At 40.4% G+C, this 288,358-nt stretch overlaps 5 protein-coding genes and 1 long non-coding RNA gene across 8 annotated transcripts; 2 read left to right on the top strand and 4 right to left on the bottom strand.

The window, feature by feature from the left end:
• Positions 1-27,563: 27,563 nt before the first annotated feature.
• IRAK1BP1 (interleukin 1 receptor associated kinase 1 binding protein 1) lies at positions 27,564-38,759 on the top strand. Its single transcript, XM_032185836.1, has 4 exons — positions 27,564-27,812; positions 33,535-33,600; positions 37,328-37,458; positions 38,489-38,759. Exons 1-4 carry the CDS (start codon positions 27,564-27,566, stop codon positions 38,757-38,759), a joined length of 717 nt encoding a protein of 238 aa, XP_032041727.1.
• Positions 38,760-38,815: 56 nt separating this feature from the next.
• LOC116487963 (F-box only protein 21-like) lies at positions 38,816-48,181 on the bottom strand. Its single transcript, XM_032185220.1, has 7 exons — positions 48,096-48,181; positions 46,783-46,953; positions 45,549-45,638; positions 44,022-44,092; positions 43,092-43,255; positions 41,107-41,217; positions 38,816-39,473 (listed from the first exon to the last, which is right to left on the bottom strand). Exons 2-7 carry the CDS (start codon positions 46,908-46,910, stop codon positions 39,378-39,380), a joined length of 660 nt encoding a protein of 219 aa, XP_032041111.1. The 5' UTR covers positions 46,911-46,953; positions 48,096-48,181; the 3' UTR covers positions 38,816-39,377.
• A 13,818-nt stretch (positions 48,182-61,999) lies between these two features.
• PHIP (pleckstrin homology domain interacting protein) lies at positions 62,000-169,275 on the bottom strand. 2 transcript variants are annotated; one of them, XM_032183997.1, is made up of 40 exons: positions 169,221-169,275; positions 169,051-169,109; positions 168,821-168,850; positions 168,608-168,667; positions 159,254-159,404; positions 159,053-159,151; positions 147,296-147,456; positions 135,546-135,767; positions 134,789-134,889; positions 129,416-129,486; positions 128,520-128,620; positions 128,382-128,422; positions 127,165-127,263; positions 124,948-125,101; positions 123,918-124,052; positions 108,624-108,752; positions 103,892-104,117; positions 100,791-100,928; positions 99,569-99,752; positions 98,484-98,607; positions 91,896-92,036; positions 91,338-91,414; positions 90,394-90,625; positions 88,257-88,376; positions 84,599-84,706; positions 84,011-84,135; positions 83,756-83,838; positions 79,283-79,394; positions 79,008-79,069; positions 77,515-77,670; positions 75,840-75,960; positions 73,250-73,375; positions 71,822-71,894; positions 71,400-71,450; positions 70,937-71,086; positions 69,195-69,347; positions 66,859-67,022; positions 66,095-66,375; positions 65,602-65,769; positions 62,000-63,732 (listed from the first exon to the last, which is right to left on the bottom strand). In XM_032183997.1, the coding sequence occupies exons 1-40, from the start codon at positions 169,264-169,266 to the stop codon at positions 63,089-63,091; spliced, it is 5,478 nt and encodes a 1,825-aa protein (XP_032039888.1). In that variant the 5' UTR covers positions 169,267-169,275; the 3' UTR covers positions 62,000-63,088. The 2 variants fall into 2 exon arrangements, with proteins under 2 accessions (XP_032039888.1, XP_032039889.1); XM_032183998.1 differs by having other exon boundaries at positions 99,569-99,707.
• Positions 169,276-170,226: 951 nt separating this feature from the next.
• On the top strand, positions 170,227-172,451 carry LOC116487782. The gene is made up of 3 exons (XR_004253107.1): positions 170,227-170,401; positions 170,507-170,561; positions 171,857-172,451. It is a non-coding gene; the product is annotated as an uncharacterized LOC116487782 (long non-coding RNA).
• A 14,657-nt stretch (positions 172,452-187,108) lies between these two features.
• On the bottom strand, positions 187,109-210,465 carry HMGN3 (high mobility group nucleosomal binding domain 3). The gene is made up of 6 exons (XM_032185109.1): positions 210,353-210,465; positions 196,556-196,606; positions 190,696-190,725; positions 190,027-190,074; positions 187,618-187,731; positions 187,109-187,500 (listed from the first exon to the last, which is right to left on the bottom strand). Exons 1-6 carry the CDS (start codon positions 210,365-210,367, stop codon positions 187,369-187,371), a joined length of 390 nt encoding a protein of 129 aa, XP_032041000.1. The 5' UTR covers positions 210,368-210,465; the 3' UTR covers positions 187,109-187,368.
• A 56,143-nt stretch (positions 210,466-266,608) lies between these two features.
• On the bottom strand, positions 266,609-284,801 carry LCA5 (lebercilin LCA5). Of its 2 annotated transcripts, none has more exons than XM_032185144.1 (9): positions 284,740-284,801; positions 283,560-283,623; positions 278,798-279,199; positions 276,221-276,750; positions 274,596-274,733; positions 273,692-273,788; positions 272,438-272,583; positions 270,513-270,651; positions 266,609-268,710 (listed from the first exon to the last, which is right to left on the bottom strand). In XM_032185144.1, the coding sequence occupies exons 3-9, from the start codon at positions 278,994-278,996 to the stop codon at positions 267,923-267,925; spliced, it is 2,037 nt and encodes a 678-aa protein (XP_032041035.1). In that variant the 5' UTR covers positions 278,997-279,199; positions 283,560-283,623; positions 284,740-284,801; the 3' UTR covers positions 266,609-267,922. The 2 variants fall into 2 exon arrangements, with proteins under 2 accessions (XP_032041035.1, XP_032041034.1); XM_032185143.1 differs by having other exon boundaries at positions 283,565-283,623.
• Positions 284,802-288,358: the final 3,557 nt, after the last annotated feature.

The following is a 288,358-nucleotide window of genomic DNA, read 5'->3' as shown; positions in this document are numbered from 1 at the left end:
TTCAATGTCATGTTTATACTACCACATGCTGTAAGAGACTCCAGGGAATTTGCACTCTGCTCATCTGAAGTGGTAAAAGTATTTGAGCTATCATTTGTACAGCAAGCCAGTAGTAGGGAATGAAAGCATGAAACCATCCTTTTAAAACCATGTGCAATACCTTGGCTGAAATCAACACCAGCACTTCAGTGCTCACATACAAAAAGGAAACACCAAGTTCTCTCTCTCTAATGTTGCTTTTTCTTTCAGAAGCTATCAAAATTGGATATTGCTTTCATGATGAAGCTGACAAACGATTTCTACTCACAATTCAGCATCCCCAAATATTTGTCAGCAGCTTTTCTTCTCATTACTTCTAAATAAGTATTTTCTAACAGCACTGTGTTGAGACCTATGAATCATAATGGCATTCTTATCCAGGGCAAAAAAATATGATGATGAGCTTTTTCAGATACATTTATGAGTATCAATCGAAAAACAGTTCTGCGGGTACAAGCTCTGGAGAGCACCTTTTTTAGTGATTTACCTCTGTATAGAATTCCCTAGCAGCTAAAATCTATGATCCTTTCTGTCTACTAACCTCAGCAGGACTACTTGTACAATTAAGGATTAATTGTTTCAGAGGGATTGCTTACAATGCAAGCAAACATAATGAACATGTAAGATGTTCTTATATTCACATGGTTTGGGCCAAATCATCAACTGATGTACTTAGCACAGCTCCAAAGAATTCAGTTAATTGATGCTGAAGGTCTGGTTCCTACTGTTTGTATGATTTAGAGGGAATGTGATAGAGAGAAATATATTTTTGTCCAAAAAATAAAGAAAAAAAAATGCCTACTAACATATGAGAATTTTATTCAGCAGACTAATAAGAGAAATAGGCTGGCAATGTATGATTTATTTCATTTTTCATTAAGATCTTTTTGAGGCTATTAAAGACACTGATAAATCACAGGTTAAATGTCAATCCTCTGCCCTTGCTGGGATTTAAAACTTTTTAAAAAATAAGAAGGTAGAGAATTTAAAAGTAGCTGTAGACTGGCAGCTTTATGTATGATGTATGTCATTAGTAAATAATCAGAAGATGATTTGCTGGAAGTCTCTTTGGGTGACAAAAATGTTGAGGTGCATCGAGTCTGAAGGGGCTTGAGGGATTAAAAAATGTACTTACATTATATGTGTAAGTGCATAAGGTAGTTACCATTTCTAATACAAAGGGACCCTGGAACACTCTGCTCTTAATAAGAGAGAACACTGTCCTCATCTGCCCAGAGTTTAATATACTGCATTTATCCTGGGCAGTGTTGTAACAGTATTTTCAATTCCCCTCATTTTGCTTTGTCTTTTCCCTTTTTCCAGAAAACAAAACAAAAAAAAAAAAAAAAAAAAAGAAAAAAAGAAAAAAAAAAAAAAAAACACATCCTTCTCTTTTAGTGATCCATCTCTTTTAGTCTATTAGTGATAAGACACTCCTGGAAAAAAAGTTCCAGGCTGAATTTGGTTTCTTGTGCTTTAAATGGTTTTATAAGAGAGACAGGAAGTTCTGTCCTCACCTACTGCCTGGTGTTAAAAAGAGTTTTCCTAACACTGCTCCAGCTCCTAAGAAATAAATAGATAAATAAATAAAACTATTGCTCCAGTACAAATATGTCATCAGAGCTAACTCAAATCCAACAGGAGGACACCTGCAAGTCTTTGAGACTGTAGTTAAGTCTTGCCAGTGTCATTCAGCAGAGGACTCGGCACTACTGGCCATGACTCTACTGAAGAGTCATGTGGCCTGGGACAGGGGCAATAAGCAAAGCTATGAGCTAAGTGCTTGCTTCAAATCAGCCCTTGTGTAGGTGCTGCCAGAAGGGAAAATGGATCATAGCACATGATAGTACTGAAATGCAGTGAAGAGAATGGTATTTCTTGTACCCAGCACACAAGGACACTTGAGCTTTCCCTTCCTTTCTTCCTTCCTCCCACCTTTCCACCTCTCTTCCCCTTCTTTCTCTGCTTCCTTCTGCTATAAAATCTCCACGGGATGGACCACAACCATTGTGCCTCTGTTCAGAGATACCCCGTGCAGCTGCCAAGGGTTGACCTGGGAGGAGCAGCTGTCTGTAAAGGAAACAATATCTCTTTTAGCAATTTTTCTCACCATTATCTCACATTTCTATGGGCACAGCAACTTCAGAGGTGAAGAAGTCTTGCATACCAGCATATATAATGAAAAAAAAAATATATATATATTCTCCACTGACCTTGTTCTTCTACATCTGTGGGAGGTGTATGGAACATAACAGCAGCGTGTGGTAAAGTTCAATTCAGTCAGTCACGGCTTTCACACGGTAAATGCATTTTATTAACTATAAGCTTTCATTTTCTCTCGTGGGTTCACAGGAGCCTCATGTGACACTTATCTAAGGAGAAAACAGAACAGAACAATCTTTCAAGAAAAGAACACCATAAAGCTCACAATTAATTCAGCTCTAAAATATGCAGAACACAGGCCCAAAAGCCAATTTAAAATCTTCAACATAAGATCAAAAACTACTACAAAAGGATATAAGTATTTTTAAACAGGAATGTTCTCTTTAGGAGTCAAACTATTTCACAAGTTGACAACTTTCTGTGTTCAAACCCAGTAGCTTTCCTTTGAAGCAACATTTCACATTGAGATCTGATGGAATCATTCAACATTACAAAACAGGAAAGTATTATTAATTATTCTTATTATTTTGAAAGTTCCAAAACTACAGTCACAGTTAAAGGTCTCAAGATGTACACAGCCTAAAAATAAGAATTAAAATTAAAACTAAAAAGAAAAAATTGACTAGACCCTTCCGTATAGAGAGTATAGCTGACACATTAGAGAGCAAGTAGACAAAATACGTAGGAAAACAATGTAATGATCAAGAAAAAAAGATCCATGAATTTGCATCCTGTTTCACAGGGTCATATATAAAGAAATAGTAGGTCAACCAAGTATTTGTATAAGTTCCCTCTTCAACCAAAGTATGGTTGTGTTCCTGCAGCGACATTTGGAACAGAAGAAATGTACTGTCAGACCCTGCCAAACACAGCCTCATCATCTGAAAACAGCATGAGACAGAGAAGGAAGTAAAAATCAGTCATCTACAAAACTCAAAGCACTGGCAAGTCTATCAGCCAGATGATTGAACCATATGTGTATAAACACGCAGTCAATGAGGGGCATTAGCAGAATAATATTCTTGTCATTTTAGTGTTACTAGCACACGGTAGGGGTATTAACTTAGCAAAACTTAAAACTGCAAACACATAGCAAACCTAAAGCCCAAGTTCTCCTTAAGATCAGACACGAAGTGGTGTTTAGACTTCCCATTAGACTGCTACACAGAAGTGGACTTCATACAATTTTTTTATTGGATCTTTTTAATTTTGCACTCCATTTCTCGAGCACATGTGTACCTGCTGCAGAGCACTGTGAGTGCCACAGCCTCACAGGTGCACAGGTGGATGCTCTGCAGCCAGCTCACAATATCTGCTGTGCACAATGTGTGATCACATCACAGTGTTGTTGTTATCTCTACAGCATCAGTTAACAGCTTGCTGGAGCAAAATACACGCTTTGGTTTGTTCATGACATCATTTATCGTTTTATACCACTAAGAACTCATCTGGAGATGTCAAAGGTGTGAAGTCATCTAGAGGCCCATAGTATTTATATATTAAACAAGGAAAGGTTCATACCCGTCAGCTAAAAGTATAAAGGAAAAGTCACTTTTTTAAGAGATTAAAAAAAAAAATAAAATGAAAGCAATGGCTGTAAACTTTACTTTTGTCTCCAGCACCTCCTCCATTTGTTCACTATTAGAATAGCAAAATGATTTTTTTTCTAAGGTTGTTGCTGTTTAAGAAAAATGAAATGATCTGTGGCTATTTCCATGGCTCCTGAAGGGGAATTTACCTATGGGATCAGCTCACCAGGCATGAGACTGGAAATAAGGGTGCTGCAAAGGATGATATACCATGCTGTCAGGATGGTGTGATGCATTCACTGCTTAAAAGTAAGAATTTATTTGGCAACACTATTGCTTTGTGATTACGTGACACCGCATGGTACCAGGGAAGAGCAGAAATCAAAGGGAACAACATGAATAGAAGAACAGTGCAGCTAAAAGCTTCAGCAGAAACACTCTGAAAAAAAAAAAAATAGGGGCAGAAAGGATATGGGAGAGACCTAAACAGCATGCATCTCCGCGAGTAACGGTTGCCAGAAAAATGGAAGGCTTGTCAAAGGATGGGCTTAATTCTGGAAATCTCTGGCTGTGAAGCAGTGGATGTGCTTTACAAGTTTGAAGTAATTTGGGCAGAGGAAGCTAAATCTGCAGCAGCAGCACATATTTTGAAGGAACTCTTTCTTCTATGCAAACGAAGAAAGGGCACCCAGAGGGTGTGCAAGCAGTTTTGCTCATTCCCCTGTCCAACAGAAGTACCTTAATGATGATCACAGACCCATTCACTTTTAGGAAACCTTAGAACAGAGGTAAATAGCAGATGTTTTCCTTCTACCCTCTCCCTTCTCCTCCCTTTCATGTGCATGTCATGGTGTTGTATCTCCCAGAGAAACCCTGGGGCTGGCACTGACACCCTAGGAGCAGAGCGTACAGAAAGCTACACAGCTGCTGCCAGTGCCACGTGTGGGTTAAAGGGATTTCTGTCACCACTGGGGCCAGATGGTTTAACATTCTTTGTGAACACTGTGCTTGCTTTCTTAAAAAGTATTAGGACTCTGTCATTAAATGCTCCCTGATTTGCACAGAATTAAACTCTATTGTGCTGTAATTTTTGCTTTGTTTTCTTGCATATTTTTTCAACTGTTGGCACGGTCCTTTGAGATTTGTCATCTGTGCCCTGAGCATTAAAGAACTCACTGGGCCACCACTTATCTTAATCTTTTTTTTGACAATTTTCATATACAAAGTCCCCTGCATAATAGCAGGTTCAATACTGTTAAAAAAAAAAAATGTAACTAGCAATTTTTCACAGAGTCAGGCACATATGCAATATGCTCGCTAGATTACTTGCTCTGTCCTTGCCTATACAGGACATATCCAAAAGAAGATTTTCCCCGTTGGGCACAGCTTGCATACATATGTAATTAGTTAATTTTCACACATGCATGATTACAGGAGGAAGACTGGACAGACATTTATGTTCACAGGACATCCTGCACAGCCGTAGGAACATCTCCTCCTTTGAGACCCCATTTGCACTTCAAAATCAATCATATTAAGGAACTCTGGGCATGATTCACAGGGAACCCAAACTCTGATTTATAGCAGACCTGGAGTGCAATTTGTCTCCTGCCACCTCAGCTGTCCACAAGCTCAGCACCTAGGGTAAGCAAGTCTTCTCCATCCCCTCCATACTCCAGGGAGTATCTTTGGATACAGGTAACTTTCTGATCAGTGATTCATCAGCATCTCCTTTTTTTTTTAGGACAAGCTGAGTCATTTCCTGGATGTTTCTGCCCACTGATTAAGAGCCTAGATCACTTTCTCAGACTAAATAGCTAACTTCAAAGCAATTAATGTTAGGACAGATTAATCCTGCCCTCAGTTAAACCGCTGTTCTTCAGTTCAGGTGCTGTTTTCATGTTGGGAAGGAAACTACAACTTAAATCTCGGGGAATCCTGGCAAAGTAACACTCCTCTGAGAGTCAAGAGTCCCGGTGGCTCAGGTGTTATTCTCTATTCCAACACTATTTATGCTCTACAGACCAATTAGAAAGATAATTTAAAAAAAAAAAATAAAAAATAAAATAAATAAATAAAAAAGCAAGAATAGTGATAAGAGGGACACCTGCCTCCCAAACCATGTCTTTTATCACTACACAAGTGTCAGGTCCCTTTCCTCACTCTGTCCTAAGTTCCCACTCCCAGGTCCCCACTGGTCCAGCCTCAATGGGACAACTGCAGTCACTTAGAGCAGTTACTGGCCCAGCACCAAAGGCACTTTAATTTGCAAGAAGCCTTGAATCATTCTCCCACAGCCTGTCTGAGAGCTAAATTATTACATACAGAAAAAGCATCTCTGTTGCTCCCACAACAAGAACATGAAGGCTCATCACCTGAGTCCATGAAACAGATTTAGGCTGCAGATTCCACTCTCATCTAAGTATCAAGAGGACATGGAGGTAGTGAGACAGTTCTGCTTTCACAGGCAGGTTTCAATATATCTCTGTAGACTGTCTAATGTTAACACCAATCCTAGGTGCCAAAGATCCCTATTAGATTCAGAAAAACAGAAAATTCATACTTAATGCAAGCTTACAAATTATATATCAAAAATCGGTGCTTAACATTGGGTCCAGTGCAGTGAAAGAGAATTTGGGTGCCTGGCCTGCTCCTGACTTGCTGAATACACTTTTCTTGGAGTCTGGAGGCACCTGGTGTGGAGATCACAGATAGGTATCAATGATGCCTTTTGCAGACCATAAACAAAATATCCATGAAAGAAGCTCTAGCAACCACATTTTCTATCGATTAACTTTGGTATTTGGACAGAATATTCCGTTAAATGCATTATTGTGTAGGCAACCTCCTGACCTTTGGATCTTTAAATAGGAATATTTTTTGCCCATGCTGAAGAAAAAGCATAAACATCCAAACTGAGAATTATTTGCTCACTGCACAGCAATAGCTTCATACCATGTAAGTGAATTTGTTTGCTTTTTGTCTTACACAAAATCACTATTAGGAGAGGTGTTCAGAGGGTCTGTTGGCTGGAGGTCTATTGGCAGAGAAAATAATTTTGATATTTTGCCAACAGGCAAAGATTTAAAGGAGAGACTTACGGAACAGTGATAATAAACCCTCCCAACTCCCAGGTGTTAGACACCTCATTGCAGTGCAATCTGAGGGAGACTAGGGCTGGAGGAGATGAAGGTATAAAATAACCTTTAGCATGAATAACACTTCTAAGAATCCTGCTTTACAAGTTGCAAGGTTTTCTTCCATCCTGTCTGGTAGGTAAGTCTACAACATAATTCAGCACAGTGGTACCCAAATTATTCACCTATTCTTTTTGCTGGAAACAGTGCAATCATATTATTGTGATCATATCCTAGCTATTCTGGTCCTCAACAAGAATGGGTCCCACACTGTCCCAGCTCTCCTGCTCTGGAAAATGAAGCTCTTCAACACTGTTTTGTGCCCTGAGCAACAACCCTTAGTGACACTGGAAGTACCTGCAGGCATAAGGGAAGAAGAAGCAACACATTCAAACAGAAGCTGCTAGCCCACCACAGACTCTCTTAAACTAAATAAAAATAAATAAATAAAAGGGCAGAGAACAAGAGGAACTATAAAAGTTGTACAGAGAGGGGGAAAACTTCCTTAGGTAGTGGGAAGGACAGAACAAGCCAGGAGTGTTTGCTGTAAACGACACATTCTCTTACCAACTTCTTGCTTGAACTTTCTCTTGCTCCTGGAAACTTGATCTAGCATCGCTCTTATTAACCCAGCACACAATTCAGGAATGATCAGTAAAACAGACCAAACAAATAAATCTTTATTTAAAGATCTAAATTTTAAGATTTACAAATGAATAGTGTAAAGAAGCTGACATCAGGCACCTACATTGGTAACTAGAAATCCCCACAGGATGGCATTCCTGAACTAGAATCTACAAAAGGTAAAATATATTCACCAAATAAAAAGGGATGCTTTTCATATTTTGTACTCAGAGAATTAGAATTACATTTCAAAGGACTGAATGTGCTTCTAGCACAGGGGAACAGAATTTTTTTCACCTTCACTAAGTAAAACATGCATTTATGCTGAAATCTTTCATCTGTGAAGCCACTGCTGGAGTCGCATAAAGCATTTGACTAAGTACACAAAAGCTCATGAGCCCTCCATTCAGTATTTGGGTGATTATGTTTGTTCACACAAACTGTATCTTACTTTTGTAAACAGCTAGAAAAATTATGTCGTTTTGGGGGAAGTTTATACATCAATATTCAGGTATCTTGTTTTGCAACTCTTACTTCCAGTTATTAATTAAGTCCCAGTGATCCTAAACTGAGCCAGCAGAGTTGGTTTTACATCTACCTACCCAGAACATCACACCTGCATAAATAGTGGCTCAGCATAAGAGAGGGTCTAAAAACCTGCATGGAATAAATTTATATATATAATAGATTTTTATTTTTTCACTGATGTATTAGTTTTTAATAATTTAGCTCATCTATAGAGACTAATGAACAGCATACTTAATTTTAGAATGGTAGCTGAGTTACTGTAGCTTACAACACCATTTGAAATCAGTTGTTTCATGCATTCACATTAATAATAAACTTTTCGACTCTGTTTTTCTCTGTACCAGAGTTATGTGTCAGGTCTATGTCTGAATCCCATGTTTACAGTTGTGGTCCAAGTCCATGAAGACACAGACAAAAGACAGACAAGCACAGTTGTTCTCCTGCAAAGTCCTTAAATCTTGTCACTGAGAAGGACATGAACTACTGGATCTAGCTATATTAAAGGTAAGGTATGGAAAATGAACCCAGGAATGGGTACAACTTCTATACAAATAAATTTCCGTCTTCCTCTTTAAACCTAAAGAGAAAAAGGTGCACATAGTTTGCAGAGTTAAAACTCTGAAATATGTTCTTCTTTCATAATATGTTTGTTCAGTATTTCTCAATCTCAGAAACCACAAGAATTTTGGGGAACAGCCCGGTCACTGAAGATCGTTAACACTTCCTCTAGCACTAGCCTCAAAACCAACATACGAGAGATAAAGAGGAAAAAGGTTTTTCTCTGACATTCTTGGTTTTGGCTAATATTTTTTCGGCACACAGATATGTTTATAAGCAACTAATAACTATGTTAATTTTATTCAGAAGTTTACTAATCCATTTAATTCTAAGGCCTTTGTGGCTTTGGTGGAATTAGTGCAGGGATTCAGAAAGGATAACAAAAGATTATTTTGATGAGTACCAGTCAACATATTTCTAAAGACAAGAAATCTAGTTATTCTTTAAGGAAAACCAAACAGATAAAGTGAAATTTACCTTCACAAATTTTAATAATAATGCATTCCCACAGGTGCTTAAAATTCCAGTTAACTAGAGAATTTCATTAAAAATAAAATAACATATTTATATTTGACACATTTTTTTTACTTACAAGCATTTAATTTTATTAATAAGAATCTGGTAAAACACAGAATGGACTATTTTATTATTTTATATATTTCACTTTCACGTTTTGCTGACAGTTCACATTGACTTCAGTGAGAAGTATGTCTCTATAATCAGACTAGATGGCTTATTGTATTTTTCTGAAATACCTATACGTGCAGAATCAAATATTAAAAATCTAATTACAATCAAATTAATATATCTATTAGTCACAGAGCTGACTTTTTTAATATGTAATATAGGTAGAATTCAACACTACTTGCTACCCAAAAAGTGACTTTAATTTATGTATTTGACTTAGAGATGAATCTGGCTCCATATATATTTAAACAACTGTCAACTTCAACCTACATAATGTCCTATAATTAATGTTCACAGTATTTCATGAGCAGATTGACTTTATTTGCAGTTACTTCTCTTTTCTAGCCTTAGTGTAACAAACTGTTCTCCCTCAGTGAAAACAAAACAAAACAAAACAGAAAAGAGGTTGAAAATCCGAAGTTTGTATCTCAAGTGATGATCACCTCCAAAACAGGTCATGTGCGTATTAACACAGATACTTCCATTTCTACTCATTTTTTAAGAATTTCTGATGATAATGAAAATGTAGAATTCTAATGAAGAGATGCAGTCCACCAGGAATAATATTTCTATTCAAATCAAATAATTTTATTTCAAAACCAAGTACAAAACCCTAAGCAAACTCAATATAGTCTAAATTTCCAATATGGACCTTATTAGTCCATATATATTTTGATATATATCATAGATGCTTAAATCTCATTGACCATCAGTGAGATTGAGGGCTCCGTAGGAAGATTTTGGTCCTTCAAAATGCATTTGAATGGAAAATGGAAAATCCCACTATGCAACCACATATATTTTTAGTAGGTGAATACCTTTAAGAATCCAGTCAGTTAAAAAAAAAAAAAAAAAAAAAAAAACACACCTTCTTTGAAAATATGAGAAGAATTACTGAGACCAACTCAGTAATCCAGCTGTCTGAACAAATTAGGTGCCAGAGTTTTCACAAAATATGCATATTCTTCTCAGCAAATGTTGGGCCAGATTTCTAAAGATATGCATTAAGTCCAAGTCAACATTGCCAGTCATTGATTTCAACAAGAATGTTACCTCGACACTTTCTTTAATCCTGCTTTAAGTGCAGCTGCTGGCATATAGGAAAAACATATCTGAATTTATGCTAATTTAATGTTAGAGGAGGTGGAAAGAATAATAGGAGATATCTAAACTATTTGGGAGTATATCAGGTGCAGTTCTCTTCTCACTCTAAATAATCTGACTAAGCAGGTTGTTCAGCTTGGATTATTATTGACTCAGAAAATCCAGATTTTTCAGAGAAATTATAATTTATTTCAGGTAAAATTATTAGATACCTGTTTCCCAGCTTATATTTTTATAAGCATAGTGTAGACCTATCAGAGTATCAGAAGGGTGCCCTTTCAATCCAGCAGACCTCTTTGTCTTAATGGCTTGGAGAAGGAAATGGGAGAGATCAAGAGAGAGCAGCAGCAACAGAAACCTCTACAGATTCTCTTGATAGGGATTTTCTAACTTTGTCAATTAAAAGTCAACTGCCTAAATGTCAGCTAATCCCCTGGGCTCCTTTCTATCCAAAGAGAAGGAGGCACCTCCAGAAAGCTATTCATCTCATCCTAAAGTAGATATCTACAACAGGTTCGGTGAATCACTCTCTTTTCATTTTTATCCTATGGCTATGAAGGGAATGTGACGAGTAAGTTTTAGATGCCTGAATCTTGTAAATTGAATCCTGCCCTAGTGGGTTTTTTTTCACTCCACTTTGAAAATTTGCTTTTGGATTTTCTTCACCTTTGTTGTATTACTGACTTTGGGTCTTGGGTCTGTTTATTGCCACTGCTGCTGAGCTGTATCATACCTGACCCAACCTCACTCACTGACCCAAACCAAAGCCCACTGGAAGATTCTCCTTGATATGAATGATATTTGGACCAGAGTTTAAGGGAAAAGCAGTAGAAAGGCAAAAGCATTTACCAAGATTATTCCAGAACAGCAAGCAAGTCACTTTACTCCAATCTCTGAAGGAAAAGTTCTCCCTTGACACTGCCAATGCATCGGTTAGCCCACTTTGGTCCAGAAGGTCAGCAGTTTTTTGATCTTGTATCTTATGCTGTCACAGATAATTTGACAAATGCATCAAAACTGATCCATATGGCTGCTGTTCACTTCTGGCCAGTAGAAAGGTCAATGAGAGGTGTATCAAAAATTTGTATTACAAGAGTCTTTCTGAATTCCAAAATTCCCTCTGTTATAGAGCTAGTTAAAAGTTTAGAATCATAGAATCATAAAACCACAGAATGGTTTGGATTGGAAGGGACATTAAAGACCACCCAGTTCTAACCCCCTTGCCATGGGCAGGGACACCTCCCACCAGACCAGGTTGCCCAAAGCCCCATCCAGCCTGGCCTTGAACACCTCCAGGGATGGGGCTTCCACAGCTTCTCTGGGCAACCTGTGCCAGGGCCTCACCACCTTCTGAGTGAGGAATTTATTCCAAATATCTAATCTAAACCTACCCTCTTTTAGTTTAAATCCATTCCCATTTCTCCTATCCCTACACTCCCTGACAAAGAGTCCCTCCCCAACCTTTCTGTAGGCCCTCCTTAGGTACTGGATGGCCGCTGTAACAGCTCTCCGGAGCCTTCTTTTCTCCAGGGTGAACAACTCCAGGTCTTTCAGTCTGTCTTTGTAGGAGAAGTGCTCCAGAACTTTGATCATTGTTGTGGCCCTCCTCTGGACTCAATATAAAAGATCCACAATCATTTTATTAGATTTTAGCAATACTTAAAATATTGCTTTTTAAATGTGTCCTGCTTGTCACTGAGGCAAAATCACATGATTAACTGACTTTTTTCCACTTCTGAAAACAGGATCAGTTTATTTAGCACATGAACAGTCAACTATTTCTAGTATCATACACCAGTACCATTAGAAAGCAATTATAGCGGAGGTTGCATTCAGTGACACTGTATGAAAATCTCTCAATTTTTCTACCCTAAGATTAGTGGAAAAGATTTCTTACTGAAATCAAAAATAGTTTGTTCAGTGCATCAAAATAGCTTGTATTCTTCAGAATTGTGGGTAAGGGAAGCCAGAAAATAAAACAATCTGTTAAATGTGTTATCAACAAAGAGAAGCTGTCAGTCATGGTACTGCACTGTACATTACAAAAATGAAAAAAAAAAAAAAAAATGAACCCAGACTCAAAAGCATCCATTTATTCTGCATATATGAGAAAAACAAAGCTGTTATACAGATATTTTACTGATTTCCTTATAATAACAGAATTTTTCTTGAGAGAGCTGTTGATAGAACAAGAATCTAGAATCTGGAAACTTGTTTGTAAGTTATAATCAGAAGTGGTCCATACCTGATGAAGTGGAAGGGTAAAGATGAAGAAAAGCAACAGTTAAATTCTCAAAAACTCTGGAAGCATATCTGAGAGCTTCCAACTCTGAAGATTAAGGAGGAAAAAAAATAGGAATAGAAAGCACCATTGCATTTAAATTTGCAAACAATTACCGTATAAATAATAAGTCTGTTTAGAAAACTCAACCACAGTTGAAAATCATTTCTAAGCAGACTGGAGGAAAACAATTTGCATTTTTAGTTCAGGTGTGTTTGCCTACATATTTACTCATATCTATCTTCCTATATGAATCTATGTGAATTAAACACAGAAGTAAGAACTTCATTAAATGAAACTTAGATGGTTTTTACATAATTTAATCAAAACCTAAGGTTCTTTATCATTTTCTCATCAGAATGAATAGGATATAGGCGCAGTAAAATGTCCCATTATTGGAATTTCATTATTATGCAGTGCCATGCATTTACTATTATAATGTAAAATAACATAAATATTCAAATCTCTCTGTCCAATGTGGAAATTAACAGAAATATATATTTATATATATTAGCAAAAAGAAGGGAAAATAATAAGTTCCAGAGCTACTTTATCTATCTTTCTCACAAATGCAAAGTAAATGGATAATTTAAAGTCTCAAATCAGATTCCATTTTTCCTACTAGTACTATCTTAATGAACATTTGGAGTTTAAATCTAGTTAAATAATGACATCTTATGACATGTGACCTTTGATCTCCTACATACATAACTGTTATACTACTCATTTTTATTTTCAGTATGAAAGTTAATCATGACAGTGCAATATCCTCCACTCCATGCCATGTAGTTGAGTTACAAAAGTTTTTTCATGGCTTTTGTTAATAGAGCAGTCCATGTCCTTAATAACAGCTTTGGTCATCCTAGGACAGTTCATCTAGCTTAAATTCCTGTTTCCACATGTGGCCAATAGAAATTGTTTAGAGAAAACACAAACATACAGGACTTGAATCAAGTGATTTCTCTGAGCTATATTTCCGAAGTAACTAGCTGAATTCCTGAGACTACATCTTCAGAAAGCCTTACTTAGACCTTGTCTGGAGAAAGAGGGAGAAGGAAAACAAGAATGAGAATAAACAACACAATGAATTTTCAGCAAGGGGAGCCCACAACAAAGTAGAAAGACTGAGGGTGAGCCTATGTTAGGGTGTCAATGCAGCCAAGGAGAGTGGTTTTGAAGAAAATCATTTGTCACCATTTTGTGTGGTTTGGTTCATACTGCAGAATGGTCTCTGACCATATTAACTGGATCCTTTTTGGATGAAAATAAATCTGATGGTGACCTCCAGGACTATAACCTCAGCCCCGAAAGAGTATGCAGTCTGTAGGACAACACTAGGCTTAGTCTCAAGCATGTAGGCATAGTGTAGACACTGAGTCCTCAGTAGCAACCATTCTGCTCTACAAATATAGCTAGTGTCTCTTACTACTTCTCTATGAATATGGAGCCAGAAAAGCTCCCAAATGGAACACAGTCTGGTAGAGCCAACCCTCAAAGGTGACAGGGTGACCAGAAAGGACTGCAAAAATTGTGCTACAACCCACAATACCTCTAAGTTGACTGAAACTATGCTTGGGAGCAAGGACCTGAGTTCAACATTGAATTGGGCAGGGGAAGATGTTTTTCAAAAAAGACATCCAAGAAAATGCCCATTTGACCTTCCCAGAAGCATCATTGTTAAAAAAAAATGCAGAAATATATAATATCGATTGACTTTTTCTTTTTATTTCCAGAAATGTTAAAACCTTGACTGGGAGGAATTGGGCACATATGAAATACAGTGAAACAAATCTTACACTTCAAAGATGAAAATACTCATAGCTCATCGCAATCCATCTCCTGGCTTGGAGACCAAGGCCTTCAGGGAGCATGACAAATTTCCATCACCTTTTAAATGCCAATTTTGTGTTTTGACCTATGGCTTTGATAACTGATAAAAATCACGTATAACCATGTAATTCCCCAGTGATTACATTAGTGCAGATGCTGAAAAGAATAAGTTACTTGAGTAAAAACCTCCATGAACTTAAGCAAACATAAAAATTTCTTCCAAATCTACCTTTCCCTGATAAAATAGAGGTTAGAAAATATATCACTAGGTACTTTAGAGAAAAGATTACTGCTCGCTGTTGTTTTATGCAAATTTTACTTCATTTAATCACATAAATCCCTTTTTGGTAAGTGATAAGTACATTTATAAAGCTCTTTCAGTTGCAAGGATGAAAAGCACTAGCTAAAAATGCTATCACCATTTTCACTGCAGAGGATTCAGAAGACGTGACTCTAGTAGTCTGAGAGGAGCATGAAATAGATAGTCTGAGGCTACAGAACATAGTTTTCAATACAAACATAAAGTCATGACTAAATTTCAACACAGATCTAACAGAATCATTGGCACTGAGAAATTACACACCTACATGTTGCAAGTTACCTGTATTTTCTCTCTCTTAGCAAGGTATAAACTGGAAAAATCCTACCAGACTCTGTTATTCAGAAATACAGCCCTCTTCTCCTAACTTTGGCTAACTTTTTGCCAAGAAGGGGTCTACACCCACGGTGAGCTGCTCCCTGAACTGGGGGTTGTCATGGACCACCTTAATAGCCCCTCAGTATTAACAGGGATAGTGGTTTTACCAGTCCACGTTGCCCATGCCCCACTAGGCAGGCTATAAAGTTCCGTGTGCATTACTGGCATGATTGTTTTGACCTACTTCATTCCTACCAGCATATGATGGCATATTTAATGTACCTCTAAATTTGGAGTAATTTTCATGCAGCACAGATTAAAAAAATATATGAGCAGTAAACTTCAGGCACTTTCACACAGATGGCAATGCAGTGTGAAATGTTATTCCATTTTCCCACACTAAGACAAGAAAGTATAAATGTCAAGTAAACTGGAGGTTTTCCTTTGGGGAAAAAAAAATGCAAAAAGTTAGAAACCAGTGCCTAGATGGTGCTCAGCATCCCCCATTTTGTCACTTGTTATACAATCATGTTTTCTGCAAGGCAGTAGTTGATTCACTGGAATGTGTCACTCTAAAGCACTATATTTTGCAATCTCTTACTGCCATCTTATGCCATTTTTTGTCACTGCACAACCCATGGCTTACTAAAAATTGTTAAATAAATGTTTTCTCACATATACCATTCTTTTCGTAAGCATGTGTCATCCTATCAGCTCATTATCATCTGGCTCTCCTTTCTGCACCCCCAATTCTGCAAGAAAATATTGAACACTGAATTCTCTTTGAAGTTGATGAGAACTGAGAGACCCCAGCACCTTTAAGGATTGTGTTCGAAAGGGTAATAATAAGCTCTCCCCTTCAAAACTGTTTCTTCAGTTGCTCATTGCTTTTCAAACATTTGGCTTGATTCTCATTTGCACTCCATGTTTCTCATTCCAGTACTGCACCGGGACTACAAAGTAAATGGAGACAGGCCTGTAGTCTTCCCTCTGTAAAGAGATGGCTATAAGTGGTGAAAACAGACACACAGTATGCATTGTTCATGTAAAAAAATATTTGGAAAGGTTGTCAATTTAAACAGCTTTAGATGCTAGAACAAAATGAGTGAAACACAAGCAAAATTAGTGGTCTATAATGTGATCTTTTAAAACAGTGGGTTTGTTTTCTTTGTCTAAAAACTCATTTAATGACTTGGGACCTCTGTGCATGTTCTTTTTCTTGAATTCCACATTAAAATTCCAGTTTATATGTAAAGGAACACTCCTGGTGTTTCTCCAGTAAAGCATGAAAAATTGTCTTTAAGTATTAAAGTCTGTTTTCTTGTTTTCTTGTCCCATCCACTCTAACAGATTTTCCACCAACCAAGCACTATCCCCAGCACTATCCATAAAAAACAATAGATTTTAGTTCTGTTTGAGACGTTGATGATTAGAGTTTAGTAAAAAATATATCTTGTGGCTGATGTATTAGAGCAAATAGATTCATTTCTCTCCCATTCTTTTCTCTCATTCGGTTGTGGTTTTGTTCTGGTTGCTGCACTGATGAAAATTAAAATAGAGCTCAGCTTCTCAATACAGCTAATGCAAACTAACCTTCTAATTCACAGCAAACCCTGCAATCACATTTTATGCCACATAAAGTCAATTTTCTTCAAATGCATCGACTTTAACCATTCCCAGCTATCGTATTCCCAAAGCACAATGTTGCAAGACGACTAACATTTGTATTGATTTTTCAATATGCACTAGAATAACTTCTTTTAAGCACACTTCAGTGATCACTCTAAATGACAATGCAATCAAATGAGAGCTGCAAAGTATTTCTTTGTTTGCTTCTCCCTAACACTGGAGCAACTTCTGTATCTCACTTAATAACACATTCACAGGAGAATCAACTAATGCATTAGGGACCTTGCCATCTAAAAGCAAAATTATATTCTTCTGTACTAAGATTCCTGAGAGATATTAATGTAAACTAGTTTTACTAAAAAAGGACAAATTGATGTCATGTTCTCCACTCTTAGACATCATTTGGCGCTTGTCACTACTCTTGCTCTGTGGCATACTCCATTGTGGGGAAATCTAAATAGCTCAAAGTCCCAGTTTTCGGCTGACTTACAAGGAGGAGCGCAGAATCTAACCCTGAAAACTCTCCATACATGCCAGATTGATGTAAACAGAATCATACGATTAATCTTGCAACTACCTGTTTTCATAAGTATTTGTATAACTCCCTATGTTGTGTATTTTTAAACATGAGACCTAATTTGCCATTTCAGGTACAAAAGAGGGACCCATTGAAAATGGATATTAGAGTCATTAGGTCATTAAAAATAACAGTTTCTTTCTTTCTTTCTTTCTTTCTTTCTTTCTTTCTTTCTTTCTTTTTCTTTTTCTTTTCTTTTCTTTCTTTCTTTCTCTCTCTCTTTCTCTCTTTCTCTCTCTCCTTCTCTCTTTCTTTAATCTAAGCCTCGTTAAAGAAGTTGTGATCTTACTTCTACAAAAAGACAAAGAACAAAAATTAAGAAAGGTGGTGTGTTAACAAGGCCAACCTCTTTCTCATTGAACACTGGTCTATTGAAAACTGGGGGAAGACAGCAGATATGAGGCTCTGCTAATATTAAAAAGGGGAAAAAAAAGTCATTTCTTTAACAAAATGTAATATGATACAATGTTTTGTGCTGAGGGAATAGAGATTATTTAGAGAATAATTCAACTCCCAGTAAGGTCCATAGATGTTACAGCACCAAGACCTAAAATAAAGTAATTTGCCATTTTGACTTCAATAGCAGGCAAAAACATACTCTAAACCAAAGATGATGCATTTATAAATGCTGAAGGGTATTCTACACATCCCTAGGTTTATGTAGAGCAAAATGGCCATGGACACTCTATATTAAAAAAAAAAAAAAAAATGTTTCTTAGTACAGAAAATAATCCTTCCATTGCACTTTTTAGAGTATAATTTCTTGTTTGGAAAAAAGGAAAAAGAAGAAAAAAAATCAGAAAAAAAGAGAGAGAAAGAGAGAGAGAAAATATAAAAACAAGTGATGCGCAACGCAATTGCATACCACCTGCTAACCAATGCCCAGCCCAGCCCTGAGCAGCAGCGGCTCCTCCAGCCAATCCCCCCAGGTTTATTGCTGAGCAGGACACCTCCTGGTGTGGGCCATCCCTTTGGCCAGCCTGGGCCTCCCAGCTCCCGGTGTACCCCCAGCCTCCTCACTGGCAGGGCAGCACAAGGAGCAGGAAGGGCCTTGGCTCTGTGTAAGCACTGCTCTGCAAGAACTAAAACATCAGTGTGTTAGCAGCATTATTCTAATCTTAAATTCAAAATACAGCATCATACCCACTACTGGGAAGAAAATTAACTGTATCCCAGCTGAAAACAGAAAACTAAGTAATCTACTTTTTGTGTTGAGTTATTGATTCCCAAATCACATTATACTACTACTACTATTTCAAACCCTAGAAGAATCTTCTCTGCTAACCAAAAACAAGATGAGGAGAGACAGTTCCCTCTACTCCATCTGTTGGCAGTTGCATGGTTTGAGGACAGGTCAGGAGGCTGCCTGATCGAGGTGCCCCAGCAGCACAAGAGTCTGCTCTGGGATTCAGGAAGCCTTAAGGCACCTTCTGACAACACGAACACCACCTGTGTCATGTAGGGTGATACTTGGGGCAGCTGCTCAGGATGGGCGCTGTGGTCCCTTGCAAGGGCTTATAGCTTCAGGGAGAAGAGCTCTTGCCAGCAGGCACCTGACCTCCCCCTGTATTACAAAGCACACTGAGCTTCTGCCAGAGACATTGCTTCTAACAGCACAGATAATCAGTCAAGAAGAGGAATGTTTGTGCACAAAGTATTATCACTTTGCATGGTTTCACTGCAAACCCCATCATTGGGTACAGTCTGATGCTAGTCTAGGTCTTTGACATCAGGCTTAACTTTTCAGAAGGAACAGGGTTAGAGTTTGCAGGAAAACCTTTTCTGAGAAAGGACTTGAAGAGTGTTAAGACTGTAAACTTCATCCTCCAAGAAATTCCAGGAATGTGGAAGAAATCTATAAAAGGTAGAGGAGAATTCAGTGGATAGGAATTAGGCTGAAGGCCACACCCAGAGACCCAGGTCAATGGCTCTGTGTTCAGGTGGAGGCCGGTGATGAGTGGTGTCCATCCAGAGTCTGTCCTGGGACAGGTGCTGTTTACCAGTGAAATGGACAGTGGGATCAGATGCACCCTCAGCAAGTTTGCAGGTGACACCAAGTTGAGTGGTGCATTTGGCACAACAGAAGGAAGAGATGCCATCCAGAAGGATCTGGACAAGATTGAGAAGTGGGCCCATGTGAACCTAACGAGGTTCAACAAGGCCAAGTGCAAGGTGCTGCACCTGGGTCGGGGCAATCCCAGACATGAGGACAGGGTGGATGAAGAGAGCAGCTCTGCAGAGAGGGACTTGAGGCTTCTGGTGGACAAAAAGCTTGACATGAGCCAGCTGTGTGTGCTTACAGCCCAGGAGGTCAACTGCATCCTGGGCTGCATTAACAGAGGACTGGCCAGCAGAGCAAGGGTGGGGATTGTCCCCCTCTGCTCTACCCTTGTGAGGCCCCACCTGGAGTGCTGCATCCAGGTCTGGGGACACCAGCACAAGAAGGATGTGGGGCTGTTAGAGCGGGTCCAGAGGGCTACAAGGGTGATCAGGGGGCTGGAGCACCTCTCCTATGAATAAAGGCTGAGAGAGCTCGGGCTGTTTAGCCTGGAGAAGGCTCAGAGAAGACTTCATTACAACTTTTCAATACTTAACATGGGCTTGTAAAAAAGATGAAAAGCAATTTCTTTTTTTCTTTTTTTTTTTTTTTTTTCAGGAAGACAATGACAGGACAAGGGGAAATGGTTTTAAACTGAAAGAGGGGAGATTCAGATTAGATATATGGAAGAAGCTCTTTACTCAGAGGTTGGTGAGGCCCTGGCACAGGTTGTCCAGAGAAGCTGTGGATGCCCCATCCCTGGAGGTGTTCAAGGCCAGGCTGGATGGGGCTTTGGGCAGCCTGGTCTGGTGGAAGGTGTCCCTGCCCATGGCAGGGGGGTGGAATCGGATGGTCTTTAAGGTCCCTTCCAACCTATGCTGCTCTATGGTTCTACAGTTCTATTAAGGTGAAAACCAAATCAACTGGATTGAGTAGATGGAGTCAAAAGGCATAGGATATAGCCAAACCCCAAGGTCATCAATGGCAAGAATTTGAACCTTAATCACAGAAAATCTGAGGGACAAAAAATGAAAGTTTGACAAAAAAAATGGAGAGAAAATACTGTGCCATTATCTGTTTCTAAAGACAATGATCTTTCTAGTTTTCATTCCCCTAGGTACAAGAAAGCACCGACAGTCTCTTGCTGTCAGCTACCCTGGTCTGAATCTCCCACTCCTGCTGCTTCTCATCCAAACTCATGCATGCAAAATCTCAGCTAATTTCTGAATTGTCACAACCTCTTGTAGCTATTCTTACATCTCTCATTCCCACCTTCTGCAACTTACCCTTTTAACATGTGTAATTTAAAGAAAGTATCTGTTACAAGCTGAACATGCACCTTTACCATTCATTAGTATATTCATCATTTCAGATCAACACGCATCATTGAAAATAATCTTAAATAAGTAATTTACAAGACCCCTAACAACACCAAACACCAGTTACACATTGCTGCAAACATTTTTAAAAAATGAGGTGCCATGTATTAAAAAAATAATAAAAGGTCAATGACTAGCAGATTCAGAGAGTAGCAGAGTTTTTGCCTTGTCCTCCTCCTACTATGCAATAGTGAGATCTCATTTGAGTTGACAGCTTGGAAATGAAAAACTAAGGAAAGGAAATTTTCAGTCAGTATATAGTCAAATTATGGATTTCCTTGCTGCAGGAGATTCCTGCTACAAATTATAGGGTCAAGTCTAATGGCTGCCTGGGTAATTTTCTGAAAGCTAACATTTGTTGCATTGCATACCTAATTAATCTTACGCTTCAACACATTAAATTGTAACATGCCCCACTGAAAAAGAAGCTGTTTTTTGTCATGGTGCTGTGAGACTAAGATAGGTTCAGTATAGTTAAATAAATAAACGACATGTAACGGAAGGATCGTTTTTTATTTTAATTATATATTTTTTTCTAATCCAAGGCTTAGATGGACAATTTTTAAGTATTGATTTCTACAACATCTATTTTCCATTGTGTAGTTTCCATTACATTAACAGAACCGTGAGTGAGCAGACAAATTCCAGGAACAGGACTGATAAAAGCTGTTTGGGGGAAAAAATACAGCCTTGGGCTGACACAGTTAAAGATTGTTGGTAAATCAGACCATAGACGTGAGCAAAGAAGTGTGTCTCAGAACTGAGCCTCAGAAAGAAGTCCACCTGGAATAAAAAACAAATAAACAAATATATATATATATACACATATATATGTGTATATGTATATATATACACATATATGTGTATATATATACACATATATATATGTGTATATATATACACATATATGTGTATATATATACACATATATATGTGTATATATATACATATACATATATAAATATATATACATACATATATTTTTTTTTTTTTTTGCATTTTGAAGCTGAGACACAGGTCAGCAATCAGTCATGAGGAAGGGAAGTCAAAGAGATGGTGCATCTGAAATTTAGAGACTGCTTGTAGAAAGAGGGAGACTGAATCTCTCAAAATCCATGTCTCTTCCTTGCTGCTGATTATAATAAAGTGTTGAGTCAGTGCATTACTAGCATCGCCTGACAAAAAGGATGTAAGCATGAAATAGACAGTTAGGACAGCTAAGGCACTGGGAAGTGAAAAAAATCTCTACTATCAGAGGGGATTTTGAGAACCAGGTAACCAAAAAAAAAAAAAAAATCAATGACTGCTTGGAAAAGAAGAGACTTTGAGCCTCCTCTAACTTGTATTTTCTATTCATCTAGGTGGCATACTATTTCATCTAATTTTGAAAACAATCAGAATAATTAATCAATAAATATCTGACAAAGAAGAGTAAGAGGCCCTCCATACCATGAAATCTTTCCATCAAGATTACAAAGTTTTCTAAAAGTTCAGCCAGCACACTTTAAAACTTCTGAAAGTTGTGTGACTTTTTATGGAGGTCAGGACATGGGGATATCTTTTGACCTTAAACTACTGCATTTTGTAATTCTCCCCTGTTGTATGGCTGCCTCCACAAAGCTCCTTTAAAGTGTTTCTGCTGAACATGTAATTGCTGGAAGTGCCAGGTTCCCAGTGGTCAAATTACAGAGTCATATTGCCTTGCTAAAAAGGAGCATTTGTGGGCAGTTAGCATTAAGTTGGCTAGCAGTGCTTATATTTAAGAAGTATACATGTGCATTCATTCACGGCTGTTCTGGATGCCTAAGAAAATATAAAATTATAGACTGGGGAAAATATGGATCATTTCCTCCATAAGTCATGAAAGTTCTAATGACATTTTAAGTAACAACAAACTGAGAGGAATATTAAACTTATTAAGCACGTATGTTTTAATTAACAGTTGCTTATAATATTTTAAACTACACTTTAATCTTCAGATCCTAGAAAATTAATATTTTTAAGTTACCAATTTATATAAATATTGCTTCTTTTGACGCATAATTTTTGGTGCAGATTTATTGCCCACAACAAATAATTCCAGCCCATTTCCTCACAAATGCAATGCTGAAGACCATTGCAAGGAGTCATTTCATTTAGCCTTTCTGTAACGTTCATATCCTTGAACAGAGCCTGACTTTCTTCTCTTTTAGGCGCTGCTGAATACAGAACACGAGACATTTCAGTGAGATCTGCCACAGAAACTAGATTTAAACCTCATTTCTACTACTCTTAATTTAACTTTCTCTCTGACAGCTCTCTGCATGAGTAATACTGATACATCCCATGATTTAGGGCTTCATTCAGTCGTGACCAAAGACAACCACTGCCTTTTAATTGATTTCAGGAGCAACAGTATTAAGCTCTTTACAGTTTTACAGAAACCGTCAATAATGATGTTATGAGGGCTTTTTGTGTGGAGGGCTTTTGACTAGCAGGCTAAATCTATCAGCTCATTTCATCAATAGCTAGCTACTGCCAGAGAACAGAAAACAATTTTGTTGTTCCCATTATACACTAAATTTGACTTCAGAAAATAAAGAAATCTCCACCTTTATTAACAGGACTGATTTAAAGCTAGAAGTCAGATCACATCTGAGCCCAGCCTGAATCCATGGTTTTGCAGGGGCTACCTCTAAAATCAGTTCACCTTGTCAAACCAGTATTTAGGTGGAAGACAAGGAGGAAAAGAAATGACTGGTGTCTTTTCTGAACCTGTGAGGTGTTGAGCTGTTTAAAGGAAGGTAAGAAATGTGATGAATTCATTCTTACTTTCCAGCAGTGCTATCTCTTCTCATGCTTACGCAACAAATTCTGTTCATAAGAATGGTGTCTTCCAGTTGGCGACATCTAGAGCAGAAACAAATGGACTTAACCCTTTTTGACCAACCTCCCTTGCTGCAGAAATTATTAATATCCCTTGGGAATTCTGTAGGCAAGCTCAGGAAGCTGCGAAGACTGCAGGCATTTCTCTTTCTCAGTGGGTTGTTAAAGGCAAAACCTTGGTTTTGCTTTAAAGTTCTGACTGGTCTCATCAACTGTGAGCCCTATCAGGTTCCCTTCAAGGCTCAGTATGCCTGTCAGTGATTCCCATTGGGAAGGAAAAAAAAAAATCTTTTTCATGGCAATTTAAAAATTCTCCTGAGGACTCACATTTCCTTAGGTAGGAGGTTTCAAAGAAATCATCTAAGTTCTATATTGGTGCCAGCTTATCCAGTAAATTTTGATCTTGGAAATAAAATGCCAGCAGGGGCAGCGCTACCAATTTTGCTCTCACTTCCATGCATGGTATATGGTTTTGAAAAGGCTGACAGTGGATATATATTTGCCCTACAGAGTGATTTTCAAGGTCACGTAGACAGTGGGTGACTGACTTTGCAAATAAATATTGTAAGGAATAACTAAGTAATACACACATAGAGCTTCCGTTCATTAAAATGTTTTACAGCACAGTTAGTTTAACAAACTTAAACAAAACAAACAGTCTTTTTTTCTAACAAAAAATCAAATCCCATGCACAATTAAGCACCACCTCCATCTCTTCATAATCTGTAGTCAAATTTTCAATTTTTTAGTTGAACGGCAAGTTCGCAGAATGCTCTTCTCAATTATGTTAGCTTTTCCAACACTGCTTTTCCAGCTGTTTAATCCATCATTTTCAAAAGTGCTTCCTACTCAAATTATAAGTCAAAAAAAAAAAAAAGCTTGTTATCTGTAGATTTGGCTTTATCTTCCAGTTCTGAGTGACAGCTTTTCGGTATACTTAGACCAGTGCTTTGTGAAACACCCCTAAAATGACTGCAAAGTAAATGTGCTATAGCCATCCCATTATCCTTAGTGTACATTGTTCTTATAGTGCATACTGACTACTCAGTATAGATTAATTTGCATCTAAGGTAATTTTGTAACTGGCCTTGGAAAAGGTCTTCTAGGATACATCCAATTAAGCTGTTCACTTATAATACCTTTTTGTGGCAGTTACACAAGAAACACGATGTTCCCAGAAAGTTAAACATCGTACAGCATTGAATTAGGAAGTGCATAACGCTTCCTAATAACACATAATTTCGTTGCACATCTGCATATATGTGTGTAACTACCATAACAGATTTTTTTTTTGGCTGTTACAGGCTGTCTTTCATAAAAAGGTAAATCAATTTTAATCAACAGTTAAATCAGAATAGTTTTAAACACACAAAAACAACCTGGAGAGTACATCGTTTGGCTTCATTACATTATCTTTAAAAGCTTTATTGATTATTTCTTAATGAGTGGCATTCAATATTTAGAATGTGTCTATTTATACTGGTACATTTACAAGCAAATTTTCTGCAAACATCTCAGTGAAACACAAAGCACTGCTTCAACAGAATAATTTCAAAAGCATTTTAAACTCCCTCTGTAATGAAATAATTTATTTCAGAGGAATATACATTTACCTCATCTGCACAGATGATGAATACCTAACAGGTATTTCGTCTGAAGCTTTGAGTGTTCAGCATGTCTAGAGGGAAAAACAGACTCAAGGGCAGAAGACTCCTAAAGTCATGAGGCATGCAAGAGTCATTGATACATCTTAAGGTAGAGGTGATATTAATGATGGGAAAGGCAGCTGGTACAGATTCTCTCTAATGACAGGACATGAAGCACACGCTGCATGAAGATCAATGAGGGAAAAAAGACAGGACTTCAATTCCCTTAATAGTTCTCTTTCCTGCCACCTCCAGTGAATTTGCATCTGATTTGTAAAATCAGGTCTTGATGTCTTTACATGTCATGTTTTTATCTAGAAGGAGGGTATAGCAATATTTATCTGTACCTTTTCAGGCAGATATTCGTACAGAGATTCTGAAGGCTGTGAGACCTTATATGCAGCACTGTTTGATTTCAGCCTCTGTGCAAGATTCCAGATTTCAATTAACCAAAAAAAAAAAAAATGTACCACAAATGTACACAATAACAACACACTAGAGACCTCTCAAGAAATTGTCATACAAATGAGGTCAGATATACAAGCCAATGCTAGCTGGATACACATAAGAAATTTAGGGTTTAGATTATTAAAATAATTTGTTGAATTTGAGAATTTCAACAAATATCTTAATTTATAGAGAATGGAGACTGGACAGTCTGCTCATCCCCTCCCACAGCGTGCTGGATTTTCCTAATGCAGCCCAGGACGCTGCTGGTCATCTTTGCTGCGAGGGCACACTGCTGGATCATGTTCAACTTGGTGTCCACCAGTTCTTCCAGATCCTTTTCTGCAAAGCTGCCTTCCAGCCAGCCAGCCCACTGACTGCATTGGTTATTCCTCCTTAATGGCAGGACTTGCCATCTGCCCTTGTGGAACTTGATGAGGTTCCTGTCAGTCCATTTCTCCAGCCTGTTCAGGTCCCTCTAGATGGCAGCACAGCCCTCTGGTGTACCAGCCTGTCCTCCCAGGTTTTTTTCCCCAGAAAACTTTTGGAGGGTGCACAAGTGGAGGGTCCACCCCATGACCCATCTCATAAAGAAAACCGTATTGGTTTCAGGCTCTGGGGTACCCCACTAATGACTGGTCTCCAGCTGGATTTTGTGCTGCTGATCACAAGTCTCTGAGTGTGGCAGCTCAGCTAGTTTTCAGTTCATCTACAGTCCACATACCTAGTTTGAACTTCATTTTTTTTTGTGAGGGTGCTATGGGAGAGAGTTTTGAAAATCCTGTTAAAGACACAATGAACACATCCACTGCTCTCACTTCATCCAGAGAGTGAGTCATTTCATAGTCACTTGGACAGGCTGGAGAACTGGGCTGAGAGGAATCTCACGAAGTTGAGCAAGGGGAAAAGCCAAATTCTGCATCTGGACGAGAATAACCTCATGCACCAGTGCATGCTGACAGCTGGCTAGCAAAGAAAGCCCAACAGCCTTGTGGGCTGCATTAGGAAGAACAGTGCCAGCAGGTCAAGGGAGGTGATCCTCCTCTGCTCAGTATTAGTGAGGCCACACCAGGGTTCAGCTCTGGGCTCCCCAGTACAAGAAAAGTGCGGAGTTAACTGAATTTAGACCAGCACAGGGTCACAAACACGATGAAGGGATGGCGCATCTTCCACATGAGGAGAGGCTGAGGGAGCTGGGACTGCTCAGCCTGGAGAAGGGGAGTCTCAGGGGAGATCTCATCAATGTCTGTAAATGCCTGAAGGGCAGGTGCAAAGTGGAAAGAGCCAGGCTCTTCTCAGTGCTACCCAGTGACAAGACAGGAGACAAACAGCACAAACTTAACCACAGGAGGTTCCCTCTGAACACCTGGCAACACCATGAGTATAGTTAAATGCTAGCACAGCCCAGATAGGCTACAGGGTCTCTCTCCTTCAAAATATTGAAGGAGACCCAACCCAACCCAACTGGACACGGTCTTGGGCAACCAGCTCCAGCTGAGCCAGCTTGAGCAGTGAGTTGCACTAAATCTCAAGAGGTCCCTTCCAGCCTCAGGAGTCCTGTGGTTGCACTCTTGGATCAGGGATTGCATCCCTGCACAGGACCTGCATCGCTGTGCCCTTCCAGAGGAAGGGGCAGCACTTGGCCAGCAGACATGAGCAGAGCCAACACATGTGCTACAAGACCTCACTGCGGAGAAAGGGCTGGTGTGTGAGGTGTGAGGAAGGGCAGCACCAAGCTGGGGCTGGTTTGTGACCCTCCTGCCTGGCAAGGCGAGGGGGGTCGCGAGAGTCGCGACATGGCGGAGCCTCCTTCCCAGCGTGCAGCGCTGCAGCGGTTACCATGGAGCCGGGCGGGCTCCGCCGCCATGGCGCTGCCCGCGCCGCTCCCCGCCCGCAGCATGGAGCTCGCCCCGGCCTCGGTGCCGTCCCCGGTGGCGGCGGCGGCCGGCCGGGAGCTGCATGTGAGCGGCAGCGCGGAGCTGAGCGCCGGCCCCGACCGGGCCCGGGTGTCGGTGCGGCTGGGCAGCAGGAAGGGGGCGGCCGGGGCGGCGCGGAGCAGTGTGTCCCGCCGGCTGGAGTACATCGCGCACAGCGCCCGGCACCGCGGCGTGCCGGTGAGGGGCTGAGGGGGGGGCGGGCACGGCGCTGGGAAGGTGCCGTGGGGGTGGGTGTCCCCCCGGCAGTGCTGTCTTTGGGATTTTGTGAAGGGGTTTTGGAGGGTTCCGCACTCAGGGCTCTTAAAAATAAAACGTGGCAAAGCAGGGCTGCCGTGGGGAGGTGGCTGGGTTTGGGCGCCTCAAAACAAAACGGAACAAACCAGACCTGTGGTGGGGTGAGTTGGGTGGGTTTGGACTCCTAAAAAACGCAGCAAACCCTATCTTTGGTGGGATAAGTGGCTGGGTTTGAAAGTTTCTTACTCCCGAAGGCCCCCAGGAAGTCTGTGCCGTTTCCGTGCGTTCACAGATGAGCTGAGGAAAAGGGAGATGACAGTTTACTCCCAAATTATTCAATATGGTAATAAAAGTATTGCAGATTTGTCACCAAAAAAAACTATTTTGTGATAGTGCATGACGTTACAGTGAAATTCAGTATCTGTAAATACGAAGTAAGAGTGGGTCAGGAAGAAGGAAGGCGATGGGAAAGACCCCCTAGCCCCGCTGTTTCAGGAAGGGTCACGTTGTAGCCATGGGTCTAGATGGCGAGGAGGCACTGAGGCTGCTGTGGACCAGAGCTGTCACCTGTGTTTTTCCCTACACGTGGCTGTGGGGTGTCTGTCACATCACAGGATCCCTCCTCACACTGATGACAACTGGGAGGAGGATTCATTCACCATCAGAGTAACTTGCTTGGTCAGAAATGGTGCGTTTTTTTGGGGGGATACAGGCTGAGAGCCTTCAGTTTGCATCGTGAGTTGGTGGGAGCTTAGTCGTGGATTTTCAGAGGAAGACAAGGCGACTTATCATTCATTCACATTTATTAGTAGACAGAAACGATAAGCTTTGTACCCACCACTGTGATAAACTATTAGGTCACGGGGTATTTTCATCCTGGATGCAATTAAATAGCACTTCAAACTGCAGAAAGGTGAGAAAAGATAGCTGCAGCTGCCCACCCTACAAGAAACCTGAAGAACTGACTTTGGGTTTTGACATGAGCCTGGCTGAAATGGAATTGCGGGGAGCATTGGACTTCATGGCAGGTGACACACAAAAGGAGTAAACGGGCTGTTAAGTCAGTGAGTGTGCTTTTGAGGTGTTGTGCACACGCAGGCTGGAAAAAATAAGTGCAAAATGAAGTGTGATCAGGACAAGTGTGGTGATATTTGGGTATAGTCAGAGAGAAATGTAATGGGGACATGTAAACGGTGGTGTAACATAGATAGAAAGTGGACTGCTTTTGTGCTGTGAGAGCAGAGCATTCAGTGGGCTGTTTGTAGTTTCTTTTATAATGAAATGAAACTCATAGTTTCTTTTATAATGAAATGAAGCTTTTAATAGTTTCACAGCCCTCTCTCGCTGTTCCAGACACAGCACATATTGGAGACTGGACGTGTTCTGTCTGCAGGCCGGAGAGGCTGTGAAATGCTGCTTAAGTTCTTGGCTTCTCAGTGTTAGCGATGTGTTAGCTCTGGGGAACAACAAGGTGGTGTGTTTTTTTTCCAGAGTAGTTCCCTATGCTGTAATTTTTAGTGCTTTTTTTCCATCCAATTGTAAACCACTAGTGCTGGAGCTTTCGTTTGCCCTCTGGCTTTTCTCCTGACTAACAGATCTCACTGCTGGCAGTTTGCTCCTAACTGCATTCCCTAACACCGCTTGTAGCTAATGCCTTTCTAGACCACTGTAAAATTCATCTCTCTTTGCAATCTCCATATGGTTCTAGTTCTTGCAAGGCTGTCTACGGCCCCTTTAGAAATCAGCAGGTTGGACCATATATTTATTTTTTAATTAACCTGTAGGACCATTTCCTTAGCCGTTCATGCTGCTGCTGTAGGAAGCCTGTGGGATCAGGAGTGCGTAACCTCTGCAGCAGCAGGAGTTTGCATTAGCAGCTTGTCAGGATGCCGGGGGCTGCTCCTAATTTCCATATATATTTACACAGGTTTTTAATCAGAAGTAGTTGCACATAGTAGCATTTATTTATAGAGTGCTCTAAGTATCTACTGCTCTTAGAGCACAGAATCTGTACTTTCCCTGCAGCCCTCAAAGCAATCAATGGGGAAACCAATCTCTTACTGAGCCCAGCTGTTCAAAAGCAGCATTTTTTTTCTTCCTTCTCTAGAAGCAAACTGATTTATATTTACAGCTTGTTATTTATCCGGGGGGTGGTGTGGAGATGACATTTGTTTTCTTTAATCACTGTATCCAAAAATTGTCATTGGCCATCTTGTTTAAAAATAGCAGTGATTGTACAGGTTAGCTGAGGAATTAGAGAGGGGGTGTTACTTAAGGAGAAAAAACAGTTCACAAACTGTATCCAGCAGGCTCTGTCAGCACTGGGCTGTGTCCTTGGATATACATGCACTGTTCTCTGTATTTGGAACCTGTTACTCAGGAGTCACAGCTGTGGATGCGCATCCATGCAGTCAGTGGAAAAAAGGATTTGAAGCTTTGCTCACCCAGTTAAGTTTTTTTTTCCAATTTCAATGCATCCTTGATTAAGAAATGCAGAAAGACCTGCATAAGACATCACCTTCCACATAGTTTAAGACATATCTCTGAAGTATCCTGACATTTGCTGAGTACAAACTTGCCTTTTACCTTTCTTAAAATAACTGTCACCTATGCGCCTGTTATTTTTTGAGCAGACGTAAAGCACCAGAAACTGCCTCACCGTAGGTGTCATTCTGTCTGTGTAATGCCAAGGGGAAGGCACAGCGTGAAGGGCTGAGAGGCTGGGGAACAGACCCGCCACCCGGAGTGTGTGATGCGTGCTGACTGTCAGGGTTTCCTGTCCTGAAATGCTGGGGTAGCCTTGCAGAGACACTCTGATGGATGGGCTGTTACAGGCAGTCTCTCATACATCACATCTCTCATTAAATGGTTCTTTAATACTAAGAGAAAAAAAAATGTATATTCAGGTGGAAGAAGCCAGCTCTTTTGGTTATTTCAATCTCTTTTGGGTATTATTTTTGAGTCTAGAGTTACATTAGATGCATCTTTGCAAACATACAAGTAAATTTTAAGAGACATTTCCAGGTGTCTCCAGAGTTTTAAGCAACAGCTACACATACCAGTATAGCTCATTACAACTGTGTGCTAGTGTGCATTTCCAATCCATGGACATTTTTGCTTATTGAGGCTGGTCTTGTAAGAAGGACTCGTAATTTTGTTAACTCAGTAGTTAGGAACAGAGCACGTAATTTTACCTTCAGATAGGTTTTTTCGCATACTGTACTGTTACATAGCTGTCTCCTTGAAGCGTGCTTTCGCTGAATATCTATTTAGGTTTTTTCCTGTTCTCTTCTGGGGAAAGCAGTAGTCGTTCCTACAACAGTGATGGTGTGGTGAGGGTGGACACAACAGTTCTGTGACGAAGCAAGTGTCCCGAAGTAGCAGATAGGCAGGAGGAAGGTCTATATAAGGACTTTGGTGTGTTGACACGAGGCAAAACAAGGTGAGGAACAGTTCTAGACTTGATACTCTAAGCTCAATGGGATGTTGCCTGTCTTCTCATTTTTTCACCTGCAACAGTGATAGTTTATATCACTGCTGGATCAGAAAATACACTATATAGGCAGCATACAGATGTGATTCTGTTAAGAATCATTCAATGGCTTCTAGGGGTAATTATCATATAAAAATAATGTTATATTCATTTATTTTGTATCCTGTGTCTCTTGGCCCACAGATTTAGAAAATTGAGAAAACTATTCCAGAAGTCCAGGACACCTGACACACTGGAAGTGTAGTTTTTCTTAAGGCACAATGAAAACTACTTTTTTTCCTGTGGTTATTGCTGTCAAATGAACAGTTCCTGAGCCAAAATATAAACAGCAGGCATAAGCAGTAGGGGGAAATAAAGCCTTTTGCTTTTGATGTAGTCAAAGCCCTGATTTCAATTTAAAATTCTGCCGTCACCTCCTTGTCTTCTCCGTGTCCTTGTCTGAAGATGGAACAGGCTCCTGAAAAGGAACAAAGCACCTGGCGGAAGATGCATCAGAAGAGGCCACATCATTATGACTTCAGCAATTAGGTCTTCCCTTTATCTTCAGGAACACATACAGCTACTGTCAAATCTTGGGGGGATACAAATTAGCAACGAGGGAAATTGCCTGGTGGATGGCACAAGGTGGTTTTTCACTCCCAACTGCATCGGTTTTGCAGTAGTGCCTAGAACCACACGATGGCACTGCCCTTAAATATACAGCAAGCAGGCGAAGCGCAAAAACAAACAGAAAAAGATGCAAACAAAAGGGTTAGAAGAAGACTGACTTGTTCGGAGGAAAAATAATATTTTTAAAGGGATTAAGGAATGGGGACATGGGAAAAAAATGCACCTTTTCTGTGGTTACTCTCAAGTTTTATTACAGTATTGTTATTTCTGTGAATAGGGGTTTTATGTGGGATTATTCTTATAAGACATGTATATGTATCTCTAGGGGGAAAAAAAGAGAAAAAAATCCTGATAATTATTATAAAAAGTGTGGTTTGCTCCATGTTTCTCTAACAAACCACAGCCAACCATGCTTCCCAAGTACCTTGAACCTATGACTGTAAAAAGGGGAAATATGGCTTTTAGGGACTAACTCCACGTGGTCCTTGCCTTTGCTAGGAGAGATTTTCCAAAAATAAGGATGTTTTCTTGTATTTGAGCATTATTTGTCAATCATAAAATCGAAAACTCGTTTTTTATTTTTCAAAAAACCCAAAAGCTTCTTGTAGGCACTGTGCGATGATAATTATAGGTCTGATTTCCATGTGATATTTTAGAAGGAAAATGCTTCTTGTGATTAATGTCATTTCTAAAAAAATATGCATTCTACACAATAAACTTGAAGATTGGAGTCCTCTGTAGAAAATATTCTGACACAAAGCATCCTTTGAAATGTGTCAACACTGAAAGCAAATATTATGTTCCTATGCAAATACATTTAGTAAGTAAAACTTTTTTAGTAATTTGGAAGGCTTGGTATCCGCTTCTCTACAGCTCATGACTAAAAAATGCAAACTCATACTTACAATTAAACTGTAAACTGTGCTTTCTGTTATGGTGTAGTAATTTTACAATAACCTATTTATCCAAACTCTTTACCAAAGAGGGCAGGGGTGAAAGAAATGTTCGGCTGCTAGCAAGCTGGCCAAATGTTCAGAGGTAGCCAGAGTTGTTCCGTATCTTACTTGTAAATCTTAAAGTTTCTGCTAGTGCTCTGTACAGACCTTACACTGAAAATATAGCTGGTATTAACGCAGAAGGGTCAAAGTGGAATAACCTCTTTTAAGGGTTTCCTTCCTGCTGAATAACCATTGATTAATCATTGTTTAGATCATGAAAACGACTGAAATGTCTTGGGTTTAGTACCAGGTGAATTGACAGCTACACATGGATACACAGAGCCTCTAGCTCGCAGTTGCTTTTAAGAACTAATTCTTCTCTTCAAGTGAATAGCAGCAAAATTGCCGTATAGAGCTACTGTATAATTTACTTTAAGTGATGTCAAGAAATCTTTAATATCCAGCCTTAACTGACGAGATTTGCATGGAAAATTCCAAACTTGTGTTGCTAAGTTATAAGCAATAAGCCAAAACAGTTCAACTTTTACAGAACACAGTGTACGTACATTTCCAACAGACCCTTCATTTCTGTCTTTTAAGATTATATTCTTGTATTTTGTTTTAGGAAGAAAATATGACTGTAACAGAGGATTTTAGTAGACTAGAGAACACCTACCAAATGGAAGCAGAGGTATGTATTCAACCCAAGAAAACAAAAAATGTAGCAAGAACCAAGGAAAATTTGCAGACTCTTTCCTTGTAGCTAGACATTCTCTGCAGTAAAGGCAGCATAGTCCAAAGAAGCTACTGAAGGACTGCAATTTAAAGCAGAATTCAATTGCAGTCTTCAGTTGTGTGCAGAGCTTGTTTTCTGCTCCTATAGCATGGAAAGGATTATTTTCTTGTCAGATGAATGTGTGCTGTGACTCTACAATGCCGCAGGAGGGACTCTTTTGTTCTGGGACTCCAAGGTTGTCATCCTGTGGTGGTGTAAGCAAACCTATGGTTCTGCTCTCTCCTCAACCCCTAGATGTCCCTGCCCTCTGCTTTTTTGAAAGAATTTGTATGTAGGTGATGAGGTAATAGGCAGCTTTGGAAAGCTGCTCCAATTAAAACTAATCTGGAAAAAAAATGATAATTTTTTCCATTATTTTAGCTCCGCGAACTGGAGACAGTGAAAGGCAGAGGACAAGAGTGGACGGGGAACAACCGTGGCATGGCAGCCCTAAGCTATATCTGCTTAAGCCACAGTTGAACAGCACCTGGACTTTGGTCTATCCTACATTACTCTGCCATCAGCTTGCTGCAAGTAAAGCAAAGCTAATTGTTTCCTAGGTAATTCACTTTGAATTCTGTAGGTTAAAAGTGCTGAGTGAAAGTTAAATGTTATTAGAATAATTCCATTACTTCAGAATCAGCTCAGGGGAGTTTATTTTTGCACATCTGTATTATAGCAAGAAGTAAATGCACTGAAAATATTCATTAAGGGAAATAGCATGTTTTCAATCAATGAATCTTTCCAGATTTAATCACTTCAGTCACTACCCAGCAACTTCAGTGATTCTTATGAAGATTCCTATAAAAGTCTGCAGTAAAACTCTAGCAGTATTATAGAGTTACTGTTTACAGTCCCCTAAATCAGAGTTCAGCCTCTTTAATTTGCGTGTTTGTTTTAAGGTATATTGTCATCTAAATAACAGTGATAAATATACAAATAAATGAGAATTTGGAGAACAAAATTAGATTTTAAAATGAGTCCTCAGATACTTAAATGATATCATCAGTGTCGTCTGCTGAGTGGCTTTAACTTCATAATTTAGACACCTACTATCATGAGAGCTTCAATTATCAAGTCTTTTAGATAAGCTGTACTTAATTAATACAACTATATGCAGTTGTTATTTAGGCTACAAACAAGCTTAGGCCTACAGCTTCAGCCTTATGCAGTAACTAATCCAATCGTCAGCCTGCTTCTGCCATCAGTTTTTATACAACAAAGATTGTAAGTAAGTGGAAAGCAAATGACATGGGCCAACTTTACACCAGTGGGCAGTTTGGACCGGCTGTAATTGTCGTTCAGAAGTTCTGTTAGGTCAGAGGTTGGACTCGATGATCTTGAGGTCTCTTCCAACCTAGAAATTCTGTGATTCTGTGATTCTGAACTTGAAATTCTGGCCGCAGTACTGTGGCTGTGGTCTGCTTAAGTAGCAGTCTGGTAGCGCTTCATGCAGAGGTTAGTTTCACCTAGACTCCCCCCTTATGTGAGCACTAGTTTTGTTAGTGCAGCTTCATAAACCAGTGAAGTTCAATGTATGGGACGACTTTAGCAATACAAATGAATTTTAAATTAACTTACACTGGCTTCTGTACTAAGGAGTTTGCCATTGCATTTGTGTTACGTATCAAATCACAGAGGTCCTGCATTATTTCATTCTGTACACTCTTTTTCCCATTTGTCTAACAGTTTTTAGAAGACTTAAGAAATTCCCAGACAAATAGCTATTTTAAGGTGTAATTAAGAATTCAAGGCGTACTTTCAACTGTAAGAAGATAAATTCTAATTCATGCTTTAACAAAGGAAAATATGCAGAAGAATGAAGTTTTGTAGGGGATCACAAAGCTCTGTAGTATCTTAACCGTAACAGTTCATTTGTTGCATGATGATCTCATGGGATGATTAGTTTGTTCTTGTGCATATCTTAACACACTTGCCTTTTTGTAAAACACAACTTCTTGTCCTTTACAGCCTTATCCAAACCTTACAATGTGGCCATAACGGTTTTGCATTCCTCGTATTATTTTTTTCACAGTTTTTAACCTTAATCATAATTTTATTGAAGACACTGAAATACTGCTTTGCATATTAATGCTCAGGTATCCTCTGTAAAAAAAAAAAAAAAAAAAAAAAAAAAAAGTGGAATTTATTTTATTGGATCTAGCTCTAAGTAATCTATGTGAAAACATAGATTTCACATAGGTTTCCCCCCACAGGGTGGGGGAAACAAAATTCACAAGTGTTACTCAGTTGTTTTCTGCACCGAGGACACCTGATCCCATGCTGGTATTTTACCCATAAAGTTCCTGAATGCCCAGAGCTGCCCCAGTCTGAGCAGTTTCCCTCTTGCTTAAGACCCACCATTATTTTGTTTGACCAGTCCTCTGTTTCATCCCCTTGAGGGAACTGATCTTATAAACACTGGCAGCCATCTGGCAGATGCTGTGATGATCCTCACAGTGACAGCGTGCAGTCAGCTTTCCACAAAACACAATCAGGAGTTTTCTTGCAAAGCAGCATGAGAGGCTGTATGGGTTTTATATACGGCAAGAGCTCTCACTGAAGAAAGAAATCCAGGTTTAGTCTCATCTTTGGTCTTAGTTCAGATTGGCACCGCACCTTCCAGAAAGTGATCCAGCTGCCAAGTTACAGGTGAGGGGTGTGTAATTCAGAGGAAGCAGTAACCCCTTGCAGCTTTATTTCTGTGCAAAAAGAAGTGAAAGAGTCCAGGACAGGAGATGGTGACCCCGGCTTGGTGATGTATGGCAAGGTGAAGATGAAGACTCTTAAAAAAGAGTTTGGGAACTGGGATTTCTGCTTCCTGAACACTCTAGCAGCTGGGCATGACTACTTGACTGCTTAAAAGGGTGCTGTGCCACAGAGAAGGGCTTGCTCCTGCCTGGAAAGCTGCCACCTGGCTGGTGCTTCCCTGCCAGGAAGGCTGTAGGGCTCTGGATCCTGGGCTGATAGTGATGCCTGCTTTGTTGGGAAAACACCCAAATTCCTGCTGTATCATCTGTGTGTAATGCTTCTTCATGCCAAAGGTACAGAAGGCTGCACGTTTAAATTGTTTTTCATCCTAGACTGAAGTGACCAGTTCTCTGCAGGCACTGGGGTGAATCTGTTCACCCAGCACAGGGCTTTGAACAAGTGGGATGGGACTGGGCTAGGCTTCTTTTGGTCTCGTAGGTCAGGTTTCTTGAACCTAATGCGTGGAATTAAAATGTAATTTTCCTTCCTGCCCGATGTTTTCCACATCATTTTGCTTGGGCTTCTGCATAATTAACATCTGGTAATCTAAGTTTAAATTTAAAAGGGAAGAGCTAAGATGCATCTGAGGATGTGTCACACACAGTACGCGTTCGTTCTTCAAATTGTCTACATACCAGGAATGCCAGACTTCCTCACAAAGAGAATTTTCTTAATCCTCAATTTTAAACCATTTCATGAGCTTCTTTCTGTTGGAAAACAACTGATAGTTTGTAGGGCTATATAAAAGTGTCTGACTCAATAAATGTATTATATACAGGACTAGTGTGTTTGGTTAGTTTGTACAAATCTGTCTTTACATTGATTTAATTACAGGTGTAGGAGAAGAGTTTAAAAAAGAAATGTACTTGTCTGATGTCTGTGTTCATTCCAGGTCTCTATTATATTCAGTGATTTTGGAAAAATGCAGAATGTTTGCAATTTACTTACTGAAAAACTAGGGACTTCTGTTACCATCAGTCCACCTCATTTCTACCACACTCCAGAAGCCATAGACGCCCTTCGGTAAGTTTTCTCTTATGCCACAGATTTTACAGCCTCAGATACCATTTAATATGAATACATAATTTATACTGTTTGTAATGGGAGCAAATAGTTTCCTTCATACCTATTAAAATTTATGTTCAGATCTCAGCATTTGTTCTAAATATAACTTAGAAATTAATGCTGTTCAGCCTAGGAAGAGGCATCTTGTTCTTTCTGCAGTGCCCCTGTGCAGAAGCAGACTGTAATAAATATTTTCTCACTGATTTCCATTGGAAGTATAATCTGCTGTGAATATTAGGTCAACATAATTTGACTTTGGTTACATCAGCACATGTAGATTTAATTTGAATTTATTCATGGAGGTACAAATGCGTTACCAGATGTTGATAATTCTAAGTACCCTTGCCAATTCCCATTACTTTTAGCTACTGACATGCTCTGAAGTGAGCCATGGATGGCGCTTGCTCAGCACCAAAATATGCTACCTTGATGCTCGTGGTCTTAAAATTTTAGGTGTTTACCAACTATTTGATTTTTTGCATATCCTGCTGATGTTGGAGAGGGTGGGAGAACCAGCGGGAAGTTTAATCTTGGTTTGGGGTTTGCCCCTTTAAAGAAACATGCCTGGGCTAAGGAGGGAGCTCAGCTCACTGCAGGTAACGTTTCTGGAGATGTCAGAAGTGGATCCCAAAGTGTCAACACAGGAGTCTGGAAATGAGGCCAGTGAGTTCAAGGGGGTGCAGGTTTGGCTTACAGCTGGGCACCCAGATGTTTGGAGCAGGGCTTGGACGCTTGCTCTGCACCACACGCCACCGGTGCCTGCAGCAGACAGGTGTTTGAAATGCCCGATTACAGCTGATGAGGACGCTCACGATTTCTCCTGTTTCCCCTCAAACTTTCAATCTACCACCCAGAAGGTGGGTAAAGGTGATGCTCCTTACCCCATGCAGTTATAAGAACTGAAACACAGGGGAAAAAAAAATGTTTGGCTTGAATATTTATGCAAGTTGACCCTGCTTGTTGTTGTGCTGCATTCTCTGCCTCTCAGCCGTCAAGTGTGCGTCGCTGCTGTTGGAAACACGCGGCAGAAAGCCCAAGAAGTATGTCGGCTGCTTGGCCAGTCACTGGGAAAACCTTTATTAATAAGAGAAGAAGAAACAAAAGAATGGGGAGGCCACACAGACAGTCAGCAACCTAACGCCCCAGATTCACTGACTCTGCAGGAAAGAATCCTGAATGCTACTGCTTATGCTTCTTGTAGAGTGTTTGCTGTGTTTGAGATAAAGGGAAAGGAAAACAGAAGAAAGAAGTTGCTCTAAAACCTTACAACTTTTCTTAATAAATTTTTATACTTTCTTCATTTTTTTGTTTTCCTTTATTGATTTTTATTCTTACGATAGCAAGTATAGTTAAGACAGGATATTAAGAACATTGTTTAAGTACTGAGCAAAAATAGAAAGTTTCTTAATTTGCCTATCCAGGTGCAAGAAATGACATTTAATAGTTTTATGTCACTCAAAACTCTTCCATTGCACGGGTCATTTGAAAACAGCACAATGCATGCTTTTTATAAAGAGAATAGTCAAACTACTGCAGGAATACTTTACTGTAGCTCTCACTAGAAATATTTAAATTCCAGCTGGCCTTTACTTAGCTCTCGCCTCTAAAATTAAGATAATTAGTTCTGCAGATACAGTATTTAACTGTTTCATTTATTCTGCTCCCCACCCCCCAGCTCACTTAATGATGGTAAACTGAACATGCCATTTGTCCACTTCTAACGAAATGAATCCTTCAACATAAAACTTGCTTAGGAACATTTTATTTCATCATAGGAAAAAAATATACATTAGCTTTATCCTGGTGTCTGTTTGCTCAAGTTTAAAAAGGAACCATGTTGTCCAGATGCACATCATATGTACAAATAGCTGAACATTTCAGTCATGAGGATAGATTTTTTTCAACCACGGCTGCATAATGTATTTTGAGCCATCATATCCGCTGAAATAGGCCTTCATATCAGGGTGGTGCACCTGAGAAAAATCACATTTCGAGTCGAATTAGCAATGAATACAAACTGATACTTTAACGATTTAAGTTACTAGAGTTAACTTCTTGAAGACTCATGATTACTTTAAATGCATTTTGTACATAGATACACTTTCAGTGGGGTTTTCCACACTTTACTGTAGCTTATGGCATAAGAACAGTGGCTTTCTCAGACTGTCAGTGCCCTGTATGCATTGAACACGTCTCCTGAGATGTTACTGGCTAGATCTATACCAGGGTTGATGTTTTAACCTCAGCGCTGTTTCTTATTGAAGTAGTTTCCACTCCTTTGTTGCTGGTACAGCTTCTTGTTATTTTTTTCAGCTGGATCAGGTATCTAATCCAACTAAGTAGGCAGCAGGAACACTAAAGTAGTCAAGGAAATTGTGAAGACACACCGAGTTGATGGGCTTCTGTATGATGGTGTCTAAATTGAAGATCCATCTCCACAAAGGGCAACCTGAGTTGTGAGCTTTGTTATGATCCAGAAAGCCTAAAGTGAGTAGGTTAGAACTGGGAACTGGTTAGAGCAAGGTGAAACATTTTGTCATCCTCAACTCTTTAGGAAATCAGTGTCTATTAGGCTGGAGGAAAGGCTGTGGGAAGGCAATCCGCAGACCTTTTTGAAAGTGAGGTGTAGGCATGACTCATCATCTGTAATTAATCTCACCTAGACAGTTTTCAACTCTCTAAATTTGTGAGCTTGTTACCATCAGTCGCCCTAACCGTCTGTGGGAAGAGTAAGCTTCCCCTGTGGGTCAATAAAGCCATCTGATAACTTAAAGGCTGGCTTTCACAAGGTAAATGTTTGTGGTGAGGTATTTGTGTCTCCCCGTGGACTGTAAAGGTCACCAAAGGTAGGCAACTGACTGACATAATAAAAGGTGCATTTTTTAGACATGAGTCCGAGGGCTCAGAACCCAATTTTAAATCCTTATGTCATGTATCTGGGCTAGCATATTTCCTACTCCTTTGTTCTGGCCCGTTAGCACATTTTATGTTACAGTCACTGGCTAGAGCAGAAACATTTTAAGGAAGGCTGTCTTCTGGATCAGAGCCTCTGACTAGTTGAAGAATCAGGTGCACCTTGTGTAAGCTAGAAATCAAAGGCAACTGAGACCATGATACACAAACCAGAATTTTAGGCAGTTTTTGCAGTTAAAGAAGGGAGACATTATTCAGTCCGGGCAGCAACTGAGCAAAAGCTTTTTGAAACGCAGATTTTTCAGGGTGGTATTGTGAAAGCAGTGTGTTTTGCTAGATCCAGTCGAAAGGGATGAAAGGAGTTGCCCAACTTTGATTGGTCAGTGAAATCCTAAAACAAAAGTCCATGTCTGCAACAGCCTGTATGTAACAGAAGCCAAAAATGCTAAAGGACTTAAAGACAAAGAAAAAATTAGGCAGTTGGATACTTTTAAGTAGACAGCACATGGTTTGAGTCATTTATCACCTTCTAAAAACATATATTTGAAAGTACAGCTATAGTTTGTGCGTCTGCTTCCTCTATTAGTTTCACTACCTTTGTAAAATAAATAGTATCCATTAAGCCAAAGGTCAGCCAACTTTTAAACACAGAGGATAACAAGCAAGTTGCAACGGAATAAAAATAAATACTACCTCTAATCCCATAATAATCGTTATCTCTTCCTCAGGAATGTAAGTGGTAGATTTGCCAAATCCATTTGCTTTGTTAATTAGAATTCGATAGTGAGGAGTATCTCTTATATCCTGTAAAAATAGAAGGAAAATAAATAGCCTCGAGAGGAGCTGATGACTAAAGATTACATTATATAATCAGTTAACTCTCACTAGACTTACAGGGCCTAAAACCTCTCAATGTATACATACAGCAGGTTTATTTTTATGATCTTGCCAACGCCAGTTTGGAAAAATAAGTATAAAACCATCAACAATGCAATATGTGACGTTCTTCTTCTCAAACCTTTTTTGATTTTAAGAGCCAAGATATTTATTAAGTGACCTTTTTGTTTGTATATCTTGCAAGAAATATGACTTAGACTATCCCTGCTTTTTGTATATAGGTCCCACAACAGTTTGTTAGTCCCCCTTCTACCTTCACAAGTGGTGATGCCAGAGAGAAAGGAGCAAATTCAGAGCATAACACCACCTCTTACAGCCTCGATCCCAGTCCTGAATAAAGCTAAGGCAACTTCCACATATATCTAAAAGTCCTCCCGCCAAGAAAGCAGTGTAGCTTATGATTATTTTTGTATTGCCTATAAACCCCAGTCACAGGCCAGGGTCCCACTGTGCTGACTGCTGCCCATAAATATTCCCATCAAAAGTAACCCACAATCTAAACACGAAAAAGTGATGGATGAATACGGGCAGATAAATGGAGTTTGTGCAGCCGTTAGTATTGATCAACGTGACAGGCAGTGGCCTCTGCTCAGCAATGTGCTGATGAACTGCAAGGCAGAGAAAGGCTGGGCTGAAAGCCTGGCTAATAACGCCGGGGGGGTTGTAATGACCAAGCTTAGCAGTTGCCTCTCAAAGGTCAGAGGACATTTTGCATAGCTGATGCACAAAACGTAGAAAAACAAAGGCAAGTTTAATTAAAAAAAATACACTTCAACCACAGTATCAATAGTGAACTTAAAACCATAAAGATGAACACAAGATCTTTTAATGTTTTCCCAATTATATAAGATACATAAAAGGATTGAGAACGCCTGATGGGGAATGCATAGGTGTGCAGTTGGTGACAATGCCACTGAGAGGAGAAAAAAAGAGGGGAAAAAGCAAGGCCGCAGGTGTTTTTGAAGCCAAAGATGAGTAGCAGATGGATGAAATTGCAGTCGGGAAGGGGCAAAATGCACCCAACAGTACTGAACGTCTGCTCCCAGCTGAACACGGATTCTCATCTACAGGCAGAGCTTCTCATTTTTTCTAATTTTCAGTCCTCTTTGGCTTACTGATTAGTGCCTTCCGGCCACTTAAGCAGCATGTCAGCGGCCAACCCACAGGGTATGTAGCACTGTATTAGCAGCCCAGCACTGTCAACAAAGATTTAGCATCTGATTTCCAAATGCAACAAGGACTTTGGCTAGAGAATTTCAAAAGCTCTAAGAATCCAAGCAAAAACACATTGTTAAGTAGATTTATATTCCAACTGTCCAGATGCCCCAAAACATAGCTTTCTCTCTCGGAAATTGATTAAACACAGAGGCTTACTTGCATTTCTTAGGTGCAGTGAAGATGTTACCAATTGTGCCTACGCTGGAAGATCAGATCAGATATTTAAAAGCTTTTCAATTTTAGTAATACACCATGAGAAATTTGTTCTGTTAAAGGTTGACACTGCTGCTTTAAATGCAACACTGTGTATTAAAAGTAATTTTAATTCGAGAGACATCCAGAACAACCCTGACCAGTAAAGTTTAACCAATCCAAGCTGCAAAACCAAAGCTCTCCTGTGACAACAGTGCAGAAGAAGCAGAGCTTTCTCTCAGCTGCACAGGTGATCGGGGTATTAAGTATTCCCTATTAGGCTAGCAGGAAGTCCATAGCAGCGTTAGAGATTTTTTAACAGCGTTATTGTGTGCATGTATTGATAAAATAAGAGTTTAATACAGTCAAACCTGTTTTGCTGGAGGATATTTGTGTTGTAGCCATTCTTCTGGAGCTTTAGCTTTTACATCCCATCCAACAATGACTCCCGAGTAACCAAGTCTTTTGTGAACTATCACCTGGCCCACACTGAACTGGATGGACTCAGGCTTTGGGCTGCGAACCTGAGTTGATTCTAATTTAACAGAGAAAGAGACTTGTAAAGAAATGTTTTATCAAGCATTTTAAACATTTAAACAGACACTCACATTCTTCTGGTTTCTACCAGAAGAGAAATGACAGTTAGATTAATAGGCAAAGTAAACAAGGAAACATGTACTTTGTTTCTTTTCCCCCCAGAATATCACTACAATTTTTGACAAACCAGCATCCACTAAGGAAGGTATTTTTCTACTTGTGTGCCTTTGATATCACGTATGGGTCTTAACAGAAAGCATAAACACGTGTATGTATTGGCAATTGCTGTTTAACTGCACCTCTATATTCAATATTTCACAGTGCTACACACAATAACTAATTTTGCCATATTTTTTTCTAGTTTGGGTCATGGAATTTTTCTATTCAGTCTGACTGCAGGGATTTTTTTTGTAGGAGCAGACTAATCAATGGTTTCTTTTTCCTTTTATGAAGTTGTTCTAAATCATTCATTTGAATCAAGTGAAAGCTATACCATTGTTGCTCCATACACCAGTACAAAACAGGCACACTCAGATCTGCTCCACGAAACAGACAGATACACATAGTGCATCACACTGATACCCTTACACAACACAGGGCGGGAAGACTTCAGATTTGATGTGTCCTGTTTTGCCTACTGAATACGATCAGACAGGAGGAAAATGACTAACATCTGCAAGACAAGTGTAGAAATACCCTACAGAAAGACCTTAGAACGCAATGCCACCAGCAAAACACAAAAAGGATTGCAAAGACTTTGATACCTGCAAAATAGGAATGGTTTTCTGCTTCAGTGTTGGCACTTTTAATTTTCTTTTCTCCGAAGTACCAGTTCCTAAAATGTAAAATTAATAACCCAGCATTCCAACACATTCTTTTGCAAGTGAGTTTTAGGATAATCAGCCTTCAGGTTATTACTTTAAGCTTTTGTCTGAATAGAGGAATAGTGCAAAGCCTTTGATGCAAAATTCTTCACAACTAGAAGCCCAAACAGAATGAGAGTTTTACATTAACACCACTTCTAGGGAACATACAAGACAAAGAAGCTTGTTCCAACAGGAGAAAAGAGTATATATATAGCTTCTTTGGATATGTAGCTCCACAGCTGCATTATGATTTTATGTCAAGGAAAAGCCATTTACTTTATATAGGTGAGCTTGATACTATTCTGACTTCTGAGAGAGATTCTTCAGTCTCTTCTGTAAATTCTACTTTGAAATCTTTAAAGATTGGTTAACTGTAGTACGGACAAGGTGCTTGGCCATGAGTCCCAGCTTAAGGCTACAGTAAAAGTGTCTTCCTCTGCAGTAGGCTGAATTTCACCTGAATTTCACAGGTGGGGAACTCAGTGTTGTGTGTTTTTTTGGTGGTTTTGTTGTTGTTTTAGGATAACCAATTCTTTATAGTAATATAAGATATTCAGAAGATGTAAGCTGCTCCAACAATGTACAAATAATCAAAGGATCTTTTGGTGTTTAGAGGCTTTATCTCTACACATGCCTGAAGCTTCCTGCAAAGTTGCAAAGCAATTTGTGGTGAACCTGAGAAAAGCACAGTTTCTGTTGCCTTTTGTACATCTCCTAGGCTTTCCTGGGGGCAAAAGTAATTCTGAAATTTCTGCAGTTCAGAGGTACTCCTTGACACCCCTGGTCATTGAACATGAATCAATAATAAAGGACCTTTGAAGGTTCAGACAAGGTAAAACCTTTGGAGTATTTCTACTGCACAAGAATTAAATCTCACAAACAACCTCTTTTAACCTCCCTGAACAAGTCATCTTAAAACTAACCGGGTACATATGCAAATGGATACAACCTTACTTCTTCCAGACCAACCCACTGTCATTTATCCAATAATCACATTTTCCCTCCATCCTAAACCCACAGATTTCCCATCTACGTTTTCTACAACCACCGTATACAGCATAAGATATCCATCCCATGTTGTAGGATCTGATCCTGTAAACGTATCACAGCTTATAACCAGTAACGTGGTTAATCCTACAGACAATCAGATTGCACAAGCAGATGAATTTAAAGTAGAGGATAACACATACAGAATTACTGCCAGGATTTATGTTTAGTTTCACATGGAGCTCCAATTGCATGTTTGTGTAGAATACAAACAAAAGCTTTTCTTAAACTGGTAGAAAGTCCCAAATCAGTCTCAATAGGAAAATGAGAAGCATTTCCCCTTCGTTACTTATTTCACCCGTGCAGCATGCCTTCCTGTTTAAAAATAGACCATGTTTGAAAGATAGGCTTAAAAGCAGACAGAATGCAACATCCTACCTTGTCTTCAACAGCCACAGCTTTAACCGATCTGCCCACGCATCCACACTCAGGTAGGACTTGGTAAAGCTGCTCCCACAGGCAATTAGCCTTCAGCAGTAAAAACAATCACCATGTCGTTTGAAAACTTTCTATCGTGTTTTTTTAATATATACTTATTTTCCTTTTTTAATATTTGAACTTTAAGGTTTCACTTCTGTAGCAAACAGGAAAAAGAAGTCAGTGGCCAGGAACAAGTTCTCCCTAAAGATTACTACTTACACTGCAAATGAATGTCCTTTCAATCATCACTTGTACCAGTAAACCATACGTGAATTTTGGAAAATGCCATTTGTCATGACAAAGTTGCTTTTTTTTCCTGTAGTCAGACCACAGGAGTTGCCAAATTGCATCAGATTCTGCTGTTTCAACTGTTACTTGAGGATACTGAGCACAAAACATTTCAAAAGTTGTGCACATAATCAAAGGACTATTCAAAAACAGCAAAGCAAATTCTGCATAAATCTAAATGGTTAGTAGTTGACTCATGCCATGAAACCCTGAAAGTGTTTTAAATCTGGGTCCTCGCCCACAAAGACAAACTTTGTTCCTTTTTAATCCAGCTTAATCTTTTGCTCTCATTACTTCATGGATTTGAGTTCTACAGATGAACCACACAACGAAGGCACTACACAGACCATATTAAAACTCTAAGTCATACACAACTCTCTTTCCATGGTACATCTTCAAGATGCTAACATTTGCCAGTCGTTACCACTATTAAATCCTTGGACCTGATGCACTGTTCTTCACTTTACATTTAGAACAGACACATGGGACCCTGTCAGTACATAAATTCCTAATTCATATACAATATAAGTGTCAGAAGGTAATGGAAAGTTTGAAATAGTCTTACTAATAAAACATTTAATTTCTCCCATTTTAAAGGGTTTTAATCAATAGTCACATATATTGGAATGTCCAAAAGCAGAAGAGGTTAAGACACAGCCATGCAGTCTCGCAGATTATACACAGATTTTTACGGGAAGAAAACAATGGTTGTTATTCAAATGCTGAAGGACCTCTTTAAACTACTAAATACAGTCACGTTAAGCCACAAAAATGTCTGAGGTATGATTTGAATGTTGTTTTCATGCAGGAATGGGCAATGCATTCCCACTCACCAGGACAAAGTGTATTGGGGATGAGAATGAGAACTCTTATAGATGAATACAGTAGGGAAGGACAGACTTACAACCTTTCAGTTATCTGGATGCGCTGAGCGGAGTCTGTTCCGTACCACTGGGATAGGAAATACTGTGCAGGAAGCGCGGACAGCAGCATGCAGAACTGCAGAGCCGCAGCTGCATTGATGTGAGGCATTCCGACAGGAAGCTTCTTCAAAGACTCTTCCCTTCTCTCTAATCTGAAAAAGAGGGAAAAAAAAAAAAAAAAAAGGCAAAATGCAGCAGCCAGCTTTGCTGGCTGTGTGTACTTAAAAGTTTCCTTCAGATTGCTTTTGTTGCTTCACAAGATAATATACAGGCTGTCCACACACATTGCAGTTACATCCAGAGCATTCCTAAATTAGGTCTCACTACATTTATAGAAACTAAAAAAAGACTAACATTGACTAATTCAGTGTATTAAACACGTCTGACACATCAGATTGATGGCCTCAGAAAAGTCTGCTTCGTTACAGTGAGTAATGCATATTACAGAATTACATATTACATATTACAGAACCGAGGGATTTTTCTTTCAGATCAGAAGCGTGCACGGCGTTGTACCTGGACAACAACTGTGTGCCACAGTCACATCGCTAGAGCAGGAACACACCCGACATCACCCTTCACTCCAGTGGCACCTGCCGCACCTTGCCAATGCAGGAAGATACTCGTGACTCTTCTCCCCTTGCCCACCAAACTAAGACAATTACCTTCAGACGAGGAGAGCATTTTCTGTCCTTTTGTATCTATGAAAGTTCTTCACATCAGAGTCCGGACTGCTCAGATCTGTGCCTCTTACACACGCATTCACAGACCGTACAGGCTTACTGCGACCTTCCAAACACCACCTACATCATGAGCCCTCTGCATCCTCTTTTATTCGCTTCCAGCAGAAGCGAATTGTATCTCCTGCTCCCTAGCAGAGCATTCAGCTTGCAAGCAAAAACACAAATTGTTCAAGTTGCTTCTAGCTTTTGCTATCAAACTTACTTCAGTTACAAAATAATGCAGGTTACTGTAACATACGCCGTGCAGGTGCCTGGGGGAAGTTAGATTTATGAAAACTGCCTAGAAAACAGTCAAGATCACAAAATTACGCTGAAGGACACCTAAGGAATACCATAAGGAATACAAAAACACACACACCACGACAGACAGCTAGCAGAAATCGCGTTTTTCTCCTCGACATTCCCTCCTTTAGAACCTATGGGGAAAATAACGAAGCCTGGCCCCGGGGCGGATCCTCGGGCAGCCGGCGGGGCGCTGCAGCAGGTGCCCCGCTCCCCCCCTTCCCTCCCGGCCACCCTCTCCCGTGCCAGGCGGCTCCGTCCCCGCTCACCCGGCGGTGTCGGCGGAGCTCCCCGCTGCCCTCGGCGGTGCCGGTGCCGGTGTCAGTGCCGGTGCCGACCTCAGCCCGGTGAGGGGCCGATCCCGCAGCGGGGCGGGCCGCGGGGCTCCCCCTCAGCGGCGGCGGCGCCGCCCTCGCGGCAGGTGGCGGCCGTTGGGGCCGGCGGACATCTTGTGCGGCTGAGGGGAGGCAGCCCGCCGTCGCGCCTTAGGAAGCGATGTACATCAATAAAAATGGTCTTAAACGTTCTTAATTCGACAGATAGGCGTCTTGCTCTGAGCCCTACCGGATGTAAACGAAGCGCTGAAATCCCGCGCTTCATGTTGGGTGGATTATGGTACTTTAAAGCGTGGAAAAGCTGTCCAGAGTCTCCCACAAAGCATCGTTTCCACAAAACACTGCTTCCACAAAACATTGGGGGGAATTTTGTGGGTTCTGACAGGGGAAGAAACCCAAAGGTACAGCCACCCTGTTCTGATGCTGGGCTGCAGGCTGAGGGGGTCTCCTCAGCTCCCAGCACCTCACGGAGTTGCTCGGGCCACGATTCCTTCTTTAATAAAAACACAACAAGACCAACACCTCAGCAGACTGTACGCTCTTACCCTTTTTAAGAGGAATATAAAGAAAGGACAAAAAAGTTCCGTTCTATTTTTGCAGCTTAGTTTTAAATAAATATGCACTACTCCCCTGAGCATTCATTTAAACAGCTTTTTTTCCAGGAAAGAGAAAACAGCCGGTGTACCCTGCTATGAATAGAAGCCAGAAGAAAGTCCCCTAGTATGAGTTTTATGCAAAAAGCATCACGGTTTTAACATAAACTTTTAACACAGCACCACAGCGCGTCTCAGACCACCCTCCTGGTGGTTCAGAGAGCACTTCGTGGTGGTCCACGGGCTGGGCTTTGTGGCAGATGGATGAATGTGTAACGAAACAAAAGTCTGCGGCGCGGTTTCGACAGTGCGCGTGTCAGACTTCAAACACAGCCTCCCCCTGGGCCCAGGACGGCTGCACCAGGGGTCGAAGCCTCTGAGCGAGTCTCTTCTTTGTCAGGGATTTCTTTGGTGCAAATTCAACAGCGGTCAAATTTGTTGATGACACCGAAATCAGAACGGGAGCCAACAGAGGAGGACAGACTCAAACTGCAAATGACCCCAGGGAGATTAGAGCAACAGGGAAGTTACAGACAATGGGAGAATTCGGCAGCAGCAAATGTGAAGTCTTACTGGGGAGAGGAAATAAATGTTCATCTATTCTTGTTTGCTGAAGATGTCTCTATAACATGCAGTACCATGAAAAAAATAAAAAAGGTTATCATGCCACACCTAGTTCAATAATGTACCTTACTTCTCATTGTCTCTTCAGTGAGTAACATGAACTACCTCTTGCTTTCCCTTGTGTATAAAATCAGCAATGTGTATACTATAACTACCAGCCCAATACAAAATATGTTAGACAGCTAACTAGAGTCGTTATGCCTCTTCTGTAGATACAGGAAAGTCATATAGGGTCTCCCATGCTGTGCTGGACAGAGCAGAGGAGTGGCATTATCTTATAAATAGAGTGCATTGCTGGCTGGAACAGTTTGACTTGTTGCTTGGGCTGAAGTGAGTTTTCTTGGACTATGGATTTGAGCCTGGAGCCCATGAAAGATAATTTAGAAAAACAAACATAATATCCAGAGGCTTACATTCAGCATCCTGGGGCATGCAGTCAAACAAGGATAATCCATCTTTCTAGTGCAGAAAGTGCTTTGAATTCCTGTGCCTTGGCTATGCAGGAAGCTGAGGAAAAACATGTCAGGATTTGGCCCTGCTTTTTTCTCTTCTCCCTTGCTTGATGTTCTTCCCTTCTTCCACAGCCTCAGAGTCTCCTCAGAGACCTTCCTTGCTGTGGGGTCTGCTTGCATTTGTCAACTCTAAATTCATACAAAGATGATGAGGGGTTGGCAAAAATTACAATAGCAATTTCAAGACAGCATTGTTGGAAAATAGATTATTTGGGAACTAAGCGTCAGCTGCAGGTTTTTGTTTGCTGATAGATTTAAGCCTGTGCAACGTGGCAGGTCTGCCCAGGTAAAAACTCATCTGAGTAATGACCCAGATTAGAAATACTAATTTAACATAAGAAAAATGTTTTTAAAACATAATTAATTGAGTTGTTTCTTTACAGATAAAATATAGTGTAAATAGCTTCAGTTGGATAATTTAGCTATCATTCTTCCACCCAATTAAAATTTCATTATAGGGGGAACACAACATTAACTTTTCTGAAGGTATTTAGGAGTAACTTATCATGACTGTATTCCAGAGCATGGCCAACTCAACAAAAGAGAAAAAGTACATTTATTCCCCAACTTGCCACTGCAGTAACAAGAGTGAGTTTAGGACCTATGCAAATAGGAAAAATTAAAAAAGTATATTTCTTCTAGGAGTCCCACTTTCCTTCCAGCCCTTCCAGAATCTTTTTTTTTTTTTTTTTTTTTTTTTTTTTTTCTTGGAAAGCCTCTTTCTCCAAGTGTATGTTTGGTGCTCAGACTGCCATGAATAACTATTTTAGCATTTAAATGGGCAAGCTGGATGGGAAGGTAGCAACTCTTTGAGGAAGAAGTGATAGAGAGGTTGAGGTGATACTTTTCCTGTTACTTGAAGAGAGACAATTTCCTGCAGGACAGCACATTCCTCCCTGGTGGTAGAAAGGTTATCAGTGCAGTGGCAAAGTTTCTCTGTATAGCAATGACATGAAAAAGGTTTAAGTTATCAGCGAACTACCAAGGAAGTTATTCAAAAAGGAGTATTTTACAATCCTTCAGCATTTCTCAGCTCACACCACTGTTCTCCACAGTGACCTGGGCAATGAGGGTCTGCCCAGCAGGTAAAGAGCAAGGCTTCTAATATAAATATATTGTTATATATATACTTACATGCTTTTCCTTTTAAGGAATAGGCGCATCACCTCATGTAATGGGCTGAATTGTGTTTTATTGTCTTCTGGTAAAAAAAAAAAAAAAAAAAAGCCTGTGACTTGTAAGCATCAGTGGGGTGTCAGGTGGTTGGAAAGCAATCTACATCCACACTTTTTTGTGTGAATGGTACATAATGTGGTGAAGCAGCACTGAACTCTTTTTTTTTTTTCTTTCTCTTTCTCTCAGCATCAAGTCTTTATGTATTCTGAGCATATTTGCTGAGGATTTGCAGCTAAGGTCACTAAAGTCAACCCTTTTCTAGTCCTGGATTGGATATGTACCTTTTCAAAAATGAGAAGATACTTTCTCCCTCTCATTTTTTTATTTTTTTTTTCCAGCCTGGGAACAAAATGCATCCTGTACTGCCATGAAGAGCAGGTGCTGTTTTGTAGGTTTCTTTTATGTAGACAATAGAAAGACTGGGGAAAACAAAATGAGAACAATTTGCCATGATAGCAAGCAGGTCAAAAAAAAAATAGAATAAAAATCAACCAAATTTGTAACTGAGTGACAGCAATACCAGCCTTAGCATTTTAAGGGCACTGGAAGCCAAACCACTATTGCATTTACAGTCCCTGTGGTCTCACTTCTCTGCTGACTGCAGTTTACCATTCTAATTGCTGGCCAAGATTTATAGATTTAACCATGATACTGACTGAGCAGCCTAACAACGTTCATTAAAGCAGAGCTAATGCTTTTTCTGATGGAAAGTCAAGTTCAGTGAAACTCAAACCTTCGAAAACCAGGAAAGAAATATCTAATGTACGTATTCTGCACAGGCTTAGCCCCAGTAGAAGAGTTTACTGAAAATGCTCTCCAGCTGCGGCAGGTAGCCAAAGAGCCAGGTTGGAGCAGGTGGACAGAGCTGCGGTTGCAACAGGAGATGAGCCTTGCTTGGAAAAAACACTCATGTATTGGAGTAGGGGCGTTCACTCGGTGCCTCCACATGGAGGTCCATGGGTTTCATGTCAGCGGTTCTGCTTGCTCTCCTTCCCAGCTAGCTAATGCCGTCTGGCTGTTGCAGTCCTCTTACAAAGGGTTTTGTTGATGCTTTTTTGAGCATCGATCTCTTTTATGAACAAAAAGAGCTTTCCAAAGAGAGTCAGGAATCATTTTTTTGAACTTGTTTGCACTTGAGGTAGTGCTAAGCAAAGATGAAGCACGTTACCTAAATGTTCCTTACCCTCCTCTGCACTTTGCATTAGTAGAATGGAAATTGCTAACATGTGCCAGAACGTATGGCTAATGTAATTGCTAGGGGGCCTGGCACAACAAAGAAACACAAACCAGCATATAACCACCACAACAAAACCACAGATCCATGATCTTGGCAGTTTACTCAATTGTCATCACCACAGCAGGAGGCACAAGCCCGAGTTGTTCACCTTTTTTCATCCAGCTCTGTCCCTCCACCTGTCATTCTTTCCTTGTTGAGATAGCAAATACGTTTTTTTTTAGCTGTCTGAAGCGCTGTTCTACTCAAGTGACTCTTGGTCACCCATCAACCTTAAGACAAAAATACTCCTGCATCCTTTCTCTCTGTTAGCTCAAACTTGAAACTCTCGGGGAGACTGGAAGTCTCTAGGTGGGATTCAAGCAACTTCTCAAACACGATGACATGTTCCAGAAATGCAAGGTAAATCAAATTGCAGGATGCTGCTGATAGGAAGCAGGTTGTTCCCCAAGCACTTGAGCAGAGGTTTGTGGTGGGGGAACCAGAGACCTGCCACCCTTGCGCTCCGCTGTGACCCGGAGGCGTGCAGAGAGGAGGACCATCTACCTCGTCCTCCCTCGCTGGAGCAGGGTGAGGTTTCGGTACCAGTCTGACTCAAAGGACATCCGTGGTCTGAGCGACTGGGTTCCTGCACAGCATCGCAGTGGTTTCCCCTCTTACCAGGCAGCAGTTTCTGTCCAACTTTCCTACCACAGCTGGGCCACCACGCAGCCAAGCATGCAAGAGCCACCATGCAAGAGCCAGCGCCCAGACAAGCGCAGGCAGAGGCAGCCCAAGTGCCACCATCTGGTCAGTGAAGCCGTCTGGGAAGGGAGACACTGCTCCCCAAACCACTTCTGTTTCATCCCGGAGAATCCAACACAAAATGCTTGGAGAGAGCTTTGAGCACCAGCTCTACCTTTCACTCAGCAGCAGCTGAGAGAAACATGTGAGGGCTGCCGTGGTTAAATGTTTTCTTTCCCTGGAGCCGTGGAGTGGCCTGTGCAGCACGGTGTGTGTCAGAAGATCTTCCCAGCAACAAATGGCAGACATCCTTTTCCAAGCCCAGGGCTTTCACTGTCACCATCTCCATGAAGAACATTAAAATTTGGTGCAGCTGGGTTTCAACAGGTCCAACCTGACACATGTGCACAGGACAGCAGATGCCGCCATTTTGTGGCTCATTGAACAGGCTCCTCTCCTCTCCCCAAAATGGGGGCACGCTCCGGCAGGAGAGGGCAGAGTCAGCGGTCAGAGCTCCTGCAGCATGAGGAGGCTCGAACCGTGTCCTCGTTCCTCAGTGGAAGGTGACAAAAGTGGGGATGGAAGGTCCCTACAAGCAAGGGCAGTCGCAGCCCCTGCCAAAGCAGGCTCTTCAAGTGGGCTTAAGAAACAATCGCAAGAAAGATTGTGCCCAACAGCACATTTGGGTTTCATTTAATTGGGTTCCTGGAAACAGTCATTGACTTGGGTCCAAGAAAGCAGAGTTATTTTTTTGATGTTTCAAACAGCTGTGGAGGGCAGGGAGAAAGACACAAGAGCTACCATCCACTTGGGGTGATCCCAGTTTGCTCTGGGGGAAGATCCCAGGTGTAGAAAGCTATTTCTTTGCAGAAATTTTCTTGCACACATAAGATCTCTGGGTTTCCACCATTCTTTTTCTCCATGAAGAAGCAGGAACTTGCAGATCTACAACCATACCAAACGTCTCTCACTTGTCGAGATAGGAGGAGTTTCACAAAGCTGTGTGGAACAACAGCTTTTCATCTCCAAGATGTAGAGAGCTAGGGAGGTTGCTTTGTGTCCTGAGAAGTTCAAAACAGCCTCTTTGTTGAAGACTGGGTTCTCCATAAACCTGGTGCAATCTAATTACAGGCACAGAAACTGGAATTCTCCACCAACCTGTGAAGCCTGGGTGAGGGAGTTCCTCAGCAAACTGTACTTCTGCCATCCAGGTGCCCTTGAGTCTTCCCTGGCAATAACAATCCTCTGAGAGAGGAAGAGGATGCTTAGCAAGGAGTCGGGGCACCAAAACAAGTGCAAAAATAAGGACCAAAGCTCACAAGAATTTATATACAAACTTAAGTTTTGTAAAAAAGCCAGACACTGCTGCACAGACTGAAGCATTTTCTTGGAACACTTCCAAAGAAGAAAACCATGGTTTGATAAATCAGCATGTAAGAAGAAAACCTTGTCCATAGGACAGTTTCTTAAGAGAAAGCTTATATGAATTTTCTAATTATTTTCTTAAATAATTGAACCTCTCATTTCCCTTACAGCTTTAGTTATCAGGAGACTTTAATATTAATGCACATTTTCCAACCTCAAACCCTTTACAACCATTAAACAGAATAAAAATTCCAAGTACTAGAGTTTTAATCCTTCCCTATGTACTTGTGCATGAGGAGTTATCTGATGCCCGTGAAGGACAGCAGTCGTACGTCAAGTGCTCCCTGGTCTACACGTTAAGACTTTGGTTGGGTAAAATTATGCAGTGCAGTGAAAGTTGCTGGCACAATCGCAAGATAAAAAAAAACACCTCTGAGTAATTTCGTTCTGTAAGTGTCATTAACATAAAACCTTGGCGAATGGGAAGTTTCTGACAGCTGTATTCCCATTTTTAGCCATTCGTGGCAGCTTGCCCCAATCCCCTTCATAATAATGAGAATTCAGATTTTGAATTAGGGTTTATAATGCGGGGGAAAAAATAACCACACCAGATTCCCCTACTGTGAGATGTAAATCAAGTAATCCTTTCTAGAGTTTTAGCCATTTTCTGAACTAGCTTTACATTTAAAGTTACAGTCTTTCTTATTTCAAACATCCTTGTTCAAACACAAAATCAGAGACCTGAAACAAATTGCATGTTAACAGATAAGGCTGCATGGCACCATGAATGCTAATATTTACTTTGAACCTGGTATCTTCAGGTTTCAAACATGCCTCTGCAGAAATGCGACGCTGATTGAATTGATTACCTGCCTCGGCTTTTGTTTCCTCTTTCTCTCCCTCTCTTTTTCATTGATGTACCTAAAAGATAAGTACATCAGATAGGACCAAGTTTGGGTAAAACCTCCCCATTTCTGAAAGGAGAAAAAGAAGCATGAAGGAAATTTGTACGCTTGTTATCAGATTAGAAACAGCACTCCAGAATTCTCCATCCCGTCTTCCCTTCAAATAACACAAAGATTTCAAAGCATGAGAGAGGATTCATAAACCCTTACTACACTTCTGTCAAAATAAATTAAGCCTGTTGTGCGGAGATCTGGCATGCAAGGTTCCTCTGAGCTAGAAAAACAGCCTGAGTGTTGGGCTTTGAGCTTCCTGTCCACATTAGCAAAACCCATAAAAATTACATTCTGCGTGCTAATTTTATGAACAATGAGTCAACTATCAGCTATTTAAATTCCAGTCACCTTCTACATTGCTTGCGGTATTTAGTTTTCTGGCACTGGCTTTATTTCCACATATGCTTCAAATAGAAACATTGATCAATTTTTATAGCCGTTACACTTTGCTTATTTGTCTTTGGGAAAAAATGACAAACACACGCTTTTCTAAAGTGCATATTGATTGCCAGGGCAGGAAAAAGCAAGGGTTTTCGTACAAGAACTTTTCGCTTTGGAAACAAAATGGCCACCTTCAAGGCTAGCGCTTGATTTCCTTCATGTAATGAGCATTACGATCCAACAGGAGTACATGGTTTTAATGAGGTAATGAAGCCTTAGTACTTGGGAAGTCAGCATACTCTAGCTGCCAGACTCCACCGTTTCGCAACGTGTGATAATCCTAAACAAAATCTTGATTCCTACTTGGAGTAACTACGGTAGCCTTTAAAAATTCATGTCAGACACATGAGGACAGAGAACTGGGACATCACGGTATTTTAAAGCTTCTGTACAAAGTTATGCAGAAAAAAGACCAAAAACTTCCTATAAAATTACCCCGTGTTCATCCCCTAGAAGAACCAACCAACCAAAGTCATTAACTACTCAGAGACATGAACGGTAACAACACTAAAACCAGGCCTAACGCTAAAATCCTGGACCCAGGGTGGCTTAGCTATGGAAAGCACACCACTACTTGAACGTAGTAATACTGGAGATGTGTATAAAATAGAAACACCACCTCGCGTACTCCATGTACGCATGAAAGGGAAACAACATTGCATTTTCATAATTTGTTCTCTCAAAGCAGAGCATGCCAGTGACTACAACTCACACAGGTACTTGAGGGAACAGATTTTTTTCTAAACAATGCTAAAACAACTCTTTTTTTTTGCCATAGACTCCGTCACAGCCAAGTCTGATATGCACAGGTCTTACAGGGTTCCCAGCACTACGCCACGACCATCTGGTCCCACTGCTCAGCAGCACACGTACCTGCAGCTGCTAGGCTAGAAAAGGTTTCTTCTACCACTGTCTTGGGATTTCAGGTAATGTATAAGGAGGGAAAAATTATCTGCTAAAGCAAGTAAAAGGTGACATTAAACATGACCTACACAGTGCAGCATTTGAGATACCAAACATTTCTTTTGTATACCTATTTATTATTTTGTATACCTATTTAGCAGAAACAATGCAGATATAAATGAACAAAACCCTGCTACTTTCAGACAACATCCTTTATGGAGCTTTCTGTGCACCACCCATTCAGGGCAGCCAGGCTGCAGCCCCGAACTCTGCGTGCAGGGAGGCAGGGGCCTTCTCTCTGCCTGGTTGGTTTAGCTTCTTCTAGAGCTGTCGAGAAGCAGATTTCCACCCATACTGGAGGTAGCTCTGGTACAAACAGCTGTCACCTGAGCAGGGATGGCTTCCTGCAGGATGAGGGCTACCCTGCTGCGCACGCGAAAATGAGCTAAGAGGGCTGGGCAACATCGTGTCTTCAGTGCCAGGTGCTACTGCCTTTATATTGCCTCCAGAGCTGTGTTTTTTCAGTAAAATAAACCCTGACAGAATAGCAAATTTTGATCTCTATCACAGATTTCTTTGGCTGCAATTCTGTCTTTTGCCACGTAATGCACTAGGCAATAGCAGATTCCACAAGGAATCAAAACAAGCTGATTTCAGGCTGTTTTGAAGAACACGTACAATTGTCCCCAAACACAGTAAGTCACTAGATAGAAACAAACACTGTTGGACAACTTAGAAAAACATGTTTTCTATTTATTTAAAAATAAGTTTGTAGTTACTACATTGCAGTGACAGTAATTCTTACACATACATTCTAGTTTGTATAAAAGGATTCAAAGTATTATGCATCAAAACTAACATAGAAAGTGTCCACATAACAGTAAAGAAATTTCCAATCCTTATGTACAAAAAGAAAGGGCACTGTTATCCTGGTGAGATACTTCAGGTTATAACATGATAATCCAGATTTCTGGAAGGAGGAGAAAAAAAAAAAAACTCAATAAAGCTAAAGAATTATAGTTTTCAAAACTGTTACTCATTACATACAACAGATTTGTGTTTTACATAATTCTGTACAAAATAAGTGTAATTTTTTAATCTGAAAATGTGTCAGTTCCAAAATTAACCTTTCTAGGTCATTTCCTTAAGGTTGAGCTCCGTTCTATACATATTTAAGGATTATGACAGAATTTAATACACTCATGATCATTATCCAGTTGTCCGCCACAGTTCTGCAGTTTTAGTATGGTCCAAAAATGTAACTTCTGTATGGTCTCAGTCTATCAGCAAACCAACACACGCAGTTGTAAGCACAAAAATAGTACATGTACGTCATACAGGCATGGGCACACACTAGGTGCTTCTATTTCTTTCTCCTCCTAATTTTTATGACCTTGTTCTTTGTTCTTCCAGGGTGGAAATTGATAGCATAACACTACCTTCCCTCCCTAAAATGCATTACTTGCAGTATTTGAAGTGAATTTCCTGATGTATTTATCTGCATTAAAAAAAGGATCCAAATGCCTACTTGCCTCGCTATCTAACCCCTAAAAGCTAAATTTATTCACCTTTATTTTATTGCAGCATATAAGGTTTCTCTCTAGAATGCCCTGCGGCCATTACAGTTGGGGGGGGGGGAGCGCTAATCTCATTTTTCTGCAATTTAAGATGCCTTTCAACCTAGCTTTCCTGGAGTGTTTCCTTCTCTAACACATTGCAAAATGACACGGCCAATTCCCACATTAAAATTAGCACAAACGCGAGAGCACCTAGGGGTTAGCTCCGGTTTAAAGGCTACCTGTTATTTCCCCCAGACGTCGTAGCAAGTGTACAAGCTGTGTTCCTGATTCAAAACCAGTTAAGTACAGACGCTGTCATTACCAGATTCGTTATTGGAAACACACTGTCAGCTTTGGCCAATTTTACAAAATGTAGTACAGTTTATTCTGCATATGAACAAGCACTTATTTACAATAATTTACAGCAGAAAACTAACAGCCCTTTTATCAGTTGAGTATCCAAGTCCCCTTGGAAACCAATCTGTTACAGGAACTTCAGGGAAAAAAAGAAGCTATGTAGTAATTAGTAAACAGAAAAAGAGCTTTTGCTGTTTCTAGGTGAGGTCTGAAAGCCCTACCTTCTGCTTCACAGCATTGTTGCAGAGATGCATTAAAAGTCTTCATAATAAATACTCAACTGTGTTATAAAAAATGAAAAATAATGCGGACAAAATACACTACTTTAGTCAGATAAGGACTCAGGACACAATGCAATTATTGTGATATGGCTGTATCTTGATCGATCAGCAGTATGTTAAAATTACCTCAGCAAGATTCGTATGCTTCAAATTAAATGCAAAGGTCAATGAAAAGTGAGCTTGAAATCATCTAACCTCCAACCTACTATTAAAGTACGGGGTGAAAGGGTCTCCAGGTAAGCCTATTGCTTTTGTAGAACCAGCCAGCCATTTAACATGTGCCTCAATTCAAATTAACACGCTAAAGCATTTACTTGTGGTCCTTGGTCCAACAAAGGTGGGCAAAAGATTTATACCAAGGTGGTGCAAAGATTGTAACAAGCCTGATGTTACCGAATGGACAGACTGTTGCTTGTGTTGTATGCAATTTTTTTTCGTAAGGCAAAAGAATCGGAATTGGTACTTGAAAAATATTTGTACAGCAATACAGTGAATAACTTGTCTCTACACTACAATTTATTTTTTATCGATATTAATATGTCCTACGTGCTGCATCAGGGTCCTTTATCAATTAATAGTTTTACAAATATTAAGCCATAGTAATATTTAACTCAACCAACTCAATCTTACAAGTCTAACAACAAACTGATCACATGTACAACCTGGACACTGTACAAATAAACATATGTAAATATATATCACAGCAGTCTAATCACTGGAGGAAGACATTTCTCTGTAAGGTTTCGCTGTCATTGCGAGTGACAATGAACTCTAGTTCAATATTGACAATAATGATCAATATAGTGGTAAAATTTTAAGTTCATTTCCTGGATAACACATTAACAACAGAAACAAAACGGCTGAAGAGCTGTTAAATAGGCACAAGTACAATGATTTCTGTTAAACATTTAAAGCACACTGGTATCACAGAAACAGAAGTTACCTCCTCGTCTGTAGGTAGAGAACACGCTGCTATTAAGATACCACTCAGTGGTAAATACCAATTTTAACGTTTCCCAGTATACAGCAGATTATCAGAACAGTATCCTCACATTTATGGCAAATATATATGAATTTAATGAATAAAACTGTGTTAGTCGCTGCCAGATCTGTAAGATCATTTGACGTTTGTATACGACTATGAACCTGTGCAATATTTACAATGGGTACGAGAAACAAGCACGTGAGATTCTGATACTCCATTTTGTGAATTAGCTGTTAGGTACCGGAGATGGCATTTCATAACATGCAGATAGCTACAGTTCTTAAATTATTTCAGAACACTGACCAATAGTTTATTGCTCACATTTAAAAACTTAAAACTTTGTAATCAAAAGCTCCTGTGTCCATACAGCATGTCACAACCTCAAATGATACATTTTTTCCCAACCGAAATGCACAGTCTGACGGTGACTAAAGTCTCATAAATAAAGCTTGCAATCTAGTGAAACAAAATTACAAAAATAAAACTTTTAAATAAATCTGGTATTAACTTCCAATTTTATTTTATTTCATTTTTAGTGTCGCTTTTATTAAAAACTATCTAAATGATGCACGATTTATTTTAAAAGGAAAGCCATTGATGTATCTAATATGAATTAAAAAAATACTGGCTAAAGTCACCGGTATTACTGGGTGGGAAGCAGTAGCCACGTTCTGCAGGTAAGGCCTTCTAGTCTTGTAAAATTAAGGTGTATAATTTTCTACCTAGTGTTTAAGGGAACGCGTATTACTTCAGTTTCCAAAACGTACGTACAAGGTATTTCCGATATATAAATATATACATAAACATGCCGTATAAAACATTATTACAAAGGGAGTAAATACAGAAGTTGGATTTTAGATATAATCTATTTCATATATTACAATGCAGATAACATCAGGAAATTACACATTTTCAAATGATTGCCTTCATCAGTGAGAACTGACAAAATCAACAGGTAGAATCAATTAGCTTTGAATTATGAAGCTGTATTGCAACTGTATAACCATAGCTTTTTACCTTACCACATCATCAGTGATTCTAGTTTAATTGAATAAAGACACACTTGTTTAAAAAAAATAAATAAATACACCAACAAATGAAATGCAAACTGATCCCTGTTCCCCAAATTCACAACCAAAACAATTCAAAGAGGATCTGGAAAATATTTTAGACATTTTTTGTAACAAAATCCATAGTGAACTACATAAAACTAAGTACGGTGGATACCAGTTTGCCATCCACAATAGCATATTTCTGTTCCTCTTGGTGCCAGATATCAGTGTTCTTTGCTCAAACATTTTTTTTTTGTAACAGAAAACAAAGGGTGAAGAATTCAGCCCCAAATAAGTATACAGAATCTGTGCAAATTTAAGGTCTTAATTCTGTATGCCCTCCCAGATATTGCAGATGTTGTTTGTTAAGGAAAAAAAAAAGGAAAAAAGAAAAAACAATCGTTGTAAAGTAAGGGTGTACAGAATTGAGGTTTCATTTCAGGTTTATTTCTTCAGCTAAGTTAGGGTCACACAAAAATCTGTAACACTACCCAAAGTTCCAAAATAATGTATAAGCAGAAAATTTTGGTTACATTTTTGTACCATACCAGATTTCAGAAAATATGATTACTTCCGTATTTTTTTCTTAAAACTGGACAATATTTTTTTTTTTTTGAAGTGATAGAAAATGGTATTAAAGTTTGTTTGTAAAGGTATAAAATAACTAAATGTACCATAAACAAATAAATAACTGCTTTTCTTTTCCATAGCAGTACATATAACAATACATTCCCCTAAGTCATATAGTTATCATTTACAATAGACAACTTAATTTTACTAAGGATGCAAGAAATAATAGAATACAAGGCACAATCATTAAATGGAATTTTTTCTTTAGGGTGAATATTGACTTATGTCAGCGTGATATACCATAAAAAGTGCAGAAAAACGCAATGTGCAATGAGACCACTGTATAAAACATGATTGCATAAAAAGTGATTTGGCCTTTTTAACCTTAATAATTGAAAATAACCAATCTTCCCCTTAAAATTAAACTATAAAGTATGACATTTTAAAATTTATTTTCAATTCTAGTGCTATCTAAAAAATCCTGAAAAAAATTTATTTACCTGGGAAATATTTTATAGGTGTTTATGTATATATTAATATATACACATACACTCTTCTTTGTAGGTCATTTTAGCCTTTTAAGCATGTCTAAAGTTGTAGAAACAACAATCAATCTGGATCAGAAAGTAAACATCATAATTCCATACCTGTCCTGTAAGTTCCTTGAATCCTTTAACCAATTATACATTTTGTCTAAAACATCTCTGTCAAAGGACCCCACCAGTGCATTATTTTCTACCAAAAGTACCAAAAAGGATACATTTCAGAACAATGTTAACAACGTACTATTTAAAACAATACACAGCTTTGATCACTGCAAATCGTATGCTGTACTGACACTCAAAAAGAAAAAAAAGGCTTTCCACTGCACTGATTCTCAGTCTTTGGCACAATAAACAGAGATTTAGTGATTGATACAAGAATCAAGGTCTGAAAAATTAGACATTAGTCAAACTTTTTCCAATGTGGATATATATATATTTGTGATTACATTTTTGCTATGTTTGGCAGAACTTGGATAAACCAACAGCCTGCTAGGCTTCTTTTGCAGTTGAATGTTCCGTCACTACTGAAATTAAGCATTTTCAGATTAGCAAAGTTTGGTATTCTTGTATTTGTATTTAATAGAAATGTAAGTAAATTTACTGCCACTTTTTGCCAAAATCTGCCTTCCTAAGCGACTTGACTTTACAATCAAAGTGTACCTTGCTTGGTCAAAAATAGACTTCTGTTTTCAGTTTGTGGCATTAAAAGTTCTGTCACCTTTTTTAATTACGTAGAGATACTACGCACTACTTGAGTAGAGTAGCTCTCGATTCTGTAAGTCAGTCAGAAATTGCTTCAATTATTCTCAACTATGAACAAAATGACTGTTGAAATGCATAACCTATTTGGAGGGCAATAAATAGCAAAAGTTTAAAATATATATTTCTTTCAAAGAATGTTCGTTCAGTTTATTTTTTGCTAAATTTTTCTCCCAACTCAGAACATATTCTTCTAACCCATAATAGCAGCAGGGAAGCAGAAGTCTGTTCTGCTGTTCCTTAACTGTACCTGCTTCATAGCATTCTGAAGTAAAACCCTTGGTAAAAGTTACCAACCGATTAAATTAGCTTTTGCTTTTTCAGTCAACTTTCGGACTCTGCCTCTGCTAGACGTTCCAAAAGTTAAGGAGGTGTCTTCAAACAATAGCTGCCTTTGCTCTTCCTCAGAGTCATCTTCATTGTAAAAGGCTGTCCTCCTACCCTGGTTTCTAGTTCTCATGTGAGGTTCAGAATCTTTAAGCTCCTCAGACCCTTCTTCCATAGGCTCATCTATCTTTTTCCTCCTGCTTCTTGTTTGCATTTTAACGTTTGCAGGAACTAAAAGGTCCGAGCCCGGCTGATGCGTCTTTATCTTTCTTTTTGGCTTTCTACCCCCACGGCCTTTTTTTTGTAACAAGTCTTCCTTCATATTATTTTCAGAAAGAGAATTGCAAGCAGTGGAAGCGGACGCTTCTTCTGGTATATCCCTTGTGGTCTGGACTGTATTCTGCTCTGCAGCCTTCTGCTGTTCAATAAGTTGTAGCTTTTTTGGTTTTCTGCCTCTTTTCTTGTGCACCACTTCACAGCTACTGTTATTAGTCTCCACCTTCGGTTTCCGTCCAGGACCTCTCTTAACTGGAGGCTTTGAAGGCTGCCCTCCGTGTCCGTTTACCTGAACGCTTCCCGATGCCAAAGCGTTGTTCTTGCATTCCGCTGTAAGAAAAATCAGAGCATGGATCATGCAAAAGATTTGCACTTACATTCATTTTCACGCTGTCCTAACAAAACTCTTCGTAAAATATCTGAATGGATTCAAAGCGATTATATAATCAACCTGTCCAAACCCAAGAGACAGACACAAAGTAGAACTCAAGAGTTTCACGCTAGTACACAATGAGGATTAACTGTAGCTGGGCTAATAAGCTCAAGGTAGCTTGAGACAAAGGGGAAAAAACAAAAAGCCAGAACAGGGAACAGGTAAGGTTTTTTTTCTTGGCTGATGCAACACGTGCCCAAAAACTCATACTTGATATCTGCAACAGCAAAGTTTCTCAAGAAGCACTGCCATAAGGAGTAGCAACGCTTCACAGCAAGTTATCTCTGGATAAACGAGAAACCTTCTTTCAGCCCAAGGCAGCATCCTTTACAATGAATTCATTAGACCAGGGCTATTTAAAAAATAAGTGAGGGCAAGGGTAAAAATTACGAAGACTTCAAAAAAGAATGGATGCAATCTGCACAAATTTTTTTACATGATCAGACAAATGTCAGAAGGTGTTTGCTTGGAGACTCATATGAGCTATGAGGTTTTCTTAGCCAAGTGTTACCGAACTTTCTCAGTGGGGCATGTCACAGGACCTCGTATGGAGGTGTTCTGGTAACACCGCCCTTGCCTAAATACAATATGACTCATAGCCAGCATGGTGCTGCAACCACTTCTGTGACTGAGTGTCTATGCACACTGTGGTCCTGCTGTGATTAAGTGTGCCCCATAAGTCTACTAACAGCACAAGGCTCCACTTTCACGAGTGGTTGTGCAGGAGAGAGGATCAGGTAAACCAAATCCATCTCTGTGACATTACCGATCCTCAGGTTCAGGATGGGTACATATTCTGCCATGCCGTACAGTAACAATCGAGACCTTTGTGAGAAAGCTGGCAAGGAATGGACAGAGAATTTAACTGATCAGACCATGAGTTGCTTGTTCAGAAGCATGGAAGAGTAAGAAAGAAGAAATCCTCAGGGAGAAGAGGGCTACAGGCAGTAACAAGATTAATTAGGTGGGGCCCAATTTGCAGACTACCATTTCTCCATCTCCAGAAAATAAAAATACTCAGAGGATCTAGCTCTTCATAACAACTTTGTAACAGTTCAAAGCTCCTTCATAAGCAGGAGAGCTTTTATGTCTGGGAGATCTAATTTCAGTCTCCACAGAAACCTTGAGTTTGAACATATTCAGACATCAAAAGACCAAGCAAGTTCAGTCAGAAGATTACATGAAACTGAGTCCAATGAACCCATACAAATGTGTTCAACAGAAAGAGCAAACACTACACAGTTCTATCTTGCTGTGACACAAAATGAAAGAAAAAATGCAGCTGCAATGCTCCCATATTTATGCTCATGGTTGTGGGGAGTGACATCACACAATGTTAATGAGCCAAATGTAACCTAAACAAACAAAGGCAGGTAAAACCCACAGGGTTTCAAGTGTGACCCTGCAAAAGTCTGCTTTGAGGTTTTAGAACTCATAAGCTAGTTGTAATACATTGAAAGTATTACCCTTGTAATAATTTAAAAGAAGGTAAAGATAATTTAACATATCAAAATTGGCTACACAACACTTATCACACCGTGCAAATCGTGTCGAGAATAGCCAAAACCATCAACTACTTGGCTAATTGTCAAAAAGGAAACTAACCATGACTGGTTAATAATTATTCCATTAGACTTTTTCTGCAAGATCATCACAGTACATATTAAATGCTCCACCCCCAAAATATCAAGTCTAAGGTGCCACTAGAACTACTACGTCAATACCAAGGTGTGTGTGGGGGTAAATATTACCAAAAAACTCCATACCTTGACCTTGTTGATTAACAGTGGAGGATTTTACTTTGCGTTTGATTTGCTTCTCTTTCTCAGGATTTTCTTTTGTGGAATTATTCCTAGTGTTATGACTGTTATCAGATTGGCTAGGGATTGGTAAAATATTCTGGTTCTTGGAATGTTTGGTTGAATTCTCCAGTACTAGAAGAAAAAAAGAAAATATGTATTTTTAGAAGTACTTTATACCGTGCCCAATCTTATCTGGCTAAAAGAAAGTCACTCATGTTCTTCTACAAGCAAGCAACTTGAATCAGTGATCTGGAAGTGAAAGATTCCTGCATTAAATAACATAGCTTAACCTTTCTTCTGACAAACCTCAAGGCCGAGCAGCTTGAAAACAGCACCCAGTCTTATCTGAGACAAATACATTTGATTTTTAAAAAATGTGAAGTTTATATTTAAAAACATTGTTTGTGAAGGAGAAAGAAAAAAGAAAAGAAACGAACAACCCCCAAAATGAACTTACCTGACTTTCCTGTCCCTGCAGTAGTATTAGGTTTTGTAATTAAAGGCTTTATTGTTAAAGGCTTTGCCCCTGAAGAAGTAGATGGTTGCTCCGTAGCAGCTGCATCTGTTGTACCCCTATTGCTTCTAGTCCGCACAAGTGAAGAGGTTTCAGCTGCTTTTCCATTCATCTGAGGTGGGGCATGTCTCAGTGCTGTTGATCGTGCAGGTGCAGAAGATGACGAGGAGGCAGAAGTTTCTGCCTTCACTTGAGGTTTTATTAATCTCCTCTTCCTTTCAGGGCTGCAAAAGGAGCAACAATTTGAAACCTGGATGACCACTTTCATATGTTACAGGAATAAATAAAATTTAGTGCTAGTGTCTGAGACTGTGGAAGAAAAATGACCATCTCTGTATGAAGTAAGTTAAAAATATGACATTTTCTGTTGAAATTCATGCGGTTGTGAGCTTCTGAAAAGTGAATTTTCAGTGAAGGGCCATAAAAAATGCTATATTTATATGACAGAGCATGATGCCATCACTATCCTAATGGGGCTGAAGGCTGAGATTTCCTGTACACGGTTAGCAGTTATTTGAATGTTAAGCACTTACACTAGGACAGCTCTAGTTAAAGTTTAAAAATCTTCCACACCATAGGGACTTGCATTTCAAAGCTATACAGGGAATAGTAAAAGGAAGTATTAAAAAACCACCACGCTAAGTTCTGCTATTTAGGAATGTCAAACTTGCGCAGCATTTCATGAATACTGTAAAAAATGAATGTACCTGGATGCAACACTACTGGAAACCGAGCTGCTTCTACTTCTTTTTTTCCTTCGTTTCTTTATCGTATTTCTTTTATGAAAACGCAGGGCAGATTTATAATCCGATAAAATAGAACTTATGTGTTCTTCAAAGAAAGCAGAAAGGCGCAAACTCATGCTGTAGATCTAAAAAAAGAAATACCAGGAAATGAGAAAGTTTTCCAGTCTTCTAAAGCATCATCTATCATCTTATTTATTTACAGTTGAGCAATAGCTAGAAATGGATACTGGTTAATATGGAAAAGTTTTAAGGAAATTTACAGTTTCTCACAACAAATTTACACTAATCCATGCAAAGGTTTGCATTAAGTGTTTTCACGGTTGGAAAAAGTGTACTATGACTGAAGATCGTACACACAAGCAGAATGAAAAACCAGAAGTGACATGTTTCCAGCTGTCACTTTCCAACTGCCCTTCCAGAACGTGTTCCTTTCTAGTTCTGCGGAAACAGAGAGACCCTTACAGGAATTTACTTTGTCATACTGAGGGTTAAGAAATCCAATCTTCTGCATTATGCTGCACTCATATATCCTGTATTTGAACATCACTTTATTTCTCTTATGGATGAATTGATACTAGTGGTGGATACTAGTTGGTTGCAAAAACTACAATTGATGAATTAGAATTATGTAGAAACTTCTTTTCTTTTTTTTTTTTTTTTTTTTTTTCCCCCCCCTCCAGCCTTGGATAGTTTACAGAGAGAACCAGTCAAATTCAGTTTAGATCACAACTAACTAATGGCACACAGTTGCTGTTAATTCTGGAAACAAAAACTCATAAATGAACTGAGTAGATAAATTAAGAAGGGAAACCACAGTCTTGGAACATGAAACACAAAGACAATATTGTAGCAGTAGCCTACCTAAAGACACAGGGAATTATCTGAGTGCCAGCCTAAACAGTCAAAGTGACAGAAACTGAATGCATTTCTGGAGAGGACAGCCAAGGAAGTTTTATAGGAAAATCTGTAAGAACTAGACAAAAACATTATGCCTGATGTGTCAAGAATAAAAAGCAGATAGGTTTAGGATTACTCTTCCAGAAAAGCATCAGTGATGTAAGGTAAGGTGCTAAAAATATCACTAAATGACAAGAATCAGAGTAAAAACATAACCATTCAGCAACAATGTATTGCAAGCCTATGCATGGAAGTACATAGGTTCTGAAATATTAAAATTCCTGACACCAGAACATTCCACTTATGCTTCTAAGTAAAAGAGAGAAAAGCTATAATCTAAACTAAAGAGCTAAAATTCTAAACCAGTCAGCCAAGAGAAAAAAAGAAAAAAAAAAAAAGTCATTTAAACCAAACTGGAGCTGAGACTATGGCCAACATTCTCCTATCTTGCTTTCAGGAGAGAAAGAAAAAACGCACAAAAAAAAATCTAGATCTACCCCAAAATCCCCGCACTTTGATGTGATGAAAGACAAGGGACTTGAGTGGAACAATTACTGTCTGAAAAGAGATCAATCACTGATCAGTGCCACCTACTTGCTAAGGCCACCTACGAAGACATTTTGTCCATGCCTTTTAAGACAATGAAGTCCTGATGATTAATTTGCTGTTTAAAACAGCCAGGCACAGAAGCTAGTGAGGATTTTAGTCTAACACCTAAACCGTATTAGGAGAAGAAAAGCTACCAAGTAGCTTTGGGCATGCCTAAGTAGCCTTGAACAAAAACTACATTTTGTACCTTTCACCTCTAACAGATACTGCACCTACGTGTCAATGTGAGAGAAAATATTAAGAACTTTACCACTGGCAGGGCATTTCAGTATCAGCTCAGCAACAATGGCTTTGTAGGCTCATGTTTTACATAAGATTTCTGAGAAATAGAACTGGGTAAGTGCCTCTTTACAGTATCACCACATAGTAGTGAACAGAGTAGAATATCATTATCACAACTCTGTGTGATATTTCGGTTTTAGGCAACTTTGAAAGTGGAAGAATTTGGGGGAATCTGCATGCACATTGGTAATCTGGTTTCTTCCCCAAAATATCAGTTACCTTCCCCTACTGATCATAATCACATTTCTACAGATCTTCTCTTTAGTGTGGCCCTCCCACTAGATCCACCTTGAAACACGCTTGCAGAATATCAGATTTCAGACATTTAAACAGCATGCACTCCTTTAAAATACAAAGTTGTAATACTTTCTCAGAAATATTCATGTCTGAAGATGAGAAAAACTTTTTTTTTTTTTTAAGTAATCAATTACATTATCTGTTTTTCTGTCCCTTTTTTTTTTTTTCTTCCCAGCTATAAATATTCTTTCAGACAAAAAATGAAGTCTTACCCTTGATCTTTTACTTGGTGTATAGGCCTTGGAATTGCTGAAAATAAGCCTCACATCTTTACATAACTCCATTGGTGACTCATAGTTACCAGCTTCCAGTGTTTCTCTAACAGTAGCAAAATCCATAGGAGTGTCAATGATATCTCTATAATCCTGTTAAAAAACAGCAAAACAACCTATTACAATTTTTTTTTTAAAGACTTATTTTCATTTGGAAGCATTTGATAAATCTATTAAAACCAAACAGTCCTCCTTGAAAATACATCTGGAAGACCAATGAAGACACGTGCTCCTTCCTACTCATACATAACTCAACTCCTCACAAACATACTCAAAAGGACCAAGTTTAGAAGTTAAATGACACAAGATTTAATTCATTTTGCAAAATGATTTCCGGATATATCGAGCTCAAAAATTTCTGGCTCCTAAGGGTTAAGTACTGACATACTCTCATGGAGATAACGGATATAAAAACATGACTACAAGCTCTCTGGATGGTTTAACAACTCAGTACTAAACCTAATACTGTTCTCACATACTAGCTTTAAAACGTGAAGTTAGAATGTTTGAACCTGATGACAGTCTTGGTGCATCTCTGCTGAAACCTGAGCAGTCTCCCAGATGGAGAGCTGACAATTTAAGAAAGTAACACTGAAATAATGAAAACTCCACAGGCTGAAATATGACCTTGTTCAAATCAACCACTGAAGTTTTTCTAGGCTAGAGAAGAAACAGTACACATAACAAGAAGCTCAAATACCCATATGACAAGAAGGTGGGGTAATCCACCAGAACACATGTAACCTATGCAAGTACCTCTTAATGTTAAAGAGGCACTAGGGAGCAGAGTGTTTCATGCCAAACCCTAGTAAGGTGTTCTCTATCAGATCATCTGAGGATCTGAATTGCAAAAGGTGGCTCCTTGTAGCTAGCCACAGCATGAAGTTTAGCTTACTTCAAAAAATTTGGTGCCCAATGGTTTGCCAGAGCATCAACACAGACCTACCACCAACTTCCAAAACATGAGCTTTTCTTTTTTCTAACTCAGACAAATAGTTGCCCCCAAGCTAATCACCTCAGAGTAGTATTTAAAAGAAAAAATTATGAAAACCTTTGCTTTGTTATTTAAGGTAAAACTAGTCTAGAAAAGAGATCCAAGGCAGCAAGATTTTTGTTAAAATATTCTGTAGTTACATCTGAACTCTAGTGAAATCACCCAGGCAGAAAGTGAAATTGGAGAAACTCAGTTGTTATTACAGCTAATATAATAACAAAATATCACTACAGTGCTTCAGTCGGCACTTCTTCCCCAACAGCCCCGATGACTGTGATATGAAAATTACTCATATTTTCTACACGTCCAAAATGAAAACCAAAAATTGGCCATGACAACATTTGTCACAACAAGAAATCAAACATATTCCATTGATATATGACTATTTTTCACTCAGAAAAAGAAACAAGTGTCTCAATTGCAAATGCTGTTTACTCAACAACATAGTCATCCCTTAACATAAAACATTTTGCTACTACACTATTTAAGTGAGTAGAGAAGTACAATTTATTTTGAAACTACTTTAAAGAGACAATGAATATTATCATCAAGTGACAACCAAAAACTGACAGAATAGTTCTGTGAATAATGCTGCCTGAAGTTTCGATTAAGTGAGTTGAAAGAATGGTCACAATTAAAGAACTGACTGACTGTATTACAACCAGCTTTCCTGTCTGAGAACACTCACCGGATATTCAAGGAGATCCACCGGTTGTCGAAATGGTTCAGAGTCTTCACACTGAAAAATGAGATTCAGCAGCTCCTGACACTGCTTCTTCCATGACTGAATGTCATACGACTGGGCTCTATTACGTAGCCGCCGCTTCGGCTGATGATCCTGAAATGACAGTATGGTCTGTTATTTATTAAATAAACTATCTCTTTTTACAAAATCAAAGGGAAAAGGTACCCTGCAGGATATAAATTCTAATTCATTAATTAGTAATGTGCAACAGTATGTACGGAAATGCTTTCACATTGCACAGCTCAGAAGAGTAACACTTCAATCACTCTAAGTTCAAAACTTTCCAAAAGGTGATTACACAATAATAAAACATTTTCAGTTTTATATCCATTTGTTTACAAACGCACTGTGAATTATTTACAGCACTATAAATCATTAAAAAAAAAAAAAAGGAGTACAATTTTACCTTTCTTTTTCTAGTGGAAGTTCCTGGCATATTTGTATCTTTCTCTTCTTCCTTTGAGCAAGATAATGAGTCGCATAAAAAGGTTAAAAAAATATAAGCATATATGAGTAGGTGAGTTCTTTTATAATTCACTTTATAATTTGAGTCTTCACAATCCTATCCTTATCTCTTTAATGCAACCGTCAGTTTGAGAACCACTCAGATGTCTAAACAATCTCCAATAAACAGTTAATGCTCTCTGCAGTACAGGAGAAGAGGAGGCTGGATTTTTACCAGTAACCAAGTTAACATAAAGAAACATCCAGTTGTTTCAGTACTTTGTTACAGTGACTGAATACCGTCCTTTTACATCAAGTGGGAAAGAGGCATCAGTCCCATTTCTCCAGTCTAGCAATGCGAGTGTCTAAGACACAACCACTTACCTCATCAGAGTCAGACAACACTTTCTTCTTCATTGAATTGTATAATGGAATGATGTCATAGCAACTCTGGTCTCTGTGCAAGAAGAAATACACACTAACATTTATTTTCCATCTTCACCTATGGAATCAACTGTATTTTGCATAGAGTAAGGAAAATATTTATGAACTCATTCCCCAAAAAAGCGATAGAGTGTTTAGTGCCAAAAGAATATTAAGAGGATGACAGTAGTAGGAAAAAATAAACAACAACAACAAAACCAAAAACCAATTTTGCTTCTAAGATATATAGTTAACTTTAGAGACTAACCCCTAGATAGTGAGAGATATCTAGATCTAATTTCACTCATTAAAACCATGGGGTTGTCCTTTGTTGGTCTAGGTAGTTAGAAACCTAACAAAATCTTTGCAAGCCTGGACTTTTTATGTATTACTAGTTCACTGAAATGAGTATACTAATTGGCATAAGGTATAGGCTGTTATTAAATAAGAATATCTACATGATGCATTAATTTTGGTAAGTCAATTAAAACCACACACTCAAAATTCCCAATCTGCTTAATTAATCAAAAAGAGAAACTACGTTGGATAAAGATGTTAAAGAACAAAATTATTAACAGTGAAACCTTTCAGGTGCATATGTGTTCCTAAAAGTATATTTCACTAAAATTTTAATGTCTGAAACAATTAAGTATTTTTTGCTGTTCAGCCAGTATCAGAAATCAATGGCATTAAAGATCTCAAAGATTTATGTACAGTTACATGTCTTAGATTTCCAAATATATAAGTCTAATGTTTTTAATGAGCACATTCAATGTTTTGCTCAACTAGTAACGTATCTTGCCATTTTTACAGAGTAGGAACAGCAGTGTTCGCTACATACAAGCAAATCAAGACAACAGATGCAGTAGGCTCTTACAAACTTTACATCTGCTAATGTGTCATCTGAGAACTCTGAAATATTTCTCACAGATTCCATTTTTTATGGGCAGTAACAAAAAAAGAAAGTTTGAGATGAATATTTCTTTTGACTACAAAGCTTCCAATTTTAATTTTATCAACCACCATTTTCAGACTCATCCAGTTGTAAATATTTTAGAATTAAATTCCCAGTTATATTAACACAGGCAGCATTAAAACTCAATACTAAAGCTCTTAACTTACCTGTAAATATTGTTCCATGAAGATACTAAGACACATTTTTTATTATTTAGCAAAAAGTCTATAAAATACACTTTTGAAATAAAATGCCAATCTATACCAGTCAATGTATTATAAAATTTCATCTGTTTTGCAATCTTGTCTACTCTTGTTTTGTAAACACAAACTTTCTTCTTTTCTGTCCCAACAGCAGACTTTAAAATTACTATTTCAAAAAGCCAAGTACCTTGGTAAGAGACAGAATAATAGTAGACCTACTAAGCAACTCACTTTATGAAGTGCAGCAGCAGATCTGTGACAAATTTGGCAGACTTGACAATAGGACTTCCAGGCTCATTAAATGTGCGAGTGTTATGTTCAATGTATCGGACTTCCCACATTAATGAAGAAAGTCGCCTGTGTATGAAAGAAGTGGAGAAGGAATGAGGAAAAGAAAGTATCAAAAAGATTACATTTCTGAAAATGTATCACAAAACAGGGGAAAAAGTATTCAATCATTCCTCTTTAAATCTTATTATCCCATTCATCACGTTTTGACATTAAATCAGAAAATACACAGGCACAGACTTACTGCCCTACATGACCAGCAGAAGGTAGCTTCCTCAGGCTCTTTTTATTAAAAAAAATAAATTTATTAAATAAAAAGAAATTATTAAAAGTACAGTTTTTTTTCTGATAGGTAGACAAGACCAGCATTCCTCACATAGCTCTGATTTAATGACCTAACTACAGAATTGCCATAGCATTGTGAGAAACAATGCACATTCAAAGAAAAAATGAAAAAAATAAATCTATCTAAAAAAGATTTTCTATGTTCATACTGGCAAAACAAAATGAAAAGAAATGCCATACTTCAAATGCCGGGCTTTATAGACTGAAGTGGGAGATCATTTAACATATTTTAAGTAGCATAAACATTTAGATACCATTCTATCATTTTTATGGTCCAATGTTTAGTTCTATATGATGCCAGAAATGACAGGGAATCTTTTTTTTTGTTTTTTTTTTTTTTTTCTCCTGGTGTGCATTGTGTTTCTGTTTAAAAACAAAAACCATACAGGCAGCTACTTAAGACAACTCAAGCAATCTGAACAGTCCCCCCTACACAAGTTAAAGAAAAAAACCAAAACACTAGAAAGCACAATACAAGGCAACTAGTTATCTAACCATGCCTTGGCAATCCTAAAAACTAGTAGAAGGTGATTTACTGAAGAAGGTATGATAGTGACCAAAAATAATTGCTAATACTTTGTGATAAGTATTTTTGTGATAATTTGTGATAATACTTTTGTGTGATAAGAGGAGGGGGGAAAAAAAAGGAAAAAAAAGAGCTTGCCAGCTCTGACTGCAACACATTAGAGAAGTCCAAGATGAATTATATCTTACCACACAATTAGCATGGAACAAGATGTATGTGAATGATAACATGTAATATCCAGGTTTAGTTTTGAAAATGAAAAGTGATTTTAATTTAGACTGCTATTTTCAGTTAGTACACTTGAAGTGCTACAAATTAACATTGAAATTTGGCTGAAAACATTATCCACTTGTATCCTACAAATGAAGTATTAGAGGGAAACTAATTTCCAAACCAGAAAGATTCCAAGATCCAAAGGAAACAGAAGTATTTTAAAGGAGCATGCTCCTACACAGATAACATTTATTGCAAATAAAATACAGCAATTGCAATTGTGTTTTAGGAAAAGATCAAAACTGTATCAAAAAGTTAAAACTTATTTTAAAACCATTTAAAATTTCAAGGCCAATCATTTAAGCAGCTATTTTCCATCTAATGCTTTATGCAAGTTTAAAAACAAACAAAAAAAGTCTATTAAGTCAAAAACACTTTACATACATGTGGTGGTTTTACCGTGCTGGGCAGCTAAACACCACAACCGCTCTCTCACTCCCCCTCCTTAGATGAGGAGCGGGAGAAGTAAAGCAAAGAACAACTCACTGGTTGAGATAAGAATAGTTTAATTAAAGGTAAATGATAATTAAAGAAAGATTATTATGAACTAAACAATTTAACTAAAGGGAAATAAAAAGGGAAAGGGGAAAAGGGAGTGGCAAAAGGGAAAGGGAAAAAAAAAGGGAGGGAAACAAACAAATAAAACAAATGAAGGCTATGTGGAAGTGCAGAGGAAAGAAATTACTCTCTACTTCCCACAAAAGAGCAATGCTTGACCACGTCCTTGAAGCAAGGCCTCAACGCACATAGCTGGTGTTAGGGAGGAGGACCGACATTTTCTCAACGAGAGCCCACCCCTCCCCTCTTCTTCCTGTTTCCACCTTTTATTGCTGAGTGTGACATTATATGTTATGGAATATCCTTTTGGTTGGTTTAGGTCAGCTGCCCTGGTGATGTTTCTCTTCTCACTTTTTGCCCACCCCCTAGGAGGGTTAGAGAGAGGCCCGATGCTGTGCCAGCACTGCTCAGCAGTAGACACAACACTGGTGTGATACCACTGCTGTTCCAGCTACAAGTACAGAGTACGGCACTGTATGGGCTGCTACAGGGAAAGTTAACATCCCAGCCAGACCCAGTACAATATGCCTACGGTTTCTCTTATTTAAAAAAAAAAAAAAGCCTTAAAAAGTGCACTGTTTTGCAATTTGCATCTGACATGGAACGATTTGCATTATCAGGAATTTACACCACATAATTCTAAAATACATTTAGGAGAAGAGACATTCAATCCTTTTTAACAAACCTTATACAATAGAAACTTAGGTGAAGGATTAGACAAACAGAAAGAGCACACCTGTACCCATTTCCAAGTCAGGTATTATGAGACGAACAGCTACCAAAACCACAGTTGGCAGTATTTCACAGCAGTACCTGAGACTTGAATCTAACCTGTAAAATCTGCTTTCCAGTCTTTGTTTAATGGTACTGAGGTCCGTGGGATATGCCACAACAGTGCAATACATTGGGTAAGCTTGAAGATCCACAGGTGCCACAAACGCAGATGCAATATCTAGACAGAAGTTAAAAGGAGTCAAAGTTATTACGTACCACAGAACAGTCCTTTGGAGTCTCAAGAATTCCATCCCCCACAGCACATGATTTTTTTCATGCTTGAAATGCAGGGCACTTTCCCAAAACCAACAACAATAACCGCTCTAGATATTCTGAATGTTATTTTGTGATATAAAAGTGCTTGCTGACGTGTATGCTGCAAGTACAGTCGCTGTAGTGAGTACCCATCCTGTTGTGCATGAAGCGCCACGCTCTTCAGAGACATGGCGAGTGCATGCAAAATATACGTGTTTGAAAAGTCAAATTAAATGTATAAATTATACATTACGAAGATATGCAATTCAGCATTATTATTTACAAGACAGGCTCATTTCATTTGGTTTTATACTGCCACTCTTCCAATTTCAAACAAGGCAATTCATTAAATTCTCACCATAAATGTCATCGTAGTATTTCAATCTCATTAAGATACGAGGAAAAATCACTCTCAAAATACAATCTCCTGTCCCCTCCAAATAGCAAAGAAGCCATCTCATACCAATCCACCACAATGCCAGAAGATTGCTGAGCAAGCTAAGTCTATGCACCTAAACATTTTTTTTCCTCCTGTGCTTAGAAGCATCATGCACGCTTAAACATGTCATTTTAACATTTTACACCTCAAGGGAAAATGCAGTAATAGAAAAGCATCAAAAGCCTTTAAAAGTCTTCCTTGAATGTCTTTAAAAACAGAAAAATTGTTGATGCTAAACAGACTGCTCTTCTAAAAGCTGTTTACTTCCTCCTATGAATGTTCTAGCAACTGCTGCATTGGACCAGTATGTACCACATATGCTATAGTCAAATCCTAAACTAAGCAGTATGCCATACAATGTAACACAAAATGTAAAACTGTTACTCTTAGATGAGACAGTGAAAACAACCAAAGCTTCATTTTCTCATTTTTTTAATGTCATTCTGTAAATTTGGATGGGTTCACTATGTAGGTATTTTGTTTCTTTTGGAAGCAATAGAAAGCTTCTTACTAAGTGTGTCATGAAAGAAGTCGTTATGTGGGATATTTAGGTACTAGATGTATTTCAATAATTTTCTGGGATTTGTGAAACTTGTCACTTTGAGTAATTCAAAATCATAAAAGTAATAATCTGTGACAACCTATATATATGTAATTTATGATTGCTGTTACCCAAGAACCAAGACTGGCAGCTTATCACAGAACATACAAGAGATTTGTGATTCAGCCTGTACTTCACAATGTCAAAATCAAGTAGTTGTTTTTATCAAGACCCAAACCCCTAGTGTATGTCAAATTATCTACCAAAAAAATATAGTTATCTTTGAAATCAAAGAGAAAGTGTAGGCTTTTATGTGTACTTACTATATGAAACATTTAAAATGTGCTATGAGAAAGTTTTATTCCAGTTAATCAGGAAGTTAAAGGTGTATTTTTTCATGACATAACAGTTACTGATATTGGTAATTTCAGAAGTATACGTGAGCATAGTCTGTAAAACATAACACAAAAATGTTTTCTATAACATTCAGAATTTACCTAGAGTCATGAGCTGGTTTATCCCTGCAATAATTCTGTCACACTCCTCGTCTCGTGTCCTGGAGCCCCATTCTCCATCCAGAGGTTTGTACAGCAGTGTTCTACGCTCATCATCTGTTAAAGGAACACTAGTTCCTAGTTCTTCTGGAAATACAGCTAGAACGTAACACGAAAACTAAATAAAATACAAATCTTTGTATCTGGTGAAATACATAGTCCACGTAACTGAGAAAAATCAATTCAAATATACATAACATCTTTCTACTAACCAAGACAAATGCATAGTTCCTGATTTGCTCAAAAACATTTTTGACACATTGAGAATCCCTTCTACTGTTGTATGTAAGATTTAAATCTTTATGATGCAATTTGGTGTACAAGTCCTCCATTAAACAAGATTTACTTTCTTCCAAATAGCTAACTGTAGAATTTATTTTAGAACCAACTAAGGTAATCCTTTATCATAACTGAAGTTCACGTTGCTTGTTTTTCTTAAAACCCTAAATTCTTCATAATGTAACTAGGATTTGCGGTTGATGATTTTCAGATGGAATTTAAGATAATGGCTTTGATGTTAGACTGGTTTATTAACCAGTCTCCATTTAGTGGTTCTACACTGCCAGTTTTGTGAGGTCAAATGCTAAAAGCAGAGCTACTGAGCAAGCAAACTGAAACACCATCACCCTGGCATTCTTCAGGGCCTGCTGACATTGAATAAATTCATAATGTAACAGAATGATGCACAGTGCTCCTCTAACTTTCTCTCTCTCTCTCTTTTTTTTTTTTTTTTTTTTTTTTTTAAAGGAAGTGTAACAAAAATCAGTATTTATGGACACAGCAACAAATTCAGGTTCAGGTTCAGTTGTCTGCCTGTTCCAGTTACTTACTTTAGTCATGTTATCACACTAGCTTCTGTATTTGACTTGTAAGAGGTACTCATTAAAAGAAAGGTTGAAATGGAACAAAAACTTGAAATGTGCACAGCTTAAAAGAATAAAAAATATTTATGGTTTCTTGTACTCTGTACAATGCCTAACAGCAACAATTTCTGAACCAGACAGGCAGCAAATCCTACTATTATCAAACTCTCTCACTGGTGCATCTTGAGTCTTTAATGCATTGATTACCTGCCGGCAGGCTAACAGCTTGCAGAACAGTCAGCTTCCTTACAGCTGACACGGGCACAAGTCTATCTTCAAACCTGTCTAACTGTACGAGAAGTTAATTGCAACTGTATGCCATCTATTTTGAGATTTTGTACCATTAGCGGCTAAATCTAACATATGTTTTGTTTGTCTGAGTATGGTTGTATGTCTTTCCTAAAGGAAAGATCAGTTTATTTATGTTGATACATATTTATTTTAATAATTCACAATGTTATTTAGATGCAACTGGTTGGTGGTACTACACTCCTTAACTGGTGAAATCACACAACATTTTTTTACTTCTTCATAAAAACTCTTAAAGCAAATTAAATTATGAATGTACCATACCATTACTTGGTATCAGCTCCATGTCCCAAGGACTCATCTTCTCGGTATCCCCATTGTCCCAGCTTAAAAATAACCACATTTAAATTATCTACTAATACAGCTTAAACAAAGTAATTATTTAATATCTGTAGCATAACTTATTTATTTATTACAGAATATTAAAATAAACTGGTACAGTGAGATGCTTGATTGAATTTAATAAAAGGAAGTTGCTCAGTCAGTACTTCAAATGAAATATCTAATTAAAATAAAAGATTTTAGATAAGTTTGCTAACCAGACATTGTAGCACTGAAACAAGCTGTCAGGATAATCGGGCTGAAGAGGTTCCTGGCTTTCAATTGTTCCAAACCACCAAGCATCATCTATTACTGATCTGAAACGATCACCTAGGTAAGAACACAAAATAATTTCATCAATACAAGCTCCTTCCTTCCTCCTCCTCTGTAAAGCAGTTTTCAGATACATTCAGCTAGATCTTGAATACAGAAACCTCTTTAAACATTTGCAGCACCAACAGACAAATATGAATCATATTCTTTAAAAAAAAAAAAAAAAAATCTGAATGCTGCCTTTAAACCTAAATGAAACAGTTAATAATTAGCATAGACAGAAGCAATTGATGATTTGCAAATATATCCACCTAACTTTTATATATGAATTTATTTCTTAATTTCATATAAAGGTGAAACATGCAAATGCTGTATCTTTAAAACTACAATCTACTTGCATTAAATACTACACACTATTTTAAAATAACTGCGCACTGACACCCCTGTACAGGGAATACATTTACATGCTGCTGAGCTCATCCTCCTTGGTTTCTGGTGTTCTTCAGCTGTGTGTATAAACAACTTCCAAACACAACTTAGACAATTATTCCCTTTACTAATGCAGGCAATATGACTGATACAAGAATCACATTTATTAATGCTTCTTCAAAAGGTTAGCAAAGTCACTTAGGATGATTTGAAATGGTTTTACTACTGCAAAGCATTCGTATAGCTGAGCAAAAAGGTCAGAAGTGTTATTAAAAAAAAAAGAGACATCCGAATATGTTACACACATCACCATAATTTCTAATATTTTCTGTAAAACGGGCTACAAAATTTAGAAACAATTTTTTTTAGTGAAACACTCAGTTAACTCAATCCAAGAACAAATGGAATTTAAATCTGAGATTCCAAGAACAGCATTTTTTTTTTTTTGGTTTCATGGGATTTGAAGACTATACATGTAGATACTTTATCACCTTCTGTAGGGTTTTTTTTTCCCCAGTATTTCCACAAAAAAGGAAAAAACCCACAACATTCTGCTCAAGTGCTTGCTGAAGTTGTCTGAATTATTAACAACTATGTATATTCCCAAAATGTTCTCAAAATGTGTACTGATTATTTTTTTTTAGTTTAATGGATTAGTTCCATTTATGTAATTCTAGGACAAATACAAAACTTCCACTAAGTCCTAGTTGTGCCAAATGCAATAGAACCAAGTCATTCATACCACAGATATCTTAAAAGCAAGATCAGAAATTTAAACAAGGGCTGATGATCTATTTTAAAGGAATAAATTAGTCCACAGAGCTCTTAAAGATCAGTCTCCCAAGCAGTTTTACAAAGAAATGTGAGTAGGCACAATTGTGAGTGCCTTTCCAGTGCTAAGCAGTTCAAAACCACTTAAAGGACTGTATACACCGGCAGTCAACTTTGGATTTCTCAAAAGCCAGAGCATTCCAGTGCTAAATAAGAATGCTAAAATAAGTGCATGTGAATGAAAACACTCACAGAACAGTCTCCTCAATCACCATCTCTCCAGTGACCTCTGTCATTTTATCCGTGGGATACTAGAAAGCCATCTATGTAGATATTAGATGGAAACTTCTAAGTAATGGAGGGATTTAGCATAATTTTCCAAAACTGAGTATCACCAGATGATATTAGCTTGGTGGAGATATAAAACATATGTTGAACTTAAAGTAGCTGATACATAAGAGACATGTATCACCTATCTTATATGTACACCTACCTTATATGTATAGCAAAAGCTCAAGGAATCCTATCAGAATAGGTTTTAGCCCAGATATTTGTATTCTAGTTGAACTATAAGACAATGATATGCAATAAATAGAATCTAAGTAGAAATAAGAACCCAAAACTCCTCAACCTTTAGAAGAATGCTCTTTTTAAAAGGATTAATACATTTAAAACACAGGGTCCCTTAGTATTAGAAACTATAAATGCTGCAGGTAAGTAAATATTCTTCCTCTTACCACCACCACCAAAAGTCTACCACAAAAAAAAACCAAAACAAAACAAAAAACACAAAAAGCCCACCACCACCAAGGATCGTTAAGAGATCAATGTTTTAATGACTTAAAGTGGAGCCAGAAAATTTAATATTCAGCAACTCTCTAAAGAATAGCTCTAAAAATATTGATTTGCAGGCTAAGTGGCAGAAATCATAAAGGAATAAGAAATGATAATGACAGTGGTCCTGAGAAAACAAACCAGAACTGCATGGAACATTTATATATCGTATTCCACAGTGCAACAAAACAGGGCAGGGTTTGTTCCAAGTAAATAAGCATACACTAGTAAAGTATCAACAGTGTCAAGTAGAGACAAGGGTAGTGTTTCAGAAGATTCCTGGAAGAGCTGTAACAATTTTATCAGTGTTTTTGCTATCTCTGCTTTACCATTTCATACTGTCTCACAAAAGGAGACTATTTTACTGCTACTCTTACCACCCAGAAGAGGAACTGAACAATGAACACAGTTGTCAGAGTTACAAACTCTGTATTAGTGTTGACCTGAAACTCAAGTTATTTGCACTGAAAGCTTGATAAATGCTTCTGGTGCTTACAAAAATACTTTCTACACTTCAAGTTTCTGGAAATATACTTGACAGCCTAGGAAGGAGATGCTACCTGTGCTCATAACCTTGAGCCCTTGTTAGAAGGGCTAACAATTTAAGTTTCCTCCACTACTCCTGAATTTCTGTTAGGACAACTGACTTCTGGCTAGGCTGTTCACATATGAGGTATGGCACTCATTATTTTACTGCTGCCATAAACTTGTGGGAAAACATTTACATTGTGGCAGAGAAGAAGACCACAGATCCATACCTGTCAAGAAACAGCAAAGCATGGTGACATCTTTGTAGGTGTTAACCAAGCCTGACAATTAAGGGATCTTTCAGCTGTAATGATCTTTAAAGAGGAAATTGAGGGACATTTTCCTACTGATTCGGAAGCCTAAAATTTTTACTATATTCCCTATAGATCTGAAGGCTAGCTGTTCTTTTTGACAAGTTCATGTAAAGTACTAATAGGGCATTATGTAATTTATATATTGTCAATGCATACACACACTAAGCAAGGATGTCATGATGTGCAAAGGACAGGATATCAATTCATCTTTTCTGGCAGAAAAATCAGGTAAGAATCAATAAGAAAGAGCATCTAACATCCATCTGTGCCACTTCTTCAGGCTACTTAGTCACAATGAACTTAGGAGAGGACATCAAAAAGGAAATAATGCGTATAGATGAAGGGATGCAGTGTATTTGCAGAAATATGTATTATACCAGTTCGTTCTGAACAGGCAATCAGATGTACCATCATGTTGTTACAATAAAATCCTCCACTCTTTTATATGATGCTTTGCCTGAAGCAGTAAAAAGTGCCACCAAGTCAGCTGCGTATATGCTAGTCACAGCTCATGAGTAGGAGAGCCGAAGGAATTGAATGTGTACATCAATCATTGCTAGTTTACAGAAGATGTGTTTAACACTGAGAATTTGAGAATTGGTTTAAAAAAAAAAAAAAAAAAGTAGGCTATCAATATTTCACTTTCGGGAGCTTGTCACTACAAAATATACTGAGATACTAGAGAGGACTTAAAAGGTGTCTGTAATTCTACAAACATGGTATCAAAAACAGATTACTCTCTTAGGGGAACAGAACTCATGTTGAACTCTGAAGAATCAGTAATACTTGCTCAATCTTTTAAGTTTCAGCGACAATCTAAGGATGTTCTTAGGAATAAGAACATGAATTTCACGACCTCCTGAAAAAAACACACTTTAGAGAATCATTTTGCTGTACCGCACGTTTTTCTCCTCCTAGTTAGATTTCATTGTTAAAAGGTGATCTTTGCTACTGCACAGAAAAGATGACTAGGAAGCTGATCTGACTGGAGGACTTGCCTGTTATTAACATTCTCCAGTATACAATGCTTTACTCAAACAAGTCAAAAATAGATGGGAAAGGCATTTTCTTTGTGCAATCTAGAGAATATAAATATTAAATGCCTGATAAAGTGTTTCTGTATTTCCAGAAATAAGCAGGCCTGAAAAAACCTGGGGAAAAAACCTCTAGTAACAATGTAGTTTTAAGAGAGCTTTCAATCACAGATAGGATAAAGTAAATTATTAGTTTCCGATAAACACCTGAACATTATAATAAACACTGTATTTCTAAAAATTTATTCTTCATTCCTCCCTGCAAACACACAAGTGAGATTTATTTTTCTTTTACAAAACACATTTTATGTTTTGTTTACTTGCCTGTAGCTTCAGTCAAGGACAAAGCGGGACTCCACATCCAAATATGGCCAGAACTTTTCCTCCATTTCCATCATAGTATTAAGGATTTATTTACCATAACCTACTTTGTAATAACTTATCATGAAACCAGGGAGACATGTAAACACAAACCATTAAAAAGCCCAAACAAACTCACACAACTCACCTATATTCCATCGTCTATGTTTTGCATCATCAAACTGCTGCCTCAGAACTAGGAAATCTATGACATCTGGCATGTCATGGTACCTAATGACAACAGAACACAAAGCTAATAAGCAATACAATAGCAAGAGCAGGAAGTAAAGCATAATTCAACATTCTGAATTCAAAACTTCAAAAGCAAAAGTTCCAGTCATGACGTTGACTTTCAAAATAACCCAAAATTACAGAAAAGTAATTTGAATATACTAGTGCTTACTTCATGGTGAACGATCCTCCAGTTAGTTTACCCGTATCCGGGTCAAGAAAAGCTAGTTTAAGACAGCAGAGAGTAGGCAATCCCACTTCATACTTAATCCCAACTATCTTCATCAACTCTTGCTCCTGGAATCAACAAAATATTACATACCATCACGGAAGTTACGATGACTAGCAACTTTCTGAAACGTGAAAATATAGGTATACTGAAAATACCAGATTTTTGCCAAAACATGTCAAAATCAAATACTAGAAATTTAGTCTTTCAAACCAAGGTATTACTTTGTATTGTAACTTGTTTCAAAAATATGCTGCTATGAGATGTAACCAAATTAAAAATAAAATCGGCATAAACTGACCAAGCATGATTTTAGCATAACTTGCTAAAATGTTTCAAAGAAAAAGTACAGTTTAAGATCTTATTTCATTTGACAGTTACGTTAACTTTTTCCCCTTCCATCTATCTAAAATATTAAGAGCACAGTATCAGAAATAATCTGCATTAAGAATCTTCTTTAAGTTTGTTTTGTTAGTTTCCAAACTTTTTTTTACATTAAGATGCTGAACAAAAATGAAAAAGAAATCATACCCGTAATTCCATTTTATGCCATGGTTGTTTTTTGGGATTAATACTATATATTTTGTTCTTCTTAGCCATTACAACATATGCTTCATGACCTTGTCGGAAATAGTAGACCTAGGAGTGAAATGGGACTGTTATCTTAGAAGTTATGAAGACTTTTATAAGTAAAAATGCTAGTGTATTGCTGCCATGTAATGCATGTATTCTCTCTTTTACCATTTTTGTCTTTGCTGTCTGTTTTTCCTGCATAAGTCACAGGTTCTCAAATAAAATTAAGTAGACAGTCAAAGCAGGTATCATAGAAACTTTCCCCTTTTACAGAAAAAAGTGGGGAAGGATACCATTTTCAATACGAGCAAAATATCCTAAAATGCAAAAACAGTGAAACGAACCAGTGAAACATGTGAAACCGGAACATCAGTAGCAAAACCAAAACCAGCTATTAGTCATCACACTACAGCACAATTCAATGGCAGTAACATAAATCCCACTAATCCACCTGCTCACCACTGTAAGACAGCCCTAAGATGACAATCAACCATCCCTAAAATTGAGTTAATTGCATCTTTTTTGAACAAGATATATATTCTAAAAGGAAAATTCAACTACTGGCTATTCTACTGGTAAGATCTCGGTGTTCATTTCCATACCACCAAACAGCCTAACAAAGATGAGAACAAACCAAAAATAGACATTTCAAGTGCTTATGACAATTTTTTTCAAATCTATCCATTACAAACTTCCACAATTCAGGCACCTAGACTCTTCTTTGTTTTACAATGATCCTGATACCGCTTGGATGAGTGCTTTTGTTAAAAACCGCTATTGCAATAAAGAAGTAAGCCAAAAATCTTAAACTTACATTCAAGGAATGTTTGTGAAATGCAAAACTGAGCTTCTTCAAACTAATTAGAACAAAGATCTTATAAAGAGGTATCTGCTAAGCATAGTGCACACCAAATAAAAATCCTTTAAAAAGGTCCGAAACCATAAACATGAGATTTCTACCAAGTAGGATGAAAGAAGAATAGCTTAAATGCAAAGGCATAAAATAACAACAAAAAAAAGAAGAGTAAACAGCCCTCTATAAGTTTTAAAATACATTTATAAAGACAAACACTAATATCTGTATTTCTACATGCTTCACAAAAATGTTCTATCATAAAATACTATAAATAGTATCTGCCAAGTTTCTACATTAACTGTTACTGACTTTTCTTACTTTCATATAGCTTTTTTTTTTCTTCTTCTTTTAAATAGAGGACTCTTAAGCTTTACTTCACACCACAAACTCCTTATAACCTTTCTTTTCAGGGTATTTGAAATGCGTAATACCCAGAAAGCAAAAAAAGAGCACAGCAGCTACAGAAGGCATAGAAGTCAATGCACTGTCAGAACCTAAATGGCAGGAAGAGGAACAGAGGCTTCTAGGAGACTCCTCTAAAATAATACCAAGTTAAATTACACTTCCAACATTATGATAATTGTTTCCTACACCTTAATGTGTTGATAAATAACAACAACAAAATCAGCTGAATGGCTCAGGCTACAAATAGTTCCTTCTACATTTATTGTTTCTCCTAAACCTACAATAATGCATCGTTTACAAAAGCAGAATATTTTCCTTTGAAAACTGCTCCACGCACTGTGCCTTCCATCAAAACAACAACTCCGAAAGATGTCTGTGGAAAAAAATACTTCGTGCTCTTTTCCAGGAAATTGTATTTTTAATCTTGATCAAGATTTTGCTTCTGGATATTATTGGCAGTACCCAGACACAAATGTTCTTTATCGCGCTAAAAACAGAATATTACAAAGACCATGTACTGTACTTGGGTAATCAGCCAGGCAAAACTAGAGTCCCGTGTCTTTTGTATGTTTCCCCTATTCCTCAAGACACATGACAAAGGCCTTTAAATATTCAAAAAGGGCAAAGGGATGGTATGTGCTATTCTTACATACTCGGTATGCCTAAATATAGCACTACTTTTGTTTCTTACTTGTTTGCACAGCTGTTAAGAGAACAAATTTGAAAACTCTCTCCTTCCAAATCTTACGAAATATATCAAACATCCCACCAAAACATTCCAAGCCCACAGGAGACTACTTCTCTCACCATATTTCTCTAATTAAACCTCTCTTTTATTTCTGTGGATCTCAAAAGTAACTTTCTAGTGAAAAGAGGCTATTCATCATCTTAAAGCAAATCCGTGAAAAGCAAACGACAGAGAGCATTTTAGACTAAGCAGCTTGATTACTAATGTATCCTCTATTGATGCAACTAGTCCTGCTTTCTAGATGCAGCATAGGAAATTTCCTGTTCACCAATATGAAGAATTTTTCAGCAAAAGAATGTAGCCTACTTAAATATTCCTAGTACAGAGTGCAAAAGCTATTCAGCAGCTGCCAAACCAAACACCGGAGTTTATCTTACTAAACTGGGGTATGATGCCAAAGTCTCCTGGGTAATGTGGTACAGATAAATCCCTGGCTGCTTCACCGTATCCAGATGCTATCAGGCACCAAATATATTTGTTTAGATTTGATCTTTTGAGCAGCACAGTCTCCAAAACATGTTTATTTTCCTTGCTCACTAGTGATAACTTGCTTAGTTATGCTGCAAACTGGATCAGTGAGGTTGTCCACTAAAAACAAAAGCAAAACTTCTTGTACATGCAGCCACTGCTCTCCATTCAGTTTGTAAGGTGATACCAACAAATGCCTGCAGCTCAGGAGCAAATTAACCAACTTTGTCACCAAGTCAAGTACTTCTCCAACTATGTTCTAAAGATCTGAGCTATACAAGAACTCTGTTTAGTACCTCTGAAACATGTTGCTCCTTGAAGAGCCAACAGACTACACATTACAGCATAAGCCAGCTATTTCCTCTTATTTTAACCTGGGGGAATTTAGGAAACATGCACAGACTCTGATGTTCAGTATTACTTTCTATTTGATACTTATTCATGAAATTCACTGTACTGTTCACATTTCATATATTCCAAAGTAGAAATTGGCGAGCGTCTTTTTGCTATTGTATTCCGAGACATCTGAACCATGTTTACAACATGTTTTTAGTTTAGTTCATGTAAAATGGATATATACAAAATTATTCTTGTGGTTTTCTGACTTAAGAGACGAGTAGAAGTTTTCTGGCATCAGCAACGTACATGAAAAAGAACAGCATCAGAGCTTGTCTTCATTTTCTTCCTCTCTTTTCTTTATAAAAAGGTTTAATTCCCAGTTTTTACTTCAAATCCCAAAATGAAGTTCTCCAAACAATACTTGAATTCCTATTTGATTTCGTACATATTCTTCGGGGTGCAAGATGCTCTACCACAAAGGCCTAGTCGTACTAGATAAAGCATCTCAGACAGCTTGTATAAGCGTGCCGTAAATCACACACTGAATATAGTTCAAGAAGGAATGTTACTGTAACAGCACGGAAGAAAAAGGTCAAAGCAACATTGTGTGCAGAACATTTTTTAAGTATGGGAGAGAATATTGGAAGCAAATGCAAATTTTAGCCTGATCAAAGAAAATCCAAAATATGCCAATAATAAATGGTATTAAATCTCTGGAAAAAAATGCAAAGATGAAGATAAAAAAAAAAAGACAAAAACAAGCCAAAAGAAGGAAGAACACAGAGGAAAAACTACAATACCTCATCCCCCATCTGCGGTACAAATGGGCATCGGCGAGGAACAGTGTCTGTAATCCATGCTGAAGGCAGCCATTCTTCCAGTGTCAAACCATTTTCTGCCAGAACTCCTACGGCCAGCCTCTAAAGAAAATGCACGCAGAAGATTAATATGAGAAAAAAATAACATTTGGGGCATTCCTATGTTTAGGAAGTGCTTTTTCAAAAATTGACTGCCATTCCTTTAATATATTTAAAGTAAAAAGGAACTTACTGTCAGTGTGAAAATAAATCTTAATTACAGCTTACAGTAACAATCTAAAGAACTAAGTTTTTTTTTTTTAAATAACAACCTTGTGCATTTACAGCTCATTCCCAGAAAACTAAAACTGAAATACATCATTCTTTTTAACCAGTTAGACAAAATATTGAAACACTACAGCAAATATTGTTAAATATGATCTAAAAAACTGCACGCATGCCTTCACTTTTAACCTTTTTGTATTCAGAAGCCATAATCACAAATTTGTATTTAGTAATACAAATTTAGATTCAGTAAGCAGAGAACAGTTTCTACAGTTATCTTTCCCATTCCTTCTCCTTATTAAAGGTATGTTTCAAACCTCCATCCCTTAAAGATAACAGGCAGCAAACAATCAAGCACCTCAGGAGGACTGGAAACTATTTTTGATCAGACTTGATCTAACTAGTGAGATAATATGTCTTAGGCTGAAAAAAAAGTCTAACTAGTGAGACAATCACATGGTTGTCTTGGCCCACAAGACACTGCAACTATACAGTTCCCTCCCATTAAGGAACTCTGTAAAATGGGGAGAAATAGATTAATGAGTGTACAGAGAGGTAAAGCATGTGAAAATGACCTGGATTAGGTAAATAAAAGTTTCTGCACAACCATCCAAGCGAGGTTGCTTTAGAATTCTTAACAGAACCTTGTATGTGTACAGAAAGCTACGTGGCCACTGACAGAAGACCACGCATGCCCAGAGTGCAAATAATGATAGTCCAGATTTCATTCCTGGGCACAAATTAAAACGTGGTTTCACCAGAATGGGGCCTACTTTGAGAGCACCACTGGAATTTATCACAGGACAAAGCATAAACACAATTAAAAACAACAACAGCAAAATCAAAACAGAACTGTTCCAGTGTAATAAATCACTGATAAAGAAACGTGTTATGGATTTTCAGGTTCAAACAGGGCTGTCTTATGAAAAAATGATGTAATATGTCAGAGCTAATTCCATCTAGCTCATTGGTGAATTATGGGAAGGAGAAAATAAGCAATCTTTTAACAAATTCCTCTGTTGCTATAATTTCACACATTAATCAGCAGTTTACAACCTTCATGAAGCCAAGCCTGAACTCAGGCAACCATAGTTAATAATCACATTCAATAAGAAAGAGACTAATCCCTGTGAATTTGTCTAGTAATTTCCGAAACTCTGCTAAATCCCTTACTAATCAGCTCCATAACCTGATTCCATACTCAGGTTTAGTTTTAGGTTTGGTTTTGGGGGGTAGGAGCAGAATGAGGAAAGGATCTTTTTTGAGTTTCATGCCTGTCATTGGAGGTTTCACTGCAACAAAATAAGGACGGAAATCATTCTGTATATATTTGTTTCTCAACAAGGCTTATAAAAGCTTTTATATCTCATCTCCCCAAACTCTCTCCCTGTCAGAGTAAGCATGTTTGAGTCTGCCCTACCACTGAAAAAAAGCCCTGTACTCTATGCAAATATCACACATAATGGAATTGAAAAAAAAAAAAAAAAAAAAAAAAAAAGACATGATTGTTCAGTCTTAAAAAGAAGTTGGAATGAAGTGAGGAGACTGTCAAGTACAGCTGAAAAAAAAAAACAGGGACATGTTACACCAATACTTGGTATATCTCTATAAAAGAAATTTCTGGTCTGAGGTAGCATGGCTTTAAGGACATAAAAATGTCTTGCAAGTGAAATGCCTTATATTTAGAAAGCATATAATTAGAAGAATCTAAAATTTGACTTACAAGAGTCAGTAAAAACTAGTAAAAGACAAGTTTTCAAATTACACAATAATAAGCTACATACGTAACTGAATCATCTAACTTTGTCTAAGACAGTAAGAGTAAACATCCTTCAACATACGAAGTGCATCTAACCTTTTGTTTTCTCTCTTTGGGTTTCCTCTTCTTTGGTGATGTTGATGGTCCATCTTTCTCCTCACTGCCTTTCTTCCTTTCCTTTTTAATTTGCTTCTTTTGTTTTTCAGGTCCTTCTTCATCTTCTGAACTGCTTTCTGCTTTCTTTGTTTTAAGTTTAGGTATTTTCTTTGGTGGTTGCAGATTGATTCCTGCATCTGCTGTCCAGTCAGAATAATCACTGGAGTAGTCACTACGTATGACATGCAAAAGATATAAAGATATTAAAAAGCAGAAGATGAAAAGCTATTCAGAGAACATAAGTTTATATAATATGATCCAATCCAAGATTAGAGTTAACAGTCTAGGTAACTATAATTTGTTTAAAAACGTTTCCTAAAAACCTATATTCTAACTACAAATTAAATGGTAGTAAAACAAAAGCCTTGAAATCAATCAATCAATTTTGTAAGAAGCATCTTTTAGTATAACTAATGAACCTTAAATTCACTTGGTCAGTTCAAGATGATACATTTTAAAGCCTGGATATTGTTCTCATGACTTTTGGCTTTGAAGAACTTTGAAAAAATACTAGCAAAAAATATCTGCTCAGGAAGAAACAAAGAATGGGTTGAAACTACTTCAATCTTTGCTTTAATTTCAGACCAAGGGCCAGCAGAGGCAGTCACAAGAATGTACTATTGCAGGCCTGAAACATGCCTGCAAAGAAAACCATCCTGCAAAACTAATGGGAAATAATTCTGCTGCTGGCAAACAAGGGTGAAACATTTCCTGAATTTTAGAAAATCAATAATACAGATGAAAATGAAATCCTGAAAGTTTTAAGTTCCTTGTTGTCTTCTAAATGTACATGTTTTAGTTACTACTTAATTAATTGTTTACCAAGAAGACAAGAATATTTAACATTTATAAGCAGGACTTTGTAAGGTTATATTGCCACTTACCTAGAACTGCCATCACTATGCCATGCTCTTTCATCATCTTCTGATGTTCCACCACTGGCGACAACTGCTTCTCCTTCCTAAAAAAGTGTGGGGAGGAGAAGGAACGGGTAGGGAGAGGGAAAGACAATGCGTTTTCTTCAGAATTCAGAAATGATTCTAGGCTTTACATATCTTATAAACACAGCATTAGAAAAGTTTTACATTGTTAAAAGACGTTTTAATGTGCAGATATTCACTTTAACAGACTAAATGAAAAAAATAAAGTATCTATACCTGGAGACATGCACAATGGAGAGCCACATTTTTTAACATATAGCCAGTGGAAACATAAGTGCTTCTCAATCTCCATTTAAAAAGGCTAGCTTACCTTTGGAAAAATTATTTCCAAATGTTTTTAATGTAGTACTTCTCCATCTTTTCAATTACTATCAAATAGAAATTGGGACAAACCTCAAATACTCACTTTAAGTTTAAATACTCTCAGTTTAATTAGCTGAAGCAGAAGCTTAACAAATAGAAAAGGAATTTATAAGACTGCTTTATGACTAAGGATCTTACATCTGAGGAACTGTGTCCATTTTCTAACTCTTCAGGAGGCCGTGCAGTTTCTTCTAATGCGTATCTTGTACGGTAATTGTGCTGGTTAGCTTGCTGTTTTTTTGAGTCACTGGTGTCTAGTAAATGATCATGAGAATGGTTCTGTGAAGACATGAAAATCAAAACAGATCATTTGTGAGCATACTATTTTACTAATACATAGAATTTTATTTAGCAGTAGTACCGGAGGAAGCAACTTTTGCAGTAGCAAAAGGATGCAAGTTTCAACATCAGAAAATTCAAAACAAGTCACAAGTCCACAACTAAAGCTGGTGAATAAAACACATGCATGAATACCTGAATATAAGCAACAAGTAGTTCAGTATATTCTGGACAAATTAAATTTTCTTCCCAAATATGAATAACAAATTGGTATCTTGAATCATTAATACTCATCATTCTCAACACGGTACATAGAGAGTTAACCAATAGGCTGCTAAGAGTTTGTAACAGCTCAAAATTACACTAATGAAAATGCCCAGCAGAAAGGGGACTCCTACAGAGAGCTCTAGCATGTGTCATATTGCATCTGAAGGGTCAGATCTGTTAGAAGAGAGAGACCATACATTAATGCATCCCTTGGTTACAGTCACCCCTGTATAACAAGAAATGGCCTTTAAATGGTAAGATGATCACAGAACAGTTCAAATGAATACAAGTCAGTCGTAAAGAATCTGAGTTCTTATGAAGCTTAGAATATGTAATGTGAACACTTGCTCTTAATACATGAATGTAATGCTGTATTAGTCCCCCACCCTTATAAAAATTTAAGCATGATGATCTCAATTTCTGTTGTGTTTTTTTTTTGGTATGCGTACTTGAACTTTGGACTTGGTCAGTCCCAGCGAAATAGCTTCTGTATTCTTTTGATGCTACACCAGGTGGTATGCTTCCCCAGTGCTCTAATTCTTCCAGAAGGGAAATCTCAGATATCTATTATTAAGTGTTGATATGGTTGAAAAAACAACACCAGAGATGAAGCAAGAAGAACTGGAACAGACCACAGAAAGGCGCTGATATTATCTGAGCATTCTAGTAGGATAAGTTGCTTGTACCTACTCCTCTTACATTTTTTCTTCTGGAGCAGTGAGATCTATTCTGTCCTAAATGATGAAAGTTGCTTTTCGTAATGTTAAATTTTCCCTCCAAGAACAAAAACTACTTTCTGTTGAAAACTGTAGTAAAGCTTGGTTAATAAGCTGTATCTAAGATTTGGTTTTCCTTAGCTGAATGCAGAAGACTGATAGTTAGAGCTCTTCTCCCACCATCCATGTTGAAAGACACACGCCTTTTTGAGGAATGAGTGCCCCTGTTCACCTCGGTAGATCTGTGCAATTACATTACTGGTTTCACCAAAGTGCATAGGACCAACACACACTGCCCTGTGCTCTCATAAGTGAGCTCTGAATTTCCTTTGTTCTGTCCAGTGAAAACTGGGGAAGTCACCAGCGTCTTCTTCCTGAGAAGCTGACAGTGCAGCTACTGGAAGACACTTCTATCAGGATTGCTCAAGTAATCAGCATTTCAAGATTGCCCAGACTTTTGAAACCTGGGGCATTCCTTCTTCTGGATTCAAACTGGCAGCACATCGCAGATCTCCTCAAGCTGCTTTGACCTTACTCAGAACAGCTTTAAGGCAGCCCTAAGACCAGCTGCTGAGCCCACCACACGCTATGCTCTGCCCCCCAGCCTTCTGGGGCTGCTCACTTCTTGTCAAGCTCTCAAGATTGATTGCTGAAGCAGACAGGACAAAAAAAGCCAACATTACAACAACTTGCTTCTGCTACTTCCATAGAATAGTTGCTGGGAATCACTGCCTTTTTATAAAGCCCATCCAGCTCCTAGCATCATGAAATGCTGTGTGATGAAGCGCAGGCAACACAAACGGGATCGCATAAACCCAATGAAACCAACCAGTCCAGTACTGCTTATAATAGCAAGGATGCATTTTGCAGAAGCTGCATTACAACTACACTATTTTTTGTCTTCTTTCTAGAAATAAAGCTCCTAAAGATGTACACCCACACTTCTATTCATTCTGTTTCTCAAATGGTTATTATAAATACAGCTTTACCCTACTTACACTGGAAGTATGGATTCCCTGAAAAACTGAGGTGCTTTGCACAGCTGTTTGATTTTGGAAAGATTTCTTCTCTTTTGGCAGTTCAGAGGTTGACAAAAAGTAAGTAAATCACTCCTGCATGGAAGTGCCTATCAAAGCAAGTAACATCACTGCATACATATTGCATTGTGGCAATGCCAAAGCGTAACAGACTGCTTTGGGAAAGATACAGCATCAAAACAAGAATTTAAAAAAAATTGTTATCCATGACACAATCACTGAGAGGTTGAGGGTGGAAGGCACCTCTGGAGCTGATCTCGTGCAGCTGCCCTGCTCAAGCAGGGACCAGGAAAGGGACCAAAAGGTATATATCTTTCGCATCTTGCCAAAAAAAAGTAACTTAACATCACTCCTACTCAACACAGCTTTACCAAAACATGATTAGAAGCTGTAGGTCAGGCAAATTCTCATTTATTCAGTGGTTGTTGAGTGGCAGTAGGATAGAGTATGAAGGTCTGACTGGAAAGAGGAGGTATTATAAGCTTTTCTGGCAAAATGGGATCCATCACCAAACTCTGCAACAATGACTGAGGAAACACAACTGATAGGTTTCTTTTTTCAGTATATACCCTGAAGAAAGAGCTTGAAATTGCACTCTTAACTCTAATGGGAAGTTTGAAAATAAAGCCAAGATTACCTATGATTTGAGGCTCAATCATCACTGTCTCTTTATACTTTGATGAAGTCATACATGCTGACAAGTACCTTGTACCATATCCAAGGCTTCCATTCAATATTAGAGCACATCTATAGATACATTAGAAATTACAGCTGCTGTCAGAACAGTTTTTCTGTGAAATACAAGTAATGGTATTCCCTCTATTTGAAAGGGACAGACACAAATGTGTCATCTGGACGGAGCTGAGGGACTTAACACCATTTATGAAGGATCATTTGATACCCTGGAAACTCACTGGTATCTGAACAACTTCCACATTAGAGCACTGAATTCTTCTGTCCTTAAAACCCTTGAGTCTACCAGGAAGCACAGTTTTGCTGTGATTTTATACACGGTTACAGTAATTTTGAGAAGCTAAAGCTAGAAAAAATTCATAGCATTTCTTCACCAGCAGGATCTCCTCTCTGAGAATTGTTCCTCTTTCCTCAACCTTTACTAGCAAGTCAAATCGCAGCAATCACAAGTGTGTGTCTGGTAACAGAACCTCAACATCAATAGATGCTCGTAGCCTCTTTGAGACAAAGAAATTAAATTCTGGTGTTTTTTGGGGGGTCTGTATATGATTTTCCCAACATTATGATTGAAACATTATGATGAAAAACATCAGTTTGCCAAATAGTCTACATAATTGCTTTAAGTACTGACTAGACAGGCTATTTAAATGCTTCTACCTAATCAGAACCAGTTCTCTGGAACTTAAATTGGTCTGTAGTGAATGTCCATTCTTATTTTTCTGGAGAGAGATGTTTTCTTTACTGAAGTTGTCAATATAAAACTTTACCCAATCTTAACATTCTTCACTGAGTTCTCCCCTGGATGACAAATAAAATACCCCCAAGCTGTTAGTGCATAAAGCAGTTTTTATTTCACAGAACTCCAGAACGAGTGAGGTTGGCAGGGCCCTCCGGAGGCCATTGGCAACTGGGTTGGGGCAATCCCAAGCACAAATCTAGGCTGGGTGGAGAACGGATTGAGAACAGTCCTGAGGAGAAGGACCTGGGGGTGCTGGTTCACGAGAAGCTCAACATGAGCTGGCAATGGGTGCTTGCAGCCCAGAAAGCCAACCTTATCCTGGGCTGCATCAAAGGTAGCGTGGCCAGCAGGGTGATTCTCCCCCTCTGCTCTCACGAGACCCCACCTGAGTGCTGCATTCAGCTCTGGGGCCCCCAGCACAAGAAGGACAGCAAAGAATTAGAATGAGTCCAGAGGAGGGCCATGAGGATGATCAAGGGGCTGGAGTACCTCTCCTATGAAGACAGGCTGAGAGATCTGGGGTTGTCAGCCTAGAGAAGAGAAGGCTCCAGGAAGACCTTACAGCAGCCTTCCAGTACCTAAAGGGGGCCTACAGAAAGGCTGAGGGACTCTTTGTCAGGGAGTGTAGGGATAGGAGAAATGGGAATGGCTTTAAACTAAAAGAGAGTAGGTTTAGATTAGATATTCAGAATAAATTCTTCACTTTGAGGGTGGTGAGGCCCTGGCACAGGTTGCCCAGAGAAGCTGTGGATGCCCCATCCCTGGAGGTGTCCAAGGCCAGGCTGGATGGGGCTTTGGGCAACCCGGTCTGGTGGAGGTGTCCCTGCCCATGGCAGGGGAGTTGGAACAGGATGGTCTTTAAGGTTCCCTTCCAACCCAAACCATTCTGTGATTCTATAATATCATTTGATACCTACTCATTTCCAAATCTCTTCAGGACTTATCTCAAGGTACTTTAATTATCATTAAGCTTCTCACCAACCCAAGTCCTCTGAAAAGAGGACTTTAAGAAAGAATAAACAAATGAAGAGTATGAGTTTTCTCTTTGACGATGCTATTGCATATCCTCATGGTTTAAGAAGGATTTATTTAAACATCTTTAAATAGTTACTGAATTCACTAACACTTACTCTATGGAAAACTTATTCACACACAAGTGCAGAGACTTTGACTGTTTGCAATTTCCTCAGAACAAAGGTGGGAAGCCACTGAAGGATTTGTTGCCAAGTTATCTTAACCTTACATTCAGGGCACAGAATCCAGATCAGAGATCTTTCAGATCTGAGATAAACAAAGGGCACGCTCTTCTCTGGGTCGACATAAGAAAATGAAGAAAGCTTTTCCTATGCTAGCTTCCACTCTGTAAGATTTTAAGGGTACAAATATCCACAAACTATGGGAACCCAAAGAGTTCAGTGCTGTCTTTAAATTTAGGATACTAAAAAAAAAAATAAAAAAAATATCTGAGTAAAGTTCTTTAAAAGAACATCCACATTAAGTTTGTTTTCTTTGTTTCAAAGATGTAATAAAAGCAATTGCTGAAACTGAAATGCTGAACCAACTAGTCTACTCTGCTATTTTTATGTCCCAGTGATATTTTAGGAGAACTATAACCCAATGAGAAATTTAAGGGCAAGCTGGTAGGAATTCACAGAGCAGGAAGGATTTTTTGATCGAGCTGTAGCTAGAGAAAAGGGAAAACTCTTGAGCAATGCAATTGTTTAAATACACTGAAGAAAGACTGTAATTCAACTCTAAAATACATCCCTTCAATTCAACAAAAAACTTTCTTAAAATCTGAATTTGTGAGGGCCATCGTCTATTATTCCTGAGAGAAAGAAAGAGTTACCACATTTATGGTATCCTGGTAACCCACCCATTGGCTCTGCCACGGCCACGTCCGAAACAATAAAGGACAAAGAGCTTCACACTTCTGTGTACAAGAACTGGCAGATAAATAAAACAAGCTATATTTATTTAAATAAAAAATATATATATTTAAAATAATTCAAATCTAGGACACTTGTTTTTAATTTTAAAAATTAAAAATATCTTAATTTTTTTCACCTTGAACCCCGTCATTTTTACTTTTCAATAGACAACATGCAGGCATTCTTGGAGGCACAAATTTTACTCAGGTTCTAATTAAGGGTTGAAAAGTCTCATCTTGAGTAAGTGTACTACAAAAGACAAAGCACGGGTTGTTCTCCTTTCAAGTTGTTTAACATTTACTTCTTAAATTACACAATCTGGCTTGTTGTTTGGCTAGAAATGCACAGATATGCATGTGATGCATAGATAAAAAAAAATGTTTTAATAAACAAGACATAAAAAGATTTTTGTAAATATGGAATATACATCCTTCATATTTTCTTACCAGTATAATGTTGTAAGATTATTTTTTCATAGGTTATATGAAAACATCAAGTCAGTTATGATGACAGCTTCATTTTTAGTACAATGCATTCCCTTCTATCTATTTCATCTATCCTGTTTTCCTCTTTTCTGAAAAACGCACTCCAGATCCAGCAAAAAACATGACATAGAAAATCCCATAAAAGTTTGCATTATGATTATTAGGGTACCACGAGAGAAAATACCTACATCTTTATTTGTAATGCAAAAAGTATTTAAACAAATTAAAGAACTACAACTTAAGTTTTAACTGAACCTTTCCACAGAACAGTATGTCGAACAGTAGACAACAGCATTAGGATATAGTGATCAACAGTGACAGCCAGCCTACAGCAAAACATATTCCCAAAGCTAGATTTACAGGGCCCCCACTTCAGGGGCTTCTAAGAGCAATCCCAATTTATTTAGAACATAGTGAAACATCAGTATAAGCATGTGTCCTCAATCTGGAGAGGTAAACAAATTCCTATATCCGTTTTTCAAATTTAAAACTGAGAAGAGTAATATAAATTCATGTGGCCTAAGAAATGCAATTTATTTTTATGCTTCTTACTGTGATACAGTACAAGTGACTATTTACCTTAGGGAAAGTAGGTATTTTGTTCTCTCTCTGAATGTGACTCATTACATGTTTTCTTTTCTCTTCTGATCGATACACCCTTACTTCTTCTTCTCCCTTTGCTGTTCTCCATTCTTCCTGCCTACTGAAAATAGAAAATTAAGATGTTAACTTTAAAGCAAAAACACTAGCACTGACAGAATCTCTTCCAAATCACAGAATAAATGTTCAATAGTTATGACGTGCTTTGAACAGTAGTTTCTTTCTTTAGAGACAGAATTTGGCTTCAAATACCCTTTCTGAACAAAGAAAGATTTCAAGTGGCAAGGATTGAATACATGGTTGTGTTCTGTTCGAAGGACGTCTGACTTAACTATTCCCAAAGCCATGACTCTAAATTCGAAAGCAATTTTCTTGAGAAATATTCACAGAGTATCTAAAACATATAATTGAAAAGTACTCTTTCCTGTTGATGTACAAGATACTAATTTCTAAATATAAAGAAAATCTGCATGTTTATACACCAGCACTGTGTCTTAGGACAGTAATTGTCCTCTCTTAAAAAGATTTCCAAAATTTTAAGCGTTCACAAAAACCCTTGGTTATCTAAGAATTCCAATCTTGTTTCAAAAAGCTAGAGCAGTCTGAGTATAACCAGTAGGGTTTTTTTGACTTATTGATATAAGTACTCATCACAAGCCAATGTTACTGAACAAAATAAGGTTATTTCAGGTTTGAAAAACCAAAATTCATCTCTGGCACTTAACGCCGTGTGTCAGTGTTCCAGTTTAAAATGTCAGGAACACATGCAGTTAAAACATACCATAATCTTATGTCACAAGTCCAAAAACATTTAGGCAATTAGATTTCACTGCATATACAAGTTAAATTATTCTGTCATTTATTAAATGGTTATTTTTTATTCACATGACTTGTGTAAATCGAAGGTTTTACAAGTGACATGCAAACAGGTTTTATAAGAATTATGAGACCAGAGAACAGGTAAATACCACACAAATAATGCTGTGACAATGTGACTTTCAAAACCATTCAATTTAACAAAATTCACCAAAATAAAATTCACTGCAAACTGGGCCTATGTTTACCTGGCCACACCAGAAGATAGTTCAGGCACTACAACCCTTCGACTCCAAGCGACAAGGTCCCGCTCAGTGGCTATTTCACTTCTTGGTGCATTACTGTGCATCTGACGCACACCTTCAATTTGTCCACTACGTCTTAATCCTATATTTGGGGGTGAATGAACTTCAGAGGTAGAACTTACAGATCCTAAAATGTCAAGAAGTGATAGCTGTACTCAAATGGAAATTTTATGGGCAACAATTAAAAAGAAAAACTCAAAAGAAAAAAGAATTAAGTATTTAACTTAACATATTAGTTCAAAAGAAGGCAAATATTAAATTAACTATTTCAGCATTTCCTGTAACTTCCAAAATGTGCACATTGAAATATGTATAGGGCTGCAGTACTCCATTAAAAAAAATATATATATTACAAATATATAGAGACAGATAAAAGGAGCAGATGCATCAACACTCAAGTGAAGCAAATATGTCATTGGTTCACTGCTGTTTAAAAATTCTTTTGAAAACATTTACAAAAAGCTGACCGGTGCTCATGCACTCTGGACCCTTTTTATAGAACTGTGGGCTATCTCACTCTATTCACATACTCCTCAAACTATCTTCTATCTTCAAAAAAAAACCAAAGCCACAACATTGAGAAGTATTAGAAACAAGCAACCAACCAACCAGCCACAACAGCAAAACATCCAAGTTCCTTCAAACATCTACAATTATAGCAAAGATTTCGGCATTTTTCCACACTTTTCACACACACATTATTCTTTTTTACTTGTATGTATTGCCAACCATGCTTTTATTTTTTGAAAGCATTGGAGACTACCCTGTAATCTACTGCAAGACACGAAAACATGGAATAGCTGTACTGAGAAACATGTCGATCTTTCCCTTTTCCTCCCTATTTTCTTATTTGAGACAATTCAGGTTTCCCTCCAACAGATGGCCAACTCCAGATTAAGCAGCAGAGCGGTTAATTCTAAGGGAACACAGTTACTACAAGTTCCTTGAGCAAGCATACAATAGGAAGATAAATTTGTAATGTTAATAATTCCGAGATTTTACAGAAGAAAAAATAATAGATGGGAAAGCTGAATGATTTTCTGTCATCCTCTACCTATTTTCTAGTAGTTGAACAAAGTCATGCACAGTAATATATGATTTACATTTTCCAATTGTCAGCTGGTTCTATTGAAAAAACAGAACACCCTCTCCTTACGTAATTTACCTCTGCTTATCCGGCTGGTACTACTAGTTCCTGCCTCCCCAGAACGTCTCTGATCCTGCTCTTGCTGAAGTCTTTGAATCATGCTATCCAACGGACTAACTTCTTGATTTGCTTGTTGACTAAGAACTTGATTCAATCCTGTAAAATAAAATGCACAATAACACGAAAATGTTGAAGAACTTTCTATCACAAACTGCTCACTTATTTTTGCTTGCCAATTTGCAAGTAGAATATATAATCACACGCTCAAGTACTGGCTAAAGCATATTTTAAACATCTTTTTTGTGTGTTTGTTCTGGTTTATAAAACAGGACAAGTTTTCTTGATATCAAGAGTGTTAAGTTTCCTGGAGCAGGGTGAAGGTGATCACACACAACTGCTGATAAAGGCTTAAAATTTGAGCACGTGCGAACAAGATCCAGAAGCTTAATACAACTGTTGTCAACTCAGTCAATGTAAATTGTCCAAACGTGTTCTTTGCCTACCTCAAGTGCACCATAAAATACTTCAGTAAAAATTTACATGAAAGAACTTCATCAAGAAGGTCGAACTGAACTGGAACAGTATTATCTAAACTAGAGAACTGCAAGCAGTCAGAACGCTTGACTGAGTTCCACGGGGACAGAATGATGACACAGGTAAGTAACAAGGATTTTCTTTGGTACATAGAACAATCCAGGAAACCTCCTTAGGGCAAGTCTCTCGAGTAAAATACTGGAAATAGTTCTAAAAGAAGGGATTACAAGTTGACAATACTGTTTCTGTGCAGCAAACTAAAAAGATAGCATGTAAGCATAAGCAATGCAAAACCTCTTCTTTTACTCACAAAAATTTGACTTATGGGAGAAAAAGGCAAGGGTTACAGTACTGATTTGAAAAGAAAGTCAGATACCTTATTACAAAATATATGGTGGGGTGGAGCAGAAGGAAACTCTTGTCGATAGAAGCAGAACTTCCAAAAACTTTGTAATGATGGATGATAATGTTCAAAGAAACGTGCTACAGAAATAATTTTCCCAGCATCATTCCAAAGAGATATAGTAAAAACTTGGTAAGATCAAGAGCAACATATTACAGCAATTGTGCTATGAAACAAACACCTTTGATTATGGCTAGAAGGAAGCAGCCATTTCTTAAAAGATGATGTTATGCACAAAGAACATAAACATTTAAGATAGTGCTCCCAGAGTTTCAAAAGTTAATTTAGTTGAAGTCAACTGCCCTAAGCAGCAGAACCTTGAAATCAATGAATGAGCTCTGGCATAACCACAGCTGGATGTTTTCTGACTTGTATAGTAAGGCAATCAGATTTATTTGGTGATCTTATGAGCAGACATATTGTCTCATGAAAATAATGGGAAATACTACAAATAACTCAAGAATGATCATAAAGAAACAATTACCTAAACAAAAGGCATGTTTTTAAGTATCTAGCTTCTGAAATGTTGCCTCCACAAATAACTGTATAAAAAAATCAAATCAAATAGTAAAAACATTGGTGTAAACTTTGATTTTTTCCAATAAATTTGGTTTAAAAGAGCTTCAGGTGACATCTAAGGAGTAAATCAAGCAAGATTATCTGAATTCCCCCTACTGTTCTAGGCCCCTACAGATAACTTCTTGACAAGACATAAATTGCCAGTGTTCATAGTGAGATCCATCAAATTCCAAAATAAAGTTTCAGAAAGCAAGAAGCTTCCTTAGTGGAGGGAAATATACAAAATACATCAGTACAGTTTAGCTCTGTGTAGGACTGCAAATACTGTTGCTAAACTGTAAAGATGTAGACAAACACCCTCTGTCTCTCCGTCTCTCTGTCAGCCCTGATGATGGCTTCCTGCTTTTAAACAAAATGCTGTGGACATCATCTGGCATTCACGTGTCACCATTAAATTTAATACTGTTGGGTCTGGGTACATGGTCTGACTTGTTTCAAGATATTATATTGGAGAACAGGTCCAGAACGTTTTCAAATTTGGAGGACTGAAGAATGAAGAATGTCATGACTCCACGCTGCAACTGTAGCAATAAGGTAAAATCATTTCTTGGAACTCTAATTTTGCTTCAGGCACTAGCTAAGAAGTTAGGAGAGAAAACATGGCATATGTTCACCAGAAAGGCTTTTTTCCTTCTTACAAATGCTTCTCAGGTAGCCTTTCTTTCTGTAACTTTGGAGGACATGTTGAAATGCTCCTTAATATTGATTATGTAAGTAAATATTCAGTGACTTGTCATCCTCAGGTCTACTAATGAGGACAAATATCTCTTCTGGGAACAACACTGACAGTTAACTTTCCTGGAACATCTGACATACCACAGATTTCAGTATACATAAGCCACTATTTACAGGTGCACAAAGCTTTCCAGTGTTTTCAAGGATATCCAAATATTAAACAATGCTTATCTTGAAAATATTTACAGCTACTGTCACCAGTCGCTGTTTGCTCATTCATACTAATATTGAACTAGTAACACGTGATAAGTAGGCATTGTTTTTTATATCTCCACTCACGTGGGCCGTATTTAAGCAGTTTCTAATAGCCACTGGCCCATAGTATGCATGTTCCTCACACATAGTACACATGGAGAATATGACTTCAGAGGAATGTCCTAGATTTTGCATTCTCATCAAGCCTTGAGAGCTCTCAAACCAAACCAAAGCTTATGTTGAATGATTGGTTTCGTCTACAGAGGAAGAAAATTTTGCATGTTTCAGGTGTCCTCTTGTTTTTCTCTTCTTGTAGGTATATTGTAGGTATAATCCAACTGATCTGTGGAAGATCAGTCTATTTCCCAGACTTTTTGAAGTAGGAAGTCTTACCCAAAGAGATCAATCGAAAGCTCACTCAACCTCATCTACTGCTTCAATAATGAAATAAGCTCCGAGCTAACTTATGTTGTAGCATCAGCTAGGACTGACTTGGTGGATGACAATGCTGTAAGTAAAATAGTCTATCACAAGCAATCAGTGTCAAGCTTGTCAATGTTATGTGAATGACTAGTCCCAATAATGAAGAAAAAGAACAGAGGGAGAGGGAGAATGCAGAGCACCTGTAGGCAACTGCATAGGCTACGGTGTACCGAACTGAAGTTTTCCATACCTGAAGATGTCACTCCCATCTGAGGAATAAGTTGCTCCTCCCTGCAGTTCTCACGACCTGGAACTAGCCTTTGATACCTTGCAGGATGAGGGTTGCCGTCCACATCAACCAAAAATGGGGGAGGCATAAGGTGTGGAGCCTGCTGTGTCTGTTCATCCAGGACGAAGTTGTTGGCGTCGCGGATAAGGGGCCGATAATCACTATGAAAGAACATCTGATCTGCTATCTGTAAACAAAGTCATTTTGTAATTTTTTTAAGAACCTATTAAAAAACACACAGAAGATAACTGCCAAAAGTATTTTTAACAATGTTATTGATGGTCACTTTTGCATAAACAAGGTTACAAACTGATCTGTTCATCTCACTTTCAAGGGGAAAAGTTAATTACTTTTTTTTCCCCCAGTATGCACTTTCTATATTCTCACAAGGAGAATAACCCCCAGGTTTGAGGGTAGGGAGCATTTAAAGAGCAGAGGAAGGGAGCCATATATAACTACTTGTAGACATTTGGCAGAACATAGCATGGATGTATTAAATAGGTTACCCATATTGATGCATATACATCTGATAATGAAAAATGCGTCACAGACTTATGAGCTACGGTGTAGGAAGAAGAGAAAAAGGGAAATATTTATCACATTGCGTGACTGCCAAATATTCTAACACCAGAAGCCAAACATGTATATTCTTATTATAAAGCTAGATATGTGAAAAAGTCCCCATAGAAAAAATAAAACTGAACTAAAGTTGATTTCTTCAAGCTCAAAATTATTTAATTTCAGTCCACCTGCTTGCAATTCATTCTAGGTGGCTTTCCATTGACAGACTGAGGAATTCTTTTGTCCAAACTGCGTGTAAAAAGACCTATGGCACTATCCCTTGCTGGCACACACATCTCAACATTGTGCAATCAGAAAGACTGAACCACAAGGAGAAAAGAGAAAGAGAACAGAAGACAAACTGCAACATGTACTACACATCCCAACGCTACTTACTGGCAAGCAAAACCCCTTGGCAGCTCATATACTCAGTTTAACTTTAAACAAGTAAAAATAAAGCCATGAAATCATCATTCGCTCAAAATTAGATTTCCAGTGCAGAATAAACACAATTGAACAAACAACCCAAGGCACAGAGATGTCCAAAAAAAAGAAAATCTTGTCTTTGATGTTAAGAGACAGGTATTTTAGCACAGTCAGAAGAATGCCTCAGTTCTAGCCGAACATCCTGCCTTGTCTGAAGCTGGTCTGCTCTATCACAACCAATTCGTAACACAATTTCCTGTAACTTGATATGTGGAAATCAGTCTGGCAGAGGTTATAACATTTAAATCATGCTCAGAGGTCTGGACTCTCAATGACATTACGTCTGCTTGTCCAGGATGTGAGAAGACCAGGGAAGAATGACGTCCACAAACATGTCAGTTACAAAATCAGAAGGTGCCTACATGCACTGACATGATGTGAATTAAAATAAATAAAGTCGTAAGAATCTTTGGATCTGGACACCACACAAATTCAAAAAAAGTTCCACCAGGAGGAGAATTGGGAAGATGCATGGAAAGATGCAGTAGCAAAAAATTTACTTCAGGGTTACCCTTACAAAGTGCATGTGCACAAAGCGACGTCTTACTGCAATGGGAAGCCCTGAGTGGAAGAAGTACTGCTGCCAGATTCTCGGTTAACAAAGAGAATAAACAATAATTTTTTTATTCCGTGAGATAAGAATGGCATTTCATGGAGAACCCAGGCTCAGACCAAATGTCAGGTAGAACTCCACAAGGTCCCTGCTGGAATCTCAGGAATGAACTCATCCTCAGGCTACTCCAGGTCCACAGAAAAATCGGAAGAATTACATGATTTAGAGAATCTTAAATACCTATATTCAGTTGCTCACACGTTAAGCAGACAATTAGAAGTACTAACAAACAACTGTGTTTCTTGATATACTATCAGAGACCAAATCCACAACAAAATGAAGATAAACCACCTACACGAATGTGTAAGCACACCTACACAAATGCAAAGAGATTTTCCCCGCTACTGCACCAATGCACCACACAGGAGCAGGGGAACTGTGGTTTGTGTAGCCTACAGGTACTAAAGCCTTAGAAGGCTCAGAGATGCAGTCGAATGTAATATTTAAAATCAACATAAAGGTCCGTATCTTTAGGTCAGTTATGCATTTTTTGGACAAGTTTCCATCTACACACAGACTTCTGAAGTGCATGTGACCTGCTGACAGTGAGCTCAACTTATGCCTGATGATCTTCACCCAGCCAGAAATCTCAGTTAAGACTGGCTCACATACAGTTCCCTTAATTGGGTCAAATACTGCAGGAGCTCAAAGCAAACAACAAGCATAGTCCTTTTCTGACTCACAAAGAATTACTCCACAAAAACATGTACCATCAAAAAAGAGGAAAAAAAACAACAACAACAACAAAAAAACACAAAACAAAACACCATCACCTCAACAACATCACAGCCAAGATCATACAAGAAGAGGGGGGAAAAAAGGGAAGGAGAAGCCTCAACAGAGGTTCCTATCAACTATAAGCCAGATACGATTTGAACCCAACATGAAAAAATGTTTATGGGGAAAAACAAGAGCCTGCTCTCTCACCAAACTAATGTCATCTCAACTAGAATCATTGGTCTGAGCACATTTCACAAATGCAAGAGTACAGGATTGGTTACTGTACTCCTTTCTCTTGTAAACATCATTCCCCAAGATGCATGGAAACCACTTTAAAGCCAAAAAAACGCACATCCTACCAGAGTGTATTCTTCCAAGTTGTCTGGAAACAAATGAACGAGGAGCTGAGGGTGGGACATCAGAAAATAGAGTAACAAATCTCCAGCACCTACCCACCTGTAGTTACCTTTTCTACCAGGCAGGTCAGACAAAAATGAAAGACGAGATGGAATCAGACAAGGAAGAGGTCTCTAGCTTCTAAGCTGAGATTTAAGACCGAGAGGTAAATCCTGTTTGTTCCTATTTCTTTCTATGGTCAAAACAGGATTGGTACAGTAGTAACTGGAGAAAATCATTGTAAATCATCCAATAACTGAAAAAAATAATCCTTTTTTTTTTTCCTTTCTTTCTTTCTTTTTTTTTTTTTTTCCTAAAGAGTGCAGATAAAATCCCAAGAGAACAAAGGGTCTGTTGTGTTCAAGAAGTGAAAAGCAACTGGTTTTCTTCAAACAAGTCTAATCCCTCCCAAGGAAAGTTTTCAGATGGCTACATAAAGAAGAATCCTGGTCCATCAGAGCAAAGATAAACTGGCTCTTAGTTTCAATTTCCAGCATTTATGAGTTGCAGAGGACTATGCACTTCCAAAATGAGAAAAAGAAACAAATGATTGGAGAGAAAAAGAAACCTCAAACAATCCATGGATATAGTGAGAAAACGTTTTCTATCACAACAGGTTTTAAAGCTTAGAAGAGTAAGAGCACTGAAAGATGGAAGGACCTTGAAAGTGATCTAATAGCACCGTTTTTCCTTGCTTGTGGTATCTTTGCTCCTGTTCATTGTCTTTGGAATGAAAGGGAAAACACTCAGGTGGATTAACTGTAGTAATAGCTGAGGGATAGCAACAGCAGCCAAGTACTTCAAGTTATAGTTGAGAAATATGACAAAAAAAAAAATCCTAGTATAAAATGCTGCTGTAATTGGCATCAAAACAAGAGCTGGAACACTACAGAAAGAAATGCAGCGGTTTACATGACGAAGATTAAAACTGCTTTTGCTCTCCCTCCTTCAGGCCCCTCTGCACTGATTTTTGCCATAGTGATTTCAAGGCCCGTCTGAGTCAAAAGATCCACAAGCAGGAGGAGGCAAGATCCAGAAGCCAGCACTTCATCAACAACCTTCAAGTACCAGATAGGAAAATGCAGATATGAAAATCCTAGAGCAGGTATGTCTGCGTAAGTCTTAGAAGGCGAGGAGAGACACATCACCTCTTTCCTGGGTGGTAAAAGAAGTCAGGACCTTGTAAGCACTGCAAACTGTGTAACTGGTACAGTTCGAAGAGCATGCTCATCAACAGGGTGGAAAAAAACAAACCAAACCCAAACACTACAAATCTTTACCATCATGACAGTCTGTGACAAGACACCCACATTCAGAATAGACCACGTTGAATACGACATAAGAATAAGATGTAATATTTTAACTACACAGCAACAGCAGAACACTGCTGTGCAAGCACCACAGCATCCATGACCGCAGAAATACATTAGCAGACATAACATTTTTAACTAGAACATACAGTGCAGGTACTGTAAATAACTGCCACTCAGGCTATGCAGCGTTTAAGTAGAGCAATCAGCAATTAGTCTTATTGCACTTCCCTCCATTTTCTGTCTTAGTTAGGAACCAGTATATTGTTTAAAGCAAAATATTTAACTATTTTGAGTTCCAGTGCTGTTTACTCATTATCCAGGTGGACCCATTAGCAGACATTTGCAACCACCTCATCTCACTTAAGAGAGGAGACAGTGACTGCATGATTTTTATTTTATTTTTTAATTTCCCGTGCAAAATAGCATGTTTCTGTAGCTTAAAACAAGAGAGAGTGAAAGCAAACTCAGTGCCAACAATAGGAATTTGAAACATCCCATATTCATGGCTGAAAAATGTGTTGAGATACAGGCTTTTAAAGCACTAAAGGAGAGATGGCACAAATGCATTCAAAACAGACAAACATTTTGATATCTTGTACTGTACCTTGTCATATTTGCTACTGGAACCAAAGCCAAAAATCAGAAGGTGACCGTGAGAATCGGTACATGCAAAATGCTGTCCATCAGGAGAGCACTTGCAGTCAAAAACTGCACCGTGTCCTTGTCCTTCAATCTGAAATACATCAATATACAAAATAATTAAGTTATCAGAAATAAATTGTTGTCATTTACGATTCTCAAAACTGTTGTGCTGATGTTGAACTTTATATAAAATCTGCAAGACAGGATAGTGCTAGATGGAAGTTACTTTAAAACATAGTTTACTTTTTTTTTAAACTATTCGCTTTTCATTGAATTTTGTAATAATGCTCATGAAAGATGCCAAATTGATAGTAGTAGAAACTGACAGACTTTATCCACAAAGCAGGCACAGTATAGGAAGTGAAAATAAAAGCTTCCCCTTGAATGTCCTGCTAATAAACCTAACCAGAGAGCTGGGTCCAGTTCAGGGCTTTAGTCGCTACACCCTTTCAATCCTCTGCCTTTCTGCTAAGCTAGCCCGTTAAGGTTGGCTGTCGTGGTGTTTCAGGACACCTGCCCCCTACAAAACGCGCTGACATAGACAACCCACATTACACAACTTAGCAGCTGCCTGTGCCTGGAGTTCCTACCCCTAATTTATTGGAGTGGGGGGAGGTTTGGATTTGTGTAAAAACTCCGCTTTTCATAGGAGAACTGCAAAGATTTTAAAAAAGGAATTTTTACCTGATACTCATTTTCTGTTTTCCAGTTCCATTAAGCCAGAACAAAGGGGTTTTTGTTTTTCCCTGCAACCTGTCAATCAAGCAGAGGTGACCAATCACCACTCTGAATTTTCACGTCTCCAGCACCTCTTCAGAAAGCCCCTTTCTATTCTCCCCAGTAAAGCACTTTTGCATTTTCTTTAAAGCAGAACCAAAAAGAAAAATAAAAAAATAATAATAAAAAAGCTTTCCCTAACCGTGGCAGGCCCGTATACTGCCGGAAAAAATGACGGTGTTCAGCCCGCACGCGGTAGCACTGTGCACTTCTGCAGCACCTTCCAGAGGCCATCATCCAAAAGTTCCTGAACTAAAGCCTCAAAAATCCCCCGAGGCAGGTACTGTCCTCGCTATCTTACAGCCTGAGACTAAGGCAAGAAGTCCAAGCCTTTTGCCCCCGGTCTTAGAGCACATCCACACCCACACCCCTGCACGCACCCCCGCTGGTAAAGGCTGCTACACCTCCTAGCACTGCTTTCCATTACGGGACAGAGGTCGTTCCCACTGCAGGTATCCTCCATAAAGGTTTCTGGATTAGGGAAAAAGGAACATAAACCATTCCGAGTTTTATGTTCTCTTTTGCCCATTACTCCAGAAGGAATGGATTCGTAATTGAAACACCCTACAGGAAAAGATGGGAAGTAAAAGCGTCACTCACTCGGAGCTCTGGTAACATCACAACAGCTAAGAATGCAGAATTTATTTAGGCTAAGCATGCTACAACAACCAAGGCAAAGCTACAACTCTGTGGTGTGTTTTGAGTGCAGAAAGCTCATCTTATTAAAGGGAGACGGTGTAGGGAGGCAGGTGCAAAGGGGAAGGAACTTCAGCCCAAGACTAAGCTTTACAGATGTACAGTAAAAACCTGGAAAAGGAGCATTTACATAGAGATTTCCAATACCCTTCCCTTCCCCCACCAAAAGAAACATAAAAGCATCGAGCTTCCTAACATTAAAGTTCTTCATAAACAGAATTTCAGGGTCCCCTCCGAGCCTGCAATGTGAAGACTTGCTTTACAAGGAAAACAAGTCATGCCACGTGAAGAACTATTTGCTAACCACGGTGAAGGGAAAAATTAAAAATAGAAGAAAAAGATGACAGATCTTTTTAATCCTTCCCCGCAAGAAATGTCTCAGATAGACCATTTTTTAAGAAACTCCTAGACGTCAGACTGAAGTGTTGGATGACATTTATTTCTGATGTAAAGGAAAACAGAGTGATCTACTATTCAGTAATTAGTACAGTGTAAATAATTTTACTCTAGATATGGCCAGAATCTGGTGTAAAACATGCTTTTGGAAAGGACAAATCTTTTAGTACAGTCCCTCAAGGCTGGCGTATAACTGCTTTGAAATAAAGACCCTTGGTACTATTATAACAAAAATCACTGTTAGAAATAAGCTTCCAAGACATAATTGCTATTAAAATTAAAGGGCAAAGACTGCCGGAGTGTGATATCCAGCAGATGTTTTTAAAAACAAAAATAATTTGGATTAACAAGTGATGTGAAATTAAGGAATTTTCACAAAGGAATTTCTTCAATAATAACACAGGAGCTGGTCATTTGGAACAGAAATTAAACGTTAACTTGCAAAAGGGGAAGTTGAAATAAATCAATGAAACTCTAACTTTGGCAAGCTAGATGAGGGTCTTGAGCAAAAACGAAGCTTTCCCCATCCTATCCCTTTTAAATCAAAAATGCAAGAACTCTCTGAAGACTACATCCTGAAGAAGATGAACTGTTTATTCTGTTTGGAACCTTTCGCTGCTGAATGAGAGGAAATCAGTGCTAAAGAGAAGAGGCTGACCATCATAACAACAACAAAAATAAAAAGTTAATTCAGAGCTGTCCCTACGAAGTAAGGACTGCCCAAAAGTGAGCGTGTTAAGACACTGCTGTTAGCAAAGCTGGTAGCATGGACTCCTCAGCCACAAGCAGGAAAGAACTCGTGATGCTATACAATAAGGACTAAAGTCACAAAGAGAGGAATGTTGATTAAGGGAAAGAAAAAGGGTAGCTCTTCTTTTCCTCTCAGTTTTGAGGGATTTGAAGTTCCTGAACCAAGGAGAACAGAGTTGTGAAACTACTATACAAAACAATATTTTAGATCCTTGAAAATAATTTGCCGTATGAAAACAGAAAAGTATTATCTACAGAGAGAGAGAGACTGGAGCAATAACAAGCCTTTTTGAGTTGTTATCAGTAGGTGGTATGAAAAACTTAAAAACTAGTTTTTAAGGAGAGTAGGAAACAGCACGTGGGGTAGCAGTGGGAGGAAGTAAAATGCAGAATGAATCAAGGAGTAGCAGCCAAACTCAGCAGAACTCCTTCAGTAAATTAACTGATTTTTTTATAGCAAGAAAATACAATTCATTCAACCTAGCTAGATTTCACAGCCATCACAAGGCACTGAAAACTTTGTGTTCAAGTGGCACAGACCGTGTCTAGTAGGAGAACTGCACAGTAGGCAGGCTTTCTGAGGAAACAATAACAGTCACTGGTTTTGAGAAGATATAAAGAGATAGAAGAATGTGATTACTGAAGTTCCTTAAGCCAGGTCTTTCTATTAGTGATAATGGAAAAAATAAGAGTTTGCTGATGAGCTCTTTGCTCTTTTTGAGCATTGGCAAATCGTCTGCTAAGACCAGATGTGGGACACAGCACAAATGGTATCAGCTGAAGCAATCAGAAGCCAACAGGACAAAATTCAGTAGACCACAAATGTAGTAAGACTATTAGCAATAACTTAATGGACTGACTGGCAGAAATAAAAATGGAACTGGGTCTATGCACCTCTATTTATGTACTATGCATCTCTATCACACCTTCCAACACAAGTCATCAGCAGTGTTTAGAAAAGTCAGTGAACTAAGTCTTTTCTAGCCTGAAGTAGACACTTTTTCTTCCTTCACATGAAGAGACTGAGGCCATTAGTTGGAACAGAGAGAGAAAGATCACTGTGTATTTCATCGCAATGCATCACACACAATGCGACAACAAAAAGAGAACTATAATCCGAAAGCGCACCAGAAGTATATCCAGACAAGGAAGAAAAAGCACACACACAGCTAGACGAGTAGGCAAGATAAGAAAGAGCTCTTCCAAAGCGACACAAAAAAATCTTTGCTTCCCACGTTCAATAGAAGTAAATCCCAACCGCAACAGCTACAGAAGAATGTTTTCACTCAGCATGAGCAGGGAAAACCTGAGAGCTCAGCCTCTTAACACGGACACTTAGCAAAAAGGACCGCTCCGAATGCATGTACAAAGAGACCTCTAGCAGGAAGAGAGCGTGTCAACTTAAATGTATGTTAACATGTGAAAATTAATTACGAACAACACTCAAACTTGAAAACTAAAATTTAGCTTCTACCAGTCAGAACGCTGGTACGCTAGAGCAACTTTCTAAAAATAGAAGAAAAAAAAGACAACTAATTATTATTAAAACAAATAATCTCTTTTATAATTGCTGAAAGTGCATAATAGCTGCTTGAACTGAATCAGTCTCCAGCTATTTTGAAGTCTCTTGCATATTTAGGTTCTCTTCTGCTTTAAGGAGCAATCTCTGATCACAGCATGCTCCCGTGATAAGCCAAAAAACATCTACAGACTTCATACGAAGTCAGAAGAGATTGCTGCAGCATTGGATGACTGGAAAACAACATTTAATTTTTATTAAGCCAGATTAAAAAAACAAAAATTGAAAGGGCTTCTATACTGCTTCCAGAACTCTAACAAAGGATCAAACAGTAGGAACAGGATAGGAAGTAATTAAACTGAGAGTGAAAAATGTTTCGATCTTCCTAGCATCCCATCCCAATCCGTTATCTATTCTATTCAGGAATACCGTTTGTCTTCAGATGAACGTATCCATGACAAGATCTGAGAGATTGGCCCAAGGGTGCCTGAAGTTATATAAAGCTCTGCAAAATACTTACAGTTTCTTGTTTCTTAAGGAAATGGTTGTTCATAAACATTCTGCAAACTCGGAACTGGCTTTTACTGGGACTAATAAGCCATGATGATGGCTTTACTCTTCAGGATCCTCCTGTGCTCTTACATACTATTCAACTGCAGAATCTTTCAAAATTTTCAAAAACATTTCTGTAGGACTACAACTGACCAATTCAAAAATACTGCAGCTAAAATCTTATTTGAAGCTATTCTATATTTCAGATGCGGTCACTACAAAACCTGATCTAAAAATACAGTCCCATATAAACCCAGCAAAACAGGACCTCTCTTCAGACTTTATGAAGGCCACAACACACAAAATATCCGGTCTTTAAAGTTCCAGTACTGCTGGAGATTACACCAGGCTGTCCCTATGAGCAAGTGGTACACCTTTGCAGACATTAATGCAAAAGAATCGCCTTATATCGGGGAAACAACCAAGCTACAGAGCACACTGCTGAGCTGCCCAGGATGGAATCTGATCTTCCACGTTGTTCTTCTGCATGTTTTTTGGTATGCCATTTAGGCTAAAGTTCAAGTAGGCTGAAAAAATCAATTAGCTGTCAACAGCTCCTAGGTAGGCAATCCAAGTTTACTAATTAGTGAAAAGGAAACAATGTTGTAACTGATATGATAACACCAGAGCTTATCGGGTTGCACTGAAAGTGAACGCAGGGTTACAAAATACTGAATCGCATTGCAGAGATCAGTGAAAGAACACGCTTTCTTTTGTAAGATGAAACTGTCCGCTACATTTTCAAAATAATGACCAGACCTCAGAAGACAGGGTAGGAAAAACACCATGTTAAAAAGACATAAGGAAGCACAGCATAGGAATTGCCTGGTAAAAAGAGGTTGGAACTAGATGATCCTTGGAAGTCCCTTCCAACCCAAACCATTCCTCGATTCTGTAAATCTCTCAGGTAACCACACAAAACTAAAAACAAAGGACAGAGTCAACAACCAGCTCTCTGAAGAAGCAGGAGCACGCAGGAAAATCTGAATCACAACTTGGTAGCCTCTGCTTGATTGACAATTTGCAGGAAGAAACCCTTTTCACCTCAAACAGTTGATGCTGTAACACTAACACAGTAAATTCTAAACAAAATAAGGATTAAATTGTACCAAAATACTTAAACCATCTTTGGGGGTGGTTGGGGAGTCTGGCCAAATTCACAAAAGCTTAACGACACCTCCATTATCAAATGCATTACTACTGTCACCTCCACAGTGGTTCCCAAGGTTTCTCACTGATTTATGTAAAAACACAAGAGGTATAAGAAAGGGTACAGAGACTGCAGAGAGGGGAAAAAAATATCACAAATATCACTGCATCAAGTAGTGCAGCAGCCTCTCCTTTCGCTTCAAGGAGCGTCAAAATTACACTCTCAACAGTTTCCACTGTAAAAAAAATAATAAATAATAAATAAATCAAAATTCTTATGGGATGCTTGAGCTTGTGCTTTACTTGGACAAGTTTTGCATATGACAATTTTAGTCACTGTTTACACTAACAGCTTCTAATAGATTTACAATACAACCAGAGATCAAGGCTAAGAAAGGGTTTCTATTGAAAATTTTGAAAAGATAACAGTGTGTGTAGCAAGACTGGGGAGAATGTAAAAGCTTGAAGAAAGAGCCATGCGATATGACTACCAAATATCCTCCAGAAGAAGATATTTCTTCCACTTGGAAGAAATGCATGGAACCAGGAAGAGTACCAGACAACTCTGCATTCATTAGATACCAGCTCGCTGCAGATGTGGAAACAAAACCTCAGACATCAGCTTCAGCAATCTTGTCCTTAATTCTTCACGTCTGCCTCGTCTGAACTTTTATGTTTTAAATATAAAGCATTTGTCTACACTGACTGGCATATACAAATTAACCAATGCCTTGCTACGACAAGGCATATTTTCACAACCATAACTTCATACAGTGAATGCACAGCAAAGTTATTCCAAGTGTATCCACCTGCTTCAAGCTGTCTCACCGGGTGCGTGCCAGTACACACTTCCAATTTCAAAGACAAGCTTAACTGTTTAAATACAGCTAGTGTTCAATACATATCACTACATTTACTGATTCTGCGCCTGCATTTCTACAAGAGTAACTTGGTTTGTTACAATGCCATCTGAAATAACAGCAGCACTTTAAAGCTACGCCGTTATTATCATCATTTAACCAAAAGAGGGGGGCTTTACAAGGCAGATTAACATCTGCTTGCTGATTCTACTTCCCCAAATGTTTTTAAAGGCAATCAAATGAAATTAAGTAATTTCCAAGAACACTTTCAAAGCAAGCATGTCAAATACAATTTTTAGTTTCCTCAGCCCAAGGCTTCTCGAGGAAGAAGCAACTTGAGAAAGAAAACTGAGGTCTAAAGAGAGAAACATTTTTTGTTTACTGTCTATAAAATAAAGGCTTGTATCTAAACTTTAAGACTGGTCAGGAAACCAAGGGACCTAGAAATAAGTTTGTAAATATTCACAAACAAATTCTAACTGGAGCTATTGCAGTAAAGCAATAAGCAAATAAAGTATCAAGGAGCAGTCCAGTGTCTTCACAAGACCTTTCCAACACAATTAACTTTTCCAGTGCTATTAGGAATTTAGTTATTCTCTAACCTTCTAAATGTGAAAAGTTGCTGGATTCTTGAATTCTTAACTGCAGGCACATCTACTGAAGCAAAACTTTTGTTCTTCACAACTCCTACTTCAGCAACACCCAGACATAATCAATACAGCTTTCCAAAAATGCATATAAAGTTTCAGTTCTGTAACATCTTAGCTTTGTGTACCTGATGTCAGTATAAAGACATTAAAAATTAAATTTAACCGATTATTAGTTTCAAAGTAACAATATATAGTCCTTTTCTCAAAAACAAATGCTGAGAAAGGCATTATGTACATTTGGCTGAAGAATATATAAAAATGCATTTGCATTTTCTCCCTTTCCAGAGTATTTCCACTTTAATTTGTAGTGAAAAATGTGTAAGTTGGTCATGCTAAGGAACCGGTTTTTGTCAGGCTAAAAAAAACTTGTCCAGCTTTCTCAGAGATACAGATCTGCATTTTTTTTTTTTTATTACATGTATTATTATTATTGATCAGTTTCAGAGAACAGATACTGTCCCATCAAAACTGGCTAGGAAAGGCAGACCAAGCTTCTGGTCAGCTTGGTAAGATACTGTAAAATACTCAATGCTTTGTGAAAGAAGTCATAACCCACATAAATCAATAGTTACAAAGTTCACAGTTTCATTAGTGGTTTTACACCACTACAAGCCCCCATTCCCCATTTTTTTGGTGGGATGTGGGGAGGGATGGGAATAATCAACTTCTGCAATAACTTCCAAACCTCCAACCAAGTATATAAGCATAAGATCAACCTATAAGTTCTTTAGCTCCAGTGACAGAAGCACTTTAATGCTTGTATGCAATGTATGTTCAGCAACGGTGTGCATCTAAGTAGTTCGTAACTTTTTTCTATACCGGGAACCTCTATGTGGGGAACAAGTTGCTGTTCCTCACTAACGTACCTGTTAAGGGGAAAGTTTATATTTAAGCTTTGATGTGGCACTATATTGCAAAGTCAGAGTAATTTATTTTCCTGAAAGGGTTCTCAACTATTTACGTAAGGTTCCAGTAGTATGTCCTTTAATCTCTGAACCCCAAGGATGAAAGCTTTGTCCCCATTTTTCTTTTAGCTGTCAATTAAAAAATAAGAACAGTAGAGGAAATAAAACTTTTATGTTTATGCAGTTAAATCCAGACTTTGGCCTAAAATCTCAAGCAAATTACTTCTGGGCTGACATTTTGGATGAGTAAGACAAAAATCACATACTACTAAATTGGCATTGTAACTGCAGCTGCAAAAACTTAAACTTGTTAGCAAATTGACACTTTTCAATTCAGCCTAACACTGTACTTGTTCTAATGCATTGCTTTTAACACAGATGGAAGAAACCACACTCACCACACTAGCCAGACCTTTGAATAAGCTTTTTAACACTTTGTAAAGTAAACACGAAAGTCTAAGTCCTTACTTTGTTTAAAAAATGTGTTTATATTTAACGTCTAAGTTTCATAATCTGTTGCTAATTAATAAGCATACTGAAAAGAACACATGCAAGTGATAAAATTCCTAGTTCTGGATACAATCATTGTTTGCATAAAATACAAGTAACGTTTTACATGAAAGTTTGGGATTATTCATCATGAACTTCCTACAGAAAAGTACCTAGAAGGAATGCAAGCAGCTAAAATTCTGGTACAGAAGCTGAAAATGACAACTTATTTTTCCCCAGAACAGATGAACACCTAAGGAGCCTCATCCTCCCTTACAGCAACTACAGCTATCAAATATCTTGTTGTCAGTCTAGGTCTCAATGAAAAAGCATGTTCTATGCTTAGGACCAGAGTTTTTCAAAAGTGGTAAAGAACTGCAAGCATACCCTATACTTTCTCCGGCACTGATGCAAGAGGCAGGTCAGCCTCCAGACGATTTTGAAGTTATTTCTGCTGGTTTCCATCAAGCAGGATGGAGGGCCTAAGACTGACTAACACCCATTCAAGCAATAGCAGACAGTGCTGTAACAAATCATCCACTCTTTAAGTACCAATCTGGTTTCCAGGGGAAGCAACATTTACTCAGTGACACAGGGAACAATCATGTTTCTTGAGAGATTAAGGTTTTTCGTTTACAAATGTGACAGCCAGCCTCTTCTGAAATAGCAACTAAAGGTGCAGGAGATGGAGAACCAGTTCAGTGAGGATTTTTTCCTCTTCCTCCTCAAAAAGAATCAGAAGGTTGCTTCAAATCACTAGTTTACAGAGCTCAGGTTGTAGTGTATTTCTGAATGCTCCTGGCATTCTGTGTGCTCTGATGAAATGCGCTTTTGCATTTAGAAAAAAAGACACATCAGCAAATTTGTGACAGCTGGACATAGTGTGACCTTTAAGTGTCAAAGGCTAAGGTGGCTTAGCCTTTCAACAAGTTGGATAAAGCCACAAAGGTAGGAGGATTTTGAAGTATTCGCATCTGTCAATTTAATACAAGACTGTAAAAACATTCTTTCTGTATCAGTATTTCAAAGCATTCTTCAGAATATGATGAAAGGACTAAGGCCACCTTTGCACTGAATTCAAAGAGGCTTCCAGAAACACTATCCACCCAGAACGTGTTGCGAAAAGCACTGTAATCCACAGCAGTGCTCAGAAAGACTGGCTTAAAGCTAAGGTAACAACAAGAATTGGCCCATATGAAGTCTTCACAAGCATTAGGAGGAAAACTTGAAGCATTCCAAGCAGAAGACTGACCTTGACAGGTATTCAGGAGGCTCTGATGCATACAAATAATGTGAGATGTAAGGAAGCCTACTAATGGCTTTAGCAAAGCCTTACTTTTCAAAGATTAACTTGCTATGGCAGCCAATCCAGCAAGACAGAAAAGCAACACCTAGTCACTGTAAGATCTTTGGGCTGGTTGGTTTTGTTTGGATTTATTTTGGAAGTCTCTCTATCAGCTGAACCATTTTTTTATTTATGGGCATCTGTATTCCTACTTGATTTATTTCTACTTTATACAATGTGCGTTTAAAAAAACAAAACAAACAACACCATAAAGGTTAGTCAGCAAGACTTTATCAACTAATATATGAGCTTACAATAATTGCAGGACCTGCTTACCATATCTGATTTAATCTGGTATCAGATTCAAGCAAAGCAATTACATTTGAAGATGCACTACAAAAAAAATCATATGCTCTACAGTAGCAAGGATTATAAAAATCCCTGTCCTTCCCCAGTCTCTCATTCCTGATACTGCACTACAGTCACCATACTTTCAGCAGCATACTTGCAAGTAACGGCAGTCACCATATGTTCCTACAACTGTTCATTAAGCTATGCTGTAAACCAAATTATAAAAAATAAACATAAAAACACAACAATTACAGGCCTTTCAATACATATCCTGAAAACTTTCAGGAAAGATTTTTTCAAAAACATACTTCTGCAGGGCAGCCTGTTCATGGGACAAGAACATTAGTGTTACTGCGGGAGAAACCTACTCTCTACGGCTCCATACAGAATGCCTGCTGCAAGTTTGAACCAGCAGATCTTGCTTGGCCTTGTCACTTTTCCTTAAAGGCAAGTCCATAAGGGAGACCACAGAAGTCAAAGAAAAATCCAGGGCAGTACTGTAACACCATAAAGCTATTTGGGGTCAGACTCAAAGAACACCATCAATTACACTCAATTGCAACACCCACAAAAAATCAATTACCAACCCCAAAACTTTTGCATCTGCTTAGTGTAATTAGGCACCTCCTTTCTGACCTGGAAGAGTCTCAAGTCTCTGTGTAGTTTTCTCCTCCCCTCAAACATTCTCAGAACTGAGAAACTTCATCTTAAGGCCTACAGGAATCACGAGCGTGAGGCCAAGCTGCAGCATACACCATCTGAGTGACAACCCTGGCATTCCTAATAAACCAATAGTATTAAGTCCAATTTAACTTAGCGAGAACACCTGCAAGACAACAGGTATTATGACAACTGAGTGCTGAACAGCTTTTACCTATGGCCTAACAGAGCACTAATCCTGCAAATTCAAGCTTGTTCAAAGCTTGAATCCAAAGGCTTCCATTTACCTAGAACAGGATTTCTAGATGCAGGAACACAAGCTTAGCAGCAGTGCCTGAACTGACACGCTGCAGATTGAAGATTCATGCCTCTCCGCTGCAGCACAACTTCAGAAGTCAGTCAGGGAAATAGTCCAGTGTAGAAATACATCGCTGAGGCACCCGCTGGGTAAGCGGCAGGTGTTGAACCGTACCTTGCCACCTGAGCAGACAACAGAATTTAAGTCTTTTATTTCCCAGCTGAACTGCTTAACTAAAAAAAGCCAAGTACAACTGCCACCATTCTTCCTGTGCCCTCATTTCAGGAGAGCAAGGCATTTCCTCTGCTCTTGGGAAGGTGCCTTACCACACCAGGGATCCAGACGCCACACTGCGGCTTTGAATACAAAGTGGCATTTCAAATACCTCTCTACACACTCTACCACCAAGTAGCTCTTGCTAGACAGCTCACCACCTGGTATATTTTTCCTCCATTGTCCGCTAAGACATCCAAATCTACCACACAGCTCAGGGAAGCAAAGATGTGGAGGAATATTGCATTCAGCTGTGGGGATTAAGAACCTCACTCCTCAGGAGCTGAGGTGCTAAAACAGTCAAGTCCTTCAGTGAATCTAGGCCCTGGGTAACGAGCTACAGCGTAAACATTTACTAGGCCTGTCTTGTCCTTCTGGAACAAAACCACTGGTGCTGTGAAACATGTAAGCTCTAAAAGTTGGCTGTAGAAACCATTATTATCCCAACTTTATTATCCTGGGTTTCTTAGTAAGTCTGCTCAATGCTTCCCTCTACATGGGAACTACAACCAGTGAAGTTGCCCTGGTAGTACAACATCAAAACCACAACCTCAGCAGTTCCTTGGAGAAATGAGTGACAAAAACACATCTTACATTAGCAGCTGTATTAAGTCAAAAACAGCAAGTATATTATACAGGCTACAAATAACAATAAACACCTGTATTTGCACATGCCATTTACAGCCCTCCCAGAACTTATTTGCTACGTGTCAAAAACTGTCTGAAAAGCTTTATAGACCTCTTGATTTTAATATCTCTATGACTACTTTCACTCTTTGGGTAGGGAACATTTTTCTTCAGTCTAGCTGACTCAAGTTGCTAAGTTAAGCCAGACCTGAATGCCCATGAACTATGACACCAAGTTATAAAAGAAAGACCTATATAAATTCTATCGCCACAGTGAAAACTACATGTGAAAATGTCGAACATTGAAATTATATACATACTTACTGAGTAAACCCACGTGTCAGTCACTTATGAGACTGAGTTTACTATTAATTATAAAGACCAAAATCTGGCAAAGAGACCAAAGGTGTTTCAAGTTCAACCATGACTGTGCTAACTTATTTAACAGCAAATCTTAAGTCAAAAACAAATAAAAACAAAAAAACAAAACCCTCAGAGAGAACGTTCTGCAGGACCACTACCACTCAGTCTCCTAGTGGCACCTACCTGTAACACATCAAGGCATAAAAACTTCGATTCCCTCATCTAAGTTCAATACAGAACAAGAAATGCTTTTGGCTACTGAGGCTTTGCAATTTCACATTCATTGACCAGATAAAAGGAATTAAGTCTCTGTAACTCAACTGATGAGTTGAGTTTTAAGTGCGACAGCATTCGCATCACTCAGATTTTGATTTTGATGCTGACAGTGAAGAATTCAAACTTGGGAGAACGTAAAAATACCCAACTCTACTTTAGGGATTTGCCACAGTGCTTTAGATGCAACAGCTCTCCACCTAGGATGGGAATACCTTACTGGACTAATTATCACTAAGTTAACAATCCTCTTTTTTCTAATTCAATCAACACTTCCAAGGTCTGCACAGAACTTTTGTTACAACAAAATTGTTCAGTACTAGTTCTGTACTACAGACACTGTTTTGTTGGGCAATGATGAGAGGTTTTTGAATGCTACATCAGGTCTCTCCTGTCATTCAACTACCTGGTTTGGTTCTTCCAGATGATGTTCCCCATCTGATCCAACAAAACCCAATCTGTGAAAACTTTCCCATCCCCTGAATACCCTATTTTTCAGGAGTATGAGATGACAAACTGAACAAGTCAATGAAAGTTGCAGCAGTTATCAAAATAATTTAATAGTGGCTAATCTAATGACATTTCCAGTTGATATGCCAGTTAGGACATTGGGAAAAGACTGGAAGCTCTGCTTATTCATGCACTCCCTTAGTAAACCAGAACTCTTAACACCTGCAGCTCTGCAGAGCTAACTGTGCAATACGGAGCCTCATGCTCCAGAAGCATCTTCCCCACAATTGTCTAAAAACCCTCCAATTTCCATCTATGTCTTTTGAAGCATCAGCCACAGAAGACTGGTGAAATATGCAGACACTGTAGAGAGATGCCTCTCCTGGATATCTGGCTCATAGATCTTATTCATTTGTTTCAGTCAAACTGATTGCCAGATTTACAACTCCCCTCACCTTGCTCAGCAGGCAGACTTCTCACATTCATTTCTAGCATGAAGCACACACTATCAGCTGCTGGGAGCTTCTGATTATCTACACATTTCTCTACAATTCCCAAGATCTTCAAATGTAATTTTTACTCTTTTTTGGTGTTTGTGCCTCTTAGCACCCTTGAAACAAGTACTTCTATTTTTCAGGGTGTTGCCTAAAGTCTCAGGCACCTGTAATTTAGATTCTGACATCTCTTGACTGGACTTGTCTTACAAGCAGCAGATGGACTCAGCCTCCTCTGACTTTAAACTCCACAAAAACTATCACACATCCACTACAAGCAGTAGTGGAAGGGCAACGTAACTGTGCATTGAGGACATACACCTCAGCTGGTGTATGTCCTCATACCAAGGAATAACAAGGAATAGCACTGAGGAAACAAAGATCTATACTCATAACTCCAAACATATTGACTGGGATCCTTCATAAGTTCAGTTACAGAAAACAATGCAGAAGGAACAATACTGAATCCAGGTCATTGCTGTAGGAGTCTAGGCCGCTCTCTTTCCCATAAAGCTTAGCAAAATTTCTTCCTTATGAACTGTCCAGTATAGTGAACTTGTCAAAAATTTCTCTGGGCTCAGAGTGACCCTCCTGGCTTGTGCTGTCTGTTTGTTTGTTTTTAATTGTATTTTGTCAGTGTATCTATGGCAGGTGTCTTCTTTAGATATCTTCTTTATTCTAGTTTCCAAGACCACTATTCCACTACAGCTGAGAGCTGCATGAAGCTCATTTGCCTACTCTTAGCATTCTCAATGATCCTCCATATTCTACAAAGACTTTTGAAATTTTCTCCAGTAGGCAAAGTCTGAATTGCAAACACATAATTACCTTTTTGAATTAAAAGATACGTACAAAGACCTACTAAATATCAAGAAACAAAAAGAAATACCTGTCTCATCCATCTTCCAGAAGAACTAGTTTAGTGCAGAACAGACCAAATTTGAAACCTGCATGTGGAGGAGGAACTCTACACAGAAAGGCTGACAGTATTCAGTCAGGGCCAAGGCAGCATACAACAACATTGTATGAGATCAGGTGACTCCTGAAGAGCTTTAGCCAGATTAAGAATTAGTAATGCAAAAAATAAACTGGTTTTCATCTTGGTTTCCCAGGCAGGAAACAGAGCACTAAAGGAGGGTCTCTGTCACCTTGTCTCTTATTCATGATCTCTGACAATGTAACCTAGCACTCCAACTTCACATGGATGAAGCATATAGAAAGATGACTATGAAATACAGCCAAAGAAGCAACTTTTTACATTTAACAGATTTGATATTTGCCCCATTAAACTGAATAGGAATTTCTCTTGACTTCACTGGATGCAGGACCTCGCCCTATATTACAAATGCATGCTTCAAGATGGCCTACATTAGAAAGTACTAAAAGCAAAAAGTTTAGAAAGGTTGCCTTGGCGTATCTGCATAAAGCACAATAATTACCATGTTGAAGTAAGACCGGATTTTGACCCCTCTTGCCAAATCCCAAACTATGACATTTCCATCATGTCCAGCAGAGAAGAGAACTCTTGGATCAAACGGATGAGGTTCAAGTACAAACACTTCATCTTCATGGCCCTGAAATTAAGGATACAGAAAGAAGAACAAGCGAATTATCTCAAATACTTAGGCAGGAATTCAAAATGATAACACTGACAACTGCAATGTTCACGTGTGAAAGTGTCCAGCACATAACAACTACTTAGACTATATATTTTTTTCAATCTGCATTATACTCTTCTCTATCCAGTTGCAATTTTAGCTTCATAATAAGTATGTCAAGTATGACAACTTTGTAACAAGTTTGTCCCACAACTTTCATCATTTCATTTGATGTTTTTGATCTTAATGCTGGGCAGATTTCTATTTGTTTAGGCATGTTAGCAGTTAAAAATTTAATTTAGAGCCATGAAATAATTAAGTACAACTAAGAGAACTGCATCTCCAGAATTAACACTAATTTTAAGCTTTACTTGAAATATTTCCATTCCTAGGTACCTACACCTAACTATTTTTACAACTAAAAAAAAAAAAGTATCAGACATTAGTAAAAACTAATGTTTGATTCATTCTCTCTAAAAGACTGCTTTTCAGTACCCATAAAATGATGAGGTTGCAGTAACAAGGCTCTGTGTTTAAACAGGGCAACTTTATCCATTAACTGTATTTCAAACATTTGTCACGCTAAAAAAGTCAAAAGTAACAACTGTTTCCTTCTCTCCTTCCAAGATAGCATTTTAGGAAAGAAAAAAAGTCCAAAATTAGTTTCAGACATCTCAAACAATAATGGTGATTTGCACTTCAAAGCTTTATTTTCTAGAAAGCAGCTGAGAAATACCTCAATTACATTTCAATTATCTAAATACATTAATTAAGGTGGCTTTCAGGTAGAAAAAATGTTTAAGGAAGAATTTTGATGACATATATATAAATTCTGCATTCCAGATTGATAAATGAAGGTGGAGCACCTTACCATGAGAATATGAATGAGTTGGCCAGTGAAAGAATTCCAGACTTTCAGTGTCATGTTATTGACTGCAGTTATAACAGAGTTGTCATGGCGGTCCCATGCCACCATGGTCACTTTCAGTTTTGTGATTTTGTCTTCAACTCCTTGTGGATTTTGTCTAAAATAAAAGAGCAAAAAGAGCTTCAAAGCAATTCTAGCTTGCTAAAAACATTCTTATGTCCATAACAACTGATACTACTTCTGTATTTTACTTTATTATTACAATAAACAGCATTATTTCTTCAAGAACCTGGAGAAATGAAAGACGTTTTCCAATTTTTTAACATATACAATCAGAAAAGCACTACAGATTCTTAAACAATGACTATAGAGTCCTCTCAATATTTCAAAGACTATGTTGATCTATTTTTTCCAAGAAAATGCTCTCTGATACATAATCTAACCCAATTAAGATTAAAATCCGTAGTATCTGTTGTGTTAAGTGAAGAACAGAAATCCAGCTTCATCAATCAGCGAACAGTAATTTGGCCTGTAGAATACCTGTATTAAGCAGTTATAAGTACAGAAATAAGTATTCTCATACTTTTACATTAATTAAAATTCTCAGGCCATATTCAGTACTGTATCATTACCCTTACACCATTTTACTATCAGTAATAATTATGCTTAATCTTGCTTGTATTTTATTTTTATCCCTATAAAAATGAAACACTAGCTACCTGTAATACAATCTATTGGAATACCCCCAAAATTACTTTTTTTGGCCATGTGTTTTAAAAATATATTGCCCTTGAATTCTCTTCTATTCTTCTGTAAAAACATCAACTAAGTCTAACAATAACATAGTATCACCAACAAAGTGGACAAAAATATAGGATCTTCCATATGTATGCACTGTAATATGTTATATATCTATATGCACTGTACAGCTCAAAAGTATAAGATGTAGTTGTAGACAGATTACTTTCTAGACCATTGCAGTGGTCTAGAGGAGGCTGAATCCTTTCTTTTTTCTCTTTCTTTTCTGCTATCAGAAAAGAAATCTTGAATTCTTTCTTTTCTCTAAGTGCAACAATTTCATTTTCTTTGATAAATAGTACTTATGAAGAAAAGATCAAATTTGGAACTTTCCTTTACACAGCAATTGAAAGGGAATAAACAGAATTCAGGTACAGGTGCTTAACTGAAACAAGCAGTTCAGTTTCTCAAATAAGTTTATCATTTGTGACAACAGTTTAAAAACAAGCCATTGCTTTTTCTCCAGGATCAGTTAAAATGATGATTTTTTACAGGCCACAGTTTCAAGAAAAAGTAGCTCAGTCTTTGTTTTCAGGGTGCCAATGCATTATAGATTGTCATCCAACAGCTTTATATTCATGTTTTGTTGCACTTGCTTAGAACAAGATACATTCTGATCCAAACTTCCAACTAAACTATATAGCTTATTTAGTCCTCTCTTCCATGCCTCTCCTTGATCTGTCAGATGTCTTTCCATAGGCTTACTCCTTATGTCTTTTTTTTTTTTTTTTGTATTAAATATCCTTCTTTAAACTAGTCAACATGATCAGTGAAGGGAAAAGGTGTACTCATTAAACCATTATAAAACTTTCTAATGACCATCTGTTGGAAACATTTCCTCCATGCCAAAATAAGAAGGTCTAAACCACAATCCCTACTAAGTTTTTCTCCATCTTCAAGCCTTTTTCATTATTTGGTCTGGTGTACATAAGTTTTCTATACCTACACAAAGCCTTGCGAATTCTCAGATTATTGAGAACCCATTACATAGCAAGTGACTTATTTGCTCTGGCATGTGGTATAAAAGAGCCCAAAACTCCTTCTCTGGGTACACAGATTTCACAATAACTTTTAAATATTACCAGAATGCAAGAAATCTCAGTAAAAGATCTAATCTGGTTTTCCTGATCCAGAAACTAACACCTACATAAAAAGCATAAATTTGACCTTTAACGTGGTTCGTATATCTTTTACTCCTTTACTCAAACCAAAGAACTAGTGGAGCTACTGTCTGGACAAACTAGTTTCCACAGCTGAATATATAGTCAAATATTTGCTTTCATTGGACTTCAAGAGCTAGACAAGCATATTGTAGATTTAATCCATAATCATTTGTGCTTTTTTCTTTAAAAAGTCAGCCAGCAAACAATATCAATGGACTTCAAGTATCTATCTGATAGCAGAATATTCTATATTACTTACCCTGCTGGGCGAGTAGCCATATCCAACAAAATGCTTTTCCACTCCCTTCGTTTAAATTGCCAGATTCGTGCTGTTCCATCACGGCTTCCACTCACAAATCTAACAAAAGGGAAAAAGAGTTACACTGAGATCAACGGCAGGTCTGTACAGAAAAGACCCTTGTAAAAAGGGATAGAAACTAGAGAATTCAGAATTCTAAAAATTAAGTTGACGTATAAGGAGTGCAAACAATGTCAGAATGCTGTACTACTGGCCTGAGGTGAAAAAACACTTTGTGTACCAGTAAAAATGTAAGGGTTTGCAAAAAGTGAAATCTGCTTCTCTAATATGAGCCCCTTCCAAACTAGCTGTATTTTGATCCATGGTGCACCTGGCTTAGTTATCACAGTGCTCTGCCATGGGGACACAGCAGCCCAACGAGCATTCTAACTAACAGCCTGCCCCTATCACTCCACGTAAAGCTACTAATGGGATTTAAGACCTAAAAATTGCTGAAGTGCAAGGAGAGCTGCAAGCTGAAGTAGAGACTTGATTTAAAACAAACGAAATCTATTCCTCATTAGCTGTGTAGCGAGGGTCTCTGAATAGTTGCAAACAAGCTTGAGCTTCTCCCTCAACTTTTTCTTCCCCCTTTTTTTTGGAGTACAGGGTCAGAAGGAGGAGAAAGAGGTGGACGGAACACAATTAAGCCTGGTTTGCAACTAACTGTATTGCAATAAAAGTGTATGCTAGAACATCATTTAAATGAAATGTCAGAAATTTCATAATAAATAGAACTGTTTTCTTTAGCATCCTTCACATCCAACATCTAGAACTTCAGTAGAGTATTAAAAAAGCCAAACAAAATGTAACTGTGTTTTGTTTAACAGGTTTCTCTTTATCCAGCAGTCACTTAACTGAGAAGAGGTTTAAACATTTAAACATATCTAAACGTATAGTTATTTTACTTATGAATACATATACACATTTAATAAAAATGTTAAAGTATTACTATACTCCTTAACTTTGGCAAATTCAGAATATTTTAATCATTCATTGCATTGAAGACAATGGTAAAACTGAAGAGGGAGTAAAAACAACTAGTGAGAATACAATGATTATAGATAACTACTGCATGAACCTCAAAACAGAAAGCAATTTTTTAGAAACTGATATTTACAAATCTCCACAAGGTCAAAAAAAAAAAAAAGGTATGAAGAAATAAATTGTTTGCTTACCTGCTACTACTATTAGAGAACTGAATGCTGTCAACTTTGTCCTATATAAAAAATAAAAATAAAAAAATCAAAAGCAATTCTAAATTATCCAAATCTTCCTTTTAATCAAATACATGTGTAATTTAATAAAGTATTTACAGTATGAAACTCCAACTCTGATATCTTCTCTGGCTGACCTGATCCAAAGAAATAAACCCTAATGATGTGATCTGTACTTCCAGTGGCCAAAAACATTCCACCTGAGAAAAGCAAACACAGATAAGTCGTCAGAAAAACGGGCAATCTAATGTTATTACAGTACTTTCAAATATCTGTAACATTAAATATTTAAAAGTTATTCCTTTAAATTTACAGCTGTATCTCATTTCATTCGTGTTTGTAACTGACCTTTAAGTAAAAACAACAAGGTTGAGAAACTCAGAGTTGAACTAGAGTTGAATTAGCTCACATTTGTTGTCAGACAAATGTGTATCCAGAGACGTACCTGAAAAATTAGCTAACTGAAGTAATTTGTTTGTGACTAAGCTCTTATTGGGGCTCAATCTTAAAGAAAACTGAATGGAAACAGAGCCCTAGTTCTTTCTGAAAATACTATTCTGTCAGTTTGGTATTGTATCTAATTGTTTGTGTTGTGTTCTTTACCAACTGTCAACTCTAAGTATGAATGAAATTCAGAGTGTGAGAACCTGTTAATTAGCACCTTCTTAATAAAACCTCTATAATCCTATCTCAGATAAAGCTAACTTTCAGAATCACTCTGAGGAAAAATGTCACGTTTTAAAGGAACTGCAGACACAAGAGACTTATTTTATGTTCAATTGTTTTCAATAATTTCCATATCACCAAGAGTTAACGCACAGATTATGAATATTAATCATTAATTGGTGTTTTTTTCCAATAACCATTTTAACTCAATTCCATCTTTTTAAGAAGAAATATGCTACAGTAACGGCATTATAATTCATTTTACTCTCTAAATGATTTCTTACATTGAGACAAAGATATATACGTGTATATATAAAATAGTCTTTTACCAGCACTAAAAGAAGAACAGATCATTTGGACTCCAGGCCGAGGGCGTTCCGTAAATTTTGTTGGCCTTGGACTAAAAATAAAGAAATAGTTAAATAATTTCCTAATACAGTTTCAAAAAACAAGTCAGTATGTTAGAAATAAAGCACAGAAGGACAAAATTAAATATGACGGAACAGATGGCTGCCCATCTACAAACAATTTACTGCGACTATGCTTCATGATCTGATCTTTAGGAAACTAAGACATACAGACAGACCAAACAATCTATGTATAAAGGAGAGCTGTATTGCGAATTTAAATCCCATGTCTCTCTCCCCTCAAATATGGCTATACAAAACACTTTCATTTAAGTCACCTGTAAAGCAGATGAGAAGACACCAGAGCCAGGTACCCAGGAGGTTGTTTTAAACCACTGTGTGTATCAGAGCTCTGGTTTTCTCCTGCAAAACATGGCTGCTTTGACTACAAGAGAGAAACTGAGGTTGGTGCTCTTTGTAGAAAAGGATACAAAAGAAATTTAAATAAATTTGAAGTATTTCACAGCATTAGAATACACCCGTTTCTTCAGAAAGCATGTATTGTTTGTTGGTTTCCAATAGCCCCCACAGAAAATTAGGACTATGGCTAGAAGTTTTAAAGAAAATTTTCTTTATGCACTCTGCTTCCATTTAGGCAGTTCAGTACCTGATGTGGAAGCAGAACTAAAGCTTCACGATTTGGCACTTTAAGAGTGTGTGTGTGTAAAAAACAAACCAAGGATCTAGTCCTTCAATCATTACTTCAGTTCTGCTCACGTACTGCAGCAACCCCAGCTCAGTAGGTGGTCTTGCATAGTATACCATCTGCAATCCTTAGTCCTCAAAGAATAAACTTACTAGAGAACAGCAGCATTACACCCACAAGTGTCATCGCTAAAGATCTGTTTTAACATAAAAGAATGCATATTCATGACATCCAATTTTTTCACTTTTAGAAGCAAAATGGCTTTTTTTTAATTTTTCAGCTGCAGGCAGATGAGTAAGAGACCTTTCTCCACCTATCAGCTATTGCTATCTCAAAGAAAGTAGTAAGCATGACACCTTACTGGTGCCTATATACAAAACAACATAAAAAACACACTGGCAATAGCAGTTAAGAAATCTTTCTCCGAATTGTCCATTCAATACAGGTTGTTTCTGTCAATCTTCCTTCAGGACTTTTCAGATAGCTCCTTGCAAAGACTTTCAGTGGGGGATGTTACAAGGTACACTAAACAACACAGTGCTATTACACAAAACAGTTCAAACCCTTCTTAACTGAGATACTAACTTAAAAAGAACTATCAGATGATTCGATATGCAGCTTACATAATACGGAGCAAGTGTAAATAGATAAATAGGCTGCTGTTTTCTTCCACTGGGGTTTGTGAACTCTGCCTTTGGAGTTAGGACAGCTGCAAAACAGAGCAAGTATGCACTTATGTTCTAGTTTGGATAATCATGTTAAATTCTCCAACTTATGTCTCTCTAATGTGTGTTATTTAAGGCATTAGGAGACAAGATTATGGCATTCTTTTACACTACAACAGACCATGATCTTTACAAGATAAACTGGACAATCAGTAACGTGGGGAAGTAAGGAAGGTGGCTGAAGGACAATTTCTTGAAACATACAGAAACCAAGTTAATCGTTTTGCTTTAACAAGCATTCTCAACCCAATCGTGTAAGTGGCTGGAACATACTAAGACACCTTCACAAACATTTCACAGAGAGGTCCAGCAAGGCCCTGGTAAACCATTTTCCTCCCAAGATGAGAGGCTACAGTCAGACCAGAGCCTGCACAGGCAAAAAAGCAATTTGCACTGTGTGCTTCAACTAAGGGAAACATTCACCCATGGAAATATCTCTCAAGTTCACCTTCAAAATGCTGTCCTAGTGCAGGAATGGCTGCATAACCCAAACCCTACAGAGTAACCTCACTCTGGACATGCAGTGGCTTAAGTAAGATTTCTCCAGGAAAAACATGTGCAAGGCAAGCCCTCCGACTTGAGTCTTGGCTTAAAAGCCAACAAACATGGACTGGCACACCTGAATCCTAATGCACGAGAAGCTCCTTCAACGTAAAGTGCCTTATGCATAAGAAAGCAGATGTGAAGTATGCTACCACCCCAAAGACATAAGGAATTAACGTCTTCTTGTCCAAAAGAGGAATGTCAAAATCATCAGCATGTTTTACTCCTTTTTTTTTTTTTCCTCTTTTTAAAATTATGGGAAGAAAATTAAGAGCAGCTAAAAAGCAGTATAAGTTGTTCCTCTACCCAAATCTGCGAGACAGCTCTGCTGCCTTGTTGGCGTGGTCTGCCAACAACAGACTAACACTGGAAGCTTGCGATTCAAATAGGTGGCAGAAGAAATAACAAGAAAACTCAGCATCTTTCTCAGTACAAATACATATGCAAATACTTTTAGTGCAACTGATTTAGCTTTTGCACAGTGACCAGTTGTAAAAATTCTCCCTCAGACCTGAGGCAAATTATCCATCAGTTCCTGATGACCCAAGGATGATTTTCTCTCTTCTCCACACTGTCAACTGAAACAGCATGCAACCCTTGTGTTTTCTGCCCTGATCCAGAATAGTAACAGCGCCTAAATGTGAGGGAAGGTCCTAATTACCTTATTTCTAAATTATTTTTCCACCTGCTTTGGACCTTTCCTTTGTCTTCTTTATCTACAGGAACAACAGCCCTACTGTTCCTCTACTTAGAAACCAAATTAACCTGACTGGACTGTTGCAGCTTTTGGGCATACACGATAACTGCCTGGTCAGAAAGCTCTTCACTGAAAGCACAGGAGCATACAGGAGGCTCTAGCATTTGAATCTTCTTCACTATCATCGTCACAGAAGCATACAGTAACAGAGTTGATCCCTCTCTTCTGAACAACACTGAGAATTTTGTGGTCAGTCTTGCCATGCCTGTGTTTCACCCTGTGGCACAAAATCTACTGTAAAGTCTCCTTCTGCAGTTTATTAAAACAGAGCCAAGCATCTCCTGTCTGGGCCATATGTGTAAAACAAATACTTAACAGGCCTCAATTAATGAGGTTATCCAAAAACTGGGAGACCAGCATGGGAAGCCTCTAATTTCAGAGATACTATTAATACTGCAACAGATCTGCTGGCAAATATGAACACAAGGTTTTCTGCAATCCAAGAGTGAAACAAATAAACATTTGCAGAGGAAAAAAAAAAAAAAAATTGAAAGACATAACTGGGATAGGACACTTAGAAAAAAAAAATAATAAAATTACAATGGGTCTTATGAATAAGACTGACAGGAATCTCTCTTTCCTTTGATGCTATATTGCTACCACTCATTTTCCCCCAGCACATCACTGAGTGGATGTGGAGGGAATCTGCCCCATTTCTACAGTTCTGGAAGCAGATCCAGATCTAGAGGTGTGAGGAAGAACAATCACCTCACTTAAAACCACACCAATCCACACCCATTACTGAGACCCTGTGCCCATACGACGCGGCCTCCTTGTGAAAAATTAGGCTGGATTCTCAGTTTCACAGTGTCACTTCATAGGATTTACTGGAGTGGGGAATCACAGTTAGAAAAGGTTACAGTTTAGCAAATTAAGTAAAACTTCCTGTAACTAACAAGCTTAAGAAGAGCTACATTAAGACTTTTATGAATGTCCAACTAATTCAATATCTTAAGTGACATCAATTACGTTTCCGTCCCAACAGACATGCCTGTTTCTTATTTAGACTTACCATATGCTTTGGCTTTGATGAGAAAGCATTGATTGCTTCAAATACGTAACAGCTCTACTAAATTAGAACAAAGATCTAAGAGCAGTATCCTGCTTCCAAGTGTAGCCAAAACTGAATGTGTAAAAGCAGAAAAAGTATACCTTTCACCATCTTCATACAAGTTTTCAGTGTGCATAATATTCTGTGGCAAGGAGTTTCACGGCTTAGCTGCATGTTTTGGTAAGAACCACCTGCTCCTGACTTGGAATTGGCAGCTCTCACTTGATACCCTCTAGCACAGGAAGAGCCAACAAGCAACTGGTCGTTGTACAACCTCCTCAAGGCACCCCGAACTATACAGGTCTCATCTTCACGCACTCTTCTTCCAGACTGAAGAGACATAGGGTCGCTCTGTCTTAAACTCGACATGCAAATTACTCCAGAACAGAAGTTGAAGATGGTACAAACTCCAGTCTCAAAGCTTACTCTGCGCTGTCGTTACACAACATGAGTCACTGGCACGGCTTGGGGCACCAGGCTCCTTCCTTTCCATTCTGCAAGGGACACCTCAACTCATCTGTTTTCTCTGTGCCACTGCACTGCGACTATTTACACATGAAAGCATTACTGACAAAAAAACCACTTTCTTCTTTTAATATTTGCCAGTGCATCTCACTTAAATTTTGCATTCTACATTTACATTTCACCATGGGTAGGAAATAGCTGAGAATCCTCTACGACGACTGATACCAGCTTGCTCACTTCCCAAGTTTTACCTCAAGACAACTTCCATCCAACTCCATGATTCATCTCCCAGCTCGTGCAGTATAACCCATTTAAGTCTCATTAATTCCACTATTCTCTCATTAGGAAAAGGGAAGAGATCTCTTCCTCAAAACTGAATTATCAGTGATTATTAAAAGGTCTATTTCCAATTTTAGATTCCAGATATTTCACAATTAAGAAGGAGCAAAAAGCACTTGAAAGCCATTGAAGAAGTTATCTTTAATAAAAAACTAACTCCATTTGAGGGTCCTGGCAACATTTTTCATATCTTATACTTTGAAAACAGAAGCTTCAGACTCAACTTCATCCACTGATACACAACTGCCCACGAGTACTCCTTCCTACCATGCAACAGTAAAAGAGCAACTAAGAAAGGATTTAGAGATGAGAAAAGAACAAACCAAAAATAATCCCATCCTGATTTCTTGCTAGAATATTACCTTCTCCCACCAAAATTTGGATTTTCGAATATCAGTTGCAATCATCTTGTAGCACAATTTGTCAACACCATTTTCATTTCATGTGGGATTGAGAGATGAGAATAGAACAAAAAAAGCCAACTTTGACATCACGTTACAAAAATTTCACCTTTTTTTTTTTTTGACCTGGTTAATAGTTAGAGAAAAGAATGGGTATATATTGATTTGTTTCCCTGAACAAAAAAACTTGGTGGTTGCTTATGTTATCAACTTAGTCCTTAAAAGACAAGTAAGTTACAGGTACCCACAGAAACAGATCATATCCAACAATTGCAGACAGCAAACCAACCAGTGACAAGTTTTTTCTCCAAGGTTAGTAGGTCATTCTTGATTACAAAGTAATAACAAGAAATAAAATAGCAACTAACTTTATTTTAAGGGTGCCAGCATCCCACAGCCAAAAGCATATTGTTCCATCTGCCCCGGTTGAAGATAAGTATCGCTTTGAGCCACTGCATAGTGGAGAGAACTGGGAGGGGAAACGGGGGAAGAAAAAAGAGAAGGTCTGTTAATCCGTCCCAGACATGCTAAGAAGTTCCTCAAGTCATTGGCTTCTCATTTAAACAAGACATAAAATAAAATAAAATGAAAAAAAAAAAGTATCAAACCATACTGAAGAAAAAAAAAAAAAAGAACACAGTAAACTGCAATAAATAGCACAATAACACAATGCTTCTCAGAGTAACTTTCTATCTTCAGAACAACCTGTCTGGGTTACTTGCCAAAGCACTTTGGGTTCTCCCTCCCCACAACCCAAACTGTGCAATAGCATGCAACTCTAAACAGAAACAAAGCAAACCATACTCAACACTGACTTGAGTTTTAGTCAACGTACCCATAAGTCAGAATCATGGTGTGCAAAGAAACCTTATTTCACAACAGAACTGTCCCCATGCATCACGCAATTTTTGTTTTGAACAAGCACTATGCCTGGCATTTTTCAAGGGTCAGATATTGTGACAATAAACCTGCCATTTTGCAGTGCGCACCATGAAAATTTCTTCTCCCTTCACAGCGTAGTTGCCAAATACGCATTTTCATTGTATTGAACATTCCCAAGTGGTTTCTTTTCCAGACAAGTGGTGCGTGTTATTGCTTAGGTGACTTTGCAAAGCAAACACCTACCTGCAATGACGTTATAGACGCGCTGTGGCCCTGCAGAACTGCTAAGGGTGCACAAGTTCGAAGGCACCAAACTCTGATCATTTTATCACAGCTCCCAGCAGCTATCATGGTGTTTTCGTAGTTCACTGCCATATCAGATATTTCAGCTGCATGCCCTCTCAGGGTAGCCAGCAACCTCCCATCATCTGTTGCCCAGATTTTTACAAGGCAATCATCTGATCCCTGGAAGTAAGTAGAAATAAATCATTTCAATCGTACCATTGGTTGTCTCAGTGTTACAGTTCACAAAGACAAAGAACTGAACAACACGATTAGCAGCACACAGGATTATTTTTTTTCATTCTTTTACTGCCTTCTAACTGCTTTTGAATAGTTTTCCACTCTGCAGTCAAAACACAACACTAGATCACATTAATTCTCAACAGCAGATACAAATCATGCATTCGTGACACAAACAACAGATCTCATAGCAAGGTGGATTTAACCTCCTCAGCAAGACACGACACTTCTTTTCAAAACTCCAGCACAAACTGAAGAAGGAAACAGTTGCAGTACACTGAATGCAAATGGATATTAAACGTGAAAATGAATCATGAATTGCTACCGTGTTTTTCATTTAGCATGATACCAATTTCACAGACACTGACTGAACAGTGACACCGTTCCAGAATGACTGATTCAAACCACCTGTGAGCTTTGAGGGCAGCCACTCCTGTATAGATTTTGGTTATTTGTTCAGGTTCAGAACAAATACGAAGATGGGCGTTGGGTTTAGCACCCAGAGCACCAATCTACTAATGGCCACACACAGATGCTGCAGCAAGGTATAACACGTCATACAATTTCACCTGGGTTTTAGTTCTTCTGCCTACCAACAGCGCATCTGTGCAAGTTTATCTCGCCTGCCTGCTGGTTTGTATTTTGTTTGTTCGTTTTTTGAAGAAGTGGGAAGGCAGGGCGATACTGTTGTCTGCATTTCTAAGAAAGGTATCCAAAGCACAGAGAACAGCCACCAAGTTTTCAAATGGGAGAAGGCAGGGAACAGCATCCTTGCAGTTACCTAAGAATGACACCTCCATTTGCGTTTGTACCAACAGCCAGCAAACCAGCCAACTTCCTCGGGGTTGCTTTTTGTTTAGTGAGCAAGAAGTTGTTTCTGACTCAGAGTTATTCACAATAGTTTCTCTCTTCCTACATTGTTTACATCAATGTAGACAAGACAACGTATCTCTTTACACACAGGGATACAACAATAGCCACCGTTTTCCAAAGAGTAAAAAGAAAGCTGACTGTATTTAAGCATACTGAGAGGGGGCATTTTTCTATAGGGATACTCTTTACAGAAGGTCTTTTTTCTCCGACTTCTCTCCAAAGCAAAAAGGTTGCTTTGGACCATTAGTGGCATGTTAATCCTGCAGAATGCTTTGCAGGGAACTCCAGACATGTGAAATCAAGATAACTTAAACATTGACTGCATTTCTGGACTGTCTTAATAGGTAATTTTGATTTACCATCTGCCATGCCTCTACTTTTCCCCAGATGGGCATGACTTTCTTATGGGAATGACATTTCTTTCTTCCCAGCTCTTCAGCAGGCGCACCCATGAACGCAGAGATGTGGGCAGGACAACTCCTCCCGTACCTCTGCCCTACTTGTTTTTGGTATACACTTAGTTTGTGCTAATTGCCTCTTGTCCTGTCACAACCCCCTCATGAGAGGAGTCTGGCTCCCATTTCTTTTTGAGCAGGATGAGAGAGATGAAGACTCTCTCACATCACATCTTCACACATGCAGATAAGATCCCTGCAAGCCTTCTCTTCACAAGGCTAAGAAATCACAGCTCTCTCAGCTTCTCCTTCTATGTCAGATGCTCCAATGCCTCCACCATCCTCTCAGCCCTTCCCTGGACTCTCTCCAGCATGTCCATGCCCTTCTTGTGCTGCAGAACCCAGAACCAGACCAAACAGTCCAGACATCATCCGGGCTGAGCGCCCTCAGGGGCACATTGCTGGCCTATATCCAACTTCTTCTCTCTCAGCATTCCCAGGACCTTTCCATCAATGCTGCTTTCCAGCTCATCAGGCCCCAGCATCTGCAGAGGGTTATTCCTCCCCAGGGGCAGCACTTGGCATTACCCTTGGTGAAACTTCACAAAGTTCCTGCTAGTCTGTTTCTCCAGCACGTGAGGTCCCTCTGAACGTGCACCGCTAGTGACTGGTCTCCTGCCACACTTCACGTCACCGATAATGACCCTTCAAACCAGGCAGTTCAGGCCATTTTTGGTCAATCTCACTGTCAACTTACCAAGCCTGTACTTCACCTGTTTGTCAGTAAGGATGTCATGACAGTGCTGAAAGCCTTGCTCTAGTCAGGACAAGCAATATCCACACTACTGGCCTTCATCCACCAACTTAAGTTGTTTCATTATAGTAGGTAGCAAGCCCACCTTTTCCCTGTTCTTTTTGCTGCTGATATACTGAAGAAGCCCTTCTTGCTGCTCTTCACATCTGTTCTGGTTTCAGCTGATATAGGGTTAATTTTCTTCCTAGTAGCTGGCATGGTAAACATGTGTTGGATTTAGGAGAAAAATAATGCTGATAACTCACTGATGTTTTAGTTGTGGCAGAGCAGTCAAGGCCTTTCCTGCTCCTGGTGCTGCCCTGCCCGTGAGGAGGCTGGGGCTGCACCAGGAGCTGGAGGGGACACGGCCAGGGCAGGGGGCCCAGGCTGGCCAAAGGGATGGCCCACACCTGGTGGTGTTGTGCTCAGCAATAAAACAGGAGGGGCTGGTGAGAGGAGAGCTGCCACTGCCTGGGGATGGGCTGGGCATCGGTCAGTGAGTGGTGAGCAATTGTGTTGCGCATCATTTGTTTTGTATATGCTTTTTTATTACTATTATTATTTTCCCTTCCTTTTCTGTCCTATTAAACTGTCTCTCCCTCGACCCACAAGTTTTGACCTTTTCCCAGTTCCCACCAGGGGGGAGCGAGCAGACAGCTGTGTGGTGCCTAGCTGCCTGCTGGGTTAAACCACGACAGCATCCCTTGCCAGATTCAACTCCTGTCTGTCTTCGGCTTTCCTACCTCCACCCCTCAGTGATCAGAGAGTGGCTCTGTATTCCTCCCAAGCCTCCTGTCCCTGCTTCTGCCTCTTGCACCCTTCCTTTTTATGTTTGAATTTTGTCAGGAGCTCCTTGCTCAATATGCAGGCCTCCTGCCACCTCTGTTGTCCTCCTGCACATCAGGACAGGAATGATCCCTAAAAATCAACCAGCTCTCCTGGACCCCTTCTCTCCAGGACCATAACCATGGGACTCCTCCAAGTATGTCCCTGAACAGGACCAAACCTGCTCTTCTGAAGCCCAGGGTTGTGAGCCTGCTTTTTGCCTTGTTCTCTTCTTTGCAGAATCACAAACTCCATCATCTGATGGTCACTTCTGTCACGACTGCCCCCCCCAACCTTCACATCCCCGAGCAGTTCTTGTTTGTATGATCAGAGCCAGCAGCAGCAGTCCCCCCACCTCACAGGGTTGCTTTGATGGCTATCTCCATTCTACCATAAATAAAATCTCGGGGCTTCAAAATAATTGCAAACAACTCTAAATGCTCCCTCTCCACCAGAAAGGAATCCTGCACTTGTGTTTTCCTGCTCAAGTTACACAGATTCAGCTTGGGACCAAGACCTCTCCTATTCATCAGGTAACAAAAAGAAACTCATCCTCTCATAAAGCATGCTACTCTCTGTTTTCAAACTATGCCAGCAACAACCCATTGCTCCTGGCTCTCTGTGCTCTCCCCACCTCTCTTTCCTGGCTTGTGATAAGTCTTTTATTTCTCCTTTGCCAGAGTGCGACAGATATGAAGGGATGAAGTTTACTGCTTGACTTTGATAACTTAACCTCTCTTCACGTGTTTCAATAGTGAAAACATGATCTCATCTGCAAGGAAGCAATTGTTCCTGTGGTAACTAGAGATCACTGAATGCTTTGGGTTGGAGGGGGCCTTAAAACCATCCAGTTCCACCCCCCTGCCATGGGCAGGGACACCTCCCGCCAGACCAGGCTGCCCAAAGCCCCATCCAGCCTGGCCTTGAACACCCCCAGGGATGGGGCATCCACAGCTGCTCTGGGCAACCTGTGCAATCACCATCCCTGAGTAAAGTATTCCTTAGGCCTAATTCTAAATCTACCCTCTTTTAGTTTAAAACCATTACTCTTTGTTAAAGTCATTACTCCTTGATCACGCAGATGACAAGATTTATAGTAATACCTAAGTTGTAAAATGACCTTATATATTGTCCTTAAGAGATTCATGCTTCCTGTACTTTCCCTAGTAACCCAAATAACAGAATGAATGAAGCTGCTGGAAACCTGACAAAACTGTATCACTCTCAATAATTTGATGTGGTGACAGTTTTGGCCCCATACTGCTCCCAAAGTAAGTGAGAAAGCACCGTAATTCATCCTCAGGATTTGGGCATTTTATCCTTTAGCAACAAGTATTTGGCTGACAGTCACTGCAGCTTCAGAGATACTGAAAACCACCACACTCCATAAAAAGCTGAATGCACAGAGTTTTCTTGTAGTTGGCTTTCCTCCCAATCTCCAAGGATACCCTATGGCATTCCAGACCACAGGAAGGAGATGTGCAAAGGGCACGTTCACGTCGCTGTTAGAACAGGTATGAGATCTCAGCTGCTAATTTCTGCCACCTTCACAAGGTAGTCTTTAGGAATTCCCAGCCAGAGTCCAAGATGTACAAATGTAATCTTACTTCTGAATCTCTGCCCTCCATAACAAAGAATTACTAAGACCCACGTGGAAATCATGCCAGTTATTGCTCAGTACTACCAACAGTGAAAAGAGGTGCAAACTCCAACGCAAAGACAGAGGAACACAACCACAAGCGAGAGCCCAGATTTCTAAAAGCACAGTCTGTATACCCACTGACTACTCACCATTCTTTCCACCTTCCTCAGAAAGAGGATGGTATACAGAAACATGTTTCTGATAACTGCTACCTTAATCTAAAAACAATTGCCCCCTGGTTCACAGGAAGAGTCTTACGCAATGAGATGCTGCTTTCCGAGATGGCTTTTCTAAAGACACAAGAGGGAAACTCTAGGAACAAGGGACGTGCAGTAGTGAATCCTATGCAAGGGAAACATCAATATCACATTAATGCCCTCCTCCCAAATGCTGGGGTTCATCTCACTGGGTCTTTTAGGAGAAAACTGTTGGCTTAGACAAGGAAGCAGACCAAAGGCTCTACAGCCGAGGCAGAGAACAAGGCCAGACACAAGATCTGGGATGGATGTCTCCATCCCCCCTCTGCCTGCATACTGTACACCATAACAACCTGTGTTCAATTCCTTCTTGAAGCTTGGTAACTTAGAAGAGTTTACCTCTCAGAAAGCCACGCATTGTGGATTAAAAGTATTCTTGAGATAGTTCGACATTACCAAAACCCTTAATAACATTGTTCTAGTAAGAAGCTACTCTGTTTATCCCTTTATTGCTACACTGAGTTCAGCTCAAATACTTGTATGGAAAAAAAGTAAATCACTTTCAGGAAGTTTTCAGTTTATAGATGGAATTTGGGATCCCCTGTAAGGTGCTCAGAACTTCTACAAGGAGAAAGAAGACTCAGGTGTCTCTTAATTTCATTTGTAGTTGTTTAACTGCATTTACAGTCGTGAGCATTTAACGCTTTTGAAAAGGCTCCAGATTTCACTCATCCTGAATACCTTGATTCAGGCTAATTTCATTTATCACCTGATTTATTCCCTTTAAGTTGCTGAGAATGCTAAAGAGAATGAAAAAATAAAGAAAAAAAAAAAAAAACAAGCTCTGTAATTCACATTTTCAAATCAATTCAAATGAACAAGTTAACAGGGGATTACAACAGAACTAGCAAACTTGCTGTTTAAAGCTTTATAAGCAGAGTTAAGAGAAAAAAGGGCACCATTTTTGCTTTAAGCTCTGCCTGTTAAGCTTTAAGCAGATTGTTTTAATCCCTTTGTTTCTTTAAAACAAACATATAAGCAGTCCATAAAGCAAATAGGTGATTTTTTTCACAATACTAAACTAATGAGGTTCTGTAACTGTTCCTGTTTTCCTTGATTCAAGGTTGCACTTCTGTAGCTAAAATTTAAAAAGTTTCACACTCTCCGTCAAGCTCAATCATTTATTTAACATTCCCATGCCTCCAGAAGTTAGAGTCATTAATGCACCAATATCTTCGTTTTAAATGTTCTTCAAACATTTACATTGTTCTTTTCAATTACTGATTAGTGAAAGTCTTGCAAATGACAAGAGCACTTAACACAGATAGTGAAACATACTTTTGCCACTTATTTTATTTCAAGTAGTTTTCTCTGCTAGCCCCCTGGGTCTGCGAATGTTTAACTAAAATTTGGCCAAAAAACGTTACCTACTTAATGCACGGATGATCTGAAATGCGTTATGAGCTCACCCTGTTCTACTGCTTTCACTGTGTAAGATCTCAAGAATGAACAAGTTTGCATATTCTTGAGGGAAGCGCAGTCACCACCAAAAAAATCAACGGAGGAGACATAAAGGGCTGGGGTGGGGGGGGGTGTGAAACTCATGGTGACAAATAATGCCCTCACCCCTTGAAACAGAGACCTGAGAGTGTAAGAAGGGAACAGGGAACGGGGAACCTAGAATTTCTACAGTGCTCTAGGAGGGTGGAGATGAAAATCGTTCACATGTGGATTGATCTCTTACACAAAGCAATAAATGTATGAGAACAGAGCCAAGCCATTAACATTAATTACTTGCATCACAGTCTAGAAGCCTCAAACCACTACCCCATTTTTCTTCGAGCTGCACAAACAGTACTCTCTGCAGCACTGTATATATTATATAAAACATGCTTCTGCAATTTTCACGTTGTAAGGATCAACATTATGAATCAGCTACTCACTTACAGCTTGCAGCCATTCTACTGGATGAACAGATTGTTCAAAGCAAATAAGTAAATAAATGAAAGACACCCAATAAACTAAACCTCGTATTACAAGACCCCTAAAAAGCTGCTTGCAGAATGTAATTGATGGAGAGCAATCTGTGCATAGATAACTTAAAGATGTAAAAGAGTCAGCAACAAAGGAAAAAAAAAAAAAAAGCAGCTAGTTCTAGGATCTGCTGACAGCTGGAGACCTCAGAAGTCGATTTAACCACATTGAACTAAGGAAAGCTTGAACTAAGCAAAGACTTGGCTTCTCCCTATATATAGTATAGCCTATATAGTTATAGGCTGGCTACAGAGGCATGTGTTGTACCTCTCCATTACAGAGGAAAATTAAACTGTCTCAGCAAGCAAGAAAGCAAGAAAAATGTCTAAAGTAGTAAATTCTGTAGCATCTTGGCCAAACAGTAATATTATATCTGAAATAACTCCGTGAAATTCTGCCTGATCTGAATGGGACAATTCACAACTCTTCAAATACTGCTGCAGTTCTACCAGCGAGGGCATTGGCTTACTCTGCAGTTCACATTTCCAAGGTTTTGTCTGCAACTACTACACATCGTGCACCTATTAAAAGCATTTGTCAAAAGTGAGTGCTAGAACAAGTTCAGCACCAGCAGAAAAGCGATGACAGCCTTACCAAGGTATGGAGCAAAACTGGTTCATCGCTTTCCTACCATTCCACAAACTTGTGGGCTGCAGTGGGCTGCCAAAATCCAAACAAATCAGCCTGTGTAAAGTTTCCAACCACGGGTTATTACACACCCTTGTTTATTATTCCCTAGAAAGAGTATCTCGGAGGCAACAGGGAGATAAAGGTGGCGGAAAAGAAGATGGCAACTTTCTGACTACAAGGAAGGACGAAGTAGTACAAGAACCAGACGAAGAAATGCCTGTCCCTACTACCATGCGTGGGTTCTGCAAGTCATGCTTTTCGAAAGATCCAAAACACAAGTCTCAGAAATAATTAGGTTTTCTTCACTGGCAGCTGGTAGTTCTTTCAGTTGTGTCTTTGCAAGGAAAGAGGTTGTCTTCATTGCGGTTAATTTAAAAATAGAAATTACCAAGACATCTCAGTTTGTATATTAGGAATATTTTTGTATATTCAGGGAAAAAAAAAAAAAAAACAGCTTAGAGGCTGATCTTCAGAAATCTCTTGTGAAATCTTTAGAAGAATGTAAATAGAACCAGTCACTGCATGACCTACTAGCTAGTAGGAAAACTGCATAATGTCCTGTTTTCACTGCCTCCAGGCAAACTAAGAGCACCTTCTTCCTAGCAAAGATAACATCTCTCAGAACAGCGTGACTTGAAAATGTGCTGAGATCACTTCTTTCTTTTAATTTGAAGCAGCACATAAACAGAACCTGAATTTAGAGGCTTTCAATCCTTCAGAGGTCAGAAGGAAAATAGTTATGATGCATCTTCTACACCCAATTATAAATCTAAACCAAGCTCTTTTATCTAGCTAATGTCACACTAAATGCTCTAGGTTAGAGTAAAACCAGAGCAAAAATGATCCCCTATTGATACATATAAATTTATATGCTGGTAGCAGACATCTAGAATGAAGTCTGCCTTCCTTCTGATTAGAAATTCCCAGTTCTACTGACTACACTGGAGACTGAAGAAACAGCATTGGTCTAGACTGAAAAGAAGACTTGTCCCCATTTTGTCATAAAGATTAAAATGAAATTAAAAGAAGACAGTTCATCACCGATTATCCATTGACTACACCACACTATCAACTTCAAATTGTATTTCACTGAATGCAGAATAAAACGCTTTGGTTTTCCATTTGTCACCAACCACTTAAACATCTACACAACACCCACAGGCCTTACCTGACAATGCTGAGGTAAGAAGTTCTGCCCCAGCCCCCCAGATGAAAATTCACCAGCTACAAGTACCTTCTACAGACAGTTTATTCGACACTGGATTGAAATAATCATGATGTGAACTTGTGACCTTTTTCAGGCAATTTTACTGGCAATTATACCAGGACATCAGTTTATCTCTCAGCAAAGGACTGTCGGCAAAGCTCTAGGGTTGCAGAAGCGATATTGCTCCCCTCTATTTTATTCCAGGTTCTTCCACTTTTATTTTGGAAATAAATTGTTGTTACGGTCCAGAGAATTGTCCCTCTATAGCCACTGTTAAGTCACACTGCAGAGCACAAGGGAATGTGCAACTCTACTCTTCCCTACAGGTGCACTCAGGGAAGTTTAGTAAATTTATAGAATCGCAGAATGTGTTGGGTTGGAAGGGACCTTAAGGACCATCCAATTCCAACCACCCTGCCATAGGCAGGGACACCTCTCACCAGACATCCCTCAAAGCCAACAGATTTTAGGAACATGGGATTCAGAAAAAATGAAGAATCACAAGACTTAACAAGGACTTTCATGCACTTCTCCTGGTGCTTCCTTGAAGAAGTTTTTATTTAGAGGTGAACAGGATGAGCGTAGGGGATTTTTATACTCGCACACAAAATCCCTAACCCATTCTACCTTGTCACGTATAAAATAAGCCCATGACATCGGAGAGACCCTTCTCCTGACAGGTTAATCACGCACAAACTAGAGGAGATGGTAAGAATTTAATGCCTATGACTGTTGAGGGACTTAGCTTGTCAATGAAAGCTAAAGAAATATGAAGAAAATCTCTACTGTGAACAAGTGAACAAATAAAGAGAAGCCTGTTCATGACTCTCGAAGCGCCCCAGTCCCTACAACCACACATCCTTCCATGCCAGGAAGTAAAACATATGTGGGCGAAAGGGCAAGTTATATTTGTGGCTGTGCTGAAAGCATTTGAACAGTTAGGACTGCAAGACGTAGCGTAGAACCGAAATGTACTTTCATCTGCATTGTCAGAGTTCACTGTCACGAGCTTCGAAGGGACACAATCAAGCTCCTGAATCCACAAAGGCATCAGAAGTATCCAGTACTTGTGGGAAGGCAATAAATGCAGCTCAAGTGGCCCACACTGACACGGGGTATGCATTTATATGGTCCTTTGCTTCATTAAAATTGACTATTGCTAAGGTATCCAAATTATACTGGCACCCATCTGTTTTCATAATTCCCATTTATTTGGGAAAAATGCACTTTCAGTACTGATTTCAGACACCCTCCTTGTTTTTTAAACAAACAGAACAAAACCCAAAACAAACAAACAAACAAAAAAAAAGGCAAAAAAAAAAAAGACACCAAAACAAGACAATGAAAATAGCTACAAAAACTGAGAATATTGGCACTAAAAACAGTTTCTGGTATCTCACGGATTACAATTCCTTGTGAACCAACATCTGTTGAAATGCACTACGCTAGGCTTCTGGTTTCCACGAGCATGCCATACAAATATTAAGTACATCACCAGACTGTTAACTGTCATGCTTTAAATTTTTTAAAAAATACAGAAAAAAAGTCAAAACATTTTTTAATTACATATTGATTGTCCTCCCTGACTTCTAAAATTTTGTGGTGGTTGTCCATTCTTTTGCTATGTATCTTCCCAGAGAATACAAGTCTACTCATGGTAATTTTACTGGAATTTACTTGTTTTCTGACTAAAATGCATGGATCAGCAGTCACCGTCACATTTAGCTGTGGTGGTTTTACCCAGCTGGGCAGCTGAGCTCCAACACAACTGCTCCCTCACTCCCCCTCCCCAGGGAAGAGGGGGAGAAAAAAACAGACTCAGCACATGGAGATTAATGTAATTTATTTGCTACCTCTAGCAGACTAGAGCAGTGAGAAACTAAAAACAAACTAAAGCCACCCTCTTCCACCTCCTTTCCCAGAGCAGTGCAGGGGAATGGGCTGCGGTCAGTCCCTTACACTCTGTCCCCAGTGCTCCTTCATGGTCTGTCCCTGCCCCTGCTCCCCGTGGGGTCCCTCCCATGGATGCCGTCCTTCCCCAGTTGAGCCTGTGGGGGCTGCCCGCAGGCAGCAGCTCCTCAAGCACTGCTCCCACACAGCTCCATACCACGGGGTCCATCCCCCAGGAGCAAACTGCTCCAGCACGGGTCCCCCACGGGCAGCAGCTCCCCCCAGCCCCCTGCTCCTGCGTGGGCTCGTCTCCACGGGCTGCAGCTCCGGCTCGGGGCCTGCTCCTGCGGGGGCTCTCCATGGGCCGCAGCCTCCTCCAGGCCACATCCACCTGCTCCACCGGGGGCTCCTCCACCCATGGGGGGGCTGCAGCGTGGAGATCTGCTCCATGTGGGACCCATGGGCTGCAGGGGGACAGCCTGCTCCACCAGGAGCCTCTCCACAGGCTGCAGGGGAACTGCTGCTGCCTGCCTGCAGCACCGCCTGCCCCACTTCTGCAACGACCCTGTGGTCTGCAGGGCTGCTTCCCTCTCATTTTCTCACTCCTGTCTCTCCCAGCTGCTGTCACACAACAGCTTTTTTCCCTTTCTTCAATCTGCTCTCCCGTAGGCCCACCTAGCATTGCTTCTTGGCTTGGCTCTAGCCAGAGGCAGGTCCCTTTGGAGCCTGCTGGGTTCTTCTCATAGAAACCACCTCTGCAGCCCCCCGCTACCAAAACCTTGCCATGTACACCCAATATATTAGTATGCTAAAACTATTTTAACATGCAAACCAGCATGGTCATTAAAAAGCATCCAAGAGTAACAGCAGTAAAGCATTCATCTGCTCTTAATATGCAACATCAGTACATGTAGGTTTCGGGAACAGTTAAATGACATGCTAACTGCACTTCGAAAAAATCATACAATAGAAAATTTGTACTTACAGTAAATATTCTCCTGCCAGTCCGATCAAAAGTTACACAGTATACAGAAGATAAGTGTCCTAAAATTCGTTTATGCATCTTCATATGTTGATAGACTGCAGTTGGAACAAGGCGTTCAAGTCTGTATTTTCCATTTAGTTTTCTCGAAAACAAGGTATCCACTACCAAATGAGAAGAAAGAAAATAAACAACATTTATATTGTGTTCATAAACTACAACACTGTCGTGAAAGAAGTGAAAGTTCATTTCAGCATTGGACCACACCTCATATGAACACTTTACTACAGTCATTCTCTCATTTTACAAAACTTAATAAGGGAAAATGTAATACAAAAGTAGCCTCTGATACATACATGCAAAAAAGTAGTAAAGTGCAAGGCAGAACACAAAGGTATTATACATCAAACTTCCATTTCTAAGTGCCTAAATGTATGCTTCTTGCTTCATACCTAGTGTGAGAAATTCAGGAGGACCAAGACAGCTTCCATGGAGGAGTAAACCACCTCGAATTTAAGATACGTACAAGCTTCCCCACAGCTATTAACTGCACACCAGAAAACATTCAAGTCCTCTCCAGGGCAACCTGTTTTTAGACACCTGCATAATCAAACATTTATCCACCCTCTGCAAGATAAAATCAGTTCTTGTTTTGAAGAATACTACTGCCTGCTATGGCCAAAAAAAAAAAAATACAACCAAACAAAACCAGATACAAATTTAGCAAACCCTGATTTTGATTAACGGAACTTTGTTTAAAGGGTTTAGGATTTTTTTATCCAAGTTTAAAAGCTTAAAAAGTCCAGGAGCAAGAATTTACTTTGTTCTAACAAAATGGAAAGAAAATAAAGGTCAGAGTTATTAATTTTAAACTGCTACTCATGCAATGATAAAGCAGCAAAGTGTAGTGCTTGCATGCATGGATACACATTAGTCAGACGGTTCCCCATATTGTTATTAGAGCTAAGAAACGGTGGCAATATATTTTATATTCCACAGAATTATGATAAAATTTGCAAATATATCCTGCTTCTGAATACGTGAAAAGTAAAATAATAATAAATGCCCAGCAATATCCAATGCACTACACATGGAAAACAAAATTCACCACTGTCAAGACAGGTAGTTGCTACTCTCATCACTCCCCTGGTTAGGAGTTCTTTACACATCATTTCACCACAGTAGTGTGTGTGCTAGTGAACTAACGGGGACAGGGTGCAGGGCTGGAAGTGCATGACACTCTCGCTAGCATCAGCTGTGAAGAGCTACAAGCCTCTTGCACCGCACGGTTTTGGCCCAGGCCAACTAGACAGTGGTTCATGAGTCAGCACAGGTCAAACTTCATTCATTATGCAAACTGGATAGCAGCTACTCTGCACGGGAGCAAAAGCACTTAGTGGTATGGACAACTGCCAAGCCCACTGGCTTCAGGCCATGAGAACAGCCCTGAAACATTTCAGCTCCTGCATATGTAGCCCAGGGATTCAAGGAAGTCTTCCCAGTTCAAGACGCTTTGTGAAGGAGCAGGATCCTTAGCTGTGGGGTGAGGCACTGACTCGCTGGGCTGCTACTGCCTTAAGGCTCTGCAATATCTTCACCCTCCCCCTACACAAGAAAAAGATGCAGCTGCAGTTGCTTTATGACAAAGCTTTTCCTTGCCAACAGACAGTCTACTTTAGAACAGCAGGAAACCCAGATTAGTTCAGTCACAAGATAAATCGTTTCTGCTTCTGACACATCATCCCATGGTAAAAAGAAAAAATAAAACACACACCAACCACACACAATAAAACAGAGTAAGAAAAAGTATTTGCCACAACAATAAAGTGATCTTACACAATCTCAACCTATTCAGTAGTTACCTTTTTGTTTGCTCTTAATGTAAGCAGGTTGCTTGGAAATCAGCTTCTAGCACATTATATAAAAATGAATCCATAGCTCTCATAAAAGTAAAAAGCTAAACTAAAAGTTAATTGCTGAGATGTTCTGTCAGTAAGTTTAGAAGTAAGCAGCCTCTTTAGGAGAAAGCAACCAATAACTTCATATAAGCATTTTACTTTTAATATACAGACAAATTTTGACCTTTTTTTTTTTAAATTTAATAGATTTAATAGATTTTTAGATTAATTTAATAGATTTAACATAGCCTAAGCCAGTATTTCTGCTGATATTCTTGTTGATGTCAAGTGGTGATGGGCAAATTGCTACTGGTTCACGTATCTCTGGGGAACTCAAGCATCCCTTGTTTAGCAACAAGCAGCCTACTGCACACAACAGAAGCAACACAGCAACAGGGGAAATGAGAAAACTGGGAGCTTACTCACTGGCTTTGAACAAAATTTAGATTAAAACTACATAAAAATCCCATTACCCTTTAAAAATAAATTTAAGGGTTTTAAAAATTGGCTTTATAAGGCAAAAAGTATCATTACGAACCTATGGACGATGGGGAAGAGAATTTTTAACCAAGATCATGCTTTTAGAAAAAAAAAAAAAACAAACCATGACAACTTCCCATAGGTTTGGACACTGTCCATTAAAATACTATTTTTCAGAAGACTCCTCCAACATTTTTTTTTAAACTAAATGCTCACATCCATCATTGTTCTTCAATACAGCCTCCCATTTAACTCTAATTATATTTAATCTCATTCTCTTAGCCAAGGGATCCAGCTTGATTTCTGAGGCGTTCCCATGTTTTATTCCAACATTTACAACTCCAGCACAGACCTTGTTAGCAAAGGAAGTACTCTTTTTTTTTTTTTTTTTTTTTTTTCCTTTTAGAGTACGGGTAAAAATTAAAAAATAGCTGCATCTTGTGCATCAAAACAATAAAACTGATTTTTTCTGGTGTGAACCAAGCTGAGAAAGACTACCAATTGCTAATAATAATACGTTTGTATTAATTATAAGTCTTAGGTTTCATCATGATAGATACCCAGATCTGGCCTCAATACCTTTCAGGCCTTCTGTGGTCTTTAAGCTATTTTAGCTTGATTTTAACTGTATTTGGGGGGGGGGGGGAGGGGGAGGAAGTGATTTTAGGAACTCCTGTACAGCGGTTACTCCTGCAACTCTCTTGTTTAATCCCTATGAGCAGTTCTGAGTCTTTGCTTAGGTTCTGCCTGGCCTCACACAATGGGGTCAGCATAAGCAAAGGTGTTGGTTCAATCACAGGAAGAGTGATAAGGTTTAAGTAGTTAAACAGCTGCCACAAACAGTACCTAACAAGCAAGGAAAGTAGGACACAAACTTTATCCAAGGCTGGTTAGAGAGCACTGGTTGGGCCCTACAGCGAGTCAACCAAGAAAAGAAAGAAGGGTTGGATGCAAGAAAGAACAAAGCCACACAACAGATTGCTCGCTCCTTATTAGGATGTCCCCGTGAACTGGACACTGCATGGAAAAAGCTACAACCCAATGCCTGAGCAGCTAAGGGAATTAAAATTATCTTATCTTTGCGTCTGTCCACTACTCATGCACAAGATTTTGTTTTAAAAAGCAGGAGAAAAAAAACAAACACAGATGTTATCAGTTGTGTGCGTGACACGGAACAACGCTCCACTACTTAGTCCCAGTTGACATTTTGGTTCTCATATATCAATTCTTCGTATTTAATAGTGAAGCTAGCTGATCAGTAGAATTCAACACCTAAAAAAGTGAGGTGCTCTGCAGATGTCTGAGCATGTAAGAAAACTTCTCCACAAAAAAAAACAAACAAAAATTTTTAAGTTGCTATCAGTTGTTTACCAGTTGCTTCCAAACAAAGCAAATCGCTCATCGCTTTCAGGTAACTGGGCTCGTCTTCACCCAACATGACCAGCCTTAAAGACCGACTCTTGACCTTGTCACAGAATCACAGAGGTTGGAAGCGACGTCTGGAGCTCAGCTGCCCAACCTCCCTGATCAAGCAGGTTCACCTTGGGTAGGTTGCCCATGACTGTGTCCTGCTGGGCTTTGAGTATCACCAAGGGTAGAGACTTCACCACCTCTCTGGACACCCCGGGCCAATGTTTTGACTACCCACAGTAAAAAGGTACTTTCCAATGTTTCAGTGGAAATTCCTGTACTTTGGTTTGTTTCCATTGCTTCTTGTCCTATCAGGAGGCACCAATGAGAAGAGCCTGGCTCCATCTTCATCACAACCTGCCAGTTAGGTATTTATACCCCTTCCTGAGATCTCCTTAAGCTTCCTCTTCAAGGCTAGTAAATCCCAGCCCTCTTGGCTTCTCTTTGTATGATAGACACGTCAAGCTTTTCAACATCGTCTTTTGCTAGATTCATTCCACTGTGTCCATGACTTTCTTGTTCTGAGGAGCCCAGAGCTGGACCCAGCACTGCAGGTGGGGTCTCAGCTGTGCTGACTAGAGGGAAAACACCCTCAGCCTAACAGCAACGCCCTACCTCCAACAGCACAAGATGCTACTTCTTTTTGTTGTGCAAGGGTACACTGGGGACTCATGTCTGACATGTTGAGCACCAGGATGCCCAGCTCATTAAGCCCCTGTTGTCTAATTGTGCACAGAGACCTTCCTTCCCACGGACTTCTGCACTTCTCTTTGTGGAACCTCTGTGAGCAGAGCCCAGCAGCTGCCCCATGTAAGATCAGAGCCAGCTCCAGCCGGCTCCACAGGTACCCACCACTGGCCAGAGCCAAGCCAAGGAGCAATGCTGGGTGGGCTTCTGGGAGAGGAGACTGAAGGAAGGGGAAAAAAATCTGCTGTGTGACAACTCCATCCCGGTGGAGCAGGTGGATGTGGCCTGGAGGAGGCTGCGGCCCACGGAGAGCCCCCGCAGGAGCAGGCCCCAGGCCGGAGCTGCAGCCCGTGGAGAGGAGCCCACGCAGGAGCAGGGGTCTGGGGGGAGCTGCCGCCTGTGGGGGACCCGTGCTGGAGCAGTTTGCTCCTGACAGACCCCATGTCACGGACCCACACTGGAGCTGTTCTTGAAGAGCTGCTGCCTGTGGGCAGCCCCCACAGGATCAGTTCGGGAAGGACGGCATCCATGGGAGGGACCCCATGGGAAGCAGGGGCAGGGAGGGACCGTGAGACAGCATCAGGGACTGGCTGCAGCCCCCATTCCCCCCATTCCCCTGTGCGACTTGGGGGGAGGAGGTGAAAGAGGGCAGGTGGGGGTAGGTGTTTTTGGTTTGCTTTTAGTTTCTCCCTGCTCTAACCTGCTTCTGATAGGCAATAACTTGAAACCACTTATATTAATGTCCTTCTGCTGAGTCTGGTTTTGTCCATGACAATAATTGTTGAGTCATCTCCCTGTCCTTATCTCAACCCTTGAGCCCTTCTCATCATATTTTCTCCCCCTTTTTCCTTTGAGGAGGGAGAGAGAGACAGCAGTTGTGGTGGAGCTCGGCTGCCCAGCAGAGAGAAACCCCCACACATCCTGCTCATGCGTTTCTCCAGCCTGTTAAGGGCCCTCTGAATGGCAGCACGGTCCCTCTGATGTGTCAGCCACCACCCCTAGTTGTGCACTGCCTGCACGCTTGGTGTGCCATCATCCAAGTCACTACTGAAGATGTTAAACAGTGCCGGCCCTAGTGTTAGCCCCTGTGCGCACCATCAGTAAACCCTTTTGCCAATCAATCCTTTGAGCCAAACATTTCTGCCTGTATCAAATCCCAGAAGGGCTGGGGCTGGCAGGGCCCTCTGGAGCCCACCTGCTCCAACCCCCTGGTTTAAGCCGGCCCACACAGAGCAGGCTGCCTCCTCTCTGCACCCACTCTTCAGGTATTTATACGCAGTGATGAGATCCCCCTGAGCCTCCTCTTCTCCAGGCTGAGCAGCCCCAGGTCTCTGATCCTGACCCCACTCAGCAGAAGGCCCTGCTCCTCCTCCAGATGATGCTACACCTGGAGAAGCCCTTTGTGTGCTCCTTCATGCCCTTCCCCAGATTCAATGCCAGAAGAGCTCTGACTTTGATTACTGCAGAGCCGCAGAACACTACAAGTCCACTCCAACCTCAGCAAGTCACCAGGTCCAGCATACCCTTTGGAGGCAAGGTCAACTACAAGTTACTACGGCCCTTTACTAGATTAAAAAAAAAAAAAAAAAAAAAAAGTGTGTGTGGGAAGTTGCAGATGAACGCAGTGAGAAATATGGGATTCTGTACCCATCAAGGCCAACACTTAAATACATTTATTTATTTTTAAAGGTCACTTAGAAACATAAAACAAACAGACTTGGGCTCTTCAGACAACTTAGTAAAATGGAAATTTTTAAAATCTCACTTCTACTGTTATGATTCACTGCTACTAACAATGTTAATCTGAAAACCACATCTCTGAGTCAAGATCACCTTAATTTTTTGCTTTCCCTCAGAACAATTTAAAATTTAACATACATAAAGCTGCTGAATGTAAAATGGTAGGAGTTCTCAATAGAGCTTGTGAAAGATTGTATCAGGCTTTCTCCCACTCAAAAGGCACGCGGCAGGCACCAACCTGAATGCCTTCAAAGTTTTAGAATGTCTCTAACTCCGCACCCAAAATAGCACAGGCAGTTCAGAGAAATACAGCAATCTGTGAGAGATAAATTTTGGTGTCTGAAAGACGGTGCAGTATTAGCTGTGCTGACCTTTTTTTCCCTTGGCTTTTTTCCCCCTTTTTTTTTTTTTTTTTTATCCAAGCGACCAGCTTCATCACCGTATTTACACGGTCTTATCCTTGAATGTGAAATATGCCTTTAAAGACAGGGGAGAGTAACATGCTTTACCTTACATTAAAAAAATAAAAAAACACATACAGAAGTCTTTATGGTTTATTTTTCATTTTCTTCCCTTCTGGAGTTCTGTTTAATTAAAGTTCTAGTCTGAAGAACAGCAGCCACCTTTGTTCCCCTTCCATTCACACAGAAATGGAAGCAGGTTCAAAGCAGATCTTGAAGGACACTTGAGAAACACATTTTATTCACAACTCTTAGCCATAACGAAATGAGTCGCATAGCTTGAGAGCCTGGGCACACCTCTAGTGAATACCAAGGCATTTACAGTTGTTTAAAACAACAAGACTGCCAGACTCCTCCTGTCGCTGTCTAAGCTAATAACATTAAATGTGTCACGCACTCAGGTTTTCTTCCCTCCTCCACCCCTTCTGTCAAGATGTCCAGGATCAAAAAAGCAGCTTGAACTGACTTTTACCTTCCCACCATTTCTCTGTTTGACTTCCAAACCCTACGCAGTACTCCCCGTCTTCTGGCTTATAGGCAATGATCGCCACCCATCTGACGTGAGATAAAGCTAGCAACCGATTGAGCCAGAACTTGTCTCAGGGCAGGGTAAAGGCATGCTGGCTTCTCACTGGAGCATATCTGAGAGTATGTTAGGTCTATATACACCCAAAACTTTCCAAATAAAATTTACCTGCTCAGTGAAAGTAGGTGACCAAACCCTTACCAATTTAGAGAAATGAGAGGCAAGACGCTTGCAAGGGTAGCACGCAACGACAAACGAAAGCTGTGCAATCCCAAGCATTTCCAAACTCTTCCCTATCTTCAGCACAATCTTGTTTACACCCAGCATATTACTTATTTGTTACATATCTCACTCAACATATTAGGACTTCTATAACATTTCTTTTTGCATAAAAAGAAGGCATTTATTTTAGTATAATTCACTTTATACTTGAATAAACACAGGTAACAACGTTAGTTTACACAGATAATTTAAATGTATTGCATCGCTAATATTCAAAACCTAAAGCTGGTCTTTTGGGTTAGTTTATTTTGGTTTTGTTTGTTTGTTTTTATGGTAACAGGAGCAATTTATGCAAAGTACTCTTACGTTAGCTTTTAGGCCTGAAGTATTTACTAAATTTCTAAAAACAAACATCTACACCACTAGCAGAACATCATGTCCTGTTTACAGCCGAAACAGCAGGAGCATTTAATAAAGAAACTGTGAGAAAAACAGAAAATCTCTCAGAACTTTTATCGAGGAGGACTATTCAGCAAGACAATGAAATAGTATTTCTCAAAGGCAGATATATTCATCAATCAAGAAAAACATTCTTCATTATCAGGGAACGAGCAGCCAGTCTCATTCAGCTCTTCACACATGAATGACCAGCTTCCCAAGAGCTTTGAACTCACGGCTTTAAGCTTTGGTTCTGTGCTTTTTCAGCAGTTCCTGAAAATTACTGAAAGAGTTCCATTTCTGTTCCTGCAGGGATCTTTAACAATACAAAAGAACATATGACATAGCTCTTTGTGTTCTTAATTAACTATCTTAGTGCTTATGTCGCACAAACAATATCGACTGGAAAAACATTATTTATTACCCAAGTTTTGTTTCTCTTTATCATATTCTACAAATGCTTTATAGTTCTCTGCCGAAGCACGTATTTGTACAGATGTATTTTAACTGCGTATAGAAGTTACTTAGAAGGCAGCTGGCACAATGTGCATGAAATTTTTAAACTAAAGAGTATCCTTGCAGCATCGTAATTACATCGGTCCATCAAACTAGGAAACGTGCAAATATGCTTAGAAAGATGTAAACGAAGGATAAAGCTTGCACAACACCGAAATGCTTCTTCCCATTCCTCAACCATTTGCGGGCTCTCCATGTGAAATACATACAGCCCTGAGAACATGAGTTTCCAAATGTTTTGTAGCACAAATATGTAAAATACAGCTCTCCTAGTGGAGAAGGGGTTAGCTATGTAAGAAAATGGAATCTAGTATCTAATGTTATTTATAAAAGTGTCATTCCAGTTCCCAGTTTCATTCAAAGGCTCAGACTAGAACAGGATAAACCAAACACAAATGCTTTAACGCACAGGTCTGAACCAGACATCCAAAAAATCCAAATACACTTCACAGTTGAAAACACGCAGTTACCAGCACTTATCTCAACGTTCAGAAAAGGAAATTATTGGTCATGAAAAACGTGGTATGTTGAAATAACTATAATTTTGCAAATATTCAGAGCTCTGCGAAAGGTTCAATAAAAATAACATTTACTTAGGAAGCCGTACGTGTTCTTCCTATAAATAGCCTGAAAGTTATTTCTCCTAACAGTTAACTTCTCTACCGTGGCAACTACAAGTTTCTTTGCTATCTAGCTGACAGAGACTTCATGCACTGGTCTTTTCTGCTTAAAAAAAAAAAATATGTACCGTGGATTAAGCCAAAGTACAAAGCAGAACAGTCTGCTTCTTCTGCTGCTCTGATTTCAAATATGTTTTAAAACACATTGCCAAGTATTGAAAAAGTTAAGACAACCACAACTAAGGAAATCTAAGCCATCAGACAGCTCTGTCCTCCAGACACCTTGCAGATAAGGCTGCTTATCCAGCCCAAGATTTTCTAAGTTCACAATGTTCACAACTGCGTACAGCCACTCAGAAAGGGAAATACTCGGCCACAAGCACTTCTTCCTCCACATCTGGAGCACAACACAGAAACTATTCTTTAAGTGAATACCAAAAATAACATCTGTAAACTAAAATCTACTGAATGCAAGTAGGTACTACAGGAGGGTTTTGGTGAACCGCCTCGGGATAATACACGCACTACCTGAGGAAGCTCTGAGAAGCCAGTAATGCCATGTCCTCTCCCTATATCCCAAGCACCTACAAAAGTATCATGGGAAGTATGCAACTCGTGCCTTAAAAGAAAAGAGCCACTAGAACACCAAATACTTTGCCATCTGACCAAGTCAAAGTTGGCAGCGCTCGACTTCAAAGCTTCTTAGCTGTAGCGTGCCTCTGCTTCGGCTTAAGGCTGAACCATAATCCTCTCGATAAAGCGTGGAGGTTTCACTTGGAGATTCTTAGAACACCAGGAATAATCTGGAGAGCCCAAATTTAGCATTCTCAGTTTTATTTTATTTATATATAAATAAGTTTTTTTTTTTTTTTAAATATCCCAATTTATGGAAACCTTACAGGCTACCAATATTCCTCAAAAGGAGTTCAGACTTCAAAAAACCCGTAATGGCAAGATATCCCATTTAAAATACCTCTGTTCTGTACAGCACCCAGCTGTCTATTTGTCCATTGCTACTTAGTAGTTCACCCAACCTATCTTCAGTTCTCTCTTTTTTACCATGGCCTTCACAGCAGCCTGTCTTTTATCAGAGATACGCTGCACCATAGAAGCACAAAACTGAAGACTGCTTAAGCAAGGAACTGTTTGATTTGATCCAGAAGCCTGCTGCTGCACCGTGACTTACTCCTCAAGGCGTCTCAACTTGTTCTCATCTCCAGTAGTTTCCCAGGTTCTTAAACCTCCAATGTGTTAAAAAGAGCCCCTATGCCCAATAAGGAATTCTGGATTGCATATTTATGTCCTTGATTTGTGATTTAAAAAAAAAATATAAATTAATTAAAAATGTCAGTATATCATTGCTGTTGCTCATGAAATGTAGAGAAAGCTTCTGGGAATTTTTTTTCCTCCTCTTACAGCCACATGGTGTTTATACTTTACAGTGACTAAACAGGTGCTTAAATAGCTTTCAGGAAAGGAGGTGTAAATTAGCTTGAGGCCTACCTTTGACTAACCACTGTCCTGTCTCTTCAGAAGCAATTAGATGCTTGATGTACTCTGAAGACTTGTAAGAATTTTTGAATATGATTTTCTGAATATTCATGCACATATGTACGGATGAAAAATCAGGCCACCCCCTGACTAAACTATGGAGAAATACTAGTATTAATATACATCATATTTTCAGATTTTCTTCCTACAAATAGTTTTAACAAAGAATAGATTATAGATCAAAATAACAGCTTAAAAAGATACTAAGTGTTTCTTTGATCACTCATCCTAAAAAGTAAAAAGAATGGCATCCTGTGCTAGCTGTTCACTAGATTTCATCAAACCTGACTTACACAGGAGACAAGAATAGGGGTGTAAGCTAAGGGTAAACAAGTCCTTAATCACTGAAAACTACAACACACCCTTGTAAAGGTGCAAAGAGCTGCCTCTGAAATGGAGGCAAAATGATCAGGGCCTGAGCCAACGTGAACGAGCTGATTAAAAACTGGGTATCTACCCTCCTTCCAACCTCATCCAACACTGCACTTGGCATCTGGCCTTAACCGCCCCCTAGGCAGCAGCAGAAAAAGATGAAAAGACAAGTGATTTTGCCCAGTTTTCCTATCCACAGCAAAAGGAAAAGGATGCTCTTTAAACAATCTCCTAAAACACCACATCTCCATCCTCTTAGCAATTGAGAACAAGAAAACGCATCTTCTTGTTAAAAGGTTGAAAGCTAACAAAATATATTTTAGTGACAAAGATATGAGAGCTTAAAAATAGCAACTAGATATATATATTAATTATATATGTATATATAAGGTATACACACGCTAGCCTCCAGTTTCTCAGCAAGACAGACAGCACATGCTTCATGATGTAACACAGCAAACTAAAGCAGAGCTACAAAATTACTGCAGAGACCAAAGAGCAGAGAGAATCACTTCTACAGGACACTTAAATTTTTCCAAAGAAAACCATCACCAGTCTCTGAGACTTATTCTGTCCAACAATGGGTGCAGACAATGTCATTCTGGTTTTAACTAACTTCAGAGCAGAACTGGTGCATGAGTTTACAGTATCTTTTTCCCCCCCAAAGTGGCAAACATGCCAGTTATGGCATCTTAATAAAAAGTAATATTTAACAGAAGACATATGACACAAACAGCCAAACAAACAGAACTACTACCACCGAGCTCTCATCATTGCTATAATCAATTACCCTGGGAGCCAGGTAGTGCAAGGGCAATGCTGTAATAAATTTGGCTTACCTATGCTCGGTGGACTGCCATAGTTTACAGGCGACTCTGGAGGCCTCCCACAGTGTAATGCAGCAAGAGCAGATCCCTTCCATACAACGTGCTTGCAACCTGTTTTAGAAGAATTATACAACAGATGTTTTTCCTTGCACAAAATCGCAGAAGAGGCATGAAATACACCAAATTCTCAGAACTCTCACACATGTTTCATACTTTTGTTTGTACGAAGCAAAGACTGTCTGCCAGCTCCTAATAGCGTCTGCACTCCAGGGACACTTTGGGGAATTTCTTGCTCTAGAAGTGGTCCTAGTCGATGACATATTTGAAGCAAGTGATCAGGTGCCAAATGTCTGTAATATTTCACCTATTATATGAAAGAGTAAACAAAACATTTGATGAGAAAGAGTCATATTTTGGACAAATTACCACCCTTTTTTTTCCCCAGATCGTTACACGAATCCTAAAGAAAATTATAGTATATGAAAGATAAAAACATAATGACCTTTAAGTACAATAACTCATTCCAGCTGGTCCCAATTAATTTCTTCTATTCAGAGCACGCTACTTGTACAGAGAACCGTTGCTATCTACTAAGAGTTTAAAGCACAGTTGGTCAAAGACTAATAAGCTGCTTTGTAACAGTGAAAAATGTAAAGAACATTCAATATTACATTTAATTATCTGTCTGGTCGATTTCAATTACTGTAACAGAAGAATGAGACAAGGATTCTAAGGACAGCAATATTTACAGAGTTACTGGAAGATTCACGTATACTAAGCAAGTACCAGGGCTTTGTAAAGGACAGACACCTGACACAGAAGCACCCTGCCACAACTCGCCTAAGTTTACAAGACCTTGTTGAAGGACCACAACTGGATTTTCTTTAAACCTCTTTCTGTCACTGCTCAGTTTCCAGCTGCAGGGTACCAAAGGGTACTCCTATTACCCACAGCAGACCTTCTCACCACATGATTATAACAACGTCAAACCACTCTTAACAGCAGCCCAGACAAAAACAGCCCATTCTCTTGAACTACCATAATTACAGATCAAAAGATCACCTTGTACAACATCATCTTATATGTCTTTACATAAAAGCTTTGAAACATATATGGCAACAGTAAAATCCCGTTAACACAAAGTTTTGTTTTAAGAAGTATTTTTAAAAACACATAAGTTATTGCCAGCTTAAAACATAGCAAAGAATATTTAAAAACAAGACGACTAAGAGGGAGAATAGAAACTCAATCTTCTTATGTCCTAGTACAACAGTGACATGTAGTAGCTTAAACCCTCATCCAGCCCAAAATGTTTTCACAGGTTTACTTTTACTTTGCAGAAAACAAAAACAAAAGCATTGCAGCAAAAGCTTGTGACGGTTTGCTGCTCTGCAACTACAAAAGGCCGTGACTGACATTTTAGGCAAACTGATGCTTCTGTACTACAGCCAATTAATGGGAATACACCTCATTCTTCACCAGACGTGTTCCTCCCTTGCTGACACGCTGTGACCGCTTCTTGTATTCCAACAATCTGCTGATGTAAAGGCTGCTGGCGTCTGAAACGGGCTCTGGAAAAGCCCTGCTTACACTGGGAATTCCCACCAGCCCAGCCTTCCAGTGAAGGAGGAAAAGTTTTCTCTTCTGGTACTCTTCTATGAATCACATTTCATTTGCAGAAGGTCTTGCAAGCTGCTGAATTTGATTGACTACCCCAAAGTCAAATGACTTTGAAAATTCACATAAGTTTTAAAAAAATAAAGGCTTATTTTTTAAAAAACATTAGAAATTATTTAAGTAACACTGAAAAGCTGCAGTTGATTATACAGATTAGTTCATTCGGGTAAATTTAATGACATCAGAGAGGCTCTCGTAAATGAGAGAAAAAAAATAATCTCACTGAACTGAGAACTTGTGATTCTGATTCATTTTTCTTATCAGTAACACGCAAATGAAATTTGCTTCTCTTTGGAGAAGGAGGAATCACAGTCAAAACACACGCTTGAGCACCCTAAAATATTAGAATAGCTGCAAGTAGTGACAAAGCTACGTACGGTTCCCACCATCAACAGCCCAGATCTATTTCCTTGGCTTTTATTCTCCTCTGCTCCTATGAAAAGGAGCACAAAAACTTAACGAATACAGCCCTTTGTAGGAATCTATCTGCATCCAGACTTCACAACTCTGGAATCTGAACTTACCTCTCAAAGACTAACAACCAGGTTTTGTTGTTGCTGCTGTTCGAATAGCAGCACTGAGCTACCTATGCAACATGGTTGTCATTTTATCCTGCTCAACACATTTATTTTTTTTTTAAGCATCCTCACAAGTGCACAAAATCTAAAGCAAATGAAGCAAATCAGCTTTGACACATTCCCAAACTACAGCTAGCTCGCATCTTGAGTCATCCGTCTCATGATTTGTCAGAAGCCATGTGTTCATTTTTTTGTGGTGTAGCAGAAACAAGGTAGGCTCAATTCTTCCTGCAGTTTCTGAAGCAAATGATTTGAAAAAGGGGGAATCTATCTGTATTATTCTTAACATTTGTAGTAGGTACGAGCATTTTAAGGCATACCTTTTATCCACACCACAGTCTCTTCTTGTCCCTTTGTGAGAACACAGCCGTTCGTGCCACGTTACGCAGCAGTACCGTGATACTTCTGAACAGCATTTTTCTGAGTAATCATTGTTTGCTACTAAGCCCAGCTCGTTAACAAACTGATTCAACACTACCAAGCGAGCTGTATGGTAAACAAAAATAAAATCGAACGAGTGGCACAGGCCATTTAAACGCTTGGCAGTTCCAGGAAGTTTATAAAACAAATTCCAGGAACCATGTATAAGAAAGTACCATTGGTGATGTAAGACAAAAGCACATGGAGGAAATTAAAAAGTAAAATAAGGCTTATTTCTCTGTAAAAATCTGCTAAGGTAAAAGCCTCTTATTTCATTTTAAGTTTCATTTAGACCTGCTCCTTCCCTTTTTCTCCTATAGAAAAAAAGAGTAAATGAGGGAACTTAAAAAAAATTGTTAAAAACACACTATTAAGTAAGTTTTCTCAGGGCACTTTCTTCTCCTTAAGAAAAAAAAAAAATCTCAACACTATTCATTTGTGTATGTGACTACAAGCATTAAAGTAGAAGTCACAAATGAAAAAAGTATTTAAACAAATTTATCTTAGTTCTACAATTCCTCTCTTTTTGACAAACTATAAAAAAGCTAAAACCAACATAAAATATACCTACTGCCCTCTTAAAAATTAAGTACTTCCAAGTCAGATTTAAGTGACAAAAAAAAAAAAAGAAAGAAAATTACTTTTTAAAAGGATACTTTACAAACTTTGTCCAAAATAGAAGAGCTTGTGACAAGCCAATAGAATGATGGAAATTTGTTTTGATCCCAAAAGGAGAAAGTGGAAGGAAAAAAAAACACATGACAGATGTACAAGTATTTAAAATTCATACAGCTCTAAATGAAAAGCAGACTGGACTCTACACACACGAATTTTAAAATTTTATGCCAAAATTGTGATGTCAAGCAGTAAATAAACACAGATTTTTTTTTTTTTCCTGCCAGCCCCACCTAGATGAAATTCTAGCTGGTTTCTGTCCTCCTCCCATTAGGCTGTCTGCACCATCTAACTCTGCCCTGCTCCTCCGGCAGGAACGCAGAAGACAGGCTTTTGTGAGGAAAAGGACGAGCTAACTCACCTCTAGTTCAAAACACACAGAAAACAAGTTAGCAATATTTCTTAAGCATTACTATAGTAAGAATCAGAACCACTAGAAAGCACAAAAATTTCAAACGTTCAGCATGAATAATATTTCCTAGACAATAAGAAGCTGCATTATCCTCAAGCTCACCCTTCATCTCCTACCCCCAGCTTTACTTATCCCAGATGAACTGCACGAGAATACACTAAACACAGCTAGACAGCTATTTGGACTAACATTCAAAACATTATTACCTTGGAAATAGACATAAGTGCTTATATGTTCATTCTGCATGACTCTGCAGAATAATTCAGCGTCAGAATCACAATGAATGAATCAACAGAACCATAATTTAACCTAGACTCCTTAGTTAAATTTGCAATGCATAATTCAGTTACACACAGACTCTTTTAGACACCGAGTAAAATATAACCCTCTTCTGGAGCCTCCTCCAAGCACTATGCATACTGAAACGTTCTCCAAGGCGTTGCTGGTTTCCCCCCCATGCTACCAGTTCGCAGGCTTTGCTGCGACTCTAACAGCACACACGGACATTTAACAGGACCTAAGCCAGTCAGCTACTTTTATTTCAGGAGATGGGAGCTCAACCTTCCTAAAACCAGCAGCCAAGCCAGCTTTAACTACTGCGCTGTACAATTTATTACCCAAAACAAGCTCCAAATTGAGTTACAGTAATTGTTGTACTATATCAGGCCATCCATCAAATTGAGAACCCTGTACCGCTAGCTACTGCCTTAGTGCCTTAAAATTAGGGATTGCAATAACATGCAATTACTTTTCTCTGAATCATTTTGATGCGGGGGGATGGAACAACAGAGGTGAGAGTTGGAGAATTAGCGATTTTCCCAGAAACATTTATTTCTGGTGTACCTTCAACAACGCATGATCTAAAAGCACAGGGATCTCTGGCCAGTGCTCCCTACAGAATGCCCTTTATTTTAACATGAAATAGACCCGCATGAAAAAACAGCTGTCCTAAGAATACCTGATCTGTTTTTCAACTACTTAATACTTTTAGTAGGCAAGACCAGAGCAGATAAATTCCTCCAAAGCTTGGTATAAACGAGCTGCTGCAAGCTTGCTACTTACCACGTGGTAAGTTACGAACAAGTGGAGTAGCACTTTCAGCCTCGTTGACCAAAAGGTTCAACTCTACGTACTACTGTCAGCACAGATGTACCTGTGTGTCTATACTAGGCTCATTCCAAACCTCTTTGTGTATGTTTTTTTCTTCTTCTTCTTTAAGAGAAGGTGCACCTTAGAAAATTAACAGTCCTCTTTAGTCCATCTTTCACCACCTTAGTCTCAGCCTGAAAGAACAAGTGTAAAGCAGCTCACCGACACACACTGGTTTGCTCCTGAGGTAATGAAAGGGAACTGGTTCTTTGCACAATTAATCATTAAAATATAATGGTGTCAACAGAGAGGCTGCAACACCATCTCAACTACCAGCTGTGGGAGCAATCTGTAGGACAGAAACGCTGGTGTTGTAGAACTAAAAAGCAGTTACTTAACTTTACATATGTCCAACAGCAAGGCTGATAATGAGAACAAAACCACTGCTCAGGATCCCAACCATTGCACAGGTTTTCATACCATCATATCTAAGACTTTCAGACCACCTTCCCAAATAGCACACAGACTTTCCTCAAAATACTGTAAATAAGGACTAGATGAGGTAGCTCTTTGATTTAAGTCTCATTTTTCTTCCTTATTCCATCGAATACCTTTTCAGCACAAGACTTCCTGAAGAAACAAGCCACTGACTATTTGGTTACTTATTAAGAAAGAGAATTATTAAACAGTAACCACAGCTCTGCCTAGAAGCCCTTTCTGTGTTAGAAAGTATAAGAACAATGAAACACAGTGACAGCACGCAGTGTCGATGTCCCGGTCCCCTGACACTTGGTTACACAAAGGTGCACGAAGTTACAAAGAACAAAGGTTGGAATGGCCTAAATATACAGCCCTTCATTTTCACTCCAAACCACATTTAATAATTCAGGGCAGGGGAAGAGGAGGTGACAAACGTCAGCAAGATAGGAACAAACAATCTCTGAGAACAACAAAGCGTGTTGCGCTGCCTGCTAAATCCGCTGCGCTACCATCCTGTTCCATGGGGATTCTCTGCCTTCCCCCTCCTCAAGCACCACCAACAGAAATAAAATCCAGCAGAGAAAATCACAGACACCTGAATATTTCAGATAAGTTAACATAATAGTTCTGAGTGTATACCCTGTGGTGCTTGTACCCTAGAAGACCTAAAACATTCCTGTGATAGCTTTGAATGGCTACAGTGAATCTGAAGTCACCTTCAGCCAGCCAAAATCCAGCTTGCCCCGAAAAGTAACATCCCCAGCAGATCCCCCAGGCCCTCCGACCATCTCCCTCCTGACGCTGTGAGGCCCACGTGGTGCTGAGCGCGCGGAGCCAGCTGAATCATCTGAAAATCATCGCTGTGCTGCTCATTTCTCAGACAGTTCAGCTCCCTTATCTGACTGCCTGCACACTTGGATGAGCACACAAAGGATGCAGCGGGACTGGATGGCTTTCAGCAACAGCACACAATTAGATCAGCTACACCCACAGCGAAACTGCAACATGAAAAAACAATTACCCCGGAGTCAAATGATGCACCAGAGCTTGTTTGTGTGTCCAGGCCCTAATAAACATGTTTTAAAGCCTATCAGCAATTCAGAAGGCTCCCTCAACTCTGCTCAAGTGAGCTATTAACCCTCTCAAGAGCCCTCAATTTTCATCCCCCATCAAGAGAAACCCGCTGCCTCTCAAGAAGAAAAGAAAAACAGCAGTTCAATAAGTTTTCACAGCTGATACATGAAAATAAAAACATCCTGAGACCTGAGGAGTCTGGGCGCCCTTGGTACTTAGGCTGTGTGGAATGCACCAGGGATGCAATTCGCAGAAAGTCTTTGGCCCTAGCGCACAGGTGTAGGGCTGGCAGCAGAAACACTGCCTTGGCACTCTGGAATAAGAGACCTCAGCCTCAGAGCAAGAATCAAGTAGTTTATGCTCCAAATAGCGACTACAGAAAAAAAAAAAAAATATATATATATATATTTATATATATATAGAAATACTAGAGTTCAAGACACTGAAGAAAACAAACCACAGCAGAGCATTTCTGAACTCATGCATTTCCCTGTGGCATTACAAGCCTGCACAGCGTGGTGTTAGCTCATAAGAAAATGAAATGTTTGTTTTCACTGGCCAAAAGAGAAAAATTTAAGTAATTTACGAGATGAAAACTGCATCCAATTTAAGATTATTTGCACAAATTAAGCCACAGAAATAAAACATATTAAGACTACATGTTTTGGTTTAATATTTGAAAGTTAACTCTTATAATAAATAAATGTTTTCAAAAAGAGGACAAAACCAGGAACAATGTCTCTTGAAAAGATATGCTCCACTAGATCCACATAATTACATCCATAATAAATGGCATGGGTTTGCAAATAATAGAACAGAAGCTTGGGGTTAAATCCCGTCAGCTGTTGCACAGCGCCTTTCCTCCCTTCCAGAGTAAAAGTCGGGCTCCTAACGTTACACTGATCGGTACTTTTGATTCTTAGCTTTTCTCAGCCCTCTCTGTGAAGTTTAGTGAAAGTTCAAGGCATTCAAGTCAGAGGAACGGTGCCAGCGCATGACAAAACATGCCCTCTGCAGAAAGAAAAGTCAGCATCTTAAAGGCAGAAAAAAAAGATACAGATACATTATTGCTATGTTATCACTAGAGGAATGAAAGAACATGGGGCTAAATCAACATCAACTTCTAGCTTCGCAGTGAAAGATTCCTGAGTTGGAGTTAAATGAGTTTTTGTTTAATGAGTACAAGACACTGTGAAAAACACTTCTTTTGTATGAAACAACCTTCACCTTGCAAATGCACTTCTGTGCCAGTTTTCACAAGCCTAAAACGTCAAGTGACACTAAGTTCACACATCTTTGACAACCAAAGCCAGAGCAAACATCCAGGAAGGAGAGAAGTACCAAAGTGACCAACTCCTTTTTCTCTCCTCCCCCAGTTTCCAGGTAGGGGCAAAGTGGAGAAGGACACACAAATGTTTACCGCCAGCCTAAGAAAGCTTTGTTAAGAAAAGCAGGAAAAGAGAAGGGACCCAATTACCACCGTATGGATCCAATTACCACGAGCACATGGATTCGGAATCAAGTCCAAATTACGAGATGTACACCTCATGTCATTACGTACCTATTCTAAGTTATAGTATCCATCTGCATTACAACAAAGAAGGGTCTGAATGAACTTGTCATTAGAGCTTCTTAGCTTAACCTTTAAGATTTCTTCTTCTCACTTTCTGTCTTGACATCCTCTTTTATACAGGCTACGTAAAAGAACCCCAAACCCACCATGCACTGAGACTGCACCTCCACCTCTTTAAAGGATAAAACACAATAAGGGAGTGACTTGTGCCAAGTTTTACCACTCAGCTTGTGACCATTGCTTGAAATGGAAAACATGGCCTTCAACAACCACATGCATTTACAATGCCTCGGCGAATTCACCTCTTGGTTCAGGAAAAAAGAAATACAGTAAACAAATTGTTCCAACCCAAAGAAAAGTCCATAATTCACATTGTTGTGTTCACCTATGCATGTTCAAAACAACCTTCACGTGACCTGGTGTTTACTGGCTGCATTATGGATGGGAGCTGTTCCCTCTCCTTTTGCATGAGCTCAAAAGTTCTCCACAAGTCTAAATCTCAGTTGTGGAGGCCAGAACCACTACAAACAGCCCAAAAGCTCGAAGGGAAACCTTGCTTTGACGAACACTACAAGCAGGGCTCACTCTTCCCCTGAAACGTTATTCAGAAATTCAGAGACTGAATTATACAACAGTGCACCTGTAATGAAAACAATAGGGGCAACAAGTTGCTAACAGGCACAACTCAGACATCTTGATTGCTGTCCTCTCAACTACTATAGTTCACAGGATAACAGAAAAAATATGTATGTTGGTGCTAGCAGAAACAGGCCTGAACTACAGTAGGGGAATTAGTACCTTTTCCACCTTTTCTATCACAGATTACCTTTTCTATCACAGATCCCCACCTGAGATGCAAAGCACACACAGGGCAATAAAAGATAAAAAGGAAAGCAACGAAAAAAAAGGAAAAAAAGGCAAGAAAGGGCAGCAAACCTGGGCTGTGCGCCTGGCCGCTCCGGCTCTCCTGGTGCACACCGAGCAGCAAGCCCCGCGGGGCTCCTCGGGAGCGAGCCGGGGACGCCTCAAGCTGCAGCTCCCAAGCCGGGGGAGCGACGGCGAGGCCGTGCGTGTGCACAGCGGCGTGCAAAAAGCGCGCCCGGGTGCGTGTGCACGGGCGGGCAGCGGGCGCGCCCCCGCCTCCCGCCATCCCGCCGGCCCCGCCCACCCCGCGGAGGCCCCGCCCCCTCGAGGCGCGAAGCCCCGCCCCCCCCCCGCGGCCCGGCCGTGACGTCCGCAGCGCCTCCGCGGCTCGCGCAGTGCGGGCGCGGCCCCGCGCCCCGCCGGGCGGAGGGGGCTGCGCGCCTCCGCCTGAGGGGAAGGGGGGGGGGGGGGGACACACACAACAAACAACACGAAGGGAAGGGCCCGGTTAAACATAAATAAATAAATAAATAAATAAAATAATAATAAAGCCCTGAAGTTTGTGTGTGTGTGGTTTTTTTTTTTTTTTTTTAAAGTCGTCTTTTTTTTTTTTTTTTTTTTTGCGGGAAATTCAATTTTTCGGGCTGCTGAAGGGAGAGAGGAGAGGAGGGGATGGGAAAAGGCAAAGGGAGGAGCCGGAGCCGGGCCGGCGGCCGCTGCCTTACCAGGTTCTGGTAGCTGCGCGGGTGCTCCTTGCCCGTCCAGTCCGTGCGCTTGGGCAGCAGCTGCAGGAGGGGGGGACACAAACGGGGGGGGGGCAGAGCCGTGAGCACCCCCCCGCCGCCCCCAAACAGCGGGCAGGGGGCGAGGGGAGGGAGGGAGGGGAAGGGAAGGGAAAGGGGGGTGAGGCCGCGGGCGGGGCGAGCGGCGCCGCTTACCTCTTTCTCCGCCACTTCTCGGATCAGGACCTGCGGCGACAACAAAAGGGGGACGGGGACAATAAAATCGATAAATTGGGGGAAGCAGGGAGGGGAAGGGAAGGGAAGGGAGGGCCCTCGGCTGGGGCCCGGCCCGGCCGCCCCTTCCCTTCCCATCCCATCCCTTCCATCCCATCCCATCCCACCCCTTGCCGTCCCCGGCAGGCCCCGGCGGCGCCATCCGCCCCTACCTGAGCCGCTTGCTGGCAGGGTCCGTCCTCCAGAAAGCGGGCGATGAGGAAGTAGAGCTCTGCGGGGACAGCGGGGAGAGGCGCTGAGGGCTGCGGAGCCCCCCTCGCCCCTTGATTTTTCCCCTTCTCCCCCCTCCCTCCTTTCCCCGTTTCCCCCCCTCAGCGCTCACCCGCTCGCAGCTCCGCCGTGTGCCTGCTGCCGCCGTCCCCGGACATGGCGAGGCGAGGACCGGAGCGGCGGGAGGAGGAGGAGGAGGAGGGAGAGGGGGGTGGGCGGGGGGGAGGAGGAGGAGGAGGAGGAGGAGGAAGGGGGGGGGGTCGGGCCGCGCTCCCGCGGCAGCGCCGGGGCCCAGCGGCCGGCCGGCGGCTGTCAGCGGAGCGGGACGAGGTCGGGCTCCACCATTCGAGCCCCGGGCGGGCAGCGGCGGCGGCGGCAGGAGGAGGAGGAGGAGGAGGAGGAGGAGGAGGAGGAAACAACAACTCGCGGCCGCCCGCGCCGCCAGCAGCCAGCCAGCCAGCCGCACGCGCGATCCCTCCGCCCGGAGAAAGAGTCCCTCCTCCTCCTCCTCCTCCTCCCTCCGCGCCCCCCGCCTCAGCCCCGCCGGCCCCTGGCGCCGCGCCGCCCCTCCCCCGAGCCCCCGGCCCCCGTGAAGAAGATGGAGGAGGAGGAGGAGGGAGGAGGAGGAAGGAAGAGTGGGGGGGGTGTCGCTCCTCCTGTCCTCGCAGGCTGAGGGGAGAGGAAGGAGGGAGGGCGCCGCGTGCTGTGTGTGTGTGAGTGTGTAAATGAGCGTGTAAATGTGTGTGTGTGTGTGTGAGTGTGCTCGGGCAGAAGATGGCGGGGCGGGAGGGCCGCTGGGTGTCGGAGCGGCGCTTTTCTCTGCGCCGGCAGCGAGGGAGGGAGGGAGGGAGGGAGGGAGAGGGCGGCCGGAGCGCGGAGGGATACGGAGGGAGCGGGAGGAGGAGGAGGAGGAGGAGGAGGGGCCGCCGAGGCTGGAGGCTGCCGAGCCGCGGTGGCGCAGCCACGGGAAGCGAGCGAAGCCAAAATGCCCCCGGGGAGCGCGGCCCCGCTGGGGAGGCGGGCTGAAGGCCGGCCCTCCTCCTCCTCCTCCTCCTCTACCTCCTCCTCTTCCTCCCTCCCCCCTGCCTCAGGCAGCGCCCCCCCCCCCCGAGGGGGACGGGGGGGGGGGGCTCCGGTGCCCCCCGGCGCCCGCGCATAAGTCAGGCGTGTTGGTTTTAGGACAAAAAAAAAAGAGAATAAACATTAAAAAACCCCAAAACAACAACAAAAAGAGCACCCCCCCACCCTCCCAGCCTCGTGTGTGGGCGCCGGGTTCCTGCCACGGGGGCGCCTGTAGGTTGAGTTCATCCTCCTCAGCTCGTCCTCATCCTCCTCCTTCCTCATCTTCATCCTCCTCATCCTCATCTTCATCCTCATCTTCCTCCTCCTCCTCCTCAGGGCGCTGCTCGCTGTCCTCGCCTCGCCCGGGAGCGGAGCCGCCGGACCAGCGGAGGTAACGCGGGGCTGGCCCCGGGGGGGGCCCAAAACGCGGCCCCCGGGCGTGCTGAGGGCCCCTCGGGGCCGGGAAGGGGGAAACAAAGCGCAGCCCGATGGTGGTTAGGTGAAAATGGGGGAAAATCTGTAAAAAAAGGGGGTGAGGAGCGCGGCGGGCCGCCCGCCTCATGGCTCGCCGCGAGCCCGGGCGCTCTCGGGTCGAGCTGCGGCCTTGCGAGGAGGAGCGGCTTTCGGGGCAAAAAGCGGCGATTTTAGCAAAAAAACGTGTCCGGCTTTCACACACGGGGCTGGTAGGGAGGGTAACCGGCCGGGCCAGGAGTGCCTGAGGTGGCACGGGAACCAGGCAGAAATACAGCGGGCGCAACGAGCCCTCGGGCCTCCCCGCTGTAATTTGGGGCCAAATCGGGTTTAATCCGTGTTTTCCGGGCCCGGGAGCTCGGCCCCAGAGCCCGCAGCTTTGTGCTGGGCACCCAGCTGGCCGCAGCCGCCCCTCTGCCTCCCTGCACAGGGAGAGGAGCTAAAACCTCGCCGCTTTCCCTCGCTTCTTCCCGGTCACCTCACAAAGAGGGATTAACAACTGGGTTCATACAGCAGGAGCCCAGCTCCCGTGCCTTTTGGCGTACAATCATCAAATACCCTAAAAAAAAACCAACCCAAACCTTAAAATCCTAATCTAGCGCGGTCTATAATCGAGGGTAGAAGCGCTCCCCGGTGCAGATGTCCCTGAAGCAGCAACACCCTACGTGCTATGCCCGATCGGTTCATCTGTAGCTTCCCTCGCTTTTAAATTACAAAATGTCTGGGTGTCTCCCTTTCCCCGGTTTTTGCAACAATAACCATGCTCTGCCTCGGCTTCACTGCAGACAAACACTTGAAATAAGTGAAATGGCAACGAAGTCATTTACTGCCTAATAAAGATTAAAAAAAAATAAAGCGACTGGAGTCTCTTTCTTAGCTATGTAGAATATGTATCGTAATACCTCGTAGGTGGTTCTCACAACAAAGGACTACACGAATAATGTGATTAACATTTTAATTTCCCCTGGTGTTTACATATAAGAATGTATACTTAAATATGACATCACTAAACCTATAAACCAAGGAATTGAGAATTTTTAACGGTCGACGAGTCTGAAAGTAGAGGAAAACTACCCTGAATATATCGAACTTCCCCGTTCCTTTGGCAGCTTGTAACTTTTCCTGATGCAGATTAAAATACAGCCCACAGAATCAAAATGTTCGTGTGTTTTGAGACTAAAATAAGGATTGTGTCTTTCATTTGATTTTTTTTAGAGCACCTAGCAAAATGGAATCCCACTCCCCGACTCAAGCCCGACCACAGCAGTGCTACAAATACTAATTAATGAGCAGCTTTTACAAACATACATTCCTCTTCTCCGCACAGATAAAATCTGATTTTGTTGATGTTGTTTATATGTGGCTTAACACGGAAGTCACAATGGCCACAAGAGAAGATGCAGCGTTATTATTGTTTGGTGATGCATGTTAGAGTTTTAACAATTCCTGCAGCAGTAATAAATATTCCGTTAATTTTTTTCAGAGATTAACAGGGCGTTTGTTTTTGGTTTTGTTTTTTTTTTCCCCTGATGCAATTCAATTGAGGATGTTTTTGTTACCATACACTAGTGGAGAAAAACACCCTCATCTCTGAATTTTTACAATCTTGAGTGTAGGGCTTTCAAATAATTCCCTTCCTTTTGAGTGATCTTGTCACCTTACATTATCCTTAAGTAAAAATACATCTCTTCTACTCTGTCACTGAAATTTAATGTTTTTTAAGAGATGTTTTCACTCTGTAAAAATTGGCATAAAAAAAAAAAAAGTGGAATTACTTTCCTTCTTCAGATATAACAATTGTTAGAACAAAAAGGAAAATATCAGATTTTTTTTTTAAATCTGATAATTTGATTGTTTTAACATCTGATATTATTACACATTCTTTTTGCTGATGTTAAATGTTCCATTATATTTTTGTGGTTTTCTAATTTGAATATACATACATGTTCACTAAAATAATTTTTAAAAATAATAAAATTTACTAGATTTTGCTTTTAATAAAGCTGAAAACTTAGTTATGGACTGATGCAAAGACTTTTTAAAATTTTTCCTAGCTATGTTGGCTTTTTTTTTTTCCTTCTTTTTTTTTTTTTTTTTTTTTTTCAGAATGTGTTTGGCACTAAAAGTATCCAAATATAGATATGTTCGGGAAAATGCTCTTGGATTACTGCTTATGTTTGGTAAATAAAAAATGTAGTATCTCTGATTTCTTCTCAATTTGTGTGTCTTGGTAAGTTTTTTTGTTTGTTTTTAATTTGTATTCTTCCTTCATTATACTTTATATCAGTTATCAGTGTAGTTTAGCTATCTTGCAACCAGAAAGTGCGTTACATGTTGGCTGCAGTTTGATATGAAAATGCTTTCTGTTTCTCATGAAATCTGGTCTTTTCTTTACAGACAAAGGAAAGTATTTATGGCTTGTAAATTGCCAAGCCGGACAATGTAGCTAAATACTTGAATTACAATATTGGGGGAGTGGGGGTAGGTTGTGTGAGCAACATAAGGCATTCACTAAGCTTTCTTGGTTAATTTTTTTTTTTATTTTTTCCCCCCTCATATGGGAATTATCACCACCAGTTGCTCGTCTTTTTGTGATTGTTGGTTCTTACTCTTGAAACCAACCATTAATTTGTAAAGGGTGAGAAGAGTGATGTTATTATGCAGCCAGCCAAGTTGTTTGTGGTTTTTTTATTTTTTACTTTTTAATGTTGTTGTTATTTTGTATAATACATACCCGCATAAGGAACCAAACGTGTCAAAATACAATACTACCCCAAGTAAATTCCTTCTGCAGCTTTAAACAATAACCTACAATTTAGCTAAATAGCTTCACACCAAAATGGTCTTAAACACCCACTTGTTTATGCTTCATGCCTAAAAGATCCTTTCTGCACTCTACGTCGGTAACCTAGAGGAACATTCAACTGGAAAGCTCCTTACGGATGGCGTAGCCAACATGCATTCACCCTGGTCCCGATCCTAAATACTGAAGTGTATGCTTCCATTCGTGACCTTTATTTCCTTTCTCTAGCGCACCATTACCACTGAACATGGATGTCTTCCCGCTCAACCCAAAATACGCCATTTCACCTTTTGCTTTCTTTTCCATGATGGTGAACAGTAGCATGGCATTAGAGATCTCTATTACCCAAATTAACACCATCATTGACAAATTATTGTTTTATAAAAGCACACAAATCGATTCACCCCTAACAAACGTATTTTTAAGTGTTCTTCTCTTCTGCAGGTAGAAAAGTCCTGTCACTTATGAAAACATCTCTCATTTTTGTATAAAAATTAATAATAAACCTTGAATCTCCCAACAAGAATCTGAAACCAGATCTATGCCTCATTTATATTTTGAGCGGAAAATGAGTCTGGTGGAAAGTCATCCTCTAGTCTGCTGTTATCCAAATACATGTAGGCTGCACTAACTACAACATCCTTTCAGTTTCACTATTAAATATGTGAATGAACATGAAAAATTCCCCTTATAAACAGAAACTAAGAATTAGACCTATGTTAACTCCTACTGAATAAAAGACTTCTACTGGTTTGTTTCTTTTTTTTTTTTTCTTTTAAGTAATTTAATTTTTGCCCCTGTATGTTGTAAATGAACTTTGATTACAGTAACCGAATCAGTTTGACAGTACAGCTTTCTATGCTATGTTTCCTAATTATCCAGAGAATTTTAAGAAAAAAAAAGATTAAACTGCTGTACTTAACTGTGCGCTGTTAGGCTGTTCTTCACAGAGAATTTGGGGTATTTGCCACGTTTGGTTCCATGTCCATTTTGATGCCTTTCAGGTTTTCTCACGATTCTAGACCTTGTTTTTGTTTGCTTCTTAAGCAGGACTTAGGAAAATAAAAATAACATGCAGCGTCTATTTTAGAGGAAGGGTAGTGCAAAATGTATATAGGAGCAGGAAAACAACATTTACTATGTTGCTTTCTATACCGGCAGGCATTTTCTGATGTCATTACTTCTACAAAACTTTCAAAACTTTGTTGTTACTATTCTTTCTAGTAAGGTACTCCAGTACACCAAGGCACTTTCCACTGAGCAGAAGAGTTAAGATGTATCAATGGTTTGCTTCAGTGGTTTCATTTTAGAGTTGTAAACCTCAGAGGGCTTATTTTAAGCCTAAGTGACTTTTGTTTAATGTTCACAAATTGTAAAGTGTATTCAGACACATTTTAATAGTGTCTGTAAATGACTGTTTATCTTCCTGTTTCTCCAAATGAAAATCTAGATTTCCGTTCAACCAAATTTCAGGGCCATTCACGATTAGGGGGTTGGATCTGATGTTTTAAATTATTGTAGTAGCCTTGTAGAAGCATTACAACTTTTTAAAATGCAGATGAGGGGTTATCTGTCTGAATCTTCAGTGTGAGGCTGGTAGCAGTAGATTTGGTATAGGCTTGGAATTCCCCTGAAGTTCATGCAGCGGACTACTACAACTTACATCAAAGTAATAACTTGAGAAATGCTGTCATACTTTTATCTGAGATATAGTCTGATATAATTACAGGAAATGCTGAAGGGAACATATTTCAGCGTTTACAGATACTCACTGTATGCAGTTTAGATAAAACCAGGAGAAAGATCAGAGATCTACCCAGAGAAGAGAAGAAGAACATTGTAGGTAAAATTTCACGATGATACATTCAAAATAATCCATCAGAAGAAATAATGGAAGTCAGTTATGCTCCTTATGGGCTCCTCAAGAAATAAAAGCAAGCAAGCTAAATTCAATACCTAGCTTCAACTTTAAAAAAGACCATTCTAGTTATGTACTCACCATCAAGAATGTGATTTTTTTTTCTAGAACTCTTAATATGAAAACAGTGAAAAAATCCAATGATCCATCTTATGTTGGAAGATCATGCTGAGTCTTCCACCTTATCTCAAAAGAATTAGAATTCAGAGATACATGATGAAAATAGGTAAGACCAAGAAAAAATATTATTTTAAGGATAGAATTAAAGACAAAGGAAATGGAATAAAGTATTTGAAGAAGAAGAAAAAAATGGCACATAAAATATCTGTTTCAGAGAAGATAAAGAAGGATCTTCAGTAAACTGTAGGACGTAGTGCAAGAACTGAAGTCATTGAAAGGTTTCAGATTAAAAATGATGTTTTCCCCCCATCACAAAATATAGCCATCTTGGCTTCATTTTGCCTCAGAACCACCAAGGCAAAGCTTTCAGCAGTCTTCAGAAGAAAGAACTGACACTTCTGTGGGCAATCCAGCAAAAGAACAAGTGCAGAATGGAAGGATCATTAGGCTGATCCGCTACCACACTGCCCTGTTGCGAGCCTTAAGACAATGCCTCGTTTCTCCTAAGTGTTTCCTTCAAATGTGGTTTGATTTTGTTTAGAGCTGTCATGTATTTTTATTTCTATGTAGCAGAAATATCTGCTTTCCCCAAAACAGCCATGATGCAATGCAAGGAGTACCAATATTTGCACTTACAGTAAAGATTTTAGTGCTGTTAGCATCGAACCATTTGGCTGACAGTGCCTCCTTTGCATAGCATATGTGATTTGTCAATCACCCATGAAATACACATCACTGAGGTTCTGATCTCCATTTACTGTTCAGTCTTCTGAGAAAATCCTGGGCTGCAGATCCAGATTTCTTAATATTTTGTTTTCCTCTCTAGCATCCAACTGATGCCTTGAAATGATTACTTTTAATTTTTCAGTTTGCCTAGATAATCTGCAAAAGGGTTTTGGTGTGCCAGGTAGGCATGGTTTAGTAACAGATATAAACTGTGTAAGATAGCTGCTGCTGTAAAATCATTGCTTCCATCTCTTGATTTTACCAATATAAAAGTACAAGAGACAGGAATTACGATTACCCTTGCATTACACGATGCTGATTTTTTGTTTGCTTCCTTGTTTTAAACCCAATAAAAATGAAAGATGGAGATCGGCACATGGGCTTCCCTTTTTTCCAGGTAAGGACCTACCACAAAACTAAAAGATTGTGCTCATTCTAGCTCAACTAATCTTGAGTTTTTCCATGTAAAGTGGAGAGCCTCATTAAGTGCAGGCCAAGAAGAAACCTCTTTCAAAGGTGTCTGCCCGGATGGCTGGCTCGTTCTCTCTGGACGTACAAAGTGCTTACCATGTTTGCTTCCCAGAGGAAGAATTGGAACTGAACTTGGATTTCCCAAGCATCCAGGTGGGTGAAAACTACAACACTGCTGGATAAAAGGCAGGGCTACCATTGTGGTTAGGAGCTAGGGTGGTAAATGGGCTCTAGAAACGTTTAACAAGGGGGGCTTGCAAGCAAGGCGAGCAGAAGATGCCTGGATCCTGAGTGGGAACAGGCAGCGTTGGGGACCCTCAGAATTCTACAGATATCCAGAAACTCCTACTGCTGGAAAATTAAGCATCTACATTTTGTATCTCCACATTATTTCGTAGTTAACTGCTGTACGTGCTCTCACCCAGCTTTGGGTTAGCTTATCACAGCTACCCCGCTAGGGTAGGTGTTCCTGAAGCAAGATCTAGAACACGAGCATGCCGCTCGTTTTTGCATGGGCGCATTCGATTAAAGCTCAGGCTTCCGAGATCAAATAAAACAGAAGGAATTGAACTTGATCTTTCAGCATCAAGTTTCACTAGTACTAATTGCCTCTCAGCAGGCCCTTGTAAGCAAAGCACTGAATAACACTAAAACTCAGTCAACTTGCATAAAGAAACGACACGTTTCACGATGACTAGATCGAGCATTTAAAGAAACGCCCAGGTATTTGTCTTTAACACAGTTCCAATTTGGGAGTTCATTACTCTGGCCATAATAAAAATACATTTACTTAGTCCATGCATAAGGTTTTTGTATGTATGTTTGAAAGCGCTTTTGAGGAGAAATGACTGCACATTTAACCTTCCACCTAAATACAGCTGAAGTTTGAACCACCGAGTTAAAACACCAGGAATGCTAACCCAGCATCTCAGCGTTCGAGGAGTTGGGACCCTCCAAAATCCTTACCTTATTTTTATACCGGGTTTCTTTTTGTTTGCATGCCAGGTATGCTCGGTCTTATAAAACAGCTGGATCATGTTTTAAGCTTTATCTGCTAGACATTTATAAGAAATGAAAGCTGTGGTTTTTACAGCTTATTTTCCTCTAGATCTGAGCAACAAGGTAAAACACTGAATTCCTGCAAGCTGAGAAATAAAAATAGAAAAGATAAATTCTCCTATGTAATCTGATACAATTCATAAAAATCAGTAGGGTTTGAGAAGAACAAGCTGCAGGAGGAATTACTTGAAATCTAAGTAACACTGAAATAACATACTGACATTTTAAAGGAAGGATCACCTGGATCCTGTTGATCAAAATTTCATCAGAACTTGATCTTTACGTCTCAGATTAAACCTTACATTTCAACACATGGTTAAAATTCAGAGAACTCTGGAAAATTTGTTTTGCACAAAACAGAAAAGAGAGTTGCCTAATAAACTACCAAAAATATTTCCTGGCGAGCCTGCCAGCTGGCAGTTTCTGAGTTTTGGTTTCGCTGTGTTTGAGGGATGAACAAGGAACACAGAGACAGAGAGCAGCTGATGAATCAGCAGAAGTCAGGGGGAAGACACCTGCGCTGTAACAAACTCCTGAACAGGATGTAAAACTATTTTAAAAATGGGAAAAAATAGGGATTTTTTTTTTTTTTTTTTAAAGGGCATTCCCTTAGAATGCTGAAAACAAACAGTGTCAGCTTTCCAGCCTTCAGGTAAATGCCTGACTTGAAGAATTGATTTATGCCAAAGTTCAGAGTCAGAAACTTAACATCACAGAGGCTCTCACTGAAGTTCCAGGATTGATATTCCTGGTCACTGAAAGTTAAACATTACTGTCAGTTCTTAAAACCCAGCAGAATATATGCCTTTTTCCTCAGACTCCGGATAACAGTTACTGACAATTTTAACAGTATAGGCAGCTGGGTTTGAGTGCACAGACCTGAGTACCGGTGATGTTTAAAAGTTGTTACTTAAATTCATTTTCAAAGTATACATTCTTAAAAACAAACAAAAACAGGAAGAGGTATTCATGCACCTAATCCTATTTAAAATCACCAAGCAAACAAAACAAAACAAAACAAAACAAAACAAAAAAACCCACACATTGAAACCCCACAACACAACTCTTAAATTCTAATAACGGGGCAATGCCTCAGCTCTGTTTATCTCAGTTAAAGCCCTCGTGTTGGAAAGAAAACTAACCAAATCAGAAGTCCTAACCCCTCTTTCTTTCTTTGGATCTTTAAATCGAAACCAAATACTACCCAAGTGAAATAAGAAAATTCTTCAGCCCTTTATGGTAGACCACTCTCTGCATCCGAGACCTTCTCAGACCAAGTATTCTCTGGTCATTTAATGCTGGGTGTTTCTGACAGCACAGGCCTCTCTGCAGGAGGTCAGGTCATGGCATAGTTACACAAAATACCACTTTGAATTCCAGCGTGCAGAAGGTAAGGAGTACTTGTTGCTATATTTCTCAGCTCTGAATGTTACCAGTGCTAGTAAACTGGCTTGCACTGGTGCTCACACCCTTCCTGAGGCTGACTGCTTTGCCCTGGCCAGACTCATTTTATTAAACTCTTGACAATGCGGATGCAGCTGTCCTGCTTGGGTGGTTAAAATTTGGGCTGAGCTAAACCTTGAACCATGCCAAGGGTTGCTCGGGAGAAAGCTGGTTGGCCTGGACCCAATGCAGGGGCTGTGCTGACACTTCAACAGGGTAAGCAGCTGGGTTCGAGTGTCTAGCCCTGGCACCCTTTGGTTTGCTAGCTTCGTGACACTGTGACAAACACAGCGCCAATGACCGCCATTGGGCTTCGCTTCTTAAAAAATAAATAATCAGATTTTAGTATGTAAACTGTACGTGACTGTAGCATGTAAAATATGGAACGTGTCCAATACAAATGGCCTTTGTTCAGAAGTTTGAGGCTGAGCTAAATCCTACCCAGTTTCTAACAAAACCCTAATACATCTCGGAACACTTTTGCACAGTGTCTGAATTATTCAATCCTTCCTTTTGTCCAGCAAATAATGACAAAGCTATGAAATGTTTTTTTTGTTGTCGTTTTTGTTTTAAATACAGTGACCACTTGAATTTTGTGCTTTTTTTTTTTTTTTCCTTTGATCAGCCCATGATTTAGTAAAAATAGCTAAGTTCTTATACATATCATACCATACGGTAACGTATGTGGCATATGATACAAATCAAAATATTGCTGTATCATTTGGTCTGGGTCTGTAAATGTTGATGAGAATTTGATTGCAGGGACCTCAAGCTTAAAGAACACTGATACTAGGGAGCCCATCGTAGCTTGCATTTTCCTGGTTCTTATGGCTGATGAAAACTTCAGATGCAGGGCAGCTGAGATTCAAATAATTGTCTGTAGAAGCTTCTCAGGACTACAGGAAAGATCACTGAAGGAAGAGTTGATGTGGAAAACAGAAACCTGGAAAATAGAAAGTGTAAAGCTGCTGAGAAGTTGGGAGAAAACAATTTAACGTTAGATGGAGGTAAACATAAATTAGCGGCCATCAGGGAGATTCACGGTGTGCCTCAAACTTCCACGCGGTTCTGAACTGCTGACTCCCTCTGGTTAGAGGCAGCAAGCAGCTGGTTGCAGTCCTTTGCAATGAGTCTATTTAAAGTGCTTGAGGCACATTGCAAAGGAGATGATGCTGCGGTGATCAAACACTTTGCCAGGCTGTACGAGGAACAGGAAGGCTAGTTAGCGCATGAAGAGCACTGAAAAGAATCCTTAAATGGGATTTGGGCTGAGGGCTTCTTGCTGCCTTGTGTTATCTGGCCTTCTGAGCAGGAAAAAATCCACCCAGTTTTGAAAGCCATAATAGATAACAGAGCCCTTCGTGGCCCAACAATAACTTAGAAAGTATCAGACTGCTACACATGAGGATGCATTGTTGTAAGGAGCTATATGGTATCAAATGCACCATTGTCTAATTGCTTTATGAAATAAAGGGGACAGGCAGTGTCTTCCATGTTCGCTGATATAAAACGAGGCTCTTGTTTTTAGTGACAAATCGAGTCAGCCACTGGATCTTCTGTAAATGCAGGACTTGTACTGCAGGCTGCTCTATACATATTGCTTCATGTGCTTCAGGGCCTATAAGCCAAAAGCACCAGCCCGTCCCGAAAAGGCAAACCAGGTCGCACAGGACTCCCTGCTGGCTGCTGCGTTCACCAGGTGAGGAGCATGATCACTGTTTTCACTCAACACGCCCAGCATCTCAAAAATTAGTCAGACACCCCTGAGAACATGTGAGTTGGACAGGGGCTTGACAGAGCCAAAAAAAAGGTAAAGAAAGGTCTCCCAACATCAGTTACTTACGACTCGTGTGGCAGCAATTCTCCTTAAATTCTTGCAGTTTCATCACTGAGGGTGACATCTACTTGGAAATACGGTTTCATTTTACCTGGCCTTTGGGATGCTTTTACAAACGTATATACAACTGCTGCTGTAACTGGAGCTTGCAGCTCCTAAATTTCATACATTTCCCACAGTCCTAGTGCCAGCTCTACTGCCAGAGAGGTGACTGCTCCCACACCCCGGAGGATTCCCTGCTACTGGCTTTGGGAGGCCGAGTTCACTGCGACCTGTCACCACGAACGCTGTGCTTGGCTCGAGGCTCACGTGCTAGCAGGGACAACTAACAAAGGAAAATCGTGTCCCTGAGCAGGGAGCTGCTAATGATCAGGGTAATGAGGTCCTAGAGCAGCACTCCAAATGGAGCCAGCTGGGGAGAGAGAGTAGGGAGACCACGACATTTAAAAACTGAATAAATTTATAAAACTCTGAAATATGGCATGGAAGACTTCAGTAACAGGTTCCAGACTCAGAATTACCCCATAGGTCGAAACCTGCACATCCTAGTTCCCCTGGCTGGCAAAGCAGGCAAAGCTTCCTGAAAGGCTCTGGAAGCTCATCACCGAGCAGTTATCCTCGAGGTGGGAATCTGGCACCGATGCACAAATGATAGTTAATTGCAATGAAGTACACGGCAGCTTGATTTCTCTATTGCCCTCAAGGAAATAAATACAGTTACAAGATTTACCAGAAATATATCCCAGAGGGGAGGAAAAAAATGAAGTAGACTCAGTAACTGAATTGTTGATACAAGGCTTAAGGGGGAAACAGACTGGCGATGCTCATGGCTTGCTTGCATGTGCAGAGAATTTTGCAGGGTTTTGCTCTTGTACCTACTCCTAGAAAAATCAGTTTCCCTTGTGTTGCACGAGGTCTCTTCCTCCACCCCTACCTGCCCAGGTTACAGGGTTGAGACTTTTTCCATCTCTTACCTTTTTCTCCTTTCCCTGGCTTGCCTTCCACAGACTAAGGCTGCTTTTGGAGTATTCACGCATCTTCTTTTCCACGTGCTGCTGTGCGGGAGCTTTCTTCCAGCCTTGTCCTGGGACATCCCCCGGCTGCCTCCTGTTGCCACAGCAGCAGCACTCCTCCCTCTGGGGCCAAATAGGCAGCCGGCTTCGGAGTGACTGTAAGCAATCACAAAAATATCTCCAGACCCACGGCTTCTCTCTTCTTGTCAGTTCCTGTAGCTGCAACTGACGTATTTACATCTGTTCCTTAATCTGGAGTGGCAATCAATCCCTTCATCTTATTGTAAGAGCTCGGGTCTTCTGCCATTACAGAATGTTATCAGAAATTAGAAGGGGGTTGGTTTGTTTTTAAGACATTAGATCATTGCCAGATTTTATTCTGATGCTATTAAGAGCTTAGAACGGCCTTCCAGCTGCCCTAGATAAGGCAAAAGTTCTTGTCCTAAAACCTTTACTTTGTGAGGAAATACAGTAGCATTTTATGCTGATTTTGAGGATGGACTGAAGACTCTGACAAGGTCATTACTTCCAGCCTCTGCGTTGTCTCCAAGTTCTATCACTTGGCATTAAATCGTTCGTTATTAGAGGCAGGCTCGTAATCAGGCAGCACAGTACCTGAAACCTCCCAATATAAGTTCGTTTTTATAACCCCCAAGTCTGAAATTTGTTTCTGAACGGGAGTCAAAGCAGTGATAAAACAATTCCTACAAGTTACGCTACGCCAGTGCTGAAATTAAGCACAGTGGGCCCATGCACTCAATTCCTTGTTTAAGCAGGAATTTAAATTACTAGCCTTATCCCCCTAAAAGGTATTAAACCACTCTTTTCTATTCACATTTAGGGGGGAAAAACGACTAATTAGTATCAATAGACAGATTTGCAATGTAGTGTTAGTGAAGTCATTCTGCACAAGAACGTATTATCGCTCTCTTTGAAGGTGCTGACAAGAAAACAGCATTTTGCTACACTCGTCAGTCTCTGCTTCTTACATACACACTACTTTGTTGCTAATACTATGGTTCATCACAAAGGGAGTAATATGTCAAAACAATTTATTTCTCGTTCTGTCCATTTTCTGTAGAAAAGCTATAATTATTTTGATTTATTGTAAATCCAGAATTGGTTATTACAGAAGGCAATCGGTGGGTCGTAATCTAGGTAAATAGCAGCTTTGCAGTGAGTTCAAAGTTTGTGATTAAAGCAAAAAGTCTGCTTATTACAGAGAACAGCAGTAGAAAATTCTTGCCTTTACAACAATCATTGCACCGAACATTTGAATGGTGCTGCTGACCATCCCGTTTGTGGTAATTTAACCAGCGGTAGGAGTATTGCTCTAGTTTTCCTACAGATAAAGAACCATAATCCTTAAATTAGGAGGATGACAGAGTTCTGGCTACTGAACTTGTTTACAGACAGTCTCAGCTATCTTTTTACACTTTGATTCAAATGTATGAGTTTATTGACTCATTTAATATAAGTTAAGATAGTGGGCCAAGGTGTTGCTTAAAATCAGATACCAATCAGCTGCCCAGCAGCATTCCACGTGCAATGACCCAAGTGAAAACACAGATCCCATGAGGGTTCCAGGTCAAAAGCAATTTATTCAGGGGAGCCACACACTCCTTCACATCGCAGATTATTTTCTTTTCTCATTGGACACCATCTTATCTTTATAGCATACAGAATGGTCACTTGTTTCTCAGTTGTATTATCTCCTTCGGGTTACATAAATTTCTATATAATTGTATTAGAAATTTAATTAATACTGTGGCTGTTGAGGTTTAATATCATGATGCACGCTTCAGTATAGTAAGAGTGGTTTAATTTCAAACCGTGCTCTCCCTTCCCACTCTTCCTTGACTCTCCTTAAGAAAGTGCACCAAAAAAACCCAAACCACATATTATTTTCCTATTCCACTAAAACTTTAACTCTTACATACATGTATTTTGCTGTTTGTTCTAATAAGGGAACTGAGACATCCCTTAAGTTCCCTAATCAACTAATTTTCTTGCTATTCTTTCTCTCTTTGCCTACTTTTTTCTATTATTTTTTTTTTTAATGAACAAACCAAATAACTTCCAAACTGTTGGGAGTTGGGCAAAACATAGCAGAACAACTTACCTTTCACTGTTGTTTAGCATAAGCATTCATTTTCCATTAGCACCCCCATAAAAACTTACGTCTCATCTGCAGTTCTCCATTTGGAAAAAGCTGCATTTGCCATTTCAAGAGTCAAAATATCAAGAGCATCCTTTGGCTGACATATACAATTAGCTCAAGTTCACTCAAGGACATGGAAAAAGCAAAAAGTAACGACCAAGAAAAATCATATAAAGGTGGGCCTTTGACTACAAAAGAGTGACATTTTCAGATCCTTCACTGAGTCTTGTTTCTCATGGGCCTGCCTTCTCTAAACTTGAGAACAGTCCATCCTTCCCAATAAATAAATACATAAAATTGTTGTATGTACCCTGAGCTACCCATCCATTACTTCCCAGGAAGGCCAAATACTCACAGATTCTTCCAAATCTTGTGTACAAGCGTGAAGCAGCCAATCATTAAATACTGATGATGCAAGTTTCTTCAAGGCTAAGCTGCAGCATCTGGCCCTTTCATGAAACACTTCAAAACTAAAATGCTTACATACTTCCTGAAGGTGCTCTGAGGATCGCCAGCTGCCCACAAAAACACCCTAGCCACATATGTTTGAAGATGCTTTCAAGAAAAAAAAAAAAAAAAAAAAAAGTGTTTTACAACTTGATACAGTGCTTTGAAAACTTTTCTGCATCTCTGAGAACTTGACAAATAAATGAAAAAAATGCAGAGCATCACATTTACAAAGCACTTCTGAAAAATTAGAAATATTAATTGAATCAGCAGGATAGTGTGCTTCATTAAACTTCATCTAAGTGGATTTTCTATTGTTAAATGCTTCCAGCAGAACTCTAGCACTGAACTGAATCTGCTAATCTGGTCAAGCTGACACGAATTTTGTGCCAGAATTGTTACATGTTGAATATCGTCCAATTAATTTAAGGACCAACTTCTGTCTGACAGAGATTTAGTCAAAGAAGCTCCCCTAAAAGAAGCCTGTCCAGATGTGTCTTATGATGTTACATCACTGCTGTGAAGGGTCATTTCAACAACTCCACCTGGCTAGGTAAGATTAAGCAACTAATCCCTTAGTTCTCCACAAAAACTGGTCTGAGTATAACGTCACAAAACCAATCCCCAGGAATGATAAACCCACAAATTGGCAAATGCTTGTAAAAAGCACCTTGATGATTATGTGAAAAAGTTCAGATGAAACTTCCCAAGACCATAGTGTTTAAGTTAACAGACTTTTCAACGGGGACGATCAGAAAGCAAATGAGAAGTACCATGCAGGATTACTCAGTACATATCAGTGAAAAAAGATACTGACTTTCCTTCTGATTAGGCTACAAATTTTGTTACAGCCCTCTACCTTCCTTATTTCCATTTTTTTTCCAAAACTAAGACCACAATGCAGCAAACAGACTCCTTTTATTTGGCGTTAGCAAGCCTAGCACAAGAGCAGCAGCAGTGCTTATCTCGATACCAATCTTAACTACTACTCTAGCTAGCATATAGCAATGTTATTTGTTTTTGTATTCAGTCTTGTAACTTTTTAAAAATGATAGACAGGCTTAGGTTTTTTGTATGTTTGTTTGTTTTAAAAAAAGCCAACTGGAGATTTCTTCCCAAAGAATAAATAGAACACTAGGTCAAGCAACAGTCATTAATTTATTGACTTAAACAAGCAAGAAGTATCCTCAGACATAATGGCCACCACTTGAGCAATACAAATCAATACTACTGAAGAACAGGGAACATCTTTTTCTCTCACCCCTCCCATCCCAGAAGTAACAATAGAAATACCAGGGCCCCTAGAGAAAAGAGAAGGAGAAAAATTATAAAAGGCGCTTATAATGAGCTGCAGAGTTGAAACATGGATACTAAAAAATCATTAGCTACTCCACCACATCACCACAATCACCTCAAAAATAACTTTCATTGTTCCATTTCTACCAGGTAACAAATATATAGCGCTGTTTAACAGCGATTTCAATGTATTAACAACTGTCCTCAGCTGAAGCAGAACAGCAATTACTTGTTTATATTAAATTTGAGACTGCAGGTAGAAAGAAGTGTTGCCAGAGAATATGATGCAAGTCTTCTCTAGTTAATGAAAAGGGAGCAGGGGGAGAAACAAAGATGATTTTAGCAGTTACTGCATGTCTGTAGCAATCGAGCAATTCATTCTCTGTTGATACTTCATTACAGACACGATATCCTGATAGAGTACGTCAGCTCTACTCACCCTATGACAGAGTATCTGAAGAATGTACCTATAAAGTCGCTTAGGTTGCGGGCCACTGAAAATCCCAACCTGCTACTCCTGTGCGGGTATTTTTTTTCCATCAGCCACCATCAAAAAAGAAAATCCAAACAGACTGCATGCAAAACTATCGTTGCTATATCATTTCGTCTTCCTTGTAACAGCTGAAAATATGAGTAAGGCATTCCTCAGATTTAGAGAAAACATTAGGAGGCTGTAGTTTTGCAGGCAAGGAGACCTTTTATTTTAATCCATTAAAAGAACCCAAAATAGTCAGCAGGTGGCCACATCTATCCATGTTTCATTAAAATCACATAAACCCTAAGTACAAAAGCACCACTGATTATTGCTCTAGAAAAACTGCATGAAAAATTCAAATACGCACAGTAAAAACATCACCATATGCACAAGACTTAATTTCTTAAAGCAAGTGTATGGAATGCTGATCCAATTTTACACATACCTTGCAATATTAAGTTGATATTTATATTACTTGGCAACAATGGGAATTTCTAAAAGCACTGTTATGAGAAGGGAAATGTTCATATACAGTTTAATATGTCAACTATCATAGTCCTAAAAAAATTAGCATTTACAAAATACTTGATAAAAATATCTTTTAAAAGTTGTCCAAGAGGTACATAAAATCAACCCAAAATTTTCATGATATTTCATTCCTTCTTGTCACCTACAGATTCAGTTTTCTGAGCCTGTGGAGAAGAAAGAAAAATTAATTACTATAGTAAATTGCTGTTATATATGTATGAATACCCACCCTACTCTTACTCCTTCGATTTCTTATTTTTAAACAGCTCAATTTCAACCCTATGTCGATATTACATTCACACAAACAAAACAGGTACACTCACACGCTTCTCTTAATTCATTGGTCCCAGCTTTTCAAAAGCAATACAAGCCTTACCTGTCAGCTTCCATTGTTCATACTGAAAAGCACCACACCACTACCTGTTTCTATTCACTGCACACATGCAGAATGCTCTACCGTACCCTTAACTTTCACTGTTTCAATCTGCCCTTTTACTGACAGTGTGCTGGGTGGGGCACCTCTGGATGTTGAAACACTAACAGTTGAGCGAGAGATGCGAATCTGCAATAACATTATGGGCAATAAAAAGAAACATTATGAACATGCTATCAATGTCTGAAAGGCTGAATAATTAAAAAAGCACTGATTCAATCAGCAGGAGGTATGTGTGGAAAGTACCTCTTCAGCTTTATTTTCACCATTTTCAGATGGTGTAGTACCTTCCTTTGCAGCTTCTTGCTTTTCATCCTTCTTCCCTTTAGCACCTTTGTTGGCCTTTGTTCCAGGTTCCTTCTGACAGAAGATTAAAAACATGGGCACAGATGTTGCATGAATAGCCACAACTCTACATCTTTACCAAAAATCCTTCATATGAAGTACGAAGCAAATTCTAGCAAGCTGCTTGTGCTGGACTGAAACAGAAAACCAGCTAAACACCACCTGAAAAATTTATACCCAAAGTTAACCAGACTCCCTAAATTTCTAGAAAATTTACTTCTTTGTTGTTTCTCTTAATTCACTGGGATACAACAAAACCCTCGAACTATTTTGGTTGCACTGATTAAAAAACAGAGGTATCTAAAATATCTGTACGAACAAATCCAATTATAATATATGGAAAGCTTATTTAGCCAAGCACAAACACCGCACTGCTTGTGCAGCAGCACTACAGTTTTGATTAACATGAAATAATAAATTAGATTAACAAAATTAAGCACTTTTGTTGGCTGTCCTTTTGTTAGTTTGGTAACATCTGTGATGTTCATTTCATGTCAATGAAAGAACCAACCAACACATGAGAAAGGCAAACTGATAAAATTCCATCTGCAGCAACACAAAGCACAGAATTTATCAAAAGGAACTATCCTAACATCTACAGTTTCATTTGGAGATATGCTCTTGAACAATTCCTATGTTGAACCTACTTTTTGTTTTATTCTTTGCTTTCTGTATGTATTTATATTTGTGATCTCAGAGCAGTAGAAACATAGGATAAAGATAAAAACATAAGTAATGGGATAAAAATGTAAATCATGTTTGGCAGGGTGTTTTTTTTCATTGGCAGCTAAAATAGTTCTGATAAACCCTGGGAATATCTTCCATGGCATCATTCGCTCCAAATTCTCCATGCAAAATGGCAACAGAAGCTGGGAGCAGGAATATTAAGGTCAGTTTCCCTTTGCATTGGAGCATTTGCAGCCTTTCCAGAGAGGTCCCCATAAAGCAGTGGGGCAAGGAGGAAGGGATGTCATTAATCCCAGTTACAGGAGAGCCTGAATTACTCCTTTCACTCTTGAGCTTCGATGTTACGCAGCAGCTGCAATGCCTGAGATGCTTACTGGTGGTGTGTATCATCTTAACTCTTCAGCTACAAATGAATGAACTGAGGACTTAGTAAATCCGTACTTTGCAAGCTTTGAACAATAAAAGGGATGCTGAAGCTGTATTATCTTTAGTTGTTTATTAGCGGGGTCACAGCACACATTTGCTGCTTTTTGTTTTGGAGACCAAGATTAATATACTCCTTAAAATGTGATCTGGTCAGAACTTGAAAAAACACACTACTGTACTAAAAAAAAAAAATAATAAAAAAAAATACTTAGAGTTATGTTGAAAAGGAGTCCAGTTGCCTGAAATAAGCCTTGGATGTCAATGCAGCTTCACCTGACTCATTGCACCATGTTCATTTCGTAACACACACTGGAAGATACAGAACCTACCACACTCCCTTCCTTTCCTAGTGGCTCTTTTTAAGAGAGAAGCAGGACAGACTCAGCAAGGCATTGTTAGTATTTTAAGTTGCTAAGTTATATATAATGTGTTCAAAGTCATAGCTTTACTTTCACACATGGACTTCATATTCTGATACTTGCCCAGCTGAGATCCCAATACAAGGACTTGAAAAATGTAAGCGTGAGGAGTGCTGGACTGAGTTTCCAGCAGTATGTTTTTTTCTGATAAAGCAATTGTTCTTATTTAGCATTCCCCTTGGGCGCAAATAGATCTACAGTTTCTGAAGTACATGATTCACATGCTGAAATCCTGGAAAGGTATTTCAGACTCTAATAAGATTTTAATTTGACTGTAACTGACCTAGAAAACCCAAACCATTCAATTTAAATATATTTAATTTCACCTTTAATTATAATTGTGCATTCTCAGCAATTGCCAGGCTTCAAGAAGAGATAAGAGTATCTCACTATAAAATGAAGTACTGCCCCTCTAGACAACGAAACAGGATGGCATGCAGTAATCTCAAATCCTATTGTAGAAACCAAACCTGTAAATTTCAGGAAAGGTGTAGGAAAGGTGAAGAATGTTTTTGAAGTAGAAATTAACTACAAACTAACATAGTCTGCATATCAAACAGGCAAGACGTTTTGTTTGGGCCAGTAATGAGGCCAGGAAGGGGTGGAACAGAAAGAAAAGAATGATCTAATTTGTTTTTTCTTTGAGGGGAGAACTGGGAGGAGGGCAGGGGAGCTGATGCCTCTCACAAATACTCAGCGAATTCAACTGTTTGCAGTGCAAAAAGGGAGTGTACTTGCTTATTATTGGCTACAAGGATGGCAGCTGAAGTATATTTACCTTAGTGGTTTTCCTTGGCTTGGGTTCAGGTTTTGGTGGAGCAGGTTTCTAAAAAGACATTTTCAGTTGCATGATGTATTAAACACGTTACCAGAAGCCAGTAACCCAAGCTCCACACAGCTTCCCCCCACCCCCTTCCCTTACTTCCCACTCGTTACCGTGCACCTCGAAAAAGGCTGAAAAACCTTAGTGCACCTCCTCGCCGTACACACACCTATTTTCTTTAGCTCACTCTAGGAGCTGAAAGCAGATCAAGGGTCATTTCAAGAGACAAACATGGAGATCAGAAGTAACTATTAAAAAAGGCCTATCAGATGTGCTCTAACAGAGAAGAGCAACTAAAACCAAGTACTAGTAGTGGCAGCGAATGAAGCCCTCAAAGGACAGCCTTTTCTCTTTCACAGACAAGTTGCATTTCCACAACTACCAGCCTGCAAAAGGACACTGAGTCAATACCGGATGTAGCACATGGCATTGCACTGAGGTGGGGAAATGCATCTTCTATCAGACTAACTTCCCAAACCCAAGAAAATGCAATTATCTTTAGCTGTAGAGTTCTTAAATACCTCTCAGCAAGAATTAAAATTGAATCAAGCAAAATGTAACAAACCTGATGGGGCTGAGAAAGCACTAGAAAAGTATACACCAAGGGCTGTCACAGATACTTACAGCTGACAATCTTGCTGATCGTCTCGTGGGCTACAGAAAAGGAAGAAAGGAGAAGACATTTTTATAGGCAAACAGCAAGCAGCATTCAAAGCAACACAGTATCAGTCATGATGACAGCATAAAACACGCCCCTGCCAAAATACCCATCTATTGCCAAACACAATTCAGGGTGTCCTCATCTTGGAGGACCCAAATTTTAAAAGGACAAAGTGATGTGTAATTCCTGACAAATTTTCCTCTAAATCTACTCTCAATATGGTGAAATACTATTTTCCCCCTATTTTACAAGTACTCCTGAGGCTGTTGCTGCACTCTGAAAGGTTCACAAATACATTACGTGTGCCTACCTGTGCAGAGGACACTGAATCTTTCTCAAAAATACTTGAATTTCGTAAATACTTAGAATGATGTTTCTGTAATTTATTAGATGTTATTTGTAATAGCCAGTAAGAAAGACTATCTGATACACAGCAGAATAAAGATAACGTCCTTCCCTAGAGGATATCGGAGCCCTAAAATTTCAAAAAGAAAAAAAAAAAAAGAGGGGTGCCCTCACTTCCACATCACGCCCCACACTCAATCCAGGAGTGCATATGACGAGGCATACAAAGGCAGCTGCAGAATCACAGGGAAAATGAATTCTTCTATTTAAACATAATTCTAAAAAGGACAGAAGAACGTCAAATATTCTGCTTTTCTTCCTTCATCACCTTCCTTATTAAGCTTTATGTCATTCTGTTCTTTTTGATAAATTTACCACTGAAGATGAGTTAAGTCTTCAAAGCATCTGTAAGCTCATTGGTTTGCTAACAATATTTTCTGAAATCATTAAAACAGATGAACCCACGATCCAGTTACACAGCATGGTTAGCAAACACGCTTAAAGTTTGGCCTGTATCATAAAACTAGAATCGCACTTGTAATCAAAATAAAGAGACAGCTCAACTGCAACAAATATCCCGTGTAACACAGCTGAAACAGTGAATCAAAAACACCTTTTTAATTATGCATTAAGCATTTAAGTTGAGATGAAAAACCACGGCTCCACATATCTCTTGCAACAGAAAAAAAAGCTGTTGTTTATGTCTGAAGAATGCAGGAGTTTGTATTCAATGGAGCCGTTTAACCACCCTTTGTGGAAAGCAGTAGTGAAAACTTCAGATCTGGGTTCAGCAAAACAGAAGTCTTAGCAAAAAAACACCTAGTGATATTTTCAGCTATTAAACATTTATGCATCTTTTACAAAAAACAAAAACAAAAACATAAACCTCTCTTTTCCTATAAACAAGTCCGTTTTCACAACTGATGATTTCTATCCCTCAACGTTTGGGCATCAAAATGTTGTGTCAGCATTTACGTTTCAAAAGACACTGTGCTTTTCTACACAAATGATAACCTCCCCCACGTTCCCCACCTGTGCCAGCTCCATCACTGGTTTCATGTATGTTCTGCATTGCTATGAGGAACTCGGCACAAGCCCTCCAGCTCCTTTAAAGATGCCCGAATGCCCGACTGGTACGTCACTTTAATGCTCATGCAGAGTTTGTATGTACGCTGTGTTATCTGCCTATAAGGAGGTACTCAGAGTCAAGTCAAAGGCCAGATTTTAATATCATTTGGGAACTTTTTTCCCCATTCAAACAGCTGTACTAAGACAGGAACAACCAGCTTACCCAGCTGTTTGACACTGGTCCACTAGCAAACACCCCTGGAAAGAGCCTATGCAATGGAGCAGACAGAGCAACCAACACTTTGCACTTTCCTACTGCTCCAGCTTCTGGCAACCCACACTTGCAAGCTTTCCAGCCTGGATGCTACATATACATCACACGTTTAACAGCCCCCAAGGGACATTTTTCCATAAACTTGTCTCAGAAGCCAGTGAACTCATTGGTGCTTTCAGTTTCCATAACATCCTGCAGCAATGAGTTCCATAATGGGGTTATAATGCTGTGTGGAAAAGAAAAAGTAGAATCTCCACTTTTTGTGGCCTTTCATCTAAACTTATTGCTTCTTACTTGCACTATATCCCTCTGGTTCTCAGGTTACTAACTGCCTTTCTCTGTGTAGCTGACGATTTTATCCCCTCTTATATGAGGAGTCCAGAATCCCAGACCATCCGCTGGAACCCACTGAAAAGCTGCTCCGCACCCTCTGTATGTGCCACTGTACTTCGTGTGCTTTTCTTTCTATCCTTCTTAAGGAAGAGCCAGGAGAACTTCATTTTGTAGTTTGCATCTGGGTGCCCAACAAAGTAATCTTGTTTCCCACTCTGTCCTCCGGTATTTGTCCCACATTCTGTTTACTTTGTGATGAGAACCGCTGTTGTCTAACAGCTACTCGCAGTGATTCCATAATCGTTCTCCTGATTACCAGCTGATTTGGTGCCAATCACTGCCATCTTCTCCTTGCCACGTGAATTAATTCACATCTCTCCATACCGAGTTACCACCACTTACATTTTATCACCTAGTTATCAGTGACATTACATCCTTCTCGGTCTCACTTCTAAATTTTTCTGATCATGTTTTATAAAGTTTGCCATTTCTCCACTACTCCCTCTCCTACATTATTTAATGAATATATTCAGCAACATAAGCTTAAGCACAAATCTTAACACTCCACTGATAATTCTCCTCCAATATGAAAATTAGCTATTGTGAATAGCTATATTATGAAATATAGCTATAGCTATATGTCCTACTTTCTTCTCATACCTTTATTTGTTATCAGTTGTTTGGAATACCTTCCTTTTAATCCATGCAAGCTTCGTTTCTTGAAGAAATGGGTTGGGGATCCTTATCCGAAATGTTCTTTACGTGTAAGCAGGCTGTAGCAATCAGTATGCCAGCATTTATGCACCTGTTGCCTTTTACAAACAACTCAGCTGTGTGAAGTATAACCTCTTGGCAAAATTGGTGTTGACTCCCTCATTATGCTATATAAATTATTATACATTTGTCTACATGCATGCATTCTAGCGTTAATTTTTCTTTATATTATTTTACTAGTTTTCCAAGTCAGACTTACAGCCTTCATTTTCCAGAATCCCTTATCTAAAGTCTTGGGAGCATTTCATTACCTTCAGTTGCACTGGTACCGGGGCCAAGCAGTAAAAGTTACATCCCACACATAAAAGTTTGGCAACTTCAGATTTGGGTGCTGGTGAATACAGCCAGGCTGCCTAGATCTCATTCTGACTCAATTCAAAAACATCCTCCAGATACTGCACCCATGGGAAGTGACCCCACTGTGAGCACCTCGGTAGGAATTACCCACAGCAGGGGTTTCGTTACTGTACTTAAGCTTCACATTTGGCTTGCTGGAGGGTTTGCTCCTTCCCTCATTATTTTCCGTCTTTATAGAAACACCTTTAAAAATGATAAATTTCCTTTAATTTGCTGTTAAGCCATTCTGATTGGGAGGGCTTTTGAAGAATAGCATGCTCTTCTGCGAGCCTCTAGCATGGTGTATCACATAGCCTCTCTGTCACCTGCAACCATTAAACCTTTTAGCTGCTCCTTTTAATAGGCTATCATTTTTAAGAAAATTCCCTTTCTTGATATCAAAACTTACCATCGTGGAGTTTATTTGGACTTACATTCCTGCAAGGATGACGAACCTGAATATATTATAGCCACAACTACAGATTAGTTCTCTGCTAACTGTCTTTTTAACTAACTCTTACAATACTACTGAAGAGCATCAAGGACTTATTATCCTTTTATTGGCCCTTTGATTTGTTCCTCCAGGAAGCAAGCACTTACAGTTTTAACTTGGTTTTTGCCTTTGTAGTGCCATCCTGTGCCTCTTACCAAATCTCTGAAGGGTAAGTGAGATCTCCATTAACACTATTGCTGTCCTCAGAACCTCTCTGATGTCCCTTAACATCCCATTGACACTTTTATTATTGTGGCCAAACGATAGCGGGCCCAGTTTCTACACTATATACACCCCATTAACGCAGGGCTTGGCAACCCACAAAGGACTCAGCTGTAGTTACTGATTTCTCTATTAATCTAGAGAAATATTAAAGACAAGTGAGGCATGTAACAATTCCATCCCATCTCTAATGCCATGTAGTTCTCCAGCCTGGATATTTTGGGCCCCAACAAGTTTCCATTACCTACTGATGCCCTCATTTAAAACTAGTGGGTCCAAGTTGCCCAGATTTCGATGTGCAGTTCTTACTATGCAAGTTTGTTGCCTGCTCTCACAGGGGTGACTTAAGCAGAGCTTTATTTCTCAATACTGCTCTTTGACTTTTCAGATGTCAACCTCTATGGCTTCTGTGCCATCTCCCTCCCCATCCCACTGCCCAGGAGCACTGACTTCACCCTACGTACTCTCAAACTATTTTAAACAGCACATCTGAAGGAGACCGACAAGTTCTTCAGACCTCCTCAATGCCATCCGTATGGGTCTGTTTTGGTTCAGATTGAAGCCACCCTTTCTGCACACATGCCACCCATTCCAAGAGCTCCCATAGTTTCTAAACTAATTCTTTCAACTATGTTCCTCACTCACCCACTGAGAGCTACAGGTATGTCTATTGAGAAGGTATTCTTTTTTTCCTCCCCTCCTGTAGCATCATCAGCCACTATTATCTTGACTGAAGACTACTCTAAGAGCCCTCGCATTTCAGAGCAAGCAGGCTCTCTCTAGAGAACCTGTATATTTCTGTAAGCTTCTTGGTCCTCCTTTATGTAAGCAATCAGCTCTCAAACTTTTAGGGGAAGGAACCTTACTTTTCTGTCCCTTGAAGAAGTAATATTTAAACTGGGACAGAGAAAACCATTAATTCAGAGCAAAAAAGATTATATTTTTACGATGATTTAGTCAGCCTTTTCATATTTTGTGAAAGAGAAACTAATTGGTCTTGGAGAAAATTTCATAGGAAGATACTGAGATACCAAAACCCATTCTTCTCAGACTTCCTTCCCAGTTATTATTTTTTTTTAGGAGCTCATTATAATCGCTCCTATTGTTTGAATATTTTGACATTTTCTTCGCATCTTTTTTTCTGCTGGATTGACCAGCAACCAACTTCTCAAGGCAGAAAATGTAAAACTTCATTTGACTTCTTCCCAAGGATTTACAAGAAGAGCAATTAAGGTTTAGCTCATTTGAATCTTCACCCGTCGGGTCCTGATTTAACTTCGTCTGCTTCAAAAGATGACAATCTAAGAAAACAAATCCCCATATTCCCTTAGCCCTTCTTTTTTTTTTTTTTTTTTTTTTTTAAAAAAAAAAAAAAAATCACGTTAAGGCCTGTGACAGACGAACTCCAGCAAACCTTGCTGTAGTGGTCAAGCCACCACCTGCTGCTTCCTTGCCTTTTCTGCCAGAAGTTGCTGTGCCCTTAAAGCAAATTCAGACAAAGAAAACACACAAATGTGTCAGCTGCTCCAGGTCAGAGCCTGGTATCTGAATTCAAGACACCCTTCCATCAGGCACTTCAGCTAAGAATAGCTTTGATGGAGCGTGGCTGAGGTGCGTGTATTAACCCTCTTCTGCCAACTCACTAGAGACAGCAACGCAAATCAAGGCAGTGACACCCCCCGCTGCTGCATTACCAGAGCTTATCTATAAAAGCCCTAAATGGTTCTGAAATGTATTCTGTGTATCGGTTAAGTCCTATGAGACCTCAGTGCACCAAAACAAACTATGCCCAAAAAAGCTACAAACGTGGATCGCTGCTGGTTTCAAGCAAACTGTCTTTACTCGCACTGAAAACACCTCACCAGAAGTGGCAGAGCGATTCGTAGCCTTCTGATACGCAAGACCACAGATCTCCAGTTAAAGAAATACATGCCAAAATGAATTAAAAGAAAAAAAAATAAAAAGGAAATATACTTGCCTCTTGTTTAGTTACTTTTGCTGCATCCTTGCCTTCAGCACCCTCTGGAGACTAAAAGAAAATATTAAGTCAGTGCTTTTATTACAGACTTAAAAGCATCCAAGCAACAGCAAACAAAATTATGGCGAAGACGTTTCTTTCTGTACATTGCAGCAACTTCAGGAAGCCTGGTACGGGCACCATCGTACCAAAGCCATTCTCGATTTTCCAAGCAGAACACCAGGACTGATCATCACCAGGTACACGTGTACCACACAGCGTCCCCCAGTGATCCCCGCAACCAAAGCACCTGCAGGCTCCCCTGGGAGCTTCACCTAATCAGCAGCTGGCAGCGCAACAGTATGAACTGGAAGCCTGAGGTTTGCTCTTCTCGGGCTTCTGAAATCCCCAAGAAACTTCACATGTTTCTTCCCAAACAGGAACTTCACTGGTAATGAGATGAGGCGAACCAAAAAAGCCCAGCATTACTGAAATGAGTGATTTCTTTATCTGATTTGCTCCTTTTGTGCCTCAGGCTCACTCAGCTGGAAGTTTGAACAGTATTTTCCCCTCATCTCCTCTCCACCATCAAAACAGCAAAAATCGGTAAAACACCAAGACTTCTGCAGGAAAGCCAGGGACAAACATCTTTCTTTGTAAGAACAAAGCCTCAACCTGGCCGCTGTTGTCTGCCAGAGGTACCAAAGAAACATTAGTTAAACCGCTGCTAGAAATCCAGCTTCTGCTCTTCATTTACAGCCCAAGATGCATTACTTTACATTTTGCAAATGACAAGGTTTCCACCTAGATGCAAGCAATTCATGGAAAGCCAGCACACGGCAGCAGCTGGAGGAGAACTACGAGAAAGGCATGGGTTTAAAAAGGGCATTTAAGAGGCAATTTGGTAGCCCTTCTGCTTTTCAATCAGTAAAGGAGCAGGCTAGGTACCTTCTCCTTTCTCCTCCCAATTCCCCCCTTACACACACATGGTTTTGACACAATTCCTTGGAGTTACGCAGGTTGGAGCAGAGAAAAGGACCGGCGGGTTGGCAGCAGCTGCCCACTGCCTTCTCCTGTCCCTGGGCACTAATGTATTTACAGAAAGACACTCTGCAACTCCCCACTCAAAAATAAAATGTGGCTTTGTTACTCGGTGCTCTCCGGCCAGAAGCGAGGCATGCCACAAGAGCAGCTGGGTTAAAAAAAGCCGAGGAGCGACCGTCTGAGCAGCTAGCAAACAGCAGGAAGTTGAGCAGCACCGAGCGGGGTAGAGCAACTCAGAATAGCAACAGTCAGGCATCCAAAATGGAGCCTGGCTGCTCCCCCAGCTCCTGCAGCCTCGCCGGCCTCCCGCAGGACTGCTTCAGGTTTGCATTCCTAAAAGCCTCTCGGCTTGGTTATGAAAGAGGTGCCACGGCTCGCTGCTGTGATGCTGGGAGCATGAAGAGCCGTAAGCAAAACGCAAACGAGCAGCTCCACGAGCAGCCACCAGCAGCCTTGCTCCTACAACTTCCCTCTTCGGCGCACAACATGGTGCAAGCTTCCAGCACAGCCTTCCCGGCGCTCATCAAGTCCTAACATCTGTTTCTCCTGTCTGAATTTTCTCAAGTCTTCACAAACTTGCGCTGCACCCTTTCTGCTACGGGGAACTCAAATAGCATCCTTCCTGCGCTGGGCACCTATTTAGATATGAAACCTGTGAGAGAATGTCTCATCTTCTCCTCACGGGGGCCAAGAGGCTTGAGATTTATAGGGGCAGGGACAGAAAGGCGGCATGATTCATTTCCTTTGGAAGCCAGGCTGAAAAACTCCCCGTAAACTGAATGAAACCGATTCACACCCTGCAATCGGGCTGTTTTACACCATTTCACTTTTAGGAGCTTTGAAACAGGGCTAAATCCTCACCAGCCGGCACTGTCACATGCCAGTAGTCTTGCAGTAATCGCCCGGGAGCAAACTCTCATCCCACAACACCGTACAGTCAAGGCACAGCAATTTACCCCATTATCTCCAGCACCACCGAAAGACACGTCCACCTTCCTGACAGACGGGGCAAGCTGTTTTTAGATGTCAGTATTATTGCTTGACGACAGATTTTAAAAATGGCTCACGAGGCTAACCACAGAAAAAAGAAAAGTGAAGTTATATTAAAATACCCTTAACGCAGCCACAACCGCTGTACAGCGCTACGACACGTTACGTAACAGCCTGATTAAGCTAGCTAATTAGCCCAAAATTCCTTCTGAGGAAAATCCAAGAGCGATCCTGAAGGCCGAGAGCTTTCCTCCACAGAGGGAGGTGCACAGGAGCCACCCGGGAGGCGCGGGCAAGCAGCGCGGGGTTGCACCAGGCTCCCATTTCCACGCCGGCGCCGGTGCCTCCCCGCTGCGCTCGCCCTCCCAGGGCCTCGCCTCCCCAGGAGGCTGGCAGAGCCGCGGGGGGGGCCGTGTCGCCACTGAGGTAATCGATCCGGCTGAAAAATAGCCTGCTGCTTCAACGAGTGCATAAATATTATAAATACAGATACAGATTATAAGTATGGAGCCCCCCCCAGCCCGCTCCAGTGAGCTCGTTTGGCTGCGCAGCTGCACAAACAATTGAGGCAGGGCAACGGGCAAGAGCCAAGTGGCACGGGCAGTCGCGAGCAGCCCGGGATCCATAGGCTGGCAGACCCCAAAAAGTTGTCAGATAGGGCTACAACGTAATTGCTAAAGGAGGAACAGAAGCCTGTTTTCCCCTCTGTGAGCCCTGCTTGGGCATTCCAGCCTGACGTGGATCTTCGTGCTAGTTTCCACAGCGCTTTCTCCTCTCCCTTGGGATCAGAGATTGGGATGTGAACGGATTTGAGGCGAGCGCAGCTCCCAAACCACTTGGCATGCCACAGGCAGTGGCAGCCTGCACTCGTATCTGGGAGTCACGGGGCTTTTACATAGAAACCACCAAAACCTTCAGGTCTGTGTCCCAGCTCTTGCCCTTTCTGCTGGTGCCAAACCACCAAAGGAACCCTGGTTTTGTCCTCTTGGCACGTGGCTCACCGTGTTTCACCCCGGGCACATTAAAATGTGCCCTGGTTACCATGCCTTGCCCTGAAAACTGCCCGGGGGGGGAACCATCCCCACGGTGAATTTGGTGAAGCAAAATCAAGACCTCAGCTGGCGCTGAACAGCAGAGAAGGGCACAGCACAGCCTCGGTGATTCCCCAGCCGCAGCCCCTCACACGCCCACGTTACGCGCATAAAGCAGCCTCTGTAGGCCTGCTGCATCTGACTCTGCGTGGATGCCTACGAGAGACGAGGCAGATAATAAAAGAAACAACCGATAAGGCCCAGATAATGGTGAATTATTTTTTTCCACTCACAGAGGTACAGAGAAGGCACGGCAAAGGAGCTGACTGGCTAACTATAAATATGCTTTTGACATTTAATCTAACGGCAAGTTTTAGGTTCAGATGACCACACATTGTGTCATGCCTCCATCTGCACTACGTAGTGGCAATACAATTGGAGACGAAGCTGCAGCTAAGCTTCAGGAGCTCTGTCAGATCTGCACAACTTTTATACCACCAGGTTAACCTGCAAGGCTGTGTGCGAGATTCCCCGTGCCTAGCAGCAATCAGTTGGATTTTGTGGTGGGGTTGGTTTGGGATTTTTTTGGCCTTCTCTTCCTTAAGCTACAACTTAGAAAATGCTTTTGTAAAGATTGGAAAAAATATATATATATTAATAAATTACTGGGAGTATTCAGAAGAAAAAAAAAAGGTAAAGGAATATTGAAATTGAACTTATTTACACACGCAAAGTTCTTGCATTTCACTAGCTGTGAAGTATGCACAAGAACTGGTGTTTCCACGCACCACCACAATACGGTGGTGCCTGCAATGCCAACACCATTACAGAACTGTTGAGTTGAAAAGAGAAAACTAGATAACTGTTTTAAGAAAACATGTAAAAGAACAAACTGACCAATTTCCTTTGTTGTTGTTCTAAAGGCTGCTTACCTGGTGGAGACGCTTTTTCTCCTTTTTAATTCTCTTATTGAAATCCTGCAACACAAGCAGGATTTAATGGGGGACACAGTAACCTGTGGTAGTGAAGTTATTGTTGTTCATTTGAGAGATCCAAAGGTGCATGTTTGAACCTGCAGTGACCAGCTTCAGGATAAACACTTCATACATAACTGAGTGGGTTGCACTATCGTAAAGGAGAGCACACTAAAGGCACAAAAAGTGAGAATGCAAGAACGTGAGAAGTAACAGTTGGCAAAGGAGGTGGCTTATAAAATGCAACAGATCATTCATTCCGGGAAGGATCCTGTTACTAGCTGACAATACCTCAGCTCTGGTGGGACAGAAATTAGTCCTTTCATACCCTTGCATAAAGCAGGTACCAATTTCATAGTAACTACCAGCTTAAGGAGTTCGAAAGGCAGAAAGCCTTCACCGTCCTACCACACGAGCACTCTCTGTAGTGTTTCCTCCCATCTTTGCAAGCTGTTTTGCTCAGCCACACCTCAATGCGCTGCCTGCGATGGGATTTGCCTGTGGATACTTTCCTGGCTCGCTGTTCTAGCTGTGATTTCCATGACGTAATGCTTTGGTCATTCCCTCCAACAACTTTTTTCACCAACCAAAACATGATAAAAGCTCGCAACAAAACGACTGTAGAAAAAAAATAAAAGACATCATATTGAGCCCTAAGCCTTTTCTTTTTTTTTTTTTTTTTTGGGGGGGGGGGGGGGGGGGGGGGCAGGGGATACTGCAATGTTTTCCTAACATTTCCACTCCCCTTACTTCCCTGTGAACAGAGCTCTGCTATAGCCTAAATTTAATTCAGTGAATTGTTTCCCCATACATGCAAGACCTTCTAATTATTTCTGTCTTCACAGCAGCTCTGAATTTCGTGCCATTTCATAAATGTAATTAAAATGCTGTTTGCTTCTTGTTTTAGATTAACAGAGACTCTGCGGGTTGACTAATTTAACACCAACCACCTCCTGCACCATCCTTCTAACCATTGTTTCCTCCTTCAGCTCCTCCAGGATCTTATCATTAACCTTTGTTTATAGCTGGTTCTTTGATCTGCTCGCAGCTGATACAACTATGCTCACTGCCAAGGAAATCTGAATGAACTCTGCAAGCGGAATTAAATCACCCTATTAAATGCTTTAAGAAATCAGGTATTCTTCCTACTGCACTCCTTCGTTTCTTTTTTTCTACAACAAGCCTGACCCTGGTTTAAAAAAAAATAAAATGCCATTAATGTCAAAAACGGGTAATTCTGCCAGAACCATGAAGTACAGAATAAATCTGTTTAGTGGTTTCATTTTGTAAATACTTATCCAGACTGACATGTCTTGCACTCTTCCAAAACTCTTAGATTTTATATATATATAAAATATTTTTTTCAGTTTTTGCTTTTTAAAATGAGAGTTCCACTATGTACATTCGACTTCGGAGGTGGGGGTATATTTATACATTATTTATATAATCTATATCTGCACACATATATATGTGCATACAAACATATGTAGATATAAGTTATTCATATGCATAATCTGTGCAAACTTTGTATGTGTGTATATACTTACATATATAAATAAAATCTTGATTCTGTACAGGGGGAGGCTGGGAGCTGCATGTTCCTAAAGCTTGTCAAGAAATATTTATAAAGCTCTAAAACATGCGTGACACAGAAACTCCCTCCTGCTCCAGACACCAAATTGCCAAATTACATTTTGCTACTTGTATTAAATCAAACACTTACTCCTTACTTTACAAAAAAAAAAAAAAAAGTTTAAATACTTATTCTTTAAATCTATATAATATTTAATCTTTTCTGTTAAGAAGCATTACAACATTACAATGAAATACAATACAAGACATCATTTTTAGAATATTAATGTCTTTATTTGTGTCTACTAAGAGCAGAATATTTAATTTTCTAATCCTTTGGGGGAGAATGTTGTTGGATCATGAAGTTCTGAAAACACAAACCGTACTTAAAAGTTTAAATATAAGGAAGGCCATTAATATCCCCTGGTATTAATGTGCTAGTAGGAAAAAAATGAGTGAAAAAACAGTTCCTGATCAAAATCTCTGTTCTTCATTAGAAATTCAAGCCAAACAGAATAAAGATGCATTGCATTTTCAAAGAATATGTGAGAAAATAAGAATACAGGCTGCCTGGATATAATCAAAATCACTAGGCTCAGAAAACAAAACAAGCACATTTTATTAAATTCCTTAACTTTCAAACAGTTAAATTCTGTGAGCTTTATCCTTTTCCAGAGCAGACAGGCGAGACAGAAAACAATTTAGGCCTGGGGTATTTCTAGATATCCCAAACCTGCCAGAAAAAGTACTTTTTCTTCATTGTAGATAGAGGCCTTGCTGCTCCCACTGAATGGGAATGGCAATGATTGACCAATATAATTTAAACCACACTGAAATTTGATGGCACACTTTGCAAGTCTCACAACTGGCTTGGCTTCTTGTTTTTACACCATTTACTTGAAGGGTTATATGACTAGGACAACGGACTGAAAAAAAACAGGGACAAGACATTCCAAATTTGTCTTCCCTCAAGTCAGGTTTGGTAATGGGCCATTTTCTACCTGTAACAGAGCGAAGGAGTTTTCAGAGGTAGCAGCTCAGATCTTAAAAACAGCAGTGTAACTTAAAACAGTTATTCCTTATTCCTTCCTTATTCAAATAATTCGCTGTGTTTTAAAAAATGCCCAGCAGCCATGGGAGCAGTGAGCAGAGCTCATCTATCTGAAGTCATCCAGCCTCCCCTGAACTCCAGACCCGAGAATTCAGCTTGGTAGTGTGTAAATTCCTGTCTCAATATTTGCTTAGCAACTTTACTGCCACCATAAAATAAAAAGGCAGATTCAAAGAATATGATGGATGACATTCAACCACTAATAATAATATTTCTCCGGCCTTTCAAAGCTGGTGCCAGTTCTGCAAGTGGGATGGAGCTGATTGACTCATGCAAGTCTACACGCACAGCTGGAGCTTTTAAAACCTTAAAGGCCAGGTTTTGAAATCACCCGTGTCTAAATGGAACCGATCAGGCCTGCAAAGGAAAACAGCACCAAATACTTCTGGAAAAATACGTAAGAAATTTAAAAACAGAGATTAATTTATGCAACTATTTTTAATAGCGTAACTGATTCTCAAAAATAGCCACCTCTGACAAAGAGATATACCATGAATGACAGAAGAAAGGTGTATAATTCCTCCTCTCCCAGAGGATGTAACTGTGATAAAAACAAGAGAAATCCAGAGAAGAGCCTTTGTTGGGACTGAGAGGTGCCACAGGGCCCCAAGTAAGGCACACATGGTGCCGTGCCCTAGACCCACCAGCCTCTTTTGTCCCAGGAATGCTTCCAGCTGGGCTTGACAAGAGCATCACCCTACTACAGAAAGGAGAGCTCCACAGACAACCTAAATACATTTCAAAAGAAGATAAACCAAGGGGCTAAGGCTGAGAGGAGGAGGCAGGTGGGATACGAAAGGATGCGGCAGTGACAAAGGATGTTCCCACTATGAACAGCACCAACACCTCTCCTTAACTCTGCCTGAGAGGAACAGAAGAGCGCAGAAGTAAACATCAGCAGGCACTCGACTTCCAGCCGTGGGAGCACCCTCTGCTGCTGCTAACTCAGCACTAGGACAACAGAGAAATCTGGGTGGGAAGAGCTGACATACCTACACAGTCCCAGCGAGGCTGGTGTTGATGGGAACGCGCACGATCTTTCTGTGCAGACAGATCCGAACACTCTTGGGGAATTGCCTTCTATATTTGCAGCTTCCACTGTTACCAAGCACACCCACTCTTTACTACAGGAAGACAGGAGCGGTATCTCCGAGCTACAGGAGTAATTAATTGAAAATTGGTCACCAAGGGACACCGAAGGAAGAAAATAACCAAACAAGCCCAGCGCATCTTTTTCCATAGCAGTTCCGGGATACGATCTGACCGCCAAGTTGTTCTGAGGAGCAATGCCTAATGAATTAAGGAACACCCCTCTACGTACCCTAACGTAGGAGCTGGGGGACAGCCAGAGGAAGGCTGGCTGTGGCTGTGCTCTGCTGAGCGCCTGGCTGGCAGCAGCAGCCACGGTGCTGGGGAGAGTTCTGCACATCCCCGCCAGACAGCCAGCTTCCTCTTCGTGCCAGCCTCTGGGAAGCCACAGCAGCAGCATGGCCCGCCTCAAAACTACCTCAAATGTGCACGATGGCCCACAGGTTAAATCCGGGTAAGGAGACGAACGGGTGTCTGGAACTGCTTCTTCGGTCTGGATACAGCCACCCGAAAAGTCTGTCAAACTGCAGCCCGACCCGTGAAGTCCCGCAGCGCCAGTTTTGCTGATGGTAAAACTGAAACAGGAGGACCTTACTTCTGAATGCTGCCAGTTGCTCATTCCCAGCCCTACTCCCTCCTAAGGGGTTATCACACATTCGCTGCACCATCATGTAGCACCTCGAAACTAAAATGATCCAAGGAAAAAAAAGAATTCAAGGGCACGTTCACATCTGTTCAGTAAGAGAGCTCTAACAGGATCATGACCTGCAACTTAAGTCCAGTGCCTGAAAACGCCTTTTTGGCTAATGGACCATGGGAGAAATCACCATTTTACCTGAGCTTGGTTTACAAAGAGAGATGCTAACTTCCAACAAGAGCTGTGATCTGGTTAGCTTACACCCTGCACTAAAGGCACACTTGCACCAAGTAAAATTCAACTTCATACAGCTTCTCTGAAACAAGGATACGTCTTGGTACACAGCAGTTCTACCTACTGCTTGGGTATAAAACAGCAGAGAAACTAAAAGTTTTTCTAGTAAGATAGAGGAAAAGCAGCACTAAACTGCATGGCATATACCAGCTACATCCAGATACATACACAGGACTTCTTTATTTTTTATTAAAAAAAAAAAAAACACAACTTAATGCTGATAATTCTAGAATGCAAAATAATACCAACATCCTGGCCAGATCACACAATAACAACAACCCCACTGGCTTGTTGAACTACCATCAAGCTTATTTTTGATTTCCCTTACAAGCATCACTAGGTACTTCCCTAAAATCCATGTGCTCAACAAGATGACTTGCATCTGCTTAGTTTTGGCATAGAAGGTGATGGGTTATAAAGCAGACTGTGTCACTGGCTGTACCTCATCAGACAGCATGCTTCAACACACGGAGCAGCATTACAAATGACTTTTAATTCAGGGAAAAAACAAGAACGTTGAGGGTGCCCATTCATTAATTCCAGTTGTACTTCAGTGTGGTCAAAGAAGAAAATTCCTATACATTGTAACCCATTGTTATTAAATGGGTCAGATTTTTACAGAATTGCATAAAGCAATCAGAAGCATTTTAGATCTATAAAAACTCGGTCGATGAGTTTATAATCACCATAATTCTAAAAAAAAACCAGTCATAGCTAAAATTACATTAATAGCTCTTTTAAGCTTTTTAATATAAACCACGGACAAATATATGTTGCATGTATTTAACAGCCCTGTAATATTATTTATGGCAATGTGGCACAGCAGCATTATTCAAGAATGGCTTTTCAGTGCCAGTCAACACTGCTACACTGCACTACATCTAAATGTACCATATGCAGATAAAACCATGATCCTTCCTGCTTGTTTTTTATATGAAAAATGTAGGTTCTTCGAGTCGGTCAAGGCCAATCAGCAATTTTGTTTTGCTTTAAATACATCAGGGTTTGAAATCATCAGTGGTTACAAATTTATTACTAGCGCTACAATCTCTAAAATTGAAAAGCCATAACAAAACAGCCTTTTCCCAAGTATTACAAGAATCCTGCAGTCTTAGTATGCTCTGGCACCTCTGTTCTGTTTGCCTTGGTTGAATCTAAGTGCGTCCCTGACCGCACAGCAAACGTTGTGCCTGTGCCTGCAAAGGGTGCCCAAGGCAGAAGCCCACCCAAGGACTCTGCTGGCACGTTAGGCAGGAGGTTTTTTTGTAATTGGGGCACCTCAGCGACACGGATCCAAAGAGGCTTTTTCTGATGTTGCTTATCCTGATTTCCAGCAGTTACTGGATGACCTAAGATTGATCCAAGGCAAAAAATGGAGCAGAAACTACCTTTGCAGAGCTCTGACTTCTTAGTCCCCATGCAGCAGAGGGAGAAAGGAGGAAGTGGTCAACACAAAACACAGGGGGAATTTGGGGAGAGAACGGGAGGGGGTAGCAGACAAGACATTAAGGATCTGCTGCTGACTCCCTTTGCCCTTGTAATGTGTAACCAACCTCCCAATCATGACACAGACCAGAGAATTCCCCCATCCCATGCCCTGCTGTGTTTGAGGATGAACCCAAAAGTGCCTCTGCTACAGACCAGCAGCTTCCAAGCCCAACACGGGGCACTTTGACCATCAAGGTGCGAGTCCCAGGGGCATTGCTGGAGCTTCTGCCTTGTCAACTCTGTTTTGAAGTTCCTTGGCACAGTCTGATTCACGCCTGGAGTATGAATACCTGGAAAGGGACAGGAATTAGAGCCCTACAGCCCTTGAGTGTACTTCTCACTGCTGCACTGCTTGTGTGCTACGAACACAAGCTCGCCTACTGCTTTTGCCACAAGACCTACACCTCCCCCTGCACACCGAGCAGTGACAGCAGGATCAGAGCCCCAGCAAACCAAGCTGTCATCTGCAGGACCCTTGGCTTCATTAGCTAATTGGCATTAATCACAAGTTGTTCCCACACTTCAGAGAACTGGTTACTATTTCAAAGTTCCTCAGTTTGTGTGCTTACTGTAAGGCAGGACAACAAATTTGGAGAAGTAACAACTGCACCACTCAGAGCACAGGCGGTGCTCATTAACAAACCATCGCTTCAGACATCTTAAACTCAGAATCCAAGGTGAGGGGACCATTCCAACACCTTGTCCCTTTATTTCTGTGCCCCATTTCCCTACCAGCAGGGCAGGAACACATTCCTCTTTGAATACCCACAACATCACAGAAACAGAAATTCAAACATGATGAAGTATTTCACAAAGAGCACAGAGGTTAGGTCTAGAGGAAAAAACACCGGTGAAATCTAACAGCTCTAGTCCAGTACATGTGAGAACCTGCATTTAAACCCAAGGATTAGAAGACACATTGAGTAGACACCTGGTTGGCAAAAGAAGTAGGAAAGTAAGAGTCCTGCAGAAAAAATGATTGCTGGATCATGTAACTAAGAGCACTACAATGGGCCAAGCCCAAAGCACGGCACCTTCTCACTTCTACTGAAGCAGCAGCATTCCAACCCAAATATTCAGAAGTTTTCGGTTTCTACAGACTAGCTGGGCATATTTACTGACTTTAGAGAAAAGGACTTTGCATATCGGAACAGGAACCTGCCCCAGATGTTCCCCACTACGTTTTCACAGCTTCTGCAGTACAGTCGATGCTAACATCCTTGACTACAAGGGAGCAAATAGTTTACAGAAGCAGCAAATTAGATCACAGCGTTTTTATTTGCTCTGAAGCCACAGCAACATTCAAAGATGTTATCCAAAACAAGGCATCAGAAGAAAAAGTTGGAACTAGCCCTCCCACCTGATCCAGCTCTAAATGTTTTCAAAACAGCCTGTGAAGCGTAGGTCGTGTTGCTTGGGGCCGGATTAGAGACCAAGTCGCATCATCCCGGAGCGTGGCCCCAGCTCTGCACGGGATGGGTCCCGCCTGGCCTGGTCACACCCCCGAGGTGGTGCACGCGCTGCTGAGAGGTGTGAGCACTGCTCACCTCCGTGACGATGACACCAGAGCTTATGTACGCACGCCTGCGCGCGTGGGTGTGTGTGTGTGACCACATGGCGGCTCTCCTTGCCACCAGGCACAAGACGGCTCCTCGTTCTTCCAAGCCTAACGCAGAGATGTTTTTACCGGGGCGGTTTCAAGGTCAAGGAGTTTTCCAATATGACCCAAGAGCTAATTCCAGTTCGACAGGCAACAGAACAAGGGGAAACACCCCCGACCGTGCCAAGGCATTCGCTGCTATCGATACTTCAACAAGCCTTCTGGTTCACCCCACACTGGCACACCTTGTGAAAGGCCACGCTCACGCCACAACATGTTATTACAACAGGCAAAGCGCGCAGAAACCTGACAGGAAGAGTCCAGAGTTCAACCTCCTTTTGCTGTAGTGCAGCACTCAACACCGTCTGAACACACGGTAAGCTCTCCAGTCTCCCCACAAACCTCAACCTGCTAGCGATACACCAAGCCCTGACGCCACGGCCCTGCAGAGGACAGGCAGCCCGATGCAGTCACTCACCACATCCACCAACAGCGCCGCGCCAGACACTCAGCCACTCGCTGAAGTTTACGTAGAGATGCAAACTTTGTTCAGAGATGGACAGAAAAGCAGAATAAAAAAAAAAAAAAAAAAAGACCAGCCAGTTGAGGTAACCAAGGCATACGCAAAAGCAGGCGTGAGCAGCAGCAAGCCCTTTCTGCGATATTATTTATTTACTTATCCACAAAACTATGAAATTTTCTCATTTTGATTTTTGGAGTTTATCACCCAATCAACATTCTGGTATCGGCAGGTTTTTTTCCAAGCTAAAAATTTTGTTTTGAGAGCAGAATTTGTGATTAGCTGATGGCTCTCTGTCCAGGTGGGAGCTGACTGATGAAACTGCTCAGCTGCTGCTGTACCACTGACTTCTCACTCCGTGGATGTTACTCTGGAAGAAAACTGACCACTGTGGAACACTTCAGCAATTCCACTTTTCTCAAAAGTGTTGTTCAAACGCTTCCTGGACCCAGAGCTTCCCAAAACTGGTATTTTATGCACAATCTTAAAATGCAAACGCTCGCCTGTGTGGTACGAAGTAAATCACAATTTACCGAGTAAGCTTTGTCTCCATCGCTTTGACAACACGCGTAAATTTTTTTTAATAGTCTTCTAAAAACAAGCCATGCTCTCATGGACCTACTATCCAAAGATAAAGTTTCTCTTGACAAACACTTCGCCACGGGCAGCAAAAAAACCTCCACGAGCGACTTCAACCCTGCTCCCCGCTCGGAAGGGCAGCCTGACACATTCCCACCGACCTAGTGCAGAAGGGCAAAGGACCCGGGGCGGGAGGGCTGCCAGGTCCCCAGAGTCGCCCCAAGACCTCCAATTGTCACCTCCTCCCCCGTGGCAGGCACTGGGGGCCGTGGGGAAGGGACAGAGGAAGGAAAAGCGCTGGGGGCTGGCTGCCACCGAGGCGAGGCATGCCAAGGGAGGCCACCAGCCCCACACGGCTGGCTGGGAGCGAGCTCTATCTGCTTGTTGGGGCTCGGGGTGCTCCAGCAGCACGCTATGTCTCTCAGCAGCAGCACAGCACAGGGCTGGGGGGCACCTCCATCCCCCCACCTGTGGCTGGGCACCAGGGGAGGCCGCGGGTCACCTTATTTTAGGGGCCAGGCCCCCAAATCCCCAAAACAGCACGGGGGAGAGGGGGAAAGGGGGGAAATCCCGCAGCACCACGGCGCCGGCAGCCCCCCAGCCGCGGCCCCTCGGCTCGGGAGGCCGGGGGGGGGCCGGCAGCGGGTACATACGGGTCTGCGGGTCGGCTCTAACATGGCTCGCCGCCTCCTCCTCCTCCTCCTCCTCCTCCTCCTCCTCCTCCCCCACACACCCGGACCCCGCGGCCGGGCCCCCGCCCCACACACCCCACACCCCTCAGCCTCATCCCAGGCCCGGAGCTGCCCCCGCCGCCCCCTTCCACCCCCCAGCCCCCAACCGCCGCCGGGAGAGGAGCGGGGCGGGGCGGGGAGGCCGGCGGGGCCGTTACCTTTCTCTTCGGCATGCTGCCCGCCGGCGCTGAGGCGACCCAAGCGGCGAGCGCGGCTCCGCCCGGCGCTGAGGGCTCTGCCCGCGGCTCTGCCCGCTGCCCGCCGCCCCCGGCGGACCCCCCACCGGCGGGGGGCGGGCGGAACGGGGCAGCCCCGCCCGCTGATTGGCTGCGCCGCTCCCGCCCCGGCGGGAGCGGGCGAATCAGGGGCGGCCCGCGCGGGTCAGAGGCCGGCGGGGCGGGAGCGGCAGCGCGCGCGGGGACCGTTGGGGACGCGGCCCTGAGGGGAGCTCCCTCTCCCCCCCCCCGCCCCTCACCCACAGGGAGGTCCCCTCAGGGTGATGGCCGCAGAGTGGCTCGGCCCCGTTTAATCGCCCTTCGCTTTCTCCTTCCCCTGGTTGCGGCTTCTCTTCCTCCCTTGAAACCCGCCGCAGCCCCGTCCCCGTCGTAGCCGCTCTCCCTTTTCAGCCCCCGGGCTGATTTCCAGTGTGGGTCCCCCCCCCAGCTCCTCCAGGGCTGTGGGGGCGCCTCACGGTCCCCGTTCAACTGCCAGCGACGCCACACAGCGAGGGGAACACAGCACAGGCTGCACGGTCAGCCAAGTCAGGGTGCCAACGAGCACTTCTCAAAATACAATTTTAATAAAGAATATAATTTTAATGCAAAAATAAAGAGAAGTCCCATGAGCTGGATACCACACGATCCCCCGAGCACCTGCTGGAGCAGCAGGACCGAGCCCCCTGTGTAGAGCTCGGTCACCCACAGGGATGTGGCAGCCAGAGGCCTTGAGCTCTTACCTGAGGGGACTGAAGCCCGTACCTCTTGTTCTGCTATAGTGTTATTTTGACAACAAGCTAGAGGATCTCGGAGCTAGGAAGGATTAGATTCTCCTGCTGATGTTGTTGGAACAGCTTTGTATTGATTTGCTGGGCCAGAAAGCCTGTTGCTCCCTGTGAAGCGTGTACACCACCAAGCTAGAGTCACCCCACCTGGTTCATACTGCCTTCGTACATTTAAGTACCTGATGGGAGGCAACATAGTTCCATGTAGAAGGACTGAACAGCACACACTTCATCAGGAGGTGCCTATGTGAGACAAGGATTGAGTCCAGTCTTACGCAGTGTAACATCTAAATATTAATTAACACAGGAAGGAAATGAGTCAGGATGGCTCCATAGCTTAACCTTTCCCTGTTCCTTTTCTCACCTAATCTCCAGGATTTGTCCCGTGCATCTTTAGTTATTTGTGGATGATGGTATCAATCCCTACAGCTTCCATTCAGGAAGAGAAACCAGAGCTAGGCCTCCATTAATCCAGATGAAAATTGAGAGAACTGCATGCAACCGTAGTAATGAGCATAACTGTAATATTTTCTCCTGTGCCACACACACACACAAAAAATCTGTATTAAGCACACATCTAATTCCGTACCATTCCAAAACTTTGGATGAACAAATTAAAAATTCTGGCCACCTCGCCGACTGCCTTCCTCCTCATTTAGTTCTTGGTTGATCTTGTCCTGCTGCTTTTAGACTCACTGGATAATTCAGGTTGGAAGGGACCTCAGGAGGTCACTGAGTACAACCCTCTGCTCAGCTAGACCCAGTGGCTGAGGGCCTCATCAAGTTTGGAAGAAGATAAAATTTCTCTCAGCAACCCACACCAGGTCTTCACGTCTTTCCCTGCTTACCCATAAGTTCAATTCTAAAACCATTCCACCTCCATTCCACAGCCACTCACTCCCGTTTCTTTAAACTTTTCAGCTAGCAGAAAGGTGTAGAAGCCTGGGAAAAGGAAGAAAGTCCAGTAGACTTGAGGGGGTAATTTTTTTCTGGCTTTGGAGGAAGAGGAGAAGCAATCCTGTTGACATCATTGTTATAATTAGCTAAAACTAATGAGCAATGTGAAGAAAATGCGAAATTTTAGCTGCAATAAATGAAAGAACTAGGAGCTGACAAGTTATTTGCAGATGGTTTTCTTCCTCCATTGAACCAAGCTCAGGTCCGATGGAAACATTGCAATTTGGGATAAAATCACTCAGGAAATACGCTGCTCTGTAGAACAGTCTGGAAGAGAAAAAAAACGTTAATATGTAGGTTTTCAATTGAATCCCAAACCCTTCCAGTAGGGAGAATGCTCTCTTTCAACATGTAATGAAAAATTCTGTACTATAGATGTAGTAGAAAAGCCACATTTTTTGTCGTCACAGAAATTAGTTTATAGCTTATTTTAACTTCACAGCTATTACTATTTAGTAACAACTACTTAGGAAGTGCACAGATCAAAGTAACATAGCCTTATATCACCTTTCTTGTCCAAGGGATGACATTTGTGATTCAGAACCACTCAGATACCTCAGGTTGATAGTTTCAAGGTTATCATGGTCTGTACCCTATAACTGAGTGTGTGGCTATAGGCCAATGGTGGAGTTATCAAGGTAAGGGGATACAGATACAGAAAGTAACAAATCAACACACTTATAGATCAACATTTTCAAACATAGGTCCCCCAAAGTCAGGTAATTATTGTCTTTTCTTATCACAATTTTTCCTTTTAAGTAGCAATTCTGAAGTTAGAGAAATTTCTAACTTCAGCACCGGATATTAATAATCTGTGACAGCTACCTTTGTAAAAAGGCCAAGCAGTTCAATCAGTATGAAGGAATTCCCATACACTGTATAAATTTTTGTAAATTAGCTTCAGAACAGCATTATGGTTTACCTCTGAATAAGAAAAATGTTCAAGCACTCCAAATTCACCACACTGCTAGCATGATGGCTTCCAAGCTATCAAGCTTTTGGAACACAGAATCATAGAGCATTTTGTGGTTTTCAGCAAAGCTCCTTCTACTGTTGTTTCAGGGACACCTCCACCACCTTCATCAACTACAACCACATTTTAAACCTCTCCTTTAGTATAAAAAGGCAACTTTCATTGAAGCATGCTTTGCACAAATGCTGCAAGGAAAAGTAAAAAATAGAGACACTTCATAGCTAGCTACTACAGAACAGAAGGCAAGTCTAATTTTTCTATCATAGCAATCCATAAAAGTGCAATGAGTTCCTCATATGTATGACATAGACCCCCCCTTCTGGGATCAGTTTGGTGCATTTGGATCATGACGGTATATTAGGAAGGCAGTTGAATTTGGAAGTCAATTAATTCTCATTTTCTTCCTGATTATTTGCAGAAGTAGAGCAACTGATATACACAGTCTCCATAGAAGTCAACAGGAACCACACCAATAAAGCTTGGAGCAGGATCTGGTTAATACTGTACACCCCAGAAAACTTGGACCATTTCAGACACTTCATGTTATGACCAGACTGTGAGTTGTTTAACATTTAAGGTCACAGAATCACACTGATTGAGGTGGGAAGGAGCCTCTGGAGATCATTCGGTCCAACTCTCTGTTAAAAGCAGGGTCAGCTAGAACAGGATGGTAAGAGCTGTGTCCCATCAGGTTTTGGATATCTTTGAGGATAGAGACTCCATAGTCTCCGTGGGTAACCTGTTGCAGAATTTAACCACCCTCACAGTAAGCCTTCTCTAACACCAAGATGGGCATTTCATTGTAGTTCAGTTTCTGCCCACTGCCTCTTGTCCTGTCACTGGGCACCACTGAAAAGGATCTGGCTCCAGCTTCTCAACAGCCTCCCATCGAGTATTTACAGACATGGATAAGCTCTTCCTGAGACTTCTCTTCTCCAGGCTGAACAGTCCCAGCTTTCTTAACCTCTTCTATAATGCTTGAATTCATTCATCGTCTTTGTGGCCCTTTCCTGGACTTACTCCTGTACATCTTGTACTGGGGAGCCCGGTACTGGACACGATACTCCGGGTTCCCCTAACTAGGGCAGAGCAGTGAAAAATCAGCTCCTGTCATCCCATCATCTAGGTCATAAATTATGTTAAATAGTAGTTGCTCCAGCCTTGCCCCTGGGGTACACAACTACTGACTGGCCTCCAGAAGAACTTCATGCTGCTAATCACACCTCTGCGCTCACACCCTGACAGGTCTGGACCAGCCAGTTTTCTGTCCGTATCGCTATTTAGCCTGTACTTCAGCAGTTTGTCAATAATGATGGCATGGGAGAGTGCTGCATCTCTAATCTCAGCACAAACATCCACATTCTCCACACCAGTCACTTTATCATAGAAGAATATAAGGATTTGATGATTTTTCCTTCATGAATCTATCCTGACTACTCCCAATTACCTTTCTGTTCTTAATATACTTGTAAACATTTCCAGGATTATTTTCTCCATCACCTTCCTAGGGATCAAGACACAGCTGACCTTGAACGCAGGTGTGACATTTGCTCTCCTCCGGTCCTCAGGAATCTCTCCCAGTCATCGTGGCCTTTCAAATACAGCCCAGGGTGGCCTCACAATGACACTGGCCAGCACCCTTCACCACAGTGAAGTACTCCTAGCTCCAGGCTTTCCCTCTGATCTCAAGGGCTTAGTATTCCCGAATTTCTGACTTATTTGAAGAAGCCCTTCTTATTGCTCCTCTGTCCCTTGCCAGATTCAGCTTGTTTGTCTTCAGCTTTCCTAACCCCATCCCTCAGTGGTCAGAGAGTGGCTCTGTGCTCCTCCCAAGCCATCTGTCCCTGCTTCCACCTCTTGGACCCTTCCATGTTATGTGTGAGTTCTGTCAGGAGCTCCTTGCTGACCCGTGCAGGCCTTCAGCCCTGTTTGCTCATCTTCCTTTGGTTCCAGAGAATAAAGAATAAATGAAATCATGGAAAAGAAGGAAACTTTTAGATAATTCTTGAGGGATTGTAAAACAATTACCTTTGTTCAGATGGGTGAGAGAAGTCCTGTCAGATACCTCCAACAACATTCACTGTGACTTATAAACCAAATAAAAACTGTTTTTTTTTTTTTTTTAAATAAAAAGTTGAGGAGAATCAGGACTCCATGACAATCAGACCTGTTAAGCCTTGGTGCAGGAGTACAGTAGAAACACTCACTCCGGAGAGCCAACTGCATATTAAAACGAAATGAGAACCACACCATGCAGTTATCCAGCCCACTGTCAAAGTAAAGCAACCACCTGCCATTCTAGCCTTCTTACTCCGTTACGTAAAACCATGAGGCAATTTGTGACCTATTTGTACAAGCACACTGTTTTGCATGACTTGCTAACGCAAGAGCAAAGGCCTTCACCTGTCTTAGGCTCAGCACCACCTCTATTCATGTTGCCTTCTAAACACGGACACCGAGCTGCCGCAACTTGCAATATTCCTAAAGTGTTCTCACTCTGCCTTGTCTCAGCATCTTACCTTCTAATCTCCTTGTGTGGAAAAGCTAGACCAAGAAAGATACCACCTTTTGAGATAAAACAGTAAATCTTGAATTAACCTGCACAGCCAGGGTAAGAGCCTTTCTGATCTCCATTAGAAGGGAATTTCAGAGATTTGTATCATCTTAAATCTTCTCCTGTCTCATTCTGCTTTGCAATAGCCCTGTCCTCAGGACCTTTAACTTTATGCCAGCCTGTTCTAAAAGCATCTACAAGCACATAACTGTAAGAATACACTGATAGTATTTCCAGTGTGATGGTACTATTTACTTTCTGAATGCAAGAGATTTACCTTGAATATGCTAATATTTCCACTAATTGTTCACAAATTTATTCCTAGCACATCTAAGCTCTCTAGAATGAAGTAGTTGATAAATGAGAACCAAGAAACACCCTACAGCACTTTCCACACTGCGGTATACATCAAGCATGCAAAAGCAGACCTGGCCCCTCTTCGTAGGGCTTCAGCAAAGGTCTCACATGTTGCTCCACCTAACTCTGAGCCAGGTGAAGCTAGAGACTCCTCTCAGGTATATACCTCTCCTCAATGTACCAATTTTTATGGCCACTACTATCAAAACTTAATTGGGTTAGAAACACACATATTTAGAGGTATTTAATTAACCCAAACCCTTTTATAGGACTGAGAGCAGCCACACATGCGGTGTGGGGTTTGGGAGCACATTAATCTCCAGCTAGCGAGGTAGGGCAGTAGTCTGTAGCTGGGGGCAACAAACAATGCTTAGCTGCTGCTGGAACAGCCTGAGCAGTTGTGCTGCAGATTTGTCCTGCCTTCTAGTCTTTAGGCAGTTAACTGAGGCGATGCCTCTTCTTAGCTGCAGCTTTGCTAGGTTAAAGGGCCTCCCTACCACCTCCAGCCTCCTGTCCATAAAAATCTAAAAGCTGCTGCCCCCAGTTCTGTTGGCCCAAGCTCTCAAACAGTCACTCTCTTTCAGTTTGGGCAAACCAAAGTGGACCTGAAAAGATGGGTCATTAAAAGTGAGCAGGCCTGGCTAAATGACAGCTCCTCTATTAACATACAGTAAGAAAGAAAAAAAAAAAAAGAGAAAAAAAAAAGTAAACTAATGACCTATTTCTCTTCAAAGCATTAAGCCCAGCTGCTCTCAATAATCAGTAAGAATTTATCTGTAAGGAATACTATAAGCAAAAGGTAGGTTTGTTGTTTGGTTGTGGTTTTCTTTGGTGTAGGCACCATATACAATTCTTAGTTGAAGATATGGGGAGCCCGTTCTGACTAATGGCAAAATGCTGCTGCAACATAAAAACAATAAAATTTCTAAGCTTGTCATCTAGTGAAACTCTGAACAGCAAAAGCAAATGTTCTGTTGAGATTCTGGACCAGCTAAGCAAAAGAAACACATCCGTACCCCCCTATTACTAGCTCCTCACGATCTCTGCACAGAGTTTCTCTGCAATTATTTCATCTGCCTCAAACTGGAAGGGTAAGGACCATGCAGGAGACCATGAACAGGAGCTGCAGTGGTCTTTACTCTGAGGCTGCATCCATTGCTAGGTGAGAGTCAGATGCTAGGCATGAATCAATCTGTTACCTTACACCAGGGATAGGGAGGTTAGTTTATTAGCTATTTTGAAGCTAGAAAGAAGTGTAAATGTTAATTCTTTCCCTCTTCCTTGCATATGTTTTTCTGGGCTGACTGTACTTGTTCCTTTTTGTGTTTATTTTATGATAAATACGTCAATAAATAATTGAGCTGACAAGAGGAAAAAAGCAATGCAATGGAAATCTTGTCAAGTAAGGCCTTTAAACAGTCAGTATAATTTAAATGGGAAATCTTAAATTAACTGTTGGATAATGTAGCAAGTAAATATATTAACCAGCCAGAGTCATAAAATTATGTTTGTTGATATATCAAAGTCTACTCACAGTAATCAAAAAAAAAAAGATGAGGAAGTGTTATTGAAATTCGTGAAATAAAGACAGCAAATTGTTTTATGGAGTTTATAAATTATGCCTTCTAAACATATTGTTTTATGGAGTTTATAAATTATGGCTTCTAAACACTTCCTTGAAAAAAAAAAACAAAAAAACAAAAAAACACATTTTCGGGCTGCCATTTTAGAATCATTGTTGACAAACACGTTTTGTTCTCAATAAGACTTAGCCACTCAGGAGATTAAGAGGCCTTAATGCTCAAAGAATGCTGTAGGTCAGCAGCGCATGGTGGAATCCTTATCGGAACAGCACTTGGTCCTACGCAGTAAATAGGATATAGTCACTGAACAACAACAACAACAAAAAAGTATTTGTTGGTGAAATTTTGTCACTTAAAATATACATATATAAATATATAATATATATATGGATACGGATACAGGCAGGGTGTTTATGGTATGCTCTAGTAAGATTCTAGTAAGATTTCATTTCTCCTACGAGTTAGTTCCTAACACCCTAAAATAAGTAAAGCCAAACAAAACTAAAACAAGTGTCACCGCTCTCCAAACCCATGAAACTTCATATCATGCATCCTCTTCAAATGGAAGAGACATCATTGGTGGGTTTCCCAAATACTTGCCCTCAGCCAGCTGCTGCCACTGAAACCCATGAAACTATTCTCTTTGGTAGAAGAAAAGTTAGGCCCAAGCTGACTTTGGGCCTAGTTCTGCTTCTGCAAATCCTTTCCCTGTCAACTGTGAAGAAGAAAAACATTTGAAAATAAATACTTAAAATGTTTACAAGTGTTCATGACTAACTCTGTAAAAGCCCTCTCTCACAAACAGAACAAAAAAGAAACCACTTTTCCTGAAAATTCATATCGCTGCTTCTGGTTCCCAGGTGATAAGCGATTAGCTGTTGTACGCGTTGTTATTTTAGGGGAACCAAACAGATCCCATAGCTGTTAATTTAAGCGTTTGGAATTTAAACCCTGGAGAAGTTTAGCGAGAAGAGGGTTAGCTGGAGTTGACTAAAGATCTCTGTTTTGTTTAACAAACAGGAATCTGTAGCTGAGGCCATACCTGATATGGCCTTTACTGATGTAGCAGTGATAAAGTCAAAGCATTCTAGCAGAAAACTTCAGAGGTGTATAACATATATTGAACCATCCTCACACTTTTTGTAACATAATTTTAAAAAATTTATTCTTTTCTTTTACTTTTTTTCCCGTGTGGTGATGATGTCAAAGGCTTAAGAGATGTTTTTGGCACGCAGTCACCCCCATGAGGATCAGCTTTATATGTACAGCTAGCGTGTCCCCTGGGCTTAATTTTCTTGATCCTCACTGCCAGCAGAAGTTGTGATGATGTGAATGCTGTGAACCCTCAGAAAACAATCTTCAGCAAAGACATTAAATTATTAAAATAAGTTGGTAAGCTGAGCCTAGACATGCTATTAACAGTATTTCTTCTTACCACCTGTGAGCAGAAATCAAAGCTGCTGAAGCACAGTGTGCTAATGTACTCTCAAAGCACTTCTGCATTGTACTCCGTACTGTTAAACTGCCCCAGTGCTTTACTACAGCATTCTCTTCTGCAGCTTCTCTGTATGCCAGAGACATGTCTTTGGAGGGGAGGAGAGGGGAGGTTGCTTTGCTGTACTGGGTGTCATTTGTGTTAAAAAAATTTTCCATGAATTAAGAAGTTAACTCAATTTCATATTCATATTTATAACTATATATATGCAAAATCTATAAATAGGCATGGAGCACTATACAATAGGAAATATAATATGATATATTATCTTATTGTAATCTGTTACATTATATTTTGCATATTAAAACTTGCAATTAAATATATTCAAAATGTATTAAATATACAAAATATATTTTTGTGTATGTAATAAGGCATACATTAAAAATGACATTGCTGATTTAAGATTTCTCTGGCTTCTTTGCTGGTAGTTTGTCTTGGCCATTAAAATGGAAACAAATGAGGTCACAGCCTCAGGCCCACTTCTTCAGCTTCATACATCTGCTGTTCATTTACTTATTTGTTTCCCTTCAGATACCTTATCTAAAACCTAAGTATGTAGCTAGGCTATGAGAGAAATTTTCTAGCATTGCTGTTACTTTGTACAGTAGACGCAGTACCTCTGCCTGGATCCAGCGTGCCTGAAGGGTGCTGTAACGCAAAGCCTGTACTTGATGCTCCAGCACAAAGTGACCAGCTTTGGTTGGCTCTGTTTGGTAGCCCTCTGTAACATCCTTCATGATGTTATGTTCATTATGATAGGCAGGCCCTACACCACTGGCTGAAAACATTGCCAAGTCTGACCGTCATGCTGTGAGACACAGAGAAAAGACGTCTGGAGAATGAAATCCTATCCGTACTGAAACTAAGAAAAACCCAAGCCAGCAAACGAACAAAAAACCTTCCATTGAATTAGGGTCAAAATTTCAAAATACAAGACACGCGATGATTGTCCTGCTGCCTTTGGAGCAGATTGTTGCGGTGCGGAGTTCAGGCACATTTATAGGACATACTGAGACATGAAAAGATCTGGGGTGGCTGCCCTTGAAATGGGCATGAAATGTCCTCAGGATGACCACGATGCGACCTCTGTAGCTCAGAAACCATTATTTCTCTTGAGACCTCGCATTTGCATCTAAAAGTGAAGCTCACGGTATTGAAAGTTGCAATCTTTTTGATGCCGCACAGAATTTATGAACTTTCTGTACAGCATCATCTCAGCTCCCTGCTCCCTCTGTGGTCAGAGGAAGGTGGCACTAAGATCTAGCCAATGCTGATGGTAATTCCAGCTCTGCTCTGGGGCTTAGGCTTTCAACATTATTAGAGGGCCCTCTCCTCTCCTCAGGCCGTGTGGCAGCAATGTCCTTTTAAGAATAGAAGCAGATCTACAGACTTGAGAACAGGGGTCTTTTGGCTAGCATTTCGGGACATCTGCAGCCTGTTGGAGCTGCAACTGCCAGTAATTTATCAGCACCAAAGGAATGAAAAGTCTTTGAGTTCCACCCAGTGGAAAGGAGGATGTGATCCTACACTTAGCTGTAGGGCCTCTACCCAGGAGGGGGGAGATCCAGTTTTTCAGTTTTTGCTCCAAGAACTGTTCATGAATTTTCTTCACTGACTGTTTCTTGTAAAATGCAGAAACGGTCCAAGAAGAGCTCTGAACCCAGATGTTTCTCTAAGGCCAACCCAGCTTCCTGACTATATTTCCTCTTTCTTTTCAGGCAGCTGGAGGAACACCATGGCTTTGGTACTACTGCTGGTGCAGATGTGAGATAGATGCTGAGATGCTTCATATACACCTACAGAAGATAACTGAGAGATTTATAGTGATATGTTCAGAATGAATAGACTTTTTCACATTGTCATTTTGGACTTGGACGCCTCTTATCTGTGTTTTGAGCCTGAAATCACTGTTCTCTCTCTCCCTCTTTTTTTTTTTTCTTCCATGTGCATATCAATATTTGATTAGATTTTTATGGAGTGTCCCACTGCAAGTCTAGGACCTAATATACATATATATATATGTATTATATGTGTGTGTGTGTGTATGTATATATTATTACTTTTTTGAGGAGATACAGCTTGCTTATTCTGCCTGTTTCTGGATTTTAGTTCTATTTCTTCTTCTGGTCTCTTCTGGATATAACTGCACAGTTGTGAGCCTTCACTCCGGATGGGCATGAGTCAGCTCCAAACCATAAACAGCGTAGCCATGGTTAGTAAGCCTGAGCTACTAAGCCTTTGCTGATAGCGTGGGCACAACAAGTTGTGTCGGCTTGGAGTACAACCAAAGCAAGCTCACATCTGCTTAAAAAACAACAACAACAATGACAACAAAAGTAAATATCATAACCTCTTCGTTCGCTTTTTGCTCTTCCCCCTGCCTTTCTCCTTCTCTCTCCCTTTCTCTTTCTCTCTCTGCCACCCACGCGCCCCCAGAGGAGCACTCACAGAAACCCCACCTATCTCAGCCCTCCACCCAGATAGTTCAGATTCCTGAGTGGGATCTCACAGGGCACACGTTTGTTTAGAGTGGTAACAAGTGGCTGTATTTTGGTATAAAGCCACTTGCACGGTTCCTTACAATTAATTTGAACAAAGAGCAGTTATGTTCATTGTTTCAACAAGGTTTAACTCAGCCTATTTTTTTCTCCTACTACAGCTGATTGGAACCAGAAAAGGGTAATGTGGATTATGAGGTGGAAAAAGCTTCAAGTTCCACATTTTTGTTTTGTTTTTCTTTGTTTTTATATCATGCATATGTCAAGAAACAGTTTGCTCTTTCCCTAAATTTTCTCTTCATCCGTCTTTTCTTTCACTAGCTAGGTATTAATTATGTTGTACATCATCCTCTGCCATTTTGCTGGCAGGAGCAGCAGGCTATCACAAGTCAGTGGAAACTCAGTGTTCATTAAGGTTAGACTGTGTATTTCCTGGGTATCTCCTTTGTCCTTTTTTTTTTTTTCCCTTCCCTAAGATGATCACTTGCAAGAGTGAGACCAACACTTCATTTCACAGCAGGAAGCCCTCCATGTTAGACAGCAAGCCTACATAAGCTGCATCTTGGCTGTTATCTTCTTGATGCTAGGGATTTAGTGTTTCCAAGATTTGGGGATTTTTACTAGTAGGTTTTGAAAAACATCAACAATCTTAGTCACCGACACACTTGCAGAAGGACTGCATTCTCAAAGCAATGCTTTCTGACAGAACAACCAGGGAAAATGCTGAGAAGGAAAAGGATCACCACAGAACACATCTTTTTCTCTTTTTTAAAAGGTATAATCCTTATGGAAGATTGCTGATAGGTGAACATTAGAGCTGCTCTCTCTTCTAGCTTGAAAGCTTGTTTCTCAGGGACAGCTCTCTTTTGATAAATTAAAGAAAACCGGGTTTCATGGGATCCCATTGCCCCCATTTCTCTTTCTCCACAGGAGAAACTGGTATCAGAGGAAGGAAGCTTACTTAATCCTCTGAATCCTTCCTCTGTGTGCGTGTGTAATATTTTTCTCTTAGTGACAAAACCCAAACATACCAGGTACAGACCCCAGCGTTTTCTTTTCTCATATTCTCTACATTTCAAGCAAATATCAGGAAACTAGATGAATGTGGTTCTTCCTTGATCACTTTTCTGCTACCTGTTGGTTGTCACAGGCTCTACAGCTTCATCTACACACTGTATAACTTGGTTAAACATGGGAGAAATATTTATATTGGTGTTCTAGTTGGAAGACACTTACATAGCTCCTACTATTATGGCATCCTCATGAGGTATAATATACATATCTTCCATAAATCTGTTGCAGTAGGATTTGCCCTGGTATTCCCGTTTTACAGAGAGGAAACAGACAAAGAACGTGTAAATGACTTGCCCAACACTACATATATACAAGGTCACACAAAATCACGTTTGTTCCCTGACAGAACAAGGCTTGGTTTGTTTCATACGCCAAAACAGTGCCTTAATTTGTTTAACAAGACCAAAATAGTGCCTTAACCCTTTCATCTCTAGATTAGCACCTTATTACGGTGGAATTAAGTATCATATGGTACCTAAAACAAGTACAGATTTCTCATGTCTGCCAAGTATATATAGAAACTTCACAGTATTTGGGCTAAATGGGACAGTCAAGGATAGCAGATGGAGTGCAGAGCTCCTCACTGTCAAAACAGGTTTGGGGCTTGGAAAGGTTACTCAGAAAAACCATCAAGTCCCACCTGATCTTCCCTGCTAGAGAAGGTGAGAATTCCATTCCTGTGCTTCCTACCAGTTAATTTCCCATTCCAGCTCAACATCCTAAACCTTCACAGTCTGCACTCCAGGGCTGTGCTAGTGGTAATGGGGAGAGGAGGGAGAATCCAATTAATTATGTCCTACCTTTTATTCAGCTTTCAGAAAGCAATTATTAGACAAAACATGGTTGAGGCCCTTATTTGATTTAGGGGACTTGTGTGTCTTGGCATTCATCATGATTTACTGATGTTGATAAATTGCTCTTCCCTGTCATGGCTCTAAATAGATATATCAGGTTTGTCCCAGGCTCCTTGCTGAGCCTTGATCTAAATGATCTTTCATCTAGGAGTATGGAGCAGTTGTTCTTTTATCTGGAACTGTGATATGGAGGTCAGAAGTAATGAAACTGGCATTTGTCTAATTACAAATTCCATTATTGTTTTCCATTTCTATTATTTTCAAGCAGCTGGGGGTAGATCCACGTGAGTCTGCTTTAGTAAAGCTCTCTTGAACTAGCATAGTAAGATAAATTAAAAGTAGTGTGAGCCAAGTTTCTCTTAAGATATCTTTACACGCAATATCTAAGCAAGCCCAAGCTGCAGTCTGCAGACGTGCTGTTGCTAATGAATGGGGCAGTCTGCATGTAACTGCTTGGAGTACACAATCAACAGACTGTACTAAGTTTGCTTTAGTTAAATTTCAAGATAATTGATGGGGTGCCCAGAGCCCTGGAGGACTTCTGTATTTCAAACCAAAAGAAAACCACATAAAGAGAAAATAAAACCATAAAATCCTGTCTTTGTCCCTCCTCTCTGCCTCCCATGGTACTAACCAGGAGCCGTGTCAAGTACTGAAACTTGTTTTTTAAGACTAGTTCTTGAGATTGTAGCCACAATGGACAGGATTCTGCTTCTCCTCACCCAAGACAGTTTCTTTTTCCTCCTAAATTCTAATTTCTCATGAGTCACTGTGTTACTTGACAGCTGAATTTAGTGTATCTGACTGTCAAGTTCCCTAGCTGCTAATGTTCAAAGATCACTTACTGACAAATACCGTGTAACATCCATAGCAGAATCGCTGCACTTTCATGTTAAATAATTTCTGAGTGTTTTTTTTTTTTTTTTGTTAATGCCAGGTAGTTCAGGCTAGATGTTGTTTTTTTTTTTTTTTTTTTTGTGTTTTTTTTTTTTGTGTTTTTTTTTTTTTGTTTGTTTTTTGTTTTTTTTTGTTTTTTTGTTTTTTTTTTGATATAACCAAATGTAAAATCTAACCTGTTCTGACCAGCTCTGTCCCTTGTTAATGTTTAAATATGTGCCACTTTTACACCAAAAGCTGCAGTAAGGGACATTTATGAACTGACAAATTCCAGAGAATGGCCTCATACAACTGTGCTTGTAGCCCAACTGTCTTCTTTATCAGGAGGGTTTTAAAGACTCAGAGCAATCATCAGTTTGTTCTTATTGATGAAAAAAAAGGGCTGGTTTTCCACAAATAGTACTTGCTATTCATTGTTTCTATCTAACAGTTTCAGAAGTTTGCTGTCTGACCAGTAAGTGGACCAGATGTGAGGAATTATCCATCACAGATGAAAAACAGAGAACAGTTGCACTTTTCATACTGTAGAAAAATCCAGACAGTTTTGGTAAAAAAAATAAAAATTAAAAAAAAAAAAATCAGTATGCATTTGAAAATTGCAAATGTAAATTTGTCTACAAATGGTGCTGAAATAGTCACAGGGACAAGAAGAGCTTAAACTGATGAGATGTGATTATGTGGCAGATGCCATGACTGCACAGCTCTGTAGTCTCTGAGCAGCTTTCCCGAGGCAGAACTTGGTGTTGCTGAAATGGCAGCGGGCCTTTCCTCCTGTATCACTGCATGCCACCTTCTCGGGGAAATTCAGCTCCACCCCACCAGATTATGGCCTCAGCCAGGCCTGTGGAAATAAGGTAATATTCTGGTGCCGAGCGTCCGTATATCACCTTAAACTTTCTTATGTCAAAATGTCAGAATGTACTAGATACTTTTATAGTGCTCAGCTTCGGTACTATTGTTCTTTTATATGTTAAACTGAAGATATAACATATCATAAAGTCATCTAGATGTCAAGGTATTTCATTATTATTTGATAGCCAGCACAGTTTGCTCTGCTCTCCTGTAGCTTTACAGTAAAAGTTGATATATTTCTTTATAAAGCACTTATTCCTTTACATCTCTGATTACTGTAATACAGACCGTATGTTCAAAGAAAAGTTGTGTTGGGCCTAGCAATTTAAATAACCTAACAAAAATAAATACCTAATTGAATTATTTGTTGTTAGAGTAATATTTTCAATAGCATTTTTTTTTTTGTATGGACAATTAGAGGAAAAAGCATTCCTAGCTCAAAGGAAGAGGTGATAAATTTCTAACCTTTTGTTGACTGCTTAACTAAGAATACAGGACAGCAAGGTTAATCAGAAGAAATGCACTGTGAAGAAAAGAAATGTTTGGTTTTTTATGGTCACACAAATTTAAGTGAACCATACAGCTTTAGACAAATATATGTTTGTTGGCACATCATTTTGCAGTGCGTGATGACTGAGTAGTTATCCTTAGTGATAACCTTGTATGAACAGACACCAGCTTATGTGCACCATCTTGTGTAGAGGACTCCAGAAACTGTAGTATTCCATACAAAACCTAACATATAATTTAAGGCAGGTATTCACACACTTTTTGAACTTTTTGAACTATCATTGTCTTTTGCACTTAATATACAAACCTATTGAGGGATAATACTATTCACTACCAAGTGAATCTCACTGCAGTTAATTAACAGTGAACTAAAAACCTAAGTAACATAGATTATCTTGACTAAGAGCATGCAGCATGTACCCCACCAAAGGTTCACTAATCCAATACCCTGTCTCCAGCAGAGGTAGCACAGGGAATCCACAAGCTCAGTAGAACTGGGACAGGTGCAAGTTGCAGTAGTTCATTTCAGAAACCACTAATTAAAGCCCTGCTGGAGTTTGATTCATCTCTTTTAGCAGCAGCTATTTACAGTGTAGATGCCTACATCCAAGCTAACTGTCTAGCCTCCCTATCAAAATTAGTCACTCGACTAGAATTATTCGTTTCTGATTTGCAGCCTTAAAATGTCTGTTTCTTTTCAGGGTCTGGAGAAGGAACCTGCAGTGACTATCTCAGACATAGACATTTACATGACTCCTTCCACAGGACCTTTGTGCTGGCCTACCTGACGTTTGAAGACACTCAGATGTCTATACATGCAGATAGGACAGGAAAGCCAGCGGCACTGCATTCATCTTATCTGCAAACAAATGCCAGGGAAATGCCTCAGGTAAGACAATTTCATTCTAACTCATTCATCTGGACTTACAAACCACAGCCAAAGCTAACAGAGCTCCTACTGTTTTAGACAGAGAATTCACCAAGGAGCTCATTGATGTCTGGCAGAGAATGGTGATGAAATAGAAGGATTAACAAAAGTGATCTGTACCAACAGTGAGGATTTCAAAACGATAAACTTTGATAAGCTGGGAAGACTATGCAGTGAAATGCAATGGACTGAAGGGCTTAGGGAAGGGAACACTTGAGCTGGAATTTTCTGAAATCAAAAAAGTGCAAAAAAATAGTACAGAGTTTCCATCCAGAACTGTTAAGAAAAGGTTGAGAAGGAAGATGGACAATTAACCATCCCAGAAGGATATTAGAAATAAGTAGACACATTTAGGGAAAGAGAACAAGGGACTGAAGAATTTCTTGGAGGGCAAGAAGAGTAGAGCTCAAAAAAAAAAAGGGGGGGGAGATAAAGGAGGAGAAGAAAAGGGGGAGCATCTTGATTAGTACAGCTGAGCTTATTTTATTTTATTTTATTTTATTTTATTTTATTTTATTTTATTTTATTTTATTTTATTTTATTTTATTTTATTTTATTTCCAGTATGTCCAGGATAAATGGAACAGTATTTATTCTGTGTTTGCCAAAGGTATATTATACCATAACAAAATGATTTTTTTTAAGACAAAATTATTTTCTCCACGCTATCTTTCCCTAGAAATACAATACTTTTAATACGCTTGGACTTTGCTTATTTACTTTCTATACCACATACGGGATCATCAGTTTAAGAAGAGGATGCGTATAGGAACTGAAAAGAGGATAGTTAGAAGGCAGATGATAGGAGTTTATGCTAAAAAGACAGTCATAATGCTAGAGGGAAGTATGCAGCAGAATTCCTCCAGGAGCAGTTTTGGTCTGTCTTGATCTCTAATTTAATATTTTCATGTAGTATATATTGCCATGGGAAAATGTGTGTCTCCTAATAAAAACTGATGATGATGCGAAGTTGAGAGGCAGCATCAACATACAAAAGATTTGAATATTGAGGGTATAAAAGAGGATCAGAAGGCATAAAGGAGGATCGGAGAAGCATTTGAGGATGAAGTTACGTTTAACAATGCCAAGTACAAAGCAACAGACTTTGGAACAAAGAACAGGAGCCTCTGCCATTACATAGGTTGTCATCAGATGACCACAGGAGGACTACATGGTGCCAAGATGACATGATTGTGAAAGAGGCAAATGTGATTCCAGAATGTGTCTGAATCTGCCCCTAGACTCTCGTTTGAATGGGTCACCATTCTCTGGTTTGGTTCTGGTGATCATTTGTCCCAGGGACTGCTAGCACACAAAGATAACTTGTAGTTGTCGGGTGTCATTTCCTCAGGCCTTCACACTCCTCCAACACTAGCCCAGAATGCTTAAGGCACCCTTAAACTCCACCGTGCTGATGCCAGGCCCCGTCGTAAGCAATGCATTCTTTACCATCATACTATAACACAGTTATTATTATGCCTTAGACCCACAGGGTCCCTGCACGGTCCCCAGGGAGACCCAAGCCAAGTACTGTGCAGAGTGTGTAGGAAGGTGAGTGCTCGAGGAGGTTTCATTCTGAACAACGTAGATGCTGGCTTCTCACCCCACTGGGTCTGAAGGACATCTGGGAGGATGTCTTCAGAGACAGACAGACACAAACTGCCTGTGGACATCCAGGAGCAGCATCCACTACCTTGCTGCAGGCTAGACAGCTTTTCTGGCTGTCACTGGAACACACAAATTCCTTTCTTGATCTCTGTGACGCCAGCTTTCAAACCAGCTCTTGTAGCTACCATGATTCATTTTTCCTTTGATTATTCTAGGAAAGCTGGACAGCAGTTAAAATACTGACTTTATGATTCATTGCCCCTGAGGAATGTCTTGCAATTAGCCAGTTACTTTGATATCATCCTTACCTCAAAAGAAGGAGAAATAAAGTGCAAATAACTGTATTAATTCCAAATGTAAAACAGAAATGGGAAAAAAAAAAAAAAAAAAAAAAAAAAAAAAAAGAAGAAAGGAAAAAAGAAACTGCTTAATCTGCTGGCACCAAGATCAAAATCTAAAAATAAAAAATAAAAAACCTCTCTCCTCTACAGTCAGTGTTTTGTAGACACTCTGGTACCTCTACTCTGGTAAACCGCAGTGACCTTTAACACTAGACCCCGTGGAATACAATAGGATCTAGAAGAGAGTCAGTGCAGAGTGATCGTGGCTGATTTCTCTAGAGCCCTAAGCAGTGGGGACCTGAGCTGCCCTCTGGCCTCAGGGTCAGGAACTGGCTCCTCACCACCCTTAGCAGCACAGATGGACCCCTCTCTTCACCGATGCTGCCTCCTGGTCTGCCCCACTGTGGAAACCTCCTCCTAGTGTAACATCCTAACCCCTACAGCCTGAGCTTCTATTTTATATCCACCTGTAAAGGGGTGAATGTACCTCTTACAAACAGGTAAATGAGATTAGCATATCACTTTCATTACAGATTCTCAACTGGCACAAGAAAAGATGATAATCTACCACCTTGGATGAACATGAGTTTGAGGTTCTCCTTTTTTTTAATGAAAGGAGACCAAAAGCTTTAGCTTGGGTAGCTTAGCAAAATGAGAACTGAGGTGAACAGAACTGCAGGATAATGCAGGTTGAAAGGGACCTCTGGAGGTCATTTGTTTGAAAGTCCTCAAAGGCAGAGCTAAATTCAAAGGTAGGTTAGGTTGCTCAGGTTTTTGCCCAGTGAAATTTAGATTATTTTAGGCACTGAGATTCCAGAGCCTCTCTGGCCAACCTGGTTCAGTGCCTGGTCATCCTCCTGGGATTTTTTTTTTCTTGAATCTGTTTGGAATTTCTTTGCAGCAATTTGTGTGTGTTGCCTCTCAGCATTTTTTTCTGACCACTCTGAAGACTCTGACTCTATTATCTTCTCTATAAGTCCCTGATAGTCACCTAGACCTTTCCTGGCTTAATGAACCCACATCTCTCAGTCTGTCCTCATACATCCCGTGCTCCAGCTCCCTGACCATCCTCGTGGCCCTTGGCTAGGCTCAGTGCTGTGTGTCAATGCCTTTTTTTTAAGTCAGAGGCCTCAAAGCAGGCACAGTATCTCAGATGATGTTTTGCAAATGCCAAAGAGAGAGGAAGAGCCATTTCCTTTGACCTAGTTGTGACACTCTTGAAGTTTATCTTTCTCTGTAAGTTTTTGAGGATAGCGAACACAAGGAAAGAGAAAATCTGCTTAAGTAAAAGGCAGAAGAATAAATGATTCTAAACTGGTCGTGAATAAATGAGTTATAGAAGTTAGAAGAGGCATCTGATAAGGAGAGTCCTACTTAGAACCAGACGTCTGGTAGGAATAGTGAGGTAAGAAACTTAACTAGTTTTACAGTTAAGTATGATGGATGTATAAAGCAAAGCAAGTGATGTGATTTATTCTTTCAGCATTGGACGCTGAATTTGAAGATACAGGAGGTCCCCTTCTCTCCTCTGTTCAGATTTCTTTAGAATTGTGTTTATTTATTTATTTATTTATTTATTTTTGGCTAGGGTGAAATTTTCCAATCCTATTTCTACTAGTTCATGTTCACAGTGACCAGTGGTCCAGTGTCCTGTGGTGACACTGTGAGCAGGAGTGGTCTGAAAATTTAGGGAAGCCTTGTGAAATCATTATTTGGAACAAGAATCAGATATTTTAGCTGCAATTGATTCTAACCAAACACTTGTAAAAGTCCCTCAAATTGTGGCATTTAAAGATCCTTTTTTTTTTTTTTTTTTTTTTCCTGGCTTCTAAGACTCTTGGGTGCATTCAGGTCATGCTTTCAAGAATTTTCTGTACAAACACAATTATAAAAAACGTACACAAAAAAGGGAAAGGGAAGGGGAAGGGAAGGGAAGGGAAGGGAAGGGAAGGGAAGGGAAGGGAAGGGAAGGGAAGGGAAGGGAAGGGAAGGGAAGGGAAGGGAAGGGAAGGGAAGGGAAGGGAAGGGAAGGGAAGGGAAGGGGAGGGGAGGGGAGGGGAGGGAAGGGGAGGGGAGGGGAGGGGAGGGGAGGGGAGGGGAGGGGGAGGGGAGGGGAGGGGAGGGGAGGGGAGGGGAGGGGAGGGGAGGGGAGGGGAGGGGGAGGGGAGGGGAGGGGGAGGGGAGGGAATGCTCCAAAATTGCGGCAGTGCTAACTGTGTTCTCTTGACTTTAGTGACCAGATCACAGACACTTTACTATTGTTTACAAATAATTTATTTTTGGACTAGCAGCATCAGTGCTAATGGTTTTGGGTTAGCAGATATAATCACGTCTCCCCTCCATGCCTAAGCTAATCAGCTGGAAATGACCCTTGGTGGGCAGGTTCTCTGAGGTGATCAGAGTAATGGACCCCTGTGTCTGAAATCAGCAGCACAGATTTCAGGAGCATTTTTCATGCATATAATACTCTACTCAAATGGATCAGAGTGTACAGTTAGGACACATGATTTTTAGGGACTCAGACATTGTCAGGAGGGAAAAAGCATTTCTCTTTTCAAACAAAAAGAATTCTGCTGGCAAGTTCTGAATAGAGCCCATTAAACCACCATGTTTACATCTGTTAATGACTTTCCTGCTTCTTTTGACTCCCACAGTGAATTCTTTTCTTCCCAGAGAAAAAATGGACAATATTATTTTCCAGTGGATACTTGCTTTACAACGGGAAGAGAAAGATTAATCACACAACAGAACCTCATTATGTGAACACCTGATTTCCAAACTTCTCCCTCTAATGAACTACCAATATCTTTCACTTTTGTATTGATTTGCAATTAGCTGCAAGTCCTTGCTGTCACCCAGCTGATTCAGACAACCAGGTTTTCATTAGAAGGCAGGTGCACAGCAGCGATGCTCAGGCAGTCTATAATGCCGTTCTTTGCAGAGCCACGCTAACAAAAGAAGCATGAACTTGCACTTCCAGTGTTATATCACTGTTATACTGTGTGTACTCTCATGTTATATTGCATTAACTGATTTGGGAAAGTTAAAGAAAAAAAAATCACAACCTCTGAACAGAGTTGTTATCAAATAAATATTTAGAGTTATTTGGAAAGACAAGATGAACTCCCAAAATACAATTATATTTTCATAGCTTGTTTAGCTTAAAGAGTAATTTGGGTTCAGTGGGATCTTGATTTATTCCTGAATTGTTTGTTCATCATTTGATATTAGATTGCCTAATGATACATAATTGTCTGCTCTTTTCAAAATGTGAGGTTACAGTTCAGTATGTACTGAGTGAAAAGGCTCTGTCAGGTGCATGTTCTCTTGTCACCAGCAAAAAAAAAAAAAAAAAAAAAAAGAGAGAAATTATCAACACAGCCAATCATGCCAGGCAGTAAGACGTGAATTGTCTTCGTGGAATCACAGAATGGTTTGGGTTGGGCAGGACATTAAAGCCCATCCAATTCCAATCCCCTGCCATGGGCAGGGACACCTCCCACCAGCCCAAGTTGCCCAAAGCCCCATCCAGCCTGGCCTTGGACACCTCCAGGGCTGGGGCATCCACAGCTTCTCTGGGCAGCCTGTGCCAGGGCCTCACTATCCTCATTGTGAAGAATGTCTTCCTAATATCTAATCTATATCTCCCCTCTCTCAGTTTAAAGCCATCCCCCTTGTCCTATCACTACTCCCTCACAAGGAGTCCCTCCCCAGCTTTCCTGCAGCTCCCTTTAGGCACTGGCAGGCCGCTGTAAGGTCTCCCCAGAGCCTTCTCTTCTCCAGGCTGAACTGCCCCAGTCATCTCAGACTGTCCTTGTAGGAGAGGTGCTCCAGCTTTATGATATTTTCTGTTTTGTGACCCTTCCCTGTGTTCTTGGAGGCAATGCCTTTTTCCAGCAACCGTACCTGCCTTTCAAAGTACAATTATTCTTCTACTCACTGTTTCCGTTCAAGTTCCAGTTGCAGGCTGCTTGCTCGTCACTGTTTTGTATTCTTGACTTCTTGTCTTACCAAATTTCTAAGATGAGGCAGGAAATAGAAACACAGCATTTGAATTCATCAATGACTGAAGCAAGCTACTAGACACTCATTAATTATAATAATTAAGGAAACCATTAAGGAAACACTTTAAAGACTCTTGTCTTTTTAAATAGTGTACTACAGACCCACTGGCAAATATAGGCAGATTGTTGGAGAGGCCCCTGTCCTCTCTTCTCCATGTGCATGCATTTCAGCTGTAAACCTAGTTCACGCTCCATCCAGATTTTCACTCACTTAAACTGTTCTTTATTTATTTTACAGAGAAATAACAACAACAACAACAACAACAACAACAAAAACAAGAAAAAAAAAACAAAACAAAACAGCAACAACAACAAAAAACAACAAAACAACAAAACAAAACAAAACAAAAACAAAAACAAAAAACAGGAGCTGTATTCCTGATTTGCCGAGGAGCCCTGGCCACCCAGGCATGCCCTGGACATCACACACCCCTCTCTGCAGCACCGCTGAGGTTTGGGAAGCATTTTGGAGTGATGGAGGATGTTCACCCACCCATTTTCAAAATGCTTTTGGGAATAATGTGCTCCATTTCACAGGGCTTTCCTGCTGAATGAAGCTTGAAGGAAATAATGTCGGCTCATGCTCTTTGTCTTTGTTAGCAATCCTGTGTTTTCGCTTATCATTAGCTGTGTACAAAGCTCGATACCGAGGATGACTATATGCTGATTTTCCAGACTGACAAGCAGAAAATTGGCCAAATATATATTACTAAGCACGTGTGAGACAGTGCTAAGCACTAGTAGTTTAAAAGATTGTAAAGATAAAGTGGCACATCCATCTTCAAGTGATGGACTTCTGAAAGATGATCTGTTGCTGAGGAGGCTGACTAGCACTCATCGTCCCCCTTAATGAAGCAACACTGCAACACTGCACCGTCGTGCCTAGCTGACAGCCCCGGCAGGCAGAACACGGATGGGGAGAAAGTCTCACAGCCATAGGCAAAGTCCAGCCTCTGCCTGCCCCTGGCACCCCTCCAGCAGCACCAGATCTCTCTGTGTTTCCATTGTGCCTGGGAGGAGAGGAAAGGAGGTGGTAATGGAGTGGGAAATGGGACAAAATAGAGGGTGGAAGGCTTAAGATCTTCAGTCCTTCCCTTTCCAGAGGCTACAGATACTGCAGACATTGGGACTAGGGAAATTTGCTGGCCAACACGTTGATAGCCAGACCTAAAGGCACAGGGCTAGGTGCACTGCTGGCATGACCCATTTTTATGGTCACACCTAGACAGCCAGCAGCAACAGAAGAACCTGTGAGGGATGTCCCAAGCTTGCAAAGTACTGATACGAGATATAAAGTCAGCAGCAGTTTTCAGGATACACCTCACACCATGTTGTAAGCATTGCTTGTTGAAGACCAGGAGCTGGAATACAGCTTGAGAACGTGCCCGCGGGGATCGTCCCTGCTCTCATTAGGCTGAGGAGACAAGTCTCTGTGCTTGATGTCTTAACAAGCAGCCACAAAGGATTATATTTACAAATGCTGCAAAGAGGAGCTACAGCCGAGTCCTTGTCAGTCCCAACATGGAGAATGTCCTTCCTGAATGCTTCCCTTGGCCACAAGAAAACTGAGTTAATATCACACTTTAACACTACCCAGCTTGCTTAGAAGGTTGCTTTGAAACAGTTCTGATTTACAGCAAGTAATCATCTAGCTAATTAATATTTTTTTGATTGAAGAGAATGAGCATAATCTATTTATGGCAACTTCAGAAAGTGTGACCAGTTGTTACACTACAGCCAAGCAGGATGACCTGGCTAATTGCAGCTCTGACAGCCTGGTGTCAGTCCTGGGCAAATTAATGGAATGACTGATGCAGGACTTGATTAATCAATCTAAAAGAGGGGAGTGTAATTAATAACAGCTAAAAGGGGTTTGCTGAAAATAGATTGAATTGTACTATGTTGATTTTTTTAAGATGAGGTTACATGTTTAAAGATAATAGAATAAATAAATAAATAAATGACAACACAACATTTTTACTGAGAAATTGTGGAGAATGGAGGTCCATATAACATTGATGGATGAAGGACAAACTGTTTAACTGATGGTGTCCAAAGACAGTTCAAAATGTGGAATCAAATCTAACCTGGTGCTTGCAATGGGTGCCGCGGGGTTCGGCTGGGGGCCCTGGCTTGCAGCCAGGTTCTGGTTCAAACGATGCTCAAAGATCACACAAAAAGGTGTGAAAGCAGCAAATACAAAGTGACTAAAGTAGACAGACATGGGCTGCTCTTCACAAGGGTTGAGCATGCCCTTCAGGATGGCCTGAGGGGAACTGTACATCTGTGGGACAAAGCGAGCAGGCCAGGCTTGAGGATGGGTGAATCTCTCCTGTCAGACAGTGGCTGGGACCAGGAGTGGTGGAGGGGAGGTGGCAAAGACCTGGTGATGAAATCTGACTGCGGGACTGTGGCCACTGGGCCACGGTAGCACTTGGTGTATGCTGGAGGGAGAGCGGGGCAGTGGGACCAGGCCCTGGCATGATGGCAGCTGGAATATACATTGTCTCCATCTCCTGTTCTCAGACTCACAGAATCATTAAGGTTGGAGAAGACTTACAAGATGGTCCAACCATCCCCCTACCACCAATGTCACCCACTAAGCCATGTCCCTAAGCACCACACACAACCTTTCCTTGAACACCCCCAGGGACAGTGATGCCACCACCTCCCTGGGCAACCCGTCCCAGTGCCTGACTGCTCTTTCTGAGAAGAAATGTCTCCTCATTTCCAACCTGAACCTCCCCTGGTGCAACTTGAGACCATTCCCTCTATTTCTGTCACTAGTTACCTGTGAGCAGAGGCTGACCCCCAGCTCCTGACACCTTCCTTTCAGGCAGTTGTAGAGATCCATGAGGTCTCCCCTGAGCCTCCTCTTCCCCAGACCAAACACCCCCAGCTCCCTCAGCCGCTCCTCACAGGACTTGTGCTCCAGGCCCTTCACCAGCTTCGTAGCCCTCCACTTGTCAAGAAACAGTTTGCAACATGCTCCCCCACTGTGGGATATATCTCATTTACCCTTCTCAGTCCCACCAGTGCTGCAGTCTTTCTGGAGGAACACGGCACAGGTTTCCAGGAGAGGCAGGGTGACATATCTGCTAGAGGAGGCTGTCCCTCCATGGAGAGGAGGTGAAATCCAGAAACTGGCTTGGACTCAGCCCAGAGGGCTGAAATTGAATACCACGAATCCCGCCTGCTAACCAGCATTTCAGAGAGACCACAGATCCTTTTGAGTGTGAATGGTGATCAGACTAGCCACCACTGAAGCTGATTAAACTTTCTTCCCAGGAAAGATAAAACGACAAGACTTGCTAAAAAGGCTTGAAGTGGTTGTCTCTGTTCCACCCAGCTGCCTGTGATCCTTCAGACCAAAAGAACCGACAATAATGGAGCTGATGCACTTTGTGCCATAAACACCTGACACGAAGGGCAATACAACGGGCTACAGAAGCTAGGATTCTGCAGCTTATTTTTGAGGGCTTGAGGGAGTTCAGCAGCAGAAACAGGTAAATTAGAACATTTTTAGAAATGCCTTACAGCCGTTTTGAATCAAGAAGCAGAACATTTGGGCAGCATTCAGCGCAACAAATGGTGGTTATCATGAAAGCTGCATTTGGAAAAGACGAATTGCTGATACAACACAAAAAACTGTCTCATCTTGTTTATTGTTCTAACTGGCTAACTCTCAGCTAAATGTCAGGAAATGATTGATCTTTCATCACAGATGCGTTGTGAGCTTCACTTTATTGCATTGCGAGCAATTTTACAGCGGGGTACAGTTATTATCATTCACCAACTTAAACAGCAAATATTTCTGATGACATAAATTAGCTCTATGGTACGACTATTGCTTTTCCTCAGGTATACTGCAGATGCCTAGACCTTATAGTAAAAACCATCTTTCTTGCACTCTGGGTGAAATCCTGCCTCACTGAATCAATACTTTCTCTTCAGTGGAGGTGGCTTTTCATCCACTCTCTTCAGCATTTCTGAATAATTACGCCAAGCCCAGCAGTAATATTTGCACGTACTTGCAAGGTGGGACCTATGTGTTAGAGAAGCTGGAGGTTTCTCACAAGTGAATATTTGTATGGTGTGCTCAGGGTTGTCAAAAAGCTAGTGTTGGAATGCTTTTAAAACCATTTTAGCAGGAGTAGCTTGGTCTCATAAGAACACTTCCCAATGTAACGAGAGGACATTTGAAATATTTAATTCCATTCCTTTCTGCTGAATATTCATTACCTTCAGAAGAAAGGTTCATAACTTCAGATTACTGCCATAATGTTATGACACCCATACCCTAGAATGACTGATAAAATGGTAAACTATAGCATACGTGTAGTGACAAATATTGTGCAATCCTACTCATTTTTGCCTCAAACTTGACTGAGTTAATTCAGCCTCCGTGCAGAGACTATACTACAAATATACTGGTAAATGTTAAGTGACATACATCTCGGTGATGTCTTTGGAGCCAGCCTCCCACCATTCAGGGATCAGAAAAGTAATGGCTAACTTCAGAAGAATACAAACAGAGTAATTCGGTACGTTGACCCACTTGTCCCACAAAGTGAAGCTGCAAGCAAATTGATTAGAGGGTGTAGTGATAAAAGTGATTGTCGGTGATACAAAATAACTACGGCAATCTCAAATCAAACCAGATGCGTACAGCTGAAAGCCCCCACCTCTCAGTGAGCAGAATGATGTTTTTCAGAAGGCCTTGAGATTCCTTTAGGAAAATTGTGTGTACATGAATAAAATTATCTTACACCACCTTCCTCAGACACGAGACGCAGCACTGAAGGGGACAGAGGATGGCAAAGACAAGCTTTTGTTTGTTAAGGGGATAGCAAGATGCAGAGATAACAGGCCATGCAGCAGCAGCTAGGTTTGTAAATATTCCATAAATAATCATATCAGTTTGTTGTCCTACACTCAGCTTAAAGGATGCTGAAGCATCTTAAATGTACGGGGGCAATGCTGTTAAAAAATTGTAAATGAGTCTGAATAGGTTGTTCCTACAAATACCAGGAATGTCAATGCCACTTATGTGTAATAAACCATATTACCAGCAATCATTCAAAGACGTGTATCATTTCGTAGCTCGGGAAAAGGTGAGTTTTTTTCCTTCAAAATAAAACAGCAATGCGTACGTATAAAACACAATGTACAAGTATTTTCCGTATTTAGCCCAGCTGGCAAAGAAATTAGTATGGGAGGTTCACTTACACCGTGCACCTCCATGAAAATAGCTGATTGATAGAAACTTTTTGGTAGCACGGAAGTTAACTTCCTACAACCGTTCCTCCATACTCCCATTCCTTAATGTAATTCACCACATTTAATGTAATTAATTTGGAAAGAAGGAAGAACAATTTTCCCAAAGGAATTTGCTGACTGACAGCTGCTTTACATAATCAGTGCAGACACAGCGGTGGTGGAGCATACTCCAGCTATTACCTCCTAATGGACATTTATTTTGCTCTCCTACTGTTTTCCGCAGCAAGATAGCTAGGGAGATTCAATTTGAATTCCTTCCCCTGTAAAATTAATTCTTTAGCTAAGCACGTGTGCTGCTTTGGGGCAATAATGAGCACCCAGTGCCTGGTCAGTCTGCAGCTCACCAAGGGATTCCCCAGAAATATCAGCACCACAAAGTGTCTATCCCTTCCAAAAATCTGACTTCCCAATGAGAAAATTGTAGTATTTTAGATACTGTTAGGTTTGTGTGATTGTGGAGTAATGAAAATGCAAGGATGGCAGTCATGTAAGACATACAGGAGCATTTCTCCTATGAGAAGAGGCTGAGGAAGCTGAGACTGTTCAGCCTGGAGAAAGGGAGGCTCAGGGGGGACCTCGCCAATGTGCATAAATACCTGAAGGAAGGGTGCAGAGAGGATGGAGCCAGGCTCTTTGCAGTGGTGCCCAGTGCCAGGACAAGAGGCAATGGGCAGAGACTGAAACACAGGAGACTCACTCCAGACATCAGGAAGCACTTCTGTGCAGGTGATGGAAAACTCACACAGGTTTCCCAGATTGGTGCTGGAGTCTCCACCCTTGGAGACCTTCAAAAATCACCTGGGCATGGTCCTAGGTAGCCTGCTCTGGGTGTCCCTGCTTGGGCAGGGGTTGGGACAGGTGGGCTCCAGAGGGCCCTGCCAACCTCAGCTCTTCTGGGATTCTGTGAAAATGATTTGTGATTGCTTGATGAGGGCAACTATACCCATGCTAAGAATCATTAAAGCATTGGAGCCTATTTGGCTGAACACATGAAGTGAAATGGAAAAGCATTATAAAGAAAAAGCAAATCATTATTTGATACTTTTTTACAGTAAAGAGTTCTGAAGGAGGAGTGGGGAGTAGCAAATATGTAATAAATCCAGTATTTGATTCCTCCTGAATAATGTTTCCTTTATTTGTGGGAGGAAAATAATCACGTCTTTCACTCCTGGCTCATTAAATACACAGGTGGGTTGTGAAATGTCTCTCTAATTTTCCATTTTCATTCCACAAATGAAAAATTCTGCTTTTTTCTAATCTAATTTTGTAGAGAACCATACACATGGTAGGAGTGCCCTTCCTTTCCTCTCCCTCCCATTCCCCCATGTTCAACAGTAGGTAGTGCTCCCAGGGTAAAAATGTGCAATGTCTAATATGCAAATTAAAGATTGTTTTTCTGAGGAAGGAGAGATCCTTTGGGTTTTTAATGTGGTAACCGAAGAGTATTTAAAGAAGAAAATCTCTGAAGAGATAATGCCTGGTACTAACTGATTTTTAAATTCTGTGCAACTACATGATCGTTCAAAAAATATAGAAAATACACATTTTTTCAGTCTTTTTTTTTTTTTTTTCCCTGCAAATATTCATCCAACAAATAGTTCATTTAACTCATACCCTGATTGTGGAATTACAATAGATGTGCTTTATTGCCCAGATTTCACTCATATTTGCTGAGAATGTAAGTAGCAATTCCAAATTACTTATAAGGTCTCTTCAGTTGTTAAATGTGTTTAATCTGCTTTATTAGAAACTATGCTCTTTATATATTCTTTCGAAATTAGATCCTAGATTTGTAGCACATGCCAGGGGGTTCTTAAAAGGCCTAAAATCTTTCCAAAGCTGTAAATAACAATATAAGCTAACATTTTCTGTTGGGTTTCTTTGCGCTATTCATACAATATCTGTTTGCTTTTCAGTTTCGTGCTACAGATACAGTCTCACACATTCTTTATACGCCGAGAGAGGTCGCATGAGGGACATAACTGAGTGCACTCAAATTCCATCCACAAAGTCATTAGCAGAGCATCATACAAATGCTTAATGAAATATAGAACTAAAGTGGCAACTGCAGTTGAACACAAACCACGAAAATCAAGCATTCCAGGTAGCTTTCAAAGAGGAGGGTGTAGGGTTTTTCTTAGACTTTCTTTGCCTGTTTACATTTCTGTAGGATTTCTGCAATATTTGCATAATATATTATTTGTTTATACACAATCTGACAAATCTGGCAATTTGCAAACAGTATATTTTGTTAATTATAGTAGGTGCATTGCCTATTTATGTATTTGAGCAGCTTGAGCTAAATTGAGGGAATAAAACCAATGAGGCAGGAAAGTCCAATTAAAAGTACATTAATCAAATGCCCCCCAAATGCCTTTCCTTTCTAACACATATTGTTGCACTTTATGTAGAGTGCCTGTTTGATGTCAATCGTCCTTCTGCATCTGATGCTGTATCTTACTCAATGTGCAGTAATAAATGTAATTGCCAAGTGCCTGGTCTTGGATGCTTCATTTCATATTTTATAGATTTTATAGTTCATTTAAATTTTAAACCATTCTTCTTTTTCAGATTAATCATAGCCCAGAAATAAAGAAAAATGAGCAAATGACTACCACGTTAAGAAATGACTGTATAAAACATCCTCCTTTTAGTCTACTGTTTTTTGCTGTAGTCTATCTTCTGCTCTGCACTGGAATAAGCAGATGCTGTTGGTTTTCATATAAAATTCAAAATAGGAAAGTGCTTCGACACAGCACTGAAAATTTGTTCCCTTAATATCTGATAAACACGATTAGCCTGACTCAGCTTCCAGTATAACACTATAAATCAGGACTAGGTCTGTTGGTGCCCATGTGAAAAGCATATTTTGCTGTACTGATGCATCTCTCAATACAAGAATGAGGGCTTATGGTTGTTCTGCAATGTGAAAATTGGGTTTGCCATACAGCAGCAGCCTGAGTTAAGAGACAGAATTCCAGCTCTTTGATCCATTGCCACATCTTGAGAGGCAAAATAAAACAACAACAAAAACAAGCAAAAAGGAAAACAAACAAACAAAAGAAATAAAGTGAGATTCATGCAGAATTTAGGATCCAAGTCTTTTCTGGTTAATCCTGGGAATTCCTCAAATCCTGCTATGCACTTCAGTTCCTTATATGCCTAAATCACCCTGTTTTGAGAGCAGCCCTATTGCAAACAAGGCAGAGCAGTTTGGTGCCTGCCCAAATACAAGGCCATCCAGAGAAGGGGCACTGTTTATCCCCAGGAGAAACTCTGTCTGGCAGACTTTTTCAGAACATACTGAAGGCGTGCTGACAAGTTTGGGCTCTGTACAACCTTGTTGAGGCCACTGGCTAAACGTAAACCCAGCAGGAGGGTACTTGTGCTGATATACAGAAAGAGGTAGAAAACTTCCAGAAAATGGCATATCAAGTTAGAATATTCCTGTATATGTTCCTTATAGCTCCTTTTCTTCTATTTCTCTTTGTCTCCAGTGTTTTTTCTGCACAATGGCTTGGCTTTGAGAGAAGGGATGGACGGAGGGTCTTCCTTCTTCTAGCTTCTGGGGTACCCTGAGAGGAGTGATTGAGGCCCAAACTCTAACCAGAGAAGCATCTGGGGCAAGGTCTTGGTTTAGGATTTTCACTGTCAGACTGTTGAACAGGGGAAATCCAATGGCCTTCTCCTCTTTAGGTGAAAAATAGACAGAGGCATGCTCTGTGAGTGAAAGGAAGGCAGGAGTTCACCTGCAGAAGCTGAGCTACGGGTACCTACATCTCTATGTGAGGCACAGGAGACAGAGACAAGATGGGGTTGTAGCCAGACTTTCTCTTCTTATCTCTTATCATTTCCTGCACATCAGTGCTACCCTGTGCTGAAATAAATGCAGCAACTTCAGGGAAGGGCCTAAGAGCAAGCTCATCCTTTGTATCCCTTTCTGAGCTACCTCGCCATGGGCACACCTGCTTCCAATCCAGCTGAGCCAAACCGAGAGGCTTCCCTCCCTCCTCACCCTCTGCACTCCCACATTGCAGACATGCCTCATTTTCTCGCCCTTTCTCCACTTCTTCACACCAGAGGTTTCCATCCTCTTCAGCTGAGCTGCTCAGGAGCCATTCCTGACAACAGGAGCTGGCAAAGACTAAAATTAATTCTGCTCCAGCCAGCCCAGATGAGGGCACCCAAGGCAAGCCAAGGAGGGGTTGTATGAGTGGGTCAGAGGGCAAAAGTTTTAAGGCATGGTGGAAGCCAAAGGCCTTGCAGGAGATGAAAGAGGAGATGTGTTTCTGGGCTAGCTAGCATTCTTTGTAGACAGAATAAGCTTTGGTAGGAAACTTAAAGATATTGCTTTATGTGGGTGGAATATACTGGGCTTGTCTTTAATGTTCTACAGGTAGCGACCATTTTGCTGTAAAGGGAAAAAAAGGAACCTGTTTCTTATTGCTAATCAAGTGATTTATGAAATTCTTTGCAATACCTGAGTATTCAATAGCATACCTTAATATTAACTATTAAATTTCCTCCAGTGAGAGGATTTTTAGGAGAGGAATTCTGAATTATCTTAAAGGGGGGTTCATCATAAAATTTTATGTACCTAAAATGCAAGCATCTCTGGTGGTTGCATTACCATAGAATATTTGTCAGGATATTGGAGAAATGGCATCCCGTGCTAAGCTCAGCCTTTTCTGGAAGAAAAAGGGTTTGTTGGGGTATGTGTTCAATATGCATACCAGATGCCATTTCACAGAATTAAAATTGTGGACTGCTTACCAGTAAATTTAGGCTTTCTGACTTCCTAGATATCTTAGGTTTAAAGATCAATATGTTCCCTAGTTAAAAAGCATGGAAACTGGACAAGTTTTTAAGGAGAATAGCTCTAAATAATAAAGCTTGAATGCCACCTTCAACTCAAGAAGCTCTTAAAACAATTGCAAAAAACAACAAGTTAAGTTCATTACCAATGAATTTTCTTTTACTGTATGATTTTCTGAATAAAAAGACAGGTATGCTTTGTTCTTAATGAGAAGTAAATAAAATATGCCCAGGTAAATGATTGCCTTTTCCATTAATAACACTGCTAGGCAATCTGGCATATATTAAAAAAAAAAAAAAAAAAAAAAAAAAAAAAGCTGATAGTACTTTGGGTTAATTTGTTTGAATTCGAAATATTGTGCTGAACTAAAATTAAAACATATGCTTGGTGCATATGTTATGCAGGCAGGAAGAATTTAATGCATGAAGTATTGTAGATAGACATTCTCATAAGAAAATGAAGGCGTTTTTAAAAATGTGGATATGATATTCTTCTAGGGATATGGAGACTGAGCAGGTTTGCCTTGCCTTGGTGTTGTTTTAAAAGAAGGCTCAGAGAAATTGGAATAAAATATTTGATACAGTCCTCTGGCATTCCATGATATATGTCATATTAGCTTTTAAATTTGTTCTTTTATTGACATGTCTTCATATATAAGAACATTACCAAACATTATATATATACATACACATATATAAAATATTAGTTCATTCTGCCTCTTAACTAAAAAAAAAAAATAGAGCTTGTTACATATTTACAGCACTACGTCCACCCTTCTGGCGTTCCAGCAAGGCAGTTTGATTTGTTGTTTTGCAGAAAGGGAAGACTGAGAAGATGGGAGGACTGCCCAAAGTCACAGAGTGGACAAAATAATAGAAGCAGATAGGGAAAAAAAGAAAAAAGAACCTGCCTGTTCATCTCCTCTAGTGGATGAATAATTCTTTCTAGTACTGTTATTCAATTATAACAGAAAGTCTTATATTTCCTATTTTCTTACCTTCAACAGGATTCCCTCACTGTCCAGTAATGCTTTGCAAATTAATTAGCTCAATGGTAATTGGGAACCAGAACCTATTCCTCCACCTATAAAATCCTCCCGTGTTTAAGTTGATATAACAAAAAATCATTTAAAGGAAAGAGAACCAAAAATCAAGATTTCTTCCTCCAGGAAAATAAACGCCACAGGAGGCAATGACTGAGCAATGTATGTGCCATCAATAGCTGTAGGCTTCAGCTGCAGTTCTGACTTTCCTCATCCAGGCATAAAAAATGGTATCAAAACCCCATATGAATTAAACAAATAGAAATGAAGTTATCATCCAACAAAATAATTTGCTTTCCACAGGATTTTCTGAACCTCACGCTCTGGATCAATGTTCTCTGTGTGTCTGGAGACTCTACTCTCTGCATAGGCTCTTTGGCAACCAGGTCACTTTATGGAAGTCTGCCATCCCGCTGAATAATGTATCCTCCCACCATACATCCACTGTTTTTATTTGGCCTGTCAACCTGTGGGACCCATTTTCCAAAATCCTAACTTAAGTGGTTATGTACATCATGACTGTGGAGCATAGCCAAGGGTCTTAAATACGGAGCAACTAAAATTATGGTCTCTGAAAATGACAACAGCATCTAATCCCAGTGCCTGGTTCTTGATCGCCTGGTGACTCCAGTGCATGTGGAAATACCACAAATGAAAGCTTTTAAGTGGACTAAGTGGAGTCTTCACAGTTAGAAAATCTTCAAACCATGGCCTGTGCCAGGTGGTACGTCCACATTGGCATCACCAATGGTTGTGTCTGCCCCAAACCTGGCAGCATTTTGAGCTCCAGGCTAAGCCCCAGTACTTGGTGCAGGCGGGATTAATGCAGCTAAAGCTCTGGATGCCCACTGCACTGCCATTTCCTGAGGCAAAGAATGTCAGAGCTTTTTAAGACAGGTCCCGCTGTTTTCTCTCCCCATCTCAAGCCATTGTTTCCCCTCCTCTTCTGGGTCACGGCAATTGGGAAAACTACAGAGTAAGCTGTGCCTGATCCTAGGGCAGACAACTGCACGGTGAAGATCACCAAATTCAAATGCAACTGAGCTTTCTCCTGCAAGTAACACATGCGCTGGGTGTTTTTGCAAGTAATTAATGTATTGGACATCTATGTTACCTTTCAGCTGGTGATAGGAACCTCTGTGCAGCACCCATGGAAAACCAGAGGTCCTTCTGTTTAGTCCACATAGAATGGGGAGATTAAAAAATGAATAAACCTTAATCACGTCTCCAAAATCAAACAACTGCTCTGTAATTTGATAGGAAGTATGTTATTTTTGGAGTAGGCCTGCATTAACTCAAAATTTGGGCATTAACTCAAAAGTTGGACATAAAATTCTTCTTCTCTCCCTCTTTCTTTGTTTCTCCATTCAAATTAGCAGATGCACTTCCTATAACTTGGTACTTTTTCTGTCAATAACACACAAATCCCATGGAAGCGTGCCAAAGATTTTCTTAGCAACCAAGCCTCTTGCCTGATATACATGATTAACTACAACAGTCTGTTAAAAGCTTAAAATAAACCTGTCTTTTTTATTTAGAATTTCATGTAGTGCAATAAAATTAATTGGTAATGAATTTAGCACAATTTCAGCAGAATTTATTTATTTTTATGGAGGCTGAGCACTCAAGGGATGTCATGGTAAAAGCAAATGTCTCTGTAAAGGCAAATCTGCTGGGATCGGTCCAATAACGGTGAGTTCAGGTAAAGTAAAAGCACTCAACAATTGATGGTATTGGCTCCCCTATGATTAAAATGTAAATTGATTCATTCCTCGTTAGTGTATAACATTGCTGTAGAAACCATCCTTCCCCACCAAGAAGCAGTAAATTCCCTTATGAAAGATGGCAACCTGACAAGGCGTTTCTAGTTCCAAGAGGGTAAATATTTTGGGGAAGAGTGCACAGACTCTGGGAACTGCTTTGAAAGTCTCTGGGAGGTGAAGACTAATCACGTTTTCAGAGAGCAGAAGCTGCAGTTACGTTTTCAAATTCGGATAAAGTAGAATATAACAGAATGTCACAAGTTCTGCCCTCTTTCCAGAGGATCTGCTTTATCCTTGCTTAGGACAGTCTCCACTGACTTTTGAGGTCTTTGAATTAGACCCAAGCCAACCATCCACATATGCTGCAGACACCACAAAGCTTAGAGACCTTTAGGTATCACCCTGTAGGTATCAGAGCCAGCATTAAAATACCCGATTTCTCCAACGGTCCTGAAAATAGGTTTTCAAGACTAGATGTTTTTTTCTGGCACTGAGGAAAAAAACAAAACAAAACAAAACAAAAAACAACAACAACAACTGTTAAGTAGGAGAATGGAAAACAAAGGAACTACAAAATGCAGCATTAACCATTTTCAACTGAAGACCTTAAGTAGCCCTTTGTTCAGGTCTTTGAAATGGTTTATGGACAATGGCAGCTTTAGTGATCTCATAGGAAGAATGACTTCTCCACTAAACCTGCTGGTTGAAATTTAATGATATGCCTCCAAATACAATCTTCCTGATTTGTGTCTGCTGTAGGGAGGTACAATACATCACCATAACTCTTCTCTTCTCAAATGACCCACGGCTTCTAATGCAAACAGCTGCAGTGTAGTGAGGAGGAGTGACCGAAATGACCATGATGAAGCTTGCAGCACGTTAGATGTTCTTAAAGTTTTGTGAAGTTGTGCAATCTAGTGAAGGGGAAAAAAATAGCTCCTGTTTTAAGTAGTTGTTTTAGCAGAAAGTTATTAGAAAAGTAAATATTGCATGCACCTTTGAAGACGCAGAGGTCATTGTTACCTGGAACTGAGTGGGTTGAGCCATGCCCTGCTGCAATCATTCGGTGTCCATAAACTCATATTGGTGCCAAATGTCAGCATGGAGAATCCTATTTGCCTCTGTTATGGCATGCTAATAAAATCCAATGACCAGTACCAGCCGTCTCTGTTACTCACTTCTGCTGCCAGGGGACAGGGAAAGGGCTTCCACAACCTTTTTCACTATGCTTCAGGCTGATGCCATCTCTGACCTTTATGCTCCTGTCACAGAGGTATAAAATGACCTTGAAGTAACAGTCTTTTTTGGGGTAAGATTTGGTCCATGCCTAAATTTCTGAAGTAGTGTTGTAGGAAATATTCTTGTAGGTAAGGAATCTCTTTTCACCTCCTAGTCTCCCAAAATACAGAAGTCTGTAATTTCTTAGGATCTGGTATGTGCACAGGTTCTGGGGACCATGCACTAATTCTACAGGGATTGTGAGAAAAATATAACTTCTTGCTGTACTGGATATTTAGTGTCAGTCTGAATTAAGACTTGTTTTCTGCAGTAAAAGCATTGTTTGAGGTGGGAAAAGATGATAATTCAAGCCAAGCCGCACCACCCCTGCAGCCAACCACTTTTAAGGATGGGGAGGAAGTCCCTTCTTTGATGTACAAGGCAGTAGTTCAGTCCTCATTAATTTCAATTAGAAGTTGATGAAGTTCTTTGGTTTATTACACTGTCATTTGCACTACATTTTCAAATTGCAGTAAGGCATTAAATATCCTCACAGGCAGTAACAGCTCACAGGGGATTTTACTCAGTGCAAGACACATAATGAAACCCAGCTCATTATTATTATTAATTATTTGTATTACTTTATTGCTTAGGAGTTGTAGCCATGGATCGAGACCTCACTGCATGATGCAACAAACCAGAACAAAAAGGCCATTACTTCCTTAATTGTTACAGATCTAAGGTCCTTAGTGGCATAGCTCAGTTTAGGAGCCTGAATTTGTGTGTTCACCTTTCTGAAAATTGGACAACGCTATCTGATGAGCCGTTCAGATTGCCCAGTAAGTGTTCAGACTGCCCAGACAACATCTGCTACTCATCAGTGCTGTCAGAGCACCCATCCTCACTCAGCCAGCCCCTGCGGAAATGCTCAGGCTGAGGCACTCCCACTATTCACAGCAGCCTCAGCCCAGCCTCTTTGGTCCTGAGGAGCAATGACCTCCCCCAGGAGCATCTCCCAGCCCTGCCCAGTCCATGCCACTGTCCCTGAGAAATGTCCCCACACAGAGCTGGCAGTATAGAGTTTTTGTAAGCGGTAAGGAAACGCTGAGATATCTTGGTGCATGGAATGGCCTCAGGGAGAAAAGGCTGTCATGCTTGGCCTCAGTTTGTGACTTCCCTCCTGGCTTGCTGTGGAGGGTCTGAAAGCCCTTCCACTCACATCAGATGGCTTTCCATGGTCCAAAGCTGATGTGAAGGATTCAATGCAGGGAGGAGGCAAGACTAATGCAAAAGCCACAGGCCAAGTAGCATTGCTGGGGCACTGCTAACTCAATGCCAGAGAAAAAAATGCTGCAGGGGTCAGCAGGAGCCTTGGCAGGAGCTCTAGGTAGGCTTTGGATGATGAAACTGCGTCTCCTGGAAGTGGTAAGTCTCAAATAAATACATTGGGTACATATTGTTTGACACGTCTGCACCCACATTCATGCAGGTTACGAGAGCAGCCTGAAGACGAGGGGTGTGAACTGAGATCCCCAGTTCCAGGGCCCCGGCTGGGGTGGCCAACACAAACATCCCTCATGGAGAAAAGAGGCCAGGAGACAGCTTGGCTGGGACCCGCGTTAGTCATTCTGCGAGCTCATAATTACCCGAGGCACATCAGCAAAACAGGCCTGGGTGGAACGGAGGAGAGAGGTCCAGAAAGAAGTTAAAACAGCTGTGTCAGGCACCCACATAGAGATATTTGCTGTGTACGGGATCGGCCAGCAGCAATACAGAGAGAAAGGGAGAGTGGAGATCTGCTGGAGCATCCCAGAGAGAGGAGTGGGTGAGGAGTGCCTTGGTAGTGGATCTGGAGGGATGCTCTTCTGTCCTTGCCATTGCAGGCTGGCTCACCAACAGACCCCATTCCAGATGGTAATTGTCCTTAGGACAGAGCATATCGGGAATGGGGTCAGGGAAGAACAAAACAGTGGGGAAAAATTCAGCTCCTTTCAGTACAGAGGCGCTGCCCTTAGGCTATGTATAGACAGCATGCCTTGTAAATGAGAGGGAAAGAAAGGTGTGCAGAAAACAAAACCACAGTACCTTGCTGTCAGCCACCTGCATGCCAAAAGAGAATGAATGGCTCAATGGAGCCATTTTAACCAGCACTGTATGTACATGAGAAGATGTTCATTCCTCTGTCAGAAACACTCACCAAGAGCTCCTAAATTTCTCCTTTTGAAAGGCTGTCGCTGGGTGACTTGGAGCACACACAACCTTCTGAGGCCTGATACTAAAGAAGAGCGTGAATGGAGGACATAAGAAAAGATGTGGAATTTTGTGAACATTCCCTGCTAATAGAATTGAGAATTCAGGAGTTCTCTGAGTTAAGATATCTCAACAGCATTTCTGAAAGTGAAAGCTCCAGATTTGCTGGGGTATGGCTGTAGGAAGGTAACAGTTCTATTCAACCCTCAAAAGCAGAAAAATGAAGCTGTCCTGATGGCTAACAGAGAACTGTAGCCAAGTGGTAATACTGAAGGGACTTACGCTTTCACTGGGGTAGGTGGCTATATCATATCAGTTAATTTGGGCTAGCAAATTCCTAGAAAATTTTATCCAAAGCCTGTTATTTCAAACAGTAAAGGAAGGGGAAAAACAAACAAACAAACAAACAAACAAGGATGGCCCAGAAGTGAGGCCATTTTAGGCTCAGCTACCTCAAAAGCAGAGTAGTTTCAACAGGGGATGAGGAATCATGCTGAACTTGAGCAGTCATGCAGAAATCACTGCTAATCTAAAATAAAATCAAAGCGTGTGGGTGATTGCACCGAGTTCCCGACCAGCACAGTTCAGCCGGCCCAGCATGAGGTGCCTTCTTCAGCGTGAGCTGAATTGGCGCTGTTGGGATCCATCAGCCAAAGAGGCTCAGGCATCTGATGTGCTTCTGCAGCCCGCACCCAGACACCTCACTTTGGGCTTCTCCATCTGTACCTGCCTCATGCTCCTTCTCTACCTTCTCCTCAGTGCAGACCAGCCCAATTCCCATCCCACGTGAGGGCTGCAGAGGGACCAGTGGTCTAAATGCATGTCCCATGTGCTGAACCACCTCCAGCTTCCTCACTCTGCAGATGAACATAAAATACCTGGAAAAGCCTTATCTTTGTCCAGGTACATGATAGGAGAGCTTTTGAAATATGAAATGATTTTGCAGCAAGGGGAAAACCGCTTCTGACCCGGTTCCACTTCTATCAGGTGCTGATGACATTTATGTGTGAAAGGAAATCCTCACTGTGGGCTGGTGAGAAAAGCAATGAGATCTCAACCATTTTCTCAGGTAAATAAATGGGGTCCTGCCAGGATTAACAGAGGAAGTCTCAAGAGAGCAAACTGACTTTCCTTCTCCATAAATAGGAACAATGGATGCCGAGACGAGAGCAGCAGTCGCCTGAAATTAATGAAGAAAGAAGAGCACGATGAGGTGGAGAATCATCAGCATAAAAGCACAGCAGCAAACACCATACCCATTAGATGAAGAGAAGCCAAGGGAATTCCCTCCTCACTCGTGAGTGCTCTCTGGAAATAGACGGACTTGGTTTGCATACACCTATAGCTGTCTGTTCTGGAGGTGTCCCTCATGTTTTTGTTTCTTACAAAAAAAAAACCCTTTGGTAGTCTCATCTTGTCACAAACATAAAAGAAGGCATCATAATGGCTTATGGCAATGGAAACTGTCTTCTGACATTTTTTTTTAATTAAAAAAAATCTAATAAGGAGAACAAGAAGATAAAATATAGAGCTAAGTACAAGAATGTAAAAGACATTAAAAGGATTACAGAATTAACCATGCTTCTGTCAGCCTAAAATCAGTTCTAGTAAGTACAAAAAAAAAAAGTGCAGATATGGGTTTTCATTATTAAACAAATGGAAAGAGAGACACACAATCAATATCAATAAGAAAATAACAAAAACAATTTCTTTCAAACAACTTAGTACCCCTTTAGTCATACCATGTCACAGATTTGGATGATAAATGCTTAAACACTAGTTTAAGCATTCAAGTTATGAAATATGTGTATATATAAGGAATTTTAGTAATTAGGAATTATACTTCTGCAGAACCACCACTAAAACTGTAGATGATAGAACCAGCTAACTGACTGCTCTCAAGTATAAATGTACCCGGGGAATCATCACCAAGGAAGTGCATTTGCAGTGCGTTGCCACATCTCTTCGTATTATTTAACTTTTACCAGTGAGCTGGAAGGAAATACAATACTGCTGATAAAGTCTGCCAATAAAGCAAAAATTGGAGGACTGTTAAATAACAAAAAGGTCTGGTCTTCCCTCCAGCGGTTGTGATTACTGAGCACAAGCAAGCAAACAGAATTCATTTACTGGGAAGCCAAATAGTTACATACTTGGAAAAAGAACATAATTTGTGCTCGTGGGAGCAGAGATTATGTCCTGGGGAAAAGAAAAGAAGTTGAGGAGTCAGAGTAGATGGTGAACTAATCATGAAGCTGCAGCACAAGGTGATGGCTTAAAGGGTCCACATGATCTCTGAATGCATAAGGAATGGCACGCTGAGAAAGAGCAGAGGTTTCTATAAGCACTGCATTTGACATCGGTTACGTGAAAAATAACATTTCTGGCTTCAGCAGAGGCAGTGGGAAATTGCCCCTTACCACATCAGTCTTTTGTCCTCATGTTAGCTGGGTGCAAAACCCAGTAAGCCTGTCCAGCTGAAAAATATCAGATCTAGCGGGTGGATGTTACATCTATAGGTCCCATTAGTTACCAGCAATACATTGGATGACAAACTTCATTATAATGTATTTGAGTAATTGTCATAGAATTTTAATATAGCTCCTAATCAAATTATCAGTTTTTCAGAGTTGCAGCCACATTTTCATTAGTGTTTTGAGCAAACTATTATAAGCAATAATAAATAATATTAATTAATTATTTAAGATCTGAGGTACAGAACATATGACTGGGTCCTAGCTCCCTTAGTTTTGAAGCTACTCACGTCCACATATCAACTGTAACTCAAAATAATCTCTAATAATGAGTCTAGCAGTCACCTGCACCGATTTACATCTGCCTGACCACCTCCTAAGGAGAAAGCACTGTAGAGACTTGGAGGGTATAAGGACAGTGAGGGACTGGAGAACCTGTACTTCCAGAGGAGATAAAGGGATCTTGGTTTCATGAAGCAAAGAAGTAATGGTTATTTGCAGAAATATCTTGGAGAACCAAACAAGAACTAATTGGATAATTATGGAAGTCAGAGGCTTTCTCATCACTAAAGCAGTGAGAATAACCGTGTAGAAGGAAGCATGGGGCACAAGAGCCAACTTACATTATGACTGAGCTAAATCAGATTCAGTCGATGATTACATGATGTGGTTTCTTGTCTGAGTGCAGGACTGGGTTTTGTGATCCAGATGTTCCCTTCTGCTCCTATGCTGTTGCACTGAAAAACAAGGTTAGGAGCAAGTGCATCTGCAAGTCATATGGGAGTTATTCAAGGGCCATAAGATGGAATAATAATAATAAAAAAAACTCTGGAAAAAGAAGTGAAAGAGGCTTAGGAGACTGGAGTGCTATGGGGTCTTTCATGGCTGCAGTGGGCACAGTGTCAGGATTGATGGAAATGGAGAGTCTCTAAAATGAGAGAGAGAAACAGAAGATGTGAAAAGGTAAAAAAAAAATAATACTAGATTGGTGTTCCTTTAAGGCAATTGACTTCCTGAAGGCACAGCCATACCAAGCAGTCACTTATTTTCTGAGTCAGAAGCCACCCTAACACTATAACTACATCTGAAGGAAGTTAAACCACCAGAACAGCGTACAAAATATTGTTGAACGCTTCCATTTAGGCAGTAGCTAAATCTGAAAGATTAGCTTGCAGATCTTAAAGACTTAGCTACTGGAGTGGGGGTATTTAGCAGAACTGGGAGTAGCTGCAATAGAAATCTCTTGAACATCGTTTCTACAATTAATGGGAAACTCATGGCTTGAGCAGACAGGGGTTGATGATGTGCCGTGGGGAACAGGGGAAGGGGGAGAAGCCCGAGATCAGGTACACAGGGTGTTACTGGTTTGTAGAGGAATGGGCCTGTGAGAAAGTGAGAAGTCAACTAAATTTTTCACAAATAAAATGGTTTTATAGAAAAACAAAACAAAACAAAAAACACCTAAGTGGCTCCACACAAACTATGAAAACACACACACGCACACACAAAAACAACAAGCCACAGTACTGTATCCAGCCAGAAAGGGGTACAAGGAACAGGCAAAGCTTTGTCTCCACAGTGTAATCTCTACCAGCTTTCTGCATTTGAGGGTCTTTCTGACCCTGAGATAATTACATCAGGTAATTCACTTGGCCCAGTCCTCCTCAGATGTATTTGGTCCTGCTATAACTACATTCACACCTCTGGTTTACACAACATAATTTAGCATAAATTCTAGAATTTATTAGGTTTGACACACACACACACACACAAAGTACTTGTATTTATTTTAAATCTGTAAATATGTTGCTTTAATATTACTGCTTCACTTCTGACAATACTGTCACAACACTCATTGTGTCTTTTTTTTTTTTTTTTTTTTAATAACTTCTGTGGTCCCCTCTCTCCACCCCAGATGATTTATTTTTCCCCTGGTTGAAAAGCCTATTCCACTGAATGCTCCCTTTTCACTGAAAGCATCTTGCCAACAGAGCAGATGAGGGACAATGTTCAGAGTATAGGATATAACTTTGATATAAGATGCAACACTACTGCTGTATTATCTATCTCCCCCTAAAGAAAGAAAATATAGTCAAATTTTAACTTTCCAGGACGGAAGCTGACTGTGCTTTGGAAAGGTAATTCTCGTTTAAAATTCAGGCAGAACCCACTGTGGACACAGTGACAGAGGAACAACCTCGTAATTTTGCATCACTGACCATCGACCATCCAGCAGCAGAGGCTCCACTGCCAGAAGCAGGCCTTCAAAAGAGGAAAATCAGATGCTTCTCACACACACACACACACACCAATTTTCGCTGTTTGCTTTTCTGCACAGGAAGCACAAGCTGCAAGGAGCTTGCAGATGGTGGAGGACCCAGAGAGAGGAGCATGTGCCTTTAGGAGAGGTCTCCGAGGCTGAAGCATACAAAGAGCTGTGGTATCCTCCAGAAAGAGGAGAGCAGTGTGCTTACAGTAAGAAAAGCAGCTCCCTCTGCTGCTGAAAGGCTCTGTCACAGCCACCTTGAGGACTGCTTGACCTCTCTTCAGCGCTGGGATTGCCATAGAAAGGTGGACTTGGAGCCTGTGAGGACAGCAAAGGAACCAACTTCAGTTCGTATCTGTGCCTGCTTTTTCCTTCACTAGTTTTGTGTTTGTGTCCGTCTTCTTCTCCAGTTTCACTTTTTGATGGCGGGGATCCTGCTCATCTCATGAGGAATCATTATGTTCAGTAAGGTAGTGAGGTAAACCTCAGTCAGGTACCACATACAGCACCTCTGGGCCACGCACACAGTACTGCCACCTGCCAGGCCCACTGCAGGCGCTCTGCCACATGGCCTGGCTGCTCGGGGGCGTTTTGGGACTTGCCATCCTGCTTCCCCTGCAGATAGGTGCTCTTAAAGAGTTTAAGGGTGAGGTATGTTATACATGGCTTGGAAGTAAAGTGTGTGGGAACATCCTAGATCAATAGGTAAATAAATTCCTTCAAATTTGTGTTGTCCTTCACTGGACCTTAACTCTGAGGTGTTTTTGTTTCTTAAATGTACTTTCTATTTGTTTGAGACCTCTCGCTCCTGATTTTCAAGGGTTCCTCTGCAGCAACAGGTTTTAAAATTATAGCTGAAGATCTCATGGGATTTGCAGAGACTCAGCAGGCCTGAAAATAAACACAATTCCCTGAAGTTTAGGATCACAGAGATGTAAACATGCCTGCCATAGAAGACTACCCAAATAAACTAGAAGTTCGGGAGAATTACATTTTATTCCAACTTGGACCTGCTGATATAACTAGGAAAAAAAAAAAAAAAAAAAAAAAAAAGGACATTTTATGACACTCTAGAAGAGATTTCATGTTCTCAGTGTGTTGCAATAGGGAGGTGGCCAGCTTTGGTGGATGGAGGCATAAAAGCGAACCCCACTAACAGGAGATAAGCTGATGTTGTCTCCTGAATATCAGACCCATTCTGGACGTTTAATCTGCTGGGTGTTATGAAAATCTCCTGTGGCAGGGATGGAAGAAGAGAGAAGCGATGGGTTGGCAAGATTCATAGGATTACATACCTAGGCACCTCTGCTGGGCTCCCTCCTCTCCCAGCCGTTGCTCTCACTCTCTGAGTGCTCCATAGTGCAGGCAAAAAGCCTTTGCAAGCCGTCAAAGGACAGCTTTACCATCCTCATCTGAGCTTTTCTTTTTCCCTCAGCCCTGATCTAATACTCTGCCTGTACCAGTCAGCCGGCTCCCACTGTAGGCAACAGGAACCTTTTGAGGCAGTGAAAGATGTCATGAGCATGATTAAAGATTTGCTTCTGGCTCTGCAAATTCACTGAACAGTCCCCTGTCATCTGCAATGTTAGAGAGAGGCTCACTGCAGCTCTGCAGTTATGCTCATAAGTATAAAATATGAACCCATGTTATCAGCACCGTGTTGATGCAGTTGCACAGAGCAGTGCATAAACAATCATAATAAGGAGTGAGAGAGAAGGTAAGCATCTGAATGGCCATTTTGTTGTATGTTCCTTCATATCCATGAAATTACAACAGCTATCTGGACAACTGAGATGCGTCCTTTTGAAGGTTCAATTCTAAAATTAATCCTTCTCTCTCTCTCTCTCTTTTTTTTTTCTTTTTTTCTGCAGACATTTATTTACACAATTTATTTACACAATTATCCTGCTTACATCACTGTGGACTTTCCTTGAACCATGCATTGCCTCAAGCTGGGAGACAAAAAAAAAAAGAAGCAGAAAAACAGATTAAGAAATCTAACAGCAACTTTCTTTGTTCTAGAAAACTACTCATGTTACCTGTCCACCTCCCAAATCTGCACCCTCTTGGTTTCACTTCATCAAGCAAGATGTCCACATAGGCACATCCTGCCAAACTATGGTACAACTTACAAAAAAAAAATAAAATAAATAAATCACTTCTGCAGTAAACCAAAGTCATCTGGAAGGAGAATCCAGTATACCTCTATAGATCCAGTGACTGGTCACATAGGGTAGGGGATCCTGTGCCTGAGATCACATGGTGGAAATGGTGACTCTTGTATACTGGCCTCTGCGATTGAAGCTGAGCCCTCCAGTCCTCTTAAACTCTTTATTAGAAGGCATAGCTCAGCATCCTGGAGTGCATGCTCCTTCCAACGTTTCTCTTGTCAATTAAAAAAAAAAAATCATCATAGCCAAGGCCTGAGAAGTTTATTGTGAGGTGCATGTAAGATCAAATATTTGCAGATGGTAGGTAACGTGCAGTAGCCCACAGCATCCCACATATTTGGAGCAAAAAAGTATTCAACAAATGCACCTAAAACGTCCAGGTGTGGACGAGCCTCATTACCAGCGAGTACAGACAATTTCAGTAGACTTCAGGGAAGCCAATGGTGCCCTCTAAAGGAAACTCATGTGATATACAGGAGCTCTTGACAGCTGTTGCACCCACTGCCCATACAGCCACTGCATGATCCGTAAACTATTCCTGAGTGGTAACTTAAATAATCAATAAAATGACAAAATAATGTGTCCTTAACATCACTTCTGAATTTGAGAACGACATCCTGTGTAAGGCTCAGCGTGTTTTTTGTTCCTCAAACATTTGCTGTCAAGGGTAATGAAGCATCTTCATCCCAAAGCATATGTAAATGTTGTTGGGAGCATGACCTCAGATCATAGCTTAGGAAAGAAAGCTACATCAGACTGGCAGGACAGCTTGCACAAGTGAAAGTGGGCCATAATATATTTCATAAAACTTTATCCAGAGCTACGTAACACAAAACAGCAGCAGGTACACAGAGGTCGATTACAACAGCTACCCAGGAACGAGGTGTGTAAATAACCAAGCACCAGAGAGAAACTATTGCTCTGTAAGCAGTGTCTTGTGTCAGCCTTGCCCAACAGGTGTTTGCAATTACTCTGCGATGCACTTACAAACCTCAAAATATTCTCTTTCCAGAAATATGAAGTACCATGAAAGATACCACACACTTTGTTTCAAGCTTCCAACATTTACAAGTTAGGATTGTGTCTAAATGTGAACTCTCAGTAACGGCAAATTTTAAAATGAGACATTTCGTTGTAAGGGACTATAGATATGAGACTCAGATCTTCAGACACATTGCTGCTTGCAACAGCCAAGGGCTGTCATTGGGCCAAATCCCAGAATCTCAGAATGGCTGAGGGTGGAAGGGACCTCCAGACACCATCTAGTTCAACCCCCTGCTCACGCAGGGTCACCTCGAGCATGCAGGATTGCATCCAGTCAGGTTTTGAATATCTCCAAAGAAGGAGACTCCACAACTTTTTCTCGGCAGCCTCTTCCAGTGCTCTGTCACCTGAGCTGTAAAGAAGTGGTGAAAGAAGTGATCACGAGGTGATGAAACCCTCTGTGGTTCAATTTTATACCCATTACCCCTTGCATCCTGTAGTGATTTAAGCAACCATGAGCAGGTGGGGAAAGTGGCTTAAAGTCAGGTTGAGGCCTAAAGTCCAATTCTGTGCCGACCAGTGCACATGTCACAAGGGAACTTCCTTCATGAGAGCCCTTGGGCTGCAGAAACCCAGCGCTTCTCCTGTGCTTCTTCCTCCCCTGTGTAATACTGCGGACCACTCAAATCCTGGTTAAAGAGTTGTCCCAAAACAAAGAAAGCAAACGAAAAGTCCTAACAAGCCAACAACGCAGACGGAAGCTCAGTCTCAGATACAAGCTATGTCTGAGGCCTTGGAGAACACAACTGCCCCAGCAGCAACCCGCTGAATCTCCATATCCTTTCTGCCCCCTGAAAGCCCAGCCTGGCTCCTCCCAGTAGCTGCTAACTCACGCCCCCTCCATGTCTTACAGCAGCAAGCAGAAAGCGGCAGAAGCTCACTGCCACCAGCACTGGCCGCCCGGCCTGGGAGCCAGACAGGCATTTCTCTGGTGGAAATGTCTGGCGTGAAACGGGGGAGGCAATCCTTGAGAACGTGTCCTCAGGCAATGGACAGACCACCAACACTGAAGGTTAGCCTTACCACTTTGATCTGATTTCTCCCTTTAGTTCAGTGCCCTCCATCTTGGCACTGGGGTGGCAAGGGGCAAGCACGCTCAGCTCAGCAGGGCAGCCCCCAGGCCGCCCAGGGAGAGAACCTGAGGTTCCTCTCAAATGCAAAACAAAATCCAGCCTTCTCCATTTTGTCTTCGGTATTATGGAGGAGTGCCTGATGCCCATTAATGTTTTGAAAAGATAACTTTTGATGAAGGCAGCCCAAATTACAAATATGATATCAAAATTATGGGCAGCATTCATCTATTACAAAAAAAAGTGGTATCTTCATTTTCTTGTTTGGTGAAGGTAGTTTGGATTTAGCAATGCATTGCTTTGGTAACAACACGTTAACTTTTGTTAGTTAAAGGCTTTCTGGTTTCCACAAATCAAATGCTATGAACTTGATGTGTTCTAAAGTAAAAGTATGACACAGTTGGAAAAATGTTGGCAATACTGTTTGTTTTTCTTACTGCTTTTCTTTCAAGCTTTGAAACACATGCACCCATCTCCCTCTCCCCAGCTATGATGTCGCTTTGTGGTTGCAGTGGGTGGCTGCAGAGCTGTAGGAGGACTTCCAGAAGAGAGCCCTCCCAGCACTAGCAATACGCTGATGGAGTTCCAGGAGAATGTCTCCTTGAAAAACAAAATGGCTCTGTAAAATCATATTCAGGAGCGCGGTGACTTTAGAGCTCTTGCTGCTCAAACTGAAGAATTTGAAATTACCACATTATAAAATAGCTCAGCTGTGGGTGCTCAGGTAGCCCAGAAACCACCTGGGGGAAGTAGCCACCAGCCACAATGGAAAACACCTGGCCTTATTTCATCACTCCAGACCTCAGAGGAAATCAAGTCCTGTACTGTGCTTGGGGGCCTGGCCACAGTGAGGAAACACTTTGAGAACGGGCAGATGACCCCTTCAATGACCACCTTTGCTCACTCCCAGTACCAGCACAAAGCTTCAGAGGTAACAGTGGCATTTTAAATACTAACAAATTAGGGCTGCCCTGCTAAAAGCTCAAGGGAAAAATACCATTATTTGCTTTATTCTGGGTTTCACTGTCCCTGGGGGTGTTCAAGAAATGTTTGGACATGGTGCCTAGGGACATAGTTTAGTGAGTGACATTGGTGGTAGGGTGATGGTTGGACCAGATGATCTTGGAGGTCTCTTCCATAGTGATTCTATGATCTGCTATGATCCTCCTTAAACAGAGAAGACATGGAAAGATTTGCACCCCATTTTCTTTTCAACCTGCCCTTCTCGAACCTCATGTAACTTGACAGTTCAACCTTCTTGTCACATGGGTTCCTTTTGGTGCTTGTAACCCCCTAAATCATCAAGGTACACTGCCATAAAGGAACTATTTGGGCTTAACACCTCTTAAAGTAGAACTTATTTGTGACAGCCCTTCACAGGCAGAAACACAAATCCAGATTACAATTAATTGTTTGTTAATTCTGCGATTAATAATTTTGTTAATCGTTAATTCTGTTTGTTAATAATTTGTTAATTCTGTGATTCTTTGTATTCAGGAGACCTCAGGTACCACTCAGCTCCCACTATCAAGCAGCACCAGGGAAGCTGAGTGCAGTGCAACAGCCACCAACGAAGGCCCACTGGAAGCCTTTCAAAGCTGAGAGGTAACTTAATCAATTAACAATTATATCATTCGGCAGGTATACCGAGATACCCATCCTTATTTGCTTTGCCTCTCGCTCCAGCACTACTTGGTACAGCAAGATCTTGATGTTCTGCCGATAGCTGCCCTCCTTTGGCAGTGCATAACAATGCTTTTAGAACAGTGTCCTAGACAGGGTTGTTTGGATGTGGTAATGAATGGAGCTTCCCATTCATACTTCTCTGTGATGTTTCAAAGACAGCAGCAGAAATATGGAATATCCTTACATGTTGCACTAAATCCTGCAGTAACGTGAAAGTTTTGTGCACAGGTTTCTCTCAGGGAGAGAGGGCTTCTACGCTGACCCAGCATACTGATGAAGCAGGTAAGAAGTGTCTTGGGAGTAAAGGCTCCCAAAGGAGCACGAGGGACAAGTTCTTGGCAACTGTCTTTACTTGCACAAACATGGGACAGCTCTTAAGATACAGATACAGGCCATTGCTCCAAGTTGTTCAGTGCCTCCTTCCTTTTGAGATATTTAAGGCCCGTCTGGATGCCTACCTGGGCAGCCTGCTCTAAGGAACCTGCTTTGGCAGGGGGGTTGGACCCGATGATCTTTCAAGGTCCCTTTCAACCCCTTCAATTCTGTGATTCTGTGATTCCTCAGCTAAACACATTCATTGGTCTCAGTGGGACCTAAGAAATAGGTTTACATGTTGGTACACAGAGAGGACTTTGGCAGAAGGAGGTAGCTTCAAATATGTGCTGAGCTGCTGGAAAGAGGCATTTTAACAGTTGTCTGAAGACACACGCAAATGCTTGCCCCTGTCTAGCCAAAATTGGGGATGGTAAAGGCTCAGTTTATAGTCAAGTGGAGCAGGCCTGGAGACCATGAGCACAGTGCTGAGGCGCTGCTTCTGCAGGCTAGTCCTGGTGTTAGAATTCACGCATTCGGTTAACACAAAGACCTCAGCCCTCTGTGAGCCCTGACATTCAGGCAATTCAGGTATGGCAAAAGAGCAGGCCCTCAACACTTCTTCGTCCCATTTCCCATGTATTACTTTTCTTCATGTTGTTCATTGTTCATTCATATTTTTTTTTCCATTGCAGTAAGCATTGCAGCTATGGATGAGGAGGTCCCAAAGACTTCCAGAGATGTTTTTGACCATCAGATGGAAAAGGCAGCAGAGGAGAACGCTGTTCCCATAGAGAGACTGCAATATCTGCACAAGATGACAAGGGCTGTGCCTTGATAGAAGTGTGGAAGATTAGACATCAGTCTAATAGAGTCTGAATTTCTATCTTCTCTATGGAGTTGTAATTAAAAATGCAACCTGTGAAAGTGGTGGGAATATACGCAGTTTGTCAATCAGGGGCACACATAGTAGTGTTTAGTACAGCGTGGAATTCAGCGAGTACTTCTGCTGTGTGACAAACACTGCTGGAAGTTGAACTCAATTGCTTCTGCTTTTCCTTTCCTTCTCTGATGAGGGAAGCTTCTTCTTTCCTTGTTCCCAGTCTCCAAAAGACTGTGTTTTCTGTCACCAGTTTCTCAGATGCACAGAAACTCTCAGCTTGAGGAAAACTCAAGACAAGTGTCAAAAAGCTGAGGGCTCTCCGGACCAGACCATTCCAATGGCACAGCCGAGGAATGCTGCCAGAATGAGAGCCATGAACGAAATCATCAAGAGCCATGCACGTGCTCTAAGATGGCCACGTCACCAAGGAGCTGCTGTGCTGCCAGTTTGAAGTGTTTGTGAACAAGAAAACCCAAAGGTTTAAAGAGGCGACATCTGTTCAGAGGAAAGGCTCCCTAAGCCTAGGGAACTGCAGATGAGGGGTTCACTGACAGTGCCCCAAAGCAAAAGCACTCATGTGGCTTCCAGAATTAAGGCCATCAACAACATCCACAGGAACGTAAACCATTCTCAAAGACATCCAAACCAGGAAGGAGCTGCTTTTCTGGTGGAGGATGTGCAAGGGCCCAAACCAACAGAATCCAACCTAAAGGACAAAGACGCAAGCGTCACAGTCTACGTGTTGTGCAAGAATGCACAAGTTGACAATAAAGAGAGAAAATGACTCAAAACGAACAGACTTGTCTGAACTTTTGCTGCCTGTGTGTCGGACCTTGACAGGTTGGAGAATTGGGTGGGGAGAAGAACAAGGTTCGAGAAGGTTCAAGAAGGACAGGGAACTGCTTGGGAGAGTCCAGCACAAAGCCATGAGGATGATTGAGGGAGTGGAGCATCTCCCCTTCGAGGAAAGGCTGAGGGAGCTGGGTCTCTTTAGTTAGAGTACACTGAAGGGTGACCTTATTAATGTTTATAAATATGTGAAGGGAGCATGTCAGGAGGACGGAGCCAGGCTCTTCTTGGTGACATCTAATGATAGGACAAGGGGCACTGGGTGCAAGCTGGAACATAGGAGGTTCCACTTAAATGTGAGACAAAACTTTTTTACGGTGATGGTGGCAGAGCACTGGAACAGGCTGCCAGGGGGGTTCTGGAGTCTTCTTCTCCAGAGATATTAAAAACCTGCCTGGACGTGTTCCTGTGTGACCTGACCTAGCCGTTCCTGCTCCAGAAAGGGCATTGGACCAGATGATCTTTCAAGGTCCTTTCCAATCCCTAACATTCTTGATTCTGAGATTCCTAGGAGTCTCAGCAGTCTTTTGCTTGGAGAAGGCATGTCTGAAAAGAAAAACTGTAAAAATCACAGTCAGGAGCTCTGGATCTGCAAAGTACCAAACAAAACCTCCCTGCCTGCAATTGGCAGCATGATTCTCCTGAAGATGCTGATTTCTGCAGCGTGGATTCTTTCTAGTCTTGGCTTTAGAGCACTCTGCAGTGTTTATTATATATATATATTTTTAATAGTAAAGGCTCACCCTGAGCACTCTCTGGTGCACAAGTATCCAGGAAAGCCCTGCTGGTGCTCTTGTAGCCACTTGCCTCAAGACATTTTCCTAATCAAATTCCTACTCCTACCACGCCAGAGCAGATATTCTTTTGTACCCCCCGGCAATGCTGATGGGCCCTGGGCTGGCTGCATTAGGCCTTCTGCCTCAGGACCAGCGATGAGCCCGAGGCTAGCAGGTAGCCGAAGCACATCCTCTCCAAGCAGCCCAATTTTGGAAGCATTATAGATTTGCAGTTCACCTCCTTAGGTACATATGCAACAAGCAAAGCATCGTTAGAAGCACAGCGTTTATGACGGCTCTGAAAAATCACTTTTTTTACTCCTTAGCTACTGCAAAGACACCACAGATACGAGAAAAATGGTCAATCCTTTCTAGCATTTCCCAGTTCATTATTCTTACTATTGTAGTCTTCTTCAGGCTTCGCTTCAGAGTTGTGAAGGGCATCCCAAGCTCTCCTCCTCCAGCTTACATCTCTTCTCTTGCATTGCTGATTATCTGCCATGATCCCCCCCTAAACATTTCATCTGTGCTTTTGCAAAGAGAATAAAGTCTTTTCTCTTAAAGTTTCCTATTTCCTCTGTCAAGTGTGTCCTGACATCTGAACATCATTGTTGGATGCTCCCCAGAGAATTTTGTTTGATGCCCACTCTCCTGGGGACCAGAAGCTGAAGACCAGTTTGCCTGTAGCAGGAAGCGTCTCCCTGCGGATCGCATTAAAACAATTCCTCCAACTCTAATAATATTTCCATGCTAGAAGGCAGGAAGTTCTCCCATCATCTTCTGTGGTTCAAAAGGAAAGAAAAACACACCAGGTGCGACGGTCGCACATTCTGAACACCTAACAAGCACAACCCACAGCAGGACAGAAACATCAAAGCATCCCAAATCATCGCCAAAACAGCTTACATTTGTGACGGGCTTTTCATCCCAAAAGGGGGGTGCTTCTGCCATCAGTCAGGTGCTGCCACCACCAGAGCAACACACAGACTCCATGGGTGTGTAGCTTAGACCAGGGGTAAAGGGGACCACTGCGGATCAGTGAGGCCAATCGTAAGGTCCACAGACCCTTGCACAAGTCACTTCCAGTCAGTAGAAAGCTACCTGTTCCTCCTCAACATCAGAAGCTCTGCTTGCAGATGTTGGAAGGAACCAAGAAATCCAACCACCTGGCCTCTGCCCCAACAAGAGTCCATCTCCGAACTCTGTGTGCTTACTTTATACTTCTAACTGCAATTGTATTTGTGTACAATTAATTCTAAAACTGTAAAGCACAGCAAGAAAAAAGGAGAGCCTGTAGAGACAGAAAGCAGCCAGGGAAATTTCGAAAGTATACCTGCGGTCCTGTTCCTAGCAGATTAATTTATTCTCACCTTCCTAAAGGAGATATAAATTTTTATTTATTTATTTATTTATTTATTTATTTTTGTGCAAGGCAGCACAGCATTTGCTTCAGGAAAAGTCTGGTAGCACAATGTGAACATTTGTGATTTTAAGAAGAAGCTGATAATACAACACAGCGTAGAAACTATACATTTATAATTGAAACAGCAGGGCACACCAGTTCAGCATGATAATTAGAATTTGCCAGATGTTAATGGGTCTGAATGCGAAGAAACAACAACAACAAAATCAACCCTCCATACACTACGTGATCCTTAATAACCATGGTGGCTACATCGTTGTTTTCTGTCTTAGGATCCTCAGCCAGGAAAGAAAAACAAACAGCCCAGGCAACGTCGTCGTGAACACAGCCTGTCCGTCTGGGAGGGCAGCACTCATCCACAATTAGGACAAGAGAGTTATGACAAACAACCACCCACTCACACACACCTACACGGCTTACCTGCAGACTTCTCCTGCCTCTTGGAACAGTGTATTCTCCAAAGTCATCGTGGAAAAGTAACACAGACCATTAAACTCACTGCTTCTGGTCAGAATTTCACTTATATTCTGACCCTCTGTAAGTAAAATGACTGAGGTTAATTCTGTGGTGTTATAATCAACATGAGCAGGTTTGGGCTGTCAGCAAGCAGGTGAACGTGGATTGCTTTTCACTGCAGGACAATCAGCGAGAACGGTCCCACACACTGGGTCTGGATCTGTGACTAATTTTCTTTCTGAATGGGAGAGCAAAGAAAGTTATTGCGTGATGCAAACATCAGCCTTTCTTTTCAGCAAAGCTATTGTTTGCACGGAAATCTTGATTCAAAGCATCTTGAGACCATGAGAATCCTTCCCTGCATTTCAGTATGGTTTGAGTCAGGCTCATACGGAGCATATCAGAGAGGCATTTAAAAATCTGTCACTCTAACAAAGAATGATGACCTTCAGCTTATTTTCTGGAATGCCTCTGCTTTATACTTCATCGACCACATTTTCAGTTTACGTACATGTGCCAAGCAGCGAGTTACGTGAGCAGCAACGTCGCCACCAACCCTCCCCCCACCTCCAGTCACAAAACCATCATATACAAAGTCAGAACTTTGTGTAAAAGATGATTGAAAGGCACAAGCTTTACTTAACTCTTTTAATAAAACCATTTTGTTAAACAAAACAAGACGTAGCAATGATTGGAGTTTTACATAGAAAATTACAAAAAATGGCATTATATAATAAATATAACCTGAATATATGAGGAGTGTTGGGTAAGTTTGGTAGGAACGTCTAGAGAAAACCTACGCAGAAAAGAGAGCAGCTTCTCCTGAGTTAGTTGTGTCTCTGTTGAGGTTGTTCTGGGATAACGTGGTTGTGGGGTAGAGTGTTTCCCATCTGCCTGTGACGTTGTGCTAGCCAAGTCCCTTCTATCCATTTCATGACACTGATCTTACGTACGCATTTTCCTGACACAGCTAAGAGGCTCTTTGGTGGTCTGAGAAAGAAAATAACTGAAGCTTAAAAAGAAGTATTCAAAACTAAAAGCAGCGTGCTGTGAGCAGCCTACGGGTGATAACATCTTTCCCACCCTGGCTAGCCAGAGATGCGCATCCTGTAGCTTTCCCCAGTGCCAGTGCTGCCACGTAAAATCTTGCTGCCTTCTCAGCCAACTCATTCTGCAATAAATAACAATGCTCCAATGTCAGGAGTATCATTTACCGATCGATAATGGCCTGTCAAGTAATTCTCAAAAATCAAAAGAGAGCGATGGTGTGCTGGGTTTATGTGGCAAGGTTTTGGTAGCGGGGGGCCATAGGGGTGGCTTCTGTGAGAAGGATCCAGAAGCTGCCCCATGTTAGGTAAGGGCCCTGCTCCTGGCCAGAGCCGGGCCAACATGATGTTGTTTGTGCCTCTGTGAGAGCAGATTTAAAACAAGGGGAAAAAAATGCTTCAAAAAAAGCAGCTGGGAGGGAGAGGGGAGTGAGAAAAAGCCTTGCAGGCACCAAGGTCAGTGAAGAAGGAGGGGAGGTGGCTTGGATTTCAGCACAGTGAGACCTGACAGATTGACTACAGCAGACCACTCTCACTCACCCTTTAATAGTCCTACAGGGCCAGTGTGGAAGCCAAACGGCGAGTGGAGGCTAAGGGTGGACTATCAGGGCCTGAATGAAGTGCTGCAGTGCCAGACGTGCCAGAACTTCAGTACAAACTAGAGTCAAAGCCTCTGGTGGTACGCCACAGTCGATATTGCTAATGCTTTTTTCTCCAGCCCTCTGGCAGCAGCACGCAGGCCACAGCTGGAGGGGGCATCCAGTACCCTTGGGATTGGCTGCCCCAGGGGTGGAAACTCAGCCCTACCGTTTGCCAGGGGCTGATCCAGGCGGCGCCGCTTCCCCGGGCATGGCCGAGCATCGCTCACTGACTGCCTTTCTCTCTCTGTGCTTCTCTGTGGCCTTTCTTTTACTTTTTTTTTTTTTTTTCCTTTTTCTGTTTCCTTTCCCTTTTCTCCTTAATTAAATCATCCTTATCTCAAACCTTGAGCTCTTCGTGTCATATTTTCTCCCCCTTCCTCTTTGAGGAGGGGGAGTGAGGGAGTGTCTGAGGTGGGACTCGGCTGCCCACCCGAGTAAAACCACCACAGCCCTTTTTGGCACCCAACGTGGAGCTGAAACCCGTGACCCTGAAATTAAATCTCATGCTTTACCGACTGAGCTAGCCACACAGCTACTGGGTGGCTGGAAACATCTCCAGTACACCATGCCACTGCCCAAAACACTATTTTGGGCCTGGAAGGGCAAGTGCTGTGGCGACATGGTACGCCAGACAGAATCGAGTCTGAGAAGGGGAGTCACTTCTGAAACAATTTGGTCACCTCCTGGGCTGAGAGGCATGGCATTGGGTGGTTGTACCACATCCCTTGTCACCCACAAGCTGCTGGGAAGGTTGAGAGGTACAATGGGCTGTTAAAGACTGTGCTATGAGCATTGGGTGCTGGGACATGGAAACAATGGGACATGAACGTACCAGAAGCCACTTGGCTAGTTAACACCAGAAGGTCTGACAGCCTCAGAGAGGAAGGAGGAGAAAATATGACAAAGAGCTCAAGGCTTGAGATAAGGATGATTTAATTAAAGGGAAAAGAGAGCTCAAAACCTCGAGCTCTTTGTGTCATATTTTGGGAGTGAGAGAGTGGCTGAGGTGGAACACGGCTGCCCACCCGAGTAAAACCACCACAGTCCTTTATGGCACCCAATGTGGGGCTCAAACCCATGATCCTGAGATTAAGAGTCTCATGCTCTACCGCCAGAGCTAGCTGGGCAACTACTGGGTGGCTGGAAATACCCAGGTGTACCCTGGTCCTTGGGTGAAGACAATCCCATGAGTGGGTTTGCCCTTTCCCATGGCAGGAGCAACCCACGCCACCTTCCCCATCCACTTCCCTGCATGTGCTATGGGGACTTGAGCTCCCCTCACAGTGCGTAGGGGTTTTGGTTCAGCAGCACCAGGAAGAGCCTCTGGGACCCTGCGCCACAGCTGCACAAGGCTGGTGGTGCCCCGGGGTATAGGGTTCATAGGCCTGGAGCGCAAGAAGGGGCAAGAGCATCTTCTCTGGCTGAAGCAGCCAGCCAGCAGCTAACTCAGCTATCAGAGGTCCCTCAGGACAACTTCACTGCCTTCCTGCCACAACAGTCACTGCTGCGTTTGGATCTTACTTTTGACAAGAAGTTTCCTGCCTCTAGGTGAGGCTGTACTACCAGAGTGCATCTTTCCTCTATACAAGTACCCTTTATAAGTAAATGATTCCTTCATAAGGCTTTACAATACGTCTGAAATGTGTTAATTCTGTATCTAATAAATATCACATGAAAATAGTTTTTCAGTATTTACATATGAAAAATATAAAATAGGATCATTGTAAGATTACTTCTTCAACGTCATCTTCTAAAGAACCAAGGGTTTTAACTCCTGGCTTGAGTGCAGTCTGTTGCAGACGGTGTCTGTTTAGGTTTCTTCCTTCACTGAAAAGATCAGTGTCTTCTTTCACTTTGACTTTACTGTTTTTATCGACAAGAAGAGTATTACTAGACTCCCAGTCTACGTCAAAAGGTGTCATGTCCTTACTTTTAGAATGGAAGGCGGTACTGGCACTACTTCCAAAGAGTTGTTCCATTAAATTGGACTTCTTTTCTTTCTTACTATTAAAATCTGCATTTTCCTTGATATTTTCGCCTAAGTAGTCACTTTTCTGATTTAGCCAGCTTGGTCTCCCTGATCCTTTTCCAAAGGAAGGTACATAACTGCCAAATGTTAACTCTTCTACAGTCCTTACATTTTTCTGCTTCTGCCCTTGCGCTTTTGTGGCATCATCCTGGCTGTCACCTCCGGCAAAGCCATTACTAACCTTCCCTGGAATTTCAACGTATTGATCATTTTTCTCTTTTATGTCCAGGGAATCGGATCTTCTTGTATTTACGAGTGGTGTTTGAGAAGCAAGTCTCATGTTCGTTACATTTTGGGTTTCTCTATCAATTTCATTCATTCTAGCAAGCAGAAACTCTTTTTTTCGTTGCTCTTCCAGCATTTCAGTACTTTCTCTCTCTATTTCAGGTTTGTGTGTTTCTGTCTCCATCTTCATTTTATCTTCTTTATCCAATAAAAAGCTGCTTTCTTTTTTCATTTTACCATATTCTTCCCACTCTGCAGGAAATGTTTAAACATTATTTAGAATGATTTAGTCTTACAGTGCCTTTATAAGAATATTTTGAAAATTATCTGAGTAAAAGCCATTGAGTTTTTAATATGCTCTTCTATGCATACTGTGGTTTTGCTACTGTAAAAATAAATTCTTCAAAAGTTACAATTAAATTTATACTAGGTTCTCTGCTAAGATATAAAGGCTTGCTGTCATTTTTATAAAGGGATTAGGATATTATTCATGTTTTAGAACTTCAGAGGAATTTCATTTCTGCCAATTGCCTTATTTCCTGTGTTTGAATGAAAATGAATATAGCATCACCGATTTTAATAGTTCTGACTTGCACAGTACTTTATTTTTCTTTGTCAGCATCACTGACACTGGGACATATGCTTTTTTTTTTTTTTTTTCCATAAAGGAAACTATTGCTGTGAAGCTATCAGGCAACATAGTCATAGCAAGTCATTATTTGCTTCAAGTTGTGAATGATTTAAAACATACTACATCTGCTGCATATAGACAGCTTCGCTCAAGTGCCTTGTGTGTCACCACATGAACTCAGTGACAGTGCCTGTGCTAATACCAAATGTCAATTGGCATAGCTATGACAGGATGTGAAAAGTGCAAAACAATAATTAGCTACTAACAAGTGCAAATAAAAGACAAAGGAGGCTTCCAGTATTTCTGTCTTCAAAATATTTTTCTGTCGAGACACCATAGACACGTTAGGTCAAAAGTTGAATGACTACTTGCCTCATTCAACACATTGGCATTTCCCTTTGAAATTGGCGTTTCCCATTCAAACTGCTGATTTTTGTTTTCACAAAGTTCCATGTTATCTACTGTACTTTAGATCAAACTTACTGAAATAACTGCAACAAATCCATTTATGTATCTTTTTTTTTAGTAGCATATCATTATACCAAGGACAGTAGCTACCTTTCTGTACATAAGATGGGGAAACTATCAGCTCATACATTAAGATGGGAAGCACGGTCAGAATATCTTACAGACATAACAGAGCAAATTCTTGGCTTGTATAAATCATGCATTAATGTTAGTGGATGCAGGGGATTTTACACAGAATTTACTTCTGAAAGCAGCTATACCTTTTTAGAATTCTTCCTTGTAACTGCTTCCATTATTTAACTATAATCACTGAAAAATATTTTAACATGGCAGGACGCAGTCCATCTAAAATACCTCAAAATATGAAGAGGCTTAGGAGTGTAAGTCACTAGCATGCTTTGAAAACCAAATGAACAAAAAAGCAGTATTAAAATGTAACAACAGAAATTAGCATTTCTCAAATAGCCACACCAAATGATTCAGATAACCACAAGTGAAAAGAGAAACTACAACTTCAAGTGATACAAATAAAGCAGATCTGTACTGAAAAAACAGGTCAAATTAAGGAAAGGAGATTTGTACTACAATAGTAAAAATCTACTGCCTACCTTAACAGCATTTGGCAAGTCAGCAGGTAAATGCTGATTTATCTCTATGTCATCCTAAGCCGAATCTCTCAGATTTTAATATTTCTTAGTGGACAGCATTTTTACTGCTACATACTTAATCACATCTGCATACAGGATACAAATTACTCTATATTCCTTATTTTTTTCTGATTCTCTTTGCATAATATAACTGAAAATAATTTTCCACGGTAGTGATCTCTGCAAAATCATTTCACTCCTCTCTCTCTCTCTCTCACACACACACACACAAAAAGAAAAAACTAGCAGCCTCACTTGATTAGTATTCTACATTGCATTTTCCAGCTTTCAGCTGCCCATTTTCTTACCGTCATGCAGTTTCTGAAATCTCTCCTCTAAAGACTGTACTTCCTGAGCACGTTTCAGTTTCTCTTCCCTTTCCCTGTCTTGGTCTTGTCTTAGGAGGTCTCCTTGTTCTTTCCATTCAATGTCTTGAGGCTCTTTTTCCTGAAATAAATTGATACAAAACAAACTAATAGGGTAAAATAATCAAATAAATGAACAACAAGAAAAATATGATATGAACTTCTATTTCAATATGAAATTATATTCTCACTGCTAAATACAAAAATGAGCAAGTCATCTAAGCCTAACCAATTCTGACAACCCAGGGATTTTGGTCCTAAAATCTCATCATCTTTAACATAGTTTTATGTATCTGAAACAAAATGAACAGATAATCAATTCTATTTCGTATTACATGTCAGGAAGACTGCAGCTCCAATGTCATAAACCAAAATTGTCCCTGTGTTAAGGGTGGCTCTCTTTAGAAGTCACTAATTGCCTTTTCCAGAACTTTAATAGAAGCCAGACCCCATCCCCTTTTTGTTTTAACAAGCAAGCAATTAGTTTCCACAATCTGATCTTTTTACTGAAGTGAGTGGGTTGCAGATTCAGTCAGTTTCACAGTGGGAATTAATGTCACGGAGTATCAAGTAAACAGAGAATGAGAAAGGCTCATTCCTGGGTGAAAAACCAGCTAGTAAGTAAATATACATTTAAAGGGAAAGAAGCTGCAGAAAATATATTTACATCAGCATAAAAATCACTAACAGAAAATCAGTGGCAATGAAGTAAAATGAAAGCCAGCCTAATCCAATATGTGTATACTAACTTTGTAGCTTGTTCTTATTTCCCTAAAAAGTATATTTTACTGCATACAGAAGTTTCTTTTGCTCTACAATAATTGAAACAGTTACTACTTAATGAACAAAGAAAATAGAACTTGCTGCCCGAACAATTTCAAGTATTTTCCCTTCATATACACGACTATTATTGTGATTTTTAAAAATAAATTTTACAAAGAGATGGCAAACAAGCATGTAAAATGCTTGACTTAGGAAACTGATGAAGGCACAGACTACCCAAATTTAATTTACATTCCACCAGCTCCACTTACACCAAGTGTGCCGTTACATAACTTACACACCGAAGTGCTGGAAGAAAGCATACATTAAACTAAATCCATATTTACAGAAAGGATTCTGGAAGAGACAACATACGAACCAAGCTGTCAGCCATGAAAAAACTTCAGTCCTATCAGGAAGCCAGTCAAGACAACCATCAGAGCATAATTCCTTACAAGTAGCCCTAGATTTACATAAGGAAAATTATAAAATTTGTACTAAAATCAGTCTAATTCTACCTTACAAATCTCTTTGACTTTAGTCTGAGGTCACAGAAGTATCAGAAATGCTTCTGATGGTGCTATTTTATAATTAAAAAAGGAAACAGAAAAAAGTAACATAAAAAAACGCAACCACGCTCACAAAGCTGGAGAAACGACAGAAGAAATGCCATCACTCTGACAATAAGAGGAAGCATTAGATTTGTGGATTGTGAAATAAATTTGGAAAGTAAAAGAAACCATAACTAAGATCAAAACAAAAAGAGAGACGAAGGCAGCCAGTGCTGTTACAACAGATTGCTCAAATTAGCATTAGAAATAAATTAAAAAAAAAGTCCTAAAAATTTCAAAGAAGTGGTAGAAAAAAAGAAACAGATTGAACTAATGGTTATTGGTAAGACATTGAACATGGTGAACTGTCACAAAAATGGCACATGGGATTTCTGGGAAGGCAACACTTCTCTTAAAGATCAGAATGTTTTCTAAATTATATTTTCTGTATATTTAAATATACATTTTTTCTAACATACAAGCTGTGCATTAAATATTCAGTCTGATAGATGACTTATTTGGAGGAAGTCTTGAGTTTTTTTTTATGGAACTCACTATTCTGGGAAGAATCTCTTCTTTCTTATTTGTTGTGTCACCACAAACAAGTTCTGATTCTGGAGGAAATTCTACCGGTGAGAAGTATCCACTCGTCTGTACTCCTTTTGTGAGCTGTGCTCCTTTTTTAGTATTTTGGTTGTTGGCTGTAGAAAATACAAACGAATCAAGTCACATTTTCCCTTGAATCTACCAGACTATGCATCTATCCCTCATTTCTCAGTATCTGCAACTGTGGAAGTGGAAAGTGTTGGGAAGTTTCACGTAACTGTTTTTCAGTATCTGTAAATGCTAACTTAAAAAATTGCATGTAAAAACTGACATTGAAACCAAACCACAAACAGGAAAAAAAACTATTTATAAAATCATTACAGTATAGTGAATATATATACATTAATTGTCCATACAATATCCTAATCATCATCTTGTCTCAGAAGGTACATTTAGAGAACCAAACTCATTAAGTTCATTTTAAGTTGTATCTTTAAAACACAACCTTATATCTGTTAAATGACATTATCAAAGCCTGAACCTAAAACGGAGTGATAGTACAATACCTATCCTAAAACGAGCAGCAGATAAACTGAAATGCTCACAATAAATATTTAAAACAGCCCCAGAAATTCCTGCTTCTTCTGACAAGTAGATTCTACCGATCCATTGAAGACTGTCTGAGTACACATACAGACATACATATATAAACACATATTTATGCTGGTAACATAAGGCTTCAGGCTGCCTTGTCACACCAGAAGAAATGACTACATTGATGCATTTAGAAGATTATGTTCTGTGACATATGCACTCTGATGAAAAACGTACTGCAGCTGATCTGACAGAAAATAAATATGAATTGATGAAAAAATAAATAAAAAACATCCACAAAATATAGCAGTGAGGTTTTATTTTTTTAAAGCCTCTGTAATTTATTTTCATGTAGACATTATCTATGATCTACTAGAAAATTTACTAAACCATCTGCCTCTCCTCCTTCACCCCAGAACTTCTGATATGAAATTAATTAAAAACACTTTGATGAAGTTCTAGGTTCTAGTTCTGCTGCAGTTACAAACAGCATCACACTGTGCTCTTCTTTGTAATGACTGCTGTGTTGAAAGCAGTGCAAAAATGTAAGCCTTCCTGGACAAGTGGCAGTGGGGTCAAACACTGAATGGCATGCATGAGATAACCTAGCAGAGTCTAACTTAAAAGTGACATTACTAATCTTTTTGCCTTTGTTGTTTCATGTGTTACCTTTCTTTCTTTGTATAATATCCATGTCCTTTCTTGGTGATAGCTTCAACATACGATTAGCATATATGTTTTTCGCTTCAAGTTCTCTTTCTTTTTCCTGTGAGTCAAAGAGGTGTAGCAGAATGAGTTACTAAAGTTTCATTCACTACTCATTACCAAAGCCGTAAATTAAATTGAAAATATTTGTTGTAATTATAAAGTAAGGGCATCACTAGTTCTTGTTCAATGTTTCGGGGAGCACAATCAAATTCTTAACTTTTCTTATCCTGTAAAAATATGCAGATAGAGCTCTTCCCCTCCCCCAAATCATTAGCAAAATAGTCTGAAAAAATGTTGCAACCCTGCAGCAAAAATACAACTAAATGCCGGTACTTCCCTAACCGTGAATAAGACTTGTGATGTATTTATGGATCGCACAAATAAACGTTTAGTATCATAAAGTGTTAAACATTTCAGTGTTGCAGTATTACTTGTCACAGGGTACACATACGTGTGTCACAAGTACATCCAATTAATCTGTACACAAACCTGCTGTAATGCACATACATTACTAAGATAAATTGCTGCATATGCCCGCAGATCTGATCTTAACAATCAAGTCTTCAATACCCAGTTTTCCCATTGATTTTGTGGTTTAATGGCAATTCTTGGCTACATGCTTGATCTTGCTTTTCTTAACTAGCATTGACAATAATTAACATGGAGGCATTCCTGCTCTTAAACTGGCTGCGGGGTCAGAGCACAGAACTTTCTCATTTGAAGCAGGAAAAGAACTCACATGTGATATAATCAACTACATGTCTGAAAGTGCAATCACTGGTAAACTATTCAAACTCGATTACAGATACTTCCAAAGATAAAATGCCACAATTTGGATCCCAGCTTGCATTGCTTCACACTTTACCTTCAGCTTCTGACTAAGTTGTTGAAGCTCTTCTTGGAGAATTCTGTTTTCTTCTTGAGCTTCATGCACCTTTTTTTTCTTTGACTGTAACTCTCGTTGAAAACTGTTACCACTTAATTCAAGATTTTTTTCCAGATCCTTCAATAAAAACAACAAATTAATTATTATTATTATTATTATTATTATTATTATTTTATCAGCAGGGATACTTTTTGTTTTCTTCTCTTTTTTTATTTTTTTATATTCTTTTTTTTATGTTCAAGGTACTTAAAAAAAATTACAGAAAACCAGCATCTTGGATTCGGATATCAGCTCCACCACTACTGTAACAGTAAACACGCATAAACCCTAACCCTAATTTTCAGGGGGCAGACAGAGCACCTGCAGAGCTGCTGCAGCTCATCTTTCTGGAATAGACAGGGACAATTTGAGGACATCATGGGACATGATGCTAGTCAATTCCCCAAGGCTCTTGCACAGGCAAAGAGTGCACCTCTGAAACTCTAAGACAATCTTGACCTGATGGTTTCAAAACAGGACACCTCCCTAAAAGTACAGGATTAGAAGGAAGAAGACAAGAAATAATTTTAACCTTCTTCTCCGGGAAATAGATTTGTGACTGTTGTTCCATTTAGATACTCTCACCTGTTTTAAGTGAGCCTGTGATGATGAGAGGAGGAAAAAAACAGACGAAAAAAATGTACTTCTAGAGCATGATTCATTTTAACATTATCCACTACCATAAATGTTGAAATACCCGATCGTAAAACTACAGGTGCCAGATGGTGACGCTACAGGGTGAGGTGATCTGAGTAGCAGCATTTTCTATCCTGATTTTTTGGGGTTTATTTCACGGGAGCTTAGTTTCCATTAAAATCCTTTGGATTTACAGTATCTATTATCTCTGTGATGTAATTTAGCTTTAAGTACTAATATAGTCACTAAACTTTAAAATCATTTTAATGACCAATATAATGTTAAAAAAAAGCATTGCATACAACTTCCAGCAGTTTAAAGCTGCAAACACAATTACTTTTAAATGAGATGAGTTTTTAAGACATATTGGTAAATATTTTTGCTGAATAGTATTAAAGTAAATTGCACAAGATTCTTAAAATGGATACCTACAAAGTGTACTAAAGCTCATTTTGGTATGAAAAAGATTGCTATACTTTTCCCCAGCTCAGCTCTCAGATGTGCAGAATAGGGGACAGGATTTTTTTTTTAAAAGGAAGAATTTTAGTACACGATTCCCTGAATACCCAGTAATTTTTTACTAAATGCTTCACCTTCAGGAGGATAAATTAGACTTCATACAGTTACAGTATAGCTGCATGCATTTCTGAAATGTTATTACTAGTTATAAAAGCACTTAAAAGCACAAGCTCGCTGTGTATACACTGACAAGTAACACTTAATTTGTAAATAGCAATTTCAATGCTTGACTACTGAGTATATAACTATATAATTACCTTGGAAATAATTTACTTGATGCTATTTACATGTAAAAAAGAATAATTTTTCTATTTGCTCTAGCACAGTGGAAAAAATAAAAACAACATGAAGCTCTTTCTGGTAAGAAATACCTGAACCAAAATTTCTTGCAAAAGAAAAGGTCATCTCACCTTAATTCTTTTTTCACTGTCCTCTAGTCTGCTCTCTGCATAGGCGAGTTTCTTTGCCAGGTCATCTCTTTCGGCAAGGTGCTTATCTGCAGACAGCTTTTTCAGTTTCTGCAAGACAGTTTTTGTTCTGTACAGTTCGTCTTCCGAATCCTTCAGCCTTCTCTCAGTGGCACGTTCTCTCTCTTGAGATTTTCGTAGGCGCTCCCTCAGTATTCTAATCTCATTGTTGTGTCGGGCAAGGAGCTGAGAGATTTCGTTTTCTGTATCCTCAAACTTATTCAAGGCTTTCTCCTGCCTGTGCTGAAGCCTCTTCAGCGCCCTGTTTTCCTTCTGCAGCTCATCTAGTTTGATGTGGAGTTCAGTCAGTTCATTTCGGAGCTCATTGATTTTCAGCAGCCTAGCAGAAAGAACTCTTTTTGTAACGAGATCTATATCCTTCGCAGGAGAATCCCGAGTGAGGCTCTGAGAACGGAAACCCCACCGTGTCCCTCTTTTGCTCGGTGCATATTTGGAACCCAATTTCTTTGCGGCTAAGAGAGGAAAAATGAAAAGCATGTTTACCATAAGACAATGCAATTTGTCGATTCAGACATCCTTTCTGGAATAAAGCTCTGCCTGAAACAATTTTACAATACTTAGCAGGGATTGCAGCTTTCAAACCAGAAAATAGAAAGCATATATGTGAGAGGCTTATGCTTCTTTTCATAGATAAAAAATGGAGATTTCCGTTTGTGATCTGCAAGAGGTAATATTTTCAGCCATCAATATAGAAGCATTGTAATCATCTGCAAGTTGTATCAGAAATAACAGACGTTTCATTAATATTTGATTAGAAATACCGTACTCCTATGCATACAATATTATCAAATGCTTGTACAATGGCAACAATTAGCTGAGTGTTAGCTAGTTATGTATTATGCAAGATGTCATTCTCTCAGACAAATGAAACAGTGTTTTCAAACCCAGCTGCCATGCTTACAGACAAAACAGCAATCTTAAAGGCTCAATGCAAAAAGCCTCCAAAGAAAAATTATAAATCCATGAAAATTCAGTTGTCCCTTGAATAATTTATTTCTGTATCACGAGTTATTTTCCACAGAGTATCCTTATTTGATTACCAGTGCGCATCACTCCCACATTTCTGTTTGACACTATTTTATTATCATCCCCACAGATGAAAGCTAAACATCAGGTTTCTATCTTATTTGCCTCTCAAGCTACACTCAGTGAAAAAAGGACATCATACACTAAAATATATCTTAAAACATCTGAATATACAGCCAGTATATATTCAGTAAGGGACACCACTGTTTGGAATAAAGAAGCTGAGCACCAGCTTAGATATCATACAGGTCTGAAAGCTTGTATTCAGCAATAATGCAGTAACCCATACACTGGGTGTGAGCAGCTGCAAATTCTGCCTTCCCTTTGGTGCTCACCATACTTCTTCTAATCCAGAGAGAATATTTGACAGCAAAAATAACAGCTTTAAAATATTATATTTTCCTGTGAATGTTTTGCACATATACTCATTCATTTTCTGTTCAATGCTCACTTTTTCCACAGTTTGGACAGTTTGGACATGGAAACACAGTTTAAAAAACTAAATTTTCCATCCATGGCTGCTGTGGAGGAGATGCCACTTGTGAACACACTGATGTTCAGCAAAACACCAGCTGCACCAGGCCCAAGGATATTTTCCCTGGGCAACCTCAGGTCAGATCTTATGGCACGCTAGATCATACGATTAGCCGCATGGTTCCTACAGTACCAAGCACTTACAAAGGAAACAGCATTTGCTTGTGAAAGACAAGATGTTTTTGCTTCATCAGAAGATGTGCATAACTATTTAGAACAAGCTGTCAAAACGTGGCAGAGAGGCGTCCCAGCCCAGGACCTGTACAACCATTCTCTCCCTTTTTGTAGGGATGTTCATTTTCCCCACAGCCAACACAGCAGCTTATGTATGTGAGGGAGCTCAGTGGAGCTATCCCATCCCAAACTGGAAATATTTTATTCTCAGGGAAGGCCTATAAAAAACCCTTTCTTTTGAATTTCCACTCCATATGTACCTAACAGTCACCAAACACGTTTTCTCTCTTGCCACATTGCTGCTTGTTTTCTGGCTTGTTTTGAAAGTACACGATTATAGCAGTGTAAAGCTTAGTCAAGTAGACTTCCCCAACAGGGAGATCTTTAGGGGATGTTGTCAGAGACATCATAACAATTGTCTCTTACAGACTGCATAGTACAGGCTTGCCTTGAGTCCTTTCATCAAAGACTGAAAGAGAACATCAGCACAATTCAACAAAAGGCTACTTCAGGAGCTGTGCTTGCTTGTTAAAAAAAAATACGAGTAATTCTGAAAACCATTAAAATCGTCCTCTTGCAGGAACAGGTTAGTTTCATTCTTCACAAAACAGTCACAGTCTACTTGCCATCTGTAGGATAATTCACATGAACCTTATTTCTAGATTCTTACAATGCTTAATAAAATTTCCCACTTTTATTTCAGCTTTCAAACACAATCAACTCTTTGGAGCAGTTACAAAGGAACAACTTCTGCGATCTACCTACCTTGGTAGTGCACAAGGCTGTTTGAAGTTTGTGTTTTGTGATCTCTCTTTTCTTGGCTTGTAGACGGATAGCTTAGTGTGGGTGACTGGCCAGATGAGTGAGAGACATTATCTTCATCCGAATAATAGGAGTCACTATTTCTATCCCCATCTGATTTTCTGTCTTGTTCAGAATCTGGGCTTCTTACTCTTTCTCCCATTTTTTTTTTTTTTTTTTAATTAGCTGCTCTCCAGATTTTTCTCAAAGACTGTTCATTTTGACACAAAAGACCTTTTGGTAGTCACAATGGCAGCAGCTGGATTATTTCTTTGTATTTATCATCTTCATCTCCCAAGCATGAGATCTTTGTAGGTCAGTCCAGCAAGCAGTAGTTACCATTCAGAATGCATTTTTCTGTAACAACTGAGAGAGAGAGAGAAAAGTGAGAGTGATTTTGCCCTTAAGAAAGGTAGAAGAACTGTAAAATTATTCAGAATTCCTATAACTTTACGCCACATGCTTTGCTACATTAGCTTTATTACTTATATTGAATGGGACAGGCATCACTCTAGGAACGGAGCAAGTACTGTACTCAGTAGTTGGAGGCACTTCATCACCAGACGAGGAATGAGAAGAGTACCACAGCTAAATCTTGAACAAGGAATTACTGCCAGGTTAGAGAGAGAACAATTTGGAAAACAAGACAAAAGACACGTAAAAGTCTAAAGCTATTTAGGAAACTAATTTAAACAGACTGAAAAACTTTTTACCCAATAAATTAACGACTTATTTCTGACTAGAACTGAGATGGTATTTGTAGAATTTGACTAAATTTTCCATATCTCAATTTCTGAATTCTGTTCTAACTGAAACCAGGACACAGTCCAATGATGCTAAATAACGTGCTTGAAAAATCAGTTGTCCCATTTGCCTGGAGCATGTTCCAGCCCTAACCACTACTGGGCCCTTCCCTTTGCCTTGGGAAGTACTCTTGTATCCTACAACATCTAGTGCTTTGTGCCCTCAAGAGCTGGAAGGAGCACGTATTTGTGTCATGTGCATGATACGAAAATGCAAACAAAGCCTTTAAAAAAATAACTATTTTTAAGTTTGTAAGTATCTGATGAAGGAGACCATGCTGCTGGTATATGGTAAATGTTATTGCAGCAAGTATAAAAGAGAATGGCTGCTCCTGCAGATGGTCTTTTGATGTACACTGAAAAGTCCTCCAAACTCAAGGTAAAAATCACTTTATTTTCTAATTTCTGAGACACTTGGTGAGAAAATCATGGAGCAAATATATCCAAAAATTTCCTTACCCTTCTCAGTCAAAAGAATTTTCTCATCAATGTATAAAGTATTAACTATGTGCAGCCTCCTGTGTTTTATGTCTCTCTCTCACCACAGTTTTCAAGCTTATTTCTCCACCATCTCCATTCTTTCCAACTTCAAGACATCAGGCCTCTAATGGGTGAATAAAAAGGACTCGCACCAGAGCCCATCAGTTCTGCCTGTTGAATGACATGAACTCCTAACCCATTTCTAAATGGTTAAGTAAACTACATACACAAAAATAAATAAAATAAAATAAAATAAAATAAAATAAAATAAAATAAAATAAAATAAAATAAAATAAAATAAAATAAAATAAAATAAAATAAAATAAAATAAAATAAAATAAAATACAAGAGCTGCTTTCAATCAAAACCCTTCTACACTGCAGGGCATATGACATACCTGTAAAAAAGAGGTCAGTATTTCACTATATCACTTTGCTTTCCCAATAAAATAAACTTAGCACGCTTTTTTAGCCTTCTGTTCCACTGCCTATACCTGCAGAATTGCATAGCCAAGCAGAACAGAAATGTCAGCTGCCAAGAAAGTTTTCATTACAAATTCAAGCTTTCTGGCCCAGTTCATGGTTAGCACACTCAACTCTGTCTCCAGTGACTAGGATGGATTTGCCCTCATAATCTATACAGCAGGAATTAGAGGAATAAATATCCCCATAGATTTCTGAACAGAGCAGCTCCTAGGAAACTGTTACTGAATTATTTGGAAGAGAGTGTTTTTTTCTTTACTTGGGGAGTACCTTTCCAAAATAATGTTAAGTACCTAAATATTTTCAATGAGGTCCAACTAAATTAGATACCTAAAACTGACATCAAAGATGAAAACTGAAATTACACCACAAGGCTGAGAAAGAAGACAAGCTATGCTTGAGATCACTTGTCCTACAGATTGCTAAACACATGCAGGAGGGGTCAGCGATTGCAAACATTCATATGATCAGCAATAAGTATGCTTTTTTTTTTTTTTTCTGAATTAATGGAGCTATATTTCAAAAGTATACACCTAACCATAACTGTATCTGTCTCTAAATACAATGAAGACCCTCACACACATTAACGAGGGCAAGACTAGGATCAAGTAAGAATATTAGAGTTTATCCAGGTGCAACTATCCTCCCAAACAGCTCTACTCCTAAGTCATCGAATCATCCAGGTTGGAAAAGACCTCTAAGATCATCAAGTCCAACCATTAACCTAGTATTGACAAGTCCACCACTAAACCATGTGCCTAAGCACCCCATCTTCACGTTTTTTGAAGACCTCCAAGGATGGTGACTCAATGAGTTCCCTGGGCAGCCTGTTACAGTGCTGCACAACCCCTTCACTGAAGAAATCCTTCCTAATACCCAACCTGAACCTCCCCTGGTGCAACTTGAGGCCATTCCCTCTAGTCCTATCACTGGTTACCTGCAAGAAGAGGCCGACCCCCAACTCCCCACACCTTCCTTTCAGGTAGCTGCAGAGAGCAGTGAGGTCTCCCCTGAGCTTCCTCTTCTCCAGACTAAACACCCCCAGCTCCCTCAGCCGCTCCTCACAGGCCTTGTGCTCCAGGCCCCTCACCAGCTTTGTAGCCCTGCTCTGGACACGCTCCAGGGCCTCGATGTCCTTCTTGTAGTGAGGGGCCCAAAGCTGAACACAGCACTCGAGGTGCAGCCTCACCAGAGCTGAGTACAGGGGGACAATCACTTCCCTAGCCCTGCTGGCCACACTGTTCCTGACACAAGCCAGGATGCCGTTGGCCTTCTTGGCCACCTGGGCACACTGCTGGCTCACAGCCAGCTACTGACCAGCCCCCCAGACCCCTTTCCGCGGGGCAGCTCTCCAGCCACTTCTCCCCTAGCCTTGCATGGGGTTGTTGTGCCCCAGGTGCAGGTCCCAGCACCTGGCCTTGTTGAACCTCATACAGCTGGCCTCATCCCATCAGTCCCACCTATCCAGATCCCTCTGCAGAGCCCTCCTACCCTCGAGCAGATCAACACTCACGCCTAACTGGTCTCACAGTCATCTGCACAGAATTTCTGTTGCCTTGCTCCTTGCTCCCAAACTGAAACACAGATGCAGTTTTGGGAACACTCTGCTCTCTACATGGTGCACAGGTAAAGCTGCGTCAGTTCTGACTCCATGAGACAGAATCATAGGGAATGCAGAAGATATAAAATAAAATATAAATGAACATATTAAAATATAAACTAATATAAAACTAATTCTGTCTTTTATCTTTCTGAAAATATAAAGATAATACTCCGGAGGGCTGTATCACAGACCTCACATTATTTCACTCATCTGGAATGAAAAAACATTGAAAACTGTAATTGTGTTTGTAGGCTATACTCACAAAAGCTATATATAGGCGATGCCATTGCTTGTAAGAAGCCACAGGCTGCATTTTCAGCTAACAAAATGGGCCACGGGACTTGTCAGGCTTTGTCTGGACTCATTTTGGATGCCTGGAGCTTTGCTATACATGTAGTTTATTTAGTTGCAGCAAAATTAGCTAACAGCCACGTGGTTTATCGAATTCGTGTTTGCTTAGCTTTGTACAACTGTGTGCTCTAGCATCTACAGTTCCATGTATAACTAACAGCAGCAACAGGTAGCTCGCTCTGGGAGTGAACTATCTGTTTCCCTTGGGAAAATGGAGCAGAGAGGAGCACAGCCATGAGAGGATTTCAGGGCCCTGAAAGCACAAATGCAGGGTGACACTGGGCCCCACGCTGTAACAGCTCACCAGCACTCAGTCACTGCTCATCAGAAGGATGCAATCTTGGGAAAAAGGCAAAAACAGTTTTACAGGTAACACACAGAACAAACACACCACATGTAGTAAAGACAGATGGAGCCGTGAGTCAATGAAGAAAGAGCAATGTGTACAGTGCGTTAACAAGCATAAAAATGATCCCACATGGACCCAAGGTGAGGAAGAAGAAACAGGTAGCATCCACCATCCCAAAGCCTTCCCTGGGAGGCATGGGAAGAGGTGAGTTGCTGTAAAGTCTCCCCCCTGCCAGTCAGATCCATTCAGGTCCCAGATGTGTCTGAAATTAACACCAGAAAGTGTGCTTGATACTGGAGGCTGTCTGCATCACTCTAACTGTGCATAACTTGAACCGCGTTTATTATCTGGACTAGTACTAAATCTTTGATTAGACCATTAAGATTTTAATTAGATTAACAACTGATTCCTGGCTCTGCATCTGTGTTCCCCTCTTTGCCGAGAGCAACGTGCTGAACAAAACAATCTGGTGGTATTCAAGCAGCCTGGTCTGTCTCCGGGCCACGGGGGCACATGTGGCATCCAGAGCAGCCCTGGGCTCCTGGGGTGGGCACACCACTGGCAGAGGCACCACATCTAAAGGTGTTAACCTAAGTGGCAGCACTGATTTCTGTGTGGGGCAAATAACTCCAGCGGTGTGGGTGTAGCGAAGATATACCTTACTTTTGTCTGCCTGTAGGATACTGAAAGACGAAAAGAAGTCTTCGTGCACAGATTTTTTTCTGGAGGAAAAAAAAAAAAGCATATGTGAATGAAAACGAGTGGGACTGCATTCAGGGAAAAATGTAAATGTCTACAATTCAATTATCAAGATGTCTAATTATATACATAAAACAAGAACACTCATTTTCACTTACTAACTTAACACTGATCAGTCATTTTATAGTCCCACAAGCACTCACTGAAAAGGCAATAATCCTTAGGAAGAGTGCTTTTCATAACAGTATTTAAAATAGACAAATCGTATTTTGTGAAGTAAAATGTGAAAACCGGAGGATGAAAATTATCCACTTCTGTGCTGGATATTACCCACTTTTGAGAATATTTTGCTAAGCACCGTTTTGACAGGTAGCAAACTGCAATTTCTGATGCTTTCTGGAAGTATTTTGAGAAATCAAGGGGCTGAAAACAAATGGGGAAAGGTGAACCCATACAAGTTCTTTTGAGGAACCTCTAAAATTAATTTCCTGAATCTCCAAATGGTTTTTGGGTTTGTAAACTGGTAAGATTATCACACTTTTTCTACAAAACGGGAAACTGTGGTCAGTTGGGTCTTGCAAGATTTGGTTTTCCACCGCTTTACGATATAAGATGTAATTTGATTAAGATAAAAAATCGTAGTTTGCCTTTAGAGCAAACGAGTCACTGGGACATCTGAGTTTTACTCCAGTCTAATTCCGAAATGTTTTGCTTTCCTTGGCTCCTCAGCCGTCACCGAGCAGCCTGGGTCGGTTAGGAAAGGAGTTTAACTGAGGAAAACCCACCAAGGTACCTCTGGCCCTGGTACATTTAATAATTTGGAGGGGAATATGGGTTAGTTGTCAGCCTGTTACACAAAAACAAAAACAAATAAAAAATGATTAAATTAACGAATTATTAGACAAACAGCAGCCACACAGCGCGGGACAGCCCCTCCCCAGCACCCCCCGCAGCTCCGCAGACGCCTCTGGGAGCCCAACGCACCACGGCCGGATCATGGCGGCCCCGCTCCCCGGGGGCAACCGCGCACCCGGCCCCGGACACCCTGCCCCTTGTCCCCGACCCCTGTCCCTTGTCCCTTGTCCCTTGTCCCTGTCCCCGGCCCCAGGCCCAGGCCCCGGCCCCGGCCCCGCCGGTACCTGCGGACGCGGCGCCGTTGCCACGCTACGCTTAAAGGGGCCGCTCGGGGGCTCTTGACAGCCGCTGCCCCAGCAACCGGCAGCGGGAGGAGGCGGGCTCTCCCTCTCAGCCATTGGCTGCCCGCGCTGACAGTTTAGAGATCCCTGGAGATCGATTGGTGGAGGGGTGAAGTTGAGGGGGCTGATTGGCTTAGGTGCGGCACGGGGGGCGGGACGGAAGGGCGCCTTTGAAGGCGGCGGGCGTAGGAGGCGCCGCCATTTTGGCTGCGGGGCGCAGCGCCTGTGAGGGACGGGGCGAGGGGAGCGCGGCCGGAGATGGCGGCCGGCGGGTGGCGGCGCCGCTGCTCTGGCTCCTCAGTGCCCTGCCCTGCCCTGCCCTGCCCGGCATCGTCCCGGGTTTGAAGGGGCAGCTCGTCAGGGAAGAGGGAAGATGGAAATAAAGCGTTTTTTTTATTCACGTTATTTATTTTTATTTCACGTCAGCGTTGGAGTGGGGCGGTGGGTTGGTGGGTGTCCTACGGGCGTTGTGTCGGGTGAGGTGAGCCCCGGGGCTCACGGCGAGGTGTTAACAGTGGCAGGAGGGTGAAAGTGCCCTGTAAGACCAGCAAGGAGGTTTGAACTCCAGGACAGACCTAATTCACTGACCCTATTGCATTTTACTGCACGGAAAAGTAAAACTTCCAACCATCAACTGTTACACTACTTTTTTTTCTTTTTCCTTTTTTTTTTCTCTCTAATGATAACCTTTCATAATAAATGTAGTCAAGCAGACTGCTTTCTGGGTAGAGAAAGAGGAAAAAGAACCAAATACCAGATCTTATTTACCTCGTTTAACTTCCTAATGGAATATGTCCTCATAGGACGGTGACAAAAATGGCACAGGAATGCAGCTAGAATAAATTAAAGCAGAATATTCAATAGGAAAGTTGTTATAAACTATCTGCATAGAAAGGCAAACTGAATACTCTAAAGAGGGAGACTGAGTATTTGCACTAAACAGCGCTGTCTCTGGGGCTCAAAACATTCAAAATGAACGCTCATTAACCACTACATGAAAAATTTAAGAAAAAAAAGAAAAAAAGGAAATGGGGTAAGGTACTAGATTTATTAACTAATATAATCCTTTTAAGAAAACAAACCCACAATTATCCAAATGAAAACAAAGCAATGAGATGAACACCCCAAAACCATACAAACACATTCACTATTAAATATAATCAAATATGTGACAAAGTACAGCTTCAATGCACTCGAAATTAAATTACTACCCCCTGTAAAGCAAGTTTTGGGAGAAGAAATTTTGCCCATTTCAGTGGAAAAAAAAAAAAAAAAAAGCATGATTCTGAAAGTCAGAGTTGAGAAGATGCTCCAAACTGTCTTATTCATACTGATTGTGTACAAGAACTCTGAATGTGCATAATTAGGTTTCTTGAAAGTGTAACTTAATGAATAGGCTAGGATGCGATTGTAAACATGTTGGCATAAACTCCAGTAAAAAGAGGAGGAAATGGAAACACATTTTCAAAAGCAGCAAAGCACTCGGGAGGCATAGAGCTGACACGGAGTCTCCCAAGCTGAACGGAGCTTTTAATTTTTTGACTCTAAAATCGCAGAAAACAGGCGTGCCAAAAAACAACAACCAGTCTGTGAATTTCCTAATTTTTATTGTCTCCCTAATTGCACTTAGTATTTTTGCTGTATTTGCATTACTATTATGAAAGTGATGTGAAAAACAATAAAAACTCACATGGATCATTTTTTAAATTCAGCCTCCTGTGGCTTTGTATAGCTCACCCTTGTGCTAAACAGCTAAAGCATATAATTCATCACAGCAGCGCTGGCGGAGAATCATTGCTGTCCTTCAAAAAGATCCAGAGAAATGTGGAATAACAAAGACAGAATAATTTTATTGCTTGCAACTGGAGGAAATGTATTGCTTGTACCTGGCAGCAGGCCAGGCCAGAATCTGAAATGCTGTTGCTGCTGTAAATGGGATGAAAGAGATTCATAATCCATCTCTATGCCTACTCCGGCTAAGAACATTATAATAAGAAAATTATAAGCAGAGAAAGTAACTTAAAAAAAAAAACAATAGGAAACATTAAGAAATAAGGAAGAGACTTTTTTTTTTTTTTTTTTTTTTTTGGTGTTGTTAATTCATAGGCTAATTACCATGACTAACCATTTGGTTAGCAACTAACTAATCATTAGTTATTGAATGTAAGTAATAAAGGCATTGAATGTAGGCATTGTATATATTCAGTACCTGTACTGAACGTGGGGTTCTTGTTCAGAACAATCTCATCAGACTTCTCCATCAGCGGCTCCAGTCAGGACAAGGTTAACGTGCTCAAATCAGCTGCTGAACTGGATAAACTCAGCTATTGTGCAATATCAGCAGTGGGACTAATTGATGGAAGTTTTGAACCTGTTCATCTAAAATCTTCAAATAATGTGTTTAAGGCATTGCCCTCCACACAGCATTTGATGCAGGACAGATAAATGGTGTGACATTTCGGATTCCCTTGGACAGGACAACTGTGTGAATCACCTGAGCAAGAAATAATGTTTTGCAGTTTTCTTCTCTCTTCGCAAAGCAAGACTGATGCCGTAACTGCTTGCTCGGATGGGCAGGTTGTTGGACCAGGGTATTTCATTCAGGAGTTGGAGGGGGAAGTAGAAAGCTGTTTTCGTTTGCTTGAAAGCAAGGGGCATTGCCTCGCAGCCTAAGTGAGAGGAGGGCTGCTTCTGACAGAAGGGTGGAAGCCCTCGAAAACGAAATCAGGTCACAGTGTCACACAGTTCGATGTTCCCAGAGGTACCAACAGGGGTAAAGCCCCCAGGCTTATTCAGATCAGCAGAACCCTTGCTCATGTAATCGTTACATGTACGTATCGATGGGAGAGCCCTGATGCACGGAAAAATGCTATTGATTTCCTCCGCTGCATCTGATGTGATGGATAAAAGGGAGAACAAAGATGGGGCTTGAATTTAGACAGGGAAAATCTTCAGAGTGGTGCTTTGAATACCATAACGTGGTGATGAAGTGGGGACTTAATAAATGCATGGTGATATAAACGAGGGAACTGAAGTGACATGCTGCTTGCCTTAACCGGGAGTGAGGCACCGTGTCGATTTTTGCTGTGAGATTCAAACTTAGACACCCAATTTCTACAAAAGATCCAAGGCTAATGAAAACCATTGGATTGAGTACGAAATGCCCGAGAAGGTCCCTTTTGGCTCCTGCAGCCTTCAGGGTTTCTGACTCCTTCCCTCAGAACAGGCCTTGCACACTGCAAACAGGTGTGTAAACCTTTACACACATCTCTCCCACATATATGCACCAGATGCAGTAGCTCACATCCACACTGATACAAAAGAGCTTTGCTCAAAATCCAGGAACTTATATCAACGAGATTTTGGCCCAAATGAGTTCAAGTTTGGGTAGCCAAGGGTACCAGTTCAGGCTGCTGTTGCTCCCTTCCTCTGCTGCTATGAATGTGGTCAGCTTCGACTAAGATCTCTTTATTAGAGCATGCGTATGGATGTAGTTAGGGTCCAGCTGAAGTTCTTTAGCACGTGCTGAAATATTTTCCTGCACGCAAGGTACGTTGTGTGC

The sequence above is a fragment of the Aythya fuligula genome, chromosome 3 (assembly GCF_009819795.1).
Source record: "Aythya fuligula isolate bAytFul2 chromosome 3, bAytFul2.pri, whole genome shotgun sequence".
NCBI lineage: Eukaryota > Metazoa > Chordata > Aves > Anseriformes > Anatidae > Aythya > Aythya fuligula.
Note: the sequence above shows the minus strand (reverse complement) of the source record. Positions and strands in the feature narration are given on the sequence as shown.

Excerpts from the sequence above, each read along its gene's own strand:
- LOC116487963 (XM_032185220.1), bottom strand. The coding sequence starts at position 46,910 with ATGCCTCACATCAATGCAGCTGCGGCTCTGCAGTTCTGCATGCTGCTG. Across the intron at positions 43,256-44,021 it reads AAACCATTCCTATTTTGCAG|AATCAACTCAGGTTCGCAGC; the intron begins GTATCAAAGTCT and ends CTGTTAAATTAG. Across the intron at positions 41,218-43,091 it reads AATATCCTCCAGCAAAACAG|GATATAAGAGATACTCCTCA; the intron begins GTTTGACTGTAT and ends CTATTTTTACAG.
- PHIP (XM_032183997.1), bottom strand. The coding sequence starts at position 169,266 with ATGTCCGGGGACGGCGGCAGCAGGCACACGGCGGAGCTGCGAGCGG. Across the intron at positions 91,415-91,895 it reads ATGGACACAGTTCCTCAGAT|GAAGGAGAAGCAGTTGTCGC; the intron begins GTAAGATCCTTA and ends ACACTTTTTTAG. Across the intron at positions 63,733-65,601 it reads TGTTAATCAACAAGGTCAAG|CGGAATGCAAGAACAACGCT; the intron begins GTATGGAGTTTT and ends TTTTTCTTACAG.
- IRAK1BP1 (XM_032185836.1), top strand. The coding sequence starts at position 27,564 with ATGGCGCTGCCCGCGCCGCTCCCCGCCCGCAGCATGGAGCTCGCCCCG. Across the intron at positions 27,813-33,534 it reads CCCGGCACCGCGGCGTGCCG|GAAGAAAATATGACTGTAAC; the intron begins GTGAGGGGCTGA and ends ATTTTGTTTTAG. Across the intron at positions 33,601-37,327 it reads CCTACCAAATGGAAGCAGAG|GTCTCTATTATATTCAGTGA; the intron begins GTATGTATTCAA and ends TGTTCATTCCAG.
- HMGN3 (XM_032185109.1), bottom strand. Across the intron at positions 190,726-196,555 it reads CAAAAGTAACTAAACAAGAG|CCCACGAGACGATCAGCAAG; the intron begins GCAAGTATATTT and ends CCTTTTCTGTAG. Across the intron at positions 187,501-187,617 it reads GTGAAAATAAAGCTGAAGAG|ATTCGCATCTCTCGCTCAAC; the intron begins GTACTTTCCACA and ends ATGTTATTGCAG.
- LCA5 (XM_032185144.1), bottom strand. The coding sequence starts at position 278,996 with ATGGGAGAAAGAGTAAGAAGCCCAGATTCTGAACAAGACAGAAAATCA. Across the intron at positions 276,751-278,797 it reads CAGCCTTGTGCACTACCAAG|CCGCAAAGAAATTGGGTTCC; the intron begins GTAGGTAGATCG and ends TTCCTCTCTTAG. Across the intron at positions 273,789-274,595 it reads AACTTAGTCAGAAGCTGAAG|GAAAAAGAAAGAGAACTTGA; the intron begins GTAAAGTGTGAA and ends TTTGACTCACAG.